Genomic DNA, 222,755 nt, shown 5'->3' on the forward strand with positions numbered 1-222,755 from the left:
CCTTTTTAACTCAGTCTTGCCGCTTGTGATGGAGCTGTGTGATTTTTGTAATATCAGTAAGCCACAAGGATGCAAAACGACCTCACATTTAAATGTAACGACCAAATTAAACTGTACCATCCTAAATGTCTGGCCTACCTTAACAGAAATTTCTAGTAAATAAAACATGTTGTATAAATTACACATAGCTAATTGCGTACTGAAGGTAATTTCTCTGGCGTTCTCTGGCATTGTTATCTTATTTATTTATTTTTAAATTAATGCACTTCTGTAATGGAGGAGTAGGCTAAGAGGTGGGCTTTCAGTCCAGGGACCATGGAGAACAGAGATATGAAGCAGGGATTCCCTGCTGCATATTATAGAAATTAAGCATTGCATTGTAACCATAGCCTACTAACATACAATATTGAAGTATCATATTAATGAGCTTACATAGCCTACTTTATGATGCTCACAAGACATTAAAATAATCATTGATGAGTCATATACATTACATTTAGCTGAAGTTAATATATTATTTGTTTATTTATTTATTTATGTACATACACCTATTTTCATCTACCCCCACACACACACACACACACACAAAATAAGTTTGAGGTCAAACAATAACCCACAGACACTCTGCAGTACCGCCATAGGCCCTCTAGGGGTCACAGACCCCCTGTTGAAAACCCCTAATGTAACTCCTGTTATGCTGTAATGTGTCACTCTTTCCCTTGTGAAAAATAAGTGCACATAAGTGTATTAAGTGCACACTTGTGTACATGAAATTGTAAAAATATATTTAAGAAAAAAAAGGTTTTGCAGATAATATTAAATTAATTAAATAAAAGGTAACAAGTGTACTTAAAGAGAGGACACTTTCATTAGTACGTTTGGTAACGGTTTATTTTAAGATGTCCTTGTTACACGTGTTACATGTAATTACTATTATAATAACAATAAATTATGCATAATTACATGCAAGTAACTCTAATCCTAACCCTAACCCTATAGTAAGTACATGTAGTTGATTAATATTACTCAGTACACCTTAAAGTATAACCCTATATTTCTTAACACAATTAAGTACACTTTTAGAAAGTGAAAATTATTTAATTACTATGTTTTAATAATCTTTTGTCATGCTTCATTTTTATGTAAACTAAAAAACTAAAGCACTTATAAGGTAGCCTACTCACAGTTAATAAAAGTTAACTCGAAGTTAATACATTTTAAATGTACTAAACTGCAACTTCATTAAATGTGTATTACTTTTAATTAAAAGTATTAATTAATACATTGGTAACACTTTACAATAAGGTGTCATTTGTTAATATTAGTTAATGTATTAACTAACATGAACAAACAATGATCAATACATTTATTGCACTATTTATTCATCACGTTAGTTAATAAAAATGCAGTCGTTCATTGTTAGTTCACAGTGCATTAACAGAAAGATCAGGCCTTTTCTGACAGAACATGCTGCACAACTTCTTGTCCAGGCCTTTGTCATTTCTAGGCTGGACTACTGCAATGCTCTTCTGGCTGGACTTCCATCAAACACAATCAAACCTCTACACATGATTCAGAATGCAGCGGCACGACTGGTCTTCAACGAGCCCAAAAGAGCCCATGTTACACCGCTCTTTATCTCCTTGCACTGGCTACCGGTTGCAGCTCGCATCGAGTTCAAGACATTGATGCTTGCATATAGAACAACCACAGGCTCAGCACCTGCCTACTTCCACTCACTATTACGAATCTACATCCCCTCCAGAAGTCTGAGATCTGCTAGTGAGCGACGCCTCGTGGTACCATCACAGAGAGGCTCAAAATCACTCTCCAGAACATTCTCGTTCACCATTCCTGGCTGGTGGAGTGATCTTCCCAAATCTGGAGTGCTGGATCCCTGACAATCTTCAAGCAACAACTGAAAACTCATCTCTTTCGACACTACTTGACTTCATCCTAAACTTAAAAAAAAAAAAAAAAAAACTTTATCTTTCTGATTGCCTCTTCAAGATGAATCGCTTATGTATTCCCCAGTTGTAAGTCGCTTTGGATAAAAGCGTCTGCAGAATGACTAAATGTAAACTAATGTTAACAAACACAACTTGAGATTTTAATAATGCATTAATAAATGCTGAAATTAACATTAACTAAGATTAATAAATGCTGTGGAAGTACTGTTAATTCTTAGTTCATGTATACTAATGTTGTTAATAATGAACCTTATTGTAAAGTGTTACCAATATATTTAAATACATGACATACAAATTTCAATAAAATTGCATGAAAGTATACTTAGTACATTCGGGCAGTACATTATGAAATTGCATTTAAAGATGTACTATTATTTCTGTAATAATTGCTATATAATATTTTTTTAAATATGCTAAAATGTCATTCTTTTTCTCAAGGGTTTCATACCTTTATTACTTTTATGGATCTTATATACTGAACAAAGATATATCTTAGAAGTGTTAGAGGCTTTCCATAGTCAACATGTTCTGACCGTTCTGATCTTTTTCTGGCCCATTGGTAGGTATAACCACTTTAATGTCCTCCAATAAGAAACTGCCTTTTTTCCTATATTCATAGAAGTTGCAAAGATATCATGTCAGGTCTCCAACACAAGGAGTCCAATCTTGAAAATCCAACATTCTTATAGTAGACAGTGTCCTTTATCAAAGCTCTTTTGTTTGAAACCTAGACAAACAGCAGAGCCCCTTCTAGTCAACAGATAGGCTCAGAGAACATCAAAGGACTCAAGTGAGTTCAAAAAAGAGACTTATCAGAAGCACAAATCCCAAACAGACAAGGTTTGCACTCATTTAAATATAGATTTTATTTTAAATCAAAAGTACAAAAGTAAAAAAAATATGCCATAAATACATATATATATATATATATACACAAATCATATTATTAAATTAGGGATGGGTAATAGAATACAAATAAAATTTTATATACAAAAGAAGATAAGAACCCTGAGATTGCTCTGAAAAAAACATTTCCCAATGTGGGATTGCATTTTCACTGTGTTTAACAGGAATTACTTTTATGCAAGACATATCTGAATCTGCATTCATGTATTTGATGTTTCCTGCATAAAACAATCAGTAAAATCACTCTGGTTGTGCTCTAGATGCTCATAAGAAACACCATGTCCATGCACTGAATTATTGATGGCATGACTTCTCTAATAGTGCACGATGCGACATTATCCAGTGTTGATGTTAAATTTATGATCTTTTCCTCAGCGTAAAGTCACTGCAAAAACGGGTGAGGATGAACATTCAGTTGTAACTGGTGAAGTGACTGTTAAGTTTAAGACACTCCTCAGCGTCGCTGTCGTCATCTTCATCACAGCTGTCCTCCTCTTCCTCGCTGTCTGACTCATCATAGAAGTTTATGGTGGCCTGCACTGGGAAATTTCTGAGCAGGGCCTCGCCATCGCTGAAGAGGTAGTCATAGGATTTCGATCTGGGCCAATACAGCCTAAAGTATGAAGAAATAAATGGGTAAATACAAACTACGCAAACAGAGCACGGAAATGCATTTTTTAGCATGGTAAAATAAGCCTTATTTGGAACGGATTAGGGTTTTAGAGCCAAAATAAAAGCATGTTATAAAACAAAACCATTGCTCAAGCAAAATTAAATGCTCACTGACCTGACAGGGTGCTGGAAAGACTGCATTTTGCCATCTGTTGTAGTGTTACTGGGCACTTCTGGCCTGGAGTAAGGCTGGAAAGAGTGGGAAAAGACGTGTAAGACCACATGCATGAAACACAACTCAAACAATGCTTCCTGTCCAGTGTTTATGAGGTGATATCACTGCCAGCTTCGTGGGTGTAAAACACCCTGGGCAGGATGCAAAAGCTGTGACATGGCGGGTGTCAGGCTAAAGTGTTTGTGGGAAACTGGCTCCAACTCCCTTTCCCAAACCTAGAGGTGTCTGCTTAAATCTTGGCAAGCGATCGCTTGCTCTCTGGGAGCTGTTTTCCCCTACACCTCGTCTCTGGGCACAGACTCAGTGTTCACACTCAGACAGTGGTGCCATATGGCTAAGTGTCTCAGCGCTAGAGCTGCTCAGTTTGCCTTTGCGTCACTGAATGGCTTGGTGTCAATGAAACACCTCCACAGTCACACAATCTGCTGCCTAATGCTCACCACATGCTTGTCTGTCACCCTAAATCTACCTGCTGCTCTAAAAAAAAAAAAAAATGTATGCCATACAACAAATTGAAATTTTCTGTGCTGTTAGGTTGAATCAGCCTAATAAATAGCACTACAGGAGTTCACAACGGTACCATGTGTTTTCTGAGCTTAATAACATTCATATAGCCAAACAGATGGAAATTCTATTGAAATATTAGAATTGCAGTGGTGGAAAAAAACTTACACAAGCCAACTTGGTTCTCCGGCATTCAGTTTGTGCATCCTTTCTTGTCATGAGCCACGGTCTCCACAGGGAAGCTGGGCTGTGGATCGAATGACAGTAATATTTTAGATGAGCATCTAAAAGGTAACCTCTAAATAAAGAATAGAATAGAACAGAATAGAATGCTCACCTGCTAGACTGCTGGATGTCAGTCTTCATTGTATTGTAAAGTGGAGCGGAGACGCACACAGAATTCATTTCTCTTTTTTTGCTGGGCGATATTCCCAAGTAGTCCTGTTTTGGAAGATCGCCGAGCGATGGACGCCTTGGATGAGTCGTTATCCTCCGGAGGGAAGCGAATGAATGAAGGAGAGTCGCTCTCGGGGGTTTTATGGAGCTGGAGCTGCAGGGGCGGGGCTGGACGATGGTGCCGATGCCAAATGATCCGAGGTTGTTTTAAGAGGGGGTTTGGTGCTGTTTGCCAAATGATGGGGATAGAGACTGCTATGGACATTTTGGTGTGAAGACTTCTCCAGTTGTATAAACAGTGCGCCCCAGCGTGAGGGTGAGAAATCTGGTACCGTGAGGTTTTTGCAACAACACGGAGGGGCAAACTTACACACCATCTGCGAGAAAGACGACGGGGGGCGACACAGGAGTGGAGCCATATATAATATAGGCTAGTTAGTTAGTTATAAGATTTCGAGGCTACATTAATTAGGACTACGCAGGCGTGATCAAACCATAGGCTACATAAAACCCAAAATGTGTGCCCTATCCTTACTTATCTAGAGAAATACAACGTTATTATTAATTCTTTGTAGGCCTATTTATTCGTTGTTGTTTTTGTTTTTTTTTAGATTTTAAGTTCTGTCCCCTGGGTTTTTGTTAAAATTATGAAATTATGTAAATAAAATGAATCAATAAAAACACTACCGAAGTCATCTTATTGAATTAGGCTATACTACTTTTACCCGTTTATTTACCCGTTTTTGTAGCTACAGCAACCGACTGTAGAAATGTATTCTCTAAATTCTAATCTCTTTTTTATTAGGCTATAGGCTAATAATAAACATCATAGTAGCATGGGCTGACTGTAAACGCTCTTCTTTTAAAGGTATAACTGCCCAACACAGACCTATAGGCTATTTTTATTTTTTTATTTTTTTTACCTTAAGATTGTAACAGTTTGTTAAATGTTGAAAATGATTATCTTAAAATAACCTTTAAAAAACATAATTTTCTTTGAATGACGTAGAGTCGCCTACTTTTATTTTGATTTTCTAATGAGCCGTCTCTGCGGTCTGTGGCTCCTTCAAAAACTGACCTTAAAACAGCTGCTAACTTAAACACTTGCAGGAGTCACCAAAAGCTTAAGAACTAAAGCCGATCCGCGGTCAGTTCGAGGGCGTCTCGCGCTGTTTGTCTAAAAGCACGCGTTCACACTTCAGCCCGTTAAGAAGGGTGCAAAATATCTCACTAAGCGAATTTAATGAGGTCCTAATAGGGGCTTGATGGACTTCGACGCTCCATTTGGAGGAGCAAATTTGCTAGACTGCGTCACTCCGACCTCCTATAGGGCCAGCAAACTGACCCGAGTCAGGCAAAAGGCACAAATGGACAACTCAAGATAGCGGCGAGCAATTGCTTAAACACACAGTTGAGATAACAGATAATGCAATGAATCAATTAACGATTGTGTTTTCGTTCACTTTAATCTAATTAGAAAACGATGTGACGGACAAACGTAGTCTTGCAGATAGATGGGAAAAAGTTAATTTCCTTAAAGTCATGAGATAGGCTATAAAATATAGGAGTCTAATCTATAGCCCACAGATTACACCAATTAAAGTAATTTAAAGGATCAAAGGATGGATAGATAGATAGATAGATAGATAGATAGATAGATAGATAGATAGATAGATAGATAGATAGATAGATAGATGGATAGAAAGAAAGAAAGATAGATAGATAGATAGATAGATAGATAGATAGATAGAAAGAAAGATAGATAGATAGATAGATAGATAGATAGATAGATAGATAGATAGATAGATAGATGGATAGAAAGAAAGAAAGAAAGAAAGAAAGAAAGATAGAAAGATAGATAGATAGATAGATCTAAGAAACTGAAGCACAGAGCAGCAGACAGTGAGGGTGGCAATAAGAGGTCGGTATGTTGTTTATTCTGTTCATTTGGGAGTGTTCTGGCTTATGGGGGTCTGTCTAGTCCCAGTCTGTTTTAACATTTGCTGATCTCAGAGTCTTGGAAACCCCCTGCCACTACCGGCTCTTAAAAAATCTTCTCCCCCATGGTCAGGAATGTCAGTAATCACCAGCCCACTGCTCCCCAAGCCTGACCAATGTGTTTTTTTAAGCAAGTCAACACGAATCTTTAATTTAAAATAACAAGAAATGGATTAGTTAGAGCACGCATTATATATCAGTTCTCCCCAAGAATTCAACAAAAGTGAAGATCTGTGATTTGTTGTTTTGTCTTGTTCTTGTGATTAAGTACTGCAGAGTCAAATACATTTCTTTTGTCTTTCTTTTTTATGAAAGATATGAACTGATATGTGACTAATACATGACACTAAAGTGTCTGTTTAAACTGTATATTTTAAGGTTAGCGTCAGCAAACTGGGTTAAAAAGTATTTCTTTTAATGTTCTGATTGATTGATTGGTCTGATGAAGTTATATTTTAGAAAGAAAATATTTTAATAATGCAGTGACCGGCACATAACCTTTCCCTCAAGCCAAGATTGACTTAATCATTTAGATCACAGCACTGGTAAATTCCAAAATACACGTAATGGATTATTTCAGAGGAAATTCCATGGCTTATTTAAATGTTAACCGATTTCTCACATCTGATTTACTAAAAAACACACTGCTGTTGCAATGCCTCCTTTTGAAATAGTTCACTTGCCTTTTTAAATAATAAACTCACTTGTGTGATTTGAATAATGGTGAAACTTAATTTAAACTACATGAGGAAATAACTGGAAAATATTTTTGTTTGCATTTGTATATTTGTCTTTTACATTTTTTGCAGTTTGTATTCTGACGTAAAATTAAAAAAAAAAAAAACATTAAAAACTAATTACTTTCATGTACAAAATTATATAAATCAAATAATGCCTTCTTTTTAAATATTTCACTTGCCTTTTTATATTTAAATAGTTACTTGACTGATGCAGTATTACTTCAGCGTTCACAACATTGTCAGTTTCAAGCAAACCTTAAACTATTGCATAAAATACAGTGCTTAAGCAATCGGTGTTGATTGCTTTTCTTAAAGCTACAGACCCTTCATTGGCCCTCTAAAGGGCCAACATTCCTCATTGTAAACCAGTCAAGAGCCAATAGCATTATTATTACAGAAGATTCTTTAGATGCATTGTCAATTAAGACCTTTTTGATACAGTAAAACTGCATTTTTTGTGCAACTATAAGCATTTCAGATTAGTTTAGTTGCCTGTAAGGCAAAACAGCGCTATTAACTCTTGACCCCCAACAAATGAACTAGAGCTGCTTCCTTACCTACTGATGCATGTCTCCTGTCATCTGACTAGTGAAGTGAAAAAGTCCAATTTAGAGTGTTTAACAAATGTTACCAACATCCTGTGAATAAAATTAGGTAAATTACCTTTTCACGCTTAAACAAATTTGAATGGGTCTGTTTAATTGACTCAACATAAATGCAAAACTATATCTAATCTAATAAATGTACTAATTCAGAAAACTCACAGTAAAACAGTTAGCATTTTTAAATCGATGTTATCAAATATCTCATGGTACAGCTGACCTTTTCTCAGGGTCAGAGTGTCCAGCGATGTTCATTCCAGTGACCCAGTCATTCTCACGTCTACACAAGCATCACACCTCTGCTCTCATCTGAGGCTGACACCAGCACTCACACCTCATGAGCACACTTCTCTCACCCTCTCTTCTGCTCCGTCCATGTTCCAGGACCAGCATCAGTGTTCCCACATCAGCACCAACATTCTCACCTCTCAACTCTGAACCTCACTGATGCACATTCATCATTCATTTAACAGTAGAATGACAGAGGCCTGAAGCTTAATGAAAGCCACAGTGAATGAAGTTAATGTAATTAGAAAAATCTCCAATAGGGGGCAGTCCGTCTGCTCAAAATGATTAACTGCTGAAATCCTTTGTTTTTAGGATCCTTTTGAACCATATGAACACAATCATTCAACCTAATGTTTTATTTTAATTAATTATTTTATTTATTTATTTATTTTTTTTGTCAGATAATGTTTGTAATGATTATTTTATGTTTTATAGTTTTTATTTATTTGTGTTTTAGCCAGCTGCAGTGAGAGAATGGTTCACTCAAAAATGCTGGTGACTACAGATATTCATACATGGTGCCAACAATGACATCAAAGATCACTAGTTTTATGTGTGTCAAAACACAGATGTGCAAGCAATACTTTTAACTTTAAAGCCACAATAATGAGGTTAAGAGTTAACTGGAATCTCACAAAGAACAACTGAAATTCTGTGTGTTCCTCACAAAAACCTTCAGGGGATTTTGGAATATATAATGCAAGTTATATGGATTAAATTTATGGTAGTTTTATAATACTTTTTTCATTCTTTTTGGAATGGTTACAATGTATGTTCATTGTATGAGAAAGAGCAATAAGAACATTCTTCAGAACATTTACTTTTGTGTTCCACGGAAAGAACAAAATAGTGATAATTATGGGGATAATTATGGTGAATGATGAATGAATGTTCATTTTTAAAAATAATTTCTTCTTTTGTGTGCAAAAAGTCATTATAAGTTAAACATCTCAGAGAAATTGCACATTTGATTCAGAACCTGGATGACATTATTAGATTATCATAGACTTTAGTCAGGGCAGATGCCATATTGAACTTTATGTTAATGAAAACCAGGCTGTGAAGGATAGACTACAGTCTTCACAATACTGTATAACGTTAGATCGCATAATTTTCAAAACTCACAACTTTCAAAACTGTTTCATGGAGTGTTTGTCTACTGAAAGTTTCTTTGGGAAGATGATTTCTCAGCTTAACAATTGGCATGTTGATGAACTACAGTGCAAATCACTCCTGTCAAAATGTAAATATAGTGTGACCCTGACAAAGGTCAATGACATTATTATAATGCTTATGATCTTCCATAATAAGGTTGACCTTTGCTCAGGGTCAGAGTGTCCAATGATGTTCATTCCAGTGACCCAGTCATTCTCACGTCTACACAAGCATCACACCTCTGCTCTCATCTGAGGCGGTGTGTGGATGACACCTCTCTCACCCTCTCTGCTCTCTCCACTGGCACCCAGTTACACACAGTACATGTAGCAGAACCTGCATCACTGTTCCCACATCCGCACCTACACACAAATAAACACCTGCTTTAACCCAGAGCAGTTTAGAAGCATGGCAGACTGTCTCAAACTGAATTTATTGTATAGAATAAATATAAAGAATTATAAGTATAATTGGGGACCAATTCTCACTATTAATAACTACAACTTTTGCCTCAATAAACTCCTAATTTGACTCTTATTAATAGTTAGTAAGGTAGTTGTAATTTTAGGTATGGAGTAAGAGGGATGGTCATGCAGAATAAGGTATTAATATGTGATTTATAAATACTAATAAACAGTCAATATGCTAGTAATATGCATGCTAATACAACCCGAATTCCGGAAATGTTGGGATGTTTTTTAAATTTGAATAAAATGAAAACTAAAAGACTTTCAAATCCCATGAGCCAATATTTTATTCATAATAGAACATAGAGAACATAAATGTTTGAACAGAGAAATTTTACACTTTTATCCACTAAATGAGCTCATTTCAAATTTGATGCCTGCCACAGGTCTCAAAAAAGTTGGCACGGGGGCAACAAAGGGCTGAAAAAGACATTTTGAAAAGATTCAGCTGGGAGAACATCTAGCGACTAATTAAGTTAATTGACATCAGGTCTGTAACATGATTAGCTATAAAAGGGATGTCTTAGAGAGGCAGAGTCTCTCAGAAGTAAAGATGGGCAGAGGCTCTCCAATCTGTGAAAGAGTGCGTAAAAAGATTGTGGAATACTTTAAAAACAATGTTCCTCAACGTCAAATTGCAAAGGCTTTGCAAATCTCATCATCTACAGTGCATAACATCATCAAATGATTCAGAGAAACAGGAGAAATCTCTGTGCGTAAGGGAAAAGGCTGAAGACCTTTGTTGGATGCCCGTGGTCTTCGGGACCTCAGACGACACTGCATTACTCATCGGCATGATTCTGTCATTGACATTACTAAATGGGCCCAGGAATACTTCCAGAAACCACTGTCGGTAAACACAATCCACCGTGCCATCTGCAGATGCCAACTAAAGTTCTATCATGCAAAAAGGAAGCCATATGTGAACATGGTCCAGAAGCGCCGTTGTGTCCTGTGGGCCAAGGCTCATTTAAAATGGACTGTTTCAAAGTGGAAAAGTGTTCTATGGTCAGACGAGTCCAAATTTGACATTCTTGTTGGAAATCATGGAAATCGTGTCCTCCGGGCTAAAGAGGAGGGAGACCTTCCAGTGTGTCATCAGCATTCAGTTCAAAAGCCAGCATCTCTGATGATATGGGGGTGTATAAGTGCATACGGTATGGGCAGCTTGCATGTTTTGGAAGGCACTATGAATGCTGAAAGTTATATAAAGGTTTTAGAGCAACATTTGCTCCCCTCCAGACAACATGTATTTCAGGGAAGGCCTTGTGTGTTTCAGCAGGACAACGCAAAACCACATACTGCAGCTATTACAACAGCATGGCTTCGTAGTAGAAGAGTCCGGGTGCTGAATTGGCCTGCCTGCAGTCCAGATCTTTCACCTGTAGAGAACATTTGGCACATTATTAAACGAAAAATACATCAAAGACGACCACAAACTCTTCAGCAGCTGGAAACCTATATCAGGCAAGAATGGGACCAAAATTCCAACACCAAAACTCCAGAAACTCATAACCTCGATGCCCAGACGTCTTCAAACTGTTTTGAAAAGAAGAGGAGATGCTTCACTATGGTAAACATGCCCCCGTCCCAACTATTTTGAGACCTGTAGCAAGCATCAAATTTTAAATGAGCTATTTTGTGCATAAAATTGTAAAATTTCTCAGTTTAAACATTTGTTGTGTTCTCTATGTTCTATTGTGAATAAATATTGGCTCATGTGATTTGAAATTCTTTTAGTTTTCATTTTAATCAAATAAAAAAAAAACGTCCCAACATTCGGGTTATAGTTAAAAGTAAGAACTGGTATAGTGTTACCATATAATTATTATTTTATAGTTAAACAATTTCTGAGGAAATAGTGTTATGATAACCTATTAGCATAATTTGTATCACTATTTCTCGAAATTTAAATATAGATACAGATGTACAGTAGACCCATAGATAGATAGATAGATAGATAGATGAAGTTACATCACTGATGAATATGGTCCATGCAATTTCACATAAACCAAGCTAGTCAATAATGAAATTCATTGTCAAAATATCATTAGCTATTTTAGAATAATTAATTGAGAAATTTCATTCTTAAAAATACAGGTTCTTTATTGATACCTGTGGTTCCCTGAAGAACCTTTAACATCCACGGCTCTTTTTCATTGAATAAAATGTTTTTATTATTGTGGAAAAAGTTTTTTTCAAAAAAATGTTCTTCACACTAGGAAAAAACTTGAGAGCAAAAAAGCTTCTATGGTACCAAAGCCCTCTTTTGGAACCTTTATTTTTGAGTGTAATATTATTAATAAATTTCTCACCAGGAAAAGCGCTGAAGTGCAGTGTAAAAATGGTACTAGATTTGCCTCGGCTAAGAAATAACCAATAACAGAGAAAGATACATTTTTTATCCATTTTTTGTATTTTTTGAAAATATATATTTTAAATATATATTTAAATATTAAGCATAAATGTTGAAGATACATTAATCAAAATACAATATAAAAAAAAAAACATTTAGAAATATTTTGGTAAATGAAGGTTGAAACCATTTCAAAAATATATTTCATTGAACATCATATGTTTAGGATATTTCAAATGTATTTTGGCCACAAAAATATATATATTTTCTGCCATATATGGCGTAGAGCAGGGGTGCCCACACTTTTTTGTGTGGGGATCTACTTTTCAAATGAGAAATTCACCAAGATCTACCAAGTGAAAAATAAATAATATATAAAATAAATAGGCCTAAATAAAAAGGCTTGTTGGGATGTATCTTTATATTGAATTCATTTAATTTAATTAAAAAAATATTAATAATAAAATAATGTTAAATTCTTAGTATCCCCATAGAACTGTGCCTGCATTTACCCAAAGCAGTGGTTCTCAACCTTTTTAACTCCAAATCAATACTGCGGTCTTGGAAGGCGCACGAGGCAGAAATAAACAAAGAGATAGCCTACTTTTAATAAACATCAACACACGTGGACCATTGGGGAACAAAACAAACAAAAAACAAAAACAAAAAAAAAAACATAAATCCGAGACAAAGCAACAGAAACTGAAGGCTTATAAAGAACAGGCAAAGCAAAGGCGCAAACGAGATGATTAATAAACTGAGGTAAACAGACTGAAGGTGATTAACTAATAATTAGAACAGGAACTAAACCAAATAAGGACAAACAGGAACTCAAACACGTGACACAAACTTTTCTATTCACTAAAACCTCATGTAAGTTTTTTTTAAACAAAGCAAATTCAAGATAGATTTAAACATTCCATGTTATTTTTTTGCAAACATACTTCGCAAACATCTCACTGATATTCTACACAACTTAAAAGTATGTAAAAATATGTATATTCTGAAGGTGACTCGACGCCACAGTGATTAGTTCCTCAGAACGAGCTGTTTGGAGCGTTTGATGCCCGTATGTACCTGAACACCACTGATCCTCACAAACTTCTGCAAAACACGCGAGCATCCGTTATAAAACACTCGCTGTATTCAATTACGTGAATATACTGAGCTGTATCCAAGCAGAAATATGATGTTAGTGATCAGTGCACCGAGCTCGCACACACACGGTTCGTTTGCGCATCAAATGACGGACACAACGCGCGTCTAAAGCACGGTCCTGTATGTCACTGTAATCATCTTTACCTTGATTACAATCGTCATCCATTAAAACTTTAGGCTACTAGTGTGACACTGGCTTCTTTTATCCAGCTGAGAGCTAGTTTGCGTATCTCATGCTCATAGAGCGGTTGAGCTGCCGTTCAGTTATGAACATTGAGAACCACTGACCTAAAGCGATCGACCTATTGGGCACCCCTGGCGTAGAGCAAGGCAAACTTATTGAACTTTGTAGCTTAAGTGTGATATCATGATTGCATTAATATTTATGATTTCTATCACTGTGTAAACCGTTAACCAACAATGCTTTAAGCAACGACCGTCTAGTGACCCTGTTCACTCATGTGCTTCTCACACCTCTCATGATCTTATCTGAGGAGGTGTTGAGGTGACACCAGCCTTCACACTACAGCTCATGGCCATTCTGCTCACTTTCTGCTCCGACACACATGCCCAGGTCAAGACACGGAGCCAGGGCGGCCATTCCCACATCAGCACCTACATATTCTTGACCTGGACGCTGACCTCAGATGTAGGCTACACATTCCATTACCCTTTGTTTCAACAGTTTTTCTGTTACACAAAGCCATGAAAGTTTTTGTGACCAGTATTTGAGGTCAAAGAGATAGTTTAGATAAAGAACACAACCAACAGAGTTTTCAGGATTAGGTTGTGTTCTTGAGTAATAGGGTGCTAAGCCCTGGCAAATGCCTAGATAAGGACAAATAAATGCTGATTTATTAGTGTTTAGCAATAGAATGCAATTAATTGGTAATACAGGGGAAAACTGTGGTTCTCAAATGGAAGGTTACAGGTCTGTTCTAAGGGGAAAAATTAGCTAGAAAAAAGTTTTAAATTCATTTAAAATATATACAGGTGCAATATATTGTGAGTTTAATTAATATTATAAATTAATACTTTTATTCAGAAAAGGTGCATTACATTGATCAAAACTGACTGTAAAGACGTTTAAAATGTTACAATAGATCTCTATTTCAAATAAATGCTGTTCTTTTGAGCTTTGTATTAATCAAAGAATCTTGAAACAAATTAAATCAGGTTTCCTCAAAAATATGAATCTGCACAACTGTTTTCAACATTGATAATAATAAGAAACATTTCTTGACTACCAAATCTAGGATCTAGGATTTCTAGGATCATGTGTCACTGAACACTAAAAACAATCATCTATCTATCTATCTATCTATCTATCTATCTATCTATCTATCTATCTATCTATCTATCTATCTATCTATCTATCTACCTGTCTGTCCGTCCTGCAACTTTCCAATATCAGAATAGGAAAATAGTGTCAATAATGTAAAATGACAAGATTAAACACTCAATTTTCAGTTAAAGGCATTTCATTATTGAATGCAGTTCAATTCCAACCACAGCCATGTCAGATTGTGTAAAGGACTCATCTGGTTCCCGAGGTCTTGTCCCGATGGTCGTCTAGGAGACAGGGTCTTCACTGGGGATCTGTCTCTGGGGTTCATCTGGGTGTCCTGATCTCCGCTGACGTTCAGGGCTGTAGAGGTCATTTCTAGGTGCTGATCCACCATCTGATCTGGATCCGGGTGACTGCAGTGACCATCTACGGTGATCTCGGAATAAGAAAGAAACAGCCTAATATTAGCATAGATGCAATTCTTCTTACAATGTAACAAGTACATCGGGTGTTATGGGAAGTGTTCCCGGTTCTGGTTGACCTAATTAATGCAGCCTAACAATCCTTTAACGGATTTGAATATTAGAAGCGTATTAGTGTGTTATGTGTAAGAGTGTGTCTGCCTCCCAAACAGTGTTAGGTAGATTGTTCCAGAGTTTGGGTGCTAAATAGGAAAAGGTTCTGCCGCCCGCAGTTGATTTTGATATTCTAGGTACTATCAGATGGCCAGAGTTTTGAGAACGCAGCTTCAATAATGCGATAAGAGCTCGCTCAAGTACTGAGGAGCTAAACCATTCAGGGCTATATAAGTAATTAACAAGATATTAAAATCTATACGATGTTTAATAGGGAGCCAGTGCAGTGTTGACAGAACCGGGCTAATATGGTCATACTTCCTGGTTCTAGTAAGAACTCTAGCTGCTGCATTTTGGACCAACTGTAGTTTGTTTATTAAGCTTGCAGAAACAACCACCCAATAAAGCATTACAATAATCTAACCTTAAGGTCATAAATGGATGAATTAACATTTCTGCATTTGACTTTGAGAGCAATTTAGATATATTTTTAAGATGAAAAAATGCAGTTTTACAAATGCTAGAAATGTGGCTGTCAAAGGAAAAATTACTATCAAATAGCACACCTAGGTTTCTAACTAATGATGAAGAATCGACAGAGCAGCCATCAAGTGTTAGACAGTGTTCTGAGTTATTATGTGGGGGTTTTAGGTCCGATAATTAACACCTGTTTTTTTTCAGAAATTACTCGTCATCCAGTTTTTTATATTGACTATGCATTCCGTTAGTTTTTCAATTTAGTGTGTTTCGCCGGGCCGCGAAGAAATATAGAGCTGAGTATCATCAGCATAACAGTGAAAGCTAATGCTTTCCTGATGATAAACATTATATCTATCTATCTATCTATCCATCCCTAAAGTGCAGAGAAAAACTTTCCTATATGCATATTATGTTAACATCAAAGGAAATAAATTATGAAAGATTAAATATGATAAGTAAGGCAAAACCAGTGCATAACCACTAAACTAATAGCATAATCGTGAACTCACGATTCATATTTGTTTTGACTCATTTGTTTCATTTAAATTGTGTTTGGATTTCTGAGTTTTGTGATTTGAAGCTTCATCCAGCGTCCATAGCACAAACAGTGTAGAGTTTATGAATTTCTCAGTTAGTGGTTTGTTCAGCATGAGTAATACTGATAGTTTTGTGGTGATCAGATATAAATAAATATACAAAATATGATACAGTGGGGCAAAAAAGTATTTAGTCAGCCACCAATTGTGCAAGTTCTCCCACTTAAAAAGATGAGAGAGGCCTGTAATTTTCATTATAGGTATACCTCAACTATGAGAGACAAAATGAGAAAAAAAAATCCAGAAAATCACATTGTAGGATTTTTAAAGAATTTATTTGCAAATTATGGTGGAAAATAAGTATTTGGTCAATAACAAAATTTCATCTCAATACTTTGTTATATACCCTTTGTTGGCAATGACAGAGGTCAAACGTTTTCTGTAAGTCTTCACACACTGTTGCTGGTATTTTGGCCCATTCCTCCATGCAGATCTCCTCTAGAGCAGTAATGTTTTGGGGCTGTCGCTGGGCAACACGGACTTTCAACTCCTCCAAAGATTTTCGATGGGGTTGAGATCTGGAGACTGGCTAGGCCACTCCAGGACCTTGAAATGCTTCTTACAAAGCCACTCCTTCGTTGCCAGGCGGTGTGTTTGGGATCATTGTCATGCTGAAAGACCCAGCCACGTTTCATCTTCAATGCCCTTGCTGATGGAAGGAGGTTTTCACTCAAAATCTCACGATACATGGCGATTCATTCTTTCGTTTACGGATCAGTCGTCCTGGTCCCTTTGCAGAAAAACAGCCCCAAAGCATGATGTTTCCACCCCATGCTTCACAGTAGGTATGGTGTTCTTTGGATGCAACTCAGCATTCTTTCTCCTCCAAACACGACAAGTTGAGTTTTTACCAAAAGTTCTATTTTGGTTTCATCTGACCATATGACATTCTCCCAATCCTCTTCTGGATCATCCAAATGCTCTCTAGCAAACTTCAGACGGGCGGACATGTACTGGCTTAAGCAGGGGACACTGCAGGATTTGAGGCCTTTGTTACTTTGGTCCCAGCTCTCTGCAGGTCATTCACTAGGTCCCCGTGTGGTTCTGGGATTTTTGCTCACAGTTCTTGTGATCATTTTGACCCCACGGGTGAGATCTTGTGGAGCCCCAGATCGAGGAGATTATCAGTGGTCTTGTATGTCTTCCATTTTCTAATAATTGCTCCCACAGTTGATTTCTTCACACCAAGCTGCTTACCTATTGCAGATTCAGTCTTCCCAGCCTGGTGCAGGTCTACAATTTTGTTTCTGGTGTCCTTTGACAGCTCTTTGGTCTTGGCCATGGTGGAGTTTGGAGTTGGACTGTTTGAGGTTGTGGACAGGTGTCTTTTATACTGATAACGAGTTCAAACAGATGCCATTAATACAGGTAACGAGTGGAGGACAGAGGAGCCTCTTAAAGAAGAAGTTACAGGTCTATGAGAGCCAGAAATCTTGCTTGTTTGTAGGTGACCAAATACTTATTTTACAGAGGAATTTACCAATTAATTCTTTAAAAATCCTTTTTTCTTCTCATTTTGTCTCTCATAGTTGAGGTATACCTATGATGAAAATTACAGGCCTTTCTCATCTTTTTAAGTGGGAGAACTTGCACAATTGGTGGCTGACTAAATACTTTTTTGCCTCACTGTAAATGTAAATGAGGTCATGGTGGGATCAATGTGTGTCTAGAGATGAAACGTGCAGGTGCTGGTGTGGGAACCTGGTACATGTCAGTTAGGGTCAGCATGGAAAGAACAGAAGAGAAGTGAGGGTGAGAGAAGTGTGTCTATGAAGGTGTGAGGGCTGGTGTCATCCACACACACCTCCACAAATGAGTTCAACAGCGACGTGGTGAGAACAACAAGGTGATGGTTTGGGACATCTCTGAAAACTGGCTTATATGCTGTATGATATGGGTTGATGTTCAATATCTTATAAAGAAGACTGACTTTTCATTTCTGCTACACTCTCTCATTTCTCAAGTCAAGTCATTTTTGATTCATTTTTACCAGATTTTTTCAGTTTCCCCCCGATATTTATATCTAGTTTCCTCCTACCAATGCATTTTATTAAATAGCATACTGTAACTCATTATTTCAGTGGGTTTATCTCTAGCTTCAGTTCATACGAGTCAAAGTAGGTGTTGATTTGGGAATAAATGTTCAGACTCAGACTATACGGCACTGTGTGTATCTCCACACCTCTGAGCTCATTTGTGGAGGTGTGTGTGGATGGCACCTCAGTAGACACACTCCTCTCACCCTCTCTGCTCCTCTGCTGTCCCTCTGGACTGGCACCTCATCCTCCGGGTCCAAACACAGTATCCCCGTTCCCACTACAGCACCTACACATCTCACCCCTGACCCGAGAGACCTCACTGTGACCCAGTGTAGATGCCTGTGTAAATATCAGTCTTATTTCATCAATCTTTAATCATTTTAATAACATTTATCAAATTTGAATAATATTATTAAAAAGTTATTTCATTTGATTTATAGTTTAGAATAACTATAAAATCAGTATATCAATAGTTTATTTTACTTTTAGTGCAATTTGGTACCTACAACCTGAAAGCATTATAAATTAAAGCTACAAAGTTATGTGCAGAGTAATTTCGGTGGACAAACATTTCCTTGTCACATGAATCTATTGTTTTTGCTGGTTCATGGTTGACCCTTCCAGTAAATGGCTGGATTATTGGTATAATCTCATTACAGTGAGGTGATTTAACTGAGATTGAGTCAAGGGTTCAGCTGAAACCTGCTCAAACTGTATCTGTACTCACACACACACACACACACACACACACGCACTATTCCGTGATGTGATATTTCTGCAAAAGGACACACTTTTTGTTGATTTTATGAAATATCTATCCAGGTATGTTTAAGTATTTGTAAGTTTGTTACACTGCAATTTCTGCATATTAATGTGTAATTGTTTGTTGTCTAATAAATACAAATGTTTTCAGAGCAAATCAGACAGAAGAATGAATCAAACTGTTCTTTACAGCAATGTTCTGCTATGTGGCAAATAGTTGGTCTATGACAGGATTATAATAGTTTGGTTTACACTTTTAATAAATTACTATTTATTAATTTATATATAAAAAATACTATTGTTTTTTCATTTACATTTTCTGTGAACTGTTTTGCCTTAAAAGTATGCTTGTGCTGTAAGCCTTTTTTCGTTAAGTTAAATGCTAGTGTTTATTTTATGCAACAGTTAGGCTAGTTCCGGTCATTATATCTGATTGGTCGTCAGCAGCATAGATTATTTAAAATATTTATTAAGTCTATGGTCAGCAGAGCCGTTGAAAAAAACGTCTTTTTTAACGGCTCTGGTCGCCAGAATGCGGCGAATCGATACGTGATTTTGTGTGATTTTTGCGTATTAAGTATTTGTGTACTTTGATCGAGTCATTGAATCATTCCGAATCAAACGATTCGTTTACTGATTCAGAAACACTGCTAGAGTGAATTGTTTCTGCTGTGGCTTATTTTGAAATATTTTCGTTGGTGGAGACAAATAGACAACGTATCTGGCAATATTGGGATTAAAATGTAAGTTACTCAATATCGACTAACTGTTACTTGTTTTAGTTGTATAAAAGCAAAATCACTAACTAGCAGCTAGCAGTCATGTGATAGATGTATGTTTAATACATACAATATAATATATAGCCTATTATGAAAATGTGTCGTTGTAGTATTACATTTAAATGTTATAAACACAAAACATTTAGTAGCGTCTAATAGAGTCATTTTTACACTCCTGAAAAAAAACAAATAACACTTAACTTACTCGCTGTGATTGACGCTGTCCTTTCCCACAGTGGCCTTGTTTTTGGGATGAACACAGAAAAGGTCAGTTTTGGGGTGAGTAACGAGTCAATCTTTAACTTCTCTTTTCTAGAGGTGCCTGTGTGTGTACATGGACTGGGGCAGCTCATAATATCTACAGAGCAACAGAGATGGTAGGAGCACAAATAGAAGGACTGTGGGAACACAAGAACTACTGGAAACATCTCACTCATTAACATATGTAGTGTAAGTGCACTTGCCCCTCTTGTGAAAAAGAATTAGACTTTAGCATACTTTTTTAAAAAGGAGTACTTTTTAATGAAAATAATATGCTTAGATTCGAACTGAATGTAAATTAACTAATGTAGTTTGTTAAATTGATTTCAATTTGAACTTTTTTTTTTTTTTTACATAAGTAGGACTAAAGTACACCTTTATATGTAATTTTATAATATATATATTTTTTAAATATGGTACTTCCGAATGTACTGACAAGAGATTATAGTAAACTAAAATGTACTTTAATGTAATTTCTGTTGAAACTTGTGTTATGTATTCAAATATATTTGTAATTACACATTTGTAATGATGTTGCAATTCAGTGCATTTAAAATGTATTAAGTTTAAATGTAAAATCGAATAACACACTACATTATAAATGATAATACTAAGTACTTTACAAGCATTCTAGCAGTTAACACATCAAAATAAATGTACTTCTTTAATACATGATAAATCGTAATTTAAAATGTACTTAAAGTAAAACCTTTAAATTTGACATGATTACAAAGTGCACTTCCTAAAAGTGTACTTAAGTGTGTTGACAAATGTCACGAAAGTGTTCTCTCTTTAAGTACACCTAAGTGGCATTTTATTTATTAATATGTTATCTCTAAGCACAGTTTTAATATACTTTTAACACTACAAGTGCACATTCATTACAATTAAGCACACTTTTTTTCACAAACGGACTGCTTCAGCTGAGACAAATAGATTTATTCAGCTAAAGTGTGTATTATTTTCCTTTACAGTAATCAACCAGAAGTTTTTTTTAATTTTTGGAGAACACGTTCATACAGTGGGCAACATGGCGATAGCAGCGCTGGAGTTGATGGGTTTCTTTTTTGGCCTCTTTGGCATGCTTGGGACATTTGTAGCCACTCTTCTGCCATATTGGGCAACGTCTGCACACGTTGGTCCCAACATCGTGACGGCGGTAGTCAGCATGAAAGGTCTATGGATGGAGTGTGTGTACCAGAGCACCGGAGCCTTCCAGTGTGAGACCTACAACACGCTTCTGGGGCTCACCACTGATCTACAAGCAGCCAGAGCCATGATGGTCATCTCCTCCATCTTTTCCGTCATGGCCTGCGCGGTATCCACTGTTGGCATGCAGTGCACCGTCTGCATGGATGGCTCTTCAGACAAGAGCAAGGTGGCTGGGGTAGGTGGCTCCCTTTTCCTCCTGGCAGGGCTCTTGTCGTTGATCCCTGTGTCTTGGAAGACCCATGAGGTGGTGCAGACCTTCTACATGCAGAACATGCCAGCCAGCCTAAAGTTTGAGATAGGTGACTGCCTATATGTGGGCTTGGCTTCTTCGCTTTTGTCCATGCTTGGTGGAGGGCTGTTGAGTGCATCCTGTTGTGACGATTTGGACGGTAGCAGGGGAACCAGACGCCATTACCCCTACCCTGACCACACCGGACCACGTGGACCGTCCCATTTGATGCCCTACCATCCAGCCACACTACATTCAACCACAAACCCCAACCTTGCCAACAAGAACCAGACCCTTAACAGCCATACTAGTACCCACTCCACTATGCCAGCTCAGGATTCCAGGAAATCGGCTCGGCTGAACACAGCGGCCGGGTATGACGTCACAGGCTATGTTTGAGGATTTGTGTTAGTCGTTCTGTACCATTTTTCCTAAAAGCACTCAAGTGATTAATACTTGGACTGTTGAAAGACTCTTATAATAGGCGGGATGCTGGATTAAGGGTCAAGAGGAATGGACACACTGCCAGAGAAAGAGCAAATGTGTTTGATTGAATAGAATATGAGTTGCTTTTGGTTTCTTTTGTCAACAGACATTGCTGTTCTTCTTTTGAAAGTTCAAAAATTCTAAATAAACAACCAAGATGGGTTTCAATATGAATCGACAGAATCATATGTAAATATGCAAAGTTAATATTTGACAGCTGCCCTCTCATAAAGCACCGTGTCAGTTAACCTTAAGTGCACTTAAACATTTGAACTTTTTTTTTTTATTCACATGTAGTATTTTGCAATGTTATTGTTTTTTATGACTGTTTTATTAACATTGTTTTAATTTGTTAATTAAATTTTAATAAATTTTGTTATTGAATTTATATGCACTCAGTTTGAGCACTAAATGATCATATTCACTTTCTAAATAAAGATTTGGGTTGTTTATTAGTCTTTGGCCCCAAATTCTTTTCATAAAGCATAAAGAACATATTTTTGTTCTACTCAGCAGACACAGTAAACATCTCTCAATAGGCAGGTCAGAGAGGCCAACAGCTATCATAATGTTCCTCTTCCTTCCTCAGAAGCAACATCATAAATATGTGATGATCTGGGTAATTATCCAAGCATCTGTACTGTATATTTTATAGTAAAAAAGTAGAAGGATGTGTTTTGAACAAGAGGACAGAGACTTCTGGTATACTTTGTAGTCCAAGAAAAGTATGCTGGGCCCCAGCAGGAGTTTTCAAACGGGTCCAGGGACCCGCTAGGGGGCTGCGAGTGAGTGAGAAAACAGTGTACATTTAAGTAAAATAAATACATTTTAAAATAGTAAATAATTAATACAGTACTTAAAGTTAAGAGTATATTAAAAATGTAACTGAATAATATTTTCCAACTAACATTTTACACATATTTAAATGGCACATTTCTCAAATAAGGGATGTTTTTTTATAAAAGAAAATATTTAGCTCACACAAGAATGATCACATTCCTGTGGCATTTAAAGTATATGAAATTACACAAAATAATGACAAATAATTTTTTAATCGGCATTAAAAGTGTATAAAGGAAAATATACATCTTGAGTCCTGTAAGTGGTCACCATTTTCCTTTCAGGTATTCATTTTAAATGTTCTGGAATTATGTCGTACTCATTTTTAAAATGACAAATGTAAATTTTACACTAAAAAAAATAAAAAATACTACTTCAGTCTCTCTACATAAACAAAATCAGTGTGTTACTGCCATTTCTTTCTAATTAATTGTGAATTTTACTACCAGTTTCGGAATGAAAAATATTACAAATTCTTTGGAAAGTAGAAGCTAATAATTAGCAAGATCTTAAATTACATGAATTACTTTACATTAATACTGTCACGTAGCATAAAATATCTTTCTTTTTTCTACTCATGTGCATCACGATGCAAAATAGGGAGAGGGAAAGAGGGAACTACAATATGAACCAACCTGTTTAAAGAGTATGAAGTAGAGCTGGGGATGTGTTTTATGAACATAGGTGCTGGCAGTGATTTAACTATCCAATTTTACTAAGAATAAAGAAAATAATAGAGTGCATTTTTAATGATTTAATGAGTCTTATGTAAATTTACTTTAGGGTGGGCTGAGCTCATGATTGAATGCTACCCCTACTCAAGTATTTGTTGTTCTAATGAAAGAGACACAAAAAAGAGTGTGCAAATGGGTAATTTTTGTTTCACTAAGAACCCCAAAATGTCCTCGTAGACATTCTGTGCTGGCAACCACATTCAAAGCAATATGCTGTGTGTAACTTGTTTATGTTGAGGTGATGTTAACATTTAAACAAATGATTTACAGTGAAGGCACTTGAAGCACTCCAGCTGAAACTCGACTGTATTGATTTTAACTTCATTTTAATGTGTAACTATGTGGGAAAGACAGAGTGGCAAACATCGCACTGAAATGTAACTGGTGAGTTCTGTACATGTAGGGTTCACTGACTTCGAGCACAACCTTGTATATATTTCAGTAAAGCAGAGGTAAAACTTATAGACAAGCAAACAGCAGCGCTAGTGTACAGTCATGCTGTGCTGCTGCTGGTGTTTGTAGAATCATCCTAGAGTGTCTTTTAGAATAATAATGCTTTTTATAATTCTTTCATGGCTCAGGACATGATGTCTACCAAGCGGTTTTGACATCTTGTATTCAGTAATGGAGAAATGGTGACATCCGGTGGTGAACAGAAGAATTACGATTTCTTGAAATGCTTGTTTTGGGAACAGTCTGTCAGAAATTCTCAACGTGATTTTATTTCCAAATAAATAGCATATGAAATTAATCATTTACAATATTATTTACAAATAAAGAAGAGCCTATCAAATACATTTAGGCAGGCTTCTCATTGCAGGATGTTTCGTTCTTTTGTACTGAAGGGGTGTTGGGATGTACAGAGGGTCCATCAGTCTGTGCATCCGTTTCTTTACTTCTCTCTCTGCCAAACTCAATGATCAGTGGCTTTTCAAGCAGCTTGTAGCCATTTAACAAGTCTAGAGCTGCCTGGGCACTTTTGACATCTGTGAAACACAAAAAGGAAGTTAATCCAGATGTTATATAACAGTGGCAATCAAGTTCTAAGAGGTTCACTTTCTACAGTATATTTCCCTCCCAATTGAAGTCCGGACAATACTTTTTTGAGAATAGTTAGAAAGTACTTTCTAGGCAGCAGTAGTACTTTGTGAAAGAAAAAGTCATATATGTATGACAGATAAAAATAACTGTTTGCTGCATTCTCGGTTTAGCAAAAATCTATTTTGCTGTAACTGTTAAAATAACCATGTCATCTGCAGCTCTAGTAGCACTTTATGGTGGAGAGAAGCCATGCACATGGAACAGAATGGGCTTGAATGAAGCATGTTTGGCTCTACATAAAAACATTAAGAGGATATAGCACTGAAAGATCATGACAACCAATGACTGAGTGCTTGTGGTGTGTTGAGATCTGTTGTTTAGACGTGCTATTCACTTTAAACTGTAGAAATGGTATTATGTCCTGCAGTCCAGTTGGAACCAAGCCAGGGTCCAGAACCAAACTGTAGTCCGCTATTTGAGGACCCCTTTTATATTACATAACATGCTGCAAATTGAATTTAAACCCTATATGCTGGCTTGTTATGGGGGATAATGCTGCACAACTTTTGTCAAGTCTTTCTCTTACCAGAGAATGTAATGAAAGCTTGGCCCTTGAGTCGGCCAGTCAGCAAACGGTACAGAATGGGCTGTGTGTCGTCTTTCTGAAACCTTGAAAAGAGAGAAACCAGCTGAGCCAGTGATGCCCATGGACTCATGTTCTTTACACACAGGACCTACACACACAAGAGGGAGAGAGAAATGTATTCTGATGTCTACAAATATCTAAACTGGGGTCAATAAAATACTTTTTTTTTTTTTTACAAGGATGTGTTCAATTGATCAAAAGTGATAGTAAAGACTTACACTGTTACAAAAGATTTACATTTGCTGTTCATCAAAGAATTTTGAAGACAAAAATATTAGGCAGCACAACTGTTACAATACTAATAATAAGAAATGTTTCTTGAGCACCAAATCAGCATATAGTCTGAATGATCATGTGACACTGAAGACTGGAGTAATGAAGCTGACAATTCAGCTTTGCCATCACAGGATTGTAATAATATTTCACAATATTACCATTTACCTGTATTTGTGATAAAAACGAGCTTTGATGGCAATAAGAAAGATTTGAAGAGTAGTGTATAAATAATATGACATAACATGTTATGATACTAAACAACTTCCCAACTTCTACTTATTGTATTATATTCGTAAAAATTTTGTAACATTTCTAAAGCAGTTATGTTGCTGTTATCCACACTTACATTAGATGGCGTTCCTCTCTGGTAGTTCTTAAATCGTGGAATATTCCGTATACCCTCTTCAGTCTCCCGATTGTTCTTTATCTCTTCATCTGAAATTTCCTCTATCCTTCCACTTACAGTAACAGGCCCATCATGGCTTTGGGCAGAAGCTGCACTTAATGTGCCAATGGACTGGCTTAATGTCATTTTCATAGGTATAATGCTTTTTTCTTGAGACTGAGGTTGGTTGACAGTGTCAGACACAGGGCTTGGTTCTGTGCATATGTGTTGGTCTTTGTTTGGGCTGGAATCATGGACTGTGTGAGTTTGTGATTGGACTGGTTTAGAGCTTGGAGATTCACACTGGATATTAGTGACAATTTTTGGTTGAGGCAAACGCTCTGAAATATCAGCAACATTTTTGTTCTGGTCTTCAAGAAAGTCTTTATAGAAATGGTCCATTGCGCTGGCGGATGTCGCCCCCTGCTGGCTGACTGGTGACTCCTCCTCTGTAGATAGAAAATACAGCAAAGTTTTAAATATGTATGAAAAGTGCCTAAAGGTAAAACTACTAAGTATTACTGTATTCTGTTAACCTCTATGGTAAAGGGCAGTGAGGAAGCTGCAGCGGTCACTGCCTTGAAAAAGAGCCTTTTCGATTTCCATCTCCCTACGGGAAAGTGGCCGACTGCTTGAGAAACGCTGTGGTCTGGACAGCAGCTCCGCATGTGCTGCCATTTTATCCCGGATGGCCTGCAGACGCTCATTCCTCACCTCAGGTGCCACACAAACCCCTCTGCCCTGAGAAAATTATGAATTGGGTCACATTGCATTGAGCTGACGTTCTCCCCCTTTAGATTTCTCACATTCCTTACAATTCAGAATCTCACCATTTACAACATGTCATGCTAAACGTAAGATCAAAATTAAGATAATTAAGATCAGACCTTCAAGGAGCTTTCTGGTTGATCCCTGCATCTCCATAGCTCTATCTCAGCATCTGTAAGACCCAGCTCTCTCAAAGTGGCCAGTTCCTGATCCCCGTCCTGCAAAGCCTGGAACTGGGACAGACTCCTCACACCAGCTGCCTGTTCCCCAAAAGGCTTGTATACTGCTGCTGGAGCAAAGCATTTCTTCTTTGCGACACACCTATAACAAATGAACATGAAAATGTGTAATGGAGGTAAATAAATAAATAGGTCCAATAAACGATAAAAAAATAAATAAAAATAAAAAATAAACAAATATTGACCAATTTATGTTCTAAAAAACATAATTCAGTACAATAACCAACAGAGACCATCCAAACCAACTTACTGCTATACATGTGTGCGCCAGATTAAAAATTAATTGAAAATCTATTCAAATTATTAGTAATAGTTAACTTACCTGTCAATGTTTACATCTGTATCTAGTTGCTGCAGCAGCAGATTGTGTAGTTGTCTTTGGCCCTCTGTCTCCTGTTCTTCAGGGATGGGCACATCATCACAGGCATTACGAGTAATACTGAGGAAAAAAAGAGAAAAGAAAAAAAAAACACATTTCTGTCAACTGTTTTTCACCATTTCATCGTATTTAATACAATTAACTTTGAATTCTCCCCACCCCAAATTCTAAAATTTGTGTTAAACAATTTTAGTTGTTCTTTTTTTCAGCCAGCATAAAATAATATTAAAGACAGTAAATCCATGACACTATCATGATTTGTTTTTAAGTGATGCTTGTTTGTTTGTTTATTAAGTGATACATTTTAATACAATTTGTCATTTCACTGCACTCCTGTGTTCATGAGGTATAGTAAACGAACAGCTGAAAAGTCACATGTTAAATTGCTTTATTATTCCATTTTAAAAATTCAGCTTTTCATGTTAAAAGGTAAAAGCAATTTGTGAAGTGTTTGTTTTATTTGATGCACATAGTCGCAATTTAATTTTTACTTTAAAATTTTTCACTATTTGCAGTTTAATGGTCCTACATTTATTCTACGCGGTTTCTACAGTAATCTTATCAAAACAATTAATTGAAAACACACACACACACACACACACACACACACATATATATATATATATATATATATATATATATATATGAATGCGCGTTTAAAGTAAATTGTAACATGTCATAAGCAGGAAGCTTGATATTTCTAGTCAAACACTAGTACTAAATACCGTGCACATTGCACATATCAACTGTTCCGCAGTCGGCTAGTCATATGACTAGCTTTATCAACACTAAAGACATCAGCTCGTATCATATGCCACTGAAGGAATAAGTCTTCCCATGCCAGAATACGGTCATATGCAAGTAGTTTCAGTTGCAAATCAACAATCCTCCCTTACCGCTTCATGTTTACATTACAACCACACTTCCTGTTTCAACAGGAAGGAAGCTTCGGCTGAAAGGATCATGGGAGCTGTAGTTTAAATCAAAGGACAAGTTAGGCATCTCACTGCAATGCAAACAGAGTTGCCAACTAATTTTCAGGGTAAGTTGCTAAAGGAAGGTCGATTTGTTGCTAAAAGTTGCTAAATGACGTTGTGATGTCATTGCTCGATGACATCATTGCGTAATTACGACGCAAAAATGTGTCACTACAGCAAATCTCAGCAAAAAAAAAAAAAAAGTTATATGTTAATTTAGATTTGTTTGTAAAATAATATAAATGCCTAATATAATATTAAAATATAAATAACTGTATTTTTAAATACAACACTTACCCAGTTTTGAACCATTCATTTTTATTTATTTATTTTTTTTTTTTTTATTAGCTTGTGAACTTATAAAACTACACATTCTGAACAGTTATAGTTTTAAGCAGTGTATTAGTAGTTAGTTAGTGCACTGTAAAAAATGTAAAGCTGACAACTTAAAATTTCAAGGCATCTTGCTGCACAGCTTTTTTGAGTTTACTCAGCTTTGGACCAAGTTGTTCACTCAACCCAAGTCAGTGAGTAAAGTCACACATAGTTTTGTTAGTTAAAAAGACTTGTAATGCTTTTCCAATGTGTCTCAAATCATGTTCTGTGAACTTTTTTTTACTTGTTTACAAATGACAAACATTAATGGGAAAGTTAGTCTAATAAGTAAACAATATTGTCTTTGTTTGTAAGACAACTTACATGACTGAGATATCCAGAAAACGGACAAAAGTGGTTGAACGTACTCTAGGCCTCAAAACTAGACATTAACCTCAAGAACAGTGACAATCGACAAATGTTAAAAAGATTAGCACTTTACATCACAGTACAACAAATAACTAACAATAATGATAAAACAACAACAAAAAAGTTTAAATGAAATCAGAAAACAGCTAAACAATAATCCTGTAACAGTAACTGCATCATTTATTCATGCTGCAATGCATGCTGGGAACTCACAAAGCCTTAACATTTCAACAATATGAAATTCTTTGTTCAGACAACTGTGTTTGACTAGTTGGGACAACATTTGGGGTAATTTTGTTGGTCTGACAAGGGTTTTTATGCAGTTTCAAGAAAATAGCATTTTTTTTTTTTTTTAAGTATATGAGACTCAAAAGGTTTCGTAAATTGGAAAATGTGCAGTTGCATTTTTTACAGTGTGTGCCACAATCTAAGAAAAGTCTGCAAAAATAGGGCACAATCTACTATGTTAATATTAAGGATTTTTTTTATTTTATTTTTTTTACCTGCATTTTTAATTACTTATTTTAATGTATTTGTGTTTTCGGGTTACAACGAATAATGGATAACACATAATGTCCTGAAAAATTACTAGTACCTTTTACATTTTTCTTACAGTGTACTAACTGATCAACAATCGTAGGTACAAGCTAAGGTGTAACATAAATGAACAACTATTATTATCAAATTGAACAATTGCAAATAGCAGCTAACTTAATTCATGTGATGTGTGTACTGCTATGCATCTTTGGTTTACTCATTTTGTGTAATTTAGATGGAAACTGTGTGCCTTTTTATCGTTTGAGTCATTTATCAAAAGTTGCTAAAAAATTGCCAAATAAATGTTAAAAATAGCTAAATTTGTTGCTAGCTGCTTCTGGAAGAAAAAGTTGCTAGCTGAAAAGTTGCTAAATTTAGCAACAAAATGGCTAAGTTGGCAACACTGTATGCAAATAGCATATCTCAGTAGTTTAAGACTGTAGAGTATCACGACGTAGTATCATGACAAACAAATATGAATGATAAAAAATATATATTTATTTCAATGTATTTAATCTTTAATAGTTGATTGACAATTCTCACACAATGAAAAATAAGTCAATTTCACAAAGATTTTATGATTTAGCCAATATCACGACAAACACGATTACCTTAGCAGCACTATATTTGGAAACTAAGCTGCAAAAACGGGTCATTTAGAAACAGTCGTGGTATTGACGTCACAGCCATGAGCACATTAACATATGATCGCCCACATTTATAGCCCACCCAGTCATGGAGAAACTAAAAGGAGGTTAATATTTCTAAAGATCCGAGGAAAATCGCAGTGTTATTTTCGTCTGTATTTAGATGTGGGGGAAATCCATCAAACGCTGTGTCATTCCTGGCTGTAGGATCGAGCCCGTGTCTCTGCACAGCCTCCCAAAGGATCCCAGCATCAGAAATGAATGGCTAAAGTTTCTCTTTACCGACGTTCCTGATCGTTACAGTCCTACATTAACAATCTGTTCAGCGCATTTCAGTACCGACTCATTTGTGAACCTATCACAGTTTAATGCAGGCTATGCAAGTAAACTCTTACTGAAGGAAGGGAGAGTGCCGACTATATTGGACCCGACACCAAACCCGCAATCCGTAAGTAAAATTTCCTACTTTTTTACGCGTGAGAAACCATACACTGTATTGGCTCTTTATAGCTTCAAGTTTCCCATTGCACCCTTAACTTCCTGTTTCAATAGGAAGTGAGTGTAAGTGAAGCGGATTATGGGAAATGTAGTTGAAACCAACGGAAAAGGTAAAACATTTGAGAGATAACAGCTTTAAAAGTGATCATATCTACTGACCCTTATTTTAAATCTTTTAATCACATTTTTAAATTTATGCATATATAAATAAATCTTTTAAAAATCTTTTAAATATGGAATGTCATGGAAAATGGGAATGTTGCAAGAACTGTGAAAAGCTTATGCAAATTAAACATATTACTGTGTGTATATCTCTATATATATATATATATATATATTCATGCCATGGTCTGTCTGAATACTCGATTCTGATTGGCTGGCAGGTGTTGATAAGTTCGTTGAACTGCACAGGTAGTTCCAGGTCAGTTTAATCCATGGTTTAATCACGTTAATGCCCTTCCTATAAACATTGGTAACCATAGCAACATACAGTTACAGTAGAATAGTACTACAGACGAAAATAACCGTCATTTTTATCGTTCCAGTCAAATATTGCAGCACAAATATTGTTAACATCTTTAATATATGAATGCTGGGAAATGACCATGGCATAAACGGGATAATCAACGGCTAGCTGTGCATTAAACGATTTGAATGCACTTCGCGGAGGCAATCACCCTCCGCTGCAAACACGGTTATTTTCGTTTGTAGTACTATTCAACTGTAACTGTATGTTGCTATGGTCACCAATGTTTATAGGAAGCGCATTAATATAGAACGTGATTAAACTGACCTGGAACTACCTGTGCAGTTCAACGAATTTAATCAACACCTGCCAGCCAATCAGAATCGAGTATTCAGACAGCCCATGGCATAAATATATAGGCTATATATTATTAATATTATTATTTTTTAAATAAACTTTATAGAAACACCTGCCCATTATGTAGCCATCACATTTCGTGAAAAGGCATTCTCACATTGTTTAACCCTGAAGCACAAGAAAATTATATTAATGAGCAAACTTATTAATTTAATATGCAAAACTATATTAACATATGACCGCCCATGTTTAGGCTGGCTCGCCCTCTCATAGTGAAACATTCTCTTCCTCATGGAAACGAAAAATAAGTCAGCTGGCATATCTGTGGGGGAAATTCATAAAACATTGTGCTATTCCCGGCTGTAGAATAACGTCTGCATCCCTGCATTGCCTTCCAAAGTATCCCAACATTAGAAACGAGTAATCAATGAGTAACACTTTGGCTAAGGTGTTTTTATTTTTATTTTTAAAAAGTCCCTAAACGTTATAGGCTGAACCTGCTGGTTTGTTCAGCACATTTCATAGCAGCCTATTTTGTGAACCGCTCACAATTCAATGCAGGCTTCGCAAAGTAACTGAAAGGACCCGACACCAAACCTGCAGCATGTTAGTAATTTGTTAAAAACTCTTTGAACGGTCTCTTATAACAGATTGTCCCTTACCGCTTCATGTTTCCCGTTGTACGGAGGCTTCCGGTTATCATAGGAAGTGTAGTTTGAAAGGAGTGTGGGAAATGTAGTTGAAAACTGGGGAAAAGACATAACAGTCCTCTGCAAAGAAATATGTTATTCATCAAGAGCCGATTATTATTGATAGTTATATACAAAAACTTTCAATCACGAGGGGAAATATAAAGGAGGAAAATGAATCAAAACACATTTTTAAAATGCAGGGGCATGAACATGTTTTTATGCAAATAACCCCCAAATAGTGATCCTTTTGCAAGGGATTCATTAATATTGTGAGAACTAGTATAATATTATAAAAAGGACATTTTTCCAAATTATATATATATATATATATATATATATAATAGTTTAATAGAATCATGAATATGGTCATTTAAAGTCAAAAGAAGTGATCTTTATTATTTGGTTTCAGGTTAACCTTAACTTTTACTTGTTTGACTGAGACTGTCAGTGGAATAAAATAATTTCTGTTAACCTCCTCATTTCCATAGATGCAGAATAAAACTGTAACCACGTCAAGTTCGGTGAGTGTTAATTTTTTATGTTTATTTTTCAAAGATCTCTTAGTGGCCTCTGGACCCCAGTTTGAAAACTCTTGATCAGTGTTGGGTAAGTTACTCTAAAAAAGTAATTAATTACTAGTTACTAATTACATCTTCAACAGTGTAATTAGATTACTGTACAAATTACTCTCTCCAAAAAGTATTTAATTACTTATTACTAATTACTAAAATCCTATATCAACCTCGACAAGTTAATGATACAAGGATAGACATGAAACAGTTCTTTTAATTCTTTCAAATAAATAATCAAAATCAGATATCATAATAGATAACTACATAAATTATTCTGGTCACACTTTAGATTAGAGTCCAGTTCTCACTATTAACTAACTATTAACTATGACTTTTGCCTCAATATTCTCCTAATTACTGCTTATTAATAGTAAAGTAGTTGTTAAATTTAAGAATTGTGTAAGGTTAAGGATTTAGAATAAGGTCTTGCAGAATACGACATTAATATGTGTTTTTACCAACTAGTTAATAGTGAGAATTGGACACTAAAGTGTTACCAATATTTTTATTAACTCACCAAAGTATTTAAAGTGAGAATAAAAAGCATGCATTTTAAGGTTAAACTTTAATTTTGATGATAAATCCACTAGCTTACTGTGTATTAATGTTCTACAGTCTATACACAGTATTAATTAGCTACATAAGATGTAACTGTAATTAAATTACAGAAAAAATAAGAGTAATCCCTTACTTTACTTTTTCAAGGGAAAAGTAATTAAATTACAGTAACTAATTACTTAGTAAATAATTACACTCAACGCTGCTCTTGATATAGACTTTTGCCTTTATATAGCTACTTATATTAAAGGTTCTGCATTTTAGACTAAAAAAAGAATTTAAAAAACATTAATGGAGCCCTAAATAAAGTTTTTGTATGTTTTAGCTTACTTTATGGGCATTTTTGTCTCCAAACTATAGCTAAGTAATCTTCTATTCTCATTTACAAGCCAAAAATCAAGGCAAACAATGAATGCACATATGGGGCATCATCTCTAACTCATGCAAAAAGACCACAAAAGTTCAGCTCTGAACATCCGGTGCAACTTGACGTCATTAGGTTAGGTGACACAGAGTGCGATGATGATTCTGAGGTTCTATTATCGCGGTGGCGCCGCTGCTGGTTTGGGCTACACACACACACACACACACACACACAGGCTGTGATTGACACAGTGAAGGGGTGGGGACGCAGGGTGGGGTCAGCAGCAGGGAGAGGCGGAGGAGAGACTCACAGCTCGAGCCCAACCCTGAAACACGGCAACAAACACACACTGAAAGACGACCGGGGCGACGGAAAGAGGGTTTATTTCTCGACGCCGGGGATATGATTTCTGTGATCCGCCGAGGCAACGAGCGCACCTTTCTCCTCTAATACTGAGGTGGAAAAACTGACATCGAGCTCACTGTTATTCAAATATCACCCCGCCCGATCCGATCGACCCCCCCTCCACTCCACCCCTTCACCGCCGCTTAGATACAGAGATGCACACGGAGACTCGGAACAAAAAAGTAAGTCCGTTTATCGTTCGCTATCGACTCATTTGGCAACGCAGCTGGTTGCTTTGGACGGCTGTCGCTGTCCGATTTCCATTCTGCAGGACTCCGCCTGAGTTCCTCATCTATGAGCAGTCACCCGGTTTCGGTTTGCTCGCCGTTAACCGTAATGAGCCGATAATATCTGAGCTGCTGGGTGATTACTTCACTCCTGTGCATGCGGCTCTGAGCCCGTACTTATCCGAAAGCCTCCTAACGATAACGCTGGTGCATTTGAAATACTTGTGCAACTTGTGACAAAGTCGGTGTGTGGCACATCTGTCAGAGCCGTCGCTTATCTGCAGTGCTGTTTTAAAGCGGCGAAGGCAGGAAGGAAGCGCGCCGAATGCAGCTCGCTGGAGAGACACCATCTTAGCTGCTTTCTTAAAGGGACAGCAGCCTTGCATTTGCATGGGATGAAGAAATTCTCTTATGTTGTTGCTGGCCTGTGATGCTGTATGCTATTGCCTTTTGTCATCATCTTTCAGTTGTTAAGGGCTAAATACCAATGTGTTGTCGGCAGAGTGCATTGTTTATCAAGAGACTGTAGGCTACTGAAAACTGTTATGAACATCCCATGATGCCAAGTAAGGAGGGGGTCACATTTGTAGTGTATTTGATACTGTGTTTTTGTTGCACGGAAGCTTGTACTAGAACTTTTAATTGAGTTACACTGATATCTAGATATAGCTGCGTGTGTATATGTATGGTCAGCTTGTCACTGTCACAAAATAGGACCTAACAGGATGATCAGTGTGACCCAGCATGTAGTAATAAAGGGGTCTTCGATGTGAAGGGGTTATTTTGTGATTTGTTTGGTCGGTTGGTTGCATTTCAGAATGATTTACAGAATGAAAGGTAATTTATACAGCAACGACCCAGACAACGGTCATTATTCAGAAACATCTGACAGCAGAATGCAGTGATTGGCCAATCAGAAGAGGTGTGTAACACAAAAAAAAAATAAATAAATATAAAATATATTAGCCAAATAGTTTGCAATTAATTGGCCTGCCTGATATATTGATCCCTTACTGCAAAGAAGCATTGTTAAAAATTATTCTAATTAATTAATACATATTCAATATATTTTAATATTTAAAAAAAAAAATATTTGTGAGCATCCAGCTTATTGGGTATGTTTAGCAGATAGATATATATCTTGCCATTTTGATCCATCCCTACAAAGATGCATTTTTAAGAAATAGACCTTAGTCAGGCTAGCACCATATTTAGTTTTTGACAGAAATGAACACAAGGCTGAAAGGGATAGACGTACAGTGCATTCTAAGGACTGTACTGTTTTCAAACACTATACTGATTGTTTAACTGATGAAACGTCTTTCTATCCCGTACAACCTCTTTTCATCTGCATTAAATGCCATGTGGCGTCTAACCTGACTGAGGTCTATTGCATCTTTTAGTCTACTCTACCTCTGTAGAGCTACCTGTTAGACCTAATTAATGTAATCGTACACCACTTTTGCCCTTAATATGGCATATTCTGCAACAGAACTCATTCTTGGGAGCAGAGTCTCCTGCATGAGCTGTTATTGACGGAGTCAGGGAGGTGAGCGGACTGAGGCATTATCATTGGAGGAACAGAGAGTGCTCTGGGTGTGCCAGACAGCTGGTAATCATTAACATCTATGGACAAACTTTGGTCAAAGTGGTTAAACACTCAGTTACCCTCTGTAGGTCTCAGCCTTTGGGTTTTATCAGGGTGACATCGCTTCAGGAGGGTGTTATAGGTTGAGGCATCCATTGGCAGCCTAATCAAGCCAAATAGCTGGGGGTGATGTAAAGTGCATCTGTTTTTAGGAGTTGAGACAGTTAGGACCTGCCACTGTCCTAGAGGACAGTTATTTTTAGGAGAAGGGTGCAGTCGGCCCTGGGTGTGACTGAGGTTGTGTTTTTGCAGGGTGGCAGTGGTGCACGCCTAGCAGTTCCTCTCACTCCCTGTCTTAAATCGCCTCTCGTGTTATTGACTGCACTTTAGCGTCACACCCTTAACCTGTACTAAAGCTTAGCTCTAAAAGTGCAACACAAATTAGTCAGTGTTCTGTTTTGTATAAACTTGATTCTGTATCATAAGAAGTAGGACACTTCCTCATTAGATGTTTGAGGTAAGTCAACAATATGGTGTAATGCCTCAACATCACATGCATTGTCCCTCTTAAAAGCCCATTATTTTTACTCTATTCTCAAGAATGTTAACCATATTATGAAGTTAGACAGGCTGGTAATAGGACATTGTGCCACTGACGTCTTCAGTTTAGGTCTTATTCTGAATACAGTGTGTGAATACAGATAAAGGTGGGACAGTCCAGCTTGTCTTTTATGATCCACTAATACAAGGTCATAAAAGACTCTCACACTTAGTCAGGTGTAAAATCCTTTTATATTCGTACACCCTATGGCCTGGGATCAACATTGCACCTGGGGTGTATTCCAGAAAGCATGGTTAACTTACCGTCAGATAAACCCTGAACTTTCGGTTGATTAACCCCAAACCTTGCTTACTCGAGGTATGTGGTTCCAAAAACGCGTCTGGGAGTAAGTTCATTCAACTCAGAGTATGTTCCTGGTTAAGACTCAAGACATTCTCAACAGAGCGACGAATCTACGAGTCACTATGGAAACGGACGCTAAGAATAAGCGCGCCATAATGCTTCTTTCTTCTTCTTCTGTTCAAAGGTCATGTAGGCCTAATGCTTAGTGCATATCGCCACCTAATTGATGGTTTTGCAATCATTTTTATTTTTTTTCCGTTTAATCTTTAATCCTTGAGAATAAGAATTATATTGTTTGTTTGATGCTAATTATATATTAAGTCGGTAACACTTTACAATAAGGTTCATTAGTTAACATTAGTTAACAACATTAGTTAACATGAACTAAGAATGAACAATACTTCTACAGCATTTCTTAATCTCAGTTAATGTTATTTTCAGCATTTACTAATGCATTATTAAAATCACAAGTTGTGTTTGTTAACATTAGTTAATGCACTGTGAACTAACATGAATAAACAATGAACAACTGTATTTTTATTAACTAACGTTAACAAAGATGAATAAATAGTGTAATAAATGTATTGATCATTGTTTGTTCATGTTAGTTAATACATTAACTAATGTTAACAAATGACACCTTATTGTAAAGTGTTACCATTAAGTCATATCAGATATGTATTTTTATTATAGAAATACATTATAGAAAATGCCGATCCATGTGTGAGATGATAATATAAAATGTAATAAATATATATATAGGCTAATATAATAAATTAAACATTACATTTTCATAATAGTGTTTTAGAATTTATACAGATAACTGTTATATATGCCAATAAAATATAATAACCATATTAGAGCAATATATAGGCTAACCTTATTTATTACTTATTTTAGTGCTTTATCATTAAAATAGCATACAACTATATATATATATATGTATAGTAGGCTATATACATAACTGTATTGTAATAATATATAATATTGTACGCTATCTGTCACGCCCACTGAAGGCACGTCAGTAGATCATACATGCTCTGATAGCGCTGAAGTGAACTAACCCTGGAACATAACCTGCTCCTGAGCAGGTTATCTTCAGAGAGCAAGTTGCTATGGTTACTTACATACCCTGAAAGTAACCTCCGATTTTGGAACCGAAAGCTGAGGTTATCCGCTCACTTATCCTCAAACATACCCAGGTATGTCACATAACCTGCTTTCTGGAATACACCCCTGTAGATCTGGGGTTTGTCCTGTTGTTTATTGGACCGTCTTGGGAATCAAACTTCATTTCTACTTCTGGCTGTGGACCAGTCGTGTCTCACTGTCACTTTTTTTTTAAAGAAATGTTGAGCATATACATCTATTCTTTCAACTTATTCCATTTGATAGCATGCACATAGATTACTTGTCCAGTGTCTGCGCTATTTCTCTCCAGAAGTTCTAAGCGATAAGATATGTTTTTGTAGGTGTTTAAACTGCAGTTATTTAAATCAACGCAGGCATTTATTGTTGTTGCATTACAACTATTTTGTTGTTGTTGTTCTATCTCCTCCATTTCTTTTCTGATTGTGAAACAACAGGTCGGGCCACTTGTTGGCAACTTGTGGACTAACTAATTAGTTTAAAAAAATAAATAAAAAATAGGTGTGATAATGGCAAAATTCGCGTCTTGCCGGGTGTATGCATACCTTTGTGAATGCATTAAAAACAAAGTATATTTTGGGTTTAAGTGACAGGCTTCAAATGGATGCATTCACATTTTTGTACATTTTAGCATTTAACATATCACATGGGTCTGAACAGCATCATAAGAAGCAGCAAAATTCTTTGCCACACTGAGGGGTTTTATAAGGGTTTCAAGCCATTTTATATTCTTGAGAAAAGGAAATTGTATATATTCTCAAGGAAATTACAAATGAATCAGCCCTCTATACCATCTGTAGATATGACCGTTCACTAAATGCAATAATCCAGGCCTAGCTTGAGCTCAGAAAAATGACAATTTTAGTACCATTGACTTACATATTACCATCTGCCCCTTCATTCCGTTCTGTTTCTTGTCATCTTGGTTTCTGATAAGTCTATATTTTATACTAATATCCACCATTTTTAACTCACTGACTGAGCACACGGTACTGAAAGGCCCTCAGTATTAAGTTAGTGAGCTAAGTGGACAAATTTAAGGTTATGTTTTTGGTCCTCCACTTTTATCACTGCTTTGAAGCAGAGTTCACAACCCATTTTACATCCGTAATGTGACATATTTCCAAGTTAAACAGGATATTCAGTGAGAAAAGTGGGGTGGGACTTTGATTGGATCCTGAAAAGTGGTGAGTCATAAAAAATTGAAAATGAGAGGGCTTGGTGGCATCATTTTAGAGATGGAAGAAACATATTACTTTTGAAAAGATAGTTTCTTTTCAATAATAACGCAATATGACCATTAAGATGAATTAAGAAAGTAAATAGGGATGCACTGAATGATACCAATGCTGGAATTACAGAGACAAGTACCAGTACATCTGTTTGCTAAACAAATTAAGCCATGTAATATGGTTCATATGGTTTTGGTTTCTCTACTAGGGCTGCACATTATCGAAACAATTGAAATATCGCAAATGTGCATATCGTGATATACATATAGAAATTGTTTGCAATAAATGAGTGATTTAGTACTTTTTAAAAGTTACTTATGGTCAAAGGGTTATTTCAACATATCAATATATTAATTCATAGTAGGCCCGGCACCAGGACACACGGTTGTTTGGGGGTGCAGTTGGTTTCAAGTAATCGCTCAAAATGAATTATTTGGGTAACGCTTTACAATAATTCACTGACACTTTAATTAAATAGAAAAGCAAGCAGGTGCGTGATTTGGCATGGCTGCCAATGCAAATAATGAATAACCGTTTCCTTACCTAAATCCTGCGTTTGGACTAGGCTCGGTTGCAAAATTGGCCATTGCGTTGTAGAAATTAACAAACATGTCTGTGATTGGCTACTTTGCTCCCCTCTGCGAAAATGCATTGTAAAATCATTTGACGCTTTCCAAATCTATTTCGTAATGCTATTATTACGAAGAAAACAGATCCTAGACCAGGAGTTATGGGCAGATTTTCCATCTAAAAGCAATCAGTTAGACTATTATACACGCTAAACTAAAGCCCGGCCGCCCCCTCGGTCACAGGGATGTCCGTGGGGGGGCAAGCAAAACAAAAAGCTGGTCATGAATTAGGTACTTTTACTGTACCTTAATTATAAGGAGCGAGGCAAAAATATGTCCGTCTTGAGCAAATTCTTCCAAGGGAAGTATAGACTATCCACTCAGGTATGTTCTTTGGGAAGGATGTCGGAAGATTTCGATGTAAGCCAAGAGGAGACTGGTTTTCCTTAGTTAAAGTAAGGAAACTTTGCTTCCTTTGCTCCTGTAAACAAACTCGTGAGACTAGCATATCTCACAGGCGCTTGCGCGTATGTCCTACGTCATCCGCCCGGAACGGCTTGCACGTATGACAGTTAGTGGAAGTGAGAGAAAAGTGTTTTAAACATTTTAAATATGGATATTTTTCTAACAAAAACGCATCGATTCACCTTTATTCACAATTTGACATAGCTATTCTAATTTTTTTTTTTAAAGTAACGCAATAGTTACTTTCCCTGGTAATTGGTTACTTTTATAATGATGTAACTCAGTTACTATTTGTGAAAAGTAACTAGTAACTATAACTAATTACTTTTTTAAAAGCCCTACACTGGTCACTACTATTGCACTACAGTGCTGCTTCTGCCACCTCATGACAATAGATTTACGCTTCGAATTAGGTACTCTGTCATCAGTGACAGTAGCTCATTGGAAAAGGATGGAAAATGCCCTACATTGTGTTTGCACTAAGAAATGCTGCTGTCTGCAATCAGCAATAAAACGTTGTTCCATATTTTATTCTGTATTGTCATAAATATCATTATCGCAAATATTCTTGAAATATTGTGATATAATTTTGAGGCTGTATCGCCCACCCCTAACACCCGCTTGCTGCCATTATAAAGCTTGGAAGAGCAAGGATAATTTTTAATAAAACTCAGATTGGATTTGTCTGAAAGAAAAGTCATATACACCTAGGATGCCTTGAGGGTGAGTAAAACGGGCTAATTTTAATTTTTGGGTGAAATAACTAACCCTTTAATAATGTCGAATTTGTTTTAAGCAACAGTAAAACATGGCTATTCACTTTCAGAAGTTGTAGAAGTTTATGTTTAGAAGTTCTTTCTGAAACATACGTTGGTTGTATAATTTTTTTAAATATGTTTTAATGCAATTTAAATTGATTTTAGAAGAAGAAATATCGTATCGCATATCGAATATTGCATTTTTATATTGCATATTTTATATATTGCATCTATTTTGCATTGCAATTATTGCACGCTATCATATCGTATATTACATTTTTCTTCAGTATCGCACAGTCCTATTCTCTAACCATTTTTAAAAATAAAATTACAAATGCAATGAAAATACAGGTGTCGGTAATCTGTAATCTGCAAGTACCAAAAATGAAAGTATTGGTATCGTACTCATTTTGGAAGAATTGGTATTGGTGCATCCTTAGAATAAATAAGGCAAATTTTCATTTCATGTTGCTTTGAAATAAAAATGAGATTGAGTTCAGCAAAAACATGAAGAATTTGCTGGACTTTTTGGGGCGCTGCTTTTTTTTTTAAAGAGTTTATGTATGTCGCTAGTGGCAGAAGAAACGAATGTACCTCAGATGCAATCAAGGTCTTTTCTTACTTTGAGAGCTGCCCGAGGAGGATTCGGTTGTCCAAGAGAGCAGAGGAAGTGAGGCACCAGCGCACTGGCTGGAGGGAAAATGAGACTGAGAGGTTAAAGGGGACATGCAGCGTTATGTGGTTTAGCTCCCAGACCTAAAGGAAGTAAAACAAGTTAGAGGTGAGGTTTTGCATGAATGGGGGCTCTGGGGTGTGCTTGTGTGTGTGGTATGGGACTGTAAGGATATTGTCCATGTCTCCCCAGATTAGAGGCGATGTGACAGAATGACCCCCTACCATTGCGGCACAATCATTAACCAGGGAAAGAATCCCGTCCCCATAGCAACCCCTGCAGTTCTGCCAAACTGTCTGCAATGAAAAAGAGGGAGCGGGGGTGGGGTGCTCAGGGTGGGGAGGGTGTGTCTCAATGTGTGTGTGTGTGTGTGTGTGTGTGTGTGTGACTACTGATGTTGGAAACAGCATGCAAGCCATTGCTCAGAATGTGAAAATTACGTGATTTGGAAAACTAGTTGCGAAGCTTTGTTTTCCTGTAGCCCCCTCTAAACGTATGCAAATGCTGGACATTTGCATTAGCCTTTTACTGTACCTTAATTATAAGGAGCGAGGCAAAAATATGTCCGTCTTGAGCAAATTCTTCCAAGGGAAGTATAGACTATCCACTCAGGTATGTTCTTTGGGAATTGCATCTTGACTCTACGCCTTTAAAGTTGACATCACCAGCTCTCTCTTGCTGTTTTTCTCTCTCGGTGCAGCTCTGCAGCAGAGATGAGCTGGCTTTCAGAAAGAGAGAAACTTTTCCTTCCTGTCTTGGTTGCTCATCTGCTTCATGGACATTAAATGGCTTGAGACGTTGAGGCTTGCATCACATTAGCAAGGCTACATTTCAGCAAAGCATCATGTGAAGAAACTTCATTTCTGCATGTATGCAGGACAGACCTTTCTTTTTTGAGTAAAAGAACTGGTAAAGGAATGAGCATGTTAGGGCTGTTGAGTGAGTGTGTGTTTTAGGGTGGGGAGGGCTGCCTATGGGAAGTAGCAGCAGAGTTTGCGTCAGAAGGGTGTGGTGAGATAAGGCCAAGTTCACTGCTATGGTGACTGTGCCAACCATAAAGAGAAAGTCCTACGTGTGGGTTTGTTTGAATTTGTTTGCAGCCAATGTACACTCCTAGCCATCACAGTTGGTATTCTTAAAGAAACAGTACAGCCAAAAATGACAATTCTGTCATTATTTACTGCTACTCCTACTGTTAGTTTGTCAGGGGAGCACAAAAGAAGAAGAAATTTCTGTTTATTGTGACCACTCTGAAGGTTGAAAAAGGACCAAAAACACCTTGAAATAGCACTATATTCAAAATCTCCTGAAATTATATGATTACTTTTGTGACTACAAAGTGCTAATGCTATTGCTGTTTGATACCATTTGGTATGGTTTTTTGCATGTCTTGTGTAAGGGTGCTCTGATCAGGATTATTATTTTTTTTTTACTGGAAGAAATACCAATCACTGACCATAGGGTCTATTTGAAGCCGTCTTTTTATCATGTTATAAGCATGCTCTGATGAGATCCCCCATACGTTAATACTTTTATTCATTCAAAGATGCATTAAACTGATCAAAATTGACAGCAAAAATAATGTTACTAAAGATTTTTGTACTTTCATTTTTTTTTTTTTTCTTTTTTTTTTTACTTCTTGAACTTGAATCCTGAAAAAATATGTCATGGTTTATAAAAAATATTAAGCAGTACAACATTGATAATAATAAAAATAAGAGGTTTCTTGAGCACCAAATCAGCCTATTAGAATGATTTCTGAAGGATCACGTGACAATGAAGATTGGAGTATAGGAATAAATTATATTTAAAAATATATTCAAATAGAAATGGTTATTTTAAATTGTGATAATATTTTATAACATTATTTTCTACAGTATATTGATAATATAATAAAAAGTTAAATTAAATAAATTAAAAATAAATGTAAAAATATATATAATTAATATAAAATATTTTTTAAAGAGAGGCAAACACAACAATTATTATTCAGACAGATAGGCTTATTAGGAAAGAGCCTACAATGCTATTGATGTTCATTTCTAACCCAGGGGTTTAATTAATTAATAATATTTTCATAAATATTTTTTGAGAGATCACCAATCACTGTGAATCAATAGGAGATATTACCAGCAGATAGTGATCAGAACCTGGTTGATTGGAGCAATGATGCCATGTTTGATTTGAGAGCTACTCTGGAGATGTTCAGTAAATAATGGCTTTGATTTGTGTGATGAACAGACCAGAATTCATCAAAATAACTTCAGAACACTTAGTGTATGTGTCACGTAAGATTGCAAAGTATCAAATAATAATAGAATTTAAATTTTTCTGAGTGAAGTGTTAAAGTAGAGTGGTGTCCTTCTTTCAGACCCTTTGTAAGCCTCGTGTCTCCTGCTTCAGCCATTCGGTTGGCCTTGACCTATTCAGGTGATTCTTACATTGGTCTCAACTCTCACCTCAAAAACTCCTACGATTCTCTTTTCACTGCTTGCTTCTTCTCGTTTCATCCCCCAGCAGACTCTTCTGAGCCAGGCCCCTTCGTGTTGCACACAGCCCTTTTGTTCCACGACGACTTGTGTGTGTGTGAGGGTGACACGACGCTGTCTCACACATCTCGCTGAAGAGGAAGGGTGGAGTTGTAGGCAGCCTAGCAGCTTCACTCAAGGCCAGTCTCTAAGTCTCTGCTTTGGGGAGATGCAGCACTGAATCTAAAGATTTCCTAGTTTTTGTAATCATAACCCATGTGCTGACCCAAAAGGAACTGGCTTTTGAATGTTCTGTGTTGCAAAATTGTGCCGAATAGATTTAACTTTACATTACATATAAATTTACATTTTACTTTACATATTGGTTAAACAATGTCATCCTTGTCACATTTACAGCGGTGACATTTACCATGGTTTGGCGAATTTTCACGGGAGAAAGCTAGTCAATTTAGTTTCAATTTCATGTGACTGCAAAATGTTTCCCCTTGCAGATTTCGCGACTGGTTTAAGTTAGTCACATGCTACATTGACCAAAAGATAGCTGCTTGGTTTGAAAGTGACTTCTATGTGTGCTGTGCTTCATACATTGCTATGCTATTGACAATAGACCTTTTTTTGCCTGCAAAATTTTGCTGAAATTTCACTCATGTGACACTACCTTTAGTGTGCAGTGAAAAAGCTGCATTGTTTGAAAGTGACTTCTATGTGTGCTGTGCTTCATACATTGCTACACTATTAACAAAAGACCTTTTTTACCTGCAAAACTTTGCCGAAATTTCACTCGTGTGACACTACCTTTAGTGTGCAGTGATTCTAAAATAAGCAGCAAAGTGGGCCAGACCTTATGGCACTTGACAAAATCTAGACTAATATCAAAGTGCAATGGTATTTCCATCAGAAACTATCACTGGTACCAGTACTTTCTAAGGGCATAGTGCTTCACAGAGAGAAGCCTGACACACAGGGTGGTCTTTTGCCAAAGGGAGGCCTTGTACCTTTAAGAGGCTAACGGAAAGAACCAGAGGGTAGGACAGAGTCCTTGCACCACAGCCTGTGCTGTGTGTGTCACCAAACCCTCTGCCTGCTCATCCCCCTCACACACACCCCATGCAGCTGTGACCTTACATGTGTATCCTCCCCTTCTGCCTCTTCCTTTCTCTCTCTCTCACTCTTTTTCTTTCTCTTCTTTTGCTTTTGGACCGATGAGTTGATTACATGGAGGGACGCAGTGACAGCACTGGCTGGTACACAGAACAAGATGTGCCTCAGGCCCCAACAGACTGCATTAAAATTACACTGTTCTGACATATTTAAACAGCAGCGGCAAACATGTACACGTACACACAGATCCGCACATGCATACACAACCAGAGACCTTATTTTCTTGACAAAAGAGTAGTTCCCCCCCAAGTGCTGGAGAGGCTGTCTTCTTCCATGAACACTAAAGGAACATCTCATTTGTTTTCGTAGTTGGTCCTCGAACACCTTATTTGGCAGTGCATGGAGTTAGTGGAGCGGCTCTGAGAAAAGCAATGACAAAGTAAGTTTACTTATCAGTCAGTTAGTCCCTTAGAGTTTGGTTCACTTCACCCTCATAACCACAACTTATTTTTACAGCTTACAAGAATTGACTGCTCAGAGTTTTTAAATGTAAATAGAGCTTGTATCCAACTAAAATGGATGCTTAGATACTGTTACTTTACATAAAGATGACAGTAGACAAAGGTGTAAAGTTACCATACCAAAAACGAGCACAGAAAAATATTCACAGAAACATTTTATAGAAAGCAGAGAGAACTTTATATTTAAAGTTTAACACAGTTTAACTTCCTATGCTAACATATTTCCTATTGAAACAGCAAGTCAGGATGGAACATACTGTTGGGTTCTTTCTATTTTGTATATAAAAATAGCTTTTAGCTTATGTAACAGCTGTGAACCATTATTTGCTACATGCTATTGCTAATTTTATTGGACAGAAATTGGTATACTCCTCTGAGTGCTAGATGAGTCATCATTTTGATGCACATAACTGCTAAAAGTTACAAAAATCCAAATATACCTGCTAAATGTTAATTTACATGAGCACATAGATACCTTCATTCCTCAAAGCTAAAAAAGAATGTGCTGCATTCTGCAGAACAGTTTTAGCATAGTTGATCACTTTACATATTGGTCAACCAGCATCCTCTTGTCTTAAGGTGTGGCCACATTCTCTGTTGCTTGGCAGATTTTCTCAGGGGAAATACAGTCACGATCGGGAATTTCACGTCAGGGAAAGAAATGAATTATAATTACTTTTTTTTTTCGAATATGAATCAATGAGAACATTCTTTGTTCAAACAGAACGTCATACACCACTAGTTTGCTTGCTAACTGCGAAAGTGTGTCACATCAGTTAAAGGGATAGTTCACCCAAAAATGAAAATTGTGTCATCATTTACTCACCTTCAAGTAGTTCCAAACCTGTATGAATGTCTTTGTTCTGCTGAACACAAAGGAAGGTATTCTGAAGGATGTGGGAAACAGAGCAGTTCTGGGGCACCATTGACTTCCATAATATATATATTTTTTTCCTACTATGGAAGTTAATGGTGCCCCAAAACAGGCTGTTACAAACTTTCTTCAAAATATCTTCCTTTGTGTTCAGCAGAACAAAAAAATTCATACAGGTTTGGAACTACTTGAGGGCGAGTAAATGATGACAGAATTTTCATTTTTGGGTGAACTATCCCTTTAACCAAGCAGCTTACATGACATCCTTTAGAAAAGCTAAATGCAAAAAAAGCGCTGTCAGTGGAAGTGTGCAAACTAATGACTGGAAAGAATCCTGCAAACTAATTTACACCAAAATGTAAATTATGTATAAACAAAAAAGGTTGAATAAGCAAACAAGATTTTTGCCTACTAATTCAGATTAGGTAAAATGTTAGTCACACTGAGGTAAGCAATGAGTAGGATCCTTGGAGACAAGATTTCACATCACTACTCGCATCACGACATCACGACTCTACCTTTGTATTCTCAAGCTTTGCTATGCACCATGTCACAAAATCTGATCTCAAATCAGTTTCTGCTGTCATCTTTTTTGTGTGTACTCTGTATAAGATGAGAAAAAAGCTGATTTATCATTTTTTTTCCTCTTATTTGGGCTTAAGGCTGGGACACACCAAGCCGACTTCAAAAAACTAACGGTGACAAAAGGCGACGGTGTTGATGCCTTGCATCGCCAGCGTCTGGACCAAAAAGCTATGCTTGAACACACCACTCAGACTACAGCCGACTGCAAACTAACCCGTGCGTTCTGTGCCTGTGTAAGAGGAATTAGCTGTCTATATCAGCAGTTATCAATACTATATATTCGTCATTTAAAAGGAGAAACTGAAACAAGGATATACGAGATATACACAGATTTACTAAACGTAAACAAAGTAGCGCTTGCTTACCATTTTGAATATCAGTTATGTTGATAACTTTATACATTTTAAGCAGCTCATGTTATGAAAATATCCACATATTGGAATACTTGGGAAAGATCACGTAACATTAGAACAGCCTTCTGTCTGTGCCGCATTCATTTACTTACTAGTTTCCATCACTTTTGCTTTAATTCTTGGGCACTGAACCATTCACTAAACTGAACATCCAATCAGAGTTCTCACTCATGCTGACAGCCCCGACGCCAATTCAACATGTTGACATGAGCCTGACGAGAGCCAACGTGTGGAACACACCAAACACACTAACCTGACCGTCGGCTTGGTGTGTCCTATGCTTTATATGCCATTGTGCTAGACTAAACTGTAGATTGTGTGTAAATGTTTATATGCAAAATGCTCCCTAGACTAATTCAACCCCAGTATCCCGCTATTTTTTTTTTTTTTTTTTTAAGCTTCATATGATACTTAAAGGGATAGTTCACCCAAAAATGAAAATTCTGTCATTAATTACTCACCCTCATGTCGTTCCAAACCTGTGAGACCTTCGTTCATTTTCGGATCACAAATTAAGATATTTTTGATTACATCCGAGAGCTGTCTGACCCTCCATAGACAGCAAGGGAACCTCCACAGTCAAGGCACAGAAACGTAGCAAGGACATCAGTAAAATAGTCCATGTGACATCAACAGTTCAACCGTAAGTTTACGAAGTGATGAGAATACTTTTTGTGCGCAAAGAAAACAAAAATAACAACTTTTTTCAACAGTTCTTCTCCTCCTCATCCCGTCTGCAGCGACGTGCTGCCATTGTGGAGTGAGTATCACAACACATACGCTTCCTTCCGGTTCATGTAAACAATCCATGTGATTCTCTCTCCGCAATGGCAGCACATCGTTGAATAAAGTCGTTATTTTTATTTTCTTTGCACACAAAAAGTATTCTCGTAGCTTCGTAAACTTACGGTTGAACCGCTGATGTCACATGGACTATTTTATTGATGTCCTTGCTACATTTCTGTGCCTTGATCGTGGTAGTTCCCTTGCTGTCTATGGAGGGTCAGACAGCTCTCGGATTTAATCAAAAATATCTTAATTTGTGTTCCAAAAATGAGGGTGAGTAATTAATGACAGAAATTTCATTTTTGGGTGAACTAACCCTTGAACTAACTAATCTAGCCAGAGTGCTGAACCTGAAACAAGAGTTACTGTAGTTAGGTAACATCAAGATTGAAACTTTTAACTTTCATTTATTGAATCCTCAATGTGCTTTGTCTGGTTGGGTGAGTATCTACAATAGTTCATAGTATCTACAATCACTTTGGAATAAAATCTTAGAAGATGGTGTATATGTGATACCCATTTTTCATGATGGAAAAAGGAGTCTTGGATTGGCTGTCGTCTGCCACATCTCCTCTTAAACTTGGAATGGTTTCACTACTAAATTCCCTCCCACCTTCATTTGCCTCAATGATCCAATGAAAGGACAAGGTCCAAGATTGGGGCAGCTCCTGCACTTTGGAATTTGGGCAAAGGTTTTACTTGTGTACTTACAGCGGTCAGAGAAACTAGCTACACAACAGCAGGGGAGGTGGAGAGGCCCTGCCTTTCCTCCCTGCTGCTAGGAAAACTGTCCACACCGCTCAGAGAACAACCCATACCTCCCTGCCCCCTCCGCATGTACTTCTCCTGCACCCTCTCAACCACTCCTCCTAGGGGGTCCAGTTGGGCCTAGCCATGGTATGGAGCACGAGCCAACGTCCAATCTCGGGTTACACGATTGTGCAACATGCGGCTTTGAACACCCTTTCGGCCCTTCAGAGTTAAAGTCCTGCTTCCTTCTCAGGGCCTCATGCATTATGAGTTTAGCCCCTTCTGGTCCTAGTAAGTCCCAGAGAAACATTCTCAAAGAGCAACAGTTTATAACAAGGTTCTGCTGACCTTAGGTGCCTAGTTGAGGGTCAGGTTTGGAAAAAAAAAAAATACTGGGATTCAAGCCTGGGAAGCCCCTGATATTTTTATGGAAGTGCCCTAGAGATATGATGTGTCATGGCATTAGGGCTGGGTTTGTACTGCTAACCGTTTCTGAAACAAATGCAACGGTCAATTAATCTGGTGTGGCTTCCTTTCTTCCAGGTGTTTTTGTACAGATCAAAGAGAATTAGAAGAAGAAAATTTCTAAAAGTGTCCTGTGCTTACGTGACTCCATCTGCATTTGAAAGCAGTTTTGGTTCAATTTTAGGACTTTTCCCAAAGGTATTGTACACAGTACATTGTACTTTCCGATAAATCTTGCATTTCCATCATGAAACACCTGAAGTAGAAGATGATGACTTTGAACAATTTGGCATTGTACTAGTCTTTTTGTACTAGTTATCCCAACATTTTGGTTTATACCATGTGGATTGTAGGTACCTCTTCACCCAACCAACTTTCTCTTTCGGTTCCTCCTCTCCCCTCACGATGTGGATTGTTAGGTTCCGGTAGAATTTCTACCATTGTTCAAGGAAGCCAATACTTCCTAAATATGAGTACCAAAGTATAACTCTCTTTGGAGAAGGAGGGATGGACAGAAGGGCGTGCGTGGTGAGCTATGCAGTCCCAGACGGCAACTCTACCCACGCCGCACTGGGGCGGGGACTGGTTGCCAAGGGGGCTTGGGAGCGACTGAGTGAGAGAGAACGCCATGACCCAGATTGTGATGGTTCTCTCTTCCTCTGCCCCTCCACCCCCAATCATTCCCTCTCTTCTTCACATTTCCCCGTTCTTTCGTTTTCTACTCTCTGCTATCCTCTCTACTTTGTGTCTTCTCTCTAATCCTTGATGTTCCTTCTCTCAGTAATGAGAACCCCCCTCCTCTCTCCATAACTTCCTGCTGGGGCATAGAGGGACTGGGGTCACACCCACCCCACCCTCTTTTATTCCTAGAACTACCCACATCACAGGCTCCCAGGGGAGCCTTTACACACACACACACACACACACACACACTCGTTTGTTTTTGTGAAAAGTGGGGACATCCCATAGGCGCAATGGTTTTTATAACTGTATGTGCTATTGCCCTACACCAACCCTACACCTAACCCTACCACTTACAGGAAACTTTGTGCTATTTCAGATTTTCAATACACTCCATTCTGTGTGATTTTATAAGCGTTTTGAAAAGTGAGGACATGGGGTAATGTCCTGAAAAGTCACCTTCTCCTTGTAATACCTATGTCATACCCTTGTCATTATACAAATTTATGTCATAAAAATGCGCGCACACACACACACACATACTCTGGTAAATGCTTCCTCACCAATATACATCATCATCATTTCTCCAAAAGGATTTGCCAGTGGGCGAATGCTGCTCTCAGTCATTGAAGTGCTCACATACTTCCATATTGCCGGAATATTAGACATTTGTGTTGCCAAATAGAGTTTGAAAGTAAAAAAAAACTTTAGGCATCATACATAAACTAATGATAACATTTCCAGGACAAAGGTCTTCAGCCTTTTTTGGGATTCCTTAATGGATGGAAAGATGTGTGGTGCAAGATCCTATCCCCTGCAGAGACCCATCCCCCGATTTCATTGGCTTAGAGAACTTTTTATGGGCACACTATTCAGTGCTCATTAGAAATGCTAGAAAACTGATTTACTGTGTATTTAGTTTTAATATTGAAAATTAAATGTTATTCATTTTTAATTATTAATTGTTAATGTCTTTCAAAGCTAGAAATGGTCAAATTGACCGTTTTCCATTTCTTTGCGGTTCTCGTTTACTTGCATCAAAAGGTGTCAGCCCATCATTCGTTACATTTGTCTTCAATGTGGCAGTTCCTGCCCATTTGCAAGTACCACAATTTTATTTACTTGGTGAGTGCTTTTTACAGATGTTCTTCTCACACTCAGTGTGTATGAAACGTTGGGTAACACTGGTGTTTACCAACCATCTCAGACAACATTAGCCGTCAAAAGGAATGCATATATGTGTGTTCACAGTGTGTCCGTGCCAGGTTGGGAGGAGGGGCACATTGAGGGCGGCCACACCCCAGCTTATGGGGGGGCCACACCTCTTTGTGGAATCTACTGCAGCTGGGTCACATGACCCCCACTCCCACCCCCATGCCTAAGCATTACCACATTTCTCCCTCTCTCTCCACTAATTCTGCTGCTCTACTCTATGAGACTGGCCTCTCTCCTGCTATTCGGTCTTAAAGAATTGGGTGTGACTCGGCTCGGCTCGAAGAGGGAGGCGACTCAGGATTGCTGACTACTCCTCCCTGCTGGTTCAATCTTTTTCTCCTCTTGTCTTTCTCCAGCTGGTCAGTCTTTAGAACCATCTTTTCACCTCTAATCTTCTGTTTTCTACACCTTTGCCATTAAGTTTCTAAAGGTACCGTAGACGTAATATCTAAAGTATCTTTAATGTAGTCTTTTTGCCTTTCTCTTTTTTCCTATTTCTGTGATTCTCCCTCCATCTTCAAACATCCCCCCACATTTGATTGACCTGTACTTGATTTCCACTCATCATCTCTTTTGTTTCCTCCTCCCCCGACTAACTTGAGCTTAAGAGGCTAACTGTCCTCTGACTCTTCTCACATTGGTCTGGTGAGGATCATTAACTCTCTCTCTCTCTGTAGTCTCATGCTAACTTTTCTTTCAAATTTAATTCTGAACTCGTGTCACTTTGTTCAGGCGGATTGTAGATTTCGTGAATCTGGTCAGAGGTTAGCATTTTGCTAACTCATGAGACTGTCGGTAAGACTACAACTTGATGCTCTGATTAGTTCTTAAGTGTTCTCTGTTTCTCCTTCGCAGTGTCAGACGAGTCCGAAGAAATCCACTGCAGCCACCTCTGAGCCTGTTGAGGAGATGCCATCCATACAAATCAAGTCGGAGCCAGAGGAGGTGGAGTGTATGGTGGTGAGTGAGCTTTTGTAATGTGGCATATGTGTGTGTGGGGGTCGAACTTCGTAGTGGGATGGAGAGTATGAAGCTTGGAGTTATTGGAAAGGGGTGTGGTTGCAATGTCACTAAGATGAAGTCAGTGGACCTCAGGGTTCCTCTAGACTTGGATCTCCACTTTCTAGATAATGCCAGGGCGCATCTAAATGTTATTCTACAAATGCAAGTAATAATAGTTTTATAATATGATCCTCTGGACTATTTGACTTTTCAGGCGTTAAAGTCCAAATGGAACAGAGGTAGCGACAGATCTTTTTTTTCAATATAACATCTGTGTGAAATGGATTGTGAGAGAGAAAAAAGTAGGGTAGGGACTTGCTTCTTTACAGTGGTTGTTGATTGGATGGAGGGAGGTGTGAATGTGAGCTTGCAGTTGATTGTCGGAAAGGAAGGGGTGTGGGGGGTTATGCAGATTAAACGACTGAAGAAGTCCAGCATACTAGAGGGAATTTGTTTCACCAGAAGATCAAGTTATGATAGTTATAACATTTTAATTAAAAATTATGAGGTTGTTTTTTTTAATGAAACATGCATGGATGAATTGGTCACATCGTCCCCATTAAATTAAAATAGTGTAGAATTTTGTGGCTTTTAGTCCATATCTGCTTTGAGGCATCTTTGCAGACATGCGTTGAAAATGTAGGTTTCTTCTGGGAAAACAGACCAAAAATCTTAATGGCTATACATTTTTTTTGTCCAATCAAATGCTTTCTAGAATAAAACAAATCGCACAATGCTCATCCTGCTTAAGAACCACCCAATTAGACAAGAAGGTGTTGTCTGAGCGAGATGTAAGGTGACCAGCCAAAGATTGTTGTGTGATTTTTACTTTCTACCATGAACCCTTGCAAACTTTAACATAAGTCATGAGTCACCTTTATTTATATAGCGCTTTTACAGTAAACTTAACAGTATCAAATTGGAGGATAGAGTGTCAGTAATGTATAATGATATGAATAAACACTCAATTTTCAGTTAAAGGCATTTCATTATTGAATTCAGAGATGTCATTGCACAGATACTATTTAAACTAAACTGAGCTAGACAATCAAATCCACAATAATCGCTAGAAATTAAATGTCCCCAACTGAGCAAGCCAGAGGCGACAGCGGCAAGGAACCAAAACTCCCTCTGTGACAGAATGGAGAAAAAAAAAAAACCTTGGGAGAAACCAGGCTCAGTCAGTGGTCAGTTCTCCTCTGACCAGACGAAACCTGCAGTTCAATTCCAACCGCAGCCATGTCAGATTGTGTAAAGGGCTTATCTGATTCCTGTGGTTTTTTGGAGCATTTTTATTTATAATTTAATGTATTTGTTGTATTTGTGTTTTATTCATTATTTGAAGTTTTTCATTTATATGATAACATGATAATGATTACAAATACTCTTGACTATCAGAAAAGCTCATAGTAGCTGCCTTGTAACTTATAAACTTTTCTTAGCAGACCCGTGCACCCTGACCTCTGGAAATTGTGCTGTCAGCCAATCACAGTTTGTTTTCGAAAAGCACTTCCCTTTTTTGCATTCAACGTGCTGCAGATATGCATCCTATATGCGATTGAGACCAGGAAAGAGCTAAATAAATTCTTATCAGTATTCCTTAAATCAATGATTTCCATTACTAAATATACAAGAGAGCATGAAGAAATAGAAAAGTGATCATTAACAGGCAATTCCCTGTGCCGGATGGTATCTTATAGTCTGAAGTTCCTCATAAGGAGTCATAACATAAAATTTTATGTATTAACATTACTCCTCCAGTGCGCTTTCCTCTTCACTTTGTTGTGGTATCTTTTTGTACCTTTCCTTTTCTGTCCTTCTATCTTTCCTTCCAAGTCTCGCCAAGGCCCTAATAGGATATATCGAGGGAGGCTTCCGTTCTGCTGTAGTCATGGCAACGAGGCTCTGGCGGGAGTTGGAACGACTGTGATGTAGCCTCCCCACACCCCTCCGCCTGAACACACACACACTGACACACCACCCCACCCCCCCACTCCCTCACCATACACTCCTAAAGCCGTAAGACACACACAGAACACCACATACCTGCAGGGTTACACACATGCTCACATCCGCATACACCACACATGCCTGCCATGCACTCACTCTGGAGCTAACGGGAACATTGAGGCACAAAGATGTGCTCCACAACCATTTATTCTCATCCTCTTCACACACATACAGCCTTCTCTGTGTCTAATGTGCTTTCACTCAGCCGGTGCTTCATAAAGACTTGACTCAGAACCAGTGTTTATTATAGAACAGCTTTGCCACTGGTCAGAAATCTGTAGAAAGATTCACCGGGGAAAAGTCGAAGGCAACTGCTGTTCTTCATTGAGTTGTTCAGTTTGAGAAAAAGTACCTTGGAGTTGCCGTTAAGATCTGCTGTTGATTTCACCTGCGCAATCTGATACGGCAGGCGGTTGTGAAAAGGAAGTTAGTGGCGGTCGGTTGCCAGGTATTTCAAAGTTGTGCGCTCAAACACATCACAGTTGGAGTAGATCTTCGTAGACAACATGACATTGTAACCCGGTAGGTCGATGAGGTCCAGGGTGGGTAGCTGGTGAATTGTTTGTGGGAGAGGCTACATGACACTTCCTTTCAAATGCTAGGCAGGGCCACAAACTTAGATGCTAAAATGCAGAATATGCCCTGCAGAATCCTAAACGACTGGCCTGACTCAAAAACATGCATCCTAAACCTGCAACGGGCTTTCAGAAACTCTTGAGCTTGAGTTTAGGGTAGGATACACACTGGATTTTGTGTCAAGCATGAATCCAGGCTGCTTATACTGACATTGAGTGGATGTAGCTGGGATGAGAGAAGAGAGTTATTACAGGGCTAGGTTGCCTGTGAACCTGGGGCAGTGCACTGGACACACTGGGGTCTTTGACAGTGATCATCATTCTGACAGTTTAATGGTAGACTGGAGAGACAAAACAAGATGGGCTCTTATTTATGTTCCTGACGTAAGCAGACAGAAGTCTTACCGCTTTAGGTCTTTAAAGCAGCATGTGCCAAATGTTCATTTCCAGCATAATGAGCAGAGCTCCAGACAACTGGACTAACATTTGACTGCAAGGATGTCAGGAATGCCGGTACTTGAAGCCTAATGCCATTGTTTTAGTGTGTTATTAGTTAGTGTATAACATTTTCAGTGTGTTGTGGTATTGGTTCCTGAAATTGATGACCATATTTGATGGTGCAGCATTATGCTTTTACAACATAAAGTAGTTTGCATAGTGCAGCACCAGTGCTGGGTAGTGGGTAGTAACTGATTAAATGTCATTTGGATTGCATAAACAGATGCTAAAAATTTAGTACTTGTAATTGATTTCAAAGATTGTATTTCAAAGTACTCATAATCAGATTGCAGATACTTTTCTATAGATTACATGATTACATATTATTTACACAATGACAGTAAATCATACAGAATGTATCGATTCATCCTAATTCTTTTTTTTTTCTAAAGAAGTAACTTATATACATTCAGAAAGTGTTCCAGTTTTATGGAACTGCACCTGTCCTAATTCAGGTGACTATAATCACACATAAATGGAGAGGTCACACAATTAGTTTACTTTAACATTTTTATGATTTAATTAATTATTCATTTTTCATCACCTCATGTAGTGTTTTCAAGAACCCCAGTTTAGGAAACCTTAAATGCACTTCATGAAGATAATAACAAAGAATGAAAATAAATTCTGATGGGTTAGGTCAAAAGTAATCTAAAACTAGGTGTAAGAAAACAGATTACGTTACTAACTACAGTTTCCGTTATGTAATTTGTAATCAGTAATGGACTACAATTTGTAAGTAATCTACCCAGCACAGTGCAACACTGTTATCCTATCTTTGAATTTTGAACTTTAGTAGTAGAGACAGCCCCTCCCTGTTTTTGTAAGACGTAAAAACAATTGACATTAACACGTAGAACTTCATGATCCAAGACAGAAATGCACATAGTTGCAGTCAGTCATTTGTTGTCTGTTGTAATTGATTAGTAACCTAATTTGTAACAGAGCTTTTTCATCTCTCAGTATTGTGGTGTAATGTAAACTATCTTGGGAATATTATTAATGGCCAATTTCCCCATTAATGGTTGTCGGTAAGGTCAGCAGAGAGTCATACTGCCATCAGTCCATCATTCCTAACAATGTTAAACAGAAGGATTTTTCACCGGAAACTCACATAATAGTTCTAGTTTCTTTCTCTCGCTCTCAATTTGTTCTGCATTTCTACACAGTGAGAAACAGGGAGCGGTTCTCTCTGCGCTGCCAACCTTTACCATGAGTAGTTGCTCTTCTGTCCTTGCTCTTATGTTTATGCAAGTAGTTTCTCACTGGACTACTCGGTTCACTTTGTATGTTTGTGTGTGCTTGATATGTTGGCTGTTGTTTTGTTTTGATTGGTTTGTCTCTGTTTTACCTGTGCGATTTGTTTATAATGCAGTGTATCCACAACCAGATCTTCTATTGTAGTCAGCTTTGTGCAGTGGGAGGAGCAACAGCAGACTCAGTGGGTGTGGCATCAGGTTATACTTAACATAAATAAAATCCCAAAAAGTACCAAAAAGGGGAATAACTTGTCCAAGGGGATGAAAGTATCCAAAATAAACAGGGGAGCTGGTGTCCTCGTGAAGGCAGGTAGTGTCGAGGGAGGCGGAGTGCTGCTTTGCTTAGTTTAGTATATCTGCGTATATCTCTTGTATCCTTGTTTCGGGTTCTCCTTTTAAATGTTGAATATATACTATTGATAACTGCTAATATAGACAGCTAATTCCTCTCATGCAGGCGCAGAACGACGGGTTAGTTTGCAGTCGGCTGCAGTCTGAGCGGTGTGTTCAAGCGCAGATTTTTGGTCCAGACGCTGCCAACGCGAGGCGACAACACTGTCGGTTTTCGTTGCTGCTAGTTCTTTGAAGTCGGGTTGGTGTGTCCTGGCCCTAACGGCCATGGTGACGAGGCTCCATTTAATTCAGGTGTGCCTCATCACTTGCCACCCGTCCTCTCTCTCACACCCACACCTGTCAGGAACCTGATGAAGGGTGGTGATTTAAGGGATGGGGTGTGATAATAAGGGGGATAATGCTGTTCCGTCACATTTGTTAATTATAAGGTAACAATTTTGTTTTGATACGTCATGCAACACTGCTGTAATGTAGCCAGTAGGTTACTGTGTGCAACTATTCATTTATTGGCTGTTTTATAATGGATTCAAACATGGCTCATCCACTCTTATTTTTTGAGTCACTAGATTTTAAGAAAAAGTCGTGATCATGTACAATCTGGAAGCAGCATTTACAGCAAAAATAACTGTGTTGGATTGTTTACAGTTACCATATACCAAAAATCCTGGTATAAATAATTTTAATATGATTTTGGTCTTATAGGTACCATAATTATTATTACATTGGAGACCTAAACAAAAGCCAATAATTTGGTGACTTTGGTGTTGATTTGTGAAGAAATCTGTTTGTTTCTCACAATTAGTTTATGTTTTGTTTGCATCTAATTAACGCAACCCATATGTATAGCTAATATGAATGTTGTTGTAAAAGATCTCACAGATCAAACACAATTGGTTTTGATAATGACGGCCACAAGGCTTGTCCTTCTCACAACACTCACTTGCTGCCGCAGGCCTAGACAGTTTCCTACAACTGCTAATAGATATTGAACACACTCAATTAACATCCCACACAGCACGCTAGTGATAATTGGGTCACTTATCGACGTTGTTCTCCCGACTAAAGCGCTACATCTTTACGTGATTTTGTTGAGTTTGAGCAATGGAAAACAACTCAAGACGACGAGAAAGGTGGAGTGGAAGAAGGGTGGGGATGCAGAGAGAGTGAGGTGGCAGGGTGGAGAACTATAGAGAGACCGAGAGAGAGGTGGGCGGGATCGAGAGAGAGAAGGAAAATGAGTCAGCTGATATACCTCCCAGTTTCCATGACAACCGGAGGCCTTTCCCACCCACTCTCCCCTTATTCTCTGTGTTTCGCTCCCACCCCGGCCCACTCACTCTCATTTTCTCACTCGTTTCCTCCCAACACCTCCAGTTACACAACTCCGCTGTATAACCTCTGTCTGTACCTGTCTTCCCTTTGTTGTTTTTACTTTATTGTTTGACGTCATGAGAATTTGCCATGCTGAAAATGTAATGTTATGTTTTTGATGACGTCATTTAAGCATGTGAATTGGAAAGTTCAGCTTCAAGTTGAAAGCTCTCATTGCAACAAATTGACATAAAACTTTATTATTAATGTGGGCTTCACTATAATTACCTAATACCTATGATTGTGTAATTAGAGAAAAAATGTAGATGAGCATATAATAAAAGCATAAAATAATAACAAAATATGTTTTGTTGTTGAATACTTTGACAAAAGCTTTAAAATGCCAGTTTAAAATGTAGACTGCCACCATTGGGAAAAATATTTTATTTAAAAATATTTTAAATATTTTAATTGGTGCCTAGCAAGCAGGATGTGATATAAAAATCATTTTTGAATGGTCTGAATAGTGTTTTTACATCCATAGACTTGCATTGAAGAACAAAACTAGAGACCAGAATATCACAGAGACCCAACAACTGCTAAGCAATGTGCTAAAAAACACTCTTTATCAATCACATAGCAACACCCTGACAACCACCCACAACATCCTATCATCATGGAAATGAGTTTTGCATGGATAGACAGCGCAGTTTTAATGTTTTAAGTTCAGTGTTCCATTGCTGATGCTGAAAACACACCAACATCTCTGTTTGCATGAAGTGTCATTCAGGAATTAGTTTCAAACTTTTCATTTTTTATTACCTCACCGAATGCATAAACACACAGGCCTAGTTACTTAGAAGTCTCACTGCAGAGGGAGTTTAGTGGGTGTAGCTTTCACACACACACACACACACACACACACACAGAGATCTTTGTGTATGTGTGTATAAATGTGTGTGTCTGGGCTTGGCTGTGTTGAGCTGGACTCGTGCCAGCTTCAGGCCTTCTCCTCTGCAACGCGGAGGCCCAATCTGGCCAGCCATTGTTCCTGTGTTTTGTGGAGCTGCTGCACAGCTGAGCATGAGCGCTCTGTACCCTCCCTTTCCTTTCTGTCCTTCGTAATCTCCTTCCTCGCCTCGTTTGCTCTTCCACATTCGTTCCTTATCTCCCTTATACCCTAGTTTTCCTCACAGTTTTCTTCTATTTTTGTGCTTCTACAGAAACAAGAGCCGTTAGACGATTGTCCCGAGCCTACAGACCTCAAAATCAAATCCTCGCCCCCTCCGCTCCGTGACATAAGCACCCAACACAACGATGATGACCAGACGGAACCTGTGGACCTGTCCCTCAACAAGCCCCGCCTCTCCTTTCCGATAGTCACGGCAACCTCCACCCCTGCGAACCCGCCTCCTCAGAACATCACGGCGAGCGCCACCATCCCGGCGGTGCTGTCTCCGGGCTCCATCCTGGCATCCACGCAAGGGGTTGGAGGTCAGCAGATCCTGCATGTCATCCACACCATACCCTCCGTCAACATGCCCAGTAAAATGGGGCAGCTGCAGACCATCCCCGTCGTAGTGCAGTCCTTACCGGTGGTCTACACAACCGTACCCACAGACGGAGTGGCTACCGCCGCCATCACAGTACCTCTCATCGGAAGCGACGGCCGGTCGGAGGGATCAGGTAATGTGGCTGAATCCTATTGCACATGCTCAGCTCTAGCACTAGCATGAGCTTCCACAACCTCATAAATCTGCATAATAGCTACAATCATGAACCTGTTCTTATTCAGAACTGTTTTCATTTTTACAACATATGTTTTTCTTGTAGTTTGTTTCTAGAGCGTAGCATGTATGTGAATAGACTGTGAGTTTGATGCAAGAAATGTGTATTTTGTTTTATTTACATACCCATTAAAACTTCTTTTAAAAATGTATTTTTAACAAAAAACAACAACAACAACAATAATAATAAAAATAACAACAATTATAAGCTTTAAAATGTCAGTTTAAATTTTTACATATTTTTTAGATTTATTATTTAAATATATTTATTATTATTATTATTATTATTCATTTAAATATTTTTAAAATTTTAAATATTTTAATTGGTGCCTACAGCAAGCAGGATGTGAAAGAAAAATTATTTTTGAACAGTCTGAATAGTGTTTGTACAACATATGTTTTTCTTGTAGTTCGGTTCCGTTAACCTTTCTAGAACGTAATGTGTGTGAATGGAACAGCCTTATAAAACACACAACATACGAATTAGAGCTACTTTGCTGTCAGTCGACTTAAAATGTAATTAAATTTATTGAAATATTACATATTAATTCATATTAAATTATTAAACATGAAATGTTTAAATCAATTTATTAATTTCTTAATGATTTTGAAAGTTTGGGGTCAGTAAGATAATACTTTTTTTTTTACATTTTTGGCAGCTCAGCCATTTTCAACATTAATTATGATAAGAAATGTTTCTCGATCACAAAAGCAGCATATTAGAAAGATTTGTAAAGGATCATGCAGCAATAAAGAATGGAAAATGAATTACAATTTAAAATGTGTTCAGATAGAAAACGGTTATTTTAAATTTGACTAATATTTCAGTGTTTTATTTTTATTTTATTAATTTTGATCAAATAAATGTTGCATTAATGAGCACAACATGAAAAAAGTCCTACTGACCCCAAACATTTGAACTGTACTGTATTCTGTGATTGGGTTTGGTTACTTGAACTGAACAGAGGCAGATATATGCAACAACATTCTTTACTCGTCTCACAGATTTTATATTGTTATATTTATCAAAATGCATCAAAATGCATAAGACATGGAAATACAAATCTGCTTTAATTCAATGATAAAAATTTCTGTACACTTTATCTTGCATGTTAAGATCAGTTCTAATCATTTTTGAAGGCCCAAGATGAGTTTTTAGGAATTATTTAGAACAGAATTCAGCATTTGCAATGTTAAATTAGATGAATTCATGCTTAATGCTTTCAAATGCTTTAAACCCATTTACTTGCATCATTAACTTCGACACAGCTCTCATTATAACCATTTTGTTGAAATCTGAAAGGATCAATCTCATCATTTGACAGCAACTGTCTTATTTTCCAAAAATTGTCTATTCTTTCCTCCTCAAAACTACTAAAAGTCTCAGTAAGGAACCCGAATCATTAAATGGAATAGAAGCAGAATCATTCATTACTTTACAATCCCCATCCATATTCAATAGAGTGACATGCTCTTACTCGAGCAGAAATGTTCTTGTAGGCATGCGTGAAGTGCCATTGAAAAGCAAGAATGCAAATATGAGCCTGGGATGGATCTTGTCTCCTCTTTTTGAAACTGTTTATATGGCCCTGCTGATCATCTGTCCGCCCATTTCCTTCAGGCGGTCACACCCTTGGTCTCGCCCTCTTGAAGTTTCGTGCCATTGCCGTTTAGTTATCAGCATACAGACGCTGCTTCATCCCACACATGTGGACATGCATATAAAAGACACAAAAGATGATTTCAGGGTGAGGCAGATGCAAGCTTAAACTTTTAATTAAAGGAGATAATAAAGCAAATCTTACCGGTCTTTATTAAAAAGCTGTTATTAAATCGAAATGTACACACTGTTACAGTTTCACTCATGAAAAGGTTTCTGAAGCCTTTTTGTTTTAAACAAACATGTTTCATCAGCTTTTGACATGATGTTTAACTTTTAAGCAGGACAAATGATAAAACTTAACCGTAGTAGCATAGTTTCCCACAAATACCATAGTTACAATGGTTGTTAGTGGTCTTGCTAGGCTCTATTATTATTTCTCAGTTTTAGGGGTTTGTTGAAATTCCTAAACCAAAGTATTAAACTTTGGTGCATAATTTGTCCCAAGACGAAACTGTGGTTACTGTGCTACATTTTTGAGAGAGGAACCATCAATATTTCTTCCCAAAAACTTGCATCTTTCCATGCTTCACCCCTCTTCAGAGTGAAATGGTTCGGTCCACTCGAGTCTTTTTCTTCCCATTGCCCTTTTAATCTCACGGCTTTCATCCTCCCCTGAAAGACACCATGCAGGTCTTGGACCGTAATAAGAACATTAAAACACAAAAAAATGCTGAATGAAATGTGCTGAATGTTTTTTAATAGGAGAACCCCACCCAAATAAAACTATAAAGAAACACTAATGCTTGTTTAACACACTAATACAACCCCAAAGTCTGAACTCAGGGAGGAGTTGTGCTTGGCTGTTTTTTTTTGCCGGTTATTAACTTTGTATGTAGCTCCAAGAAACCCAGTTGAATTTAATGGACACATTATGAAGGTCAGTGGATTGTGTTATTTGGGTGGGGACCATCTTCAAAGAGACCGTAAAGTAGATCAGTTTCTTTTGGACTCAGTTTATGGGAAAACTACCAAGGTGGAGGATGCAGTGTGCTTTATTGAACAGGCCCATAGCACCCCAAATTGCCTCTAGTGAGAGGCTGTATATGAAGAAGTATCTCTGTATATGGGTTTTAGTCTTTTGAGTAATGTGGGGCAGTTGGGGTTGGGGAGGAGACAATTAATGAATGGGCAGCACCCTTCCCCCTTCATTTAGAAGGTAATCTTTGAATACGCTGGGGCTTCTACAGATCATCTCCTCTGTGGCAGGTTAAAGGTCACGTCCAGAGATCTCATGCCAGTACTTAACTATCCACACCCTGTGTCAATATGGAACGTGCATTTAACTTGTAATATTTTTTTCTCTCTTTTTCTTTGTCCCGTGGACTTGTGAACTGTCTGGATGCCAAAAAACACAAAGAAGACTTCTCGCAAATTTGTAATAATAGTCTGAATCATATTAGGTCCTGGAAGTGATGTTGTTTGAATTCAACTTTAGGCAGGAAGGCCTTTCTGTATTTGATTTATTGGCTTGTTTGAGAAATGGACCCAGTGATCTACTTGCACCTTATTTCAGTGGGAGGCTTTTTAAACAATCATAACAGAACAACATATACAGTGGGATTCTGAAGTATGAGACCACAGATCTGGGATTTAAAAACAAATTTCAACCTGCAAATTTATGGCACTGATCACGTGAACTCCTTTGTTTAAATTATATTTAACAAAAAATGCTCATTGGTAGGGTCTGCTCATAAAAAATAAGATCAGAAGAGCAGATTTTTGTATTCAGAACCACTTCCATTAAAAAAAAAAAAAAAACAGTATTGGAACCAAAAATATAGGTCAGCTCCGTTAATGATGTGCATTACATGCATGCATACATAAATGCTTTAGTGGCAACACAACACTATTGAATCCAATTTCCAAACGAAGAATACAATACAGTGTGACCAGTATAGTCCACTCGATTGCCGAACTAATGACTCTTTTGCATACAGCTTGTAACTTACTGTGTTTATACGGTGGGACTAACATGTCGTTCTTGTGACAACATGCAGTTAGATATTGTATATTATGTATTTTACAGAAATCATCTTGTTAGTTAATATATACAGTTAACTTAAACTAAAACCAGAAAAAATAGCTATTTAAAAAAAGTTAAATAAATATAGAATAAAACCCATTTCATGTAAGCTAGTTGCAAAGGCCGCATTTCTCATTTTCATTTAGTTTAACTTGATGTACTAAAGTAACTAAAACCGAAATGAATAAAAGTTAAAAATCCGTTAAAAAAACTGATAAAAGACAAAAATACGTATGACTTTAAAATTAAACTGAAAATATAAAAAACTAATTCAAAATTTTAAAAATGAATAAAAAGGATACTTAAAAAACAGAAATTCATGTTAATATTTCAATTGATAATTTCACTCAAATTTCTCTTTTTTTCTTTTTCAGTGCGTATAAAGCCAGGCTCAACCTCTCCAGTCGAGTATCAGTCTGAAAGCGATGCTGAGAGCGGCACAGAGTCTGGATCGGCCTCTTTCAGCACACAAGGGATGGAACCCAGGTGAGAGAGAGTGTGTCTGCGTATCCGAATACATCTGTATATCTCATTGTTGGGATATATATATATGGTAGAGTGTCTGGCATCCTGGTCTAATGGCATCACTGCACCACTCCTCTGGACGATTATGTAACCTTCAGCACACTGGAAGCCCATGGCTCTTTTTGCGTTGATTATAAGCTGGATGCATCCTCTTCTGTTGGGTGTGTGTGAGTGTGTGTTGCTGGGCAGGGTTCTCTCTAAACTGGGTGTAAACAATGTTACATAACTTGCAATGTCGTCACACCTTTGAAAGCGGGAGTAAAATGCAAAGAAGGACAGACAGAAGTGGCAGGGTAATGGGGCAGGATGGAGAACAAGAAGGTCTTTTGCCGGTGTGTGTATAATTGTTCGGACATGCGGTCAGATGATTGCTGGGAGAGACAAAATTCGATGGAAATGAGTTGGGAGAAAGAGGGGAAAGGGAGTGAACTGGTTTGCAGCCAGGGAGGGGAAAGGAAGAGGCTGAGAAAGAGAAAGAGAGAGGAAGGAAAGGAGGGGAGAGAGACAAGGGCTGAAAAAAACATTGCAGGGGGAGGGGGGATTGGAGCGGGAAGGGAAAGGGAGAGAGATCGGCATTGAACTGGAAGCTCTCCAGCTGTATGGAATTTAGATACACACACATGCCTGCTCTTCAGCCCTCCCTGGTGGCCAGTTAGGATGGTTGCACCAGGGGTCCTGCCATGGTGCTATTTACCCATATTAGTCATACTTCTGTGATGCCCCAGAATCATTTTAAGTTGCATTTTTACACTGCCAGATTATTAAATGTATGTATAGTAATTAGAGGCTCATATTTGGTTTTATCATTTAAAATCAGTAGGGTTTTTTAAAACTGATGTCAGATTTGCTATCTGCAAAGGATGTTTGCACTAAAATAAATAAATGCCATTGAACTTTTAAAGGGTTTTTATGTAACATAGTAAAAATAAAAATAAGCCAAATGTAAGTTAAGCAATGTGTAATTTAAACTAAATTGCAAATAAAATAATGGTTGTTTCCAAACAGGTTTCTCATCCTGCATCTGTAGTTGTTCAGACAAACAGGGCTTGGCGATATAGCTAAAACAATTCATAGTTTTCAATATATATATATATATATATATATATATATATATATATATATATATATATATATGTGTATATATATATATATATGTGTGTATTTTTATTTTATTTTTTTTACAATATTTTAGATATCAGTGTTTTTGCATTCATGCTCAAAATATTTAAAAAGGTGATCTTTTTGCCCCCCCTCCCCATGGAATAGAAGTCATATCGATATACAATTGTTACAAAGCTAAAAAAAAGAAATGAAGACAGTGACTACTTACTGCATTTTACTAAATGAACACAACATTAACATTTTAAAATCATATGTAGTTAAAGGTACCAAAATAAAAATAGAAAAAAACATAGTGCAACATTTAAAAAAAAAAATCTGTAAACAGATTAAAAAAAAAAAAAAAAACTTTATTGGCATTTGTGCTTTTTATTAATATTGTCAAAGATACTGTACGTTAAAATGTTACATAAATTACTAAAATGTAACGCCGTGTAGGCTAGTAAATGGAACACCCAAGAAGGGGTGATTCATTTGAAAACTTATTGGTATCACCGTGCAGCAACAATTAACCTCCAGATTCTTGTGAGGAATGTCCAGGAAACGTTTTTGTGTTTGGTGCCATTAGTGCTATGCTTCACCTTTAAGAGTTCCGCAATACGAGTTTTTATTGTATGGTTTTATTTTATCATCAAATTTGATCATTGTAATCCCAAGGATGTTTGCTAGATTAATCAGTTTTACTCATGAAGATGTTTGTACCTGCCTTCACATGCACAAATGCTCTCTTAATCTTTAGATTATCGGATAGGTTTACGTATGACTTGAACTAGTCGCCACACCCTAATAACTAAATCGTGTTTTGTTCTCAGTATGAATACAGATGTGGACATCCAAGTTGACCCTGACTCACCAGACATGAAGAGAAGGCGCGTACACATGTGCGATTATGACGGCTGCAACAAAGTCTACACCAAGAGCTCGCATCTAAAAGCCCATCGCAGAATACACACAGGTATACCTTTTTCCTTGTATATATAAAGTCACGTCAGCTTTGTATAGTGCTTTATACAATACAGATTGTTTCAAGGCAGCTTTACAGTGATTAACAAGAAAATAGTGATTCAGTGATGCAAACAGAATTCAGTTCTGCTGTGAAGCAGCTCTAAAAAGATAACAGTAAACAGTCATTATTGAGTTGAAGTCTGTTTGTTGTTGATTCAGTAAGTTCAGTAACTGTGTAAAGTCCATCGTTAAAGGAATGAATTTAATTAATCTATAAAGCAGCACTGGAGAAAACAATGATGTCATCCTCCAGCTCAAATAAATGTGTATTTTGATTGACAGGTGAAAAGCCATACCAGTGCACATGGGAGGGCTGTACCTGGCGCTTTGCCCGCTCGGACGAGCTGACGCGGCACTTTCGCAAGCACACCGGCATCAAACCCTTTCGTTGCACCGACTGCGACCGCAGCTTCTCTCGCTCTGACCACCTGGCACTTCACCGACGGCGCCACGTCATGATGTGAAACTCTTTGTGCCCCTCCCTCCCCAGCCCTCACCTCCCTGCCTGCTCCTCAGGAGACGTGCACGCCCATCCGGGGGTTCCAAATGCTGTTGACGTCACCTCCCCAGTCTCCAGATGTGAACATATGTGTTAAATATGGAGGTATAAGGGGTGGCACGACCATATTGGTGACCCCTACTGCTCAGAACATGGCTGCAGTTTTTTGCCATGCTTCCAGAAGCCACAAACCACCCGTCCACTGATGACCTCCACCGCCATCTCAATGCCTGATCATTAGCCGTTACTTGAAGGGACTACAAGAAAGGCATACTGCACGCAGCACTGCTATAACTATAACCGAGAATGATGACTGGGGTACCCCTTATTGTGATGATTCTTTTAAAACAAGTACAGAAAAACATGAGAAAGTAGAGGATTTTATGCAAGATGGATGCAAGATGGTGAGGAGAAGGTAGAATTATGTAATAAATTTGATCATTTTAATGAGATGGGTGGGTTGGAGATGCATCTACAGCTGCCTTGTTGAATTCTTACATTTTATCCAAATTTTTTGTTGTACTAAATTTGTATACACACACTCTACATGCATTTTAGAGTCTGTACGTTTCTGTGTGGATGAAAATTGGTGTAGAGTGCATTGTAAAGACAGCTGGAGATGTACCATGCCCTCTTTTATGGTGCTTTTCCACTGCATGGTACGGCACGGTACGGTTTGGTATGGTTCAGTTTTGGGGGGTTTTCCACTGGGTACAGTACCTGGTACCTGGTACTTTTTTTCAGTGCCACCACGGCTGAGGTTCCAAGCGAACCGTACCGTTACCAAAACGTGACATGTAAACTCTGCTGATCACGGATTAGCCGGAGAAAATTGTTACTGGCTGTGTAATTGAACTTGCGACACGAGACACAAAAGACCCGCTAGATTTAAATCAGCACAGCCAGTGCAACTGTTTTGAATGAGCGCACCTTTTTTTTTAACAACCCAAAAACGGCTGTTTCGTTGTCTGTTAAGGAAGTACAGACGTTCCTCTCGTTGATAGCCGAGGAGCGGATCCAGCGAGAGCTTGATGGGGCGATGCGGAATGAAAAAGTTTTTCAGGAGTCACAGCAGTAGAGGTGGCACAACTATAATGACGCGAATAATCCCGCCCACTGCAGTGGAAACACAAACCGAGCCATGCCGAGCCGAGTCGTACCATGCAGTGGAAAAGCACCATTAGTGTTTGCTTGTTTTTCATTTTAACAAATCAGTTGGGGTCCTTTTCTGATATCTGCCCTAACCCAAATGAGAAGTAGAGGCAGGGGGCTGACAAGACTGTGAATTTTTGTAATTTTTTTTTTCTTTATTAGTATGTGTGTTGTCTAAGCATCTTCCCAAAAATAGTTTGGCGCAAAAAAACAGTATTTTCTTTTTTTTATCGCCATTAATGGCATCTAACAGAATTCACACCCATCAAAAGGTGTTCTTTATCTTTATCTAACCTTCAGATATTATTTCATAAGGCTGTGAAAAAAGGTTGAAAAAAGAAGCATAACTCGCAGGGAAAGGGGGAGCTTACTAAATTGGGGTATATGTGTGTGCGTGTGTGTGTGTGTGTGTCTGTGTAAGCACACTTGTTTGCATATTTGTAAAGAAGACATAATCAGAGATATAATAGTAGAGATGTCTAGATGCTTACTTCTAGCCCATCAGAGCCTTAATTGAAGTAAACAGGTTTTCGGAGTTCCTCAGGGTTCGATACTGGGACCCCTATTTTTTTTTTGAGGCACACTGAAAATCCCTATTTGCACCTAGTTCACAGTGACAAAACATGTCTTAACAGCTCCTGCCCTGATATGCATGATATGCAAAACTACCCCCCCAAATGCTGTTGATGTTACTTGACATTAGTGTCAAGAAAATGTTGGGCACAGTCCACATAAATCTAAGGAGAGGGTATCTTTGACACATTTCTTCCCTCTAGCTAGCACTCATAACCATGGTCATAATTTCAATTGCTAGCAGCCGATTAAGTGCGTATCAAGCCTTTTTTCAGAAGCAACGCTTGTTCGATTCCAGCCTTTGAGAGTTAAGTGCATGTCTGCAGCAGCTGCACGACCTTCAGAGAGCAATGCATTCGTAAGATTTTGTATCGTTCTCTCGCTTCAACTCAAAAATGTTACTAAGCACATCTTTCTAGAAGAGTATATGCATTTGATTGCGATCCTTTCTTTTTTTTTTGAACTGTTCATAGACATACAGACAATGAATAATTAAAAGAGTTAATGTACATACTGTATATAATCTACAAAGTTCTTGAATAAATGTAACGGGTGGATTTCTATTTTTAACACTGACTAGATAATGTGAAATACTCGTTTTCTCTTTATTTTTGTTTCTTTGAAATGTAATTTTTTCTTTCTTTTTTTTAATCCCTTGAAATGAGTCCCCTATGTGTTGTACACCCCAAAAGTGTTGCATGGAGAGTAGTTTTTTTTTTCTTTATTTTGTGAAGTCGGTGAGCATGTCAAAGCGTTGATGCCCTGACAGACGTGGCCTATAAGCACTGATAATCCACATGAAATCTATGAAACCATGGCCATTCGTTGCACATGCATGGCCTATTTCCAATTAGTACAAGACATGTTGGTAAAACACATATCTTCATATCATCCTAAATTGACATTATTCTATTCCAAGTTGGAGTAACATTAGGAGTCGGCCCCTTATCAATGTTTAAGTGCCCACGACTGAAATTTGTGACATCCTCGTCTATCTGAGCACGTTTGCATTCATCACTTGTATCTGATTTGTTTAAAATAGTGTTCTCGAATCATGAAAGAGTTTGGGTTTCGTGTGAGTGTATGTGTGCAAGTGTGATTATCATTAAATTCTCTTTTAAACTTTCAGAATCATAGGTATTTTATATTGAATGCAGTAACTTATGGGCCAGTACTATATTACTCAGTGCAATGCAGTTATCATTATAACAAAACAAGTAATTAATGTTATTTCTTTTGTATTTGTACAGAACAAGTGTGTAAAGATCAGCGAGGAAAACGCGAGCTTTTTGATACTGTGAGAAATGGTGTTAAAAGTCAGTTTCCCCTGTACAGTTGTGATTACCCACTCCTTTTATAGAATAAAATGTTTTTGGTGCAACGAGATGTGTTGTCTATTCTAATTCAGGTACATTTTATTTTGTCTAATTGTTTTGTAACTGATAAAAAAAAAGATCATTATCCTAGTAGAATGTGTTCTAGCATCAACTTTTTTGACATGAATATTCTTACAGGAATATAGATAAAATCACGTCACTCACGCTGGTAATAACCTCATTATAGAGTTTACGTTCTCATTTTGTTTGTTGAAATGCATAAATGATCCAAATAAAACAATTTAGTGTTCAGTGTCCTTGCTGTGCAACTATGTGGCGGTAGTGAGATGTCCTGCTGTTGTTTCTGGTTCAGCTGCAGCAGCGGTCTTTCGTCTGGCGCCCTCTAGTGGTGCACATGTAGTTTATGTCAAAGCGCTGTGTGGTAGCCTAGTGCAATGTCACTGTCCTCTCTTAGTGTCTTATCATTCCACTTATATCAAGTAGGTAAATGTGTATTATGGTGAAATATTTTATCATTTTGTCAATAAAATTGCCCGGCATGGTCTAAACATTGAAGTCAAAGTCCAACGTTGTAACTTGGTCAGGACTTTAAAGTTCATATTAAGTGGTGCTAGTCCTTTGTTTGTTCCTGAAATTATATTACCTCAGTGTCTGGGGGGGATAAATTATGGTCAAAACACAATCTTTATGACACTTACTTCTCAACTGGTGCAATAATGATTAACACTGACCCTGAGATACAAGCGATGTGCATTTATTGATCGTTCTTTGCAGCAATTTCAGCAAACAAAAGTCGAAAAAATTACATTTGACCCATCTGAATTATAGTTATTTTATTTTTAAAGACATGTGAAACTATCTGACCAGCTTTATTTCTGTTAAGCGGTGTAAGAAGCAGGGCAAGTTTTAACTGGATTCGCGCTGCTGTGTTAAGCACAGTTAACGCCTCAGGAATCAGCGAGGCTTTAAACATATTCTCAAAGAGTTTGATTATTCTTCAGAGCAGTAGCGTTCGCTATGGTTTAAAAAAAATAAAATAAAAATGGTTTACATATTTTCATTTCCACAGAACACATGCTGTACTATAGTAAAATGGGTGTTCCCCTCATAAGTCATCGTCTGATATCGTAGGCTGGATTTCATTCAGTAAATTATCTTGTCAGACTGTAATTAGTATCAATTTCAGCTAAAAGTTGTTCCCCACCCAGTTTTAGGACTTTGCTAACTGCAATTGTTAGTACGATTATTATTAACTTTTTTTTTTTCCAAGCTGACTCACTGTTTTAACAATACAACGTTTAACAATATAAGTTTGAAAGTTAATGCTTAACAAAACAGGCGTGTCTGTTTAATACATAATTTGGTGAAATTTGGAAACATATTTTGCCTTCATGCCACAGCCTATAAACAATTTAAAAGCTCTTCTTCGTTATATAGCCTAGGCCTATTCCCTCAGCAGTTATGTCTATGTCAAGGTTAGAACAATAATTAACTACAACAGTTTGAAAACTAAAGGTAATCTTAAATACCTTACTAGTTTTAAAAGTAGCTATAGCCTATTTAAATAGCCTCCTATGATAAAGGCCTACACATAGATGCATAAGAAAAAGTCACCTTCTTATATAGTTCCAAGAACATTGTTCCTCATAAATATAACATGGCTAACACGAAAATGTCCTTTCCACCGCATAAGTAGACCTATTAACCAGGTATATATTTAAATGACATTCCAGTAAGGACTTTATTTACATCCCCAGGACCTAATCGTGTTAGCATATACAACACTATGACAAAATAACTACAACAAAAATGTAATTATACTTTTATTTTCCAAAATTCTGTATTCAAACAAGTACATACAAAATGCTAAACCGATCACTTAGCATGCAAGATCTACAAACTCAATTCACCCACATTCAAAACAAAAAAAATCCCATTTGTTCATAATAAAAAACAATTATCTTCAAAGAGTAAAGTATTTACAAGAAGTTTAACTACAGTATGTACAGTATTTTTTGATCCATCAGAGTTCCCCTCATAAGTGAAGGACATGTATACAAATAAAGGGAACTTGAGAACTTGTAAGCGGTTATAAACTGCGGTCACGATGCTGCATAGAGCCCAAGACAGGTCTCAAGGGCATAACAAAAAGCAAATGCTACAATGTCCACAACTAATATGAATAATTTGTTCTTGGGAAAAAATGAGGGATTGATGCACTTTCTTCATTTCTTTAAAGTTTTAGATGACAATGTTGCATTTCGGGTTTGCATAAAACAATCAACTGTCTTGTGAAATACACGTGAATAGCTAATATTCTTCTGGAAATTTGGCACACATGCTCAAATGCTTTTGTGAGTGCATTTGCCTCATTCATCAGCCTTTTTTCTGGTATTCAAAGAGCCGAAATGTCAAACAGATGACTGATCTGAGAGCTTTTTTTATTTATTTTTTTATTTTTAAACAGTCTCATAAAGATCTGTATCCATGGATACACAACTGTGAGAACAGCAAACATTAGAGTTACAACTTTTTTATCATAGCATCTTACCCAAAAGCAAACAGCTTTTTGTGAGGGGGAAATTCCATATAAATATGTGTTATTGTCAGCCGAAATTAACAATTAACTATTACCTTGGAATTAAAAAAAATCAAACTTTACATTTCAAGTTATTAGGAAGACGGTCCCAAAGGAACATTTTCAAATTTAGTCAGACAAAGTGGATGGAGGTCAAGTATAAAACTCATAACATCTTTTCACATTAATCTACACACATACACATACAAAACATATGTACAGTAGTATACATTCTGCTGGAGCACTTTGTTGTGATGCTGTTGTGATGTCCAGTCCTCTTCATGACAGTATAAATGTTTGGAGTGCTGGTACGGCAGAGCTTTCATTGGTTTGATCTTCGTACATAACTGACTGTGAAATATTTAGAACACTAAAACTGTTATAAAAGTTGAAAGTAGGGATGTGAAGTTCCTTAGTTTTGATGGCGCTTCATGTGCAGTGCAAGGTGGTCTGAACGAGAGAAGCAGCGACTGCAGGCGACACATTTGAAGGGTTTTGCGCCGGTGTGTTTGCGGTAATGCCGCGTCAGTTCGTCCGAGCGGGCAAAACGCCAGTCACATCCTTCCCAACTGCACTGGTACGGCTTCTCACCTAGAAAAATCACAACAAAAACGTTGTTTTGATTTACCTTAAAAACAGCTATATGTATCAGTTTTCTGTTGCAACATAATTTATTCCTGTGAATGCAAAGCTGAATTTTCAGCAGCCATTACTCCAGTCTTCAGTGTCACATGATCCTTCAGAAATCATTCTAATATATTGATTATGAGCAGTGGTTATTATTATGTTGAAAATGTTTTTGCTGCTTAATATTCTTTTGTGGAAACCTTGTTTTTATCAGGATTCTGTGATGAATAGAAAGTTAATTTTTCTCATATTTACTGTCTTTATTGTCACTTTTGATCAATGTAATGCATCCTTGCTCAATAAAACTACTCTTTCTTTCTTTCTTTCTTGTGGAAGTGTATCACGGTTTCCATAATAATATTAAGCAGCAAAAACAATTTGCAACATTGATCAAATATCTTGAGCAGAACATATTCCTGAAAACTTCCCCAAAATAAATGACTGTCATTTATTTTAATCCGAGGCGACATTTCAAAGACCAGGCTCATACAAAGTCCAGCTTGAACATGTTACAATGTGTATCGAGACATTTTTAAATGGCAGTTATAGAGGAATTAGACGTGTATGTGCTTGTGGTTTAGAGAGTAATACAACTCCCATGTGTAAACACGGAAGTCATTTCCATGGTGCTTAACACACGCTGATAAGATCTGACATTGTGAGGTTTGCCACAGCACTGAGTCCTGAAAAGCCACGTTCAGAGTGAACAGATAATGGTCATTCAACACGTGTGACCCTGAACTACCACTGTATCTGTATGTTTGTGCATGATGGAGGGAAAAGTGAAGGGGAAAGAGAAACAAAGCAAGAGAGGATTTCTAATATATTTTCAATTTATAATTCAAATCTTTTAATGCGTTCCATTAGCGAATGTAAAATCCTAGCCTTTCTTTTGGTAACTTGTTATTTCATGACAACTAAAGTTTGACTGACAGATGTAAGCTTGAGCTTACATGTACAATAGGTAAGGTGTGTATTCAATGCTTGAAATAAATCTTTATTTAGTGCAGGTATGTTGTTGTGCATGTCCTGATTTATTATGAGAAGGGCCTTTTTTAACCATCCATAAATATTTCTTACCACCCATGAGTTTCTTAAAAAATCCACATACAGAAATACACAACATCATATATATATACACGTATATATTTGTAAATGTCATTTATTCCTGTGATGCAAAGTTAACTTTTCAGCAGCCATTACTAGTTGTCAGCGTCACATAATTCATCATAAATCATTCTGATTTGGTGTTCAAGAAATATTTCTTATTAAAAATGTTAAGATGTCATGTTGCTTAATATTTTTTTCAAGATTCTTTAATAAATAAAAAAACCCAAAAGAACAGGATTCATGTCTTCACTGTGACTTTTGATCAATTTAATGCATCCTGAATAAAAATATAAATTCCTTAACAAAAAAAATTACCAGTTTATAACGTTACCAACCAATGACGTTTTATTTACTCGACAAAGACATGTTTAACTTTCATTTGTCACTTAGGACTCTGATTATAGTCCAATAAACACTAGTTTTCCATAAGAGGTGTTTAACCATATAACATCAAACAATAATTGTTGTTTTGAAACACAATGTTTCAGTTCAACCTACTAATTTCACCACCGTGAAACTACACAGCTCTCAGAAATAACTGAAGAGAGCACAAATTTAGCTCTTTGACTGGCTCTCTGAACTGAGTTTAGCGCTCATCCCTCCCCTTTTTCTATACGTGAAACCAGAATTCAAAAGGAGATGAAAAAATGTCCTCTTAATCTTGCAAAGGCTTCCAATAGCTCAGGGTCTTCAACAAGTTAATGCGCCCCTTCAAACACTTCAGACAACATTATCTTGAGATATTATTTGGTTAGCTGGAGGTTGGGCAATGGTTAATCTGTTATCGCTAAAGCATTTTACTGCTCACACAACCATTATAAAAGACAAAAATTTGGAAGTTGAATATTGCTAATCATCATAAGAATATTAAGTACAACGATCAGTATGAACCTGTATTCACTTAAAACCACAAGCAATACTAATCAATAATGACAATCGCTAATAATCACCACAAACTTGCGTGGATAGACATAAAATGGCAATTGTAAGGTTTTTATCAGTGGCTTCTGATTGAGGAAGGTGGGCGACAAGTTCCATTACTAAGATAATACAGGCCTTTCACAAATGCATCAATAAGTGCCCTCGAAGCAATTAGTCGAAAAATTATCACAAGCATTGTGAAAGCTGTTTAGGTTGCCATTTAGGTAGTGAACGCAAGGTGAGGCTTCTAGAATATATTCTGTAACATTCCTGTAAAGCATGTTTTTTTTTGAAGAGCCGCTAGAATAATCCAAGCTAGCTGCTTAGATTACTGCTTAAATTACAAAGCTAACAACAAGTTTTGCAGGCTTGTATTTAATAGCTTTGTTAGAGCACATCTAGTACATCCTGACATACTTTTTAATCATGAATAGAACATATCATTCCTGAAGACATCAAAATTACACGTGTTATCGGCCTGTTCTGACTTTCATCTGTCAGCACAGAATGTTCTAGAGCTCTTAAACTGTTGTTTGACAGCTTTCAGTGTGGTGGGATCATTCCCAACCCCCTTTTGAAACTGAATCTTTTGAAACACAACTCCACACCATGTCCACCTGAGGAGTGACTACCTGACCTGTGACAACATAAACACACCTTACAGTTGGACAGAGAGCGAAACAACACAGGCTCGCAGTAGTTCTGAAACTAAATGTCCAGTAAGAGCGCTAAATAATTAACGTGATAACAACATGTTTGAAAATAATGCAACAAAAACTACTGAAAATAGTTTGGTAACACTTTAGAATAGGGAACACATATTTACTTTTCCCTGAACAAACTCCTAATTTGCTGCTTATTAATAGTTAGTAGTTGTTAAGTTTAGGGATGGTGTTGGATTAAGGGATCTAAAATATGGTTATGCAGAATGAGGCATTAATATGTGCTTTATAAGTACTAATAAACAGCCAATATGCTAGTAATATGCATGCTTATAAGCAACTAGTAAATAGTGAGAACTGGTCCTTAAAATAAAGTGTTACCAATAGTTCTGACAGGATTTTCTATAGCTATTACTCTACAGCAGGGGTCACCAAACTTGATCCTGGAGGGCCTGTGTCCTGCAGAGTTTCGCTCCAACTTGCCTCAACACACCTCCCTGGAAGTTTCAAGTATACCTAGTAAGACATTGATTAGCTGCTTCAGGTGTGTTTGATTAGGGTTGGAGCTAAACTCAGCAGGACACCGGCCCTCCAGGATCGTGTCTGGTGACCCCTGTTCTACAGTCTATATTAAAATGACAGTTAAGTTTCATTAAACTTCTCTTTTGCCAAATAATTTAGTTTGACTTTATTTTATGTGGAGTGGGAATTTTATGTTTTAGTGGAATTGACTATTTTAAAAATAACCTATACAAATCGGAAATTAAAAATATAGCAATTTAAACACTGGCAAGTCAAGTTACAAAAGTGTTTTTTTATGGACCGAGATGAAAAACAGTGATATGTGACGTATTCTATGCTTTTGTTTGCCAAAATGTTTTTATGTCTTTGATTTACCTTAATTTGGGAGCTTTACTCAGTAAATATTAAATTAATTAATTTACTGTGATAATCATGTAATTTTTATAATTTTTTAATTAATTGACAGCCTAATTATTATAATACATTTAACTATTTATTAAATATTAGTGTTTTTTAGTGCAATAAGCCACAAGGCCATGCTTTACAGTGATTTTACCATGGTGGTTTTATGCCTAAAAATGCCCCTTAACTGTGATAAAATTAATGTAATCGCATTGCCCAAATCACTGTAATGCTTTAGTTTTATCCATGCTAACACTTTTTGCACATTGCAACATCTACTCAACTTCACAATGTACCACATGGGAACATACGTTTCATACCAAGCTTAAAAAGTTACGAAGATACGTCTAGGGTGCCAGTATTTAAGAGTACAAAAATAATAACACCTCAGGCTACAGGGAATCCCTCTACATTCTCGGTGACCACCCCAAAATTATTATAAAAGAATGAAGAAAGCGGTCACTAGGCGGAAAAGGTGCTTTTATCAGCTTAACGTCATGTGAACAAAATTACACCTATTGGTGTTGGGAGAGAAGATTTCGGTTTCATTCTAAAGTGTGGTGGGATTGCAGTGGGTTTCATCTTACGCCGAGCTGAACACACTGAAACTGCCAAGTTCTTTTCTCCCGGCGATGCACTCCTCCCCCCCGAACGCAGACAGAAAAAGCAGGAGGAACAGGTTTTTCCTCCACCGCTTGGCGATTTCCCCCTCGGGAAAGCATGCAGGGCTTGTACAGGCATGCAGACACAATGTGTATAAAAGCATGAAAAGAGAGTCAATTAATCTCTCCCTCCACCCTGTTCTCTGTCTTTCTACATCTCTTGTCCTTAGGCTGTCATCTCTGTGCAAGCTGTTGCAGCATTTGTAGTTTTTGTGTTTATGGTACATTGCAACTTGTTAAGTAGTAACAACTGCTTCTCACTTTAGAATAATAGTTAGCTCGACTTGATATTATTCCAAACCTGTATGACTTTCTATCTTCTGTAGAACACAAAAGGAAAAAGTTTGAAAAATGTACCTGTCATTCTTTTAAATGCAGTTACAATTAAGTTAAAAAAAAAAAAGATTCAGAAGACCTATGAATAACTTATGACCTATGAAGTCTTTTGAAGGCATAAAATAGCTTTGAGTGAGAAGCCAAATGTAAGTCATTATTCACTAAATCTTCCCTTTTAGTGAGTCGTTAACTGAGGCACATAATTACCCAAATAATTCATTTATAATTATTTATAATGACACTGAGCTTTTCAGTTGGTTTGAAAGGAGTGGTGTATACATGAAATGATATGAAATAATCAACCTGATCTCATAAAAATACGTACCTCTGCGCACTTTTTGTGCGACACCGTTTTTACATACCTTACTGCACGTTTCGCCGCAGTTTCAAATAGAAATGTCCACTGAGTGGCACTAAAACACAGGTTCAATACGTGAACCCTGGCACATTTTTATTACGTAGATATTGGTACGTGTTGCTGCTTTTTTATTATGTTGCTTCAGATACGTATTGCGGCAATTCAGAATTCAAATATCCAGGGACTGTTGCTAAAACTTAATGCTCTATCGTGTCCGTCTCCGTACTCCGTGAGCTACCGAACAAACCTACCGTCTATGAAAACCCATAGATATGAAGCTGGATGTGTCAGTTTTCAAATCTCCCAGCATATTAATATTGTTTTGAAGTCATAGCATGATATTCTTCAAGTAATTGCGCAAAAATTACGCTTTATTAATCGAAACTCAATTTGTGTGAAAAGGAATTAAAGGTGTAGGAGCTTTACTGCCTCTAGTGTTAATTTATTTTGGAAACTGCAGTGATATGTACTTATTGGTACGTATTTCACGTCACGCTAAAGAGTGCACCCAGGTACGTAAATGCCATGAGACCAGGTAGGAAATAATCCATGTAAACATTGGAATCTATTTGCTCAATCAGATAAAACAAATAGTGCAACCATGATGCGCATGCTTACATTCAAGCTAGCTTTCTCCGGTTCTGAACATCTGGACAACACACGTGCAGAAGTTTAGTTCAGAATACATGTAAGGCACATGTAAACGACTACGTGAACCGGACTGCAACATTTAGGGTTCATATAAACAGAACTTTCAGAATCTGAAATCGGATTCAATCCGGATGCAGAAAACTAGTGTGTAAACATACACACTGAGTGAGTGAGCTGAATCGCCTTAGTTTGGATTAATTCACAAACTAATCATTTTGACTGCCCTAGGGAAAAATTAATTCTAAAATGTTTTTGAAATGCATTTATTTCATGTTAAGTAATAATATTAATACATTTACATATTTATGTACTTAATCAGACACACGAATGTCAAGATTACAATACAGTACATTTTGTTTGTTCCTCACCCAAAGCTATTGTATAACATCAGAAGACTTGTGGGATACTTTTCACTGTTTTTGAAGCTTGAAAAGCCTCGGTTTCTTTGTAATTGCAATTTCCCCTTTCTCCATGTTCAGCGGAAGAAAGAAAATCATATAGAGTTGGATTGACATTAGGGTGAATAAATAATGATATCAATGATGTTTAGGGTGTCTATGTTAGAGTTTGATTTGATTTCTTACCTGTGTGAGTCCTTTGGTGTGCTTTCAAGTGAGAGCTCTTTGTGTAAACTTTGGAGCATCCTGGTACAGAGAAAAATTGCCCAGATGTTAGTTGACAAACGTCCCTGATAATCTCTGCCCATCTTCAGGATGGCATGGCACATGTAATCCAAAATTATTTACTGGAATGGCACACTAACCTGGGAAGTCACAATGGTGAATCCTCCTCTTCTCCAGCTCAGGGTTGTTCCGTCGGTTGTATCTGGGTCCCGTGAGGACGCCCTGACCATGGGCCATTAGCATGGAGTGAGGGGTCATCTGTCCAACCTTCATTCCAATTCTAGCCTGGTACGGCGGGGGAGGGTGAACAGAGGTAATGAGCTCTGCCTGGTTCTCGGGACTGCCGGGCTGGGAGTTGGGGGGTGACGGAGGCAAACTGTGCGGCTGGGGTGAAGTGTAGAACGGCTCGGGCATGACAAATTCGCCAGATTGCGTCGTCAAGGCCACTGTGTTCAGGTTGAGCATGGTCCTGCCGGATGCACCGATTCCGTTCATCGATTGACTCTGGGAGAAGGTCATTGTGGTAAGGTCGCTACTGCTGACGGGCATCTGGTAGACCGCCGGCTGCTGAGGGCCGATGTGGAGCTCGTCTGTGACGTTTATGTCAGGTTTTATGAAGAGGCTGTTGACCGTCTGGGGTATGCTGAAGACGGAGGTGAATTCGGGGAGTGTCTGAATGCTACAGGGTTCGTCCACCCCTGGCTCAATTTTGATCTGATGCACCTGAGGTTTGTTTGGACGATAAAGGCCTGTGCGAAGGTGTGTGGTATTGGGCAGGATAACATTGATGTTGAGACTGTAAGGGGCTGGCTTCTCATCTGCAAAATACTCATCCACCACTGAGGCGCTATCTCGACGGTACTTCTTATCCGTAATGTTTGGGGAAACCAGTGGGGTGATTTGGGGCAAATATTTATCCATCTCCATCCGTGTCTGAAACAAACAGAAGATGATTATAATACAGTACACTACCTTTAAACACTAGTGTACATTGCTCCTGCTAATTCAATTGATTATTTTATCCAAATTTAATGTCATTGTGTGCAGTCAAATTCAATTTGTAAAATGGTGAAATTTTCATCAGTCATAACCAGATGTACAATTGACAGGAAATTGATTTGAGCATTACTTTTTATATTATTTAAATAAAATAAAATAAACATTTGATTTAATTAATTTAGCAATTTAATAAATAAAAGTTATTTATTTATGACTTCTTGTATGCTAGAAAATAGTCAATGGCCCTCTCTATTTTGGCAAAACGCCTAAAAATTGTTTGTTGCAGCAGAATTTATTTGAATTTTACTAGGCATAACTAAAGAATTTTAAGTTTTAAAACAAGACCAGAACCGAAACTGAAATCCAAATTATGCATTCATTTAATTGCATGGAAAAGTTTTTATTTTTGACTGCATGCAGTCCATGTTGATAGGTTTTGCATGTGTTTTGGTAATTGAATTAGCTGCCGTCAAACTGAAATGTCTGTTCTGCCATTTTACCCTTTTCACTTCATCACAGCTGTTTAAAAGTTTGTATTTGAAAAAGGAGATCTGGCAAGCATATATGTTATTGTCTTTCACAGTTGATTTGTGATTGCAGTGCCAGGTACAAGCAGTGTCAGATCATTCCCTGCTTCAACCGTGCACACAAAGGCAAGTTCAACGGAGCAGCTCCGCACAGTGCTCCAATGCAGCCCAGAGTAAACAGAAACCTCATAGGTGTGGCAGCCATGAAGGATTGGAACACAAAGCAAAACCAAAACAGTGACATGTGATAGCAAGAGGAGATATGGGCACAAACAATGTACAAAAATAGAACTCTAAAAACGAGTGCACCCTGGAGAGCCATTCAGGTGCAACCATGCTGTAAACTCCCGAGACTGATAAATGAGGGCATTTGTGTGATAATGAAGAACCAGATTTACCAAACCAGTCAATTGGCAAGTCAAATGTGTGATGATGAAATGGTTAGCACATGCAAAAACCTGAACAGCCTAAATGCTTGTCTTGAACAAAACGTTCAGTGTTTACACAGTCTGTAATGACTGCAGCATGTACTAACCAAAATAACCCCAAAAATAAAGAGACCACGAGACCACTAGTGAAAATGCTTGTATTTAGCATATTTCTAACAGACATATTACATATAAAATTAGGTTTATATTATTGTATACAAAAAATGCATGAATGGATTTCAGAATGACTTTGGTATATCGTCATTTTGCTTTAATGTGCTACATTCTTAGAAACATACTCTTTGTATTCACGGTTTCATGATTCTTTTTTAATATAATTATATACTTTTTTCTTAGAAACATACTCTTTGTATTCACGTTGGTTTCATGATTCTTTTTTAATATAATTATATACTTTTTTTTTTTTTACATCAATTTCAAGAATTAGAAGAACTACACAAGAACTAAGAATATAAGTGATCTTTTTTTTAAGAATTTTAATGTCGTTGCAGACATTTGGTCCCCACTTAAAACACACAGCTGCCTTTATTGTTAACCTTATTGCAGTCATTATATTTGACAATAAACATTTCAAAAGCACTGTAATGTCCAGCTGTCTGAAGTGGCAGCTATGTCAACAATAAGGCATGTATTGTCAAAATGCATTTCCTTGACAACCCACTGATGTGGTTTCATGTACAAATATCTTCATCCTTTCAGGTAACTCATACCCTAACATGTGAGGTCATGTACTCTCGGGGAATGTACAATGAATGCTGACGCTTCTGCAGCTTTTCATATCGCTGTGGATGAGCCATTTATTACAGACAATTGTACTCTCACAGCGTTAACGTCAACAATTCCACCTTCATCCTCACCAGGCCAGCTTTGGAAAGTTAAAACCAGGTAATTAATGGAAAATAGCTTTCGATTTATCTCCAGACCTGGCAAGCGTACCGCCCCTGCCCTTAGTCCTGGGCACAAACAGACCTTGTGTTGTGTGGTACTGGCAGAAAGGCAAGTGCCCTTGGCTACGGCTTCCATTGGCCTTAGAGACCCGGTTCTGTTCACTGGGTTTGTGTGAGAAGAATGAATAGCAGCTGAACCCTGGCCCAAGAACCGAGTTAATGATTGGAGAACATTTACAACTGCTAAGTTATGTATTTTAGGGACCGATAACGGCTGGGAGCCGAGTTAGACATAAAAATAATCTTTGAGATAAATAAGCCGGAGGTTTCCGTGTTGCTCAGTGTTGACGTCCATTGAAAATATGGCTCACTTTCTGAAATTCTGGAAAATCTCATTCATTCTTTAAAGGGTTAGTTCACCCAAAAATTTAAATTCTGCCATCAGTTCTCTCACTCACATATTGTTCCAAACCTGTATGACTGTACTTCCTCAGCCAAAAAAAAAATGTAAAGAATGTTTTGTTCATATAATCAAAGTCAATCGGATCTAAAACAACATTTTACTGCATGAACATCAAAAAAATCACTAAGACATAATTTAAGAAAAAATATATATTCTTTTATCTTTCACAGAATGACATGAGGATGAGTAAATGATGATAGAATATCAGTATAGTTTTTGCTGAAAAATCCCTTTAAGAATGCGTTAAAACGTCAAATATCTTATCCGTAAAAAAAAAAAAAAAAGTCTTATTATTTGTAAAGGAGCACATGAAGCTCAGAAGCCTCGGAAACGGCATGATATTTGTCTTCCGAACTGTTTCCCCGACATGAGATTTCGCAGCTTATTTCAGAGTCCAAATACCCTGTTAGCCCAAAGACCTTTTTCCTATTTACAACACAAAAGGTCTTTCCCTTTGAAATAATCATCTTTTATGGCCCAAAAGGAATTCAAAAAGATGGAGATTCGTCCACAGATCCCCATAAAAACAGACTGATAGGCTTCTTGTCTGTTTACTGGAGCCATAACAGCACAAATCATCCGAGGGCAGCAGCAAGAGAAAACAAAACCTTTGAGACGAAAATGATGTTTTATGGCTTCGGGGGAAATAGATAACAGTTGATTTGGCTTTTCAGGACCATGACTACAGAAGGAACCATCTTGACTACTCTTCACAGCAGTGGATATGACCGCTGGTTTTGTAAGAGAAAATTAAAGTAAATTACTGCAATAGAGATGCGTGACACTGCCAGACGATGTGACTCAGCCATATCTTATGATTAGATGTGCCAAATCAATCATGTAATTAAGATCATCTTTATTTATAATCATGACTTTTGTTGGTTTTGGATTATTTTAGCAATCTGGTTTAATTTAGAATATGACTCCTTTAATAGCAGGTACTTTTCCCAACAAGTAGCCTACTGGGGGTCATGAGGTCAGACGTGTGCTTCTCGTCACCAACCGAAAACAAGGGAGCAGTGACCATGCGAAGGCCCAGGCTGTTTTCTTTAGTGTAGCCGACAACCTACATGTTCCCTGTGGCCATACGAACTTTTGAAAGAGTGCAACGAGGTCATCAGTCATTGGCTCAGCCAGTCATAAATTAGTGGTGTTCTAGCTAGGATGCCATATGATTCAACACAGCACATTCGATTCGCATTTCAGACCCAACCATTTTCAGTTGTCATTGTGGACTCAGAAACGAAAAATAAAACATCATATAAATGTATAGCAGATACTTATGGCCACTGTGATACTTTAAAGGCAGTCTGACCAAAGGCAAAGAACAAACTATAGAGAAATCTGATTCTATAAATAAATTTGAAACCTGTGGATTAGGATGAATTTTTTCTGTGGGCAAACTTTTGACTGACAGTATCCCTGTTTTAAATGACACTATGATTTTCTACATAACTTCAAACTGTGCATTGAAGTTGCTGAGCATTTGTGTATAATTGCACCTCACAAAAAAAAACAAGGCAATAAAAGTAAATGGTTCTATTCTTTGATTCCTTCGTTTTCAAGTACACTATACAGTATACACATTTTACTCTTCTAGTGTAGGTTGTTTTAAGGGCCTGAACTTGTGTTAATGTCGTAGTATCCATGTAAAAGGTGCTTCAATGATCTCTCATCCATCTGAGATAATACATTCATAATAAAGTCAAGTCAGAGTCAGGTATAAACTAGACTATGTACAGAACAATATGACGTCAGTGTTTATTGCAAAACTGACATGGGAATTTAAAGATACATTTTTGTTACTGCATAAAATAAAGAATTGTGTTAAAGACATTTACTTTAGTAACTTCACAAGTCATCGAATTCTGATTTCTTTCAATTACTGAAATGTAAAAAACATACTATGAGATTGATTGTTTTTGGTGTTTTGGTGTTAATAGTAATGATACTCCTACTAATAATACATTTCATAAGCAACTATTCATACTTATCATGCTAAATTAATAAATGTAAACGCAATGCGAGACAAACATACAGCAGTTTAGTTGACCCTTATGTGAAAATGTAACATGCACACTTCAACGAGAGCAGTCTGATGCCTGTAATATTTCAACATTTGATAAACAATACTTCATTTTAGAAATTTCATTTCAGAAAGCCGTTCGTGAAGATCATTTTTTGTTACTGAGTAAGTGCTTTCTCTTAAAAGTGCATCTGTTCTAAAATATTTTTTGTGAGGTTTAGACTTTGACATATTTTTGTTTTCCAGTTACAGTGAGACGCCACAGAGCGTCTGTTATACCGGAGCCATTTCAACAGCAGTTTGTTGCTAGTCTCACCGCGGGTTTGACGTCTTCAAACACAGACGAGTCCTCCGGCCCATCCGCGCCACACATCCGCACGGGTTTAAGCTGCGTGAAAACCGCCCTCTCTTCTGTATTCGGAGCGCCGACAGCCAGTCCTACACTTGCCATTTCTATATGCAAATATCGAATATTATATTTTAAGCTTATTTTTATTTACGAATTATCGTAAACGTCCTTGTCGTTACATCCAGACGTGCGGCGTATCCAAAAACCCTCCCTGTGTCACTCAGGTAGCCTTACCTGTTGTAAAGTATCGCGTTGTAAAAACGTAGTACATGAGTGACAGCTGCGTTAGCCATTCAGAGCGAAGGAACGAGCGCCTTCTCCAATCACAGAGCAGGTAGGCGTGGCTCACCTGAGAGGTGTATAACATGGAGGCGTTGCTTTTCTGTATACCCACCAGGAAAATTATACTAAGGCTTTCGTATTGTAAACAATTCAATTCTTTGCTCACTGTGGAAACGAACTTTTTTTGTGATGAGAACCCTGTTTAGTTCATGAACAAATATATCATGCTATTAAATCGTCTTAGCAGGACTCTCAAGTAGCCTATGGTTTATTGGCTGGTTTTGTACATCAGCTTATCGTCCAGCTATACACAGGCTGAGAGATCAGCAACCAACTAAGCTTGTTCATGTATATTTATTATTATTAAAAAAAAAAAAAAAAAAAGATTTGCCTGAGACATCATGCTCACTTAGAATTTAACTATTTCATTGCAGTTGACTAGTTGCAAGTAAAATTAATTTAGGTTTAAATGCTGCATTTTTTGTTTTACATAGCCTAATTAAACATAATTTCTGTTGAATGGACTATAAACAACATATTTTCAGTTTGCATAAATATCTTTTATTACTTCATTGTCTGGCTCTCTCAGTCATAATAACATATTTCCATAGCTCCCACACAGACATTACATAAGACAATAGTGCATATTGTAACATGCCCATGTATAGTGATTATATAAAAGCAGACTAACTTACAAATGAAAATCTGTAAATCCCACTTCACCTGTAAGCTGTTATTTCTTTGTCTGAAGCGTATCTCAGGCAGAAACAAATCAGAGCATGAATCAGTTTCCATCAGATGCCTCACACGAAGTACCAAACCAACCAGTTATCTTTATCTTGATGTACAGATTCAGAGCAGCCATTTCATTGCTCCATGGATTTCTAGAGGCAGAAATGTGGAAGAAGGATGAGAAAAAGTGCTGGGTCGGAAACTGGATTATCTGCATTCCTCCTGTTTTATCAAAGAGCCTGAGGACAGACGGGGTCAGTCAAAAACAGATGTGGCCACTGCAGGTGTCACTGTTTAGGGCCAATTCGGAGGGAACTGTAGTTGTGTGAAAGGTCAGACAAGGTGGAAACACCTGTTCCTGCGTTTAAATGGGGTTGCTGCATCACAAAAGTTACATGATGCAAAGACTTACTGAGCTCAGTGCAGTATGCCATAACCTGCCATGCATTGTGTAATGTGCACATTATATAATGTACATTATATAATGCCGAAAAGGATAGTAATGCTTACTTTTATGTACAACCCGAATTCCGGAAATGCTGGAACAATTTTTAAATTTGAATAAAATGAAAACTATAAGACTTTCAAATCACATGAGCCATTATTTTATTCACAATAGAACATAGAGAACATAACAAATGTTTAAATGGAGAAATTTTACACTTTTATCCACTAAATGAGCTCATTTCAAATTTGATGCCTGCCACAGGTCTCAAAAAAGTTTGCACGGGGCAACAAAGGGCTGAAAAAGCAGGACATTTTGAAAGGATTCAGCAGGGAGAACATCTAGCAACTAATTAAATTAATTGACATCAGGTCTGTAACATGATTAGCTATAAAAGGGATGTCTTAGAGAGGCAGAGTCTCTCAGAAGTAAAGATGGGCAGAGGCTCTCCAATCTGTGAAAGAGTGCGTAAAAAGATTGTGGAATACTTTAAAAACAATGTTCCTCAACGTCAAATTGCAAAGGCTTTGCAAATCTCATCATCTACAGTGCATAACATCATCAAATGATTCAGAGAAACTGTAGAAATCTCTGTGCATATGGGACAAGGCCGAAGACCTTGCATCACTCATTGCCATGATTCTGTCATTGACATTACTAAATGGGCCCAGGAATACAATCCGCCATGCCAATTGCAGATGCCAACTAAAGCTCTATCATGCAAAAAGGAAGCCATATGTGAACACGGTCCAGAAGTGCCGTTGTGTCCTGTGGGCCAAGGCTCATTTAAAATGGACTGTTTCAAAGTGGAAAAGTGTTCTATGGTCAGACGAGTCCAAATTTGACATTCTTGTTGGAAATCACAGACGCACAACCTGATATTGCCAAGTGCAACGTGTTCCTGGGTCAACATATTTTGTTGACCCTGGAACAACATTTTAAGCCAAAAATATAATCTTAACCATATTCCTACACCTAAACCTAACCTTACCCATGAGTAATCCCTAAAATCAGAGGAACTGATAGATGGATTACACTGATGTACAAGCACCAAACACTGATTGTAATCCTAAACTTCACAAAAATTATAAACTGGTTCTTGAAATCTGATTGGTTAATCACAATGTTGTTCCAGGGTCAACAAAAATGTTGACCCAGGAACACGTTGCACTTGGCAATATCAGGTTTGGCATCACAGACGCCGTGTCCTCCGGGCTAAAGAGGAGGGAGACCTTCCAGTGTGTCATCAGCATTCAGTTCAAAAGTCAGCATCTCTGATGGTATGGGGGTGTATAAGTGCATACGGTATGGGCAGCTTGCATGTTTTGGAAGGCACTATGAATACTGAAAGGTATATAAAGGTTTTAGAGCAACATTTGCTCCCCTCCAGACAACATGTATTTCAGGGAAGGCCTTGTGTATTTCAGCAGGACAACGCAAAACCACATACTGCAGCTATTACAACAGCATGGCTTCGTAGTAGAAGAGTCCGGGTGCTGAATTGGTCTGCCTGCAGTCCAGATCTTTCACCTATAGAGAACATTTGGCGCATCATTAAACGAAAAATACGTCAAAGAGGACCACAAACTCTTCAGCAGCTGGAAACCTATATCAGGCAAAAATGGGACCAAATTCCAACACCAAAACTCCAGAAACTCATAACCTCAATGCCCAGACGTCTTCAAACTGTTTTGAAAAGAAGAGGAGATGCTACTCCATGGTAAACACCCCGTCCCAACTATTTTGAGACCTGTATCAGGCATCAAATTTGAAATGAGCTCATTTTGTGCATACAATTGTAAAATTTCTCAGTTTAAACATTTATTATGTTATCTGTGTTCTATTGTGAATAAAATATTGGCTCATGTGATTTGAAATTCTTTTAGTTTTCATTTTATTCAAATTTAAAAAACGTCCCAACATTTCCGGAATTCGGGTTGTAAAATCCAGTTAAGGTAACACAGAATTCTTAAAAAAAAAAAAAAAAAAAAAGGCTTATTTTTTATGTGAATGTTCATGAATGATATGGGCATACAAAGTGGGGAAGCGAAGGACCTTGGTGACGGAACAGTCTGTTACAGACTCTAATTATAATAATTTGCCACAAAATGTTGGTTGTCAGGACTCGACACCTCACAGTTCAGAACATTAAGTATTCTGTGCCCATCAATCACTTTTAACATTCCAGAACATTCTATAGAATGTTCTGCATAGTGAGTATATGTGTATGATTTGCAGGTGCGCTGAAACGGGGGGGAAGGTTAGGATGATTCCAACCGCGATTTTTATGCGATCACGGGGGCCCGAGTCAATATGATGTTCAGGGGGCCCGGAAACCATAGCGGCGTCCCTGATGATTTGTATTTCTCTCATTCGTGAATTTAAATAGAAATTCAACTGTGGTAAACAGATAGATCGATAGATAGATAGTTCAATATACTGCTCTATTCAATATTCCTGTCATTCTTATTCAAATTCTTATTCATAGTGTTTTTAGGTGGGGCCAATTAAATTCAAATTCCAACTCAAGAACTTCAATTCAGATTTTTGCCCAACCCTGGTCTTCACATGATATTAAACACAATTTAAAGGTATAATTAGCCCTACAGCAGTCTTTTACTCACCCTCATGTTGTTTCAAACACATATGCTATTGTTTTCTAACACAAGAGGGAATATTTTGAAAAGAACTGCATGGAAATATTTGAAATATCTCCTCTTAAATAAAATAAAACATAAAATAAATAAAACACACACACAAAAATCATATTATTTAACTCTAATATAACTATTGCTTTATCAGCTGTAACAATCATCCAACATCACTTAACATTTAATCATGCAAAGAGTAAATACAGAAACCTTTAAAACATTTTGAAACCAATAGTGGCAAAACAGGTAAAAAATATCTGCCACATAAAATCACCGGTGTCCTGAAAACATTCGGAAAAAGAATCAATAGGATACTGAATGTGTGCTTATGCAGAATTAAGTACACTAACTATAAAAGAATCTCACCTGAGCACCTTGAGAGCGGCATGTGTGCTTGTGTAATCAACAGACCCGTCTTTGCCTGGCTCGTATCAAATTTGCATGGGCAATTGGTTGATGGATTGCGGTGAGTTTCAGTGTGTGGTTACTAGTGCTCTGCCTGCAATTGCTCACCTTCCTGAGGTCAAATTACATCAGCAGATCTCTCACACACTCCTGAACACGTGTGCTATGGGGCAATACACAGGTATCCACTCGTGCTGTGTTTCGATGCCGTTTTGCTTCATTTTTATGCCTTATTTGTCCAATTGCAGTGTCAGAGAGTATGACAGATATCCTACCATGAACATTCACCATTTAGCATCTTGTTTTTTGCTGCTGGAAAACCTCTCTCAGAACATTTTCACAGTCAACAGCACAAAATGGCCTCACAACAACTCTGTAAATGAATATCTGAGCATTGAAAGTAACTGATGCATTCCGGGGGCCAGAGAGCCGGTGCCGGCTATGGATTTGAGAGCCAAATGTTGACTGAGGGAGGGTGTCCTTCAGCCCTGAATAGGCCCTGATTGTTCTCCCCTATTACAGCACTGCAGCTAAAATGTGTACTTTTCAATAAGGTAAGAATCAGCATTGATCTAAGCAAACCATGCAGCGCTAACCAACCGTGTACACACCCAGACTCTCATTGTGAAATGACAGAATGAGTAGTGTGACAAAAGGTGAAAAATTGATTTTTTTTGTTCCTCCGGTGAATACAAACTATGACCACTTTCTAAAACACAATGCTCATATGTAGAAATGCATTACAGTGTCCTATAAATCAAGGTTGGGATTTTGTGCTGTCTGTACACAGAGCATTCAGAAAAATTAGCAGCACATGAGCTCTATGTCTCTCTCTCTCTTTCTCTCATGCTTTCTCACATATAAATAAATACATACAAAATACTGTATGTCAAATCTAAAATATGACTTGTTATTGCTTCTGGCTTTGAATGTCCTGAGTGACAGGATTTTGAAACCAAAACAGAACCAAATATCTCTCTACATCTGCAAACTTTTCAGGAGAATTAATCTAAAACTTAACAGGTTCAATATAGACAAAATTTGTATTTTTTTTTTTGTATATGTATGAACTAATTTATCAGGTTCACCTAATGTGGCCTTCACAGTGAGTTAAGCTAACCATTCCATTACGACAAACCAGTTGCGAGCAACTCAAATTTGCAATTAAAATGCTGTTGTTTTCAGTTCATGATTTTAGTTGAATTGGCTAAGAACAATAACAGCTAAGCATTATTGAGACTGGACAGGGATTTTTTTTAAAGTTCCTAGCATGCTTTGTGTACAACTGGATGCTGCAAAAGATTTGATAAGCGCGAGATTGACCAGCAGGAACATTTATCACCATAATTGTAAGCAACTGATTTCAACAAAACAATATGTACACAAAAAGCAGTATTTTTATATTATTAGGTTTATTCAGTTTTGTTTCAAATAGTACACTGTAAGTTTGTAAATTTCACAGAAAAAAAACTGCTTCATTAAACACGTTAATTGGTTAACTGTAAGTCACCTTACCATATAAAGAAAAATACTAGTTTAGTGTTCCATTATTATTTCAAAATGCTAAAGTAAAAATAAAAGTAAAAGCTATGAATTTATGGTGAAAAACAGTAAAGGATACTTCCAGAAGTCCTTGTGTGACACGTTTACTGCATTTTATATACTGTATATAATATATATATATATTTATAATATATAATAATATATTATTATTTTTATTGTATAACCGTGTTCACTGTCTATATATGAGTATTGGCTTTGTTTAATGTCATCCTTATGATGAACTCTGATTTATTGTACATGGACTCATGGCATAAACGTACCTGGGGGCACTTTTTAGCAAGACGCGAAATACGTACCGATAAGTACATATCACTGCAGTTTCCAAAAGAAATAACCATTAGAGGCAGTCTAATTAGAGGCAGTCTAAACTCCGATGCCTTTTATTCCTTTTCACACAAATTTACAGAGTTTTGATTATTAAAGCGTAAATTTCGCACAATTACTTGAAGAATATCATGTTATGACTTCAAAACAATATTAATATACTGGTAATTTTGAAAACGGATGCTTTTGAACGTTAGCATCACACATATCCAGCTTCATATCTATGGGTTTTCATAGATGGTAGATTTGTTCGGTGGCTCACGGAGAACGGAGACGGACTTGAGAGCTGAGGAGCTCCGATTCGAATTCCATGTAACTACGGTTCGACAAAACAGTTCAAATCTGCATATAAGGAAGTTCAAATAGCACAGTTGCATCAACAAATGCTTTTTTATATCAATTTTGCATTTGTCAACACTATTGGGTAGGTTTAGGGTTGAGCATATTTCCAACATGATAGAGCATTAATTTTTAGTAACGGTCCCCGGATATTTTAATTCTGAACTGCCGCAATACGTAGGCCTACCTGAAGCAACGTAATAAAAACACAGCAATATGTACCTATATCAACGTAATAAAAACTTGCCAGGGTTTACTTATTGCACCCGTGTTTTAGCGCCACTCAGTGGACATTTCTCTTTGAAACTGCGGCAAAACGTGCAGTAAGCTACCTACGTAAAAATGGTCTCGCTAAAAAGTGCACCCAGATACTTTTATGCCATGAGACCAGGTTGGATTTATTATCTTGCACCACCTCTATTATGATGTTTCTACAGTGTACAGTACAAGTTTCGAGAAGTAATTGTGAACATGTAAGTAAATATTATGACATTGTTTTAAGTACACAGCACATTAGTGTTTACAGCGTGTGTCTGCAGTCATAAATTTGACAGAAATAATTTTGTCCAGGTCTCAGTGACTACTGTACATACAGTATGTGAAGATTAAGGGTCGAGCAATGTTGCTTGTGAATATCAATAAGGACACAGACAACGTTTCACATACTGTACATCGCAGTTCTGAAAAGAGACACCTGGATAAACAAAATGGGCAAAATCACAATAGTGCAGAAGGACTTCATATAGATCATTTGAAGCTTTACAAATATGTTGCAAACAATGTGAGCTATTGTAAATTTTGAAATGAAAGCATTTGTTGCAACATTAAGTAGAGAAAGTTTGTTTTAAACATTATGATATATCTTGACTATTAATATAACTGTTAAGCTTTGGTTGTTTTATTTTCTGACTTTCAGACAGTCTGTTTCTTATATTAATAACTGTTATACGAATCACAAGGAAACCAAAGGGTTAATGAAGACATATGTTTACTTTATGCTCTAATGATGTATGTCCATGTCCATTAAAATGTCTTTGAGCTCAAGCAGGATGTTGAATAAAACTTTAAGGGGGTAGTTGCGCAATTCTGAGCACCGGAATACAGTAGGAGGTGACCATATATGGGGCCCAGGAAATGCTGGAATTCCTTCAGGTGAGATAGGGAATGACGTTTCAATGTAATGGGGTCAGAGAACGAGGAGTTAAACGATTTCTGTGCACTATCAATAAAATATGGAATTTGAAGTCTTTCACCATTGATACGCCCATATACAGTACACGAAGTCACAATGACCTTGCGTGAGAAAAGCGAAACGTTACTGTCAACATGTCTCAGTCTATCCAACCGCATATTTTTTTGAAACAACTTGTGATAATGGATGATGTAATATGTGATTTTGCGCATTTCATGCATGTTTTTTAATTTTTTTTTTTATGTCTAGCAACTTCATGTCACCCAGTTTATACAGTGCTATGCAAGAGTGTGAGACCACTAATGCTTCTATTTTTTTCATTATTTAAATGTAATATATATATATATATATATACATATACATACACACATATATATTAATTATAAATTATATATATATATATATATATATATATATATACTACTGTTCAAAGGTTTAGGGTCAGTAACATTATTACTATTTATTTATTATTGTTATTGAAAGAAATGAATACTTTTACTCAGAAAGGATGCACAAAATTTCTATTCAAAAAGAAAGCTGAAAAAAGTGTCCTGTTTCTGCAAAAATATTGAGAAGCACAAGTGTTATTATGATAATAATAAGAAATGTTTCTTGCGCACCAAATCAGCATATTAGAATAATTTCTGAAGGATCATGTGACGCTGAAGACTGGAATAATGGCCATCACAGAAATAAATAAAATATATTACAATACAGAAAACAATTATTTACGCTAGACGTAAGCCATCTGCCATTGAAATGGTCAAAGCAGGTGAACACTCAAGTTGCCTGGGTTTCTACAACCCTAGTTATCCACATGTATAAATATCTATATCTGCAATAGACTTCAGCAGATGATTTGGCTAAACTAATACAACACAACAAGACGAAGCCATTAACTAACACGACATTTAAAAGGTACTATAGTTTGAAAACCTGTAATAGTGAATTAATACATATTAAAAACACAAATCAACACATTTTTACATGGGAAAGTTTATCTGATTTTGTCAGGAATTTCAATTCAGCAGTTTTTACAACCATAGGCTGTAGTGGTATGTTGTGGCATTTTGAAACTCATTGGTTGTTATTATGAGTGACGACACACTGACCGTTTCAAGATGGCAGACACGTTGATGTGTCTGGAGCAGTCGAATATGGTATATACCTATACATACAGTGTTGCTGGAAAGTTTGTGAACCCTTTAGAATTTTCTATATTTCTGCATAAATATGACCCAAAATATAATCAGATTTTCCGCACAAGTCCTGAAAGTAGACAAAGAGAACCCAATCAAACAAATGAGACAAAAATATTTTCTTTGTCATTTATTTATTCAGGAAAATTATCCAATATTGCATATCTGTGAGTGGCAAAAGAATGTGAATCTCTTGGATTAGCAGTTAATTTAAAGGTGAAATTAGAGCCCATCTGTGCAGAGGTGTTTTCAGTCAGTGCAATGACTATCAAATGTCAGTACATGACCTATTTTATTCAAAGAACAGGGATATACTGTATCAAAGTCTGATCATATTTGTGTAAGTGAATCATGTCATGAACAAAAGAGATTATTGAGGACCTCGGAAAAAGAGTTGATGTTGCTCATCAGGCTAGAAAAGGTTACAAAACCATTTCTAAAGAGTTTGGACTCCACAAATCCACAGTCAGACAGATTGTGTACAAATGGAGGAAACGCAAGACCACTGTTACCTTCCTGAGAAGAGGTCGACCAACAAAGATCACTCCAAAGCAGAACGTGTAATAGTCTGTGAGGTTGCAAAAGTTCCCAGGGTAACTTCTATGCAACTAAAGGCCTTTCTCACATTGGATAATGTTAATGTTCATGAGCCCACCGTCAGGAGAACACTGAGCAACCATGGTGTGCATGGCAGAGCTGCAAGAAGAAAGCCACTGTTCTCCAAAAAGAAAATGGCTTGCTAAAGATCATGTGGACAAGCCAGAGGACTATCGGAGAAAGGTTTAATGGATGGATGAAACCAAAATAGAACTTATTGGTTTAAATGAGAAGCTATTATGTTCAGAGAAAAGAACACACTGCGTTCCAGCTTAAGAATCTTATCCCATCTGTGAAACATGGTGGTGGTAGTATCATAGCTTGGGCCTGTTTTGCTGCATCTTGGCCAGGACAGCCTGCCATAATTGATGGAACAATGAATTCTGAATTATACCAGCACATTCTAAAGGAAAACATCAGGACGTCTGTTTAAGAACAGAGTCTCAAGAGAACGTGGGTCATGCAGCAAGACCACAACCCCAAGCACACAAGACATGCTACCAAAGAAGAACAAAGTTAATGTTTTGGAACGGCTTAGTCAAAGTCCAGACCTTAATCCAATTAAAATGTTGTAGAAGGACCTAAGCAAGCAGTTCATAGGAGGAAACCCACCAACATCAGAGTTTACATTTAAACATTTATGCATTTGGCAGACGCTTTTATCCAAAGCGACTTACATTGCATTCAAGTTACAGTTTTTAAATTTTATCAGCTCTTGCTTTCCCTGGGAATCGAACCCATGATCTTGGTGTTGCTAGCACCATGCTCTACTATTTGAGCTACAGGAAAGCTTTAGGTGGTTCTGTACTAAGGAATGTTATTGTGCAGGACTGATCAGCATTTACAAGAAACTTTACCTTCAGTTACTGCAGCAAAAGGGGGTCACACCAGATACTGAAAGCAAAGATTCACATACTTTTGCAACTCACAGATATGTAACACTGCATCATTTTTCTCAATAAATAAATGACAAAGAAAATATATTTCTCTCAATTGTTTGATTCGGTTCTCTTTGTCTACTTTCAGGACTTATATGAAAATCTGATGATGTTTTGGGTCATATTTATGAAATATAGAACATTTGAAAGGGTTCACAAACTTTCAAGCAGCACTGTATCTATATCAAGTCAAGTCGAGCTTTATTGTCATTCCGCTACATGCGGGGGGCATACAGTGGAACGAAATGTCATGCCTCACAGGACCACGGTGCTACATAAATACAGGCATACAGCAATGAAGTAAAACAATATAAACCTATACACAACTATCCTACTGATAGATTTTGACTATAAATATACTATATCATTTTTTTTTTTTTTTTACCTATACATAAACTAAAAAATACAAAATATACAAACTATACGAGTGCTTCAGATAAATACTGTACATGTGCGGAGAGAAACCATTGTGAGTCAGCAGCTGGCTGGGGAACAGTGCAGGATGATTTGTAGTGCATGAGCATGTAAACATACATATATTACTGAGTCTTTTTGTGGGATTTGTATACACACAGCAGTGTGTGTGGAAAGTGACTATACTATATACAGAGTATATATTTTACTATATACAGAATATCAACATATTAATTTTTGTTTATTGTATAAATGTATATTGTTGAACGTTAAATATTTCCAATTTACTTTTTAAGTTAACATTGGCATTTTTCAAAACTTTGTTTGCAAATTACATTTTGAATTTGATGTATATTCAATATGTTTTCAGCCTTTTGGATCCCTCTGTGTATGTCGCCTGTTACAGCAGCTGCCTTGTTTGCTGAAGTCTTTTAAATAGTATTCTGTCCTTGTACAGGCAGTAACCATCTGTTGCACACAAGTTTTTATGGCATAACTGGTCAATACTATGATGCTTAAACTTGAAAACCTGCGTCGCAAAGATCAAAGAAGAACAGTTAAATCTTTTACAATGCTGTTTCTCCAATAACTAACATACATTTAAATGTAGAATTTACAGAATATAATTTATAAGTTAATGAAAACAGATCATAATAAAGAACTTAACTTTCAGATGGTTTGCTAAGGGAAGTTTGTTGTATTAATTGACAAATTCAATGTGATAATTCGATTTTCATCAGAATGTATAATATAGCGGAATATATAGCGGAATTTCTTAAGTGTCTGTTTGCTCATAAAAATTGATAGGTACCTTATAATTCTTTTTTACTTTGTCAAAAAGACATATGTCTGTCTGTCTGTCTGTGTGTGTGTGTGTGTGTTTGCATTTGCTTTTTTGGTCCCACAGTATCAGGTTACCTTAAGTCCAGTCTGAGAGAAGGCTCTGGGATCAACTCTCTATTGTTGCTCCATAAACTAATAACAATTGGGCCAGGAGATTCCCACACTCTTCGTCTTAAAAAGCTCTTTTATTTCCTTTTTCACCTGTATCCTCCTGCCTCCCACATCAACTGGACAAAATTCAATTTCTCTGAATTCGGAACAGTTCTGAATCACACTAACAGGAAAGAACAATGCCACTATTGTAATGAACACTCAGTGTTATGATTTCAAGGAAGTTTTACACCAAATGGCAGTGTTTGCATTTTAAAGACAAGTTTTAAAGCTCGTCTGATGGTTTGAAAGATTTCATTTGAAGCGTCATCTCTTTTTAGTGGTTGGTGGATGGATTGCAGCATTTGGAAAATGTTGAGTATAGAGAATATGCCGGAAAACCCACAGACTGGAATTATGGAGAGAGAGAGAGAGAGAGAGAGTGTTTGTGGGATAAGTGCAAAGGTATCTAGGAAACATGGCACAAACAATAAATAAAAAGATAATTCTTCTGATGTAACTTCAGGACGTCAGTCAAAAGATTAATTGTGTCAACATATCAACAATAGAAGATCTGGTCCTATTGAGAATCCTATTGTATTGTATTGATGCTCTAACAGTCAAAAGCCTCTAATGGAGGCTGTAATTATCTCATTTTTAAATGACATTGCATAATTTCATCTAGCATCCCAAAAGGAAGTGTCAGCGAGAACAATGCCGAAATGAAAAGAATAAAGGAGTGTAGACATGGATCATGAAGCAGTGTTGTCCACTGTCTAAAATAAACATCCCTGATCAAAATCTGAATGAAAAAAGAGAGTGAAACAACACTAATTATTGCCCATTTGGAACAAGCAAGTCTTACATTTATTAGTATTATATATAAATTATATATTTATATTTTTGTCTTATTTCCTTTAAAATAACTTAACATAACAGTTTTATTTTATATTTTATTCTAACAAAACATAGATTCTCTAAATATCTCATGCAATTTATAATAAAACAAAAATACTGATTAAGAAAATTATAGTGCTGGAAGAATTCACACAAATGACCATACGAAACAACTTCCTTTTGGTTTCTGTTAAGACATGGATTTAAAGGGTCTAGAAAGTACTTGCAAAATGACAGGACCTGTGGACTTTCCACTGAACAAAGAGCGTTCTGTTGTTTCAGTATGAATCATGACTGAAGGTAAACTATTACAGTAAGTGTAGTAGCAGTCGACCGGATCTCCTGGGCCTGAGAAATCAATTAAACTATGGTCTTTTTTGTCCATTAGAATATCTTTGGTATCTCAGTCCATACCAGCCAAATATTGACTTTAGTTTACGTAGTCAGGGACTATATCTTTAAGTAGAATGTTGGCACTTACTGAATGTGCCTTATAAAAAAAACTGGGTAGCGCTTTATTTTATAGTCCTGTTCCACATGTACATACTATGTACTTGTTATAATAATTTCAATAACAGGATAATAACTAGGTACTAAATATTATACAGTACTAATTAGGTTAGTATACTGTAATTACAGATAAGTGCACACACTGTAAAACCAAAACAACAACAACAACAAAAAAAACAGTGTTCCTAATGTTATTTTATTAAGTAGCAATATTTATTATAAAGACAATAAAGCACTTGAGGTGCATGGGGGGTTGCATATGGTATGAATATGGAAAGTAATGATTATGTACATTTCCAAAAATGGGGGGAGAGTGATGTGTAATTATGTTTTTGCTAACCATATGAGGATTTTATACCTATAAAGTTCTAGATGGTTCTAACCTGGTAAAAGGCGATTAACAGGACTTAATTAACAGAGTAATAAATACTTGCAGTCAACAAAAAAACATTGAACTGTCACATAGTAAGATTGCATTATCAGCACACTTTCAAATACAAATCAGGTCAAACCTGTTTTAACTATGTTTTAAAGGCAAGAAAAAATATTTAAAACCATTTAACTAAGCAACTTTCAAACATCCATTTTTATTTTATTATTATTATTATTATTTTAGATGTCCTTGTTACATAGTATTAATAATTTAAGAACTGAGTAATATTACGTAACTACATGTACTTACTATAGGGTTAGGATGAGGGTTTGGTTTATGGTTAGTTGCATGTAATTATGCATAATTTATTGTTTCAATAATAGTGAGTATATGTAACATGTACACAGTAAAATAAAGTGTTACCATTTTAGTTTAATTTTATATTATTTTAGTTTAATTTAGTTTAGTTTATTGTGCAAAGTAGCCATAACAGTCGTGCAATGACTCACTCTCACTGAAGGACTTTCGTGTCAATCAAAGCTTTTTTCAAGAAGTTTCTCACAGCTGGAGGTATAATGGTCCGCCTACTTACGTCAGGAGACTCCATTCAGAGTTAATAGCAGTGGGCGGGAACAGTTGTACATTCTTGTGGTTTTAGTTTTGCGTGTGATTTAAATGTTAGGATGTCGTTTTTCATGGTTGTCCTGGCAACGTGAGTAACACAGGCTCAATGACAATGTCAACAGATGACTTGCTGAGCAAATGGAAAAATAATTTGACGTAAGGGGAGTGAATTGCGTGCGGCATTTGTTCTTGTCAAATTCAGCTGGATATGCCCATTGAAAGTGAATTAATTGAAACAAACAATCAAACAAAAATGATATGATAAAAAATAAAAACATACAAAACACACCCACACTAATTGTATAAAGCCTAATAAATAACTATAAGTTGCATCAGAGCTGTTAAAACAAGCACATTTAATGAATTGTTTTATTAAAAAATAAATAAATAATAATAAAAAAGCATAATTGTGTCTTCACCACTTAAACATGGCAATGCTATCTTTCTTGATATGGTAACATCACACTACCCTGCCACAGAACAGCCGAACAAACATGACACGTACAAAGCGTGAGGTAAACCGAGGCGACAGGCAACGTGTGACAGCCAAACAGCGTTTACTTAAGCGACAGGACCTCGGGGAGCTGCATGCGTGGTAACACAGCCAACTAAGCGCTAACTAGTGTGGAATTTCACCTGTGCTTTTGTCTCGCAGCACGAGTGGCGAGATGCTGTTTCCTCACTTAGAGCCTCAGGTCATTGTGACGCTGCCGCAAGGTGCCAGAAGTGATAAATTATTTCAGCGCCTGCATCTGTGGGGTCAGCTTTCCCATAGGTGCCACACAAAACATGGTAAAACAAAGGCTCTAACGGCAGAGTGAGACACAACAGCAAACGGAAAATGAGAAGGGGTCTGAATTAGCTTTTGATTTGTGCCAGAGGTGTCGTTTTTCTCCTTTGGGATTTGGTGGGATGGTTAATGGTGAACCGGGATACCACCTAATGCCGCCAAATCTTGGCTGTGATTAATACTCATGTATAAAACTGCTGGAATCAATCTGTCTTTCTTCATTCATTCATAAACCACCAGTCAGAAGTACTTACAAACATTATGGGGAAGATTCTTGCTTTTTCTGGGCAAGCTGATTAAACTAGTAGAGAATACTGGCATCCTATCCTGGGAAGTATCTGAAACACAAAATATGTCGTTTTCAAGGCCCAAAACTTCAATAAAGGTGCAAACAATTTTGCTGTTCAGATTTTCAGGTGAAAACCAGTCATTTCAATAGGAATCAACACGATCAGGAATTTCATGTCAGGACGAAAGATTTTGCCACACAGATTTCGCAACAGCTTCATTTTGTTCACACAGATTTGCCAGAAACAGAAAGTTGTTTTTTTTTAAAGTGACTTCTGTGTGAGCAATGCTTCATCGCTACACTTTTGACAGCAGACAATGGACCTTTTTTGCCTGATAACGTGACCATACCTTAAAGGAATATAGTTCACCCAAAAATGAATATATATTTTTTTAGTCGTTAATTACACACCTCATGTCGTTCCAAACCCGTTAGACCTGAACACAAATTAAGATATTTTGGATGAATTCCAAGAGCTCTCTGACCCTCCCATTGACAGCAAGCATAAGGTCCAGAAGCATAGCAAGGACATCGTTAAAATAATCCTTGTGACATCAGTGGTTCAACCGTAATTTTACGAAGCTACGAGATTACTTTTTGTGCGCGAAGAAAACAAAAATAATGACTTTATTCAACAATTCATCTCCTCTGCATCACCCTAGCGCTATTTTGGGGAGTATCCACTGAACGTAAGCAACATATGCTGTTCTGTGTCACCTGCACCAAAGTCTTTTTAAGACAAGTCATGTCACTCGGCGGCCATCTTTGAAACGCCTCTTGGGCATGTAAGCACAGCTCTCTCTTCTCTTTGAATGGGGAAACATCAAATTCTCCAAAACTGTTCACTAAGCTTACGATTCAATTTCATATTTGAAATCACCAAAGAAATCTGACAACAACTGTATCATAAATGTTGTTTATTTTGCTCAAACAGCGTTATAAAAAGCTTATTTTTTCAGGCTAGATCAGCCAGTGCGCATGCACAGTCCTAAACGCACGTCTCAGAACGCTGACTGTTTCTATAACTGTTTCTTCAAAAAGTATTCTCGTAGCTTCATAAAATTACAGTGGAACCACTGATGTCACATGGATTATTTTAATGATGTCCTTGCTACGTTTCTGAGCCTTGATCATGGTAGTATGCTTGCATCAAAAATATCTTCTTAATTTGTGTTCCGAAGATGAACAGAGGTCCTACAGGTTTGGAACGACATGAGGGTGAGTAATTAACGACAGAATTTTCATTTTTGGGTGAACTATTCCTGTAAAGCCCCAATTTTCACTGAATTTAGTGTCTAAATTCGTGCAATTGCAAGTCCTCAAAACGAATAAAAATTGTCATAGACATTTATAAAGCAAACGTCTCAGTAGATTTCTCCTTGCATTTTCCTTCTTATCAGCTTTTTTATGCTCATTGATCATGCAGTGTATAAAAATGTAGCTTTGAGCATCTGGCTGGACATGATGGTCTTACCACAGAAATATTCATTTTCTTAGCAACTGACTGTTTTAAATCATCCTGTGCTGACAGATCATGAAAAGAGAGTTAAAGACAATTTACGTCTGATGTATGAATATGTACACTTTCCTGTAGGAATTAGCTGTGACTAGTTTGGACACGAGGTTAAATATTTTTCTTCAGGTTCAAAGAAACCACAGAGGTCTATGCTGCCATTGTGTCATTGTGTAGACTTTGATATCAGGGAAGTATTGTCGGGTAATATAGCACATTGGATGTGTTGGTACAAGTAGCAGGTTCCCTTTTGCCAACAGACTTAATACTACACAACAATTAAGAGTTAGTCAAAGCAGGCATAACTCTTTGAGATGAGAAAAAGAGGACATACATAATTTATTTAAAAAACTAACATTTTAGTCTATTTATAAAGCCTATTTATATTGCCTAAATATAGCCTATTTATATTGTCAAAGATGTGGCCTGACAAAGCTTCTAATGGAAAATTTACTACAAAAAGTCACATTATGGTAACTGGGGCAATTGTAAAAAAAAAAGAAGCCCCTGATCAGTATATTACAATGATTTCTGAAGGATCGTGTGACACTGCAGACAGGAGGAATGGCTGATGAAAATTCTGCTTTGCCATCACAGGAATACATTTCATTTTAAAATATTTTAAAATAGGAAACCATTATTATAAATTACAATAATATTGTAATTTAAAATATTACAGATTTTTGCTGCATTTTGATGTAATAAGTGCATCTCTGGTCCACATAACAGACCTAAAAAATTTTATCTACATTATAATATGTAAAGAAAGAGCACAAACACAGATCTAAGATCTCCAAAGACGTAAAATCTATTATCAGTCAAACATGATAAAAACTTTCAGACAGAATAATTTTTTCATCCTACAATTGAAAGACAGAATCAGCATGTCAAGTAATAATGAAATAACACTTAGCTAACAATTTTTGGTTTCTAGAATGTTTTGGGAACATTAGTTTCTGGTTATGAAAAATACAATATTAAAAAAAAAAAAAAAAAACAGTGAACGTAGGGTTTCACAGAAAAAAAAAGAATGTAGAATGTAGAACAAAAAAACAAAAAACGTTGCAGTTCCATAAAAATAATAATAATGTTTATCTTGAAAGGCTTCTACATCCTCCATTGTAGAAATCTCTTTTGTTTTGTTGTAATCTCTCGTGCACTTTGCTTTGCATAAGTTCTCATATGTTCATGTCCACCTTGGGTTTAACCGCAAAGGTCTAAGGTGAATATCTGGGCAATGATAATGTCCTTAGCATGATATTTCAGGGTGTGTTTTGATTGGGTCACCCTCCCTGTGAGACAGCTGTTACGGAAGGAACAGAGGAAGCGTGCGGATCCATGTGCAGAGTTTTATTCAAAGGCATGATCACAAACAGGCATGGTTCAATAAACAGTAAACAAACATGAATGAGGCAAGACAAAGAGTATTCCTAGGGCAGGCGTGGGTCATCAATCGGCGAACAAAATCCAGAGGGCTTGACAAAAGTGGTAATCTGTAAACACGAGCAATAGTCCCGACTGGGGCAAACAGTATCCAAGACAGGGTCAGGCAAACGGGTAATCCAATATACTCAGGCGAGAATCAAAGGACCGGAAGACAGGCAAGGCAAAACTAGACTGAGACCAGGACTTGGAAAACGAAAAGGCTCCGTAGTGTCTTGGAAAACGAAAAGGCTCCGTAGTGTAGCTGCACGAAGACAGCGATAATGCTCGGCAGTGAGAAAGAGGAAGTTCATGGCTTATGTAGCATGTCTGATTGGATTCAGCTGTGTGTGTATAATCAGTGCATTCAGCTGTGTGTGTGTAATCAGTGCAATGGATGATGGGAACTGTAGTCCGGGGTGAAGTTAGTGTGGTGCAATAGTCCCTAGTAGTGAGCGAGTGATCTCTGGTGGTGAGCAAACAGAAGTGCATGGACAGAATTTGTGACAACAGCAGCTGTCAGTGAAGAAGACTAAGGCGTCTTTGTGCCAAAGGGATGACAAGATTACCATGAGCTACTGACGGCTGCTGTTGACAAAGAGCCAACACGGAAATCAAAGAGCCGACTTTAGAGAAAGATGAGCTGTGCTGAATGCTGTGGAACCACTGTTCTGTGTATACTGCTGAAATGATTATGTGCACAATAGCCAATAAAGTAAACTAAAACTCCAATTCTTTTTTTTTTTCTTTTATTATTTTCTATTAATATTTGCTATACACAAACTCAATCCTACTTACGTCTAAACCAAGCCATTGCAAGTAATTTATAGATTTTAATTGACATTACTTAGATCATTATTTAAGTTTTCATCCAAACCTGACCCATGCACACACTTTTGGGTTATCTCTGTGCTGTCCAGGCATGTAACGCTTACACTGATACTTTTATGCCATAAGCTCCATCAGTGACAGGTGTAGATGGACTAGACACAGACACACAGAAAGAGTATTACATCAGTCATGTGAAAACACATCGATAATGCCTGTTCTCACAGTGCAGTGCTTTCACAGGCCTTTCCCCAGGGTGGATGCGTAGTGAAGATGGAGCGGATAAATACAATGCTAATGTCTAAGACAGCGCTGACACTCTCACACACATACATTTGGTTTTTCATAAAATAAAGTACTAGTCAGTCATCATTCCATTATGGATCCTCTGTAACCCTGTTGTCAACAAATTTCTTTCTGTATTCTATAATTGCAGGATTCTTTAGCAGACGGCATCAATTATAGTTTGATTTTAAACTAAAATTGGTTAAAATATGAAAGTACGCATTAAAAATATAATATTAGGTTAACTTCAATCAAAGCTACACTGTGAAACAATGATATGATTAATATGTCATGACAACATGTGTTGTTACATTACTTTAACTAATAAAAATGTTAAGCAATTTTCAACTTTTTAAAATAAGTTTGACAAATTGATTGTACTTAAAAACTTCAGGCAGCAACTTTTTTTCTTTTCTTTTCTTTTATAGTGTAAGGTTACATTTCTTTTATTTTTAATTGTAACTGACGTATTTTTCATATTTTTCATTTAAACATCTGCGCTACAAATCTTTCAAGTTGAACCACAAACAATAGACTCACAATACAATAGACACATTGCAATAGACTCACAAATAATATGTGTGTGATTTTTTTTCAAGCATTGTGACTATGTGATACTATAGAATATGCTTTTGCCAAAGTGAATTACGCAGTATGTGATGTGTTGTTAGAACTATTTAAATTATTACACAGGAAAGAAAAAAAAACAATACTATGAATACTCAGAACATATTCATATTCTGAAAATGTAGAAACCATCTTTTCACAATGTATATGGAAACACTGTGATTTTTCTAATATCTAATCTAATCTAATCAAATCCAATCCATGATTTTATTAATTACTGTTAACTTTTCAATACCTTTGATGTGAAATAAATAATTAAATATATAAGTAAGTATCAAATTATAATCCATTATCTACAGTTTTCAGTATTTTTTAGTATAACAAATACTTTTATATAATATAAAAATCTTTATAATGTATATAATATAAAATAAATCTCCAAAATGTATTGGAATGGATAGTGTTACTACAATATATATATATATATAAAAAATTAAAATAAAAAACTTAAATGTAAATATTAAATATTGCACATTTCAAAATTCAAACAGTTGGATCAGCAGATATGGTTGCATGACCTCATATGTTAAAACTACTGAATCTGAACACCATGTCCATGATTACTACACCCCTGGGTTGTACCCATCTACACAAATGCTGCATCTATTCAGGTACACAATGTAAAGTACAATAACAAGTAAAAAATTAGAGCCACACCTTCAAAACAACCGTTTTGAGAAACAGTTTCATTGTACAAAAATGCACAGCATTTATATTAGTGAAAGTTGATAACGCCCAAATCTATAAAAATGACTCCTACACTATGATAAAGGATAGAATTTAATAATCACAAAGGCCTGCAAAACCTGCAATAAATCTGCCCAAGTCAGTGTTTGATTACATTAACTGACCTGACAAAATTGGCAAGACCAACAGTTAAATGTGTTGTTTATCAACGTTGTGTTTTAATGTACATTTGTATTGTAGATAATAAAAATCTCAATCCCGACTCAAGAAATCAGCAAGATATACTGTATCAGCAACCAAACTCAAGCAGATAATGTGCAACACTGTCTATAAAAGTCAACTATGTTTGACACAGGCACATTTGTCCTGTCTGACCAGCAGAGAAGCTTAAAGGTGCTGGTTTGTGACTTAAACTGTTTACTCAGTGTCCTGAATGAATTCTTTCATTGTGTTCAGACACATGAGCGCTGGGACTGCTTGTCTTCTCATGCGTAGTGGAAAAAACAGAGTAAATAACATCAGAGAATACTCTGATCTAAACACATGATGTTTTTCCTTTGTTTGATAATGTTTTGGTTGAAGAAGTGCTGATATGTGTGGTCAGATTTGACATACATGCATTGTGTTAAGTATATTTTTAAAAGTATGTAGTTATTATATATATATATATATATATATATATATATATATATATATATATATATATATATTTCTAACTAGCCTAAAACACTCATTTAAATTTACAAATTATGCCTAATATTGACATTCTGACTGCATGTCAATTGACATATTTATCCCTAAAAGTATGTAGTTTGCTAGTGAGTAGTGCTGGTGGGAAAGTAAAGTAGGCCTACATTCTTTTGAGTTTGTTGTAAGCCATTATTGGGACATCACATCATGTGCCATACTATTTATATCTGGTTATTATAATTTATATAATATAAATTTCAGATTCAAGCATTTCTCTGCACTTTTCTTCAATTGAACATTTCAAAAGAAAACTCAACAGTGTCCAAAGCATTGTACTTTCTGGCTAACACCACCCTCTGCTGTACAGCAGAGAAAATGTACAGGTATTTGCACATGAATATTTGTTGCCTCATTCATACTGTATGTTGAAACAAAACATCCATTTCATTATTTCAAAATGAACTGACGCGCAACATGAAGAACTGTGCCAAAGCTAACTTGAAATATTGACTTTGTTTGACAAATGCTATGCTGAAATTCCTCAGAAGACGCACTTAAACACTAACTACAAGTCCTGCATGACTCAGTCAGATAAAATGTCACAGTCCTGATCAAATGCAGTACAGATGTTCACATCATCACAGGAAACCATTCACTTCCTCAATAACTTCACTGGGCATTTGCCAGTACTTCACATTTTTTCTGTGATTTAAGGAGTGCCTTTTTATTTCATCCCAGGTTTCACACATAGATTTTGAGCAATTATACTTCCTTTTTATATGAATCTTTCATATTCTTTCAGGTCTTTAAGGCATAGGCCAGAATATGCACACATAATGCTTCCTCAATACTGTTTTGAAATTACTCAAATTTACACTCAAGTGAATTTATTCAGAAAATATTTTCAGCTATTTCCACACTGTAAAAATATGAAGTAAGAAATTTCCTAACAATGTTGCATTTCTCTCTCTCTCTCTCACACACACACACACACACACACACACACATACACGTCATTTCACATGACGAAAGATAGTGGTTTAGTAATGACAAAACATAACTTGCAATTACGGGAAAAATAAAACTGTTGTAATTTTTTTCTCTATAAGGAAGAATTGATATCCTGCAATGTAATAAATGACTTAATGTATGAATAAGGAAGTCTGGAGAAGGGACTTTGACCCAGCATTGGATATCATCCAGACAAAGAGCAAGGATGAATGAAAAGACAGACAGAGAGATTGATAAGATAAACATATTTTAAAAACATGAAGAAAATGTACTAATTCGGACTCCAGGTTAAGTTTTCTGAACAATGTGCTGTTGATGGACACTTCAGTATTGATTAGCTAGTGTTCCAGTGTGTTAGTCAGCTAATTTAGAAAAATCTGCTGTCTCTTTCAATATGTCTTAGTGTGAAGCCATGCCGTCAGTCTGAAGTCAAGAGCAAGTTAGCGTGTGTAATCTATAAAATGACTATTACTCTTGGATAGCCAGACTTTTGACTATTGGCGTCAAGTCTGGTCCACTTTGCACCTTATTCTGGCCAAGAGCCGTCCTATTATATAGGAAGATCATTTTTTTTTCACTTTACTTATTTATTTAGATGCATACTTGCATATCAGGTGCAATTTTTGTGCTTTTGTGTTGTGGGCCTCAGATGTGTGTATTAAATGTGTCAATCAATCAATCAAAATTTAGACACAACAAACACACAACAATAACAAAATACAAATACACACACAAGGACAGAATCCACAATATCACATATTTACATGTGTACTAAAACGCCAATGATTCCACATATTTGAAAAAAGCCTGACTGAACCTAGTGCCAAGTTCGTCAGTGTTAAAATTATACTATTTACAGATTCTGATAACCTACACATACATCTGTACATGAGATTACGCATCACAGCAGCGCAGGTTGGCACACCAGGCTTGCACTGCTCCATCGTGGCACCTTAAGCAGCAATCGCATACCATCATTATAAGCTACATTAAGTCTCTGCATGCTGCTCTTTCTGTAATGCCGCCACAAATGGGCAGTATACATAGGGGTACAGTATGCTTTAAAAACTGCAGATCCTGCGCACATACCAAATTTGCGAATCAACATATTGGCCTGGGCATACAGCGTACAACACTGTCTGTAAATATCCCTATCATCAGACAGGTCATCAGTTATATAATGCCCTACGTATTTAGCCTCATTACATACTTTAAGGACACTCCCAGACAGAGAGAAGTCAGGAAATGTCAGTTTCCTGTCCTCCCTACTCCTAACAATCATAATATTACTCTTTTTGGCATTATATTTAATATCAAAATCTGAACCATATCGAGAACAAATCCTCAGTAACTGTTGAAGACCAGCACTATATGGACAAAAGATCACCAAATCATCTGCATACATCAAATGGTTTATAATAGTATGACCCACCATACAACCTGTTCTACAACCATTTAACTGCTTTGATAAATCATCCATATAAATATTAAATAAAAAGAGAGACAAAATTCTTCCCTGTCTGACTCCATTACATATACTGAATGGAGCAGACACATAATGGCCCCATTTTACATACATTAATTGATGAGCATACCAAAAAGCCAAAATTCTCACTAAAAATTTGGGAACTCCTCTATTGTATAACTTAAAAAATAATTTTACATGAAATTTGTGGAATTGTGCCTGTTATAAAAATCTAAAATCTCCTTTAGAGCAAAAATACACATATGTGACCCTGGACCACAAAACCAGTCTTAAGTCGCGGGGTATATTTGTAGCAATAGCCAAAAATACACTGTATGGGTCAAAATTATCCATTTTTCTTTTATGCCAAAAATCATTAGGATATTAAGTAAAGATCATGTTCCATGAAGATATTTTGTAAATTTCTTACCGTAAATGTATCAAAACTTAATTTTTGATTAGTAATATGCATTGCTAAGAACTTCATTTGGACAATTTTAAAGGTGATTTTCTCAATATTTTGATTTTTTTGCACCCTCAGATTGCAGATTTTCAAATAGTTGTATCTCAGCCAAATATTGTCCGATCCTAACAAACCATACATCAATAGAAAGTTTATTTATTCAGCTTATCTCAATTTATACATAATCTGAAATTGACACTCGAACCAGTCGGTTTTGTCGTCCAGGGTCACATATCAGTACCATGTTTCGGTTTAAAACCAAACTGGTTATCAGAAGTCAGGACAAAATGTTCCATCTCATTCAATAAAATCCTTTCAATAACCTTGGATAAAGTACTGGCCAAGGCTATAGGCCGGTAATTATCCATGCTATTTATTTGTCCAGATCTGTCTTTAATAATAGGCACTAACACAACAGATAAGATAGAATGTGGTAAAATACCATGAACTAAAAACCCAGTAAAACAAATAGCGAGCAAAGGATATAATTTTCTACTTGCAAATTTGAAATGTTCAGCAGATATCTTATCCATACCACAAGCCTTATTATCTTTTAGCATCATAACTGCATCATAAACTTCTTGCGGAGAGACATTCACAACTTCATCATTATGAAGTCATGTACCAAACACTAAGAAAAATTACCTATAAATGTATATTGTGAATAAAGTGACAGGGATTCTGAATTTTCACAGTGTATGCTATTATGAAACTTTTAGGGTGAGTAAGTCTAAAATGAATTACTCTAGCCATACAGTTTAAACATTTAGGTGAAAATTTGTGATGGACTTATGTCCATCTAAAAGTACAGGTAATTAAGTAAATTATTTAATAAACATAATATGGCAAAATGTGGTGAAAATGCACTATAAATTGATTTATCAGTATAATCTTTTGCTATACAGGCTTTCATGAATCTAAAAAGTTCCGTGTGCAGTGACAGACACAAACATTTTCTATTCAGTAAATCTGATATAAACCAAATTTATGTCATTTATAGTTACACTTGAGTTCTGTTCTGTGTTAAATTGGGTTTACACGCACTTTAAAGTTTCACTTTCAGTTGGACTAAAGCAATAATATATATATTTTTTTTAAATATCCCAACAACTAAAGTTGATTATAATGTTGATTATAACTGCTCACTTTTTTCCCCCAATAATCACATCGCTTGCAGTGTACACTGTTTCATTGATAATGAGCGCACTTCAGAATTATCGCTTCGCTCTGCTGCAGTGTAGACATGGTGATAGATTTTAAATGTAAACACCCCCACTCTAGGAAACACTTTGGATTCAGTATTCAGCAGTGTTGTCTGTGAAATGAGGGGGTAGGGAGAAGTGCTCCCTAAGGCTCAATGGATTAGACACATTCTCTCTGGAGGGGTCATTAGCCCACACTGATTATCTAAAGATCCAATGACCTACCTCCTCCCGCTCTGGACACCCTTCGCCCTCCCCTCTCCATATTCAACCTCCCATGGGGTTCAGGTAAAAAGAGCAGGGGGTCTGGACAGATGAGGAAGCCCGTCATCTGATATCAATGTCTGTGGAAAAAGAAGGGATTTCGTTTTCACACCTTAGACTGAAAAATTAAAAACAAGACAAACATGGCCCAATAAGAATGATTTACAATAATATTATAACATTAAACACAAGAACGGCATAATAAATACAACAGAAATCGACCAATACAAAAGTAATAATAACTGAACAATTAAAAAGTGGTTAAAATATTATTGGTCATATTTTTGAACAAACCTCTTGTGCAGCAAAAGGTTGAAGAAAATTCCATAAATTTACACTGAAGAAGGGACGTGAGTCAAAATTGGTGACCATAATAGCATGGAAACTTTGTGGTGGGCTCTTTTGACTTGAAAACGGTGAGCAACCACTTAGCAACCACCAGAAAACCATTAGCAACCATATAGCAATATGCTTAACACCTTAGTAAACACCCACCACACTCTAATGGACCCTTTTACAGACTGTGGTTTGTGATGACGAATTTCCACAATAACTTGCTACAGTTTTTAAGGGAGTGACTGAAAATGTTGCATTTTCGTCCTTTTTCCAAAGTTTTGCGAATACAATAGTAGGGATTTTCTTTTGCTGTTGGAGCAAATGCAGAAATTGCCTCCTTTAATTAAGTACACTCTGCTATAGTTTATAATTTGGACATGTGAAAAGAAAAAAAAAATTCTGCCAAAAGCAAACACAGATTGCATTTTCTTCTGAAAATGTAAAAATTCACAGATTTATGCACAGATATGACTTTAATTTAAGGTTTAATTAACATTAGTTAATTTATTGGGTAACAATGACATTTTTTCAGGATTTATTAATCAAGATTAATTTTAATATGAATAAATAAATAAATATATAATGAATAAATATACTATTATTCATTGCTAATTAATGACTGTTCATAATATGTTCAAGTCTCTTATGCTCACCAAGATTGCATTCATTTGATTTAAAAATACAGTAAAACAGTAATATTGTGATATATTATAATTTGAAATGTGTTTTCTATTTTTATTAGTGCTGTCAAACGATTAAATCGCATCCAAAATAAAGGTTTTTGTTTACATAATATACATGTGTGTACTGTGTATATTTATTATGTATATATAAAGACACACATACAGCACATATTTTGAAAATATGTATATATTTATATTCATATAAATTATATCATGTATAAATTTATTTCATATATAAACATAACATATTTTTCTTAAATATATACATGCATGTGTATGTATTTATATATACTTAATAAATATACACAGTACACTCACATATATTATGTAAACAAAAACTTTTATTTTGGATGCGATTAATCGTTTGACAGCACTTATTTTAATAATGTTTTTCAAATAGAGTAATTTATGCATTACTCTCATTACTCTTGACTTCAGTGTCACATGACTCTTCAGAAATCATTCTAATTTACCGATTTGGTGCTCAAGAAACATTTATTATTATTATTATTAATAATGCTGAACTGTTGTGATTTTTAATATTTTTGTGGAAACTGTGAAACATTTTTTCAGGATTATTTTGATGAATATAGAAAGTAAAAACAAAAAACAATCAGTTATTTGAAATTGAAATATTTTGTAACATTATAAATGTCTTTTCTGTCATTTTTATCAATTGAATGCGTCCTTAATGAATAAACTTGCTGACCTTTTCTGACCTCATTGAACTCCAGAGGTATTTTAGATTCAACCAACTGCCCTTTTCTTGCATCACCAGCATAACGTCTCCAGGTGGCAGTAGTTGACCAGAATTCAGTGACTGGCCCAACAGCAGAAAGTTGCCTCTTGTTTGTCAAAAGAAGCACTTGGCAAACAGCCATTTTTATATTAGTGACATTTAATGTGGGCTAATTAGCACCTGATGTTCTCTTCATTAAGATCACTCAAGCAGTCCCACTGAGATACTCTGCATCACATTACAGATTGTCAACATTATGCCAAGCTGCTTAATGAAGACCCCCCCCACCTTCACCACACACATACACAAACACACACAGGCATATAAACAAACACATAATGTGTCACACTACCGCCTTTGCCTAGCCATGCCATAATTGTTAGGTAGGCATGCAAAATTTGTGTCATATGGATTTATATGCATTTGAACGGCTTGTGCTTTATTAAACGTTCTACATTCAAATAAGCACTACCGCACTTCTCTTTACATGCGTGCAAGATAGTAAAACTAATATGTTTAAAAAACTTTTGTATGTCTAAAATAGGCAAAGGTAAATGTGAGCATGCGCTGTAATTCACTCCGTGCTCTATAGCTGCATGGCACGGAGTCAGTGAGGGTTCATAAGGGCTGGAAGTCCAGAGTCTTTCCTGCTCTAATCACTCCGGCACCATTAGCGCAAATCCATTAGAGCACTCGTTCATTCTCCATCTTCCCCCACCCCTCTCTTTAGAGCACCTCTGAGACACTCACAGACCTCTGCAGCTCACTGCACACAAACAGGTGTGCGCCTGCGTTTATTTTCTGTTGCACGTGTAGGCCTAGGCCCATTTCTTTATAATTTAATAGAAATTTTATGATATACAAGTCACTATACAAATTATTAGCAGCATATGATTCTAAAAGAAAAGTGTGCTTTAAATTGAAAATAAATATCAGAATGAAAATATCAGAACGATCCAAAGAGCTGTGCAATTAACTTTTAATTACTAAATTAACTTTTTATTTAATGTTTAATTTGTGACCTATACTGTAAATATTTTTAATTTTTAAATCCCAGATTTTCACTGTGGTCTCAGACATTCATGCCACTGTGCATATTTTTTGGCCTATCTGTCACTGATAAAGTAGTCTAGTGAGGACAGGAAAGAGGAACTAAGAAGAGGAACTAAAATGATAAATGTTCAGAGCTGGATTCAAACTTGTGCAGTCTGAGAGAGCACCACAGCTTAATGTGTCAGAGCATGTGCACTATCCCACACTCATGTTCTTTTTAGAGTCTGTGAATCCCCAAACCTCCTTTTACATCTCAAAAAAAAAAAAAAAAACCTTTCAAATTTTCAAAATATATCACACACCCACAATGAAAAATATTCACACAGTAGATCTGTTTGGATTCTCAGAGGCGTTGGTAATAAAAACAGGACTATATACAATTTTTTCACACACCAAGATCCTCTGGATGGTGTTCACACTGTAGAAGTTCACTTTTTCATTTCTCTACAACGTTAGTAGAATATATAAGTCACATTTCAGAAAAGTTCATAATTTCACGGTCACATGGCTTTTGAAAAGGTCAGAGTAGCATATTACAAGAATTTGAAAGGAAAAACAGAGGTTAATTACGGAATTATTATTTTGACACGTCAATCACTGTGGTCCCTGGGATGCCAAACATAAACGGTAAAGTCAATCTCAGCAGACCAGGAGCGTTAAATAGAGTTGTTGACAAGAAATGACAAGAAAAAGTATTCTTTTGGAAAACCTTTATCAAGATATTCTCCCTTTCGTGATAGATCTCACAACTCTGTCGGCTCTAAACAGCAGCATCGGCGCATCCCGAAGCACTGAATTGAGTTTGAAAACTTCCCAGCCTCTGATCGAATGCTTCAAAACAGCAGTTTGTCTTAAATATGGCTGCAGACGCAGATGGAGATGGAGTGACTCTTTGTTCCAGCACAACGGGTATCTGATGTTACATAAGTTCGACTCGACACCTGTGCCGGTATCCCGCGAAGCCTGCTACGGCACAAAGCCGAGGAAACATATTTATTTCATCGCAAGATCAAGCCTTGTCCCTGTAGTAAAATTCCCATACAGTGTCAGCTTCTGAAGATACATTTTTCATAGGGCACCATGTGCCTTTCTGTCACTCACAGCTGCAGGGCATTGGAACCGCAGGATTATATGAGGGGAGGGCAGAGGGAGGACGAAAAAAGGGAAAGATTAAATATTTAAGTCTCACTCTTCCACAACACCAGGAGCCACTTGTTCGGCAGTCTCAAAAGAAAGGGGCCGAAGCCCCAAGATCAAGGTTGGGTGCCGGGGTCACTGCCTTGTGGACTTTGGAGGTAGAAAATCACATGGCCTGTCCGTCAACCCAGGCCTAATGATCTCCTGCGATGTCATTATTCTCTGCGGCTCGGGACTGTGATATCGAAAGGCCTGATTGGGAAGGAGCGGATCAACATGTGCTGTAGTGAATTTGTCATGCCGATGCTGATGAATTGAAAATGGAGGCCAATGTAGCTTGTCACATCACACACAACAGCCTGTCAAAACAGTGACACTAGAGTGAGTTGACTCACTGAGGATCATCAAAAATGAATCGCTGCGTGAGCTTGACATGCTGCCACACAAACGCATGCATGAATTTCCGTACATAGTGCTCGGATATCACTAGATGGGGCTCGAACTGTGGCCTGTTGTGGCACACTCGTAGCAACACTAACTTTCAAAAATCTAGACATTACTTCAAGGAATGTATCGGGTTCAATAGAAGTTAAACTCAATCAATTGCATTTGGAATAATGTTAAAAATCAATCATGGTGTTGCGGTGAAACACTTACAATGGAGGTAAATAGGGCCAGTTTTTCAGTTGGTCTAAATGCTGAAATTAGAAACTTAGAATTTTATAAAAGCACTTGCATTAATTGTTCTGTTGCAGCTTATGCATTAGCCTATTTGAGCTGCTGTTTTTAACGATTCCACCTATTGCGAAGGTTAATAGGTGATTTTTCACAAACTGGTAACAAACTGGTATTATTTCACTGGTGTTGTTCTTCTAGTTATTTACCTATAAGGGCAAATGAATCAGAATTCTAATGCAAAATAGCTTGTTTCCACATTGCAAAGTAAAGTGGATAGCGCCACCAATTGTAAAAGACTTCAGCCAATCAATCAGCCAATAAGTACCCCTCTACACTTTCATATTGAAATAGTATTTTGCCCTAAGTCCTTGCACTGCTTTTTATACGGCGAAAAGGGAATTAATGGATTATCCATATGATACACATTCAATGGAGTGGTTTCACTATTATTAACACTAAAAATCATTTTCTGCCTCACCAAAGAAGTTGCGAAAGCTGCTGATCCCTCCAGTCTGGAGAGATGTAAATGTAATTCATGTCAGAAAGAGTTTTTTTTCTGAACTTGAGAGAGAGGCAGAAAACAGCAGTGAAAGGGCTCCATTAATGGGACCCAGGCTAAGGGCCTTAAATATTGCATACACAGCAGAGTGAATCATTTCCACCTCTCTCTCGCTGCAGTAAGCCCCACGAGTAACAGCCACACAGGTCCAGAGGTCTCAGGTCTTGTTAGAAGGCCAAACATGACCTCTGTAATACTTTTTTCTCTAGATATTTTTCTCTTTGATTTACACTAAAATACTCTGTGAAGCTGTATGTTGTTTTTGTCAAAGAATCAATTCATTCCTTAAAGGTGATTTTAAGGAGAGAACAAGACGTTAAGAATAAAATATTGTATAAAATCAGGCAAATAATAGATGAAAAACCCTTCACATTATATGGAAATAATAGTTTGTGCATTTAAGTGCTACTGAAGTGGAGATTTGTTTGGCTCAGTGCAAGAGAAAAAACTTTTTCTGAGAAAACGGCCTTTTAAAACTATGTATGTTAGTTGAAATCTACAGGCGCAAATAGATAAAGCACGATAAAATAAATACTTAAAAGTGTACTTTGGATGTTTTCTTTCCACTAGTCTGAAACAACATGTTATGAAATGCCAACCACCCAAAATGTCAAAACTGACCCGTGCATGAAGAAACAATGTTTTTGCCTATAGTGTTTTGCCTTAAAACAGTATTCTACCTAATGACAACTTGACATTGTGTTGTACTTAGTCTGTCATTCATCTGGTTACTGATACATCACACCCACTTTAGACAAAAGAAAACAACAACACTTTGAATTTGCTGAAACTCTAAATGTGTTGCTGACTATATTTTAATATGAAGCGTTAAGTGACAGACATTAGAGACCACAATCATTTTCAAACAAGTAAGGTTTTTTTTGGTAATTGTTACTTTACAATAAGATGAAATTTGTTAACATTAGTAAATGTATTAACTAACATGAACAAACAACGAACAATGCATTTATTACACTATTTATTAATCTTTGTTAATGTTAGTGAAAATACAGTTGTTTACTCATGTTAGTTCACAGTGCATTAACTAATGTTAACAAACACAACTTGTGATTTTAATAATGCATTAGTAAATGCTGAAATTAACATTAACTAAGATTAATAAATGCTGTAGAAGTATTGTTCATTCTTAGTTCATGTTTACTAATGTTGTTAACTAATGAACCTTATTGTAAAGTGTTACCGTTTTTTTCCCCCCCTACCAAAACAGACTGCTGACACCGATAGTGGACAGTTTGGGTGGAGGTAGAATGGTTGCTGGCAAATAGAAGGACAGGCATGAATAAAAGGTGTGTCGGATAACCACACAAAGCTGACAGACAGCAGCTCAACATATGTTTTATTGGCCTGAAACTGTTCTTCACTCCTCACTAGTGTGTATGGCGTTCATTGAAGTCATCAGCCTCCCGTGAGTTGTGTGCTTGACCCCGTTTTGTTCCCTTTGTACACACACTTAGTAAGGCTCTCCATCAATCCCTCATTATTAAGCCACTAATGTTGTTACCCGACCATCAGTTGATCAATAAATGAACCGTGTCGACGGGTGGCTCCCAATCTCATCGTTTCTATCGAAGAAAAAATTTCAAACTGCTTTGTGGTTTTTAAACACAGATGTGTTTCTATGCAAGAAAATTGGCTTTGAAAAAAAACTATATGCTTTGATTTCATAAGCTAGCTCGAATAATGCTTTATAAAACAGACCATTAATTTATTTCCAGTCCTATATGACTATACCTCCCAAAATTAAAAACTAAATTTAATTAAAACCCCCATTTATAAATGTGTTTAGTGTAGTTAGTATTGAGTTGCACCTTCCACAGATGATTTGCTTTGAATTGAAAATTCAAACATCAGATATGCTAACACCTCAACAAACTATGACAAAACAAATTATAACCCAAAAACCGTTAGTGGCCAACATATTTGCATGAGGACTCCAATTGAACTGTTAGGGTGTTCTGGGGAATCACTGGTTTGTGGTTGCAGTTCCTCTTTTTGTTCCTCTGTAGGGTTAATCTCAATTTTATATCAGCTTGGTTTACTGGCATTGTCCCACTTAAGTTGACATGACCATATTAACCAGCAGCTCTCACGCTGTTGTTGCGCTTATAGGGATTGACTGGCTTCAGGGCCTAAACATGCCATCCTGAGCTCAGTCTATATTCCACACCTGCTGTGGTAGAAATGACAATGAAAATTGTGACAAGTTATTTTCTTTTCCAGTGAGGCACAACAATGAGATTATAACTCCCATTTAAAATCTGTCACCCGTCTATTATTAGGGATTTGTTCAAAATATGGAGCCACACTGAATGCAAAGTCTTGTTCATGCAATGCAAAGCATGATGCTTTGAACAAACATGATATTTATATGTACACTGCACAAATCTATCACATCTTCTTTCAGCTATACAAGAAATAATTCATTTTTAATTCATTTTTTAAATAGTTTGTATCTTATTTTTTTAGAAATAAAATATACAACAAACAAAAATAAAACGGAACTCAAAACAATACAAAATTCATGTTCATTTTCACGCAATGCACAGCATGATGCTTTGAACAAACATGATATTTATGTATACTTGCAAAAATCTATATACATTTTATTTCAGCTATACTAGAAATCATTCATTTTTTTGTTTCTTCTTTTTTATAAAGAAAATATATTTTTTTATTATTTAGTAAAAAAAAAAAATCATAAATAAAATAAAATATAATATGGAAACCTTATCCATATAAGTATGAATGCCTTTGCAAAATATCAACCAAGTGGCATTTATGTTAAAGTACCATAAAAAAAAGCACATTTCAAGCCAAATATTTTACAAAAACAAATTTGTTAATGTTTAAATACCAATAGATTTACTGTTAAAATGAATAAACTGTAATACAGTGGCATTTTTAGGGCCACTGTATTTCGCAGCTAAATGAATGTGTGAGGGTTCATCTATGAAGTGATTATTAAAGACAATGTTCAGAGTAATTTGACAAACTTTTAATTATGAATTAATTTAATACCCATTAACCTGCAATTTTCCAAATATGCCCTCACTATTTCCAGCCCGCCATGTGCAAATCATACAGTATACTCAGAGTTGTTTAGATCTATCATTGTCAACACTAACATTCATTAATAGTCTTAAACAACTGCTATGTGATGGAGTCTGATCAGGCTCCCTAAGGGTCTTGCTCTATGATCCAGGTAATTCCGGATCACGGCTGGATGACGGAGTCTCGCTAACAAGAGGGGACTGTGTCATCCATCTTGGGAAGTGCTCCACAGATTTATTGATCTGGCAAAGGCGCAACTCCCATGAAAGCTGTTCCTTGACGGATTTCTTACCAAGGGCACGTGGCGACAAAGCTCTGGAGATGTGTTTCCTTGTCCCAGAGATGACAAGGAATGCTGTGGCACTTGGGGGACGGTTTCTAGATGTTTTCTTATGTCAGGACTAAGCACCTGCTAAGCATTTCTGAGCCACAAACTAGAATCAAAGTGGACAAATTACACGTGGCCAGTCGATAGCAGTCACAAATAATCTAGATGCACAAGTACTTATTGACACAAGCTTCAATAAACCTGCATGAGTGGATTTGAATAAAATACCACCATTAATCAGCATGCTTTATCACTAACCACAGTTTAGGATCAGTGCCACTCTTTCTTACTATCAAAGAATCTCGAAAATACATGAACAATCACTTTCGGATATGGACCGTAGGGCACCACATTTGTTTGTGGCTAATCAGCCATGCATTAGCACTTTGCTAACAATTTTATGCATTTAAACCAATCTGGGAAAAGCACTGGGAGTTTGGAAATGGGGCTGAAACAATCTGTGATATTCATGTATGAAGAGGAAAAACACAATTTCAGCATTTTGAAAAATTGTAAACAGAATTCTGACATAAAATGAAAAGAAAAAAAAAAATCTGATTTTGATTTCTAGGTGACTAATCAAATACACAACAAAGGAGAAAAACCAAATACTAAAAACTAAAAAAAAATATGAAATGAATAACGTTTTGTATTAAATTAGAAAATAAAGCATTTTCAGTTACACTTTACAATACGGTTAAATTCATTAACATTGTTAATGCATTATGTATATTATAATAACTAAAAATTTGAACTAGAACATTCTTTTTTTCATCATTTGTTAATCTATACACACCATATTATATTATATACACATACTGAACATACATTATAGGTCAAAGGTTTGGAAATATTAAGATTTTTGAATGTATTAAGCACATTACAATGATTTCTGAAGGATCATGTGACACTGAAGAATGAAAAATGCTTTTTTACTGTATTTTTGATCAAATAAATGCAACCTTCGGTGAAAAGGTAATTTAAGAAAAAAATAATTATTTTAAATCTTTGACTGGTACTGTAAATCTAAAAAGGAGAATTGCAACCCAGTACCAAATGTTTTTTTTATTTTTTTTAATTCATTTGAAAGACAATAAAAGGATATTCCTCAGAAAATTTGCATCTTTAAGAGACACATGAATCATATGGTCATGTCCTCAAAAGTATCGTTTCTGTTGACCGACAGTTAACTCACCCTAAGGGCTCAACAATAGTGAAACAATGCATATGACTGACTTTACAAGCCAGCAGACAGAGGGCATGTCCTTGAAAAGTGCAGTTCAAATTGCCCACCAACGCTTCAGTCATTGATTTGCCTACACCTCACAAAAGAAAAACCAAGACAATGCTACAAGCCACGCGTGGCAAGACAGAAGGTGTAACTTTGCACACTGTCCGTTTGCCCACACAAAGAGTGACAGAGAAAGAAAGAGCCAGAGAACAGCAGGAAAAGGGAGATGACTCACTTCATTCACTGTCAGGCTTCAAAGTGCTCATGCATCTGCAACAGCTGCTCGTCTACCACGCACAACGTTTTCAGACAGATTTCAACGAAGGCATTTCTGCGCTCATCGAATTTATATCTTTTTGTCAATTTGCCATTCTCTCTAATTGTGCAGCTCTTTCTGTTTTGTCCAGTGTTTGAAACCAGCTGCCTGAGGCAAGTTAAATAAGAAATTTGAATAGAAAAGAAAAATATTGTGGATCAACTCAAGGGTTAGTAATCAAGAAAGACTAAAGGAGCTCTGAACCTCATTAAACTTTGGGAGTTATTGAAAACAATGTATGACGTAAATGAAACAGAAACGTCAGTCTATGTCGTACAACACAGAGATTAGTGAAAAAGTTCAAAAATACATCACACATCATTAGATAAAAATTATTTTATCTAAAAGTTTGTATAAAATACGCCACAATATACTTTGTTAATATAAAAGCATTTTCTGTATAGATTTTTCACATAATCTGTATTTTGAACTATGCATTGTTTTGTGGTTTAGGGTTAAAGGAAATGTCCATAAACAGAAAATGTACTGGTAATTTTTTGCCAGTACAAATGTTTTTCTTACAGTGTTTAAGAATGTAAACACTGGTTCTTAATATAATTAATTAATAGAATGTATAATGATTTTATCATACAATTTATTACATATATTTAATGCAATGTAATATCAACTACAAATTTTAATCAATTCCATTCCATTAAATGTATTCAATTATTTATTCATTTCTTATTTATTTATTTTCATTACATCCATTTTCTTCTGACATATACATGATATTTACTGTTAAATCCATAACATCAATGTTGTGCTCACTAGTTCAGCTTAAATCATAATTAAAATGTCACCATAAAAACTTAAACAGTTCAAATGAACATAATCTGAATATTAAAGCTGTTCAGCTCTGTTCTCTGAGAACAGAGACTTTGCAAGTATCTATACTTGCAGACAAAAATACATTTAAGAATCATTAGGGTTAGCGATTTTGTATGCATCTACCCAAACATAAAGAAATTTATTAATTGAACATACTGATGAAATCAAGAAGAACAATTCAGTTTGCTTTGGACCAAGCAGTAATACAGAGCAAATTAGACCGATTGAAATGACTCTATAAAAGACGGCTGAGGTCTTTAGCCCTGTGAATGCAACTCTGAGCCTGAACAACAGCTCCACATGGACTCCTGCAGTGGCAGTTTTGTAGCTGGTCATGACAGCCCATGGGTCCTATTGTATCTCCGTTCTCACTGCTGAGAAGTGCGAGCCGGAGGTCAAAGTTGAAACGAGACTTGCAAAAAAACTCCTAGTTTCACAGCTGACACTTTGCGCCCCTCTCACACAGGTTCCTTTCAGAGGAGACCCAAAACACAGCGACACACAACACACTTTGTTCTGTGTCAGCTCAACTGTAGTTTAATGATTAGGCTAAGCATCTAATTAGATGGGGAGAGAAACCATCCCGACATGGTCGATGCTTCGCCACTTTGGCCAGGCAACTGGTGGCAGGCTTCCCAGCTGACAGGGCCCCACGTGACCCTATAGGGACGGCCCTGGGGGTAGAGGCCCCCTGGACGCCCATCATATGGCAGGCCTGAGGGGAGTGGAGGAGGTGGCTACTAGAGGGGCAAGCCAATAAAACTAATAGAGATAGTTACAGTCAGACCCTGTCCTTGAATTCCCCTCAGGGCGGCTTCTTTGATCATCTCACCCTCTTACGGCACTCACTCCGTTCGGCTCAGCCATTGGAGGTCTGTTTCCAGCTGTGCTACTAAGTAACACATTAGGATTTCCTCTCAAAAATTTCTATTAATTCCAAAAAGCCTTGAACGTCATTTAAACATTCTGCACAAGTGCGCACTCTACAAAAGAAGGTAAAAATGCTTTCAGAGAGAGATAACATACCACAAAAATCACTTCACTGGTGCCCACTGATACAACAGGTTTGATGCAACAATTTCAACTCCCCTGAAATTCTTTTATGAAGCCTTAGATGAACCTCACCACAGATAACACAGCCCACGTCATTCAGATGCATGCTAATACGCCCTGGTTCTAGTTCTCCTAAAAAAAGAAATGACCATATTTATTTGACCTGCCACACAAATGTTTGCTTCAAATTACATTTCCATCGCCATGCAAATCCATACTTTGAAGTTCAATTCATTTTCCTCAGCAAACACAGACACACACAGTCATTGAGCCGGTGTGATGCACATTTATTTGTGGACGTTGGCAATTTCTTGAGGTTTTGCAACGTTGTTTTGGTTCTTAGACTCTGGGTCGGTGCCCAGGCTTTAGAGAAGTGTCAAACCACTGACAGATGGGAAGAGAATATCAGTTTCCTCTTTTCTTCCAGCGAAGAGGATTAGGAAAGGATGAGAGCAGGAGGTGGACTGATTAAAGACACACGAGCAACAGAATGACCAGCTCTTAGAGAAAAGCATTCCACAACACAAACGCCCTGAAGAGAGGCTCTGCAGGACATTAATATCTAATTGACAGAGAGAGAAGCATTTCGTGAATGCTAGCAAGATAAATAAATAAATACACACACACACACACACACACACACACACACATGTTTGTTTTAGTGGTTTACGGGGACTCTCCATAGGCGTAATGGTTTTTATACTGTACTTACTGTATGTGCTATTGTCCTACACCAACCCTACACCTAAACCTACCCCTTACAGGAGACTGTCTGCATTTTCAGATTTAAAAAAAAAAAAACACCATTTAGTATGTTTTTTAAGCCTTTTGATTTACGGGGACATAGGCCTATAGTGTCCTCATAAACCACCTTCAAATTGTAATACCTCTGTCATACCCATGTTATTATACAAATTTTGTCCCCGTAAACCACAAAAACCAGTACACACACACACACACAATAAGGAAACAAAATACATAATATTAATAATAGCATTAATATACAACAAATCATATATCGACAATTACACTGTATACTATTCAGTGTATTTTTGTATAATTTTCCAGTTAAAATGTCTAAAAATCCTTGAAACAAAATACATTTTCTTGAGGATCAACACTGCATAATATATAAAGGCTTGTTTTCATAGACTGTACAGTCTTTTTGAATATAAGTGTATTTTGTCTTCCAGATTTGTTCACTTGGATTTAAATTGTTTATACTTACAACAAGTGGGAAAACGATAAATTCCCAGAAAACAAGTGTTGATATCTTATGCAGCGTTGCTTCCCAAGTACATGCATCTTGTTTCAACGATATTTAGATCAGTTTTAACTAGAAAATTAAACAAAAATACTTATTAAAAATAGATTTTTTGTTTTGCATGGTATAAAGTGCCTGGTATAATGTGCTCAATAGCCATGATAAAACTTTATTTTACAATCCTGTTCCATGCTTTGTACTTATTATAGAAAGTTACAATAACTACTAGGTACTAACCCTGAACCTAACCTCAACCCCTACCCTACTACTCAGCACCTTCTTGGGAAAGTACACTGTACACATACTGTATACATAAAGTGTAACCCTATTCTTCACCTTAGCAGCATATTTGTTGTATAGACAGTATATTTACATGGTCATCTCCTTTAGACATAAAGCTATCAATACTCCAAATCCCAGTGTGGGACACAACAACAAGGTTTTTCGGCCCAGCTGCCCACATTTAAGCAGAGCGCTTGTTAGGCGCGTGTTGATGATGTTAGCATGCTGGGGCTCACGGCGTCCATCCCCGACTGCCCTCTGGAATGCCCTCCTGATTGTGAGAATGTGTAACGAAGCAGTGCCATTTATTATACATCAACGGCATCACTTATTCATCTGCCCTGTCTGTCTGTAAACACTTCAACAGCCTCTGATCGACACGGGCCTAACCTGTGTGTGTGTGTGTATGTGTGTGTGTGTGTGTAGGAGAAAGGGAGTGAATTCACACCGTTATACTCCATTTTTGTTAAATGTCCATTGTATTGTCTGAGCTACAGATGGTTCAATAAGTTGTCAGCATCTTCTTCAACAGATATTTGTGCTTGCCAAGATAAAGTCTTGGAGTTAGTGGCATTAATTATTTAGACAAAACAATAAAGTCACTGTTTGTTTACTGCTTACGCTGAATAGTACTGCTCGATGTATGTGCACATACTCGACTAGTTGTGTGGGAAAGGACGTACTACTAAAGATAACACAGAGGTAGACTTATACAGACGCTCCTCCCTGGAATAACCTTGGGTTAAGTGGTTGGACGAGCGGGAATCTCAGTCATTTTCAGGTTCACGTATCTCCCCTGTTACTCCGTAAAGGGAACTGTGTTGATCCTCGTCTACTGTCAGCGCTTCCCTGTCAAATCCAAGAGAGCTTAGCCTCGGCTTATCCATAAGTGTAGCTACTTATTCAATAAATGAAACAGCTTGCTTAAAGACCAGAGCGCTATCATCATGAATGACTGAACATGAATGATTACTTCTATCGTAAAGGAACTTAGCCGTTGTTAAATATACCTTGTGAGATATAAAATTTGATTGTGAAAAACAAACTTCCAATTATAAGACTAAAATAAAAAGTTTAATAACACTAAATAGTCACACTTAACTTTTATTTTACTCAGAGGTGGAAATTAGATTTCAAGTCTATGAGTTTATCATCATGATTGTTTTTTAATTCGCTTGGACACATTTCATTTGTACTATTTCAAAACTCTTCACACAGTTTTTTTTAACAGCTTACAGCTTGACACAGCAGTAAATGTCACATGCAAAGCAATTCATGTCCCACATCATCTCATTCTTCCATAACACTTGCAAAGGTTGTCACCCAAAAAAACACAACAACAGGTAGCATTATACTGTGTATCGTGTAAATTTTCTTCAAAACAACAATGACAGCTGTTTAGAATTCGCTGCAGTATGTTACATGGTCCATGTTTACATTACAGTACAAAGTTATTCCTAAATTAGTCTAATTAGCAAAAAAAAAAAAAAAAAAAAAAAAAAATGCAGTCTGTCCACAAGTTCTTTCCAAATGTAGTTGGCTAAGAATGAAAAAGCATTTTGATAATGTAAAGAAACCTGTTAAAAACCAGCTTTCAAAAAGAATGAAGGAAAATTACATGACATTTCCAAGTGTTTGTCCATCTTGTAGTCAAGACTATCAAATGATTAGTAGAAAACAGCAATAAATAACAATTTTTAGTTTTCTTAAATGATTAAATGTCCTTATTTTATAGATAATCCTATCTCCCACAGCACAAACACATTTGAATTTGCATTATATTTGCATTATAATCCTTGTACAAATATAGACCGTTGTGCTGCGTGTGCCGCGTGTTTGATTACTAACTATAATTGCTGTACTTTCTTCCTCATCTTTTCAGGAATCTGATCTTTTAATGTGTTACACAAGAAAATAAACAGTAGAAGGGAAAACACACGGGTGGTGAAATAAACAGTGAGGATGGAGAAACTAGAGACCCTATATGCTCCTGTCTGCCCCTCTGCTTCTGTCAATGCCTTCCTTCTTAATGGTCTCTGAAGTGCTGATACAGTATATACAATAACAGCATTTTAATGTGTGGGTGAGTGAAGGGACTTGAGCATCATTGTGGATGTTATACAAATCAACAATATTGAGTTTGTGACAGAGACAGATAGCTCAGAGATAGAGACCATTAACATAGGCAGCGATAGATAGATAGATAGACAGATAGATAGATAGATAACATTTGTAATATTTTGTGTACATAAAGCACACAGCAAGTGCCACTGGCGGTAGCTCTGTTAAGTGCAGAAGGTTTTTCCTCTGTTTTCTCCCTTTACCTTGCTCATCATTAAAAATTAACAACTTAATTCCTGGCTAATTGTTAGCAACAAGACAGTGTGCGCTGCCTAGTGGAATTAAATTAACCCATTAGCCTCTGTCTCCATTAGCTCAAAGGAACCTAGTTGGTTAATAAGCATATTTCTTTTTCTCGCTCAATCTGTTTCGGTTGCAGTTGCTTGTTTAAGATTTCTAGGTTCAAATACAAAACCTGTCGACAACTATCAACAACAAATGGAAGTGTTTTTTCAACTCCCTTTTATAAGTTATTTATTTAGCATGCTCATTGTAGTCATTTACTCATCCTCATGTCATTCCAAACTGGTAGAACGTCAATGGGGTCCAAAACAACATTTTTCAAAATAAAGTAATTCAGGTTTGTAACTATACTTGTACTTGTTAACATCAAGTTTTGTATGCTTTAAAATCAGACATTTATGATGTTTTCTGTCATGTTCATTCAGATACATGTAAACTGGGTCATATCCAAACACCCCGATGTGTCACCCCCCACCATCCCAGCTTGGGAATTCAGTGAGCTTATTCAATTGCAGTTTATTGTCACTGATTATTAAACGAGACAGCATGCCTCTGTTCCACTGCAACTCCCTCGACATCAACACGCAGAGAAAAGAACAACAACAGTGACAGAAGTGGGGGCATAAATCAGTGGTTTGGCGCATCACAGCCTTTGATAGACTAGCACAATCACTCACTCAAAGAGGAAACAGATCTATGTCATCCCAGCTGAGCTCAATGATTATATATTGACAGGGAGAAATGCCCTACTTAATCCCCACTTTAGCCAGCCTGATGGAAGAACCCTTACGATGGTCTCAAGTGACCAGATAAAGAGGACTGAGGCAAGACCATCACATGAGTCACTTTGGAGATGTACAGATATATTCAAGGAAACTGTATGTACTTTTCCTAAACTAAGTGTTATAAATCTTTATGTTCTTCATTAATTGTGCAATAAATAATTAAATACTCACAGTGGCATTAATAGAATTGTGTGTGTGCAAATACAGACTGGGACTGGTTGGCACACACTTTTATTCTAGTGCATATTTTATATATACAGTATATACAAAACCAGTGTCTATATAAAACCCATAATTCCACAGCTGTTGTTATAATTTCTCCACCACAACCATTATTATTATTATTATTATTATTATTATTATTATTATTTACTTTCTTAGACATTTTAACCCTTGCACAGTTTTTGTATGCTGGGTGATACAGACATTTTCGTCTATAGGGAGGAAAAGTGAAAGAGGTAGCAAAAAAATAAATAAAAATAAAATAAAAAATAAAACAAAATTAATTAATTTAGACAGAAATAATAAATATATATAAAATAATAAATTATATCAAATAAACATATAATACATACATATTCATTTATTAAATTATAACAAATTTAATATAATATTAGATTATAATAAATAAATATTTTATATTATAGACAAGCTTGACAAGGGGTCCCTGAATATTCATCAATTATTCATCAAGTGTTATGTAAAATTTCATCAACTGTCATCATTTTTATCTAAATGTAACAGCACAACTTTCACACATAATTATCGTGGGACATACAAAATGTAAAATAAATAACACTGATAATAAAAGCAATATTTTAAGGACATTTTTAAATATATACAATTATTTAAAGCCAATTATCTGAGTTATTTTTGTGTTTTTGTCCATTTAAATGGTTAAATCTGCTGTGTGTATTTTTTATTTTCATTTCAATTAAGTTCTCTCTTAATTGCACATAAATAACTAAAAGCAAGCCATTCATGCCAGTTTCTCCCAAAAGTACAGCAATGTGGCTGTATGGTGTTTGTTTGAGTGACCTGACATCTGACGTCAACATCCGGCTCATCCATTAGCATTGGGTATGGGGTGGGACTACCTGCCTATCTATAATGGTGCAGAAATTGCATGCTACAATCATTGCTATAATACCTTAAATATACTGTGGTATAGTATTACACCGTAAAAAAAAAAAAAAAAAGTTGAGCCAACTTAAAATTTTAAGGCAACCAGCTTCAGCAGATTTTTGAGTTTGCTCAACTTATTTTCGTGGGAGATTCTCACATTTTTGTTGTATAAACTTAAAACGACAAGTTGAGAAAACTCAAAAATCTGCTGAAGCTAGTTGCCTTCAAATTTTAAATTGGCTCAACTTTTTTTTTTTACAGTGTAGGTCTATATATTCCTTAAAAAATGCTACAGCTTTCATAACAGCAAAAATATTGTGTCTTTTTGTGGCGGCCACACACGAAAGGGGACAATAAATGTGTCACTCCTCACAGTATTGTCACGGGGGGGCAGAAAAAGAGGGTCGCTGGAGACCCGTCTCTGGCTTGCCATGTGCCAGACTCAGAGCTGAACAGAACCCTGGTCTACTGACCCGTTTCCTGACGGTCCAGGGGAATCCACATTCAATACGAGAAACCGCTGCAACCTGCCGCTAATGAAGCACCAACCTCATTAGTCTTTGCTTTCCTTGTCTTTGTCGACTCCAAAATGTCTCTCTGCTGTTTATTCTCGGAGTTTTATGAGTCAACTCTGTTGTGGTGAGTGGGTAAAGTGGTTAAATTTGATAAATGAGGCAATCTTTAAATATTAATTATGCATTAATTACATTCATAAGACAAAACAAACTCCCGGTTAAAGATTCATGAGGAGCCAGCTTGGCTTACTTCCTATTCTTTTGTCCAACGCAAACACTGCGAAGAACTGAAGGATGCTGTTTTTCAGCAGAATAATGCACAGAAAAACAGATTTCGCTCTTTGTCATCTAAGTGTAGACTGGCAGAAAAATAAAAAACATTCATGGGTGAATAAGAGCTGCGATATTGTTCCTGCCCTCTGACCTATGACCCCTGTCTTGCTCCTCCATCTTGAATTACAGCACATGGTGCTCTCCACGACCCCATGACCTCAGACAGACATAAAGTAGCGGTGAACGCATCACAGAGAGAAGTTATGACACCAGCAACTCCACCCGCCGCTTCACACCAAACTAAGCGTGTCTTTATAACTACCGCTGTCTCAAAGAAAGACAGAAATCTAAAAAGAAACTCTGCGCCTCATCTTGTAATGTGCCCCTCCATCCCAGATCTCTCTCTTGTTCCTGAGTTCAACCTTGCTTCCTTCGCTAATAAATATTTCACCGGTGGAAAGTTCAGTAAACACAGTCATGAAGTTGTTGGAGAGAGGAGTCGTCTGGGGAACGGGTTCGGCAGGTGGATCGGCCCCTGTGGTAGCATTAGAGCTGCTTGGGAACACCATAGTAAGATTCTACCTCCATCCTCTCCCAGCAGCATCAACATCCGTCACTCATGTTCTCTGTTATGATACCGAAGGATCTTCATTTTAAATCGCAGTTGATGCCTTACGGAAGGTGAGCGTACATGACTGGTTCAACACAGCCAAATTGTTGTTGCTCCTCCGTTCAGCAGTAATAGAAATTCTCCTTTTTGTTTGTTCAGTTGAAAACGAATGTGTCAACATGCATCGCCTCTGTTTTGAACCTTCCGTCTTCTGTCTGATGAGACGATCAAAGGCACAGGGCCTTAATGAGAACATATCTCACAGAAGCTAACGTTCTCCCTTCAGAAGTTTGGTTTTTAGCTCATCGTTTTATCTTTAGATTCTGAACTCCTTATAAATCCAGGTCATTACTTGATTAGTTTTGTTTTGTGATTTCATTTCAAGCGAACTCCATTGTACTATTGTACACTTGCAACAAAGCTCAAAGGTTTTGCATCATACTGTGTAATTATGTGCTAAGTCATAACATTTCATATCTTATATGTATCTTCTTTTCCATATCTAATATTGGTAAATATTATCAATAATATACTGTAGATGTGAGTAAAAACATAGCATAAAAAACAACAGTAGTAAGAATAACAAAAATTATTATACTAATAATACTGTTATTATACTACTAAAAACAAAAGTCATCATCATCATCATTATATTTTCTATTTATTGTTAATATTATTTTTATAATCATAATTAACATATTATAATTGGTGTTATTACAACAATAACAATAGTAACAAGAATAAAAGTAACAACAAGAATAACGAGTAAATATTATGACAGTAATAATAATGACGATTATGATAATTATAACAAAAAAACAAAAACAAAGATGCAACAATTTGTCATTTTAAACTAATAATGACAATCATCATCATATTTATAATATAATATTTATTTATTTATAATAACAAAAGTATTATTTTTTATAAATAAAAAAAGTTTCAGCGAATGATGCATTTGTTGTTCAGCATGCTGGGGAATCTGGGTTCAAATCCCACCCTAATATATAATTTATTTAATAAACTAAGAAAAGAACAGCTTTGACATTATAATGACATTATAATAAAAGCTCCTGTGTTTCACAGGGAAAATGTCAAATGAGTCCTATACATACATACATACATACAAACCATTGGTTAAAAACGTCTGCTAAATTAATAAAGGTAAATGTACATGTAAATGAGTTTTAAGTTGGGTACAGTAGATGATGACAGAATTTTCAGTTTAATCAAACTCCATTTGCTTAAACTGCGACTCCATTGGCCTGGACAAATTTGATGCTTTCTAAACATCCAAACCTTTATTATTATTATTATTATTATTATTTATAATAATCATTCAAATGAATCATCAAAGATGCAAATAGCAAATTTGTAGAAGATGCATTAAAAATGGCTTTTTGCCACCCAAATTAAAATCCACGTCAACTTTTAAAAACTGCTCGTCTAACTTGTTTCTAAACAGGGGCAAAGCCAAAAATAAAGCCCATGTTCAGTTCAACGGGCACTGATGGGGTGGAAGGGAAAGACAGAGAGAGATGTGTGTGTGTGTGACTGTGGTCGGGCCGGTGGGCACGTGAGGGGGGCCGCTCAGGGTGCGAGCACGGTGACAGCAGTGAGAGCTGTGCTGAAACAGTAGCCGACCCCGGCGGGCCAGCCACACAGGCTGTGAGTGGGCCCTTGCTCCAGGGAGGATAATTGGAGCAGCGCAGGCAACATATGGCCTAGCAGGGCAGCCTGCTGCTGCAGCAGCTGTGGACTGGTGCGAGAGATCAGAGACACATTAAAGCGACTGTTCCCCACCCCTTCCCCCTCGCTCTCCATCTCTTTCTCCTTCTATCTCTCTCTCTGCCTTCCATGACTCTGGTACTCCTCCCCCAGCTCTCTTCCCCTCTCTATAAACGCTTATTTAAATGACAGCTCTTAACCGACCCTCCCTCCCCCAGCCATACTCGCATGCCCCCAGGCAGCTCTTAATGCAGAGGAACAGGGCAAGAGAGACAGAGTGAGAGAGAGAGAGAGAGAGAGAGAGAGAGAGAGGGTGTGCCGCTAAACTTCTCTTTTTTTCTATCTCCTTCCATCTTGCCTCTGAGACGTAATGAGAGCAAAAGTGGTGGTTTGTTATACCTCTGTGTGTCTGTCTTCACCTAAGAGGCACCATCACAGGAAACAGCAAATGTCATGCAAAATACATGAAGCTTCTTCTTGACATCACAAACACATCAAATTGGCGGTAGTGCTGAGAGAACTGCGCACATAAACTCACACTGCTTTGACAGGGATGGCCAACAGTGGTGTTTGTCTCGGGTGAAATTCCCGCAAGAAAAGCTGGTAGGGTGGCACGCATGGCTGACCTCTGACCTTTGATGGAAGGAACAACACCCATTTTGGATTTTTCAGTCAAATAGATTTACATAGAATGTAAATGTTTGACAGTGTTTAAACATGCTGAAGTAAAAAAGATTTAATGAGATGTTCATATTTCCCATCTTGCTCTGGGGCAATTTAACATGAGGCTAGAGGGAATGTATATACTAATACATGCATATTACTCACATATATTACTCATTCTTCCATAAAAGTTATATTAGCAGTCATATTAATTATCGACATCTGGAGGGTGCAGTTACTCTTTAGTATTCCACCATATTCAGTTATGCAGTTTGAATTATTATTATTTTAAAATGAAAAATTAAATGAATTCTAATAATAATAATAATGTATTATTTAAAAAAATATTTTTAATAACTACATTATTACTATTATTATTGAGTAATTATTCTAAAATGATTTAAACATTTTACAATTATTATTAAATAATTTGCTAATTTGTAACATTAAACATAAATTTGTAGCGTTTGTTACAAAGATTAAATAAATCACAATACTTTTTTTTAACTTTTAGGTCAAATCATTCACTTTCATTCTGAAGAATTGCAATCTGAAGAGTTGTTTACAAAGTTATAAGTGATGTTCTCACTGATATGTTTTCATCAGCACTTTCAGTTGAGAGTATTGTGCTGGAATTCATCAAAACGTTGAACAGAGGCGCATTTCTGCCCCAGGAGCATTGCTTACCTCTCTACCATATCCGCTGTCTCACCATGAAGTATTAATCATGTTTTAGGAGACAGAAACGACTGAACAGAACTATAGACAAGTTACCCCCACTTCTCATGAGCCACTGAGAAAAATGTGCCCAAAACAGAAAGCAAAAAAGAAAAAGCGACTGCGATTCTTTCTGTGAATGAGACCATGGGAAAAAAGAACAAAGTCTGATATTTAAATAATTGATAATGAGGTGATGGTTAATAATTTACATGAACAAATCAGGGAAGGTGGTAAGTTATTAATCTTTTAGCTGCACACCTTGGCCCGACGGGCCGATGCTTCCTGAAAATGGACCATAGTGCGAAGGCCCGGGCCAAGGCCGGAGGGTTTAGGAGACCCCACATTTCCAATCCCGACAAACTGCTAAAACACACCACTATAAGCCACAGGTATTTACACTAACTGATATCAGGATCATCTGGGAACCATGAAAAAGGAACTATGTCACACATCACTGCATTGATCAATTCTTGGAATCACTTATGCAAACATAAATGTAAGCTTGAGTCAGTGAAGGCTATACTAGTTGTTTATCTTTAGGAGAACAAAGAAACTAAATCATGCCAATCATGAAACATGCTTTTGAGAGGAAAAAAGGGAAGCACAACAATATAATGGCCGTTATACAATTATTAGCCAATAAATGTGAATTTTTAATTTTATAAGTATTGGTTCAATTATTAAGCAGATATATTTGATCCAAAGTGATTTTCTTTTCTTTTCTTTGGCATGAAGGTATTTTGTTTGTCTGTATTCTGTTATATTATTAAATTATAATGTTTATTTTTTATTTATTTATTTATTTCAGAGGATCATAGTAGGCCTACATTTGTTACATCATTTTGTGAATGGAAAGATCATTTTTAAAATTAAAAGCAGGCTTCTGAAAGACTTTTGGTTTCATTAGAAACACATTATGATATAAATTTTCAAGGTAAGTTTAAAAATGATATCTAATAGTAGCCAATATTTCAGTTATAAAACAGTTATTAAACAATTATCACATCAGCAAAAATTTCACAATCACAATTTTAATGTTCTTTCTTTCCGCCCCCCTCCTCAATTAAAATCACTTTACTTGTTTTAAACTTGTTTACCTGTTAGGTCCGTAATGCAGAGGCAATATTTGCTAGGTATGTACACATTCAGTGTCCAAAATTACCTAAAAAAAAGGTAATTATATATTTCTCATTATATCTCATATGATGTAATGCATCTGAATATTTTACCAAGCCAATGAAACTCTGAAATATGCACTGCACAAGACATTACAAATTCCCATAACGCTTTGGAAGGTTTATAAAGAGGGCTTGAATCATATGTGCATCATTACTGTATGATTAAAAGCCATAACAAGATAAGTAACTTTCATGTGGGCTGAAAGGAGCGTGTCGGCCGGCCCTTCATACACAATGCGATGTATTACAGTGCAAAGTAACAAAGGCCTCCTCTGTTGCAGCTGAGTGAGCAGGAGGTGCATCTGCTCGGTACACTACCACTCTCCCAAGCCAGGATCGGATGAACGGATGAGAAAGATGAGAAAGAGAAGCCGAGCACCTGCAGGACTCCGCCCACTGCACCCACTTTCCCCCGTCTCCCAACGCCACGGAGCTTCAGAGGTTGCCAAGCACCAGCCATGGTGTTGCCAAGCAGGCGCTGCATTATTTATGATGCTGTGTTGCAAACTCACAACCATCGCCCATACAACCTCATCGCTCAGGATGGACACAGCAGCAAAAAACACAAGGGCACGAATGTACCCCACACGCTTTTGTTGCACAAGTTAAAAAGTTCACTACATGCAAGATGAGAGACGTCATTCAAACCCTTCCACTAAGCCCTTCCGGCAAGCTAGAAGACAGCACTCACCTGTTTTCTGTTCGCGTGGCTGGTCTTGCTGCAGTCTTGTTGCTGTCTTCAATAGAGACGATTCTCCAAACATCGGTCTCCACGGCTGGACTGGGCCTCTGGTTTGGCCTTCCATCTGAAGGCAGCTTGTTCCGCGTTGAGTAATCGCTTGTAGCTATGAACCCATCAGAGTATTGACCGCTTACTGATGAATGAACGTCCTCCAACTGGCACTGCGCAGACTGCAATAGTCCTTTGAGACTGTTAGGGTCAGTCATGGCTACATATCAGAGGCAATGTCCAAGCAAAGCATCCCAGGGCCTGGAGAAATGAAGTTGAAAACAGTGGCAGGAGCAAGCCACCGCTTTGAAAGGCAGACAGGAGAGTGTGTGCATGGGGAAGAGCATGGCTGGAAGTTTATATGTGTTCTCCTGAACCAGGGGACTGAATAAATAATACAATAGATATTCCTCTGATGAAGTCTCGCAGCGGCATTCATAATTATTTCATTGTTGTGGTAATGAGAGCGCTGTCCCGCTGCACTGTCAGGTACGAGCGCTGTGCCTCCATCAGGACTACCACTGCATTTACAACGGATCAACAGACCTGATCACTATCAATAAATATCAGTAACAGGTAAAAATAAATAAATAAATAAAAATAAAGACTTACAGACTAAGGTTATTGCTGCCAACCACAGCATTTGTTGGGTATGGGTTGAGGTTAAAGAGTGATAGCTGGAGGAACCTCTAGAGCGTGTGTGTGGTATCTGGTGTGAGAAAGTGATATGGAGAGTCTTTGTACGGTGGTGACACTGCTTGAGATTCATTGTGAAGTCAGGCTCAAGTCCACAGGGGAGGATCTGGGAAAAGAAGGTCAGGACACTTGTGTGCATCCATTTTTGTCTGTGCCTTTGCTCAAGACATGTGTGCACCAACCTTGGGGAGCTTTGGAGAAGTTTTATTTTGAGCTGAAAATGACATCTTAACCTTAGAATGCATAAACATGGTAAAATTGACCAAATATAGTTTTCAGATTTTTTTTTTTATAACACTGTTGAATTCCTTGACATGCTTGTTGGTCACAGGTAAAGAGTCCCAAAAGAATTACCCAAAATGATGGTTTTGTGACAAAGTCAGTTTTTTGTTGTTTCTAAAAAAAGACAATTCTCTATTTGTAAACAGATTCAATGTGTTTAGTAAAGGATTTTGCCCTAAATTGATTTTCTTTTAATAATAATAATTGACTATCTTGATCACAAAAGTGAGTTTATCACTTGATAGGCCTCTTTCATACGTATACCACCAGTCGAAATCACCTGAATGAATGTTCTCATGATCTAAAGGATCATAACCAAATTAAAGTCTCACAAACTCTCAGAAATAAAGGTACAAAAGCTGTCACTGGGGCGGTACCTTTTCAAAAGGTACATGTTTGTACCTAAAGGGTACATTTTGGTACTTTAAAGGTACATATTAGTACATAAAGTGTACATATTTGAACCTAATACATTCTTAAAAATAAAGGTACTTCACGATGCCATAGAAGAACCTTTTTTTCTAAATGGTTCCATAAAGAACCTTTAACATCTGAAGAACCTTTCTGCTTCACAAAAGGTTCATTGTGGCGAAAGAAGGTTCTTCAGATTATAAAAAGCTAAGAAAGAGATGGTTCTTTAAAGAACCTTTGACTGAATGGTTCTTTGTTGAACCAAAAATGGTTCTTCTATCTATGGCATCACTGTGAAGAACCTTTTGAAGCACCTTTATTTTTAAGAGTGTAGGCACAAAAGTGTAACTTTTGAAAAGGTACCGCCCCAGTGACAGCTTTTGTACCTTTATTTCTGAGAGTGCACAAGCACATTATAGCTGTAATTCGATATACTGAATTTCCTTTTTTTTTTTCCATTTGATCAAATGTTTAAATTCTTTAATTCAGAAAGATAATAAGGAAAACCCACATATATTGTATTTTCTCTGAAAACAATCAAATGCAATACAGGTCATTTTAACCCCCTTTTAATGTATTAATGTAGCTTTTTGGGGTCATGCATTCTAAGGTTAAAAACTTATTCTGGTCTAAGTCGGTCTCCCATTCTGATCAGGCTCGTCTTATTGGCTTTAAACTTATTGTATCAGTCTGGCAAGGTTGGAAGACCATCTTAAACTATTTTAGACCAGCAAACATCCTATAGGCTGGTTTAAGCCTTCTTTTTCAGCATGGTTACGAGTCATGATCAAAGCTTGGACCATACTGAAAAGCTGTAAAATCCAAAAGTCATCTTCATGTGTACTGTTAACTTGTACTTCAGATGGAGTCTCAAAGTCCCCCTCTGGGACGGGCTTCTGGTTTTTGAAAGCATGACAAGGGGATCCTTAAAACCCCAGATCAGACAGGACATGCGAGGAACAGCCTGGGGTTTTGAGGAGAGGGTGCTCTCCGTCGCCTAATCCTGTTAGCATTGCAGGGAGGAGGGTGGGGAGCACAATGGCACCCCGTCCTGCACCAGCTGGGGTCCCGAACGCTCCTACTCGATGCAAACCCACCCCCTGTTCCCCAGAGCCCTTCGAAATCTGCTCTTCAATGTTCCTCATGGTGTTGAGCTGCTCGGCAGTCCACCTGCAAAGATCCTCAATGCCATTACCTTTACTCAGAGAAAATACTACATGTGGACAAAGACGATTTGGCATCAACTGTTCATATCAGTAGAGAGAAGTGTAAGTGTCTGCTAGAATAGATCCAGACACCATGGTTCAATTACAAGAGGGGTCAGGGTTACAAAGACTTCAATTCCCATCATATGATACAATATGATATAATAAGTACTTAGTCAAACTGAGTCTGAAATTTTTCTTGCATCAACAGCTTCATTTACAACAACAAAACATACATGCATAACATTATAATCACAAAACAAAGTCCTTCAAAGTATGTTGTATCTGAAACTAAACTCCATATTTAGCTTTAAGGCTGACTGATGTTAAAATGAGTGCTTCCATTTAACCTTATTAAACTGAGAAATTCTATATCTCTGGTTAGACGACAGCAATATATATTCATAATTCAGGACATGATTAGGATCAGTGACAATATTGTTGGTCATTCTTAATATATTAATTACTATGACATTTATAGAGTTTCTGAACTGGTTGGCGTACAATCTTTGAGCAAACTTTTTAACTTCCTTTTTAAAGAAGTGGATAAACACTTTTCCTGAATTTTCCAGGCTTGCCCCAAGAGACGATGGAAAAAGTCCCTGAACTTCAAAAGGGAATTTCTCTAAGTGATGTTTTATTAACAAATTTTGGGAGGAGCACGCGCAGATAATTAACACAGCCAATTCATCATCAGCAATCACACCATCTATCCAATCAGCTCGAGAGAGAACCCCTATAAATAATCAAAGCAGTCTTACCTCCATCATTTCTAGTCTTTCAGCATCCCTCCACCACCCCGACTCCTCACCTTCAGCCCGTTCCTACCCCAGCAAGGGAACGGGGAGAGGGGTCCGAGCTCTGCATTTAGCCCGGACCCCTCTCCCCGGACAGGGGGAGTACCCTGGGCTCGGGAGTAAGTACCGAGCTCGGAGCCCTCTCCCTGGACAGCACGCCAAATACGCATAACCTTTACTCAGTTTATTATATGTAAGTGTGAACTTGTGAATGGGAGAAAACTACAAGACATGCATATAGATAAACATATGTATACGTTATCTCATATCCACCAGAGCTTTTGAAAGTACTCTTCCGGCCTTTCTCGTTCTTCCACTATTTATTTCCTTATTTTTGACTCATTACTCACATCATAAAGATTCCAACATGTCCGCAACATCCCTTACACAAACTCCACTACAGTCAACTGCAAACAAACCAACAATCAACACAGCCACCCTTTGAAGTGTCTGACACACCGAGTTAAAGCAGCACCATTTGAAAAGTCTAATAAGGGCAGATGAAGCAGAGGAATGGGGCCAGGACTTAGAGGAATGCATGCTAAAGCAGAGGGAGCAGGAGAACGGGGAGGGTGGTAGGGTGACTGGCGGCCTCTACTTAGACAAATACAACCACAATGAAAAAAAAAAATCAATGAGGGAGCATCATTCGGCATTTCGGTCAACGCTCCGAGCGGCATGCATAAACACACTTGGCCTGAAGCAAAGACATTAATATTTCAATAAATAAAGAAGAAAGGAGATCCAAGACAACTGTTTCAGCTTTTGGCCCTCTTCCTCTTTTCGTAGCTTCTTATTTGGCATCTGAACGAGCAGCTGACAGTTATGTAAAAGTCACACAACACATCTGTCTCAATGTGTCACACGTGTCCTCTGGAAAACAGTTGCCTGTATGCATAGAAAGTCTCTCTAAGATCCTTTTCTTTCTTTGTACTGCTCTGTGGGCTAAAACTATATTAAGATTTACATATCATGAATATGCCTTCACTATCATATTTACAGCATTTTGCTTGTTTATTTTTTTCCCTCCTTTGTTTTACTGTTGTAGAACCAAAAAAAAAAACATGAGGGACGCCAAGTTTGATTGTATGCAAATGTAAAATTACATGCGCGGTGGAATATTAGACTAATGCTATTGCTGTAGCTGTTTCCTCTGAGGTTTGATTCAGAAGAGAGTGACAAGACACGGAGAGCAAACTCTCTGTGCTGCCTTTCAACAAGACCGCAGTTATTGTAACACATGCATGCTCGAGCAAATCAACCTATAACTACTTTATTATTATTATTTTTTTTTTTTCAATTGAGTTCACAATCAATCACAATCAATTCCATCACATTGTTTTTACCTGACTAAGGTCCCAGGGGTCTTGGCTAAGGAGGGGGTCTTGAAGTGCAGCACCCAGCATGCCGGGGAACAAGTAAACAGGCCTGTACTTAGCTTTTACACGCCAATTCAAGAGCACAAGCTCTTTACGTTCAACTGCTGTAGGGCTCTTCTGCATAATTCATAACCACTCAGTTAATCTATTGATCCAGACTTAGTGCGGCCCATCCCGTTTGGACAGCGAACGGCAGGTAACAGCGGAATGGTGCGAAGAGAATGACGGGGTGCCAAGGAAAGGATGCGGATCATAGTATGTGCACACAGGAGGCAATCCAAGAAAGTTATAAATCAGGCATGAAAAGCAACTAAACCAAACAATTTGACAAGGCCCAGAAAAGGTTAGCAAGATCCAGTGATTGTATCTTTGCAGAATTGAAAGTGAAGATCAGTGCTAAAGGGTAAACAGTTTTATTTGATTTAGAACAGCGAAATCCCTATGGAGAAACATGCCTGGACCTGAGAATTTGTTCTTTAAGTGTGGAACACAAAAATACAAATCTTCCCACCAACGCTTCACAACCCATCCAGGTCAGCTTACCATCTGTGTCGGCCACCATTCATATTTAATGTCTTTTTGGCCACTGCCCCATCAGGTAATGAAGTTTTCCTGTTCACATTCTGTCCCATCTTTCTGCTTACTTTCCTCTCTGACTGGCAATGCACGAGTCTCCCCCACCTGCCCCTCCTTTTTTTCATTCCACCAAATTCACTTAAATCAAGAGCTCTTTCAGCCTCAGTGAACGAAACCAAAACAGCAAACCCTTACAACCACCGCGCGCAGCTCTCCGAGGCACGTGCTTGCTTCTGTTTTCTGTTATTTCCCAGGTGAGCATCTTGCACCATCCTCCAACTATAAGACTAAAGTTGACCCATCACCCATGTACCCAAAAACTTCAAGTCAAATGACGAGCAGAAAGACATCTTCTGCAGAGCTTCGGAGTGAGGAATCACCCAGTTTCAGTAACTTTGTACCTTTAATTTGTGCTGGCAGACAATAAAATATTTACCAGGAACCCTAAAGGCAATTACATTAAAGTGCGTGCTTAGACACCCCTTCCCTTCGGCAGCCCCACAGTGTGAACCCGCTGATTTGGTGAATGGTCACATATCTACAATGTTACATTTTACACGCTATCAATAATTCACCAATCACGAAATGGGGGAGGCTTGAGGGGGCAAGAATGGAAAAAAGAAAGTAAGGAGAAAGAGGAAAGCGAGGTGCATGCGCTCATGTGCACACTGAACAGTTTGTCCATTTGCCTAACGTACCAGAAATATTTACTTGTGGTGATGTCTTGCTTTCACTCTCTCTTCGGAGCTCTAGCACCACACCCACACTGCATCCCACTGCATATGCACAAACACAAAGTCTGGCTATATTCAAATGGTCAATGCACAGTAAAAATCGAAGTGTTAGGATATATATATATATATATATATATTTTTTTTTTACTATTTCAAAAGATTCACAAGAAGCTCACCCCCCAAAAAAGTGTTGTTTTGACATTTAATACTGACTTTCATTATATGGGCCGGGGCGGGGATAAGGATAAGGATGAGTAAAGGTTTTGGTTTATACATAGTTTATACACAGTTTAACGATTTAGTCTTTCCTGGAACCTTAATTCCTATGAACATTCACAAACAGCATTGCAAAGTTGTGTAGTGGAACTACATTACTTGATTTGTGGTAGAAGTGCAGTTTCTTGTTAGAATGACATAAATTTTAATAGATCATGCCCTTGAGCTAAATAACATGCAGTACATGCATATAAATTATATATATATACATAGAGAGAGAGAGTCACAGACATTTACTGACGATGTACAGACTGAGTGACCACCAGCTGGCCATAGAAAGAGGACGACATAAAAAGACGTGGTTACCTAAAGAAGAGCGAATCTGTAACAAATGTAGAACAGGATCAGTTGAGACGGAGGAACACTTCCTCCTCCACTATGACAAATACACGTCCTTAAGAGACGCACTGTACAGTCAAATACAGCAGATTATTCCTGAGTTCCAGTCACTCCATGAAAATGACAAATTAAGAATATTACTTGAAGGACCTGCTTCCTCTTTGGTGGCACAACATATTTATAAACGCCACAAACTAAGAAGTAAAGAGTGAACACATCTGCATTAGTAGTACCATTAATGTTTATATAAATATATGTATAGATGTATTTTACATGTATTTTGTTTTGTTTAGTTTATTTATGGATGTATATTATATGTATTTTTGTTTTGTTTTTATTCTGCTATGTACAATGCTTTGGCAATATGTATCTAAGTATGTCATGCCAATAAAGCAATATGAACTGAATTGAATCTATATTTTGAACCAATGCGGTTCAAGCTACTGATTTTGTAGTAATTAGTAATCTAGTAATTATCTCCAACAATGCTTAATAAAATTGTAGTTGTGTTGTGGGTTTTGTCATTGTATGGGAAACGCACCCCAGATCTTTGCTTTTCTAATTTTATATATATATATATATATAAATATGATAGAAAATAACAAACAGTCTCAACACCTCAACTTATCATCTGGAGTAGGAATCCTAACAGCCAATACCACCAATTCCCCATTTCAGCATTAATATTCATTGAGGAAAATGTTCCATTAGCAATAATCAAGCACTTCCCCAGGCTTGTTTGCAGAAAACTCATCAGGAAAATGACTGCGACTCAGTGTCGGCAGTCTGACAGAGAAAGAAGGAATGACAGGAAAAGAGGGAACGACTCAATAGATTCAACAAGTATGGCTTGTATCATCTCGGCTGCATGTCTATCTCTCTATCTACATGTATAAGCTCACGCTTTGAGCCCTCTTCTCTTTTCCAGACTGCCTCTCTCTCTGTTCTGTCACTTTTGCTGTGCCTCTCTGTCCGTCCCTCAGCATTTGGAGTCCCCAGTGACAGTGGTTGCTGGGGGAGAGATGGCAGCATTGATGCATATTTGATGAGCGGGTGCCAAGGCCTTGCCGGAGAGCAAGGCACGAGGGGACGATGTTGCTATCTGCGTCTGCATCTCAGGTTTCTGAGTCACACTCGCAGAGACTCCTTCTTCTATTGTGGGCCTTTATTGTCCGTGACTGGGGTTTCAGCACCAATTAGAGTGATAGATATGTGGGTTCTATACAAGCCAAAGCTGAGCAGCTTGCATGCACTACCAAAACTTGCGCAACGCACAACCCACTTTGAAGAAGCGCTGATCAAATAGTCAAGTTCCAATAATGAAGTTCCCAAGTTAGCAGCTTCACTGTGTGAAGGGTAATGTGATCTATTCACTGAACCAAGACTTTTTATCTACTGCAAGCATTTGGTTGTTTTTTTAACCACACTTTTTCTTTAATTCATTCATTCATTCATGCAAATGGATAGTGGCACCAGCATTTAATTTGTCAGAGGTATTTGATTGACTGCTTTCATATGTTTGACCTGTGTTTTTTTTAATCAATATTTAATTGTACATGGGCTCTTATCATCCCAGCCTATTTATGCTCTATTTGAGAATCCATATTGTGGTGCATACCACAAAGTAAATGAACAATAATTAATTCATGTACCAAATTGTTAAAGCTGGCCACATGAAGAAAAAAAAGTCACTTGCTTCACACAACACAACACAAAATTATCTTAATTAATAGAAATATTTAGAACTTGTATATATTCATTCATTCATTCATTCAAAGAATGATAATACATAGATTTTTAATTATAATATATACAGCCAAAATACCAATGATTATTACATTTATTTGAGCATTTCTTTTTTTATCCAAAGTGATTTCAAAGCGTCTGTTTACGGACATTTTATCAGTTTGTGTGACAAACAATGATAAAAGTTAATAAATTAGTAAAAATGTATAAAAAGAAAAATATATGATAACATTTATAGTAAAAAAATGTGCAATAACATTTTTAAAAAGTGCTAATTGCAATTTTATGTTTGAATCTTTAAACTATAATTTACCACGATCCTAACAATATAGAAATGGTGACAGACATTTAAACTAAGAGCATGTGCACATACAGATCGCAGTCTTGAATACAACCAATCTAGCGCAACATGTCAAAATCACAGCACCAATGAAAACACACCATGAGAGTTTCAGAGCTAAAGCCACGCCTTCTCTTGCCCAAGCGCACACGATGGGGGACGAGACCAGAAACTCCAGAGGCGTGTTCACATCCCAAACTTACCAATAACATTTAAGGGTACTGTAATAGTAGTTGGGCGGGACCTGTACCTATCTAGGCGGGGCTAAAGGAGACAGCGTTATATTTTAGGTGCCTGCGTAAATTCCTACTGTATCACAGACATTGACAGCTCGCACCTGGCTACTGCTCAGACAGAAAAGAAGACTTCTCAGGCATAGCTTTCCACATTTACCATCCAGATTATCCTTGTTCTTCAAGGTAGACACTCTGCTTGGGCCGAAACGGAGGTAAACGAGGAAGACGTGAAACGACCCTCTCACCTCTGCCATAATGATGTCCATGAATAGCAAACAGCCCTTTAGTATGCATCCGATTTTGCACGAACCTAAATACACACCTCTACATTCCAGTTCTGAGGCTATCCGACGAGCATGTTTGCCCACGCCCTCGGTAAGTTCAATATTTCATCTGTGTTTCTTGTTTGCAATTCATTATCACTGCAGTCATTTGCATTTTAATCGTAGCGGTTAAAAAAAGTAGCTGCTTTAAAAAAGTGCATCGGTTTTGTTGGTGTAAATTCAGCCTCTTTGAAAAACTGTCGCCCAAAAATAACTCTTGCACTTTTATATTTATTTTAATACGCTTTTAAACAGATTATTAGACACTTTCCAACACAAGAGCAGCAATTTATTTAGAAATTAGCCATCATTTGCGTAGCCATTTTAATGCCGCTTTATGTGATTTGCAAAAAAGTGTCTCAATTCTATAAAACTTTTTATTGTAAAAACAAAACGCAGGCTGTACGTTTTCTTTACAATTTGGCAGCTCAAAACTGGCAGGCTGGAATTTGAATTTGCCATTGATACTTACGCTTGCTCTCTGTCATGTAGCTGCAGGGTAACATCTTTGCCGGCTTTGATGAGACCCTGCTCCAGAGAGCCGAGGCGCTGGCGGCGGTGGACATCGTCGCTCAAAAGAGTCATCCGTTCAAGCCAGATGCCACCTACCACACCATGACCACCATGACGAGCATGACCTGCACGCCCACGTCTTCTTCTGGGCACCTTCATCACCCGTCTGTGCTGACCTCTCACCACCATCATCATCCCCACCACCAGCCGACGCAGGGCCTGGAGGGCGACCTGCTCGACCACCTCACCCCCGGCATCTCTATCGGAGGCATGCCGGGCTCCGACGTTTGCTCCACCGCTTCCCACCCGCATTCACACATGTCAGCAATCAACCACATGCAGCATCACCACCCGCAAAGTATGAACATGCACCCCCACAGCCTGGGCTCGCACACCTCTCTGGGCGGCGGTGGAGACTCCGAGCCTGATCCGCGGGAGCTGGAGTCTTTCGCCGAGCGCTTCAAGCAGAGGCGGATCAAACTCGGGGTCACGCAGGCCGACGTGGGCTCGGCGTTAGCCAATCTTAAAATCCCTGGGGTCGGCTGCCTGAGCCAGAGTACTATCTGTCGGTTCGAGTCCCTCACTTTGTCCCACAATAATATGGTGGCCCTTAAGCCTATCCTGGAAGCGTGGTTGGAGGAGGCAGAACGGGCTCAGAGAGAGAAAATGGCCAAGCCGGAGATTTTTAGCGGCGGGGACAAAAAGAGAAAACGCACTTCTATCGCTGCTCCAGAGAAGCGGTCGCTGGAGGCTTACTTTGCCGTGCAGCCCAGACCCTCGTCGGAGAAAATCGCAGCCATTGCCGAGAAACTGGACCTGAAAAAAAACGTGGTCCGCGTGTGGTTTTGTAATCAAAGGCAAAAGCAGAAACGGATGAAGTTTTCGGCTACGCACTAGGCCAGAATGATGTATTTAAATAAACTCAACCATCAGACATAAGAGTGAATAGAACCGACAAAACTCTTCGAGGCTGAGGCGAAACGCTTCCCACGCTGGAAATGGAATGGGAGCTGGGCGGCAACATCCCAGAGACAGAAAGTGTGCCAGAAGTTTGTCGTGACAAAATGTCAAGAACAACACGCTCTGGAAGACGGGGGACGAGAGGAAAACCAACACCAACTAAACGTTGCAATTATTGTACAAATCGAGAATTGAATAATAATGATTATTCTCTTAACTCAAAACAACTCTTTTATATTCATCTGTGTACATATCTGTGAATACACTGCACCTCTTTGTGTGAAGAACGCATCAAAATTCTTTTTTAAGGATGAAAAGAAAGAAAGAAAGATAAAAACGCTGTTGTGCAAAGATGTCCCATTCTAGAAACTTTAGTGTTATTCTATATGCTCCAGAAGAAAATCATGAAGGTTCTGCTGTGATCCATTGCATGGTTTTACAAGGCGTTAAGTGTTCATTTATCGTTGGAATTTTCCATTCATTTTGATGTATTGCAATAAGAGAGAACACGCACAGGCGAACGCACGTACACACGGACATACTTAATATACTTTTCTGTGTCTACCTCATGATTCCTGACGTCTTGACACATTCATGGTCATTTTGGAAATAGGGCATAAAACTAGACTTTTCATTTTTGACACATTTTGGGTAAAATAGATAGAAAACACGAAGCGTTGTGTGTTGCTACTAATTTCACTTCAACGATGCTTTGACAATCAAATTATTTAAGAATTACTTTGTGACTAGCCCCTTCTACTGTACGTCCTCACTTAAATTATTATTAATATAATTATTACTACACTAAGTTTGTAGATGGGAACATTTCATAACATATTCAGAGATTCATTGCACTTTGTAGATATGATTCCGATTTCTTATTTGTTTGGCCTATTTATATTTCTACGTTATTGATTTTGTTGTTTACTTATTTATTTGAGCTTAATTTATTTTGAATACCACACATGTTTCATTTGTGAAAGTGTGCTTAACTGTGTCTGTGTACGCGACAGAAATTTCAATAAACCATGCACGTCTTACCTCAGTTACTGCAGTGTGTTATGTTCCTGAACTTGCTTTATTATTCTTTATTTATTTTGCTTAATATAACAATAACTATCATATCGGTTTTTTTACGTATGAGATAATTTCAGGTAAACCAAAATGTACAACTTTCTTGATGATTGCTGTTTGCAACGTTCCTGTTGTTGCTGTCATTAGCCTATGCCTAATATAGCCTGCGCAACGCGATCATTTGGCGTGTATTATCGAATACACAGCAAACTAAAGAATTCGATTATCGTAATAGTAACGAATAAACTGATGATTCATTTTAGTAACGTCCCTGTAGTTTATTTAAATAATCGATAATATTTGTCCATGATGTTACCCCAGCTTGAACGAATTAAAACAAACCCTTAACATAAACATATAAAGTTTTACAAGCGCGATTAAATACATAATTTATGTATGAGGCAACTCATAACTTTATTAATGTTTCTGGTAGACCTATGTTACGCAATTAGTCGGGCATCATCACTGTAACAGGAAGACAAGTTCGCTTATTTCAAGAGTTGTCAAGTCCGGGATCACTCTGGCGTTCAGCAGGTGGTTTTGAGTCCGTAAAACTCGTTATTTATGAATAATAAATATGAAGTGTTATGATAGCCTACTATTGATTTTGCAAGTGTTTGTTAAGAGGAAGATATCCTATTGCTGAACTGATTGTTCATGTTGTACAACAACAGTTCTCATCCTTTCCTCTCGGAGATTAGTAAACTCAATAATTATCTTCAAATAAACTGGAATGTAAAACGTTTTTTAAAAGTCTGTCCGAATCAGTCTTAAAAACAAAGTGTGGCGAAAAAAACCCGAGATATTTCATTTTTTTTAAATTATTATTATTATTATTATTTTTATCGTTTGTAAAACAAAACATTATAATAACAAATATATAAATACACACACACACACACACACACACATATAAACTATTAAAAATGCTATAAAATAGACTATACATTTCTGAAAATATATATGAAGATTTCGAGTACTATATATAAATAATTAATCTATAGCCTATATAATAGGCTATAGAAGACACTTGCGCAAAAAGATTTGAGATTCTTATTAAAGTAGAAATCATACCAAAAAAAAAAAAAAAAAAACAACAACAAAAAACAGCGCTGCTTGTGCAGATGTGTGTGGTAAAGCCCATTCCCACGACAGTGTGCGTCAATTGTTTGATTTGAATAATGCACATACTGGAGGTCATCGTTTCTTTTTGCGTATCCGGCTGAATTTAAATGGCAAGAGACATGTTACGCAAATCAGATTCGTTCCGTCCCACGTCTTTAAAGATTGAAGGCAGTGGAAAATTTATTTGAGATTTTAAAAACGCATTTAATACAATAAGAACGATTGTTACTCTAATATTGTTGTTTTATCAGCATTAATCGTTTATTCATAGTGAAAGGAAATCACACTGGCTACAATTCTTTAATTTCTTGAAATGTGCGAGACAAATCTGGTATATGGTATTCAAATATGCCCAGAATTGAGGATTTGCATAGCTCTCACCAAATCATCTACATAATTCATCAACCGTGGAAGCCATGGAACATATAGACGTCAAATGTGAGGCAATATTTTCAATGTGGCACTGGTTACTTTATTTTGTAAAATGCAGCTGGAGTGAAAAATATGTGTAAGTGTATATAATTCCGCTCTTAGATTTACATTCCTCCCCATGGTTCCTTACAGTCTTGTGTTTTCCATGGAGCGGAAAGCGCATTTTCATAAATAGACCTTGGCCAAGCGCTGCGTATAAAATTTTAATGAAGCCAGAGTCTTGAGTGCAGCTCGACTGAGGGCCTTGGAGAATCAGCTCTCTGGTACATGACTATGGCTCCCTCTTTCCTCACAAACATTGCAGCAACAAGGCCCGTTCGACCGGCTCAGTCCATTGCTCGGCGAAAGAAGTATTCGCGGGCGTTAGCAGAAAGATTGAGAATCACTGCAGTAACGTTTCATTTATTTCTCAGACTTTAAGCCCCTGTCTTGTAGCCCGACTGTGAGCACGGACAGCGAGTAAATAAACTTCCCTCAGTGTTTCCATCCGCGTTGCGCGCTCCCCATGTTTTTATCCGCGTGTGCGCGCTCGGCGATCAGATCACACCTCCGGCACTGGAAGCTCTAAATCAGTACAATGCAATATTTATCAAGCGCGTTAATATATAAGCCAAATACAGCGTTCAAGATATCAGAGTTCTCACGTTGAGAGAAGCGCAAGCTTACCAAAGCGCCTAACGTGTGGTCTGAGCTGGTTTTTGATCGGCGTTTGGTGCGGATTTTGTGCTTAAAGATGCCTGATTATGAAAATAAGCAGTGGCGAAACTGTAACTGAAAATGAAGGTGACAGGGAGAGCAACTCAAATTGATCCTGACAAGGTGAACAAGGGAATCTTTGTAACACTTGCTGTCTTTGGTTTGAGTAGCAGCGGATTGAATATATAACGGTATAATTTGATCTCTCGTGAGCATGCCATAGGACAGACTGGAATAATGCGTATTCGACAAGAATTAAAACATGGGTGTTGTAATTAAGAATCTTGTATACTTAATCAAGCCTAATGAATGACTGAAGCAGCTGGAGATGATCAAAAGACACACCGAGAAATCTGAATATTTGGCACTGATACAAACTGACTGATAGACCATCAAAACAATCAAAGCTGTAATATCTAACTCTCATGCAAATTGGCTCTTGTCCAGCTTGTCTAAGAATGCTGTCACTGGTCAAAATTAATTATCAGTTTCATGTTATTTAGAGTTTTTTCATTTAAAATCAATTACAGGTCATACCAGACATTATTTTTCATGGTGTTGTCATATTATGCATGAATTGTATAATTTTACACATCAGAGTAAAACACATGGACACAATTCTGCTTACGTTTGTTATAGTTTTATTATGTTTAGATGTAATATGCAACAGAAACACTACTGTAAAATACGCAAATTAAGCTTTTATGATATATGTGCCATGAGCCAGATCCAGAATATAATAAAACGTAGTTAAAAACAATTATAGATTAAACACATTTAATAGAGGGATATTCTATTCATCCCTTGGGATAGAGGGCGAAGTGACAAGTGAGACTCTTGTAAATGTTTGATGGGTTTTGATCGGTTAAAATAAAATGTATAAAATAATGTTAGGAATGTCATGACTGTTTGAGTTGAGGACTACGTAGGCTTCCACTCTTGTAAAAACTATTTCGGATTTTTAAATATTATGTTCTTTGCTCTGTTATATGCAAATCAAATATTCTATAACGGACCAATAAACGTTCATCTAAACCCATGAACCTTCATCTTTTCTGAATATGATGTTTCATACGAATTTAAAAAATAAAGGAAAATCAACAAGTAGGCCTATTAAGGATAAACAAAAATGGAAAAATCTAACACAAAGAGATGCAGCTAAGACAAATGCATCCAGCCTTAAATTGCGTGTAAGCAATCTAAATAATAAAACGTAATCTAATAAAAATTCTCATTGGTTAAGATTTGTATTTATGCCCTCATTGACCCACGATGGATATTGGAGACTTCATGAGAACACACTAGAATCCGCACGCCTGCATTACGAGTGCTGAAGAGTTAAGGCGTGGGAAGCATGATTTTTTTATGACCATATATGCTGCTCCTCCGGTTTAGGATGCTTCTCCACAACAGAACGCGTGCTCATTCCGACACACAGCGGAACAGTTAGAGAGATAATAATAATAATAATAATAACACTAATTAATTAATAAAGTGCACTTAGGATATAACAAATCAAGAAATAATAAATGTGTGCCTTGAATGCAATGCAAGTCGCTTTGGATAAAAAAATTTAAATGTAAACTTAAGTACACAGAGACTGTTGTTTTTCCTACGTTACCAACAATTTATTAATTCAGTTATTTGTTAGGCAGTTTTCTTTACTGCTGCAGGGTTAATGTTCTATTTCTTCAGGACCACGGACAGCTCCTCGTTCAAAGTTAATTTCACAAAGCAGTGCTGAAAAAGTCTCAATTATAACATTATTCATTTTGTTCAATAATGTTAAAACAAACATCTCAAGGCAAAATCTCTCTATGTTACTTCGCTTGCGTAAATGCATTCTCGTATTCAAAAAATTGTCAGGACACATGCAGTGTTCTTAATAAATATCAAATAAGAAATATATATATATCTACAAAATGACCAAAAATAAACGAATTATATATTGTCTATATACATACACGTAAATAAATAACTGCATTATATTGTTAACAATCGAAAGTGACAACGAGAACGTCGATTAAGTATACAAAAATATGATAAAACAAATATATAATATATATCATTATTATTCTTCAATATGATGCTAATGTGTGTATTAGTTTGAGTATTAGGCCTAATGTTCGAAGTATAAATGTACCCAAATGTCAAAAAAAATCAAAAGGAGATCAGTTATTAGATCTATACGTCCATGCTGATGAAATAATTCCACTTCATATGCAAATCAAAACAGATAAAATGAGTTTCTCACATTTAATTCAAAGAAATATGTTCAAAGTAATGCGTATAAGCTTCTAATCATGTCCCATACATAATTTATTCTAAACTGACAAGATACCCTAGCACGGTCCGGTACTACAAAATAAAATCCCGTTTGTAGCCGGACACCAGTTAAACACATTCGTTTAGCTGAGGTACAAAATTAATGAAATTAAATACACTGACGGTGGATATTTTTGAAGATGCACCTCAAGTACATGCTTCGAAATTAATTCATCAAAGACTCTAGAGGTAACACGACAAGTTCTTAAAATATTGGCAAAACAAAGAGTTTAAAAATTAGAAAAAAAATAGGCCTACGTTTGTATTTCAAGTTTAAGGTTGCCATTTAACATAGACTTTCACTTATTAAGAATATAGTTAGTGTATATAAAAATAAAAAAATCCTTGATCAGTCTTCATAGACTGACTAGTGAGGGTGAAATAGTCGGCGGATGAGTGCTGTGCACGGACCACATTCTCTGCCCTACATTTCTGCACTTCCCTGTAGACAGGCCTCATGTCCGCCTGCTGCAGAACCCCGGCTTGAAGTGCAACGTTTTTTTGTATCGCCAATGAATAATGCAAGGCAAGAAGGCCAGCGAGTATACATTTAAATACCAATTTGCTTAACCAGTGTTTTCACTCTCCGCCAGCTCCACTCAGCCCAGTTATGGGGAGTTCGTGCTAGTAATTAAGAGCGAGGAAGGCAAATACCTTAACACGAGAAATATGATAATTAACGCAACCACGTTTTCTTCAGCAGAGCAAGATGTGCGCTTTTAGATTTACAGTATTTAAAAATAGCAGCGTGTTTGTTAACTGCAATCATTTTTTTTTAATTTAAAAGATATTAGCTATTTTCCTGAAATTTAAGATTTTTGTTTTTTTAAATTAACTAATAAAGGGAAAGTTGAAATGTTGCTATTAGATATATTCACTTTGTGCTATTTTCCTGTTAACTTAGATCTAACTTTAACTAACTAACTAACTAAATAAATAAATTATGAAGTTTACGGTGTTCATTTGATTGAATTACTGTCCCCATTATTGCCGTCACTATCACGGCAACCTTTTACAGAGCAAATTAGTTTAAATGAATAAATATGGAAAAATGACAGGGAAGCCCTATTTCTGCCAGACATAGTAAGAGTTTAATGATCAGAAATGTCATTTATTTTAAGATTATCAAACTGCATGATGGTCAGGATTTGATTGTTTTAATTCTGGATGTATGCATGTATGTATTTGTGTATGAAAATGTCAAATGGCTGCAAGCTACTTTTCGGGTTAGTAACTATAAGCATTATTCAAATATCCTCGAAAAAGTGTCTTACCAGTAAACATAATGTGACTTCCACACCATCATTTATTACGAAAATCCACTTGAATCTTGAAATTCTTATTCCAGGAAATCTAATAGATTTTATAACAAATTAAAGCGTGTGAAGAGGTGGTTTTTCAAGATTTCAAGTAGTTTCTGAGATTTTTCCCCTGAAATTTTCTCCACTGCATCAATAAAAACCGTAGTACAACAGTCTGTAAAATTTACTTGAACAAAATAAGACATTCCCCTGTAATATGAGTGTCAGAATAAATTGTATAGGCCTACTTATAAATAAATGCAGACTATACAAACCATTCTGTAACAGCGCCAAGCAATCAGGCCGAATCTGCAAATGCGGTCCTTTAATTATACACTGCAACCCCAAGCAAGTTTTATAGGAACGGTGATCAATTTAAACTCTGCTCTCCTCTTTCACACACATCTCTCGCTCGACTCTAACAGATAGGCGCAGCCAAATGTGCCATACAGAGTAAACACAGCCAGTCGTCCCTAACCAATTGTTATTCATAGAACGAATAAATATTTAATTCCTTCTAAGGATACCTTTTGTTAACAGAATTACCAACAAGCGTTCCACAATGAATTCACATTTTACCCGCGGCATTGTGGGGCCAGTGTATGCTTATACCTGTCGGTGTGTGAGGACAATATGCAATAATAAAAGAACCGAGTCGTGGGGGTTCCGTCCAGCTCTGACGGTGCTGGTATTCTGGAAACGCAGGCTATTTGTAGAAGGAACAGAACTCGAGGACGCCTCTAGCTGCTGGCCGCGTTGTCCTACACAGACGCTCGCTCTCTTTGTATTCACTCAGGCCATGAATAATGAATTGATGAGCGCTAATAAGTGCATCAACAGTCGGATTAATGAGCACGCTATCTATTAATGAAAATCAGCGATGACTAAAGGATTTGACGTTCTCTGTAATTACTCGAGCTCTGGGCATGTTTGGAGAGGAAATCATCAGCAATGCCTTCATTGTTTGTAAAAATGTATGTAGCTACACGATAAGTCCAGAGATACACTGCACAGATTTAAGACACACGAAACATGGCTAGACTATTGTGGCAGAGAGTTCTCAAAATCGAATGCCTGGATTGAGAATTACGGAAGAACGCAATGTGGAAATCAAATCTGATATGCAGACCCTTTAAAGATTTGACTAGACAGGATCCAGTTCATTTTAGTATTGTGTGTATTTGCTTGGACATCCACTGGAGATTTACTCAACGACCTGTTGAAGCCACGGAGAGCGCGAAAGTCTGTTGGTTTGCCATGAAAATTTAAACAGCCCTTGGCACACCTTTCCTGAATTTTGAGCGCGCTAATAAAATTCACCCTTTTGAAAAGACTAGGATTAGGCGTGCGGAATTCCCTGTGCATAATGGGGTATCACACAGAGGAGGAAACCCCCTTCAAATGTAGCATATTCAATACAAGGAGCTGAAATTGAGCGTTAATTGTCACTAGGTTAAAGCACCGCTTCAGTTTTGATTCCCCATTGCGTGCCAAACTCATTGAGGGAGATCAGTCTATTAAACATGTATTAGACTCAGCAAATTACAAACATCACCTTCGAGCAGTTTGGGAATTATTCAGTGACTCTCATGGAGCTGACTTGGAATTTTTGTTATTTTCGTCTCGCTATACCCAACATGGCCTTTTGGCGCCTCTGGAATGTGAGCTCAGTTAACAGTTATTCAGGTGTTTTAAAAACAATTAAGTTTTAGCAATTTATGGTCTGCATTTATAATAAAATGCATGTTCAGATGTAGCCTATGTTTCATTGAAGCATAGCCCAATACTGATTCCTTCTGTAGCATAACAATACCATTGTTACCTCAGGGAAAAACTACTTCAGTTCAGAGGACCTATTTTATATTTCGGCCCTGATAGCCTTCTGAGCAGCGTGCCAACATACTGTGCTGTTGAGCTATGGGTGTCCCGAGTTCGAATCCCAGCTGGAGGACTCCCCCCACTTCCCTTCCTGTCAACTCTAAACTGCCCTATCATTGCAAAGTCACAAAACTAAATAAATAAATACATTAAAAAAAAAAAATTAAAAAAAAGGAAGTAGATGTAGCCCCGCCCCCTTTCAGCGCTGCACACCTTGTCTCCGGTCTTCCGTTTGTATTTCCACAGCCTAAAGGTAAGGTCTTCAGAATTTATGGATGAACCACTCATTTTAAAATCTTCCCAGTCTACTGATATTTGTTATGACATCCGCTTTGAACATTACAATGCACTTGGTAAGTTTTGTTAACTCTACAATAAGTAAATTCACTTCACCAGCTAACTGCTACATATGGCAAATGCAAAAACGAAAGCTCAAAAAAAAACATTTTAAAGATGGCTGTGCACTGGTTTCTATGGCATCCGGTTTGTAGCAGGATAAATGTCTTTAGAGGAAAGCTACATGGGAGACCATAATAACCCATTAGATAACCCTTTTTAAATTTAATATTTATGTTTAAACTATAGACAAAGTGAAATTTTACTTTATTTATTCATTAAATATTTGTTTGTAAAGTATAGGTGAATTCTTAATTTAACACAGAGACTTGCAACTTATTCTGTCTTGCAATTTGTACTGTCATTTTGGAGGTAACGTATGATAGTGATTTCACCCGTAAATATAAATCCATGTTAAAACTTATGCAATTCTCCCTGTTTTACAATACTCCCTGTCTCCCCAACAAATAAGCACCTCACAGAAAAAGAATCAGGAAAAAGCAATGTTTATTTTGTTCTTATGAAATACTTAAGAGATTAACTGGAACATCCTACTGGTATAGCCCAAATTCCTGGTACTGAAGTGAAATCGCCTTAATTAAACCTAGGAATACTTCTGGTCACAGTGCCTTTACATTAACAGCAAAAGTAGGACCTCCATTACGAGAGCAGAGGGTGCATATTATGGTGGATTTAATATTAATGGATTTTATTAGCTTGACACTAGCATATTCATGAGAGTCTTCTAATGGAATCAAAAAAAACGAGAGCTAATGCTCAGTGGCAGTACTGATAAATGGATTCGCCATATCTTTCATTGGCTAATGTAGAGTCAAATCTGTTTCAGTGGTAATGTGACAATAATATGCCAAAAATCAGTCAGTCAGTCTGTCTGTCTATCTATCTATCAACATTATAATGTTAACATTAACATTACACATATTATATGCTGTTATGATTAATTAAAAACAGAAATTGTGTAATCATTCCACCTCCAAATTACAATTTAGCACTTTAAAGTGTAATGAAAAACACACCTCTTTTGTTCTCAAGAGGAACTCAAGTAACCTATAACTAAAGGTAAAAGTTTTTGGATGTGGATGCAGAGCAGGAGCTGTCTTTATGAGTTGTACCTTTGCTAGGCCATGAGATGGGGCTGCTGAAAAACACACATCCTTTTTTATCATCACGGGCCCCTGAGTGCACTAATGCATCTGACTATTAGCATGTTTTCCCGGATGCCACAGGCTAACGCCCTGCCTTGCCTTTGACATGTCAAAACTGATAACAGTCAAAGCTAGTCCTGCTACAAGTTTGTGTGTGTGGGTACTATACACTTCACAAGCTCCCACACTAAGCAAGGCCCATTTAAGTGCATAAAATGTGAGGAAAATTCCATCACGAAAATCCTGATGGAATTGGAGTCACACATATTGCGATCTGTATTGTACAGAAAAGATATTTAATTTACCTTAACAGGTAAGTCTATTGAATTTCATATTTAAAAAAAAAATCTTTGTGAGGTCAAAGACAGGCAGCGCTCATTCGGAAAATGAGGGGAAGAAGGGATAGATTTCCCCTTGCTTCATGAAGTTATGCAAGATTTATATTTGCTGAGAGTCAGCTACATTTTCAGTAAATATTTAAGGTCTCTTAGCTGGAGTGATCCTTTTGACAAAATGCTTATTCAGAAGCAGCAGAAATGTTACTAGATTTACAGATTCTGGTAAAAATTGTAATGTGAAAGTTAATAAAAAGAATTCACACACAATGCAATGTTTTGCGGATGAGCAGAACAACGAGTGAATAGTCTGCTTTGCATTTCTCATTTGTACTGCATGTAAACACTAGTCCTAGACAAACTGGAAAAAAGACCCTGCAGGTCTGATAGCGGGTGAACAGCTAAGCAATGAAAGAGGGAGCATCTGGCCCTGTGAACACCCATCAGGCTTTCAAGCTTTGTTACTCCACACCAACGGCCAAGATGTAGGGTGTACAGGAGCGGAGAAGAAAGCGAGGACGGTAAGCCTCAGAGAAGGTGGTGAGCAAGTCGTGGAGGCTTCAGAGAAAACGGAGAGCGAGACTATGAGTGAACCAAATAAAAATTCCCTTTACCTTTCCCTTGTACTCCCAGCCCCATTATTTCTCCTGAGTTACTTTCTTCTGAAATCACCCCGAGGCTGAGCACTCTCCTGGGTGGCTAGCCTGAAGCCAGCCTTGTTTTCACATACTGGTAATAATTTCACTGGTGGAGAACGAAGGCTTTTAAAAGATCATCCCCCCTTCTCCACCTCGTCATAGCCAGAGTCTGTTCGGTGCAGCTCCGCACACTTCAGTCCGCATCGCACGCGCCTTTAGATGTGAACCCGCACCCCCTGTTCTGACCAACTCTAGCCTCATAGCCTCACTCCAGCTCTCATTCAGAACGTGATCAGTCGCTCTTCAGCTCCCCGAGATGCTCCTCCAAAGCCCTTCATCAGAACCGTGGCTGCGTTGTCCAAAAAGAGAAACCAAGACAGGCAGTCAGGGGGGTTGATCTTGGGTCTTCAGTGGATTCATGCATTTTGTAACGATACAGCACAGTCTGCTGTCCAATTTGAAGCTGCCGCCTTCCGTATGCGGTTTTATGCCTCCGCCTGCACATCAAGTCTTTTCTCCTGACATGATTTTTTAATCTTGCCTTATCCACCATCCACTGCAATCTAGGCAGAGGGAGTTTGAGTCCTGCAAACTGGAGTGTTCTGTAATGGGCTCAGCGCCAGCGGCTAATAAAGTGGAACAGTGGCTCAGTACTGCCTTAAATTAAGGAACTTCCAACATACACTGACTCTTCATCGGGCGTTGAATGACTGGGTATGACGAATCTGTAATTGGCTTCGTAGATAGACAATTGCGTTTCCTTCACCTCTAATTGTGGAACATCAGGTAACGGAGGCCTGCTGCGACTGAAACGTGAGTCTTTTTGGCATCCTAGAGCGGATCAACATTAGGGACAAGCATTGGGGGACTGATCACTTTCAAGACACACAGTCGACTGAGCGATTTGTGTCACACAAATGCGTATTGATCTTCCTGCATGTTCCACGACACTAGCTAGCAGCACGGACAGGTATCTGCTGCTGTCCTGCCACGGAAAGAAAGATCTTTTATTTAGCTGCTGCTGCAACCCGCTCCCGCTCATGAATTATGCAGCTGCAGGCCCCTGTAACAAGCTCCAGCTCAACTCTACACCTTGTGTGTGGCTTAAAATATAGATAAAAGCTGAACAGTGAGCTACAAACGTAGTGTTTTTTTTCTCTACTCAGGACAGAAGAAAGCCAGTGGAGGGAGAGGTCCACGGCAATTAGAGGAGGCTTGAGCACAACACGTCTGATTCGCTTCTTTCCCCCCGTTTGCTTCGGAGGGAGTAAATACGCTCACTGAATGAATCAAACGAAATCAACAACAGCAGGGAGAAGCGCTTTAGTCTGATGTTGCAAGTGTGCACATTGTACATGTCGGTGATATGACTCCAATCATGTTATGCAACAGCTGCCGAGTATCAGCTACACAGAAAAGTAGTGTGAGGTCTTGGTAAACATGCTGCGCCTAAAAGGATATAATACATCTTGCAAATGAGGAATGCCAGAACAGGGGAGGCCTGAACCTTGTTTCTTTGATTTTGCAGTTTGGAAACACTGACAGCACCATTTAGGTGGGTACTGTTTTTTAACACCACCAGAGGCAACGCAGTGTTGTTTGCTAAAAGCACATTCCAGAGACATGATTGCTTGTGACATGTTATGAAAAAGATGCAAAAGTCTTTACTTTTGTGGAGCACTTTTCGACTTAAGCAAGTGTGCAAACTTCTGGCTATGACAGCTGAGGGTTGATCATGATAGCTGACACTAGTAGGGCAAAATGATTATCAGGTAATTCTTATATTCAAGCAACCTGTAGGATGATACAAACACATCTTTGACAGCGTCTCAACAATAGAAAAATAACTAATCTAATCACACAGATAAAGTTACCTGACACTCACATGGCAAAAAATTCTACCAGCTATCAATGAATGATGCTAATGTTAATGTTAAGAAACACACACACATACACAGAAACACACTTTGAGTAATCTACTTTGAGCTGTTGTTTTCTAGCGAACAATTAACAGAAACTATCAAAAAGTTTGACCTATTTGTATAAGTATAAGTTATATACAGGGTACCTGAAAGAGTAGAAGTCTTCTCGGAACTTCAGTGCAGAATATTTCCTTCGCTACACTCTTCCCTCAACTTGATAAACAGCACTGGGGATCTTCTCTTCGTAAATGAATTCTGCGGATGAATAATGCATTGCTAAGCAATTAATTCACATTGATGACTCATTTATTTATTGATTACCCCCTGTGTAATAATGGAGAGGGTTAAACGTCAATCAGACAATATCAGAGGCCCTCACAAGCACATCAGAGGAAGTTGTTAATTTATTAAAGAAATAAACTGTAGGGGCAAACCTACCAAATCTGCTAGGGAAAAAAGTGAATTGCATTAATACAAGTTAAATGGATAATTTTTTTTTACAGGAAGTGCAAATGAAGAGAATAAATAGCATTCTATAAGATCATAGTAAAAAGTAATGCACAAAAATTTGTTAACATTGAATGTGTGATGTTTTATTTTATGATATAGAATATGTGACTGATTTCTTCCTATTAACTGCATTCGCAAAGATGTTAACATGTTGGAGAAACATCAAATTATAAAAAAGTTTAAAAAAAATAAATAAAATTTCCTTTTTGTTTGACTTTTTTATTCCTCATTTTGGTGCAAAATAGTGTGATGAGTCAAGAGTAATTTGTCAAGCAAAACTTCAGGATTGTATGCTTTTAAAAGAATTTTGAATTAACCACCACATCTTTTAAGTGTTTTTCGTCCATCCCTCTCCAAGAGCGACGTTGAAACACAAGCCATTTCAAATTGCTCCAGCACTGGTTTTCACATACAATTATAACAATTCAGTGCTAGAGAAAGGCATGTTCAAAGGCAGAGCAATATCATAGGGACACTGGACCGACACCATTTGATCAGCATGGCAGCGGACTTCCAGCGAGATGCTCTAAATCAAATGCTAATCTAAAATCTGTGCTACCAGCTTCTGCTCCAGCCCAATTGTATCATACAAACCAAAACTGATTTAAGGGTTGTCACTTGGGCAACATCGTCAAGCACTTAAAGCATTTTTTTCTATTTCAAAGCAGCCAGAAACCGTCCAGATGTGGAGCTGCACCGCTGGGACGCCGACCATACACCAATCTGTCACATTGACAGTGGAGCACATAAGTGGGCTCAACAAGCCAAGTCCCAGATCCTCCCCCTGTGGGCCGAACAGACAGCTCTGATGCACTGAATCCATTAGTGTGGGCTTTATGTGCAGAAGAGCAACAACCACTGGCCTCAAAATGTAAACTAATATTATTGGTAGTTTAAAAAATATTTTTTTTTTTATACAGTTCTCAAGTAGAACTTTTGGAAAATGTTTTAAGTTACACCTACATGTTACATACACTCACATGCACTGCTATTTTAATATTATTTGTATACTAATTTAGTTTTCATGATTATTTTCAAATAGCCATTTGTATATTTTATATTTACATTTTAGAAGTCATTTTGTTTATTCTTATTATTTTAAATATTGATATACGTTTCATTTTTTTCATTTTAGTTCAGTTTTATTTTTGTTTATTTATAGTTAGTAATTTTATTAATTTTAAAATTAAACATATTTCAGTTAGTTTCCAAGGCAACACTTTTAATTTTCCTTTAGTTTTGTTTATTTTTTCATCTAATATTTATATTTTATTTCAGCTTCACCTCTATTAACCCTGCTCACATAAGATGAAGACACTAGTCTCAGTAATTCGATAAAAGTATATTTATATTACATGGAGCGGGTCATCATATGGGGGTGGCTATTTTGAGATCATATGACCAGCTTACTACCGCTCACTTTCCTTTTATTGGATGGATTCACTTGCAGAATAAATAACCTTGGAAAACTAAAAAAAATAAATAAATTTTTACAATGGCAAAGACATAAAACTTTAGCAAGATGCTTCATCCACTCCACTAGGTGTCAGAATATATGACAAAAGATCCATTATGTCAGCAAGTGAAATATTAAAATAATAATAATAACAACTGTTCACCTTTAAAAGTAAGATGTTTTGTTTAATATGACAACTCACAGTCCCTTGGTCACAGGTATCATTTGCTTTACTTTCAGGGTTGACTCTTGTTTTGCTTTCAGTCCTTCATTTCATTCCATGTCTATTCACTAGTTTGCTTTGTCCATCAACATGCTTTCCACTGCCACACACACATACAAACAAATGCACACTTTTTCTGACCACCCCGCACTGTGTGGTCTGGAGTGGAGGCACGGCCAGCCCAGTCACCTGAAGCAACACTGCTTGCGCTGAATTATTAATCGCTAATATCATTATGTAGTCACTACTTGTCATAACAATCTAGGCAGGCACAGAGAAACTCAATCTGCTGTGGCCCATACAGACAATGCCTATTAATTATTGATATAGACTAATTGGCTACAGGATTTGTGGGGCACAGTTACTTTTGTTCCTCTCACTGCTTGTGCTGCTCCTTCAAGAAACAATATTATCAGAGGCCAACCTCCCCATCGCCCCCATGTCAGCAAATTAGCTGCCGTGTCGTTCCCCTCTCCCCCTCCCAACCGCCTTTCTTCTTATGCTCTTTCACAGGATTTATGATTCATTCTTCAAACTTTAGCCACTCTGTGGATGTGCAAGGGCTGATTCAGACAAAAAATTATGTAGGTTTGTGTGATGTAAGACATTAATAAAATGTCTGTCTGCTGAGCTATATTTAACTTTAAAACTGAGACAAGTTATATTTAAGCAGGTTTTTGTGTGTGTGTGTGTGTGTGTGTGTGTGTTTGTGTGTGAGACTCTTATAAACAATAAAGTAGATAGGTCTGGGAAATATTGTGAGCCAAATTCATGTTTTGCTGTATAATTAAACTGTGTTAGCATTTTACTTACTTACTCGATAGCTCCGACTTCCAATATTTCTAGTTTTGTTAAGCACTATGATTAGATAACCTGCTTGAATACTCTGAAACAGAATTGTTTTACAAACTGTATGCAGAACTAAATTCCTACATGCAAAGTTAGCAGTTAATGTTCTTGAGGACCATGCATGATTATCAAACCCTCAAAATAGCATAAAATATTTACACAGGACAGTTGCATGTTTATTACAAATAAACAGCACTAGTTTTGCATGTAACTTAACAAAACTTTACCAATTCTAAAAAAAGCAGCAACTCCACTACCTCGTCTTCAAAGACATGAGATATTGACCTTCTGGCTTTCTCAGCAGAAAAATAAAATATTCTACACAATACTCGCTTTCCTCCACATGTTGTTCAACGAAGCACCAGACATGACCAGCCTGGCCAATCAGACACCCAAACCTTTCGGGAATGATCCTATGACAGTGTGAAGGAAAGAGATTTATAGAGAGCAATAGAAATAAAATGATACAATGAAACATTCCTTCCTGCAACATTAGTATAATTATAGACTAAACCTTATAGCATTTCTTTTTATAAATGATCTTAATGGCTCAAATATATCTAAAAATGTTAATGGTCCACATCATCTGGACACCGCAAGTTCGAATATAGTTTGTGATATTTTCTAATCCTGTTTGTTAATTATTTCCTGACCTCTCTCTACATTAAAATTATTTACCATTTACTACTATTTATTCATCGCCGTAAATGTTTATGTCAGACCAGGTCGGAGTTAAACTGTGTGCTTGACGCACAGTTTGTGGTCACCAGTGGATCAGAGCCCTCCTGCTGAGTGACTGCCTTTACAAAGCTGCCAAAAGATGAAGAAGGCCTCAGATGTTGAGAAGCAGTAGCTGATGTGAGAAATAGGCCAAAGCGACAATCTCCTACTAACCCTGGGTTAAACAGTCTCCAAGTAGTAGATCACAATACAGTGAAATGCAGTCTGATACATAGTAGTTACAATATTTAAAGACTGTCAGAAATAGGACAGAGTGCATTTTTAATGAATCAAGTCTTTCTGAAAAATTAAAGCTTTATACAATAGTATCATCACCCAAGACTTCAGATCTCATCTTGTCATTGTCTTGCCTTCTCAGGTCATACTTAAAGGGACAGGGTTACTATGTGAACATAGACATTCATGATTTGTGGAGTCCCACAAGGTTCAATTTTTGCACCACTTCTGTTGCAAGTTGTATATGGTCCTACTAAGCCAAATAATGAGAAAGTACCAGATTGCTTCAGATGACACACAGATTTACATAGCCTTATTTCCTAATGACTTCCTGTGCCAATGCATTGATGGAATTAACACGTGCATGTGCCAAAACTTTCTTCAGCTAAACAAAGAGAAAACTGAAGTCACTGCTTTTGGAAACAAAGACAAAATACTCAAGGTGAATGTAGTCATTGACTCTAGGGGTCTAACAACAAAAAAATCAAGTCCAGAATCTTGGTGTGATTTTTGAGTCTGACCTTACAGTTTCAGTAGTCAAGTCAAAGCATTAACTGCAATATTTAGATGTTTTATTTCCAGTCAAGACTTGGAGAAACTTGTCCATGCTTTTATCACCAGCAGGGTGAAATATTGTAATGGACTCCTCACTGAACTTCCTAAAAAGACCATTAGAAAGCTGAAGCTCATCCAGAAAGTTGCTGTCAGGATTCTGAGCAGAACCGGATAATCTGAGCATATCACAGGCTTCCAGTTACATTTAGAATTGATTTTAAAGTACTACTACTTATTTATAAATCAATTACTGGCCTAGGACCTCAATACATTGTACATATGCACATCTAATATAAACCTAAATGAACACTCAGATCATTAGGATCAAGTAAGAAAGAGTTCACTCAAAACAAGGAGAGTCTGCATTTAGCTATTATGCCACCCGAGCAGACACCAGTTTCCAGAAGAGACCAGATGTGCTCCAACGGTTGCCATATTCAAATCCAAACTATGCATTTAATGAATGAGCACTGTGCTAAATCTGGTTGATGGCATTGTATCTTTTGAATTAAGCACTTTGAATTACCATTGTATGAAATGTGCTATATAAATAAACCTGCCTTGCCTTTACAAGCTCTTGAGCTTGACCACTTAAGTGACAAAACAAGAAACCACCTAAAGTAGACAGACAGACAGACAGACAGACATATAGATAGACAGAATCATGATATTCTCCTTTATTTACTGCATTAAAGGAATATCCTGAGTTTTCTTTCATCAGAATTTGTGGCTTAAAAATTAATTGACTTGGCATTTATTCTTCTTCTTCAAAAAGCAAAACTTTATGTCACAGTGAGCCCATTTAAAATGTATAGCCACAAGATATAAACTATACATCTTAACATAATTTTGATTTAAAAAGAATTATTACTATCCTTTTCAGAAAATTATATTTTATGGTTGTCAACATTATTCCACAAATGCTTTCTTTGAGCTTAACTTGCAATAAACCTGGAATATTCCTTCAATAATAGATTACAAAAATATGCATACCACATTTTTTTGTGGCATTGATTGTTTGTTCAATGGAGGTCATGACAGTCAAAGACTAATAGTACATTTGATATTGTATTAAAACAATTTATGTACTGATCTGGAATACTGATATAGCAAGACTCCTTCAACGGGACGTCCTGTCATGCACCCATGCCCTGTCCCCTTAAAAAAAAAAAACACTCTACATCTCTTCCAAACCAGACTAAGCAAACATAAGGGCCCCCCTCCAAATGATGTGCAAATTCCACCCTCTGGTCCCCCAATGGAATAGCCATGTCACAATAAAAAGCCTTTCCTTTTGCTAATCTGCTTTTTAGAGCTCCATCACAAAAGCTAATTTCCATAATCGAGTCGACAGGTGTGGAAAGGGTGAAAGAGCACAGGCTAAGGTAGAGAAGAGAAAGGTGAAAACAGAGTCGGGGGACAAGTGCAGGAGGGGTGAGAGGAAATGGATGTGGCGGTGGAAAGTGAGCGCTCTATTTTCACTCTTTTTTTTTTTTTTCGCTGCTCCTGAAGGATCATGGGTTTTGGTCACGAGGGCTTGATTAGAGCTGACAGTCACACCTGCCACCTCCCCTCCATCAGTCTGCAATTACCACTCAGGTCCCGGTCCCAAGGAACTGGTCACATTAAAAAGCCTGGACCAGCCTGGTCTCATTTTTTGCATACGGTGTGTCACTCAAAGAGCAACGCAGCTCACATTAGAGCTGAGGGCACGGACCCAAACCGGAGCATGCATTAGCAGACGCATGCAGAGTGAGTTCACGGACGGCACTCTCATTCCATCAGCCGCTTTCTCGGCCCGCTAATTGAGGTCCTTTTAGATTCTCTACAAAGGCCAATCATGGAGTGCAGAGCACAGGAGAAAGATCATACATTTCTCGGCAAGGGCTGCATCTGCATGTGTCTGAGTCACTACCTTGACTTAAACCTCAGTTTAGTGCAAAGCAAATGTTCCAGAAATGACAAATAATAGGTCTTGGGTTCCTCTTGAACGTGGACACACAAAAATGACATTCCAGTCTTGTTTGTGTAATATATCATAATGGATAAGAACACAGTTTGCATCATTAATAAGCCCTGCGGCCTCTCCTTGCTGTTTAAAAGTTCAAGTGAAACAATGAATAAATGGAACCACACACTTAACTACATTTTAAAACCACCAGAAGTTAAAAACTAGAACATGGGCATCATTAATTTAAACCTCCAATGAATTAGAGAGCTAAAGTTTAATCAGCAGACGGTTCCTAGAGCACAACCGACGTCCTTGATACTGTTTATACCCGATGCCCACTCGTGCGTCCTTGACTTGTGCATAGAAGGGTGGCCCTCTCTTTGGGACGCTGTACCAACTCCAAGCGTTCTCTCATCTACCATCTCCAAACATTATTTTCCCTCCCCGTTCAAGAGGAAACTCAAAAGGAACCGGAGGCCTTTCCCAGCGGGACACATTAACAAGCCCATCTAGTTAAATTGAGCTCCTGCATTACCTAATGTGTTCGCCAACTCCAGGGGTAGGAGACAGCGCATCCATAATTGATCACATGTGCATCTTTTTTTCTAAGGCAGCTCTGGCTGACAGAAAGGGTAGCTTTGTTGTGAGCAAGCCAAGTTAAAGAGATGTTTATTAGAGCTTTTTTCCCCCCTTTTTCTTCTCATATGCCTTTTATAAAGACAAGGTTTGCAGGGATCGATTGCCGTCCTGTCAGAGTGCTGGCTGCCGTATCACTCATCCCTATGAATGGCAGTCTTCTTCATCTCTTGTGCTTGTAGGAGTGCATTTGAATTTCACACAAGTCATTGGAGATTTGATGAAGTTTTTCCCTCCACTACAGCTACACAACCCACAAGTCCAACTGATGAAGCCAAGGTCAGAGAAAAGCTTTGCATGTGAAGGATGTTTGGCCCCTTTACACCTTACTAAAATGGACCTGATTTCAAGTATTTCTAGAAAGAATCTGAACAATTACCAAGATGTCTTTGAATTTAAAAACAACTGAATTCAACTGAATACAAAAAAAAAGCCTCTACTGATACTAAAATTGTACATTAGTCTCTAACTAAGACGGGACCACTAAAACAATGTGTGATGCACAACTTCCAGACCAATTCGCCTGGAAACACTGTTTACAAGGTTCAAAGATGGCACATTAAACTCTTTTGATCAATCACTGGATTTGTTAACGTTAGTGCCACCACTCTTTGAAAGTGGGTTTTGTTTGAGGCATTTCACAACAACTACATTTCCAGACTTTTTCTTTGGACAAGTAGAAATTCTGACTATAGAGTCTACACAAATTTCCTATTACTTTTCCTGTACAATAATTTGTAGTAACTTCTGTGCCGTTTTTCCATGCTGTTACATTATTGTACTAGTTTATATAAACCCATTCATATTGGTAAATAAAATCAAATTATGTCAATCTGGTCTTCTCTGTTGGCGGATCTTGGCCAGAATAAGTGATTTAAATCAAATTATATGCTATACAACCAGGTCTAGCAACCAGAGACTAGTAAAAAAATTTATTCTAATTTTCATATTCTTTTAATTTTCTCATGCCGCATGTATACAATTTTATATTTTTATATACTAGATGTACTGTTTCAGTGACTACTATGATTAATAAAATTACATCAGAAAACTGTAAGTGCTAAAATGGTGCTAATATCTTGTTTTTTCATTAACCTCATTCTTTGATTTTCTTTAATTAACTTTGTTTAACTGACATCAATCCTCTTTGCTTTTCAGTTTGTCTTCCTAGGTTCTAGGTAGTTATCAGACGAATCAAGAAAGCTTATTGCCAAAATCACACTCCCAAGCCAAACGTGCAAATGCTTATCCTGCACAGTTTGTATAAGAAAGGCTTTTAATTTAACAATTATGTCCAGTACCATGACATATATTTTCTATATAAGTCTTTGGACCCCTTTCTCATGAATGTTTCTCACTTTTTTACATTTTTATTTTGTATTTTATTATTATTTTTTAGATTGTTAGTTTATTATTATTATTTTTTAAATTGTTATTATAAGCAATAAAATGTTTCTGACATTTACTTAGTGGCTGATAAACAAGATAATATAGCCTACTGTAAACTTGTAGAACATTGCCGTGGTTTTAGATTTATTGTTGATTAGTTTGTTTAAAAACAGTTTTGCAGCATTTATACACTTTTCAGTACTTAAAACATGAGATAATCAGTGCTCTACTTGGTACCCATTATCTTACAGCTAAATAAATATAAAAAAAATATATATATATATATATATATATATATATATATATATATATATATATATATATATATATATATATATTATTTTTATTTTTGGTTTCTTTAAAAGACTTTTAAATGTTTGGATTAAGATTGGGTGATATACACGGAACATGCCTTGTTCTTATTGCACAAATTGAAAGTTTTGTATCAATCTTAACACATTTGTCAGCACTATTTTTGTACACATTTAGAAATAAGGGCAAGCTCTTGCAGTACTATTGTGTAAATACAGCATAATGTCTGTAGCACTCTGTGGTGTCTGTCCACATTTTAAAAAATTTATGCACTCTTCAACAGAAACAAACACACATCATGAGGAGCATTATACATCTCTCTTTGCCTTACTGATCACATTTTACAATGAATAAAGGATATAAGGGGGAGACATTTTTGTAGAAAAATTAATGAGAAAAATAATTCGCAATTTTAAAGAAGCAATTTTAAAATACCATTGATATTACTGCTGATTTCACATATTGAAATATAATATTTAAAAACAGTTTTAAAGATTTTGATCTTTCCCCAGTTAAGTAGATATATAGGAGCTGTAGCCTATATCTATAGAAAACAGCTACCCAGGAGGATTAAAAGAAACATTTAAACAGAAACAGGATGTAATGTCTAATTTAACCAATTAAAGTGTGTGATCATTTTATTTGAAATTCCATGCTTTAATCTAACCAAGAGCAGGATCAGCTAAAGTTCAGTTTCAGCGTGGACCAGGGGAAATTCCTTCAGTGAGATCTGATCTGAAAAATCCATATTCATGGTGTGAAGTGCTTACAGATCCAAAAATACATAAAAGTCATGCCCATACAGAGTTACACAAAAGCAAATCAGAGCTGGGTAGAGTTCACTGCATCTGAATCTTGGGCTGTCTGAGGATTAGAGGAGCACCGAGAACATTTGCGGCGGGGCTCTATTGATTAGTTAGCACAGTCTTGTCTAAGCCTATTCCGGCTAAACGGGGAATTAAAGCTAACTGTCACATTTCTTGTGCAGAAAACTCATTTATAATTCAGTGCATTCCCCGTTCGTCCCCTGCACCACATGCAGCGGCCGGCCTCCCTCCTCAGTCGTCCCGTCTCATTACGAGCCACTTTGAAGGTGATCCCAGTGTGTCAGCCATGTAAATAAGCACCTCCTCAAAGTAGAACACAACCTCCTCCTGCTCAACCGCTAACTCAACCCTAGAAAATGAGATATCCAGGGGTCTCAGTTGGAGTAAAGGGCCCTTTTGCTTATCTGAACTTCTCAATGATAACCCATGATGAGCTTGCGATCAGTTGCACATCACTCAATCATTTGCTTTTTAAATCATATCCCCTTGAGTGGCGTTATATTCTGGAGAAAATTTAATTATGCATGTTAATGAATGTACATCCAAGGAAGGATCAATGATATGTGAAATGGCAGGAAATAAATGGATGTTGCCTTATTTACTCACATTAGACGTGGTTTCCACATCATTTAATCTAAAAAACAATCAAACCAACTGTATGAATATTTAAGAGCTAAGCTCTTTGTTGTGGCACTTACAGCGAGGCGCTTACAATGGCCCTTATTCACATTTCATCATAGTAGGGATAAAGTTCTATAGTGATGAATGGGAGACTACAGCAAATATGATTTTTGTATTCCCATTACTTCCAACAGCAAAAAAAAAAAAAAAAAAAAAAAATATATATATATATAAAATTTGTGTGTGTGTGTGTATTGTTATCGAAATTATGCCACAAATAATGTTAATTGATATTCTTTTAGAAGTATATGAGAAAAAAGGGCTCGTTAAGCACTGTAATTCTATTCTTGATACAAATCACGTGACAGAATACTAAAACACATTAAGCATAAATGATGGCAAGTCAAAGGTGGACACTTAAAATAGATTTTTATTTATTTCATTTTTTGATGATTTACACCCTATACCAGGAGGCTTTTAATGCTTAGTCTGTAAACATCCTACTGCATGTATCATATGGGAAGTTATTGAATAAAGGATGTTCCTGATCTGGACTACCAAAATGGCATTTACACCCACCCTCCTGGCACAGTGAGGAAAGCTTTTATTTCTACTAAGGTGTACTTATGACCTGATAATGTACTCACCATTTGGTCAGTGAAGTCCTTTATTGACTGATCGATACTGTAAAGAGGGCACACAATTTTATGATCACTCTAACAGGAAAAAAAGAGGAGGGAGGAGAAATAGTATTTCACTGGGATGCATGTCTGAGAATTTTTCTTCTTACCTAACCCCATACGGCAGATCCATATTGATTTTTCTACAGCCTAGATCCAGTATTGCACTTTCTCTTTGCCACCATTAAGAGCCATGCTCCGATACAATATTGCAGGCCCACGGGTTCTGCATGTTGAAAACATGCTTCAGCAAAAATCCTCCAGGCCTGTGGCCCCGGGTTTCACTCAAAAGAACCAAATCAGCTATTCTTTTCACACAGCTCCTCACCACACATAGCCCAATATAAATGCAATGAAAAAAGATATTGACACAATGACTCCTGTTTGAAGGCAAAGGTGGGTATAGTTTGAAGTGTTAACGTTGTTATTGACATCTTTTCTCTTGTCTGCAGGAAGAGGAATTTACCTGTGAAATTAAAAAGTAATGTTAGGCCTCAAAGATAGTCTGAAAGTGAAAAATAGCTACCTCCCCACCATAAAAATAACATTCTAAAGTATTAGCTATCAAACCCTGTTCCTGGAGGACATTGTCCTGGAAGTCCTAGTTCTAACGTTCCAACGCATCCTAGTAATTGCAAATGTCTAATTGCAGAAATCCAGCCTACTATATGCGGTTTCACACCCATCCAGCAGGAGGCACTATAGATGATAGTCCATGTCTATATAGTGGTCTGCATGGATCATTTGTGGAGCACTTGGAGATGTGATGTGAATCAGAGTGTTGACAGCAATTTTGTCTCTGGGCTGCTCCCAGATGACTGGTCGAGGGTGAGTCAAAGAGGAGGAAGGGAGACCAGAATCCACGGGGGGACGGAGTGGCTTCAGAGTGCTGCTTAATGGAGAAATCAATGCGCCTCAGAGCCCAAAAAGGTGGAACTGTGTGTGTGTGTGTGTGTGTGTGGGGAGGGTTACTAGGTGGCTTGACCAAGGTGGGGAGGAATGGGCAGAAGGGGTCTGTGGATGGGAAGGGGCAACCATACAGCTGAATGGCCTCATGAATTAATAATAAGCTAATCATCACCAAAATGAGGAGCTTTTCTGTGATGTGTGGTGGTGTGATGGGGGACCTGAGCAGGGGAGATGGGGGTGCTATGAGGAGAGACTACTCAATGAGTATGGCCACTTTTCACTCCACTGCCCTCTTGTCTAGAACTGGTTGTGGCACAGGAGCTGAAGGCTCTCCAGGTAAAGAGCAGCCCAGGAAGAAAGTATTTTCAGCCAGCGGAGAGGAACAACAGTCTTGTACGACGAGAAGCAAGCTGAAATATTGATGAGGTTTAACGTTTTTGCAGCAAGGTAATTGTTTCTTTTCCCCCCGCCTGCTACTACGGATGCCATCACCTCGACTCATGGGTCTCCATTGCTCCGATCCATCAGGCCAAAAGTGGCCCCTGACACATGTGACAGCAGCGGTACCATTCTATATAAGAATAAGCAACAGTCCCTGCTAAGTGGCTAAGCCAGAGTTTGAGGTTATATTGAGAAGCTAAGCATTTCCATTCCCACAATAACAAAATGCACCGCAAGACTCTAGAAAAATATGTAGCCTGTTTAGCCATTTCCAGGTTGAGGATTCACCATTGGACTCTGTACAGACATACAACTAGTGAGATGTTGAATTTAGGTGAAGAACTATACTGATATAATGCAAAGAAGTGCTGATGGATACACCATAAGATACACCAAATATAACCATTCCAGCAGGTTGGGGCACCACTATTTGAGTTTTGCCCCTATTATTGTTGTATAATTCATTTCAAATTTTCACATCACTAAACGGCATTTAAAACAAAACACAATGGTTGCTTTATGTCAGTCAGACAGCTTTTCCTTTCTAAGTAGGGCTGTTCTTGGCCAGAATAAGCTGCAGTGTGCCAGAGTTAAACATACTTGTTAAGGCAAGTATCTAAAAAACTAAGCACATTGTTCCACAACTCAGTGTATAAAAACGTGCAGACATAGTTAAGAGGTTTAGTTATTGTTCAAACCAAACTCAAAGTCAAAACTAAGTGACTAAGTAAGTATCTTAGATCACAGAAACTGGCAATCTCTGGATTTGCAACTGTATTGGAGCAATCTTGATCTAAAGTCTGTGGAGAAAGCTCCATAATAATAATAAATGTAATAGTAAAAATAATCTGGTGAGTGGCAGTTTTGTGGGTGAAAACAACTTTGTAATTAGTAAGAGAGGTCAGGGGAGAGTGGCCAGGTTGACTCAAGTTAAAAAGCAGATGACAGTAACTGACAAACATGCTTTATAACAAGCGGTATACAACAAAACATCTCTGAACCCACAACATGTCATACCTTGAAGCGGATAGGCAACAACAACAGAAATCCACACAAGCTTCAACTCCTGTCAGGCAAGAACAGGAAACGGAGACTAAATTGACTAAAACTGGACTGTAGAAAACTTGAAGTTTGTTGCATGGTCTGATGATTCTTGATTTCTGCAAACATACAAATGGTAGGGAAAGAATTTGGCATAAGCAACCTGAATCCTCAGATTCACCCCACCTTGTTTCAATGTCTATAGGGCTGAAGTTAAGGAGAATATTCCAGTGGTATGGCTTGCTGGTTGGAGGTAGATGCATCCCTTTAGGACCACATTTTCTAATGGCTACTTCTAGTAGGATGATATCCCATGTCACAAAACATAAATCATATCAAGTTAGTTTCATAAACAAGCCAATGAGTTCAGTGCACTCCATTGGCCTCCCGTCACACAAAATCTCAATCCAAGAAGAACACCTTTGGGATGTTGTGGAATGGCAGAGTCACAGCATGAATCTGTAGCTGACAAATCTGTAGCAACTGCCATATGCTATCATATCAATATGGACAACTAAGGATTATCTCCAGTATCTTGTTCCATAGCGTGAAGAGTTCAAGGTGTTTAGGTGGCAAAGGGGTCCCTGTATAGACAGCGTGTACTTAATAGTGTCCATATGCATATTAATATAACTAAATAATCTGTGGATACATAAACCAAAAACTCTTAAAGGGATAGTTCACCCAAAAATGAAAAATCTGTCAATAATTACTCACCCTAAAGTTGTTCCAAACCTGTGAGACCTTCGTTCATCTTCAGAACACAAAGTAAGATATTTTTATGAAATCCGATAGCAACCCTGCATAGGCAGCAACGCAACTGAAATGCTCCCATAGTAAGGAAACATAGTAAGGACATCGGTAAAACAGTCCATGTTACATCAGTGGTTCAAATGCAGTTTTACTATGAGAATACTTTTTGTGAACAAAAAAAAAACAGACTCAATTCAACAATTATTCTACTCCAAATCACGTATATCAAGAGTACCACAAAACGTGCGTGCATTCCTCGGCAAAAGTATTCTCATAGCTTCGTAAAACGGCAGTTGAACCACTGATGTCACACGGACTGTTTTATCGATGTCCTTATTACGTTTCTTGGTCTGGGAACATTTCAGTTGCATTGCTTTCTATAGAGGATCAGAAAGCTCTTGCATTTCATCAAAAATATATTTTTGACGAAAAAGAAGGTCTTACGGGTTTGGAATGACATTAGGTTGAGTAATTAATTACAAAAATTTCATTTTTGGGTAAACTATCCCTTTAAGGCTTACAATTTGTGTACCAATTTTACAATAAATAATACTACTGCAATAGCAGTGTCAATTTGAAAGGGTTAGGTACAGCTGTATGGTAGGGTGCAGAGAACAGACTGAATCAAATGTAATGGCATGGATCTGGTGAACAGAACTGGAGCCAAAGTGAACATCTTTCTTTTTCTCTCTCTGAACCCCAGAGCTCTCAGTCTGCAGGTGGTGAAGGAGCAAAGGGCAGGCGGAGTGGAGTGCTGCTGCCGGAGAGAGGCTGATGGGTGGGGAGGGGAGGAGAACAAGGCCTGCTACACTCAGCTACAGGAAGGCTGCAATCAATAATTCACATCATCTGTCACCACGCGCTCCACTGGACCACTCAACAAACAGCACAGACAAATTAAAGTAAAAACACGCAAGAGTCAAGCAGCCTGACTCGTCCACATATGCACTGAGGAAGACAATGTACGCAGATGGTCTGGATAACGTAATCACATAAGAACGAGTAGACCAATCGAGTGAAAAAGAAGGACACAAATGCAAATACAAATTTTGTACTATATCTTTCCTATTTAATCTCCACCTTCCCTCGTCAGTTTATAAAAAAGTAACATTTAGCCTAATTTTTTTTTTAGAATGATTACAATTCACATTAGAATAAAGATTGAATATTAAATCACATAAACAGAAATATATCTTTAAATGTTGAACATATGGGATTAAACATGCAATTTATAATGAGATAACTGACCTCCCAAACAAACATTCCTTACCTGACCTTCACATGTCACTGGCTGCCTCATGGAGGTATTTGAATATAATTCTGATGGTGATTTTAGGCTCATGCAGATATGAGTGTGTGCAAACAGCGAACAGGTGTAATTTCACACTCCGTCGAGTGGCTCCTCGAATCCTCTTTAATAGCCACACGCAAGGCTCTGTCAATCAGCATGGTTCTGAATTTTAAACACAAACACACGTGTGAGTCAGATCAGATATACAAGGCGTTTCCTCCCCCACAACTTCTCACTTTCACCACTTTGGGTTTGGAACAGGCCAATAGTCAGTGAAGTTTTTCTGTTTGTGTGAGAGGTGTTAACCTCAGGCAGATCTTTAGCTCCCAGACAGCTAATGTATAAATAAATTAGGTCTGGGAGATGTCCAGGAAGATAAAAATACATGTATACTCACGCATAACGTTTAGTTCTTTGAAGACATAATTTGCAAAACCTCACTATATTAAAAAGTGCACCAACCTAACAGGTATATTTACACACCATTATTAAAGGCTGATAATATCTTACCCAATACCTAAGTCCAGAGTCTGTTTACTGTCGTGAACAGTTTTCCAGTGTATGTAAAAAAAATTTAAAAAGATTTTAAATAAACGCTCTGTAAACATCGCTCTGACATGTGCGGCTCACAATTTGGCTAGGATACAACTATTTGAATATCTATAATCTGAGGGTGCAAAAAATCTAAACATTGAGAAAATCGCCTTTAAAGTTGTCCAAATGAAGTCCTTAGCAACGCATATTACTAATTAAAAATTAAGTCTTGGTATATTTACAGTAGGAAATTTACAAAATATCCTAATGATTTTTGGCATAAAAGAAATATCGATCATTTTGACCCATACAATGTATTGTTGGCTATTTCTACAAATATACCGTGCTACATATGACTGGTTTTGTGGTCCAGGGTCACATATATACATTTTGATATACCCAAATTATAAACTGCAACAATTCAAACTAGTCTATTTCACCAACAACAACAAACATAAAAAAACTCTTATTTAATCAGTGTAGGGCATGGCTATTGTTAAAAGACCATCTTTATAAAGACCTCTAGAACATTATCCTCCGAGGCTTCTGAAGCATAACATTCTGTACATTGGATAAGCACTTTCAGGGGGTTAGCTAAACCTCACTGGTCAACAGTAACTTCATGCATGCACCACCTCCTGACCTACACAGACTCATCAATATTTGAGGTGGTACTTAACAGACAAAACTGAGTGAAGACCATGCCAGGGGCACCTGGGGCAGGCAGGGAGGGGATCTCATGAGGACAAGATGGGGTCCATCTTACCAGTGGGACCAGAACTGACCCAGAAAAACATCTGAACCACAGCCTGTACAACAAAATGTGAAGTTACAAACAGCATTTTTTATAAATATCTAAATAAAAAAAGGCCAGAATTCAATTTACAGTATTGTGAATATATAGATAACCTGCGAATAAAATTTGAAAATACTTAAACATAGATATCACACTAGCATCATAAGATCACTTGATCACATAACTGCCTAAAGTCATATCCTATAATTACACATTTGATAGATGCTTTTAACTAAAATTACTTAGCCTACATGTTTAACCAGTCAAGCTACAGTAGCTATTCTAAGGGTGAGGTTACACTTTTGATCCTGATATACTCATAGCAAATTGCTTTTTCGTTCTTTGTTTCTAAGGTTCTAAATACCTTTGCAGTGAGAAAACAGCAGTTACTGCAAGTAAGCATCTGATCATAGCAATGTGGATATCTCTGCACAAGCTCTGTAAACTGGCACTCTAGCCAAGTAAAGTCACCAGGGGCACCATAACGGGAGGGAAGGTTAGCATGATTCCAAGGGCCCTGATGAGAGGTCCCCCACCCCGGAATGCAGTTTGAGGGGGTCCAAGTCAATATGATGTTCAGGGGGCCCAGAAACCATAGCAGCACCCCTGAAAGCCACATCATGTTTATTTATATAGCACTTTATACTATAGATATTACAACAGTATTAAACATGAAAAATAGTGTCAGTGCTGCTTTCAATTAGAATGCATTGCCCTCTGCCAATGCATTGATGAAATTAACAGTTGGATGTGCCAGAACTTTCTTCAGTTAAATAAGGAGAAAACTGAAGTCATTGCATTTGGAAACAAAGATGAAGTTCTCAAGGTGAATGCATACCTTGACTCTAGGGGTCAAACAACTAAAAATCAAGTCAAAAATCTTGGGGTGATTCTGGAGACAGACCTTAGTTTTAGTAGTCATGTCAAAGCAGTAACTAAATCAGCATACTATCATCTCAAAAACATTGCAAGAATTAGATGTTTTGTTTCCAGTCAAGACTTGGAGAAACTTGTTCATGCCTTTATCACCAGCAGGGTGGATTATTGTAATGGTCTCCTCACCGGCCTTCCAAAGAAGACCATTAGACAGCTGCAGCTCATCCAGAACGCTGCTGCCAGGATTCTGACTGGAACCAGACAATCTGAGCATAACACACCAGTCCTCAGGTCCTTACACTGGCTTCCAGTTACATTTAGGATTGATTTTAAAGTACTCATTTATAAATCACTCAATGGCCTAGGACCTAAATACACTGCAGATATGCTCACTGAATATAAACCTAACAGACCACTCAGATCATTAGGATCGAGTCAGTTAGAAAAGCCAAGGGTTCACACAAAACAAGGGGAGTCCACTTTTAGTTATTATGCCGCCCACAGTTGGAATCAGCCTCCATAAGAGATCAGATGTGCTAAAACATTAGCCACATTTAAATCCAGACTCAAAACTCATCTGTTTAGCTGTGCATTTGTTGAATGAGCACTGTGCTATGTCCGAATTTATTGCACTGCATTTTATGTATAATAATTTTCTATTCTTAACCGTTTTAAATTCATTTTAAATAATTTTTTTAAATCATTTTAAAAGTTTAAACAGAAAGTTAAAGTAAGTGCTGTGATGGTAAAGAGAATGTGGGCAAAGAAAGACAAATGTGTTGGTTAATCAGCTGAAAGTAGGACCTCTGAGTTGGTGATTTGTTTGGTTCAAAGTAAGTAGGGGGTGAAGTAGTGGAATAGGTAGGTGTTTTGGAAGGTTTTTTCTCTAAGTGAGGAAGAGTTTGAACAAAGCTTGAGAATGTTTGTTTTTTTGAATTCCTTGTTTTTATTGTTGCTATTGAAATATGACTATTTCACTTCCTTTTATGTATAGCACTTTGAATTACCACTGTGTATGACATGTGCTATATAAATAAACTTGCCTTGCCTTGAAGTATATTGGGGCTTTACTGTTGTAAAGCAAAATGTTACAGATTGCTAAACTGATAATAGACAATGAACCCGTTTACCCACAAAATTTCACTGAAATGTTTCTAATGAACAGGTAACTCTCAGGTAAGAGAGTGCAGGTAAGGTAAGAGAACACTCTTGACATGAATATTTGAAACTCTTTTTGAAGGTACAATTAGCTACGTAGTTAATGTCACAACACATTAAACACAACAAACATAAAAACACAAACAAATGCCTATCAAATAAAAATAAGCCATGAATGATGTACAAACCTTCACATTGAACTGATATTGAGAAAAGCGGGCAATGCTAGCCCAGGCTGTGTTTATGCTCCTCACTTGACCGAATGGTCTCAGTTAACAAAATCAATACTAGTGTGCGTGTGAAACCAGGCCTACAGGGGGTGTGGCCCAACTCCCATGGCAGGATGATGCACACACATCAATTATTGAGCAGTCTAGGCACATGCAATGCTCTGAAAGGTCAAAGGTCAAACACTAGCACCCAGTGGTGCTCATGGTACGATACTCCAAAACAAACAGAAAGCATTATCTATAGTTGGCAAAGACTGTCATGACCTGGATATCACCCATATTTACCTGTAATGGTAGACTGAATGTTCCTTTCATTCTCTTCAGACAGCTGTTTCTACATTAAACGTTAAACACCTTTAGTAATTTGAAAGCAAAACTGAAAAATCTCTTGCTACAGCTACAACTACAACATTACTAAATGATTAGTTTTGAATCAGAATTACACCCTGACATGATTTAAGGCACACAGGAAGTTACTGCTGGTTTTGTCACACCACCCAATAGGCTCCATAGCTTGAGCTGAGTGAGATAAACTTGATCTGTTGCCATCAACACGCCACAAGTGCTTCATTTTAAACATACATATGCTCGATCACTGTAGTCAGATACAAAATCAACAATGAAATGTAGTTTGGGGGATATGCAAATATTCCACATCCCACATGCAAGTGATCACCAGGAAGCTTTTGAGTTTTATACACTTCTGTTCCTTTCAATTTGCCCAGAATAAACTTTATGTTCAAGCCATTGGTCCCAGGCAGCTTTCTTAAGTAAAACCTTTCATGCCTTGATCTCCCGTATGTCAGTGTCAGGATAGATTTAAGGTAGCTGGGAAGGTAAAAGAACTAAGGTTATATATGTTAGCACCTCTTTTTGAGCTCATAACCAATGACAATCCTGCAGACATCTCACTTTGCTCTCACAGATACTGAACTTTCAATCCTTTTATTGATTTCTTTGTTTAGTATCTGCCATTTGTTTGAAGACATTCTAGCCTGCCATAAGGATATCAGAGTTGAATGAGATTCTGTATTTCTGAAGCCATGGATTAATACATTTGATTTTGTTCCCACAGCAGCCGGTGTAGCTTATCTTTTATGTGATCTGTTGTATTCTTAAACACAGGGTTTACTATGACCACAGCCAAGGTTGAGTGGGTGCTTTACAGCAGGCCAGAGCTTAGGTTCAGGGTGAATTCCTACGCTAGTCTGCATTAATGTTGCATATGGGCTGGGGCTTGTGCAGGTGCAAGTCTGAAACAACAAATATTAAGTGTACGATAGGGACGTGCATTTTTAGTCAAGTATAGGAAGCAAGTCCATGATTTGTCTTTTAAAAATGGACCATTCATCACAGCTTCAGGATTCTCACTTCTGTAAATGTTGATACTCGCAGATGTACCACTTTAATTCTTTCTCAACTAACATTTAAAGCAGACACAAGGTCATTGTTATCTTCTTCTTTAATGTGTTAAAGGTCATTTTTTGCCTGGATACCCACTCCTCTATTTACCTAACCCACCCCCCTTCAACATTTGTACCCTATCCTACCCCATGCCAGCCCCAACCTCTGGGTCCATTAAAGGGACGGCTGATGCATGTAGCGTTAAAGGGGAAGGCAGCCCACTTGCGGGCCCTATGTCTGGGCCAGTACTGGCTCATGAAATATTGAGAGGTCGTGTCCCTTCTAGGAGCTGGCTCACTCATTCTTGGTGGAGGGAGGCTGATTAATATTTTAGACTGCAATCTCCTGCTTGACAAACTCTCCCACATGATTGGGCAAGAGCGTCTCCACTCCCCCTCGTTCCGTCGCTCTGCCCCACCACCACCCACTTCGGCTTCTTTTTTTCTTTTTAACCAAATTTCATTTATGGGGAAATTAATTACGCCCAGTGATTTTGGCGAGCAGACCCCACAACCTCCTCGCTTATAGGGCCCCCTGGGGCCCCGGTGGTCCCATTGAATGAAGTACCATCCATTTTTTATGAAGAGCAGGTTATCGTATTTAGTCAGATTAAAACAGGCAATGTGGAGAGGGTTCCAGAGAAACAAGCAAAGCAGAAAATACATGTTCCCAAGTTACACCTTTTCATATCTGCTTCAGTTTAACCTCATCTTTAAGATTTGCAAAAAAAAAAAAAAAAAGCACTTGTGCTACACACACAACTCTTGCATTGGGTGCCCTCTATGACAATGACCTAGGTTAGTGCTTCCTGTACATCTCTGTCGATGCTTTCATTAGCATATTATATTATTTGTGTTTGGGATAATCAAGATGTCATAATTTCCTTCAACACACCAGGATGAACTGACTTGCATTTGAGGTTTACGTAGTTTACCCTAACCCTACAGCTAAATGGAATATTCTAACACAGTTGAAAGCATCTTTGTGAGCATCTAGAATTGCTACATTTTTTTTCTTCATTATTTCCTTCATTCAACAAATGCATAAGCATATAATACTAAAACATGAAGCAAATTTATTTTTGAGTAGGTTAGGGAGCATAATACACTAAGTAAACTCTCTTTTAATTTTATATTTAAAAATATTAATACATTTATCATATATTTTAATATATTAATATAATGTCATTTCAAAATGTAGCATTTTATCTGAAACTAATGTGTGCTGAATCTTAAATCAAAACACAGATTAAAGGGTTAGTTCACCCAAAAATGAATATTCTGTCACTAATTGCATTGCATTGCTCGCTATGGAGGGTCAGAAAGCTCTTGGATTTCATCAAAAATATCTTAATTTGTGTTCCAAAGATGAACAAAGGTCTTATGGATTTGGAACGGCATAAGGGTGAGTAATTAGTGACAGAATTTTCATTTTTGAATATTACTAGACAGTGCCATAACAGCTCATTAAATCGTTTTTGATGTTGCCAGTTCAGCTTTTCAAACTTTTGTTCTATAGTGAACTATACATAGAAGCTGATAAAGAAATTGTCTTTTATTCTAATTTTAAAATAACTAATGTAATGTTCATAAATATACGAATGTATATATGTGATGTGACATGTGGCCAAGTATGGTTATCCATACTCGGAATTTGTGCTCTGCATTTAACCCATCCTAAGTGAACTTAACCCACACACACCCGGAGCAGTGGGCAGCCATTTATGGTGCAGCGCCCAGGAAGCAGTTGGGGGTTCGGTGCCTTGCTCAAGGGCACCTCAGTCGTGATATTGAAGGTGGAAGAGAGCACCAGACCTGAGACTCGAACTCACAACCTTTGGGTTACGAGTCCGACTCTCTAACTATTAGGCCACGACTTCCCCAAAATGTAGATATATGCATGTATGAATAGTACTTCAGCATAAAGTAATCATGTTCCAGACAAGTGTTTGTAGTTGACAACTATTAATTCTGAAAGACAGCTGAAAAAAAAGGAACAGTTTTTTTTTTTTTTTTGTACGGACTTTTATAATTTGTAAAGTTAACAGAGAGAGGCGAGAGAAATGAGTTCTACTCAGCAAGCCCTAAGTGCCACTGCAGAGAGGTGCCAACAGTTAGACGGGCTCACCTGGGGGCCTTGCCATGTCAGGACAGTACCTGGCATCCCGCTGCTACAGCCTGTTAAATGATGCAGAAGCTACCAGACAGTCCTCTTACATGGGAAGGCCAATGGCATGTAAAAACAAGTGGGCAGGATGAACATCCGCCAGCTCAGCAGGGCCAGGACAGGGGCCAAGGGAGGCTTTACCTCAACCAGAGCAAAGTTTTGTCAAAACAGAGAGCGAAAAAGAAAGAGAATGAGAAAGGAGGGGTGTTTTCTGCGTACAAGATGAGATGCAAGCTAACAGAAAGAAATTCCCTGTAGGTCCCCACCTCTACAAATTTTCTAATTCTCTACACACACCTGATATGACCTGGTAAACACACACATACGGATCCACTCAGGCATTCAAAATCATGGTTCTGTGAACACACATACGCACAGGGCAGGGCAGAGCATTCATAACATCTATGCTTTAAAGGACAAGGCCATAGGGAGAGTCAGTGAGCGAGAATCGATGGGAAAGCCGTGTCTCTGTCAGGGAGGTTAGGATCCCCACTAAAGGGGCAGAAGGAAAACTCAGTAAAGCGGAAAGACAGCAGCCGTCCTACTGCTTCACTCCTTTGGGCCCACACAATACCCAAATCTCCATCTCCAACTCACAAATACACACTACAAACAGGGCTATGTCACAAATCCTTCAAACGACATTGTGTCAGTACTTTAGATCAATACATTTATGATTTATTTGTGCATTTCTATCATGTCACAAAAATGACCCCACAGATTACATTTTTACCTTCAAGTCAAAGGCAAACAAGAGCATCTTGATAAAAAATAATGAAAAAAGTTTGTGTAAATCACATGTTGCAAGTTCTTAAAAATATATTCTTTGCTTTCAAACCATCATTAAAAAACATTTAATGACTCTAAAAACAACGACTTGATTTGGACGATAAAATGTTTTTTTAAACATTAACAGTGAAGCAGTTTTGTTAAAATATTTATTTTATAACAACAGAAGATTATCTTTAATTTAATTCTTATGAGGCTGTTATCTTCACAATATCAGTTTTCCATAGCATAAACATACATTGAAGTTTTAGGTACAGCCGGTCCCGCTTGAACATCCCAATTCAAAGGCAAACAGGCCTTATATAAAGTATCAAGGCCATAGAAAGCATAAATACGTGACCATGAACGACCTTTACTTTAACAGATAGACCATGAAAATACCAAACAAAACAAAGTGCCCTTGGAAGCCTTCATCTGATTCCTGGCATTGGGAGCAAGAGAAAGACAAAGAGCCCTGGGCTCCCAGAAGTCCGCGCTCTATAAATGCTTCTATGTCCAGAATCTCAGTACCAGAATACACCATTAATGGAACTGGTCCTATGCTATAGTAGTAAATTATGAATGGAGGGTTATGTTTTCCAAGTCACTGCCTGCTGTCCACACAAAAGTGCAGTGATAGATTCATAATGAAAAATGCTCATGACATAAATGGGTCCAAGGCCAAGAAAAACCAGGAGGATTTTTGAACCTTTGGCATCACTTACCCAATATGTCCTAAAGAACAATCTCCATAAAGCCATTTCAAAATAAGCCATTCTTATTTGTGATGCACTGTTTATAGACTAGAGATTTTGCTTTATTTTAGTGTAATTTAAACTCCTGTTCAACAGCGGTCCATGTGCGGACAGCAATTAAATTAAATCAAAAGTGTGCAACCGTTGCACACGTCTATTGTAAATCAAGATTGATTTACATCTATTACAATGGCAAAACTATGAAAACATAATTTGTTTATTATTACAAACTGAGGTAAAGTCACAACCTTCTGTGGTTTTTGTACACTACAGACCCAAAAAATTTCCATTAAGAGGAACAGGAAAAAAGTATTAAAACCATGAAAAATAGAAAAAAATAATAAAAAAATTGATATCCATTATGCCAACTACAATGCTGTTTTCACAACACTGGCCATAATCAATAAACCTTAAAGAGATAAATACAGTATCTCCTGAACTTCTACACCAACTGGAATGCTAACTGATAATCCAACCCCTAGGCCACAACATCAACTGTTGAAATGTGGATTCAATATTAACCATGTTAAATCCTGAACACTAAAGGATAAATCCACAACAACAGCATTATCAAAATGCATAGCCATGTCCAGTCCCAAGAGACATCTTCCATCAGAGCGACGGGGTGGTTGTTGGAATTCCCTTTGAAAGGCTTCGCTGCCTGTGGCATGAGTCTCCGCAAGCGCTGTCCCCTTCCCAGGAACTGTGGAAAAGAGAGAGGAGCTGGAGACACAATTAGCCTCATCAGAGGGACTTTGAAAGTGTTTAGATTAATGCAATTAGCAGCCAGTTGAAGATCTGCGTCCTCCAGACGATCCCCTCAAGACACGGCCTTGAAGAACATCCTTTGCATGGCAGAGGGAGACCCCAGGAAAAAGACTGTCTTGTTTTAAAAAAATAAATGCTACTGTGTAAATATATTTCCACCATACACCATGGGAATAATCAAGTTTTAATTTAGCTGCTAATTTAATTAGCCGCTAAGCCGCCCCGAAGCCTCCCAGAAGCTTTTTTTTTTTTTTTTGAGAGATCGAGGAAGAGAAGACCATATTACAATCAGTTAGCCAAAGTCACAGACGTTGACAGAAAATTACTTGAAAATGGTCCTTAAATGTAGCCCAATCATGGTTTTAGTTAATGTGCAATGACATAATTTCCCAAATAAATGTAATAAAACAATTTAACTCTTTACTAACATGTGAAAGCAAGTGATTATCATATTAAAATTAAAAAAAAATGTTGCACAAACAATCACCTCTAAATTATTATCTATGAACTCATCTACCTGCATGACCTGGCATTCAACTGGGCATTCTGACTGATAGTGGATTGGAAAGGGTTATGTCTGTTTGGAGAAGTACAAATCAAAGGCTTGGGTGGCTGGTATGTCTGTGTGTGTATGATTCGATGTGCTGGGCTTCAGCAGGCGCACAGGGATGTGTCGAGTAGGAGGTGAAATGAACACATGCCACTCAGTCTGCAGGCGAGGGGGCCGGGGGCTTCATTAGAGGGAGCCAGAGGCTGACCCTGGCTGCCGCAGGGCACAGATCAGGGGGGTGCAGGAATCTCTAGATAGCGAGGGGTGGTGGGGGCTGGGGGTGCGAGAGAGATGAGTGAACCACCAAGGAGCCTTTCCCCTGGGCTCCCCTCCTGCCCGACCTCCCGGATCTCTGGACGGAGCAGAAAAATCAACAGCGTTCCCCTTTGAAGCTGTCTCCTCCTCTGTTTCTCTTTCTCCACGCTCCCTTTCTCCACGGACCTCATAAATCATGCATGCAACACACACATCATATTTTTGCTCTTTCTTTCTGTCTTTCTTTCATTCTTTCTTTTTAAGACAGACTGCCTTTCAAACAAGGCATGAAGCAAGCAACAAAGGATGGGAGTCTATATGTGTCATGGCTCTGTGGTATAGCCCATTATCTGGCATGTTTGACAAATTACTTAACATGACTGGAGTACTACTGATTTGGCAGCAGTGGAAAATTCATGGGGCACCCATAATCCTGAAATTTAACAAGCTACCAATAATGAGTAAGCAAATGCTGCTCAAATGAGGAATAACAAATCACCATACATAGCAATAAGGAAACAGCGCTATCCAGAAAAATCAATTAGAGAAAACCAAAAAAGACGGTTCTTCAGATGAGAAGAATGATTATTTTAATGCAATAATTGGCATGGAGATAAAGTAGCTAATTGCCTTAATGAAACCGAGTTTTTCACATGAAAGGCAAGTAAATGAATTGAGAAGCGCATCTTGAAAGGGCGTTGGGAATCTTGGGAGACTCTCAAAGATGATCTTTTATTCCTTCTCTTCAGAGTGCAATTCTGATGTGGAACGTCAGCAAAAAAAAAAAAAAACATGCCCAACTAGTGGTGTCAAATCAGAATAAAGCCCCTCTCTCCTGCCCTTCAGGAAAAGAGGAGGTGGGAGGGGTAGAGAAATAGAAAACAGAAAAAGTTAGTTGGATCCAAAACATCTTTGAACGTGGAAAAAATGGTGTGTCCCCTGGCATGCAACTCAGATCAAAGTGAGGGAAAATGAAATAATCATAAAGAAATATAAGAAGACAAAGTTTTTAAGAAGGGGGCAAAGAACTTGTGGTGGGAGACACAGGCCTATTTAGCTGTAACTGAGAAACTTATGGAGGACAGCGTAAGTAACCAAACTGAATGTGATGAGTAATGGGTAATACTCATACAGGATCTTAGTTTGTTCAATTGTGTGTCAAACTGCATGACATCAGGTCAGGAATCTCAAATTAGAAACTATGACCCATGTCTATTTCAGTGTATGTAAACTCCTAGGCATTGAAACAGACCTAGGTTGTAACATAAATTAGGTGCTTGTATGGGAATAGGCATATGTCAGAAATATACACAAGCTTGACACGACCACACTGAAGCGTCAGAATGGTAGCTGGTAACACAACTTAAATCTGGTGAAACACAAAGAAAATCAAATGTGTGCAAATGTTATTCATTGCACTCACTAAGACTGTATTCCTTCCTAGAATGTCACATGCCCCACATGCAAAAGTTATGAATTCAGACTATGTCCCAAAAGGTTTTTCTCTCAAGTGTTTCTTAGGCTGTTACCATCTGTTTTATTCCTTTCTTCAGGAGTCAGTGCCTAGGCTTCGGCCTGGCCTTGAATGAAAAGAGACCCCACTGTACAAGAATGTGGTACTACAGAATATCTGTCCAGCCCCCAGCATGAAGCATTAACCAAGAAAAGCACCCTCTTCCCAATCACCAAGACTCTTAGCAAGTCAAGTTTGAACCGCTTTCCAAGAAGTGGCAAGACATCAGAATTAAAAGTGATGACCAATCAGTTACAGGCTAATTATAAACCCAGAAACGGCTGTCAAGCTCTACCTCAAGGGAGCCAACTTAAGATCTTCTGACATGAGAGGGATGAACACCATCTGTCTCTGGCCTGTTTATTACAAGATGTGTATGTGTGTGTGCATGTGTCTGTGCGTTTAAGGTTGAAGTGAATGTCCTGTTTAGGGTTTCCGACTGAGCTGATGGTAAGTCCAGTGGGTTCATCTTTGACTGGGGTGCGCCAGCTCAGGACACCACAATTTGGCATGTTGCTTGCTCAGAGTAGAGACACTGTCCCTGGCCGAGGGAAAGGGAGCTTTTAAAAAACTCCTTTTGATTGATGTGCTCTTATTTCAATCTTATGATCAGTGATTATCTAGGATAAATAATTTAGGGTACTAAAAACTTAATAAAGAAAATACGACGAACTTCATTTAAGTAGAAGGCGTCTTAGAAGATGGGAGGGTTTTGATGGATGGATGAGGAGATGACAGAATGGATGAGTGGTCAGTGGGGGCAGAGAGACGTGTGAGGGGACATGGACAGCGAGGAAGGTGGGAGGAAGAGGGAACCGGAAGAGGGAGAGAGATAGGGGAGGAGCAGAGGTGTGGCAAAAAGGACCAAGGGAACCAGGCCCCTAATTGGTACTTAAACACTTGCGCTGCTCCGAACTGTTGCTATCATAAGAAATTGATGAATTAACTGAGAGAGAGAGAGTGAGTGGGAGAGAGTGCGGGAGAGGCTTCTAAATCTTTTAAGAGGATAACTTACTTGGGCAAAACAGCTGTTTATGCATTATTTGTGCCGAGAGCCATTTACCACCGTTTAGGAAGAAACCAGGGTCCAGGTCTGAGAAGACACCCACTGGGAGTAAGGTCTGGAAGGACTTAGATAAGATCATTTACAGAAAGAGAAAAGATGAAAAATTTATCTACTAATAATTTTTTTAAAGGCCTAAAGACCTGGCCTGTCAGTCTGTTTAGTGACAAACAGCCGAAGAGGGAAAGCGAGACACACAAACATGCTTTAAGAAAGGACAACATGCCCCTTGCCAAACCCAACTTGGTGTCTAATAACCCTGTGAACTTGACTTTGATCATCAGGGAAGATGGTGAGAAAAAACATCATTAGAATGCAAGTCTATTTCACTCAAAACCGGCAAACAAGTGTTAGCATGTGACATGATTTTTCTTAAGGAGGCTTTGATGGAGATTCCATTGGAGAATGTAGGTGAAATAAGTCATTTTAGACTTAATTTGTGTTATGTATATTTCTGTGCTGTTGGATGCAAGAAGAAAAAAAAAATAGACTAGCACAAACAAGGCCTTCTGACTGCTGATTGTGCATGTGAGTCACCTGAAGCACCCAGTGCTGCTCCTCCACCTCCCCACTGTAGCTCTGTTGTGCCTCAGGGTGACAGACAGATCCATTTCAGCCACCGCTGACACTGATTAGGTCTGAAAGATGAAAGTTTGCCCTCTGTTTGTTATCTAACACATCGCTTTGTCCGTCAGATGCCTGCGGGTGACCAACCTGTGACAAGCCATGAGAGACTACCTCTGTTACAGCCATACTGCTGCATTCTGGACTTTACAGGGGAAAATTTGGAGCAGCAACACCTACAGTATAAAGATGTGAAAGACAATTCATTTTTAAAGTTTCTGAAATGAAAGGTCACTGTTGTGTTTACAGTATTCACTGTTGCCTCATTCAAATCTTTATTTATGGTTTTGCTTTCTGAGCAGGACAATGGCTTGTCAGTTCTTCAGTGTTGAGAAGAAGCTCATTGCACACCTTGACTGTGCAATAATATCAAACAAGCTTCCCTGAGAGATACGTTTATACACACCCTTCTTCTTTTAAGACAACCAAGCAGAAAAGTGTACAACTGAAAATCAGCTGGGAAAAAATCAGAAGAATGACAGACTAGCAAGAGTTGGATTAATTTCCAATCAGTCTTTCTGGATGCCTCTCAAAATCAAAGTTTTTTACTGGTCTATAAGGAAACGATTACAGTTACGATACAGTGATTGCTTCTGAAAATGAAGCAAACAGAATACTAGAATTGGCATTCAAATTCAAATTAACAGCAAGAAAGAAAGCAGTTAAACGAACTGAAATTATTTTTTTTAACAAAAAAATGAAGATTTGACAAAAAAAGACTTTGAACTAAAATTGACAAAGAATTATCTGAAACTTTAATAAAGTTTAAAAAGTCTTGGCGATTTAAAAGGCCTTACAAACAGACAAAGAGATAAATGTATTTGAAATGTCATATATAGAAATGTTTACTTCATTTATAGAACGGAGTATATAAACACATTTTCCCAAAATTCCATTATCTGCTGACATTTCCTAACTGTAATTCTGTAATTTCCACCTTCTTAAATTCTCATTCAATTTCCAGTTCAACTTCCTGTGAGTTGTAATCAATTGAGTTCAAACTGTAAGTGACATAATAAAAGGGAGCCCATTCATAAATCTTGAATGTTGCCCACTCCTGGTTCATCTACACAAAACATTTGTCAGATATTCAGATATTTAGTAGTCTCAGCCTCAGAGGCCACACACCCACAGTCCACCCACGCTCCATTCACTAAACATCTAATGCGTATGGCACACTAAGCTGGAAACAGATTCTACAGATTCTTCAGACTTCTACAGTCAAACTAATTTTAACTGTAATGTGCTTTTCACAAACGGAGCTTTACAGAACTTCATACTATTATATCTATAATGCCTCAGTGCTCTGAGACCGATTTTAGTTTTGGGTAGCAATATACAGTATATATATAGCGATATATATAACAATATGTAGCAGTATATAACAATAATATAAATGTTCTTCTGAATGTAGATCTAGCTATATTGTATTTATATTATCAAAAATATCAGTGGCAAAGTGTCTCGTGCATATGTCTGGCCATTCAACTGAATTCAATGAGGTAAAATTTGAGCTAAGCATTGTGGCTTTCCCGGGAGCCGAAGACATGTATAAGAAGCATCTCACTGGAATAGTTGATGAAGTTCAGTGTTGAAATAACTGTTGTTTACTCATTTTCAATTAATTACATTTCTCGTAACAAACTTTACAGGCATCTATCTAATTATTAAAGTGTTCTTAATGCAGATTGTTGCACCATTATTTACTTTAACTGCCTCGCACATGTGCTGATATACAGAAAAGTATTGCTTGTGCAATGAACATAAAAACATACATGTATATTTTTTTTGTTTCATTGCTGGAATTAAAAGGGCATTCTAACTGTATTCTAATGGGCTTCATCGTGCAGTGAATGTTTTAAGGGTTTATTTATTTATTTTTTCCTTTCTCAAAGTTGGATTTTGTCAGCTCTCCTATCGTCTCTCAGTCCCTCGCAGTCACACATACATTATGTCAGGAGAATGTCTTTAAATTCTAATCAAGGGAAAAAATCATACTGTAGTCTTCTTTTTAAAAAACTTCAAAAGTTACGATTTAACCATTTTGCACGAAAAATTATGAAATTGTTTCTACTTGTGCAGCTTGTTACAGTACCAAGTTCTGATTGGCCAATCGCCGTTATTTAGTTCGTAAATGATCATAAGTAGAGAATTTTAACATTTCACGTGCATGATAAATTTTACGTAATAAACAAAATTAATAATCCAAAGGGGATGGTAAGGGGGGATGGTGGTTTTACAGAGGGGATGCTTTTTGTCATTTTTTATCGATCGGGGGGATGCCATCCCCCCGCATCCCCCCTCAATTCAAGCCAAGATATGTGAAAGATATCAAAACAAGATATCCTTGGGAACACAGTACATATTGCTTTGCTCTCAGATTACAATTTCAAATCTACTTGACCCTAAATATCAGGTAAAAAAAATCTCTGTTTAGCCACCTCAGATTTCCATAATGCAGTAGTTATTAGTAAGACAACAAATAAGCTGCAAAGTAGACCAGTGGCCCGTACTATGAAGCCGGTTTAGCTGGCTAGCCAGGTCAATTTCAGTTTAGTTTACACCAATCCTGGGTTTTAGGTACCATGAAAGTGTCTTGGCTTTTAGCTGCATGCGTTCATTGCCATAGTAACTTGCACTCCACAGCTAACCTGTTCTGGGGCAGGTTATGTTCTGAGTTAAGAGATCTCAAACTGAAAATGGACCAATCAGATGTGAGCAAACTGACACATGTATGATACAAAAACGTCATTGCCCCATTTTCCCTTGCTCCAAATTAAAGGTCACTACTACTAAAAAAATATTGTCTGGCCAAAACCAAAAATTGAGTTATTTTATATGATTTATATAATTATTAATCCATTTTAGTTTAAGTTATTATAAATAATTTATTTTAAATGAATGTTAATATATACAGATCATATATATAATATAAATAAGCTGAAGAATCAATAGATAACACTTTAAAAATTACTGTGACCTCACATGTTCGAGTCTCTATCGCTGTATATTTCCAACTATATAAACAAACAAGTTTCACATGTGACTGCACTGATGAAGCAAGATAATTTATTTTATTTGTCCTCTTTCATGAACAAGTACTTTTTTCATTGTAAATGCATTTAAATTCATCATATTCTTCAATCTCTTAACCTTTAGCAAAACCTTTAACCTTTAACCAAGGCTCGTGATCGGCTATTCGCCAGTAATGTCACACATTCATGTGCACGTGCACCACAAACTCAGGATCAAAGCCTGAGTAGACAAAGAAAGTTGACGATCAGCATCATGATACCGACAAAGCCGGATTGGAGTGGTTTGGTTTTGTCAACTTGAAACTAATCCTGTAACTCTGAATTTGTTCATCTACCATCATGGTACAGGCCCCAGGTTGTATGGTGGCTCTCAAAGGTCTAACTGTACATGAGATTCATTTAGCTATTAGCTAAACAACACTTATTGCTGCTAGCCACAACAGCTTGTACCGAGTGTACAGTATATTGCCACATTATGGTTGTGACTTTGAAACTCATCTGGAGGAATCTTTGAGATTCTTCCTCTCCGGCTGCCCAGACTCCACAATAATACCCACATAACCCTTAAGTGGCCCTCTCACCAGTAACATCATCATGCAGGTCTGTGCTCGGACAGGCCGGGGGTTAGCCATGATTAGCCAGCAATTTATTCTCTCCCCACAATTGAGAGGCAGGGCACCCACATGGTAATGTGTTTAAAATGTCAGTGGAGAGGTAAGGATCTCATCAACCTTTGGTCACCCGGCCTCTTTGAATATTCTTATTGGCATCATGCATTAGTAATGCGCTTTTGAAAAGTAAGTCAAATTTAACCTTCCCTGTACCTGGCCCCTGTCATGAATATTAACCGGGCCTATTATGTGTACATGATCTGAAAGAATTTAACCCCATGGCGCCAGGCTCCCGTGCCCAGCCACCTGGGCAACAGAGGGGGAGAGGGGAGGGTGTTTACCATATAGAGATGGTGTTTGCCCAGGCTCTCGGATGCCTGGCCAGATTAATGGGTTATCAAGGAACAGTGCCCCAGAGATGGAGGAGCATTGACGGGTCTATTGGAGAGTCAGACAGGGTTGCACGGGAAAGTGTTTGTTCAAGCACTGGGAGGTGCAGATGCTAATTCAAAGACTAATGTACATTGTAAGATGAAATAATGTGGGCGGGGTCTTGCGTATGATGCGTACACGGAATCACACAAACTGTTTCCAGTAAAATTGGAATGAATCTAACATACAGAAAAAACAAACTCACAAAGACAGGGAGCAAGGGTAAAGAGAATCAGACTGTAAATTTTACATTACAACAGAGTCCAATATGCTAAAATGTCTCCAAAGGTTCCTGGATAATGGAATCTTTGTACTGTAATTTATCCACATACTTGTGCCCCAATAGGACGGCAAATGATCGTAGGCGCTAAAGAACCCCAATTCCCACGGGCCTGCTCAGGCCTTCTTATCTGAGATAATGTGGAACAGCTTGGGTCTGTCCTCATAAAAGTCACGCTGCTCTGATCCTGTGTGAAAGCTTAAATGAGCCAGGTCTTATTATGATCTGTCTATTGATTTGAAGAAGAACAAAGAGCAGCCTTTCCCTCATTAGCAGTAGATGAAGTCATAATCCACTAGGCTGGCTGCCGTCTTGCTCTGGGTATTATTATTCTACCCCATCACTCTTGCTACACTGCGCTGGTGGCCAAATCTTCAACATACTGAATCGGTCATTCAGTATCTGTCGATGTGGCATCTGCATCTAATTGCCAGATTAAAACAAGCGCAAATGTTTCAAGAACACCCAAGCACAGTCTCGCTCCAAAAAAAACCCACAAGCGTTAGCATTTATACCCAGCACCATGTGCTGCTCCCTGCCCAAAATCAGAATTTAGATTATCTATCAGTCAATCTGCCTGTCAATTGCCTTTCCTCTCAACATTCCTGCTTTTCCTCTGGTGTTATAGCTGTGCTTCATTCAACCAGGGATTTCAGTCTCCTCCTCGCTTCGAGTTGCGTTATCGATCGACGAGGGGCCGCACTCACAATGCAGCCTGGGCCCTGTTCGGCCCTGCATCTTTGAGAGGGGGCATCGATCCTCCCTCTCTCTTCCACTCTCTCTATCTTTTTTCCTCTTCAAAGCTTTTTATTCAGCGAAACAGTGAGTGGAAGACATGAGAAGTAGAGGGGCAGATAAAACAGGAAAAGTGCATCGTGAGGCCAAGCATGCTGCCTGGGCCCTGGATTGTTAGGAATACTGAGAATCAAAGAACTGCACTTGCCCATCGGTCATAGCAATATACAATTATGTGGTTGCGACTCCCAAGGTGGGAATCCATTCAGAGGAACTCAGTGTGAGTCACTAGTGGGCATGTCGTCCCCTTAGACAATTCCAGTGTATACTGAGTTTCACCATCACAGTCAATTTTCTTGAATATCTTCCCACACCAGTCGAAGGCTGAAGCACAGTCGGTACAAAGAAGCACGTCTCTCATTCATGTCTCTTTTCTATGCTCTCTCTCCAGCCTTTGAGGCCTATCTCAACCAGTATGACAGAGTATGGATCAAACAGCACTTTCGAAAGCAGCGGAGGAAGCCTCATGTCACGTCTGTTTAGCGTTGCGTACAGCCGCTTGTGCTATGTCAATTGCTTGCACTAGAAGACGAGACGTTAAAAAAAAAAAAAAAAAAGAACAAAATTGGCATGGGTACGTGCCTGCCAGAGACGGATTTGTAAGGTTAAAGCTGAACCATTAATAAACAGAGCAAACAAAGCACTAATTAACACACAGTAGAGAGGGAAGCTCCCATGAGGCCTGCTTTAAGTCATTAGTGAGGCTGCATATGTATCTGCTAATAAACTCTGCTAATGCTAAAGTCTTGTGCGCTTACGAATAATATCAGCCAATGACTTTTTTAAGGCTTAGTATGTGTCAAAACTCTGTAACCTGAGGCAACTTTCAGATCAAAAATAAAAATAAGAGAGCAATACAATATACTTTCTGTTTCTATGTAATCAGTTATAATCTTAAATGAGATTCATCGAGTCAGATGCAATAAAAAATGTTTTTGGGGAAAAGTGACCCCCCCCCCTCCCCTCCCCCAACACACACACATAAAAACACAACTCCACACACGCATTTTCTATGCAAGTTCTCAGTAATTTGATGTTCCAGTGCGGGAGATTGTTGGCTTTAATACAAATCATGTTTGAATCGTTTCTTTAAGACCTTAAGCCCTCCCTGGGCATCAGGAGGATTCAGATAATGAGGTCTGCTGGGAATTCAATCATTTCTACATCTGTTGAAAAATGGAGGGGAAAAGAAAAGAAAAAAGAAGAAAATCAACTCTTTCTCAAACCTCCCCCATTTTGAAAAATCAAATTCATTTTGAGGATTAATAATAAAAAGAGACTGTGCTCTTAACTCGCAGACTTTTGTGCTCTCTAAATTTATTGGCCTTGAACTCCCTCAGTACTTCAGTGCTTAAACTCCCCAAACAATTTCATGCCCACATTCCCCCCATCAGAAAATAAATAAATCCCTCAGATATCGCCTTTCAGACACCTCTTTATTACGTTCCTCTTCGTTTGCCTGCATTCACTCGATCTTCAAGGTTTTTCGCATTTCGCCTGTAAACAGCCAGTAAATGTACTTTAGATTCTGGGCTGACACATGCATGTGAGTTTTAGCAAATTACAGCTAGATGAAAGTAATTTGCCTTTACAAGTCAATGCAATTTTCAAATTGGCATAAAGCATTATTTTGCCAGAAAATATTTATAGTTTCAACCAAGAGGCTCATACTGGCAATTGGCAGCACCAGTCAATTTCAATACACCAAATGTCAAAAATGATATATATATACATTATTTATATCAAACATAATTAAACTGCATAAACCACCAAACAATCTCAACATTCTAAAAGTCTTAAGCTAGCACAAACCTCACCTTGAACAATACCTTTTCTTTTCATTCATTCAATAAAGAATGTTATCCCTGAAGGTCTGTAATTCCCCATATATTTATCCAGACTATAAAGCATCTTCCTTGTCCAAAGCCCAAAGCAGTCCAATAAAATTAAGTATACATGTACCAAGGGACCTATACAAATAGCAAACCTTGATTTTAAGAGTCTAAGCAGGTCCAACAGTGTCGACTTTGGTTATCGAAGAAAAACAATAAGGCCATAATACATTTTGAATGATGTAAAATATTTAAAATGATTTAAATGATAGAAAAAAGCAAACATCTATACAGTAAGTATAGTAAACTTCCGAAGAGTTCAAAATTTGTGAGAACGTTAACTTCCTAGAATGCTCTGTAAAATTACATTGCACTTTTTATGACTCTTAACAAACATCAGGACATTCAACATCAATCTATGCTAATATCAACACAGTTACACTGGTAGTCTGTTGGCATTTTGGTGTGGTAAAGCATCAGTACATCCTTTCAGTTATGCAAGTCCCTCTCTGACACATAGGACCTATGTGATTAGGAAACTGTCTAAGTAATGTTGAGGTGAAGTAAACAAAACTAAAAAGTGTCCAAACAGTCATTAAAATATATAGTCTTGAAAGGGCACATACCAACTGAAAAATCTGTTTTAACAGAAAAAAACAGTGCCTAAAGGGAGAAAAAGCAACTAACTTTACTGACTGGACATTAAATTATAACATCTGAATCTGGACCTTTCTTACCAGAGCAAATTTTCGACGGAGACTGCACTGCAAACACGTGAAGACACATTTGATGAAATGACAACACTGCCTTCTGTCGGTAACAGAACATTATTAACATACTCTATGATATACAGTAGCACAGATCTCAACACAAGCACGCGCAATTCTGAGCCTTCATTTATCTGACTGAAATAAAGAGGTGTCTGTGTCTTCTGCTTTAACGTTATATTTAACATTACAACTGGGCCACAGAGTGCAAATATAAAGGCAGAATGCATGTCTAAATGTGTACCGTGTGTATAAACACACTAGATGGAGACAAACCCCAGTGAATTCAGCGTTTGAGGTTGCGATTTGACCAGGACCTTCGCTCCAAAAATTCAGTAACAAGTTGTGGTACCGTTTGTAAGGAAACGTATAGCAGCCTAATATTTCGAGAAAAAAAAATATATTTAACAATTTGTTTGTAGCTGAAGAAGAACAGCAAAAGAGGAATTATACACGTACATTTTAACATTAAACATAAGATTTATCTGTCTAAAACGATTAGTGACATTAATTGCAGATACATCGATTAGCGGGGAAAGACAAACAGTTGATACCACTATGGAATGAGAGACTGAGCTATGTATTTATTCTAGATATTTCATGAGGTGCTGACAGTCATCCCACTTCACCCTAGAGCTTCATACTTGATCAAGTAAAATTAACTTTATACATAATTAGAAAATAAAATAGAAATGGTAAAGATCTGGTCATTTAACAAGAACAATTACAGAATGAAAGGGAAATGCTTGAAAACTTCATCATCCGCTGGGCATGCTGCAATCAAGCTGTGTGAATGAAGTAAATAAATAAAACTGCAATTTAATACTGTGTTTCCTGAGGAGGAAATGCGTCTAGGATAAGCATGCCACTAAAGTATGCCAAGCTTGAGTACACGCCAGGGTCAAACAACACAGACCATGTGCAGATGGAGCTAAGCACAGATGTAACTAGAACGATGTGGAGAAATACACAGTGTGTTTGTTTGGAAGTCAATGAATTGCTGTAAACTAATTTAATGGTCTTGTGTTGTCATGCTTACCTTAGAAATTTAGCAAGTAAAATGTTCCTTTTCTAAAACATATAACAACATGTACGTACAGTATATGCAACAGGGCCAGACCTTTGATATTCCCTTAAAAATTTGGTGTTGACAAAACTGTGCATCAAGGTCACTCTTAGAAAGCTGGGATGTTGATGGGGGAGGGCTGTATAACCTCTTCCTTCCTCTGAGCTCAATGGCTCCCATAACAGGCGACCTGGGGCCTCTTGGTGGAGTAGTTGTCATCGCCTGTTTCCGGTCTGCAAGTGTGGGAAAGTGGACGAGGCCTCTGCTGAACCCCCCGGCCCTTCTCTCGGCCTGCTTCCTGACCGTCGCTAAATATACCGGGCCTTTTGTTCCGCACGGGCCCAAAAATACGCTGGCGCTGACATCAAACATGTTCTTTCCAAGTTCCTCCCGATGGCTTTTTCGGCCACTGACGTTCTTCCCGCTTGGCAATGGGCTTCACTTTCCTGAATGGTGTGAGGTAGCAAGAATGGAGATGAGAAGCGGGAAGAGGAAATGAAAACTACATGAATGTGGCCCTCTGAGTCAGTGTATTATCAGGTCGATTATACAGTGACTGCACAGTCAAGATGCGTATCATAGGGCTCTTTATGAATTGTGAAGAAGTCTTATCTTCAAAACAGTCACATGATGTGCAGAATCTTGACAATATGTGAGTCCAAAGCACTTTTTGTAATGCTGTTAGCGAGACAATTACTTCTACTCAGACTTCATGAAATGGGAGGAGAAAATACATGATTCTATCATTGACAATGACAGTGCATTCATTTTTTTTTCTTTCAAGTAGCATTTTTTCAAGATATGATTAACCATTAATGAATGTAATTATATTAACACTGTTATAATAAACCATTAAATTAATTTTCCTCAAACCAACTGATATTAAATTTTTTCAAACAGGACAGTGAACCACATCTTAAAGTAGTTTGATTGTTTTTTTTTTTTTTTGCCAATCTGCCAATTTGTAAGTTTGTGAGTCAGGGAGCAAATGTCCATTTTCCAGAAAACATATGACTAATTTTCAAGCAATTTCACCTCTTTCAGGCAAAGAATGATCTGATTTCACAGCATTGAGATTGGTATTTCATAACATCTTAGTGGATACACGCAAGTTAGAAAAATGACAACCATCAAAACATGTCTAGCTTGACTAGCTTGTTAGTGATTTTTGTTACTTTTATGCTAAATTGTTATCTGTTTTGGAGTATTTGAGACTAAAAATAAATCAAAAGCAGCTGTTATTAATTATTATTATTATTTACTATATTTATATCATTCATATGTTATGTACATTTTATTATATACTTTAGATTCATGTGTTTACTTACTATATAATGTTATGGTAACACTTTATTTTGATGGTCCCTTTTGAACATTCTGTTGACACTAAGTAATGTTGCAACTACATGTCAACAAACTCTCATAAGAGTATTAGTAGACTGTCTGCTTCATATCTACTAACTCCTTATTGTGTTGGTCTCCCAACAGATATTCTACTGACTATAAGTAACTTTGCAAGAACGTGTCAACTTAATCTAACCCTAACCCTAACCCTACCAGTCAACTAATACACTACTAACACTCTAATGAGAGTTAGTAGAAATGTAGGTGCAACATTACTTATAGTCAATAGAATGTGTTAAAGGGACCATCAAAATAAAGTGAAACCAATGTTATATATTATTTGATTTAGATGCTTCTAATGTATTTAATATATTCGATAGTGTACCAACATATGATGAGAATGATCAATGATTTTTTTTCATTATTTGAATGCTGAATATTAGGTTTGAGTTTTTTCCTTTTAACTTAGAAGTGGAATGTGCCAGCTACCAAAACTTTACTAACGAAATAACATAATTTACAAATGAGAATATCTGTTCATCATCCATCGCCCCATAGTCTCTCTTTGAAAGACTGAATGGACCCTCACTTAACCTGCAATGGAAGGCAGAAGAGTGAGTACTCAGATTTGATAGAATGCACTCAATAATTTATCCAGCGGCTCTTTCGTCAGTGGATGGTCGGAATTCACCATTCATTTTGCAAGAATTTCAGTTTCACTAAACCTCCCTCTTTGTACGTGCAAAGAGAAGGAAAACATCAACAAGGCTGGCTTGACCATCACAGCGGCCGAGACTTCCTGCCCGAGCCAGGTGCCTATTTATGCTCTTGCCTTTCGGAAGAGCTGGATGTTTCTATTCTTTGCTTTCCTGAGTCACACATCAGGCCTGTTAAGACTGGGATTCTGGTTATTGGTACTGTTCAAGCTGAGTAATCATCCAGGATCTGGTGACTAAAGCTTTTTGGACTTTGGTACATCCTTCCACAAGACGCAATGGCCCATATGTTAAAAGCATCATTTTATCTTTTTTTAAGTTGGGATCCTGTTGAACAGATCTGTTAGATGATGGATAACTATTTCCGTTTGCATATAACAGGAAGTTATAAATGGGCCCTCAAATGTGAAAGCCTAGATTGATGTGAGTGAAACAAAACAGATAGTGTTTTAGTGCTCCCTCTCCCACATGTGCATCAGTCTCTATTCCTCCTGAAATCTCTCTCGCTTTACCTCCCAGGTCAGTGATCATGTTTGGTCAAAATGATGTGCTCAGCAATTTGCACCATTTTGAAAAATGCAAGGAATGCACCAGCATTTCCTGTTTCCAGCATCCAGCCACCCAGGATTAGGCACACACAGCTGGTGCAGCTTATGCATCAACTTTCTTCAGACTTTTTCTTTCAATGGACATAATGTTTATCACTCACATATATCTCATCACCCATATTATTAGATATATAGTACTGTATAAAGGTGATTGAAATTTTAAGCACGTTTTGGGGTAAAAAGGCTCAGATGTTGCTCTTTAATAATTCAAGGTTAATGGTGGTCTCATTTTTGTTTCATTAAAGCAAGACTTCTGGGTTCAGTAAAAGTTAAGATCAGTCAGTGCTCGACAGCACCTCCTTTTCTTTAAAACAAAACAGAGCAAAAAACAAAACAAAACAAAGATGTAGTGTACAATGTGGTACTTACAATGGAAGTGAATGGGGCTAATCTGTAAACATTAAATTCTAACTCTTACAAAAGAAAAAAACAATATGTGTTAACATGATTTTAGTGCAAAAAAAAAGCCTATTTATCTTTTCTCTGTTAAATGTATAGTATTTTCCAATTTTACAACTTTGTTGCCATGACAATGTAACACCTAAAACCCTATAACTACTGTTAAAATGATAACACCTTTACAGTTGAAACAATAAAACTAATTTTATCAGAATACTTAATATGTGTTTTTTATATATAAAATTCATATTCCTTATTTCTGCTTTAAAACAATTCACAATTTTCCATATTCCCCTCACCACTAACGTTCTTTCTTTCTTTTTTTCATTCTTCTTCTAATGTTTAAATGTAAGTTAATTTATGACAAATAAAAAATGAGAAATGAGACAAATTACTGGCATATGTTTCATATTGATTTCATATATTAAAATCTTGGCAAATCTAAGCACAGTTTGTAAAGCTGAGATCTTTTCTGAAACTTTAGAGAAACATGAGATTATTTAGGTCGTTTTCTGAGAATAAAAACAATGTGTGGTTTTTATTTCTTGTGGTCTCACTCATTATGAATTGGTACAAATGACAAGAATTGATTATGTGGATTGAAATCATTATACATCACACATACACACACTCATATCCCATCTTCCCCACCATGTCTGACAGTGAATGACTCACAAATTCATAAAAACGGACTCAGTCTAAAATAATGTGGGGCAGCCCTCGAAGGACCTGGGTCAGCTCTATCGCTGTGAGAATCTCTCCCTTCTTGCCCCCAAGGGAAATGTAAAACAGTTCTCTTTTTTTAGACAGCGGAACACAAGAGGATATTGGATCACCACAATCGAGAACATCTGCAGGGAGATTTTGGGCCGCTCATTCCCCTGCATGTGCATGTATGTGTGTGTGGGGGTTGGACAGGAGGGGGCCGTTAAGTGAGAAACACACAGATGATGACAGAATCATGTTACAAAAACACGCATGTATCGCATTCAGAACATGCTATCTTGTCCCTCAGAGGCCACACAAACTTTGTACAGATATGTGCTTACTCTCTGTTTCTCTCTCTCTTACACACACACACACACACACACACACACACTAATGCCCTTTAATGGTAGTGCAGTGTGTGCTGCTTCCCTGGCTGGGGCCAAATAACAGATATTATCCTCATCATAGTTTGGCCTCTTTGCACGGCTGTAGCAAGGGCCATCAGAGAGCACCGAGAAAAACACAGCCACTCGATATGCGCACAACTGGGAGAGAGAAGAGCTCAGCATTGCCGCTGTTGAAATGACAGGACTGCATGGATCGAGCAGGGGCAGATCTATATTACAGCTGCAGCCGTAGATCCATACTGCCATTGATTGACTGGGGAAGCACACACAGGAATATGCATGTAGGCTGTGGCGTGGAGAGGAGAGGAAAAAATATCCAAAAAAAAATAAAAAATGGACAGATGTGGGTTGAATAATCTGAGTCTCTGAGAAAGACTTACAAAAAAGTACTGTTGCAGATGGTATCAAATGACTAGCACATTCATGATAGTTGGGTATTAACATGACATACTTTTGTTGACTCGCTCTATAAGCTATACGCAAACTTAAACAGCATTTAAAGCTTCTATAATATACTGTATAACATACAATATTATGCATGCAGCTTTTATGACTTCATTATAATTATCAATAGATTACATGGAATATTTGTATTAATTAAAAAAAATATCTATCTACATACATAGCTATGCATTTGATATATTTTATTAATGTAAGTTTTAGTATTAATGATATAATATTTTTATTTTACAGATAAATATTTTATTTGATATTTTAAGATATATTTATATTTGAAAATCATTTTATTATTCATTTTATTATTTTAATATTATTTTTTGTAAACTATAAAACAAGTCCGTGATGAATTGTTCCAATTACTACAAGGTCTGTTTTAAATACAGAATCCCCCCCCCCCCCCCCCAAATAAAAATAAAAATAAAATAAAAAATAAAAGAATAATAATACCACAGTACCATATCCAAAAAATACATGGTTATTCTACTTTTTCTTTTTTTTTTTTTGTAAGTGGAGATAAATAAACAGAATGAGGGAGAAAAAAACAAGAGAAAAAGTAGTGAAAAGGGAAGAAACGTGGCTTAAAACACACACAAGCTTGAGTGGGAGCTGGAGGAGCAGAATTCCAGAGACTGGAGAGCCGTGGGGCCGGCAGCGGAAGTGTGCTAAAGCTCTCTCCAGTGACCCCTGACCTTGCAGATACCATTCCCATCAACTCCTCCTCCAGCTGTCTGCACTCAGCCACCCAGCAGGCCCGCAAACAGTCCTCCTCCTCTCCTCTCCTGCCCCCACTCCCTCGCTCTTTCTTCCCTCGTGCTCCTCCGTCTCCCCCGCTGCACATCACTCATCCACCACGCCATCCTTTCATCAAGTACAGTCCCACCTCAGCTCAACGCACAACTATATATATATTTAGTTAATATAATATACATAATACATAACATACATAATATAAAACAAACTATTTAACATCTTTATACGATTTACATAAATAATATACTTTATAGACATGTTTTAAAATATTAAGCACATTACTATCATTATTTTATTTAGCTATTTAAACATTTGTATCTCTCAAGGGATGATGGGAAGAAATAGCCAAACTGCCTAGAATTTCAATCCCACAGGGTTGAAAATGGTTCGGTGGGAACTTGTTAACAGGGAGGAAATCTCCCATCTTTCCCAAATTTCCTCTTTCCCACCATCTCATTGCCCACATAAGAGCAGCAAGATACATAGATCTCAGCCAACCCGACATTTAAACACACTTCACATACTTTAACACAAACACCGCCAACCTCTAACCGATCACCACAAAACAGATGGGCCCTCGGCAAGCCACCAGAAAACTCTGTCGCAGCCGTGGCGTGATATAGTCATGTCTAGACAGACTAGAATTGGGATAAATTTACTTGGACCATATCTATACATTAACAAACTGAAATTACAGTTCAACTGCTTACACACATTTTCAAAACTTTGCCTCTTTTTTGCAAAACTTTACACACAAATCCAAGAATTGCACACACAAAATTCAAAATGCCTCACATCTCTTGCAAAATAAAGCACTGCATTCAAAATATCACAAACGCAAACATCTCAAAAGCAAACATTTGCAAACACCTTTGCCATAATATTAATTCCTGTGTGTTACATAGAGAATTGTGTGTTGTGTTTTGCAAAAAGTGTTGAAAAAATCTGTAATAAATACTGCTTTTACAAATTCTTTTAAATTTTAAAATAAACAAAAAAATATAAGGTTTGGCCTAACATATAATTCTGCTGGGAAAATAGTAATGCTTTCATGCCAACAACATCTTAACTTTTGTTACAGGGACAAAAAGAATATATATATATATATATATATATATATATATATATATATATATATATATACATACATATATATATATGAGCACTGATGCTCAAAATCCCTGTTATTAGGCTTTGTAGGCTGGCTCCGCTCTGCCCCGGCACCGTGGCCCTCTTCAGCCCCTTTCAGTTTTCTCTGGCGCCTGCTTCTCCATCACACCTCCACCTGTCAACGGCTCCAGCTCTCCCCCAGCCTCTGAGGCTCCAGCACCCCCCCAGGGTGGCTTTGGGCCGCACTGCCACCAGTCTCACCTTTTGGGAGCCACCGTGCTGGAAGTAACCATGTAATCAGAAATGGCTTCTGTTACTTATTTCAATCTGATGAGTGGGCAAATAAGGAATCTAATATTTTGTGTTTGCGCTTTATATGACAAGGCAAAAGATTAGTTTACATGTGGTGAACTAATGCAAGGCGCTACAAAAAAATATATATATATAATTTTTGAACTATTACAAAGGCAAACATCTCATTTTAGAATAAGGCTGCTTTGATATTGTTCAATTATGTAAGTGATTTGTAAGCCCTAATGCTGCTGCTTTTAAGTGGAGTGTTTTTACATTTGGATTAGGGTGGCTTAGAAAAGGTCCGTTTTCACACACTGCTGCACTGTGATTGACATATGCATAGAGCTCTGACTGACAGCTTCTATAGCTCCATCCCTGACCCCTGGAGTGTCTTCAACAGTGCCTGTCCCCGCCGGACAAGGGCCACATAGGGGGACTCACTGGTTACAGAGGCCATGAGGTCAGAATGGTAAAAGATCAACCAACCCCATCCCTTCTTGCTCTTTATTAGCTGGGTTAAAGGTTAAGAAAGCAAAGAGCATCCCTCCAGAGTCAGTTTCTTCTTGAGCGAAGAAGTCTTTTCTGACTTTTAACAGTACTGGTGCACAGTATCCCATGACGCATCTTGATGAGCCCTGTTTCATTGCCCATAACCACTTGTTTGAGCATACATGTACGTTTTAATGGAACAACCTGAACTAAATTACATACCGTAATTAAAAACCATATTGCACAGCAAACTTCATAAACTCTAGTGTAACTCTAGAGTTTACTCTTGCGTGTTTTTATGAGCCAAATTTGAATATGCGCATACATTTCAGTCTGTCCTCACACAAAGCTATCCTATAGCTTTGGAAGACTTAGAATGCTGTTCTCAAGTCTTTTAAAAGGAATTTATGCTGTAAATTTTTCTATATTTCTTCAAGTCTTGCAGGTTTGGAATGAAATGAGGGTAAGCATATGACGACAGAATTTTAAATTTTTTGATGAACTATCCCTTTAAGTAAGTTAAATGAATGGTACACTATCAAAAATGGTGTGTCTCCAGACACCAAACTGATGTATGTACTCTGTATCTTAATGTACATACACATAAAAGGAATACTGGATCTGTATTATTCATGCAGCATCTTCTCATATAGACAAAGCCTAGAGAGAGGGTGGGATATTGAGATGTTGGGGTCCAGACTTAATGCTTCTGAAGCTCTGGGAAAATGAGGCATGGTAGTGTGACAGGCATTACACACAAATGGTGGTATGTACACACACACCTTATGCACACTCTCACACTTCTGAAGCAACTCACGCTCTGTCTCATAGACTCACTCACACAAGCACACACACACACACACACACACACACACACATCTCTAGTCCCTCTTTTCCAAGGCCATTAGTACGAGATGGCCTTGATTACTTATTTATGTGGCAAACAGGCAGAAGTGCAGAGAGTGGAGTAAAGAGACAGACAAAGACCGGAACCCCTCGGCACTGAAACTAACATCCATAAGTGTCCACACACATACAGTATATTTCCTAATTCACAGCATTTGTTTTCTAAACAGATCACTTATGCACTTAATAACTCCTTCAGGCATCTGCAGAATAGCAGTGTGTTTGCACTAGTGGTAAATACCACAAAACTACAGAAGCAACTAGACTCAGCAATGCAGCTGTGGGTATCACGGGTACTTTAAAAGTCCTGCATAGTTCAGCAAAGCTAAAGATGGATTTTACCTTCCCTAAACATCTCAAAATTTCAATTAACCCATTTTCAAATTTGTACATACGGTATAGTCAAAACATTTATAGAGATGTAAAAACAAGTCTTGTACACAGAATATTTCAAAATGTTTTATTTATTATCCATGACCTTATGGCCACACCCACCAGTCCACTCTGAAAAAACTGAAATCATCACATGGGTCTTTTCATTTAATTTCTTTTCATCATTCACCCGAAATAAATACATAGCTTTCCTTGCAACCATTTAAATAAATATCTGTGGCTTTATGATAATATCAGCAACAAAAAGTGTAAAATGTATATATATATATATATATATATATATATATATATATATATATATATTTATATATAATATAATATATTCATTTGTATAGATTTATATATATATATATATATGTTTATATATTCTTCTTTTATTCTTTTACAACTTACAAGATGCCAATTGTACCAAAGCAATACTTACTAATACAACATGGTGAACTTTTAGTGGTTAACTCAGAGACTGTGAACAGCACCAGTTGGGCATTCTTGTAAATTGTATGTACCTACACACTGACACTGTGGAGGAGAGGTATCTTCTCAATATTTCACCCCGTGAAAGCTTGCCTCTGATAGTAATGCATGTTTTCTGCTCTCATGCCAATAATAATTGTATTGGTAGAAAAAAATAAGATTGGCTCTTCAAGCTTGTGTGTAACCTAAGCCAGTAATGGCGTAACTTGTTAATGTCAGACATTTTATCTGTATGTAATTGCTGAAAAGTATAATTCAGGCTGTTTAGGTCTTGTCTGAACAACACATTTAAATCAGTTTTGAGCTAATTATTTCTGTAGCAATTTATGATAATGGATACATGCGACCAAAAGGAGCCCAGTTAGTAAGATTTTGTAGGGTAATTTACAGTACTGCGGTGCAAAACTGTGCCATGCACAAGGGACCTCTCCTCCACAATACAAAATCAGTCTTATGGTTAGTCTTAAGAATTAGCCTGGTATCTGACAAGGTTAATGTCCAACAGTAATAGAAAAAAATGGTAATAATAACCAGATTAAAACAAATGGAATAAAAATACAAATACAATAAGAATTCTATGTACATACAAAAATATAGCAAAGGAACTCACAAAGATGTGCATATTATTGGGGAAGAACACACACACTTGAAACAGATTTCATTCAAATCGCTTCCCAGTTTTGGATGTCAGTGCATCTGTTTCATCTTGTTCCCAAGCGTTGTATTCTACCTCGTTCTGGCCAGGTGACTAAGCCCTTGTCTCAATACAATCCCTTCTTCCTGTCAGATGAATCATTCAGGACCTACCAGAGAACCTCAGCAAAGGACTTAGAGATGCTAATGTCCCATGTATGGCATAACTGGGGAACCACAATGGTTTCATTCTGCTGATACTGCTTGGATCTGATGTTAACCTAAAGCATGGTCCTACAGGTTGTCTGGTCAATTTGTCCAAGAGCTCTCAAAGTAATGGCTTGTATCTCATCCTGAGAGCACTGTCAAAGTTGGACAGACAGTCCCTTTTGATGTTTGGTCCCACAACGTGGTTGGATGCAGAAACAGTCAATGATCCTATCGCTGTTGTTGAGCAGTTGGAAAGCACAATGGGCAGCAGTGGAAAAGAGAATTGAGGATGTAAGAGTGCTTGGGAGAGGTTGGCGTCAGGCTGCCCTGGGCTGGAAACCTGACCAGACACTTTATCTTTCAGAGTAGCTCCTCTAAAAATAAAAAGAGAGGCTTCTGCTGACAGCAGATGCCGGCCTGAGACTGCACACACATACACACATGCACATACACACACACATTTTTCCTTCTTCTTCCTTACAACACACTCATGTCTTTCTTTACCGTCTCTCTTGAAACACATCCCTCTTAGGTGAGCTTAATATTCTGATTTTTGTATGGTCCCATTTTTGGTGTCAAATAGAATTGACTTACATAGTCTGATTTTTTTGGTTGGGCTCTTCCCCCTAACCAGCGCCCTGTATCCGTGTAGAGTCTAGAGTGAGCCAGCTTGCTTACAGTTTTTTTCATTCAGTAAGGCCGAAGAAGACACACTCAGCACTGACTTCCTGTTGACAGCTTCCCATGTCTAGGTGATCCTTTTATCCAGTACAGCCTCTGCATTAATTCTGATAGCATACTCCCTGTATGTTACATATGATTCACATTACCCAACTCTATCCTGGAAGTCTAATAAATAAATAAATAGACACGGATTTACTAAAAAAAGAGGGAAGTAGGATACATGATGATGGACATGATGCAGGGAGGCCTGATTGGTTTAGAGTAGGTCAGTTCATTTAGCAGAATTCCCCGGCTGCTTCAGCATCAGAGGTGTCTCCTTGAGGGAGGATTGCAAGAGGCTCATTCATGCTGTCATACAGGCTTTTCCAGGGTTTTACGAAAGGGCACAGGGTTGGTGGCAGAGATCTTGCGGCACACAGCGTTAGTGTTGCTGCATCGGCAGCCGGGACGGGTGGCGCGATCATAGCCACGCTGGCACAGAGTGAGGCACAGCTTGGCAGGAGGGTAGCAGCACAGGCAAGGCAGGCAGAGTGCCAGGAAGGCCATAGCACTCCAGCGGGAGCAGGCGTGAGCTGGGGCGCAGGAGCACGGTCGGTCAGCACAGTTGTCCTCCTTATCTGCCGAGCAGTGGTAGAACAGGCCCTTTACACAGCACAGGCAGGTGCCGTACTCCAAGATGTTTTCTGCAGAACACAAGCAGCGCTGGCCACACGTCCAACAGGAGGGCAAATTACGAGGGGCACAGCACTCCTGGCACTTGCAGTGGCCACAACGTTCACAGATGAAGAGATGCAGGCCCAAGTCCTCATCGTCAGTCAGTCCTTTGCCCAGCGAGTCGGGTTTCAAGTCACCTTTGGGCTGGGACCTCACCACAGCTAGACCAGAATGGGAAGGCGTTAATCCTGCAAGAAGTCTCTGGTCCGAAGCAGCACTGCCACGGGACATGGAGCTCACGGTACTGGAGCGACTTAAGTGGGCCAAGTGGGAATGTTGATGCTGACTTTGACTGCGAGACATCTGAGGATGCCGTTCATCGAGTGGATAGAAGGCAACCTGAGAGGCAGGCTCCAGCGCCACAGGGCGTTCCACATAGTCATTATTAGCCCTTATAGCACGGATCTGGTCAATGGACAATACAGGGACCTGCTGAAGATCCAGGCTTTCAGGGTCCATCCGAAAAGGTGGTACTGGATCCATTCTTTTAGGGCCACCAGGGTAGGGGCTGATCTGCAAGGCTGACCAATATCACGGTACATCGGATAAACCTGTAGTAAGAAAAGAATAAAACAAAGGCATCATTGTTAGATTCAGAATCAAATGAAATGGTTTAAGTTTAAATTCAGTCTGCATAATGTGTAGGTGCAAAAAAAGCAAATGTTCATTTGAGTCCTCCTTTTACTTCTTTCAGATGGTCCATGGCTAAAGCTACGGTTATTATTAGACAGAGAGGATGGAGAGATAACGCCATTGACATCACACTGTAATTTAGCATCTGGAGAACACAGCTGTTGACACAAGGGAACGGAACCAGAGCAAAGAATTTGACAGCAATGAATTGTGAGAAACTGGGGAACCCAAAAGTCTTAGTGTCAGTGTCCTGAGGTATCTCTTCCTCAGCAGCTTGGAGGAATTTGCTGTAGCCCCTCCCTGCAGCCCTTCTTTTGTTAAGCCTTATCCTCCATAAACAGGAACAACATGGCTATTGGAATGTGCATGGAAAAAATCAGCATCCTGGAATTGAGAAACATGCTGCTTGCATTATTGGATGTCATAGCCGAACAAGACCTTGGATTGCACTGGATTAGATAACGACGGGTTTTGCTTTCTTCCATCAAGATGTGGAAAAGACCACTTTTGGTGTTTGTCAGACTCTCAGACAGTTTCAAAAGTCAATTTGTGATAAGGATAAATGCAGCCTATGAAGAGATTGGACTAGAAAAGAGAGCTGCCTCTGACATAACAAGCAACGGAAATCCATACACAACAGCAGTGATTAGAAGAAGCAGTGTCTGCTCCCAGTCCCCCAAGCATCCGGGGCACAGTCAGCTGAATTCCTGGCAAGAGCCCTGAATGCTCTCGCAAAAAAAGGTAAGATAGCATCCTCCCCCACCTCCTCTGCCCAGCCAGAAACTCAAGATAAGGAGGCCCAGGTCGGAAGCACAAAATGCATTTGCAAATTACACAGAGGAGGAAAGAGAAGTCCTGGAGCGTAATTACATCAAACCCAGCAGAGAGCTGTAGTCAGGTCCTATCAGTCCATCTAATTGTTGAAAGGGGTCTGCTGTTCATTTCCATGAGCTCATTATTTGGGGCCTGACTTCGAAAACAACATTGGACTTTTAGTCTCGCATCTGCAGGCAAGCCAGAGAGGAAGTTTTGGGTTAGCTCATCTGTGTCATGTCAGGCACTTTTGGTTGCATATTTGTTTGAGCATTTGCACATGTCCTCTCCATGTGGTTTTCCTCAAGTGTGTCAGCACTTGGGAGCATTTATCACTCGTGGCTACACTGGAGTTTATTTGGAACTTTCCACTGACTTGCAGTGCTCTTGTGTAAAAACAGACCCAAATTACACCTCAAAACGCTGCATTTCCTGGGCTCTGAGAAATAGTACAAAGAAAATTTCTAAACTGCCACTTTGTGAACTACACGCTCACCAATAACTCCTTCCACAAAAGTTCCTCCCAACATATCATTAATGAAATACCCTTTTATTCTGCGAGTTACTTCCCCTGAGCCAGACCATTTGGAAAGCCACCATCCATTAACCGAAAACTGCCTCCCACTAGTGTTTCCCAACCACCTCCATGCTCACTTTCTCAATGAACATGGCACATTTGTAAAATAAGCTGCGAAGCAGAAGACCAGAGCAGAAGCTGCTATATAACAGCCCCCAACACAATCTTCCACCCCACCCAAAAGCAGCAGTAAGGGTGCCAGAGGATCGATAAGTCACACTCCAGCGGCATAGCAGGCAAGGTGCTGACATCAGGAAGCCCAGCAGATCACCCTGCCACTCAAACCCCCCAACAAAGAGCACTCTGCCACTCCCTATCGAGTCCCAGAGCACTCTTTAGCCCCACATGCCCCAGACCGCACACCAGGGCGAGGCTGTACTAGAGCTGTGGACTGGTCTCTACAGTGGAGCTTGCACAATTGTTTTCTCTTAAACAAATAACTACTACTTAAGTGCCTTCCAAAGTGCTACTGGCTGTTGTTTAGGGAGGATTCAGACTTTGGACGTGTTGATTCAAATCTGCTTGCATTGTGACAGTGTACACTAGGATATTGATTGTGTTGTTCAGATGAAGTCTTCTCATTCGTAAGCTCTTTCCATCACCTCTTAAAAGCATTAAATGAGCAAGCACCTAGCTGAATCTGATTTAGAGTACAATTTATTTTAATGGGGTGATGATAGGGATTGAAGGAAAGAGGAAGGTTAAACTACACTACTTCAGCATTCACTATGAAATAGATCCGTTTAGAACAGCTTTCCTGAAGGCAGAGTCCAGGATCTGTTTCTGCAATCCAGCATTCATCCAAAGCATAGTTTTTTTTCCCTGTCCCACATCTGAAGACTCCATCCTCTATTTTTCGCTGGATGGTTTTATCATTTGAAAGGATACGCTGTATCTGACTCTACAAACTTGATAGCATATCTTACATTGGATGAAGTAAAGCAAATCCAATAACCATTCACCACTAATGGCTGTCTGTATATAAGAGCCCTGATCCAACTTTGTATCACATTTAAACCACTATAGTAGAGGGAATATGCATGCAAGAGACATCTGATCTAAAATAAATAAATACAAATTAATCAAAAAGTAAAAGGGAGACTATGAGCATACAAGAAGACAACATATTCCAAGACAACACCTGTCCCAGGTTAAGACACACTTTAAGTCCCAGAAGCATGCATACAGCTCAGAGCAAGCGAGAGACAGCTGCATCTGGAGCGCCAGAGAGAGAAAAAGAGGGAAAGAGGGCCGTGTTTACTCAGCCCTGCCTGCCATGAGGGGTAACCTGAAGACAGGCCCCTGCGCTTTGGGAGTATCAGTGCTGAGTGAGCTGTACCTCGCGGCTCTGCCCCGGGGCTCCTTGCGCCCGTTACCTTGCACACATCCTTGGCCAGGGTAATCCAATCCAGGGCAGGAAGAGGATGAGAAGAGCATATTATTCATAACAGTCACCACACACCACTGACTGGGAGAAACTTTAAACCTCTAAACAGGGAGGAGAGAACAGGCAAATGAGAAAAGGCAAAACATTTGTCCCGTAAAGGGACGTTGGACAACATTGGAAGAGCTTGAAGATTTTTGGTGTGGCCATCAGGTGAATGAGGTGCTGATGCCAACCGTTTGTTTGGGGGCTGATGGGATGTTGGCCAATGACATCATGCTGTGGTGCTATTTTAAAGCCTCCAGTCTCCTTTCATTGACCCCTGCTGCTGCTGATAAGCATCCAGCAGTTCTGCAGCCAGCCATCAGGCCAGTCTGACTTCCTGCAGGCTAACTGTCATTAGAGATATCCATTTTCCATTTCTGCTCTCTCTCTGACTCAGATAGAGTGGCAGATTGGCAATTGCTGACTGAGGCTTGATTAGCTGGTAGTCGCAGGGGGTAAGGGCCGAGGGCTTCGCAGAGGGCATATGTACGGTCCTAGAGGCCAGACTTAACTGCAGCTGGACTTGAGTTGTCAGGCACCAGGACCCTGGGATCTGCCCCACTGGCCCCTCTGGGAACACAGTGGGATTGAATGACAATAAACTGTATGAGATTCCGGATGTGCCGAATCCGACCCCCAGGAAGGACTGAAATAGACACTGCAGACCAGCAAGTTTGGGTGAGAGAGAAACAGAGAGAGACTTAGAAGAGGAAGGGGGGAGGGCCACTTAGAGAATGGAAGAATATATAATATAAAGATAGACTCAGTGAGAGAAACACAAAAATAACTGACAAACTGTGGTGTAAATGTAAAACACATTATAGATTAACAGATTAATAATAATAAATTAAGCTATTACAACAATATAAACTAAATTAACTGACAGAGTGGGGAAATTTGAGACATTTTAATACATTTGAACCACTATTGTTGTAAACCTATGCCATTCACAAAATTCAAATTCTTTTTGCCAGCCTCTACTTTGAGAACTTTATCACAAAACCAGTTCCAAATGCACAGAAACTTAGCAGTAGACCGCTGTGAGCATGCATGTGTCCCATGTCCTTTCCCACTCCACTTCCAACCTCTCCATCAGCCTCTGCCAGCACAAACTGGGTAGTATTGACATCTCCGACCTTGAGGACAATCAATTCCATGCCTTTATGCCTAAAGCCCTGTGCATTGGCTGGGTCAGAGTAGGACTTGAGTTTAGGGCACTACGCGACACACAGAGATCATCTCTCACTCGGATGATATTATACTCCCATTATATGTCAACTAGATTATATTTCATTCAGAGAACATCTAGAACTAGATCTAGAGAATCTCAGGAGAAAACCATTTGAGCTAAAAAAAAAAAAAGAGTGAAAAAATAGATTAAATCCGATTAAGACTAAGACTAAAAGAGACTTAAACAAGTGCTTACCCCTAAAAGGAGGGAGATCCATTTTGCGCCAAAACAGTATTTTATGTTTGTTTGTTTTCTTTCTTTCCTTTATGTTTTCTTGAGCAGTTTTCTCTCTTCTTCCTCCCAATGCTTCTTCACAACTGTCCCACACGTGCAAGCAATCCTGGTTCCTCAGCGCTCAGTCATTCCCTCTGAAGAACAGCAACAGCCTTTATCAGGGAACAGCTAGAGCACTGCACGTTCAAAGAGCACTCAGAAGAAAGACACGATTCTCGTGGAAACGAGGGCAACATGTCACACGGAATATCCCAATTTATTTGAATAAGAAACAAAAATGTCCCCGGGGCAAAGTAACGGAGAGGAGCTTTGCTTTTCAGAAGTACTTCCACAGCAGTGTGGAAAGAGCTCAGCAGCGTCTATGTAGTTTGTCTTCTCTCAGTATGAGCTGAAAATGTGAATGTTGGATTGTCTCTCTCGGACTCTCTGTCTCTCTTTTTCTCTCTCTATCTGTGTACGGTCAGCGCTTCCTGCTCGTGCGATCATCCACTCACTCCCAGAGCGTGTGTGTGTGTATATGTGTGTGTGAGAGAGAGATAGAGATGGAGGGTGGGAAACACTGAGGGGAGAGAGGGAGGGAGATGGGACGGGGAGAAGGAGGAGGGGTGGTTGGATATGAATGGTAGAAGGAAGGAGGCCGGGCGGAGGGGGTTGGGGTGGGGGTACTTGGTTTTGCTGGAGATAGTTAATGGCTAAGTGGCATCATCGGGCTGAAACCCAATCTCTCATTTTCTCCCCCTCAGGAACTGTTCTATATGATTCCCTGAGCTAAGCCTAACAAGATGGACAGAGGGAGGAAGAGAACCGGAGATAAAGAGAGAGAGATGAAGACAGTGAGAGATAGACAAAAAGAAGGAAGATATGACTCAACAATATGATAGGTGATGAAAACAATGAGGGAGAGAGATGAGAAACACAATAACTGACAAGAACTTCATGGAGAAACATACATCGGTTCTTGGAACTGTAAAGAGACGAGCGGCTCAGGCAGCGTTCTGAATACATATCAAGAACTCCATTCTTTCTGATCTTACCCTGGCATACAGTAGCACCAATAAGTATTTGGAAACTTATGCTACAGTTAAACATCTGTATATTCTGTGCATTAGAAGCAACATATCACATTGTAAATGAATATGCACCCTATTCAGAATGAAGCATGTAATATAATATTGTAATGACTATGACACCTGTGTGAACTCGAGGAGAACTGACTGCATACATTCACTAAAAACCACTTTGACACCAACCGGTTAAAATTCATTGAAACACAGGCTCAGAAAAGTGAAGTTAGCTCTGAGAAAAGATAGCATTTGTTTGCAGATGACACAATTGCTTTTAATACATTAAAACTGTGTCGTAAGTGTCTAAAAGTGTCCATATATATTTAGGGTCACTGTATTGGGGAAATAAGTGCATAGCAGCTACATTTAAAAGGAAAAAAGAACAACAAAAGACCTTGAACTTCACGGTTAATGAACATGAACAGAGCATGGAGGTATATGAACATCATGTGCCATTTTTTACTCTAAGAGCTTCATGTGGTTGTAGACTCAACATTTGGGAACTCACTGACCCATTCTGATATGTTTGTGCCAGCTAGCAGCTGTCCTAGAGCAGGTTACATCCTAGAACAGTGAATAATTCAGTATCTCAATCGAGTGCATGACGGATTGGAACCCAGCCCATGTTCCTTTCCACTTCACTTCAGTCATTGCCAACAGACAACAAACTGCCTTATCATAATGGCAGTGAAATTATCAAGAACGAGCAAATGTAAATTTGGATGAAAGTAAGGATTATTTATGGTCTACAGTGTTGAAAGCTTTACAATTTCTCCTGCAATGAAATAAACAAAAGGATAATGTGAATGCACTGGCTGGAGCATAAAATACACAGGATATTCATATGTGTTCATGACAGACTATTGATAGCACATAGAAGGTATCTCCAAGGTAACGGGACACATTTTGTGTGTATGTGAGCCTGTGTGTGTGTGTGTTAATGCGAGTGTGTGTGTATGTCTGTGTGCGTAATGGGGCAGGAAGAGGGGTGCTTCCTGGCTTCCTGTCGAGGGAAATAGCTAGGATGGCCAAACAGTGCAGAGAGAAGAGAGTGAATCAGGTTTCTCTATACTGAACACACTCAAAACACATGACAGAACAGCTTCAGCCCAAAAACAAAATCTCTGCTAATCTACGTAAACACAATGAAATTTGTTCAATTTGTGTTCTCTCAGTGTGCTAGGAGATGGAAGTTAATTTCCTGCAAAAATAACAGTAAAATTATATTTACTGGTATCTGATTCTACTTTTGTCTAAATTCTGTTTACTGGTGTCTGATTCTACTTTTTATAATTTGTGGTCTCAAAATATGCAACTATTCTTAAAACATAAAATAATACTCAAGAAATAAAAAATGATACTCAAGTTTAGGTAATGTCTCAAAATCCAGTGCAATTAAAAAATAGTTACCATATTTAATCGAACTTAAGTAATAAATACGTTACATACTATACTCGTTTTAATAAATTTAACACAAAGCACAGTAAGGACATTTTAAAAACTTACTGATAAGGAAGTTTTAAAACTTTTTTTTTTTTTTTGACAGGAAATTAAAAGACAAAAGAGATGCTCTCATTAAAGTTATCAGAATTTTTTTTTTCTAACATATAATGTTTATATGTTAAAATTGTACTTATTCAAATTGAATATAATTTAAATGTAAATGCATGATTATTTAGGACTCTAAGATATAATAAATATTTGAAATCAATGTCCTCAAACCTATTATCTAAAATTGTTAATCTTAGAAATTATTAGCTGATTTTATAGTCGTTTTACATTAGATATTTAATAACTTACAGTTGTTGTTGTTGTTGTTGTTTACAATAAAAATAAATTATAATGTATAGTAATCTGATAGGATTAGATCTTTATAAAGATCTGTTTCAGTGATATTGGAGTGAAGTACAAATTCCCCAAAATAATACATTTATAGCAATGACGTAATATTACTCAAGTCCTTTTTTATCTTCTTCCATCTGTATGATGCAATAGCATGCATCCATCTCACTTTTTATCAGTGTGTGAGTGTGATGGGAACATTGACTGGTTTGCATTTTCCCCCAAGGCCTGCCACTGCCTCAGCCCATGGCGATCATACTGCCAGGGAGAGAGAGAGAATGAGAGAGAGAGAGGCCATAGAAGGATCAATGTTAAATGGCCTGGTTAATGACCGGCACACAGCTGACAAAGTCATTCATTTCTGCCGGCACTATGTATTCTGTGTGTGCGTGAACCAGAGCAATTTGCACGTTTGCCTATGTGAAACACAAACATGACAAAGAGAGGTAGATTTAGGACGTAAAAAGCAGAAAAAGAGACCAATCAGGCTAGAAAAACAAAGGAAAGCTCAATGGACTTCTGATGTTTGGGTTTGATGAATAGAGAAACTGAGAGTGCTTGTGTGAATGTGCGTTTGTTCTGTTATGACAGCGTTAGTGTAAAGATCACTTCCCATGTCAAAGCACCACTGCAGATGAAGCTGTAATATTGAGTTACAAAACAACCCTCACTCAGGGCCCTGCCTCATCCAGATCGCTTAAAGGGATAGTTCACATAAAATAAATGAATATTCTGTCACCATTTACTCAGCCTCACACTGTTCCAAACCTTTATGACTGTGGAACACAAATTGTGAATTTTTGAAGACCATCTTTTCCAAAAAAAAAAAAAAAGAGGACAAAAAAGCCAGTGTTGGGGAAAGTTACTTTTAAAAATAATGCATTACAATATTGCGTCACTCTATAAAAAGTAACTAACTGCTTTACTTAGTTACTCTTTATGGAAAGTAATGCATTATGTTACTGTTGTGTTGCATTTTGTCAACTGGGCTGGCCTTGATTATTTGCTTGTGACAATTTTTCTCAGTCGATTTGACACTTTTCTCCAATGCAATGTACTTGTTCTCAAAACAATTAGCACAGCCATCCAAACACAAAATATATTGGCCACCACTGTATATATACACACGTGTGTGTGTGTGTGTGTTTGCTGTATACACAAATTATCCTGAATTATTGATCTTGCCTTTCATTTGCATCTGGAAGAGAATTCCATTGCATTTTATCTACACTACATATTTGCTGCGGTTGCATCATAGGGGGGAAAAATATGAGAAGATTGAATCCATGCTTGACAAGCTCCTGTCTCAACATCTCCACAGGCCTCTTCCTTTGTGGCTGGTGGTGTTGTTCTGGACCACCATGACAACAATGAAAATAATCTTGATTGTCCACCTGAATGATCTCAAATGTCAATTCTGAAAAACGTTTGGACATTTACAGTAAATAACAGAAGCTGTCCTAGGAGGACTGAAAATTTGTACCATCAACAATCATAGTACAACACTTCTCTAAAGGCGAGGCCACGATTTTTACATGGTTAATTGGTTTCATTTGAAATTTGTCTGTACCTTCCACTTCTCCTTCCACCTTGCTGTCTTCTTACAGTTTTTGCTCTTGCTCTTTCCACTACACTAATTCCCTCCTCTCTACACATCTCTTCTCCCTCTCCTTCTCCTCTCCTCTTTTCTCACATCTTCCTCTCTGCTCATCTCGTTCTACTTGTTCCACTCTTCTTCTTCTTCTTCTCTCTCATTACACCCCTTTCTCCACCCACTCCACTGCCTTATAGACTTACACCTCTTTCTTTACCCCCCTCCCCATATTTTTATTTATATTTTATTATTATTGTAATTATTTTTTGCATATTCGTTCTTCCCTATTCCCTTTTATTATTACTCAAAAGCAATTGTGATAAATGTGTAAACGATTAGGAAAACTGCATTTCCTGTGTTGAGCGTATGATTAACCGAGTAGTTTAGGGCCAATCGAAAATACACCATGTTCATTTGATATAAGGAGAAATGACAGAGTTTTATTTGTTGTGTTTGGACAAATGGTACATAAATGTTTGTGATTTGTGTAAAACCTTTTTTTCAGATATTTGAAAGTATTGGTTGGTTGTATTAACTATAATGAAAACACTCGATTTTGGGCACATTGTTTTGAGAAAATTATTTGCGTGATTTGTAATTTGTATGAAATTAATGAAAACGTACAATCTGTTTAGGACAATTACAAAGTGTTCAGATCACTGTGTTAACTGTTTTCAGAACAGTGACCTGAGTTTGGAGAAATGTGTCAAATTGATTGAGAAAAACTGTAATAACAAAATCCCAAAAGTTATATTTTTCTCAACATAAGGGCAGGAGAGGTGTCAGTGAATGAATGGGAAAACAAAATAACTTACATTACTTGCTTGAAAAAGTAACTCAGATATTTAGTTGTAAATTTAAAAGTAATGTGCTACTTTATCTGATTACGTAACTTGCGTTACTTGTAATGTGTTACCCCCAACATATCATTAACATGTATCTACCTTATTTTGCAATACTGAAGTAAGCTATTTCTTGTGAATGTGCAAGACTGATTCATTATAAGCTGTCAAAAGTAAATAACTAGAAGAATAACAAAGCACAGTAAATGGTAAAACTATTTGCGCTATAAACCAATGTGTTTCAGATTATGACAGTAAAATAAAATGAAATGAATTTTTCCAGTATCAAGCAGCATGGACTGTTTTTATGCAGCTACAATAACTGGAAGTGACTGACACCAGAACAGACAGAAATTTAAGCTGTTATTTACTGAAAATCATCCACTCTAGCAGTCATTGTTTTGAAAGTTCATGGGAGACATTATGTGCGATTTGTGAATTAATGTTTTTTTTTTTTATCTTTTCAATGAACTGACTGATCTGATTCACAGAACCCCTTTGAATGATTTGTTCACGAATCAGACCGAGTTGGTTGTCAAGTTCAACTCACTCACACACTGTAAAAAAAAAAAGTTGAGCCAACTTAAAATTTTAAGTCAACCAGCTTCAGCAGTTTTGCTGAAGCTGGTTGCCTTAAAATTTTAAGTTGGCTCAACTTTTTTCAGTGCAGCAGTTAACAGCTTAAAACTGAAAAGTGCATGAGCCATATGAATCACTTCTATGTTACATTTACAGTATCTCTGAATCCTTTTTGAAGCTTGAAATCCCTATTCTTTGCTTTCCTGTAGCTCAAATAGTAGAGCATGGCGCTAGCAACGCCAAGATCATGGGTTCGATTCCCAGGGAAAGCAAGAGCTGATAAAATGTAAAAACTGTAACTTGAATGCAATGTAAGTCGCTTTGGATAAAAGCGTCTGCCAAATGCATAAATGTAAATGTAAATGTATTCATTGAAGCTTCGTGGAAAAGAGTGACACGTACAGAATTCAAAATTTGTCCTTTTGTGTTCCACAGAAACAAAGTTACACAGTTTTAGAATGACATGAGGGTGAGTAAACGATGTTTGCATGAACTGCCCCTTTAAACTAAACCCCAGAAAGCAGAGTGAGCCATTCTTGCAGATTCCTTGAAGTATCATTTTTAAAGCGGCCTTAACCCCACACACTCAAGCGGAGCTTACTCTTCCAAACAACTAGTCAAGCCCGCTCATCCTCCTGCTCTGTACCACTGAGCTACGTAAACACCACCATCTGTATCTGATCAGAATTAATGCCCACCCCCCTCCGTTCTCTCCATCTTCCCCTGCTGCCCCTCTCGCAGCCTGGTCCCGTACACACATGGAGATACTTACAAATCATCACCCCATTACATGGACATGGGCGAAGATGTGAACACACACATACACACAAACACACACACACACACACACACACACATGTTGGTTTATGTGGTTTACAGGGACTCTCCATAGGCGTAATGGTTTTTATACTGTAGAAACTGTATGTGCTAATGTACTACACCAACCCTACACCTAAACCTACCCCTTACAGGAGACTGTCTGCATTTTTAGATAAAAAAATTTAGTATGTTTTTTAAGCCTTTTGATTTACGGGGACATACGCAGTGTCCTCATAAACCACCTTCAAATTGTAATACCTCTGTCATACCCATGTCATTAAACAAATTTGTGTCTCCGTAAACCACATAAACATGCACACACACACACACACACACACACACACATCCACAACCCATCAAAACACACCCCAAACTCCTCTTGCAGCACACAAACACACATACCACGTCCCCCCTTTGCACCACGTAATTGTCGCTAATAGTTTGGGGGTGAAGTATCCATATTCCATTAAGTGAAGCGAGCTCTCCGATTGGCCGAGCCGCCGGCCCCTCGGAATAGCCGAGCTGGCCGACAGCCAGAGGCTCATTTCCTGCCGTCCTGAGAGCCTCCAGCCGCTCCCGCTGCAAATGCACTTCCTGACTATGTATAAAATTTTTATTAATGGCCAGAAGTGCATCAGCAAAGGCTCAGCGAAGGAGAAAGAGAGAGAGAGGATGACAGAGATGGATGGAGTGAGGGGAAAGACAGCATTAAGTATGATTGAGCTCTGATACAGGGAGGGTAGAAGAAGGAGAGTTTCCAGAATGCCCTTTTAAGAACATCTTTAAGACAGTGCAGACCTGCCGTAAGTGTCTGTTCGTTGTCTCATAAACAGATAAAGAGAAAACAGAGGAAGAAACGGGAAGATAAAATGAAAGACAAGACTTGATGAATAAGAATGAGAGCAAACACTTTGAGACACCAGTATGTCCTAATAAATACTCAGTTTGGGGTCCAAGACACTGCTGAATGGTTTAAACTGTCAAAACCTACAAAACCTAGGTGAATAGACTGAAAGTAGACTGAGAGAGTATGTGGAAAGATAACACAAATGAAAGCAGTCGTTCACCTTTCCCCTGGAGAGGTCAGGAGGCTTATGATCGGAGATAGAGAGGCAACAGAAGATGGAAAGGAAATGTCTAGCCAGGCCACGCCCCCCCATCAAAACGACGACTTGACGGACAAGCACATTTCTTAAGAAACTCCAACAGCATAGAGGAAGAAAGGTCAAGTGGCTGAGGGAAAGTGGCAGCCAATGGAAGAAGACGGAGGTACTTGCTCGTCTCAAAGAGGTCTCGGTGTCAAGAGAGTTTGTGTATGTGAGGGCCGAGGGTGAAGGGGGACTCCAGTGACCCTTGACAGGAGCCCTAGTTATAGGAGCAAGGGGGTCAACAGGTCATATGAAGTAGGTACGCTGAGACTTTAAATGAATGGTTCATGCAAGCATGAAAATTCTGTCATTGTTTACTAGGGCTGGGTATTGATACAGATTTCATGATTCGATTAAGTCAAAGTTCTTAATTCAGTTTGATTAATTTGGATACATATCCAGTACAGTTCAGCTTCAATTTTTCTTAAGGGAGAAGAAAACTCTCAGAGGGAAACCTGTAGTTGGTACTATGATAATTCCTTATGAAAAAGAAGTACACTTACGCATACTTTTAAAAAGAGCACTTATTATGGAAATAAAAGAATGTACTTAAGCGTGAAATGTAATCTTTTCAAACTCTTAAAATTTGTTACTTACAAATATATGAAAAAGTGGTAACACTTTATTTTAAGGTGTCCTTGTTACACGTTACATGTTCTTACTATTATAATAACAACCAAATAGTAAGTACATGTAGTTAATTAATATTACTCAGTACTTAAATGTATAATTAAACCATAATAAGGACACCTTAAAATAAAGTGTAACCGAAAAAAGTATTATAGTTTAAATTTACATTAAATTTTATTAGCTAAATTTAAGTGTGTTCTAATTTTTACCAACTTAGGTAGGACATACATGCATTTTATGTAATTTCATAATTATTATGTAATTCAAATGTCTATTTGTCTTTGAAATATGATTAAAGTGCAATGTCAGATGTACTGACAAAAAATTATGGTATATGGAAGCTAAAGTATACTTTAATGTCAATTCTATTGAAACTTGAATGACATGCATTTAAATGTTGCATGACAAGTTGTGTTATTGTGTTTCTGTGGTTTAAATACAGACTGAGCCATTACATTAGACATGATAGCTACATTTCGTTGAATTGCTCTGTATCTTTCAACATACATTCTAATGTTCATTGATGTAGTAAAGAGGAAGAGATGAGCGGTTCACACGCACTTGTGCAAGTTTTGTTTATGTGTCAA

General features: G+C 37.7%; 7 protein-coding genes across 16 annotated transcripts; 3 read left to right on the forward strand and 4 right to left on the reverse strand.

Annotated features, from left to right (window-relative positions):
- Positions 1–2,823: 2,823 nt before the first annotated feature.
- Positions 2,824–10,860, reverse strand: ripply1 (ripply transcriptional repressor 1). The gene is made up of 5 exons (XM_058758679.1): positions 7,919–10,860; positions 4,565–5,000; positions 4,396–4,474; positions 3,664–3,737; positions 2,824–3,489 (listed from the first exon to the last, which is right to left on the reverse strand). Exons 2-5 carry the CDS (start codon positions 4,630–4,632, stop codon positions 3,288–3,290), a joined length of 423 nt encoding a protein of 140 aa, XP_058614662.1. The 5' UTR covers positions 4,633–5,000; positions 7,919–10,860; the 3' UTR covers positions 2,824–3,287.
- Positions 10,861–18,592: 7,732 nt separating this feature from the next.
- cldn2 (claudin 2) lies at positions 18,593–22,650 on the forward strand. 4 transcript variants are annotated; one of them, XM_058758676.1, is made up of 3 exons: positions 18,593–19,870; positions 20,143–20,185; positions 21,142–22,650. In XM_058758676.1, exon 3 carries the CDS (start codon positions 21,198–21,200, stop codon positions 22,005–22,007), a length of 810 nt encoding a protein of 269 aa, XP_058614659.1. In that variant the 5' UTR covers positions 18,593–19,870; positions 20,143–20,185; positions 21,142–21,197; the 3' UTR covers positions 22,008–22,650. The 4 variants fall into 4 exon arrangements, with proteins under 4 accessions (XP_058614659.1, XP_058614661.1, XP_058614660.1 ...); XM_058758678.1 differs by having other exon boundaries at positions 20,143–20,173; XM_058758677.1 differs by lacking the exon at positions 20,143–20,185 and adding an exon at positions 20,223–20,283.
- A 1,327-nt stretch (positions 22,651–23,977) lies between these two features.
- rbm41 (RNA binding motif protein 41) lies at positions 23,978–37,665 on the reverse strand. 2 transcript variants are annotated; one of them, XM_058758090.1, is made up of 8 exons: positions 34,669–37,665; positions 32,291–32,398; positions 27,346–27,462; positions 26,904–27,105; positions 26,553–26,757; positions 25,978–26,465; positions 25,296–25,443; positions 23,978–24,654 (listed from the first exon to the last, which is right to left on the reverse strand). In XM_058758090.1, the coding sequence occupies exons 1-8, from the start codon at positions 34,836–34,838 to the stop codon at positions 24,467–24,469; spliced, it is 1,626 nt and encodes a 541-aa protein (XP_058614073.1). In that variant the 5' UTR covers positions 34,839–37,665; the 3' UTR covers positions 23,978–24,466. The 2 variants fall into 2 exon arrangements, with proteins under 2 accessions (XP_058614073.1, XP_058614074.1); XM_058758091.1 differs by lacking the exons at positions 32,291–32,398; positions 34,669–37,665 and adding an exon at positions 28,299–28,447.
- Positions 30,322–70,609, forward strand: klf8 (Kruppel like factor 8). 2 transcript variants are annotated; one of them, XM_058758094.1, is made up of 6 exons: positions 30,322–30,755; positions 52,520–52,624; positions 59,897–60,359; positions 64,521–64,632; positions 66,603–66,745; positions 67,078–70,609. In XM_058758094.1, the coding sequence occupies exons 1-6, from the start codon at positions 30,471–30,473 to the stop codon at positions 67,257–67,259; spliced, it is 1,290 nt and encodes a 429-aa protein (XP_058614077.1). In that variant the 5' UTR covers positions 30,322–30,470; the 3' UTR covers positions 67,260–70,609. The 2 variants fall into 2 exon arrangements, with proteins under 2 accessions (XP_058614077.1, XP_058614078.1); XM_058758095.1 differs by lacking the exon at positions 30,322–30,755 and adding an exon at positions 33,824–34,401 and having other exon boundaries at positions 67,078–70,606.
- Positions 70,610–72,166: 1,557 nt separating this feature from the next.
- klf5l (Kruppel like factor 5 like) lies at positions 72,167–196,392 on the reverse strand. 5 transcript variants are annotated; one of them, XM_058758862.1, is made up of 6 exons: positions 196,340–196,392; positions 159,903–160,011; positions 111,424–111,542; positions 79,949–80,741; positions 79,770–79,829; positions 72,167–73,525 (listed from the first exon to the last, which is right to left on the reverse strand). In XM_058758862.1, the coding sequence occupies exons 4-6, from the start codon at positions 80,733–80,735 to the stop codon at positions 73,347–73,349; spliced, it is 1,026 nt and encodes a 341-aa protein (XP_058614845.1). In that variant the 5' UTR covers positions 80,736–80,741; positions 111,424–111,542; positions 159,903–160,011; positions 196,340–196,392; the 3' UTR covers positions 72,167–73,346. The 5 variants fall into 5 exon arrangements, with proteins under 5 accessions (XP_058614845.1, XP_058614847.1, XP_058614846.1 ...); XM_058758864.1 differs by lacking the exon at positions 111,424–111,542; XM_058758863.1 differs by lacking the exons at positions 159,903–160,011; positions 196,340–196,392 and adding an exon at positions 135,677–136,176.
- On the forward strand, positions 144,796–147,573 carry pou4f4 (POU class 4 homeobox 4). Its single transcript, XM_058758865.1, has 2 exons — positions 144,796–145,107; positions 145,548–147,573. Exons 1-2 carry the CDS (start codon positions 144,988–144,990, stop codon positions 146,463–146,465), a joined length of 1,038 nt encoding a protein of 345 aa, XP_058614848.1. The 5' UTR covers positions 144,796–144,987; the 3' UTR covers positions 146,466–147,573.
- Positions 196,393–206,096: 9,704 nt separating the features above from the next.
- On the reverse strand, positions 206,097–214,150 carry LOC131529502 (protein sprouty homolog 3). Its single transcript, XM_058759291.1, has 2 exons — positions 213,612–214,150; positions 206,097–209,284 (listed from the first exon to the last, which is right to left on the reverse strand). Exon 2 carries the CDS (start codon positions 209,214–209,216, stop codon positions 208,371–208,373), a length of 846 nt encoding a protein of 281 aa, XP_058615274.1. The 5' UTR covers positions 209,217–209,284; positions 213,612–214,150; the 3' UTR covers positions 206,097–208,370.
- Positions 214,151–222,755: the final 8,605 nt, after the last annotated feature.

This window comes from Onychostoma macrolepis, chromosome 21 (genome assembly GCF_012432095.1).
Source record: "Onychostoma macrolepis isolate SWU-2019 chromosome 21, ASM1243209v1, whole genome shotgun sequence".
Taxonomy (NCBI): Eukaryota; Metazoa; Chordata; class Actinopteri; order Cypriniformes; family Cyprinidae; genus Onychostoma; species Onychostoma macrolepis.

Coding starts and splice junctions, on each gene's coding strand:
- ripply1 (XM_058758679.1), bottom strand. CDS start 4,632: ATGAATTCTGTGTGCGTCTCCGCTCCACTTTACAATACAATGAAGACT. Junction 3,738..4,395: donor GGAGAACCAAGTTGGCTTGT/GTAAGTTTTTTT, acceptor CACTCTTTCCAG/CCTTACTCCAGGCCAGAAGT. Junction 3,490..3,663: donor TCTTTCCAGCACCCTGTCAG/GTCAGTGAGCAT, acceptor TTCATACTTTAG/GCTGTATTGGCCCAGATCGA.
- cldn2 (XM_058758676.1), top strand. CDS start 21,198: ATGGCGATAGCAGCGCTGGAGTTGATGGGTTTCTTTTTTGGCCTCTTT.
- klf8 (XM_058758094.1), top strand. CDS start 30,471: ATGTGGGGGAAATCCATCAAACGCTGTGTCATTCCTGGCTGTAGGATC. Junction 52,625..59,896: donor AGGAGGTGGAGTGTATGGTG/GTGAGTGAGCTT, acceptor GTGCTTCTACAG/AAACAAGAGCCGTTAGACGA. Junction 66,746..67,077: donor CCATCGCAGAATACACACAG/GTATACCTTTTT, acceptor TTTGATTGACAG/GTGAAAAGCCATACCAGTGC.
- rbm41 (XM_058758090.1), bottom strand. CDS start 34,838: ATGCAAATGCAAGGCTGCTGTCCCTTTAAGAAAGCAGCTAAGATGGTG. Junction 27,463..32,290: donor ACAACGGGAAACATGAAGCG/GTAAGGGACAAT, acceptor TTTTTTCCTCAG/TATTACTCGTAATGCCTGTG. Junction 26,758..26,903: donor AACCAGAAAGCTCCTTGAAG/GTCTGATCTTAA, acceptor TAATTTTCTCAG/GGCAGAGGGGTTTGTGTGGC.
- klf5l (XM_058758860.1), bottom strand. CDS start 85,610: ATGGCAAGTGTAGGACTGGCTGTCGGCGCTCCGAATACAGAAGAGAGG. Junction 80,742..85,475: donor TTGAAGACGTCAAACCCGCG/GTGAGACTAGCA, acceptor TGTTTGTTTCAG/ACACGGATGGAGATGGATAA. Junction 73,526..79,769: donor ACACCAAAGGACTCACACAG/GTAAGAAATCAA, acceptor TGATTTTTCTAG/GTGAGAAGCCGTACCAGTGC.
- pou4f4 (XM_058758865.1), top strand. CDS start 144,988: ATGATGTCCATGAATAGCAAACAGCCCTTTAGTATGCATCCGATTTTG. Junction 145,108..145,547: donor CATGTTTGCCCACGCCCTCG/GTAAGTTCAATA, acceptor TCTGTCATGTAG/CTGCAGGGTAACATCTTTGC.
- LOC131529502 (XM_058759291.1), bottom strand. CDS start 209,216: ATGGATCCAGTACCACCTTTTCGGATGGACCCTGAAAGCCTGGATCTT.